Source organism: Pogona vitticeps, chromosome 4 (genome assembly GCF_051106095.1).
Source record: "Pogona vitticeps strain Pit_001003342236 chromosome 4, PviZW2.1, whole genome shotgun sequence".
Classification (NCBI taxonomy): Eukaryota; Metazoa; Chordata; class Lepidosauria; order Squamata; family Agamidae; genus Pogona; species Pogona vitticeps.
The window spans coordinates 162,121,976-162,410,333 of record NC_135786.1 but is presented as its reverse complement, the minus strand read 5'-3'; the positions used below and the strand labels follow the sequence as shown (position 1 = coordinate 162,410,333).

Genomic DNA, 288,358 nt, shown 5'->3' with positions numbered 1-288,358 from the left:
GCTGTCTTAAAATTGTACACATCTTTGAAGAGAGAGAGAGAGAAAAAAGTAAACTCTTCTAAATTGGATTGTTTATTGCATGATGAAGATAACACTGCATTTGCTACCTCTGAAAAGCTCCTCATGTTCCTGAAAAATAATCAGTGTGCCTATTGTAATTTGAATTTTCTTAGGCATAGATTAAACTGCTCAGAATAAGCATACAGCTAGAAATAATTGTAATTTCAATTAAGAACAAAGAGTGTAACTACCCCCTGCCATTTCTCTGACCAGGAAAGAAAATATTTTTTTTCTAGTAAGGGCTGCATTGCTTCAGAAGTAATCGTTCATAGCCTGCAAACCATGGACAGGGCCAAAGCTAGCAGTGGTTCAAATACATAGGCCCTCTGGCTAAATCTGGCTGCTCATCCCCTCCCAGGTCCCAAGCTGGCCCTCAACAATTCCTTGTACAGCCTCATGCTTCTTTCACGATACCAGTAATTTATGGTTTCTCAACTTTTACACCTTCTTCTAAAAGGTTGAAATGTCCCAGCCAAGCCTTACTTATTTGCTGTGGAAGTTTTAACGGAAAATATGCTGATATTTTGAATCTCACTGTTTTACCTTTATACCCTGCTGCCTCAAACTCCATTACTGCATGTCCACCAGATCACGATTCAGTTACTAAATGTTTTCATCTTCAGTTCTTTTCCACAACATTTTTTAAACGTGTGCCTGCTCTTCAAATTCGCCTTCTCTTTCTCAACTTCATGGTCCTTCCGGTTATCTTTTTCCTTTTCTCAGAGTATGGATATAATTCAGTGACAATTAATTCATTGTTGCAATTTATTAATGCTTGCAGAAACTAATTAACAATTAGTTATTTTAATAGCTAAAATTGCAAAGTGGAAAATTTCCCCATTTTTCTTTGTATTGAATCATTATGGTCATTTTCAGCAATTCTAAATGATATTTCAAGGTTCAACAGGTTAACGAGTTAACTTAATGTTTAAAGATCAATAAATTAATTCATCTTAACTATTTAGTTTTAATAATTGGACATTTCTGGTAATATTTCCAAAAAAATTCCTTTTCCTGAAAAAATGGAAAAGGATTCTCAACTATACCTTTTCTTATTTATTAGTCAAAATAATTGAAAGAGGTGGTAATTCGACCACTCCTTAAAAAGCCTAACCTGGACCCAAGGCTGGTGGTTAACTACCAACCAGTGGCGAACCTCCCTTATTTGGGCAAGGTGTTGGAGCGGGTTGTGGCCGGGCAACTCCAGGCGCTGCTGGATGAAACGGATTTTCTGGATCCATTTCAATCAGGTTTCAGGCCGGGTTTTGGTACAGAGACTGCCTTGGTCGCCCTGTACGATGACCTTTGCCGGGAGAGAGACAGGGGGAGTGTGACCCTGTTGATACTCCTGGATCTCTCAGCGGCTTTCGACACCATCGACCATGGTGTCCTTCTGGATAGGCTGGCTGGGTTAGGAGTTGGGGGCACTGTTTTACGGTGGTTCCGCTCCTTCCTAGCTGACTGTGTCCAGAGGGTGGTGCTGGGGGACAGTTGCTCTGCCCCATGGCATTTATGTCATGGGGTTCCTCAGGGCTCGATACTGTCCCCCATGCTGTTTATCATCTACATGAAACCGCTGGGAGAGGTCATCAGGAGGTTTGGGCTGAGGAGTCAGCAATATGCTGACGACACTCAGCTCTACCTCTCGTTTTCCACCAATCCAGGTGAGGCGGTTTCTGTGCTGAACTCGTGTCTGGACCTGATAATGGACTGGATGAGGGTTAATAAATTGAAACTCAATCCAGACAAGACGGAAGTGCTGTTAGTGGGTGCTTCGCCGGACAGGTTGGAGGGCCATTTCCCTGCCCTGAATGGGGTTACACTCCCCCTAAGGGACAGGGTCCGCAGCCTGGGGGTGCTCCTGGACCCCAGTCTAACTTTGGAAGCCCAGGTGGACTCGGTGGCCAGAGGCGCCTTCCTTCAGCTGCGGAAATTATACCAGCTGCGGCCCTACCTGGACGAGCGGAGTCTCATGACAGTTACACACGCACTGGTAACATCTCGTATAGATTATTGCAATGCGCTCTACGTGGGGCTGCCTTTGAAGACGGTCCGGCGACTGCAACTGGTCCAGAATCGAGCTGCGCGGCTGGTGAGTGGTGGAGCCGCTAGAGATCACATCAAGCCGATTCTGTTCAATTTACATTGGTTACCAGTTGCTGCCCGGGCCCAATTCAAAGTGCTTGTTTTGACATATAAAGCCCTAAATGGCTTGGGCCCTGGATACTTGAAGGACCGCCTCCTTCCATATGAGCCTACCCGGCAGTTAAGATCTAGCCAGGGGGCCCTTTTGAAAGAGCCATCCCTCAAAGAGGTAAGAGGGATGGCTTGTAGACAAAGGGCCTTCTCGGCAGCTGCCCCCAGACTATGGAACGCCCTCCCAACTGAAATCCGTCTGGCGCCGACGTTGATGACATTTCGGCGCCAGGTCAAAACCTTCTTGTTCCAGAAGGCTTTTAATTGAAATAACAACTGTGGGTCCTGATGATGGCAATTTTAATTGTATTTTAATTGTATTTTAATCATTTTATTGTATTGAATTTTAATTATTGTAAGCCGCCCAGAGACCTCTGGGTAGAGTGGGCGGCATATAAATTAAATAAATAAATAAAATAAATAAATAAATAAAATCCTGTTGCTTAGAGTAGTAAATCAAACTAGAGTACGCCCATCAAACCAATGGGGATTTGATGAGTCAGCTGCTTCATAAATCCCATTGATTCAAATGGGTCTACTTTAATTGTGACTTATTTTAGCATAGTAAACTCCACAGTGCTCATCATGCCCTTATTCCAGGCTTTCTAGAACTGTACCCATGGGCTCACACACCCACTCCATAATATCCTGTGATATCAGCATTTAAAGAAACCATTTTAGAGCATGTACAACAGCTGCTTATTGCGTGTGTAACTATTCGTTAAACTCCAGACACAAGAACTTCATTATTTTTGTGACAAATACTTAAAATTCCTTATTCAGCCCCTGCTGTTAATATAAACCAAATTAATTTCAAATACTAAACTTCAGGAAAACTATTATGTGGCTACTTTAAAAATATCATAAACAAGAAAGGATCAGCACAAAGGAACAATAGGGTTCTGGTAAATGTTTGAGGGAGGGAGTTCTTGTTAAGATGGTGATGGCTGCTGTACAATAAACATTTTAAAGACAAACATCGTCTCCAGTCATAGAGGTGACATCCTGGCTCCACTGAAAGGCACTGTACCATTTGGCTATAGAGTTCATGAACAGTATAAGTATGGAGCTATTTGAGCACAAATACGCAAAAAACTATTATTTTTGCACCAATGCTGCCCTATATTGAAGACAAGGATGACATTGTATACACAGTTTTAAAACACTCAAAGCCTTGTGTGGGCGTGTTATTTAAGCACAACCTATTAATAACGATGTGCTGAAATTTCTGAATAAGTATAAGAAACTGAAGAGCTGTAGAAATGAAGAAAACTGTCTCCAGTTGAACATTTTGACACCATTCATTTTGCAAGGAGCAATGGGTATGATCTAACCAAAAATGACATATGTTTAAAAATAATCATAAAATCACTGTAAGAGGGAGGAATCTCACTGAATTCAGGGGATCTCATTTTGAGCAAAAGTGGCTTGATTTAAATGACCTTGAGACACACAATTCTAAAATAATGTAAGGAAATCACTGCAGGTTAGAGGAGCTTAACTTTGACTAGTTTCCCATGAAGTTTATAAACCACAGGAGGAGCAAATACCTAAAAGTGGGTGACAATAATGATGCTAACAGGCACAGTAAACATGTGCTGGGATTACCTGTTTGTATAAATATGAGCCATTAACTGTACAATAAGAAGAAAAGGACTTTAGTTGAAGGATGGGCAGACGTCTCAATTAACCAATGAGTCTCAATTAAACACACCTTGCATCTTTAGTCTAAGAGTCCTTCCAGACAAGGGTTTTACTCTGCTATCCAGATAATAATGCATTCCAGTTGTAACTCACCTGTATTTTCCCACCAGGTCTTTTTCTTGATCCCCTTTCAAAAAAACCCACTAAGGAGGGAAGATGTAAAGCAGAGTACCTTTGCAATGTCCTTTTAAAAAATGTGTTACCTTTTATTTATTTTGCAGACTATGTTTTTGGAAGTTGAAAGCTGTATCACCTGTAGTTGTTGGTGACATCCTTGATTTAATTTTTTAGTCAAATATCAGTTAATCTCAAGGCTTAATTCTTTTTGAACTACTCAGCCTATCCCTGGACTACTTGTGAGGAGAACAATTTCATGTTACATATATTGCAACATAGATTTGAATGGTTTTGATTGGGGTTTTGATCAGTTCTGGACTGAGGTGGATGTCAGTCAGCTCAGTAGCAGCCAATTATTTCCTCTCTACCTCAGAATCTTTTCTCGCCTTTTCCCAGTCAGGGTTCTGTTAAGTTATGGAGTCTGAAGACAGTTAGAGTGAAACATTCTATCAGCTATGCAACCAGTTAGTCAGTAATGAAGCTAGTTAACCATTTAATTTTTTTACACAATATGATGTTTGTTTTTATTGATAAAGAACTATAAGTAAACAGGAAACATTTTATTCTTTCTCATTACCAGAGTTTCTGAGTGAATGTACTGACAGAGTAAGTGCCAGTTGAGGTAAGTTAACAAATAAAGGGAGGTCTGCTGAGGGAAACTTGGAAATCAGCCAGCTCTGTAGGTCCCTGACTGAACCATTTTATCTGCTGCATAATTAGAGGAAGTTTATTTTTAAAGTCACAGTTCTTCACACACTCTGCCACCAGATTTTGTGGGTTCCTCTCTTTTTCATGCAATGGCAACATCTAGTTTAGACTCTACCAGTTTGTGTAGTAGTTGAAGGCTGAAACAGCTTCTGTGGGTGAGGGCTGACTATATCGTGGAATCTAGTAGAGGTGAGCAGACTTGTGTTTTTGGAGTACAGTTTCCAGAATTTACCAGACCGCAGAGCTCTCAAACTTAGCATTTTAGAAAGGAGTTGGGTTAGAAACTATGGAATCTGTGCAATGCTGGATTTTACACCATTTACTTTCTCCTGGACTATCTGGGCTCTGGATCATTCCAGCCTTTGGCAGAACAATAGTGACACAGGTAGTCTATTAAGAGTGGCTCACAACATTCTTTCAGACTGCTGAACAGAAGATGTAATTAATGATGTTCCACCAGTTTCCTGCGAGTGGGACTAAATGTTTCTCAACCTCTGCTGACCAAGGGCTCCATCTACCATTACCCCATCCTGCAGTTACCGGAAGATCTATTGACCTGGAGATACCAATAGTTTCCGGTGATACTTTCTGTTTTAACAGGAAGTAAGGCAGTGGAAGACAGGAGGGCCTCGCGTGCTCTAGTTCATGGGGTCACGAAGACTAAACAACTAACCAACAACAACAAATATCAACAGTTGAGACATTTTAGTGTGAGGTGAGAGCTTGAGCAAGAAATTCCTGGCTGCTACTTCACCTTTGCCATGAATTCAGATAAGCTGCGGTCCTCTCCTTCTCCACCCATCCCCTTTCCACCTAGTCTGCAACAGAGGATGGCACTATCGAACTACCTTGCAAGGTTGTTGTAAGAGCTAGTAAGAATGCATGTGAAGCAATTTGAGCAATCTAAATTGCTATATAAAAACTGCCAGTTATGATGGTAGTGATGACATTTCCTTTCCAAAAAAGAAAGTCAGGCTGTACAAACAAAAAATAATAGACAAAAGAAAGACGTCTGAATTGTTTCCTTTTTTGTTTTAATGGTGAAAGTCATAATATTTTTCTTAGATTTCTACACCATGTATTGTACACAACTTGTTATCAGGTGTCAGTGTGCTCTAGATTAGTTGGACAAACGCTGGTGTGAATATGAACAACGTTTATTTAAAAATAACAGTTCAATTCATGTAAGAACAAGCCATCAGCCGTCAGATAATAAAGCCTATGTAAAATTAGTACAAAACTAGTGCAAAGTGACAGGTAGATTCCTCTTATATTAATTATGCCAGCATGTTTTATTGATAAGATAATTACAATGAATATAACAAACGATAAGAAACTATGATGCAATTAAGTAGCTGTTATCCCTAGTAAAATTGCAGGTGGATATCATGCAGCCTGTTTATGGTTTCTCATAAAGAAGAAGAAAAAATAAACATAATCTATCCATAGTAATAATTCCCTGATAATTAATGGAGCACCTCTTTGTATTCAGTACTTATGAAAAAAGGAATCTTGATTTTGAATGTCCTGATCTGGTTGTCCTTTTGTTGCTTAGTTGTTAAGTCATGTCCAACTCTTCGTGACCCCACGCACCAGAGCACACTAGGCCCTCCTGTCTTCCACTGCCTCCTGGAGTTTGGTCAAATTCATGTGGGTAGCTTCGATGACACTGCCCATCCATCTTGTCCTCTGTCATCCCCTTCTCCTCTTGCCTTCGCACTTTCCCAAGGTCAGGGTCTTTTCCTAGAGGGTTGTCCTACACTACTTTAATTTTCACCTCCTCTTCCAAATTTCACCTCCTGACAGACATTGTGCAGGGGATGGCCTGGTGTCAGCATCTTGTTCATTGATCTGGATGTGTTAACTGGCTTTATGTGGACAGTAATAAAGATAGCAGCTTGGCTTGATAGTTCAGACTGAAAGCTTTCCCAAATAAACAGGGCTTGCTGGAGCAGTCAGACTCTTCATACATGGTCAAGGAGACCAGAAAATAATCTGTTCACTGATCAAGTGAAAAAAATAACTGAACAACTCAAGGCTCTCCACCAGGAATAGCTGGAACTGATCAATAGCCATAAAAAGAAAGTAGGAGAAATTTTGGAGAGATTGGCAGGTGTAACAGGGACAGCAAACATTGTGCTATAAATGAGTAGGTCTTACCAGAACTTTATGCATTGCCTCACACATCACACCTAAGATATACCGAATAAAAGCAAAAAGCTGAAGATCTATCTTAAGAGGAATCTATCAACTAGCAGAGGGGAACTATTTTGGTTGAATGGATAATTGATCTATTTAACTCCTTTTATCTGAATCTCCCCAATAAGTGCATCCTGTCTGCTAATGAAACAATGATAGCTCAAACCCAACATGAAAAAACATGTTCACAGTTTGGCTTTAAAAGACTTACAAATAAATTCACACCTCTTCAGCACTATTACCATTTTAAATTCACCCTCTTTTGTCATGATAAAAATAGATCTATTCAATTCAAAAGTGGAAAGACAAAGTTCCGTGTTAACAAAGAGATACTTTTATCAGAAATAATCCAAAGGATAGCATCCAACTGAAGAAGCAATTGGACAAACCGATGCCTTTCTGGTTCCAGGTGCCACCAGTTGTCCTTTTTTCTACAGTCCAAATAGTATGTGAAGAAGATACTCAGTTGTGCTGGTGTTTTCCTTTTTCTTTTGGAGAACTCTTGTTTCTGGTTGATAATCAGACAGGGTGGCTTTTAGGGTATACACTTTATTAACTGATTTAGTTGCTAAAATTTATTTATTTATTTATTTATTTGAGTTATATATTGCACTATTAAAGCAATGACAAACCTAGAGAGCATCTTAAAAAGCGGAGACATCACCTTGCAGACAAAGGACCATATAGTCAAAGCTATGGTTTTTCAAGTAGTGATGTATTTGAATTGTGGTGCTGGTGGAGACTCTTGAGAGTCCCCTGCACTGCAAAGAGATCAAATGTATCCATTCTGAAGAAAATAATCCCTGAGTGTTCACTGGAAGGACAGATCCTGAAGCTGAGGCTCTAATACAGTGGTGCCCCGCATAGCGAGGTTAATCCGTTCCGGATTAACCCTCGCTATGTGAAATCGTCGCTAAACGGAACGTAAAAGCCCATTGAAACGCATTAAACGATGTTAAACGATGTTCCAATGGGCCCTAAACTTACCGTTCAGCGAAGTTTCCTCCATAGCGGCAGCCATTTTCGCGCCCTCAGTAAGCGAGGGGAGGGCGCGAAAATGCTGCGCGGGCGTCTGGCAGCCATTTTAGAACCGCCGAACAGCTGATCGCCCGACTCAGTGGGAGGCTTGGGGGGTGGCAGCAAGAGAAGAGGGAAAGTGGGGGGGAGGACGCGCGAGTGCGCGGCTTCCCTGCCTTCGTCTGCCTGCCTCGCCGCCTTCCTTCCTTCCCGGGGGTGTCAGGAGAAGGACGAGGAGGAAGAGGGAAAGTGGGGGGAGGATGCACGAGCGAGCGCGCGGCTTCCCTGCCTTCGTCTGCCTGCCTCACCACCTTCCTTCCCTCCCAGGGGCATCAGGAGAAGGACGAGGAGGAAGAAGGAAAGTGGGGGGAGGATGCACGAGCGAGCGCACGGCTTCCCTGCCTTCGTCTGCCTGCCTCGCCGCCTTCCTTCCCTCCCGGGGGCATCAGGAGAAGGACGAGGAGGAAGAGGGAAAGTGGGGGGAGGACGCACAAGCGAGCGCGCGGCTTCCCTGCCTTCGCCTGCCTGCCTCGCCGCCTGCCTTCCTTCCCGGCCAGCGCGGCCCCGCATCACTCTCGCGGCGGCGGCGGCTCCTTCCTGGCACCCGTCGGCCCGTCTTCAGTAAGCGAGTTTTTCCCATAGGGACCGACGCTATGCCTCCGCATTAGCGATCCCAGAGAAGGGATCGCTATGCGAATTCTTTGTTATACGGTGCGCTCGTTTTGCGAGGCACCACTGTATTTTGGCCATCTCATGAGAAGAGAAGACTCCCTGGAAAAGACCCTGATGTTGGGAAAGTGTGAAAGCAAGAGGAGAAGGGGACGATAGAGGGCAAGATGGTTGGAGAGTGTCATCGAAGCCACCAACATGAATCTGACCAAACTCCGGGAGGCAGTGGAAGACAGGAGGGCCTGGCGTGCTCTGGTCCATGGGGTCACATAGAGTCGGACATGACTTAACGACTAAACAACAAAAATTGCCCCATTTGTACAATACACCATTCTAGGTTGTTAACAGCATAATAAAATCAAATAAACTACAGTATAACAGAAAGATAACAACAGCAACAACAGCAACACTACTATAAGCTGTTGCAGGTCTCGGAAATCACACCATCAGAGCTACAAAAATTGTAGTATTAGGAACTGCATACATACTACACCAATATTTAACAGATATTTAGGTTTTTAGTTAAAACTTGTATCTGTTATATAATACCAATTAATGTTTTTATAATTTTGACTGTACCTACTGTTTATAACAACAACAACAACAACAACAACAACAACAACAACAACAACAACAACAACAACAACAACAACAACAACAACAACAACAACAACAACAACAACAAACTGTGTTGCACTTCATCTGTGAATATCCAAAGATGGGAGAAACAGATTACAAAATTAGACATGATAGAGTGACAAAATTAGTGCACCGGTCATTATGCAAAAAAATTACTTGCCGGCCTGAAAAAACCCATGGGAACATCAAGTAGAAAGGTGTCAGAAAATGACAAAGTCAAAATCTTGTGGGATTTCTGGATCCAAACTGATAGACATTTTGAACACAACACACCAGAAATAGTAGTAATAGAATGAAGAAATGTCTGGATAAGTGACATTGCAATTATAGGGGGTGCCAGAGTTGAAAATGAATAATTGGAAAAACTAGCAAAACACAGATACCTGGCAATCAAAACATCTTGCTTGTGGATGAAACACACTTCAGTGATCCCCATAATCATTGGGGCTTTGGGAACAATATCAAGAATTTCACACAATATTATAAGCAGTTGCACATCTCAGAAATAACACCATCAGAGTTATTTTAAAAAGGCAATACAGTACAAGGAATAGAATACGTAATCCACTGATATTTAACAGATATTTAGGTTTTGGGTCAAATCTTGTACGTATTTGTTATATAATACCAGTCATCTTCACAGGGTGATGGGGTCTCTTTTACTCTGTTTTTTGATGACAAATTTACTAAAATGGTTTCTCCTCCTTTTTGGTGTGTTCTCAATTTTATGCCCTAAAAATGGGGTGAATGTGTCTAAAATATTTTGCTATGTAATTATTTAAAATCTGATAAGGAATGATAGTAAAATTTCCTCACTCAGTTAGGGCATTTCCATACAACCAGACAGAGGGAGGAATGACTGGTACTCCGAAGGAGACATCAGCCACTAGTAACAGTTTTTTTTTTTTTAAGTTGGACATGTGGAGAGAAACATCTCATACCCATCTGCTGCTCATCAAAATGGATTAGCAGGACTGGCCCAGGGCTATAGTCATGCCACAACTGCTATGGTAGCCCTGAACCCCTGTAACAGGAAGTGTTTCTTCTTTGAGGGACTTCCTACTTGGCTACTATGACTACTGACGGGAGCAATGCCTGGCAGCGTCTTTAAGTGCATCAAGGCCATAAACTTTACTGCCTCATAACTGTATTTGCCTTGCGAACGTCCCCTCCATCAACATCCTTTAATCTAACACAAAAGTGTTAAGACCATTCCACAGTGTTTAAAGACAGGAAGAGCGTTTAAAATGCTTCCCTTCAAAACAACTCATTTGCACTCATTTTTCACATCCCCACGGGCCTGTTGTTGTCTGAGGCTAGCAGGCCAACTCTGTACACTTCCGTCCTTCCAGGATTTTCTGCATAGCTACTACTTCACTGTTATAACAACACTTGCTTTTGACAGTGAAAAAAAATGAGCTTGTTTGTTTGTTTTGGCACTGGCTATACGGTCATGTAATTTAAAAGACCTTCGTATGAGGAATCTCTTTTGATGCAGTAATTTCAAGCTGATATCCTGAAACGAAATGCTCCTCGGGGTTTTCCAGAGATGCTTCTGGCAATGACACATGTTCCTTGTGAGTTGGTGAGAGAGAATGCGGTGTTATTTCATAGGGTTACACAATGAATCCCACAAATCTCTCCCTGCCCCCTTAGCAGAAAACAATGGCTAAACTAATGGGATACTGAACGCTTGGAATTGTTTAGCACATAAACGTTAAGCTACTGGATGGTCCAAGGAACTTAATATTTTACTCTGCATGTAATTCAAGTGATTTAATTTTAAAGATATTAGGGTACTTCCACTTGAAGCTTTTATAGAGCCATCAGATTTTCCTTATACAGAGTCCAGATATAGCATGAAAAAGTTGCTTCCAGAATATAGAAATCCCACCAGTCAAAGGCCATTCTGGCTGGAAGATTAATGTAGTTGCAGTCCAAAAAAATAACTTTTCCAAGTTCTGGGTCCAATCAATGTTCATGTCTGCTACTAACCCTTCCATCTTTTGTTGGAGTTTTTACAACTTTGTATGCTGTCTGTGGTTTGTATGGCTGGGAAGGACTTTTTTGGCCTGGGGTAACAGTCAATCTAAAACATCCATTGTTCACCCTAAGGAAGGCCAATGACAATGATTTTAAAGATGCACACACACTGATTAGTAGTTAAATTGTGAAATACTTAGAAGTCTATCTCCAGAAGATAGAACATTCCTTTCCAGTTGGCACCTATTGAATAGAAAGCGCGCACGTGGAGGGGGGGAATCAATTGCGGGATGCCCATGGCAAACAAGCAAGCATCTGCTTCTACAAGGACTGGGAAGTCTAAATTGTCCCTTCCTGGCAATGATGTTAAAAGCACCCATGGAGGCTTTGTGAAAGCCTAAATTCAATTCTTCAAAAAACCTCTGGTTTATGAATGTGGAATATTGTACTTCTGTTCCCATGATTTAAAAAGCCAGGAAATAGCCCGATATTGCTGCACAATATTGTCCCTGCATTGCCAGCAGGAAAAAGGCTGCCAATCTTTATATAGCAAAAGGCAGCCTGAATGTTGACAACACCAATGGCAGCAGTCAAGATGGTCTACAGCAGTGGTCCTCAACCTTGGGCCTCAATATGTTCTTGGACTACAACTCCCAGAAGCCTTCATCACCACCTCTGCTGGCCAGGATTTCTGGGAGTTGAAGTCCAAGAACATCTGGAGGCCCAAGGTTGGGGACCATTGGTCTACAAGATACCCTCTTCCGCTCTCTACTATTTAAAAAATGGACACCATGCAAGGGAAAAACTCAGAAGCTGACTCCTTTCTCATCAATCACACAAAGCAATTGCAAAGGCTGTATTTCAAGAATTGTGAATGATTTAAAAGCTGCAAGCAGTTCTGGAAAGCAAACAGAATATCTCCTCTTGAATCAGCAATCAGAGAAAGCACATTCTCTCTGCTCATGCATCCCTGCTGCCGTCTGAGCACGGGAAATGCCTTCTTTCCCAGAGAGGAACCAGAGACTTTGCCACTGAGAGGAAATGGGCCCCAGGGGGAGTTAGGAACCTGTGACAAATGTTCAAAGTGCCTTCCCCAATTTGCACCAAATCCACCTGTTTTTACATCTGAATATTTAGAAGTTCAAAAAGTTTGAAAGGGATTAGTTGTTCTCTTAATTTCTTCTACTTTAAAAAAGAAACCCTCCAACCTGTCAGAGTATTCAGACATTTCCATTTCCCTCCAAATTACATTTCTACTGTATACTATAATATCTGGTATGTGTCTGAGTTGATTTGTGCAACATAATTTATCAGGTAGTCCGAGCCCTACTTCTTTTTTTTTTGGAATATACCATAGCCTCTTATTGATCCTTGTTCGCTTGTTTCCATTACAGTAGTTATTTATCAATTTCTGCCAATCTTCTAAATATATTTCTCCAATCTTTATTGGGAGCATCCAAAATAGAAAGTTAAGTTTAGGGATAATCTTCATTTTACATAATTCTATTCTACCAAACCATGATAATTTTAATTTTTGATACTGATTTATCTGTTCACTAATTTCTTTCTTCAATTTATCCATGTTTAATTTAATCATTTCTTGTAAGTTCCATGTAATATAAATTCCTAAGTATTTAATTATATTCTCTATTCTTTCTTTAAAATCTTTTCTCAGTTCCTTCTTGTCTATATCAGAATAATTTAAGAATATACATTCAGATTTCTCTCAATTCACTTTAAAGCCCGTTATTTCTTCAAATAAATTTAAACGTGTTCTAATTTCTGCAATGCATCATTTGAGTTTTTAATTATTAATAATGTATCATCTGCAAAGAGATTTATTTTATCTTTCTCTCTAATATCGATGCCTTTAATTAAATTGTCATTTATAATTATTTGTGCCAGCACTTCTATTACCAATATGAATAAAACTGAAAATAAGGAGCAACCCTGTCTCATTCCTTGGCCTAGGGATATTAATTCAGTCATACCATCATTTATTATTATTATTGCAAAATTCTGTGAATATAGTTGTTGGATTATATGTTTAAACTGGGTGCCAAATCCTATCTGTTTAATCAGTATTTTTAATGCATCCCATCAACCAAATCAAAGGCTTTAAAAGTATCTAGGGATACCACTCCTGCCTTACGCTTTGATTCTTTTGCCAGGTGCATAAGGTTAAACACCTTTCTTATTATGTCTGACATCTGTCTACCTTGTATGAATCCATTTTGATCCTTCTCAATATATTTCCCTATAAAGTTGTTTAATCTTGCTGCCAAAATTGGCGTAAATATTTTTGCATCTTGATTTATTAGTGAAATTGGCCTGTAAGATTCCATATTTATTGGGTTTTTACCCGGTTTTAAAATTGAAACTATTCATGATTCCTTCCAGGACTGGGGAATTTCTTCTCTATTTAATATACCATTGTATAAGTCCTTTAATTTTGGGATAAGATTTTTTTTTTTAAGTTTTATAATATTCTGGGCCTAATCCATCTGTGCCAGGTGTTTTCCCTATCTTTAACTTATTTATAATAGCCTCTATTTCTTCCTCTGTAATTATTCTCTCCATTGTTTCTTTATCCTCATCTGTTAGTACTTTCTTAAAATTCTTTTTCATGTAGCCTTCAATCTTTTCTATGGAAGGTTTCTTACTTGTATATAGGTAAAATTTTTGAAAAGCTTCTAGTTTTTCTTTCATTTTATTAAATCTGCCCCCTTTCTGGTTTTTTATAACTCCTATATTACTCTTCCTCTTTTTCCCAATGTTTTAGTCAAAAGCTTCAAGTTTTTATTACTAAATTCAAAATAATCCCTCTTTAAACATATTAAGTCCCTCTGAACCTGTTAATTAATTTTTTAATTTTTTTTGAAAGGAATTGTCTGCAATTAAATACTTGTGTGAACATCAACTGCAGCTGTAATTTTCACTTACTAAAAATGGGTTAAATTTGGTCGAAGAAATATCAATGGTTTAAGATATGTAGATGACGCCATCTCACTGGCAAAAAGCAGCAAGAACTTGAAATGACTTTTAGTGGAACTGAAAGAAGAAAGTGCCAAAGCAGGACTGCAGTTGAACATGAAGAAGGCAAGAACCAGGACTACAGAAAAACTACATAACTTTAATGTTGACAATGAAGAACTTGAAATATTTAGAGATTTTTGTATATGTACCTTGGTTCAGTCATCAGTCCAAAGGGACACTGCAACCAAGAAATCAGAAGAACACTGAGACCCAAAAGGGGATCCATAAAGGAATTATAAAAGATCATCAAGTGTATCTGTGAAGATTCTCAGTCATCCAGATGAAATTATCTGGGAGTTGAGTCATGGCAACTGGACTTCTTTCTTGTTAGGTTGAAACATCAAGTGTAAGGATGTGTCACTGGAGACTAAGACTGAGACTGTGCACACTCTTGTATTCCTGATCACCTTGTATGGGTGTGAAAGCTAACAGGGGGAAAATATTTTTTTAAAAAATACAGTGCTGGTGGAGAGCTTTGCAAATACCCTGGGCTGCCAAAAAGATAAACAAATAGGTTCTGGATCAAATCAAGGCTGAACTATCTTTTAAGGCAAAAAGGTTGACACTGATGTTGAAAATGTCATCATTTGACTCTGCCTAATGGCAAAGCTGATCTTGCATGCTATGCTTTCGCTTTACCAAAATTGCTGGCTATCAGCTCACTTTCATACAGAGGTTCAGGGCACCGAACATTTGCCTTTCAGGCAAAGTATCAGGAAGGATACTTTGAGATCCAGGTCTTCCCATATAATCCAACTCATCCACTCCAGCCAGCTGGAGAGATGTTTCCATGTGTCCCATCTCCATTTGAAGCACAAGTGTGGGGAATATGGAAATAGCCTTTCCATGTGGCTGTGCCCACAATGCAGAACTCCTTGCTACAAATGATTAATTAACACCATTTATTCTTGAATGATGTTCTGCTGCCATCCCAATATTTTATTCTATATATTTAGCCTAGCCTTTGGGCTGGTTTAATCTATGTTCAGTTTTCAAAATTTAACCTGCTCTGACTTGTCTGGAGTTTTGGGGTTCCGTGTCCCCAGTATGCAAATGACACCCGACTCTATTTCTCCTTGCCATCTAAATCTGAAGGAGCAGTTTTAGCTCTAGAATCAGTGTCTGGTACAGTATCAGTAATGGACTGGATGAAGGTAAATAAGCTGAAACTTAATCCAGACAAGACAGAGGTGCTCCTGGTCAGTCGAAAGGCAGATGAAGGAACAGGGATACAGCCTGTGCTGGATAGAGTTAGATTTCCTCTGAAAACACAGGGGTGTAGCTTCGGAGGTGCTCCTGGATTCATCTCTGAGCCTGGAAGCTCAGGTTCCAGTGGTGGCCAGGAATGCATTTGGACAATTAAAACTAATGCACCTACTGCACCCTTTCCTGGAGAGTTCTGAAGTGGCCACAATGACACAGTGCCTTATTTATATCCCAACTGGATTACTGTAATGCACTGTACATGGGGCTGCCTATGGAAAGTGTCAGGAAATTTCAGCAGGTCCAAAATGCACTAGCCAGATTGTTAACGGGGGCTGGTCAGGAATCACATAACTCCCCTGTTACAGCAGCTCCACTGGCAGCTGATCAGTTTCTGGGCAGAATTCAAAGTGCTGGTTCTAGTTTATAAAGCCCTAAATTGTTTGGGCTTGAGTCATTTCAAGAACCGCATCCCCCTTTAACTTATTTATAACCGCATCCCCCTTTAATTTATTTATAACTGCATCCCCCTTTAACTTTATGAGCCTGAATGTTAAGATCATCAGATGAAGCCTTTCTCTCAGTCCCACCACCTTCACAGGTGCATTTGGTGGACACACAGGAGAAGGCTTTCTCTTTGACTCCTCCCAGATTTTGGAACTCCCTCCCACAGGAGGCCAGGCTGGCCCCTTCTTTGCTGTCTTTTTGAAAGCAAGTGAAGAGCTGGAAGTTAGAGCTAGTGATCTTCCTATGATTATTCACAAAACACCTTTGTCTATGACCAAATAAGGCATGCATTCAACTTTCGAAGTACAGTATGCACTCCACCAATCATAAGGTCACAAAGAATTGATTTGGCAGTTGCCTCCTTGGCTTGCATTACTTGGAATCTCCATTGATTCATCTAGATGGACTTCTAAGCAAACATTCTAAGGTCCAGAGTGTGGCAAAGACAAATCATTTAAATATGCTCTTGAAGTCTTTGTCATTAGCTTTCCCACTCAAAAGCAAATTGTAATCCAGCTCTTATCTTGTAAGTTCCATAGATGTGATTTTGCTTCCTGTTTTTGCAGCAGTGTTAAAGGATGGTGAAATGTTCTCCATTTCCTTTTGGGGACAAGTTTTCTTTCTGAACAATTAGCATCAGAGCACACAACACTCACCAAAACTTTATTTCCAGTAATGCTGAAATCACATGAATGATGTTGGCTTTATTGAAGGCACTGTTTATTCATTTCACATATTAGCCAGCCAATTTCCCAGAGGGACACTAGGGATATCTGCTATTTTTTATCTTGCACCTCAAAATCCTAACCAACACTGCCTTCAATTTGCCTGACAGGGCCTCTATGGATATATCAAACTGGCTAGATTGACTGATAGCCAGACAAACATTTGTGTTAAGCTTAATCATTTTTAAGAAATTAATTGTGGTTTGAAAATTGATTTGTTTAAAATGTGGCGCTGGAGAAGAGTTTTGCGAAAACTGTGAACTGCCAGAAAGATGAACAAGTGGGTCCTAGATCAAATCAAGCCTGAACATCTTTAAGGCAAAAATGTTGAAACTGAGGTTATTCTACTTTGAGCACATTCTTGGTAAAAATAATAATGCTGGGAAAGGTTGGAGGCAGCAGGAAAAGAGGAAGACCAAGTGTGAGATGGATCAACTGCTGGCCTAAAGGAAGCTACAGGCTTGGGTTTGCAGCTGAGCAGGGCTGTTGAGGAAAGGGCAATTTGGAGATTGCCCATTCGTGGGGTTGCCATAAGTTGAAGGCAACTTGGTGGCACACAACGACAACAATTTGTAGTTTAGTCTTCCATAAATCTATTTATGATGTAGAATTTCATACATATTCAGGATACAATCAGATGAACAACTGATTCCTCTGTTTTGCTAGATAATTTATCCATAATATCTCAAGCCAAAAAAGGGAGACCCTATATTTGTTCTAGATGCATTTAGCTGTTATCTGCTTCCTCAGGTGGTGAAAGGCATATATTTGCCATCGCACATGTGCTTCTTTATTAGCATATTTTGCATTCCAGGGTGCTTTGCTTGTGATTGGTTTTTGATAAGCAAACACAGACTTAATTTGGAAGTCTGTTCGCTGAGGCTAGATCCTGACTAGGGCAATTTGATTATTTTTGGATGGCCAAAGGGAAAGGTTCGGCAGCCTGCCTTCTTTTCTCCTCATCACTGCCTATTTAGGTAGTTTCTTATAGAATGTGCTTTAGTTATAGGTAGAGATGGGCACACTGCAACTAGGGTTTTAAGAGAAAGTCCCTTGGATTCTGGAGGGTGCTTTTTCAATGCAGTTGGTGAGGTGGGGGTGGGGCTAAGGAGTGCAGGGGACCTTCAGGTTGCTGGTTCTGATCCCTGCTGTAAAGAAAGCTATTGTTATTTCAGCTTTCCAACACAGCAAATGGAAAAAAGGGAAGAACTTGCTCTAGTAAGAATCAAGTCTGTGTACATGTTCTAGAGAGTATTGGCAGGGGATCCTTAGTCAAGGATCCTTGATACGAACTAGAGTGTCCCTGTTTTATCTATGACCTCTTGGAGGCCAAGATGGCAGGAGGAAGGAGGCAGAGCACAAAGTCCAAATATGTCATAGCAGAGCTTGGGGGCGTTAAGTTTGTGGATTACAATTCCCAGAATCCCACAGACTAGGCAATTCTGGTGTTTCCAAGTTCTGGCATGTTGTGCCAACACAGAGAACTCTGAGCCACTCCTTCCCCAACATCCTCAATCTTTACAATGCGCGGAGCTGCCTTTCAGCATTTATTGCTCTAAGTTACACAATATCTTTGGCTGGGACAGCTGGCACACAACAGACCCCTTGAAGGCCACAATGGATTTTTGAAATTTAGAAAACAGGAAGCCGTTTGATGTATCCAGCATGGCAGAGAGGGCAAAAACCACCACTGAGTGTTTAACACCATCCTAGCTTCCTCTCCCCAGTCCTAGAAGGCAAGGAAGACAGTTTCCCTGGTGGGTCACACCAGATCGGAGAATCATATGGGCAGCCACTTGGCACCTTTCCTCTGACAAACTCTGTAATAAATGCATAGTGTGTTCTTTTGCTCCTTGTCAACTTTGAATTTCAGTCTTTTACCTCCTGCTGCACAAGAGTCCTCCAGGTGTGACGCCTCCTTCATGACTAAATCTCATCGTTAGGGGAGTTTAGAAGCTCAATGACTTTACTTGTTTGTTTGCACCTAGCCTGCCTTGATCTTCTAGCCTAAATTGGACAGGTTCTGGAGGGAGGGGGGCCCTGGAACATGTTTTCTCTAAAAAATAAAAGAGTAAAAGAGAAGTTTCTGGCCCCTACTCTACCTGGTCATCAAGTCTCATTGCCAGGATTGATACCTACTAAGACCTAAGAGAGAAAATCCATCTGACTGCTCCTTCAGACTGATGAAAGGAGTGTATGAAAGGAGTGTTAGGGTTGGGAGCTCTGCTCCTCCAGGCAAAAGTCTGGTTTCTAACTTTTAAGCCCTCTAGCTGACGCCAGAAGAAAGGGCAGGATGGTGGAACAATCAATTATCAAGAAGACTCAGCATCTCTCCTGCTTGTAATTGTCCTCGCTCTCTCCAAAAGCACTCCACTCCTCCCTACTAAACCTTTTCTCACTATAGTCTCTTTTCCCTTACTCTGTATATTGTGTGTGTGTTTTAGTGAATGTGTTTGTTGATCTCACACTCCAAATTTGTTTCACTAGATTAGTAAGTAGCAACTTTGATCTTACCTGTATCCGTCCCTCATTTTGACCCATTGTCATTTTTTATGATTACATTTTCATTTATCTGAGGAAGTGGACTTGTCCACGAAAGCTCGCATTAAAATACAGCTAGTCTTTAAGGTGGCACAACATTGCTGTCTTCTTTATTTTTTTAATGTTTCCTTATATTTTAATTTCTGAATTTAATCTTTAATTTTGATTTCTGATATTGATTTCTGCTGAAAAGAACCAATAGATACGAACAGACCTTAGATTAAAATAAACATTAGAGGAACATAGTACAGTACAAAAATCCCTACATGCCTGAAATTTGGCATGTTTGATCCTCCCTGAGGGAACTAACAAGTTTCTAAATTTTACAGATATATCTGAAAAATAAAAAGGCAATGAGTGCTTTTGCTTCCCAGTTCAAGTTGATAGGAAAAGTAAAGATGTAGATTTCCAAATTTTGATTCTAATCCAAACAGGAAGAGATCAAACACAAGTCAGCACCAGCTGGGTTGAATTTGAATCTGTGAATCAGGCTCTGAACCCAACTCATGAGTTTTTGCACAGTTCTACAGTATATCATGCCCCTAACCCCATGAGTAGAAATCTCTGGAGCTAGGGATTAAAACAGAGAACAATTAGTTCTACAGTGTGTAAGCCCAGGCATACTGGGCTAGAACCATCACAAGATATTTTGCTGCCTCAGGCAAAGCAAAAAATAAAATAAAAATGGCACCCTCCACCTCACTTATGCCAAAGGCGTAGTACATAAAGCCAGCAAAGTTATTTTAGCCATGAGTTGGAAAATCTCCTAAACACATCCTTCCATTTGTTGTAGTAGAAGTGTGGTAAAAAGGCTTTGTTCAGGGATTTTGGATGCATGCAACTTCACTGTATTGTGTGCAAGTCACGTGCACTCCAAAATTGCCTTTAATCAATGGTGATTTCCTGCTGATGGTGACATCATTTCTGTTGTGCATGCAAAACTGCACAACAGGATTTCACCTAGTGAGTGAATGGGATTTGTCATGCTTAAGCAAGTCCTATTCATTCAGTGGGCTTGCTCTAGTTGAAGCTAAATTGGACTTAGCCTAGTGCCTCTTGTTACTCATATTTCAAATGTTAGTTAACATGTTAAATTATTATCCCGTCCTTTCCCTGAGGACTTCAGTATAGCATAACATGGGGTAATTTGGGCAGGGAGGATGACTTTGTAAAAGTTATGAAAAAGATGTTGGGCTGAGAGACAAGTGGGTCATCCAAGCATATATAATTAGCATTCTGGCTCAGTGAGGATTTGAACCCAGGCCTCATTTATTTCTGACAGTCAGTCAAATAATCTGACAAAGAGCAATTTTACTCAATATGGATATAAAATCTGACATCATCTGACTATGAACAGTGGTGTTTTACTGAAGTAAGAGCTAGCGGGATGCTGACTGGTGACAAGAGGCAAGAAGCAAACCAGATCCAGATAAATCTGTCTAGATTAAAGTGCCCATTTTCTTTGGTTCCAACACTTATGAAAACTGGGTTGGTACAGCCAGTATGATTGTAGGTAATACTCAGGGATTATAGGAGTTTGGTACAACATGTCTGAAGGATGGGCAAGACTAACTCAACTTGATTTCAGTTCAGCTTAATTCAACGAACAATTTTGCTGCAAAGTAAATTGCATTTCTCTAATACCTTTTTCTACCACACAGTTTCTTTGATAGACAAATGTAAGCTGCAGTCTGTCAACAGCTTCCATGCATACCTGATTGTATAACTTGGCATTGCACCAGAATCACAAGAACTGGGCCACATTGGGGTGGATACAAAGATATTGTGAATGATTATCTCTCTTTTTTTTTCTACTGTGCCACCCACACTGAAACCACTAATTCCCCAGTTTGCTAGGAGATTATATTATATTGAATTAGACTTGCATTGGATTAGAGCAACTGAACATTTCCCCAGGGTCTTGAACAAAGCGCAAGTAAAAAGATGTCACTGGACAAAATGCTGGAAGCCGGATTTCAACTCAGTTCATGCAGACTTGGCTATCCACAACCAAGGTCTGGCTAGTTTGTGTTTGTTGTGGCCCTTGCTCTCCTGTTTAAAAGTACTGACCAGTATGCATGGATCTTTCCACCACTTCTATCTCCACTTTCTCTGATCCCAAAAATTAGACTACACCCCCATATGCTTGCTTTTATTATCATGTTGCTTTTGGCAGGATGGGGAACAGTTCTGCGTCTATAGCTAGATTTTATGTTATAAAAAATGGAGGAATAATTTTTCCTCCCTTTCTTTATCCCGGCATTCCTTGGGTAACTCTGTGGTAAAACTAATGTCATCACATAAACTGCTAGAGCCTCATTGGAATGTCTTTAAATCATTCCTCTTCTATTCAGTTCCAAGACACAATGCAGATCTTACATGAACAGTGTTACTGTAGTTCCTGCCTCCCATCCCTCTTGTACAAAGCTTTTTGTAGCACCTTCCATCATGAAGTAATACATACATCTGAAAAACATGTGCATGTGTTTATGCTTCTTGGGTAGGCTTAATAAAGATATTAATATATTGTGGCATGTCTGTTTGTGACCAGTAGCACTGCTATCTTTGGATTTTCTTGCATGATGTTGTTAGATCACAAATCCAATCTATATGTGCTTCTGTCCAAATCTAATAAGGAAACCGAATAACAAAATCCTTCCTCAATCTCAATGGCCAACTGATTATTTACATCTCAGAGAGCAACTGAATATGTGCATTCGAAATCATACTGGAAGTGTAAAATAAACTTATCTAAACCAGATATTTAAATCACAGAGTGGATTCTAGGATAACAAGAAACCAATGATTCAAATACTGTAATGTCTTTAGAAAAAAATGGAGGAAGGAATAAGGAAGAAGCACATTGTACAATCGTATTCATTCTTATTTGTTCATTTAGTGGACACTCTTTTCTGAACAAGGCTGGGTGCCTCCTGAAAGAGCAGGTGCCCAGTCCAGAGATATTGCTTATCTAGCCATGGACTATTTGGTGTTAGCTGCCCTTAATGCTCTTGATGCTGCTATTATTGGTCAAAAATTGCCCTATGGTGCTCGAGACACAAACAAAGAAAAAATTGGAGGTCAGATTTTTTTTTTTTTACTGGCATGGAGTACTATTCTCCACCTTTGGTCAATGCCCTTGAATAGCAATAATTTGGGCAATGTGACCCCCTGCTCTGCTATCCTCTCACCTGTATCAATATATTGGGATTTACACATGACTGACCTGAGAGATCTGGAAGTATAACTGAACTGTTTCCAGACCCCATCTAAGCTACTGACCTACATCGGCATATTAGATTTTGGAGCCCAGGTACTTGATAGATTACGTGTTCTTATACCAGCCTTTTAGATCTTGGCTGAGAGATCCATCTCATTCTTCTAGAGCAGTGGTTCCCGATTTTGGGTCCCCAGATGTTCTTGGACTAAAGTGCCAAAAAGCTTTCATCATAAACTATGCCGGCCAGGATTTCTGGAAGTTATATTCCAAGAACATCTGGGGACCCCAACTTGGGAATCCAAAGGATATCCATTGAGATGTGATAAAACATAAGGCCTTCACTGTGGTAGTGCGCGGACTCTGGAATGACTGTCCCCAAGCAGCACACCAGTTGATCCCAGTTGCTAACAGCCATCTCTTTCTTGGAGTATTTATGAGTGGTTTCTTGCCACTGAATGAATAGTGCTGGATCTTCTGCTTATTATGTATTCTCTCTTCCGATTGCTTATTAGCTTTTCTTAGATATTTATTTATTTATTGCATGTTAAAACTGTTGCTATGGCACCAGAGGTATTTTAGGCATATTAGAGGATGACATGAATAAATGTTCAATGGTTTAAAAGTCAATTTATAGCTTGCTATTTGAGATCAGCTGTATTTTATTCAGTTTTCAACAGAGCAAAACATTCCTCTTACAGTATTTACAGTGATGTTTGATCTACAATCCACTGTTTAGCCAAAATCTTCTAAATCTAGAAGCAAAAACGACCGAGCAATAAGTAGCGGATATATAATGGACAAGGAATATGAGCAAAATGTGTTCGTGTCATTTTAGGGATTCTTGCACAAACTAATAGAAAACTTCTGCTTGTATTGTGTTGTGTTGGAGATCATATTGAAGGAGAGAGTTATCCCAAGATAACAATGACTGATGAGGAATATGCCAATTTCCTTATCTGTATCAACCTTTTTGATTCCCTGTAACAAGGTATTCAAGCACTTGCACAAACAGAAGAGTCTCTTCAGTTTTGGCTTCACTTTTCTCATTTCTTGCTCTTGCACAATGTTGGAAATAACCCTTTCTTGAGAATCCTGTCAGTGAAAAGAACCTCCAAATACAAACCAACAATTCCAGTTCTGTGGGGGTATAAAGCTAAAAATTAGCAGGTTTTACTATTAGCAGATTTTATTACATGTACGTTATATTTCATGCAGAAATTTGCAAGGAATTAAAAAGGTTGGAAGTGAGCCAACATACAACATGGGAGAGGAATCCATTCCTCTGTCTTGTAAACCTTGCAGCTACAGTTCAAAGTTTAAAATGCAATCCTAGTCCAGAGCTCTTAAAAAAAGATACATACATATGCACCCTAATTGAATATTAGTTCACAGAAGGCAAATGACCGTTAGTAATTTCTTGGGTTGTTTCTTCTCTATTTTAGGTAGAAAATGTAGGTGCTTTACTCCTAGACCTACTCTTCACAGTACTTGATAGACTTCATATTGGATTCTGAAAAGCATACCTCAGCTCACCTATGAAACCTTGGCCATTTTGTGTCATGTTTACCTTATATCGCATAGCACTTTAATTCCACCTCCAGATCTCTCTTCTATAAATATGAACGTCTTCTGGGATTTAGCAAGCACTCAGCATTGAGAGCAATGTTTTCATCAGAAGAACTAGACCTCAACCACCTTTTAAAAAAGCCGTCCAGAGACCTTTGGGTAGAGTGGGCAGCATATAAATTAAATAAATAAATAAATAAATAAAATAAAAAAAGAGAGCAGCTTGCAGAATAACTATATGGTCAAATAAATGATTAATAAAATAAAGAGGAGCAAATTAATAACACCAAATACTTTCATCATTTTAACTGTCTTTTTCTTGTGCTCAGAAAAGCAGGCAAAATACTAAGCATACAGATGGACATTTGTCCTGTGGTTTGGTCCAGGTTGGGACAGTCTGGTTTGCCTTTTTTCATGGTGATCACACAACATATGCGCCATCACAAACAGCCCTCCCTGATCAATGACTACCTGCACCGTTTTAGTTTCCTGTCAGGGACTTTTGTATTTTTGGTGAGGATAAGATCGCTCTGTTTTGGTTTTGTTCCAGCATATGTGATCACTAGGATCAAACCAATACAGTTGGATGGCTGCTTCTTTGCTAAAGCCACTTAATGATCATGAGAAATGGAAAGCTTCCTTTCTGTTAATCTGTGGAGGAAAGGGAGATGAAGTGTTCCATTTCTTTTTAATTGTTGCTAACCAACACAGTGCATCAGTGATGGCTTGAAAGGGCTTTTAAAAAAAGTCCTTTCAAAGCATTATTGATACATTGGCAACAATTTTAAAAAGATGCAAAACTTGCACTAAAGGAAAGGGGACTCAACAGTGAGCAAAACGAGAGTAGACATTTTATGTTAAAGTGCGTCTTGGCAGTAGACAGACAGAATCACAGTCTACAGCAGGCAAGGTAAAGGTTCCCCTTGACAATTTGTCTAGTCATGTTTGACTCTAGGGGGCGGTGCTCATCCCCGTTTCCAAGCCACAGAGCCAGCATTTGTCTGAAGACAATCTTCCGTGGTCACATGGCCAGTGCGACTTAGACACGGAATGCTGTTACCTTCCCACGACCGTGATGGTTCCTATTAGTCTACTCACATTTGCATGCTTTCGAACCTCTAGGTTGGCGGGAGCTGGGACAAGCGACAGGTGCTCACTCCATCACGTGGATTCGATCTTACAGCTGCAGATCTATAGACCTTACAGCACAGAGGCTTCTGCAGTTTCACCCACAGTGCCACAGCAGGCAAAGCCAGGTCCAAATTGTCTCCATCCTCCCTTTTCCCAGAAACAATACTTATGCCCATGAAGTTACTGCCAAGTAAAGTCCTAAGTTATTTCTAGGTGCCTCCCTGACCCCCAGCTTTCTTAATATCTCCTGGAGATTATATCCCAGTAAAAACAAGAGGGGTCTGACATCTTAAAGACTGGCAACTTTATTTTGCATTAGATTTTGTGGACTTCTTCAGATGATCCGCAAAAGCTTACTGGAATTAAAACTTGATAGTCTTTAAGGTGCCACAAGACTTTCTTGTTTTACAGCATACTACCATAACTAACACCTGGTTATTTCCCAGTGGAGCTCTTAAGAAGATCATGGCTGTGCATTGCCAGAGCCAGCAGGAAGAGGTAGTTCAGCAGCTACACAGTTCTAGCATTCCCATTGGCAGGTGTCATAGCTGAGACCCACTTTCCCTGAATTCTGACAGTGGTGGGGAGCAGCAGCGTTATTCTTGGGCCATGGTATCTGATACCTCAGCCCCATGGGAAACCTGCACCTGTGCAAAGAGAATGAAGAGGGCAGACATTGGCAGCAGTGAAGTTGCGAGGTGAAGTGAAGGAATATGATTGTGTTAGTGTTGGAGACAACCAGGGACACTGGGAATCATAGCCACAGGCAGATATATTAGTGGGCAAACAACTTGCCTCTCTCTGAAAGGGAGGGTGCCATCTTATGCTTTCTTTCGGACAACAAAATGTCTTCAAGTTGTCAGGTCTTAGTGAAATCAGTTCAAGAAATGGCAAGCATAGTACAGGTGGCCACACTTGTGCAAGAACTGGAAGCACCTGGTTACATCTTTGGTAGTAATCCAGCTCAGGACAACAGTTTGTGGATGATTCCTATACAAAAAAGGGCAGGCTATCATACATACTCACCACTCAGCTGTTACCCCTTTGCTGCTCCTGTGCCATTCGTGTTTTTAATACCTGTGAGACAAACATAATCCCAAAAATAATTCGCATTTTGAATGGTTACCTTTGAATATTTTAAACACCTTGAAGTTGCTGTATCTTTTCATTGGCAGACAAAGCCAGCTCTGTTTGTAATATGAAGCTAACAGTTAGGCTTATAGTTTTCTGAGCTATTTACTTTACTTTACTTTTATTAGATTTTTACCCCGCCTCCCCAGACAAAGTCTACTCGGGGCGGCCTAAATACACAATAAATCATCACAGAGACATCATCATAAAACATTTAAAACATCAAATTTTAACAATTATATAGATTCTTGCCAAGATGGGGTGATTAAAAAAAGAAAAGAAAAAGAGACTATAATCTCCTCATTCAGGTTTTGAGATTCCTAAGGAGAAAAATTGTCTTCTATTTGAGTAACAATGGTTGTACAATACAAACAACATGAAAATTATGACCAGGCTGAAGTCATTTGGTAGTTTTTATGAAGGAGAAAGATTCCTTTGGTATTCGCTCATTTCTTTGGTTCTGCAGCCATCTCTGCATAAACAGACTTGCTTTTTGAAATGGTTCCAAATCACTGGATAGAGATGATAATTGAATGTATGTGCCAATGTTGAGCGATGCTGCCTTGGTGATACCACCTTAAACTGACTTATCTGAGGGAATTTCCACATGCCTTTAGAAACTGTATGTGCAACCAATGGATTCCCCACCTCCGTGCATGTGTACTGTTGATTTTGAACTCCTGAAAATTTCTGGAGTCACTAAAATGTCAGCACAATTACATCATCTTCCCATCTCTTTAGTTTCCTTGCACAATTACAACAAGGGTGCCACATCACACACTGAACCCTTTCCCTCTTGTTGTTCTTTATCTTCCTTCCCCAACCCTGTTTTTTTCCTCCTAATGTTTTTTTCATCAGAACTGCTCAATTGCACATACATATTCACACACATGCATGCCAATGCATGCATTTGTAGATGTATGTGCACACCTTCTGTACCCCTCAAAACATTCCAGCATCAAAGACCATTCAGATTGTAAGAAAGAAATGTTTTTCTTTCAGTCACATGCCTATTTTGCTTACACTTATTCCTTCCTCCTCATTGGCTGACCTTTGAACTTGCTGCTGGAGAAGAGGCTTCTTCATGCTGACATTACTGAAGCACTGCTAAACACGGCCAACCCTCTTTGCATTCATCATTACTTTCTATCACAGTAAATTTCTGGGGGATAACAAGTACTGGAAGGAGACTGGCTACTTTCAGACTATAGACGATGTTGATAGATAGATGTCCAATTTTTACGTATGCCAATAAAGGTTTTATCTAAATATCTATCTAGATGATGTTGTGAAAACCAATCCGAAAGCTTCCTGAAAAAAATGTTCTGTTTCCACTTTTAACACAAGTGTTTACATTTGTTTACATTGCATTTTTCATCCACATCACTTTTATCATCTGTAGCGTACAAATTGATGGGTTTGATTTTCACGATTCTCTGCTGTAAGCACCACTGCCAATTCACATGGCAGGTTTGAATCTTAGACCAGGCGAACCTAAACTCATTCCCGGAAACCTCAAGCCAGTTAGTTTAAAATCCTGTTGAAGTCAATGGGGAGCAAACTGCCTAACTGCATAGGGGATTGCAAGACTAGTCCAAGGGGGAAAAACATAGCCACATGGAGCAGCATTTTAGACATCTTAATAAAGCACTGGATATCATACAGATACCACAATCTTTGATCAAAGGGAGATACAAAGGGACATCTTAGAGAGGCATGGAAAATATCCCAGTGAAGGCCCTATTATAAAACAAACCCATAGATCAAAACAAAAATTATAGGTTTTCCAGCACACTTGTTGGAAATTTAAATAATGTTTACCTTTGGAAACTTATAAGGGAAAAATTAATGTAATTCTTCAGAAGCAAATGTAAAGAAAATGGGACATTAATGAAACCAACTTACTGTTTTTCTGCATTCTCTCTGCCCCATTGCAGACAAAAGGCAAGTTGACCTTCTCTGTCAAATGCAAAGATAATCATCAAGGCTTTGGGTTATCATCTCCTCTGTCAACAGTATACCTTAAAGAAGCCTGCAGCACACGAGCTACTTTTGACATTTTTAGCTTGGGTCAGGCTTAAACAGCCTCGACATTCTAAACAAGGATTTACACGTTATTCAACAAGGGATTAATTTGTCAGATTTCAGCCATGGGGTTGCAATGAATCCTTTGTAAAACAAACATGGCATACAGCCCCCACCCTGACAACTCTGGGAGAGAAAGCCCATGGTTTTATGTTTGCTTTGCTACTACAATGCTAGATACGGTGAAAAGAATTTGCGCATAATGCCAATGGTGAACCTACATTTTGGGGGCCCTGAAGCTTGACCTGTTATGGGGGACATTTTGCAACCAGCAATGAGGTCTGGATAATGTTATGTTCTTCAGTAGGGTTGTTCCATGACAGATCAGCACAAAGTTTGTAAAATTGTGGAGTAAAGTCACTTCTGAGACCACTCCGGTATTAGGAGCTCTGAAACTTAAGCTTCATTAGTTTGATAGTAGATCCTCTCCTTCATAATGCTCTCACACACACACTGACTGATCTCTTCACTAATTTTCCTTATAGAAAGCAAAAGTAATAGAATCAGAAAAAGACTAGCAAGATAGTTGCATCATTTTAAACCTCTTTGCTTTGTAGCTCTTACTTGTCTTTTCTTGTGGTGCTTTCCCCCATCAGAACATACAAGAGAGTCAATGGTACAACATAAGCTGAAACCTACTCTTAAATTCTGTCCATGGAGTGTTCTTTGCAAAGACACCGCAGTGGCTTGCCAGTTCCTGCCCCAGGTGGACCGCATTTAGTCAGAACTCTCCACTATGACCTGCCTGTCTTGGGTGTCCCTGCATGGCATGGCCCATAGCTTCTCTGAATGGCCAGAGGATTGGAAAAGATCAGTTTATATTCCAATCCCAAAGAAGGGCAGTGCGAAAGAATGCTCCGACTACAGTACAATTGCACTCATCTCACAAGCTAGCAAGGTTATGCTCAAAATCCTACAACGTAGGCTTCAGTGTGTGGACCGAGAACTCCCAGAAGTACAAGCTGGATTTTGAAGGGACAGAGGAACTAGAGACAAAATTGCTAACATGTACTGGATTATGGAGAAAGCCAGAGAGTTCCAGAAAAACATCTACTTCTGCTTCATTGACTAGGCAAAAGCCTTTGAATGTGTGGATCACAGCAAACTATGGCAAGTCCTTAAAGAAATGGGAGTGCCTGACCATCTTATCTATCTGCTGAGAAATCTATCTGTGGGACAGGAAGCAACAGTCAGAACTGGATATGGAACTACTGATTGGTTCAAAATTGGCAAAGGAGTACAACAAGGTTGTATGTTGTCTCCTTGCTTATTTAACTAATATGCAGAATACATCATGCGAAAGGCTGGACTGGAGGAATCCCAAAACTGAATTAAGATTGCCGGGAGAAATATCAGCTGTGCAGATGATACCACTTTGATGGCAGAAAGTCAGTAGGAATGAAAGAACCACTTAATGAGGGTGAAAGAAGAGAGTGCAAAAAATGGTCTGAAGCTCATCATCATAAAAAAAAAACTAAGATCATGGCCACTGGTCCCATCATCTCCTGGCAAATAGAAGGGGAAGATATGGAGGCAGTGACAGATTTTGCTTTCTTGGGCTCCATGACCACTACAGAGGATGACAGCAAAAGACACCTGCTTCTTGGGAGGAAAGCGATGACAGACCTAAACACATATTAAAAACCAGAGACATCACTTAGCGACAAAGGTCCGCATAGTCAAAGCTATGGTTTTTCCAGTAGCGATGTATGGAAGTGAGAACTGGACCATAAAGAAGGCTGACCACTGAAGAATTGATGCTTTTGAATTGTGGTGCTGGAGGAGGCTCTTGAGAGTTCTCTGGACTGCAAGGAGATCAAACCTATCCATTTTGAAGGAAATCCACCCCGACTGCTCACTGGAAGGACAGAACCTGAAGCTGAGGCTCCAATACTTTGGTCATCTCATGAGAAGAGAAGACTCCCTGGAAAAGGCCCTGATATTGGGAAAGTGTGAGGGCAAGAGGAGAAGGGGAGAACAGAGGACGAGATGGTTGGACAGTGTCATCGAAGCTACCAACATGAATTTGACCAAACTCTGGGAGGCAGTGGAAAACAGGAGGGCCTGGTATGCTCTGGTCCATGGGGTCATGAAGAGTCAGACATGACTTAATGATTAAACAACAATTCTTAAATTAAGTACCATAATTAGTATGAGAGAAGGAGGATGCCAGAAAGATCAATTTATTTAAAGTTGGTATGAACTTGTTATTTATTTGAATAAGAAGTACAAAATAGAGCTGAGCTATTTGCCTTATAAAGAATGATATTAAGATATAAATGTATAAAAGTTGTAGGGTCACTGCAAGGACTGAAATGAAGTCTCTCTCTCTCTCTCTCTCTCTCTCCCCCCCCCCCCCCCGTGTGTGTTGCCATGAAAGAGTCTTAGCAAAAGTTTTCAGGCAAGAAACAACAAGTGTAAGCATGAGTCAAGTATTCATAAGACTCACTGACCTCAGTGGGCAAATTAACCTCCGAACACATACTCCAGTAATGACTCTGAAATCAACAACATTTGTAAAATGTGTCTTGGGAAACATTCTGGATACAATTTATATTTTCTTAATTCAACCATTTTAAGATTCCTAATTACAGATACGATTTAATAATTTTTTAAAAATAGCAGAAGATAGCATAAGTGTAGAAGCTAAATGTGTATTACTGTCTTAACATTCAGAAGCTGCATTTTAAAGATTTATCCCTGGAATTTGAATTACAAAATCAATATATGAAAATGTTTCTATAGGCTAGATAACTGAATTAGAATTCTCAGTGTTCAAATTTAGACTGATTTTTCCTTATGCAATCAACGGGGCTAAGATATTTCATGAACACATGGTAACAAAGCAATGCAGTTAATAAAATAATGGTAAAAATGTCTCCCCATAAAATGCCACGAAGATATTGCAGAGTCAAAGCTGCTCTATGTAACAAACCATAACTGTATCTCAGATACTAGGTACTGCAGATTTAATTCTGTCCAAGCCATAGTGAGAAATAAGCTGATGTACACACAAGGAGATAGCTTGCTAAGTGCAAATCTGTTGATAAAACACAATGGCAAAGCAAATATATCATCCTATGGTTGATGGAAACCCCAAAGCTATCCGGTCCATCACACATTAGGTGGCAGCAAATCCAAGTATACTCGGTTGAGAATTGCAGTCAAGGCTGCCTCTTGAATGTGTGTAAAATAGGGTAGGTGTATTTCCAAACTGAGGCTCCAGTGCTTTGGCCATCTCATGAGAAGAGAAGACTCCCTAGAAAAGACCCTGATGTTGGGAAAGTGTGAAGGCAAGAGGAGAAGGGGACGACAGAGGACGAGGCCGTTGGACAGTGTCACCGAAGCAACCAAGATGAATTTGACACAACTCCGGGAGGCCGTGGAAGACAGGAGGGCCTGGCGTGCCTTGGTCCATGGGGTCACGAAGAGTTGGACATGACTTAACGACTAAACAACAACACTTACAAACACAAATTAATCTTACTGACCTTTTCACACATTGTATTTTTAGGTGTAAACCAGTGGTTCCCAACCCTGGGTCCTCAGGTGTTCTTGGATTATAACTCCCAGAAGCCTTCCCCACTAGCTGTGCTGGCTAGGATTTCTGGTAGTTGCAATTCAAGAACATCTAAGAGACTTAAGGTTGGGAACGACTTGTGTAAACTAATTTAAAAAAAAAACCAGAGACATAGTCCAAAGGGAACCCTAAGCTACCTTTTGACCTCATACGAGTCTAACGTATGGTTGTATCACCTACCCTTGCCTTTGGATTGTGTACAACGAGCACATGGCTTCCCCCACCTCTGAGACACATGTTTGCAGTGCATATGTATTCCTCAGCTTGCATCTGTGATGCAGGATGATTCAGGCCTTTGCCAAACCATCTTAATACCATGCAGTCCATATTACAGTGTACAACAAATGCATAACCTGTTTGATACAAGGAAAGAAAGATTTACCCAGTTAAGAATAGTTCTGTCTGGAAGGATAAGGATCTTGTTAAGTAGTTCTGATGTGCATTTTTACTTTTAAATTAAACAGTGTTGCCTTTTTTTTTATTCTCCAAGAATATTTTGTTTGTGACTGTGAATTAACTGCAATTTTTACTCCAGGATTTGTTATATTTTCACTTTTTTAAAAAGGCTGATTGGCTTTTGTCCTCTTTAAGGTCCAAGTCCTGCTTTGTTTTTACTAATTACAGTCAGTCCTTCTGTGAATTTCCAGTTCTTTTTGTTCCACCTCACACTTTTGTGAGTTGTTATTGTTGCTTTGAAGTGGTACATATTGTTTTACCGATATTGTAAGATGGCATTGAACATGGATACCTTTCAGACCTTTGATGATGTGTTTTCAGATCATCATGCATAGCATGATGGGTTTAATGCATTCCTATGTGCTTTTTCTTTTCGCATAGCAACAAATCCAGATAGTGACGATTTTTCCAGAACAGATTATCATCGCTATGCCGGGCACCACTGTAATTTGTTTGTAATCTGGTTTGAGTTTAAAGAATGATAGGCTACACAAATATTGAAAGCAAAAAAGCAGCATCAGAACTACATGACTCAATAATGGGGGGCAAATTCTGTGCTGCAACAAATGGTGAACTACCTTAAGGTCTCTGGCAAATTGACTCCTCCCTTACCTGGAGATAATCCAGATGTGGCATCTTTGCTAAAAATTCAGCTGACTATAAAGAAATATTATACTTGCTTTGACACTTGGTCTCTGTTAGAGATTATTCGTTTACAAATATGAATATCCCTGCACAGCTGGACTCAACAAGGGGCCACCCCCTGCGGCTAGCCCATCCACTTATCTGTCTGGTGGCAGCAGCAGCCTTGCTCATCTTTCCAATTGCTCCTGGACCTCTGCTGTCTTCCTGCTCAGCTAACAACTCAACAACCATGCAGGGAGACTCGTCCTCCCTCCCACTGCCTGGAGTGGCCAGGTGAGCGGGAAGAGAGTGGCACTCCGGGAGTACCGTATTTTTCCCGTGTATAAGACACACCCATGTATAAGATGCCCCCCCACTTTTCTAATCCAAAATTAAGAAATGTAAGTGGGGCTTAGCAAGTGCAGGGGGAAATGGAACAAAGCTGCATTCCCCTCCACTTGTTTTTGTTCTCTCCTCAGCTTACTTCCGTGTACAAGATGACTCTCAATTTTCAGTCTAAAGATTTTACACAAAAGTATAGTCTTATACACAGGTAAAATATGGTAATTAGAAGGATGAGTGAGGCTGCCACCCCCACCGGACATGTGAGTGGATGGGCCGGCTGCAGAGGCTGGCCCCTCGTTAAGTCCAATTGTGTGGGAATATTCATATTTGTATACAAATACTGCCATCTCTAGGACTGCAGGGCCAGCCCTACCATGAGCACAGTGGCAGAGGCACCTACTCCTGGCAGCAGATTTAGAGTATTAAAAAGGTCAGCAGTTTGTTGGTAATTGATTATTATTGTTGCATTTTAATTGCCAGAGACAGGGAGAGAGTCTTTTGAAAGTTTCTGCCTCGTGGGACAAAATAATTTGGCTGGCTTTGAATAACATGCATCTTGGCATGGTTGGGTGGGAGATAACATTTGTGGTTCTGCCTCAGGCAGCAAAATGTTGTAGGCCAGGCCATTATACCAAAAGTCTCCAAGGATGGTCAAAAAGATGGAGGAACACCATCAGACCCTCAACTTCAACATCCCACAATCGAAATAGCAAGATATGTTTTCCAAATGTATCCACTGTTATAGGTAGGGTCGTAACATCACAGAGCCACTCTACAGTGATAGGTTTCAGGTGTGACGGCGTTGCCCTATAAATAATTACATCTGACAAAGAGAAGGTGGTGAAACAATGTCTCCTACTGTTATTATTCAGAAGTTATAAATCCTGGCACAAGGCACATAATATGCATTCCTTGCATATTCCCAAAGAAGGGCAGGAACATGCTGGATTAATCACCAAAACAGGAGTCATGTGATGCAAGTGCTGTTCCTAATTAGCTGAGTCAGGCAGAAGATCTTAAGGTGAAAGGAAATGATTCAGAACCCAGAAGAGAGAGGAGAATAAGGTGTAAGTGAAGACCAGTCATAAAGGATGAGACTGCCCGGCTGCCACCAAGTCTTAGGGAGAAAAAAAAAGGAAACCTAGAGAGCAGTGAATGAATGAATGTGAGGTCACTAAGGCAGCATGACGTGAACCGCTGGAGCTTTGTAGAAACAAAGAGCCATTTAGAAATTCCAGAAGGATCACATGTTCCTCTCTCAGCACTTATACACATGAAAAGAGTCATGCATCCCATTAAAGATAGTGGGAGGGGAACCTGTAATCTTCTGTAAATTGTAGGATTCCAAATCTCATTTGTCCAAGCTAGCCTGGCCTGTGGCCGAGGTGATGGGAACTGTAGCCTGAATACATCTGGAGGGCCACTGTTTGCCTTCTCCAGCCACACACCAAAGATGGAAAAAGAGCAACTGTATCCGCAGCAACAACCATTGCTTCACATCCTATCTTGCCCCATTAGCAACTAGTGAATCTTCACCTACTACAGCTACTTTACATGCATAAAGTGGCTATAGTATATATAAAGTTATTCCTCACTTAAGTCGGTGGGGAATTACTTTATATCTTTATATGTGACACCAGCAGGAAATTATATACTGTATATAAAATCTGCTGCTCTGCCTTAGGCAGCAAAATGTTGTGGGCCAGGCCAGGTACAAAGCCTACCTATATATTCTCCTGGTCATGTTTTATTGAAAGAACGCAGTATTTCAGAACTTCTAACTTCAGTGGAGAATAACTACATTCAGGCCTGCGTTGTCTTAAGTATGAATTTCTAAGCAGTGTTTGAAAAGTTCATTTTAAAAAAATCTTTAGCTACAGTTCAAAGGCCCCTCAATAGTACTTTAGCTTTCATTATTGTAGGTTTTTTAAAAAATCATCTTTACTTTTTTGGTATTCTAATTATTCACTTGAAAACAACATCAGAACACTTCTAGCCTGTAGTAGAAAACACAACCAAGTAGTGAGTACACACACCCTTTAATGTGAAAAGTAACTAAAAATATACAGAAACAAATTTGTACCACAAAAGGAGGGACAGTAGTCCTTTTCAGTCATAATATAACTTAGTTATGCCTTAATATATTCTAAAAATGAAGTAACTGCTGATAATTTATTGTTTGTAATACATGGTTTCCAACCTTTACAGTGATCTGATGCAAAGTATGCTGAAATTGGTAGATGAAGTACCCCCCCCCCCGGCTGTTTGCAGGGTAGAACCTTTTAAGACTATTGAGAGATTCTTTTTCCACATTGTCGGCAATCTAATTCTGATTTACTTGAAAGCAAAAAGGAAAGGGAAGTTTAACACACAAGATTTATTATGATCCTACAATGCTTTTCTCAATATTCAGGACTCTCCTATGGTGTTTATTCACAACTGACTTCGATTCAGCCAATATATATTTCAAACACTGATTTAAAATATCCTTCCTGCAGCTTCACTCTATTTTATTTCTTCTTTTTAATCTGAGGGAATTTGTGATTGAGATCATTTACTGTCTCTAAAGAGCCCGATGGTCAATTTATTTTTTTGGCTGTGAAAAGTGCACATTGAAGATTTTAACTACTTATTTCTTGTAATTTGTAATAATCAAATAATAATATAAAAACTCCTTTGAAATAAAACTGCCTACTCTCCAGTGCTTGCCATGGGCTACACTAGTTTCTAAATTGAGCTGTGTGGGGGGGGAAACAGGAAGTGCTCCAATCCATACTACCAAGGTAGATTGGTTGTCCTGTAACATCTAAGGCAAAAAAAAAATCCTATTAAAAGTGAGAAATCCAATTTTTCATCAAACAATGCCTGAAATAAACAATGGGGGCCTCTGGAAAGACTTGGGTGGGGGTCACAAGGAGTCCACAGGTCGCAGGTGCCATGGAACTTTGTTTTTTTTTTGGTGCACTGTACACAGCTACCCCTTTGGAAATTGGTGTTGTTGTTGTCAAAAAGGCAATGATGTATGTTTGATGGTCATTGCAGGAAACGACTTACAGTAAGTAGGTCTCCAATGGAAAAAAAACTGATAGTTCCTCCAGTCCTAAAAGAAAATGTCCTTAAAAGCCATGTGTTCAACTCAGTTTCAGTCCAAAAGGGGGATTTGGGGTACAGGGAAAAGGCAACAATTTTCAAATATTTAATTAGTATTATCTTTTTCCTCTCGCTTGGATTTTCTGTCTCGGAAATAAAAAAAAAATTAAGAGCTATATTTAAAAACAAACACTGTCCTTTTGATTCTCTCTATAGGTTAGAAATAACAATAAGTACATATACCCCTTCTCAAGAATGGAAATCAGCTACATGCTCTGCGGAACAGGAATGAATAAGGACCATTTATTCTAAAAAGCCATCAAAAGAGGATAATTAATTTTCCAGAAAAGCTCTCTGAGCACATTTGACAAATATTTCAAATGCAAGTACTTCAAACATGTATTCCCCGAAGTGTGTGTATGTGTGTGTGTGTGTGGGGGGGGGGAGTTTAATACTGCACTTTGTAACAAAAACTAGTTCCACTGAAAGAAGCACACACATCAAACCCAGATTAAAATTGTATCACTGTTCTGTGTTCATGAAACATAAGGTCCCTTATAATTGGATATAAGCAGAAAAATCTGCCTTTAAATGCAAAGTTAATTAAATCATTCAAGTACATGAATAAAGTCATTTGCAAGTCTAATAAATCCTTTCAGCCAAAGCTAATTGCAGCTGCTACCAAGCAAAATACCTGCTACTGCTTTATGTTATCTCATAGAACAGACTTTCCTTGGGCATAACATAAGAGCAGCATCATTGTACTCTCTTGCAGAAGGACATTAGCTTTTATCAAATTAAAACTTTCGGAGAGTGAAACAATCTGACTATGCTCTAGCATGGATATTGCAAATGTCAACATTATCTTTATCCTGATGTTCATTTTATTCTTGACTGAGAATAGCAATCTTAGTGTCAATAAATTTGTAAAGAGATGCCTATCTGTAGTTAAAATCCCAGCATTGGTGAAAAAAATGCTTATATGGGCCACTTTTTTTATAATACTGTACTGTGCACTTGCTCTTGGCTGTGGTGTGTGTTAGCACATCTTCCACTGTTTGGAAATTTTACACTGCAATCCCCAGAAGCTTGACTGGTTGTCTCCAGGACCTGAAGTAAATGTGCGTAAAGAAACCAATTCCAAACTCTGTCTCTGTATGTCCAACACACCACAAGTAGTACAAGAATGACCTAGTTTTACTGATCAAAATCTCCCAGGATGTCAAGGCTAGGCAGTGGCTGTGAGGATCCTCCTTCTGTTGGTTGCTCTACAATGGTGGCTCCCCAGCTGCTCTCTCCCAAGGTTTTTGGACTTTACTCATAGTACCCAGGAGCCCCAATCGTCATGGCCAATAAGCCTGGATTCTCTGGTCTGATCCTAAAACCCAAGATTTGGGAGCATTGTTCTAAAATTTATTTTATTTATTTACTTACTTACTTGGTTTTTATACTGCCCATCTGGCTGCAAGGCCACTCTGGGCGGTTTACACAATTAAACAGTGAACAACAGTTAAAACAAAAAAAAAATTGATATAAAATCAAAATTAAACACAGATACATCAAAAAAATTAAATAATAATAACTAAAATGATATAAAAGCAAGGTGACAGCACTGATAATGTAAGTGTTAAGAGCACCACTGTATTAGGATGTTATTAGGTCTGGAAAGGCCTACCTACAAAGACATGTTTTTAACAATTGCTTAAAAGTTCCCAGTGAAGGATCCAGATGAATTTCAGGCATGAGGCTGTTCCAAAGTTGGGGAGCGACCACCAAGAAGGCCCAGTTTCTAGTCCTCACTTTCCGGGCCTCTCTCGGGGTCAATACTCTTAACCACCCGGCCTGGGAGAATTGTGAAGGACAAGCAGATCTACTCAGGAGGAGGCATTCTGCCAGGTATTGAGGTCCTAAACCATTTAGGGCCTTATAAGTTAACACCATCACCTTGAGGCTGGCACAGAAATACACAGCTAACCAGTGCAGGGCAGCCAGAGTAGGAAAAAACTGTTGATATTTCTTTCCACCTCTCAGTAGTCTGGCCGCCATGTTCTGGACCTGCTGAAATCAGCACCACGGGCAGCCTCATATAGAGAGCATTACAGGTGTCTAATCTCAAGACTACCATAGAATTAGATCCAGGGCTACACCCAAGCTGCGAACCTCATCCTTAGCAGAAAGCGCAATCCCCCCTAAAGCACCCAGACGACAAACACTGGGGGAACCAACCAAAGGACTTCCGTCTTGCCCTCGTAAATGTACAGTGGGGTCTTGACTTGAGAACTTAATCTGTATTGGAAGGCGGTTCTCAAGTCAAATCTGCATTTCCCATAGTAATGCATTGAAAACCATTTGATCCGTATCTGCTCTTTTCCGTCCATAGAAACTAATGGGAAGCTGCTATTCCACCTTTGACCACTAGAGGGGGATATTTTGTTTCTTTTTTTCTTAGGTCAAGAAAGGTTCAGGGAAGGCAGGGAAAATACAGTCCAGGCAGTACAAGTACCAGGCAGTCTGAAGACTGTCTCCCAATCCACTCTCTAAACGCGGGGAGGAGTGAGGAAGCAGACAGGCACCCTTTTCACTGGCCAACAGTTAACTGAAAATTCACATTTTGCACTTTCCCTGCCTCCCACATGGTTTTTTTCAGTTCTTAACTCAAATCTAAGTACTTAAGTCAAGTCAATATTTTCCTATGAGAGCGGTTCTTAAGTCAAAATGTTCTTAACTCAAGCCGTTCTTAAGTCAAGACCCCACTGTACAAGAAACAATATACATCGCTGTTCTGTGTCAACCAGATTACGAAGACTGTCCAAGCACAACATTTCGTAGACCCTACTGACCAAACACTGAGGCTGCTGCTACATCACATTTCTTTGTAGGCCAGAACAGGATAGAACTCAAACAGGCCCTAATGGTTCCTGATTCAAATCTAGGTGTTTTTGACATATAGAAGGTGACTGAAAATGTTCACAACTAAATATTACTAAATATTAGTAAAGTGGGTTCCCCCCCATAACATATTTATAATATATCCCCCAACTCTGTACCTTCCAGATGTTTTGGACTACAGTTCCCATCATTCCCTCTTACTGGCTTGTTACCTGGGTTATGGGGCTGTAATCCAACGTTTATGGAAGTTGGAGAAGTCTCTGCTCAGTTATTTGCTTAGCAATAGCTTGTCCTTCACTGGTTTCATGAGAAAACTGACCATCACAGTTTCCTTTTAAAAACAGCAGCAAATAACTTGAGTGTTCAATAGAAGGATCTTACTCTGATTCACTCTCAAGTATCCTTTACTGTTATTCATCGTTTTTCTACCAACCAGTAAACTGCCTAATTTTAAATAAGGACTTAAGATAGAAGTCATCCGATTGAACTGAGCCTTGGAATGTCTCCTGAAGGCCATGCTTTGGCTCCCCAATCTCTGGAACAGTGGTTCCCAACCTTGGGTCCCCAGATGTTTTGGATTGCAACTCTCAGAAATCCTAGTCAACACAGCAAGTGGGGAAGGTGTCTGGGAGTTTTAGTGGAAGAACACCTGGACCCAGCCTCTTGAACGTGAAGGCATGTTTCAAATTTGCACTGGTTATCTTTGCATGACATGCAAGAAAATAACCCAAACCAGACCAACCCCCATTTAACTATGTTCTTGGTAGCGTTCCCTCAAACCCTGAAGTTCTCACTCCTGGAGTCTTACTGAAACTTGTGTAACTTTTGAAAGCAGAAAATATTTTTATTCAAAAAAGTTTGTGGTGGTCTGGGAAGCAGCATATTTATTAATGTATTACAACTGGCTCACAGTACCTGATTTGACTTTTTCAGTCCAGTTCATTTTTTACATGAAAAGACTGTACTTCCCAAGCAATCTAAGTTTTAACCAACCTACAAACATGTGCTGTGAGACACATTAAAAACTGCTCGAGTCATACTAGAAAGGTAGACATTGTTGCCAAATGGCATTGAGAAGGGATGTTAATTTACCACATTTGTACTTTAAATGACAAGACCCCATTAGTCTACGTCATATCCTTCTTCCAGTTTCTATAGCAAATTGGTGACCTTACAAAGTGGCCCATTGAAGTGCTCTTGTGGCTCCTGAAATTTATGGCTGGGCTCTCCTTTCCAACAGGAAATGCCTCCAAAAAATTGACTACAGAATAGCCTGATAACATCAGCAAGAAGGTTACTCAGCGTATGCTCCGTCCCCATGCATCCCCTGGGACCCAAATGCAACAGAAGTGCCAGCATTCTTTTGCTCTCCTCGAGACAATTGAAGCACAAGCAGAACAATAATAAAGACCCGTGTCCAGGCTGTTAGGGTAGGAATGGGGATGTAAATCAGCCATTCTGGTTGCCGCCTTATTATCTTCTCTGAAGTGTCAGATGTTTGCAAAGCAAATATGTACCGTATCTGAATCGGCAGTCCTCATGGCAAGTATTTCATCAATGTCATTGTCTCCGATGAGTCTATTGATTCCACCGTAGGAATTCCCCACTGCCCTAGACTTTTTGGCAAAGTCTCCTTCCCAACCCATTCTCAATTACTAGCACTTAACAATAGGACAGCCACCGATACTCCTAGGTACAGCCCTTTATTGAGGTCATCATGGGATAGGGGGAATGGAATTTGTAGTCTGGCTGGAGCCATGCAGGGGGGGGGGAGAACTGCCCAGAGGGAGGCTAAAAATTGGTCCAGGTCCAGTTAAAACCATAAGAGAGCTACCGCCATTTCAGGTTAACATGAGAAAAGACGACTTCATCTATAAAATAGTTGAAAGAACTGAAGGCAGAATTCCAATGTTCTGACTTCAGCTGGTTCACCCTTGATACTGTAATGATTGTATAAGCAACATTTTCAACTAACAGGCTATGCTGTTTCAGATTTCTGCTGCTTAACTGCTTTCTCTGCTTTATTAGCTAACGCCTGTTGCATAATGTAATAAATTGCGCTAGAATAGGCCCATGAACTCAATGGGGATTTGATGACTCAGCTGGTCCATAAGTCCCATTGATTCAAATGGGCCTACTCAAACAGCGAATTACTATGCTAAAGTAAATTACAGTTTGAGTAGGCCCATTTGAATCCATGGAAATTATGAAGAAGAAGAATCCCCATTGACTTAATGAGCCTACTCTATTGCTATTTAATACACTAAGCAACAGGATTTTGACCATTGTTGTGTGTACACGTGTATGATAGGGCCTGTGCTGGTGGTCAATCAGCAGATTATTGAACAAAGGTTATTCCTCTATATGAGGATTATAATATCTGACGTGCTTCTTATGCCAATATGCTAATAATATGACTAGGATGAGAAAGTTTTATTCATGTCTCTCTTTGGCGCAAGTAGCTAAATTGAACATCATTCTAACATCTGTTAGCTAGCTGAAAGGGAGGGGGGGAAATCTCCAAGAAGGCTTTCTTTTTCATTTTTGTGTTATGTCATCCATTTCTGAAAGAAAGCATCTAACAAATGATTTTGATTAACGAAAGAGGGGTATATGAACATTTAGTGTTATATCATGATTCGGTTTTTTTAACCTAGCATTTCTATACTTTTTGTCTGTCAAGTTGCCCATGACATTTCTCATCCAATAGTGTCATAAGGGCTGCTGTCAGCAGCCAATCAGAACAGCCAAAAGGGGGGATCATGGATTTTAAAACTATGAAGCAGCTTGGATTGCTTGGAACCAAGTGAAGTGTGGTCTCTTTTTCCTTCACTCATTCCTGGTGGATGCACCAGCTCTTGGTGCCTTATATCGTGGATGGTCCTGGCTTCCTGACTCGATGCCTCCATCTTGGATTCTTTTTTTTTTTTGTCTTGATATTTTTTCTTACTTTCCTGTTTTGTTTTGTTTTTTGTTTCTTTGGTTTTTTTTAAAGTTTTTTGCTGCTTCCAGGAGGTAGCCTGCCAGTCCCAGTGTGCTTCTTTGGGATTAGTCTTAGAAACCTCCTACCCACCCATCCACTGACCCATCCAATTTATATGGCTGGTTGCCTAGCTTGCTTGCTGGACTCAAAGAAGATAAGTTTTGGGTCGTTTGATCGGGGGGTTTTCAGAGAGGGGATTAGTTTGTTTGTTTTTTAAGTTTCATTACCCCCCCCAAAGTGGGTGTTTTCCATGTCTGATTAATTTTTAAAACTTTGTTCCTTCTTTAATTTTCTGTGTATTTATTGTTATATATATATTTTGTGGGGGACTGTTTTGTTTGGTGGTGGTTGGTTGTAGTGCTGCCTGCTTTTAGAGTAGATTGATTCTCTGTTGCCCTGCTTTTGCTACAGAAAAACAAGCAAGTGTCAACCAATAGATATAGCAAGAGTATGTGAACAGGATGGCAAATGCAATAAAAATTAGGTGTAGAAGCATGAACGTATAAACACAGATGCTTGTCTAGACCTAGCACTCACCGAGAATCAAAGAAACCAAGAAGAATAATGGGTCTGACTGAATTGCATGGCTCCTGGGAATGCACAAGGGTAACTTCTCTATTTAACAAATGAGTGCAAAGAACAACCAGACTCATGCACAAGACTGTAGCATTTCAACAGAGACAAAAACTTTTATGTTCCAGTTTCCATAAAGATAAGGGATACCTGACCTGACAACAACTCTACTGTTTCACGCAGTCAAGAGCAGTGACATAGCAGATGCAATTATGTAGGACAAGTTTCTAATGCAACCTTAAGTGACTCCTCGTTTATTTATTTATTTATTTATTTATTTTTAAGCAACAGCTGGAAACCAGCAAAACGTCAATAGTCAGACGTGACTTTAATCTTGTCAGCGCTGGGCTTCATTTACTGAATATTATGGGACCTTAAGTTTATGATGACCTTCTCCACTTGTAATCCTCCCTTGTTATCCAACATTTCTTCTTCTTTTCAGTTTTAATTTCATTTATTTATTTTTACAGAAAAAATGTCACGGAGAAAAAGACTGAATATTGCAAGCATGAGGCGCCTTCTGTTTGGAAATGTTCAGGATTTGGATTTTTGAAGAATAGTACTAAGAGGATAAAATCACTTCCATAAAGAAAATATCTTTTTCACAGGTGAAGGAAAACTGATATCAAGAGTGGGCTGTGCTTGGCCTCCTGATATTTTTGGTCTACAACTACCAGCAGTGTGGTAGTTGCAGAAGTGGCTTGGAGCCATGTTGTTAGCCGCCTAGAGTGGTCTTAACCAACTAGATAAGCGGGATATTAAATAAATAAATAAATAAATAAATAAATAAATAAATAAATAAATAAATAAATAAATAAATAAATAAATAAATAACCTGCATTGCCAGTAGTGGGATATGACAGGAGCAGCAGCTCAGGAGCACCTGAAAGAACTCCATCTCCTCTCTGACATATCTTGTGAAGCTCTGATCCTGCTTTCATTCAACCAAGTTCCAGCATGCTCATGTTAAGACACTCCACACTTACCAAAATATTCTAGCCTTTTATACATTTTAGGATTTGCTGGTCTTCATTCACTCATCCTTGTACTATTTCCTCTGTCATCCAATGAAGCAGGCAAGCTATGCCTATAGGTCTATCTTTGTCTGTTTTAATTTACAAGGAAAAAAAAGTTATAGATGGGAAACTACCTAATTGAAACTGGGATCAAATCATATTTATTTCCCATCAGAAAACCAAGCAGTTTCCATTGCAATATGAAAACCATTTATTGTTAATATATTTTCTTTTCTTTCTCCAGGTAATTGTCTCGCTGTGGTCTGAAGTGAAAAAATAGTTCAAGATAGTTCTTTGGAAGAGGTCTTGACCTCTTCCCTGGTGCAAGCCTCAGCAAGATGGCCTTGTGTAGCTCCTCTCACTCCCTGCCCTGAGGCTGGCTGCTGAGGTAATGCACCACAAACACAAATATTTCTATGCCAAACTTAGTGGAAGGTGACTATCCTTTGGACCAAACCAAATTGCCACCCACACAGAATGGAGGTGTAGGAGATTGTAGAATTCACTGCACAGCAAAATCATGGCATGAGATATGGAATAGAAGCCCTGTCGGTAAGGACATGAGAATTAGTTTTTACTCTCTGTTTGTTTTCTGCTTTTTTGCACTCTTTGGGGAATCTCAGTGGGGAAAAGGTATGGCATAACTCCTGAGCGTGGTCTCCATTTGAACACACACACCCCAAATCTTACTGAAGATGCTTTTTCATGAAGATGTTGGAATATACAGTACTAAAAGAGACAGAAAAGAGCAAGGGAAAGAATGGAGAGAGAAGCAGATTTTTATTTCTGCAACTTCCTAAAATACAGATGTTTCTGGAGTATCACATGAAACAGCAACAGGCTATAGTTGCCTAGACATTCAGGTCTGAATAGTGGAAGATTGGCTGTTTCATGATCTCACTTGTTGCTTCTAGTCCTGGCGACCTGCCACATTTTCCACGCCTTACTTGTTTTACAAGGATTCTAAAGCATATATACAAAAACCAGCAATAACCACAAGGGCCTTTTAATTTATCATCCGTAAACCATAAACGACTTGAGTCCAGGCTATTTTCAAGACTATATTCTCCAATACTAGCCGTCCTGGGCTTTGAGATCTGCATGTTAATTAAGCACATATAGTATCGAATCGTTAGTAAGTTCATCTATGAAAAGCAAGATGGTTTTTAGATACATGGTCAACTAGTTATTTTTGGGAGCTGCCTGGCAGCTGCCAATGTCCCCATCAGCTGTGCTTGTGCTGGCAATGGGACAGAGAGGAGGGTCTCCTCTGCTGATTTTAATCACAGAGAAGGCCCATATAGGGAGATATGGTCCTTCAGGTAGCCTGGCCCCAAGCTGTATAGGGCTTCATAGGTAATGACCAGGGCTTTGAATTGGGCCTGGAAATGGACTGGTGGCCAGTGCAGTTCTTGTAACAGGTGCGTTATAGGCTCCCTGTGGCTGGTCCCACTAAGTAGTCTGGCTTCAGAGTTTTGCACCAGCTGAAGTTTCTGAACCGTCTTCAAAGGCAGCCCCACATAGAGTGTGTTACAGTAATCCAAACGGGATGCAACTAAGGCATGTGTCACTGTAGCCAAATCAACCAAATCGGACATCTCAAGGAATTGGTGCAGCACTCCTGGCTGCTGTCAAAACCTGGACATCCAGGCTCAGGGATGAACCCAGGAGTACACCCTGTTATGCTGCTCTTAATTTCTAAGTTGAAAATCCATAGATCCCAAGTTACATCCTCAACTTTCTTTCCTGCATTTCAAAGTCCATACATTTCCTAAAGAAGCAATTAGCACAAAAAAAGTTTAAAAATTCTTTATATTCCGCCTTTAGTCTTCACATATGCAAGCACCTGTCTGCCACACTTTCTGTGATATTGGCTTTCGATCCACTCTAGAAATAAAGTGGAAAGATACATTTACCATCAATACCAACTAATTACATAGTATGTTTGATTCACTTTACTGGCCCCCCAGGGCAGGTTATGGAAACAGTCAACACAATTCCATTCCATAAAAGCACAACATTCTATAGGGCAGTTACCTCAATTTGCTTCCATGGAAGAGTGTGGAAAAACCCAGCTTAACTTGAAGCAAGTGTTTTGAGTATCTTACAGGGTTATTGACAATGTTATTATACCTGCTGCACAAACAGTTTTAGACGTCACCGTTTAGTTCCATTTTGTATTTTGGAGGCTCTCCTGGGCTTGAAGGCAGGTCACTGAGAGCACAAGGTCAGTATCTGGAGCTGGGAAGGAAAGCAGCTGTTGAGAATTTTCCTGTGGCTTTTAGAAATCACAAGTCAAGCCTCCAAGTGACAGCCCTACCGCCTGTTCCCATCCATGACATGAGTCTAGAAGGCAAAGCAGTCAGAAGTGCTGAAGTAGCCCAAAGGCTGACAGCTGGTCTTGCACATGTTCACTTAGCAACGATTCACACTGATGTCAGTGGAACTTACCTATTAGCATGCTTAGGATTGCAAACTGGCATGCTGTTTACTTAGCGCATACTCAATAGCTATGTTGGTCTCCAGTCTATGGCTTCTCTTGCTCAAAGGGCACAATCCCAGTGAAGTTTCGCTAACATTTCTGATTTCTAACTGGACGTGTCCATTTGAGTGGCAACCAATGGAAAGCAATATTGCCCTGTAGAGATGCAGAGATAAGAGCATTCCCTCTTTCACCCAATCGTCTGATCACCCATATGATGACTCTGCTCTCTGCAATGTACTTCCACCATTCAAATTCCTTCACAGTTCAGGTAACGAAGGAGCAGGCACAGAAATGTTGCCTGCAATGTGTCAGGCTGGATCCAAATTATGGCAGCCCTGACAGGGTTTTCCAATTGTGTCAGATATTTAATGAGAGGTTTTAGCATTGCCTCCCCCTGGTGAATTTCTGTAGCCATGTGGGGATTGAACCCTCTATATTGGACTAGCTGTGAGACACAAAAATACAGATATGATAAAGAATAATAATAATAGGTAAGTATCCGTTGCTGGGAAAGCTGTGTTAGCGTGTTGCAGCAAAGTTGTGTGAGGCACTTTCATTGTACTACGAGATTTTATAAACACACAGTCTGCTTCTTCAGATGCCACGAGTTACAGGGCGTATATCCAGTGAGCACAAAGACAGATAAGAATACTGTTCCATCTTCCTATTTTGCTTGAAAGAACAAAAAGGATCTAAGGGGGTGGAGGAAAAAACCAGGTTTTCATGCAAACACTCTAACATAGGTCTGTTTGCTCAGTACAGTGGCTGGCACAGTGGTGTCACAACAGAGAGAGTGAAAAATTGTTCAGTCTTATTTCTATTTGCTAACTTACAGAAGTCTTCTAAAGCACACGTGATATTGGGGGAATGGGAAGACTTTCCTAATCTAATTTATTTTATTGCTAATTCACCACCACTACACAATCTAACTCTGTATGTAATTTGATCCTCTGTTCAGCAAAACCAGACTGTCTGCAATCCAGTTAACAAAACTGGGAGGTGCATCTTTTGGAGAATTTGGTTAATTCATTTTATAGTTAGCAGAATATCAGGTACAAACAACTGCACAGAGGCAGTGTGTGACAAAAACTTAAGTCTCAGTAGCCTGCGTCTTTTCACAGTGACTAACACTTTACATCACACTGCAAGCATATCAAGTGGGGAAAACGTATCTTTACTTACAATTGCTGTCTGTAGTTACAGTTGGTAGAAAAACCTTAAAATGGCTTCTCCACATGTAGGAATGACCCTGCCATGCTTTCTGCATGCTTGGAGGTCAGTTAAGGTGGTACCAAACTAACAAAAAACAGAAGTAAGGCAAAAAAAAAAAAAAACAGGAAGAGAGGAGTGGCAAGCCAGAGACAGAAAAAAATGACTTTACCAATAGATTAATGGAAAAGAAGAATCCCTTTGGGTCTTAAAAGCCCCTGTCCCTAAAAGCCTCTACCCAGTGCTAGAAAGTATGCAAGATTGTTATTATCTCAACAGGATCTGCCCCAGTATCTTCCACCAGAGTTGGCTGCCTCACTTTGCTCCTCCTAATTAAGCCAGGAGGCAAGAGAATGGAAATGGTAGCTGCATCAGTGGCAATTGGCCCCAATCTACTTTGAGTGGTATGATGTGCCCTGCCCCATCCATTTCTATTCTCTCTTCAGAATGATCTGACTGTTAAAGTAGCTGCCGCCAGTTTTCATATTTGCCTGATATGCATTTAGAATCGATCACAGTATGAGTCGTGTGCTGTAATTATGCAAGAATTAACTCCAGAAGAAAATGCACAGACTTCTTGTACACAAATAGAAGTTAGATTTATTATCTGATAGAAGCCACAGAGGCCTGAGGTCTCCTGCCACCCCATAATTATTGCTGTCTTGCCTCTTTGAATTGACACTCCCCCGCCCTTCAATCCCTCCAATCCCTGAAGGGAGATGAGGAGATAAGGTGCACATCCTTGCAGAAAAGGGGGAGGCGAGGCTGCCCCTGATGCTCTGCCATCTGACGGGGCCACCCTCTGCCTAACGGATGGGTCGGCTCTAGATAGAAATCAGCACAGCGACACAGAAGCCAGAGCAGATTTAAACGAGACTGCAGTTCTGCCCTGGAAAAGCTGAAGAGGTTAAACTGACAACTGGTGAGCTGGTTAGGCATGAGTCCCTTGTGTTTGTTTAGGAGGCTTAGTCAATGAGCAGCTGCAGTCTGCCCGGGGTTGATCCACATATTTTCACAATTCACCAAGCACCGCTGGGATTCCCAACCACCACGTCCCCCTCTTTTCAGCCTTCCAATTGTCTCACCTGTTTGTTTGTTTGGGTTTTTAAAAACCTTTTAGCTATTTGCAGTCCATTTCTGGTTCAGTAAACCTGCAAAGGTGGTAGCATTAGTTCTGCTGAAAGAAATCTGCCACTGAAGTCTTTTCATGCTCCCCGTACAATGTAATTGCTCGGCTCATTAAAACCAAGAGACTGACAGATGAAAGGGAGACAGATTAGCTAAAGGAGGCCATTTAGGGCTGGGCAGTTTGGGTTTTTTTCTTTGTGTGCTATAATGATTTTTTTCTTTTTCTAAGAGAAAGAAAAATGTCAAACATAAGGGGGGAAAGGGGGTGGGTGGGTTTGCAAGCAAGTTTTATAAACAGATGAATTACTTTGTTTGATTAGACCACTGCTCAGTCTCATATAAGGTGGCTGTTCTCTCCGGCAGTGGGCAGCCAGATCCTTCCTGGAATCTCATGAGCATTACAGTATGTGATATAGATTGCCATCTGCTTTGTTCTGTTTGTTTTGGTTTTGTACAGCAAATCTCGATAAAAGTTGCATTTCTTTGGTTATTTTTAAACAGCTGCTGACAGAACTGTCCTCAATGGATTTTTTTTTAAAATCAGGACCAGCCCTATGGTTACAAAAAGAAAAGCAGCCACACTTCTGACAGCAAATAGTTGGGACAGCAGCTGAGTCTCTCAACCATTCCTCCCTCTTCAGAACACAAATCGGTTTGCTACACAGGCAGTCTTCATCTCCTGAGCTTGTCCTCTCCCCTCAGATGTGGTGGTGGAGGACTTTTATCCCATTACTTGTATTGTGACTTCCCAGTATGTTGTAGTGTAAAGAGTGATGGACTAGGACTCTGAAGAACAGAGTTCGAATCGCCATTCAGCCCTAGAAACTGAATGGGAGAGTGGAACTGGTAAACCACTCCTCAGATATCTCACTTACCTTGAAAACCATATTAGGGTCTCTATAAGTTGCTTCAGACTTGACAGCACAGAACACATAGACTAGTATTCTATTAAAAGTTTGGGCAATGGTTCAGTCATCTCCTGTATGTGGAACAGGAAGAGAGGCCATCCTGTCTTTTGCTTCGGACAGCAAAGTGTGTTGAGCTGGATCAGCGTATAAACTAGCCTCATTCAACCAAGTGTTTCAGACTATCACTCCTATCAGCTGTATCCTGTATCATTGAAGGTCAGAGATAATAGGGTGAACAGCCAGCAGAAACCAACTTGAGGAAGATTGATCTGAACTTTCAGAGTCACCTATGGGAGAAAGGTGGCATAGAAGTGAAATACTATGAACAAACAAATGAACGAACAAATGAATGAATGAATGAATGAATGAAATCATTTTTCTTGGCCAAATTTCATAAGTGGCTTTTTTGTCTGCTGATAATGTTCAAAGGAGATTCCCTTTGAACCCAAGATATTTTCCTGAGTGAGGGCTTGATCATACTGCTGATTTGTATCAGTTTCAGTTCCAATATATTTTAAATTGATTTATAGTCATGTGGTTTTTTGCACCACTAGGCACATTCACTTTGCAAATTATTACTCCCCACTCCATAAAGAGGGGGCTTAAAACTGCTTCAGTAAACTACAGGTGAAATTTTTAATCATTTCATTAACAGGCATGTTTGCAGACATGTTTTCAATGTTCTGATCAGTTCAGAATTGCTGCATTTCAGGCTTTGTCCTGTACCCACCTGCCCTCGTGCTGGTTGCCTCCCAGAGCCACCTGCTGCTACTGCTGTGGGCTTGTCTGTAATTTTTTTTATTTTCACAAAGTGAAGAAGCTCTTGATATTGTAAATGTCATAGAATCATAGAATAATTGAGTTGGAAGGGACCTACAAGCCCATTGAATGCAGTCCCCTGCTCAATACAGAGATCCAAATCAAAGCAGATTTGACAGATGGCTATCTAATTTTCTCTTAAATCTCTCCAGCGTTTGAGTGCTCACCACATCCCAAGGTAAATGGTTCCATTGCCATACTGCTCTAACAGTTAAGAACTGCTCTCTGGTCACTTTCACTTCCTGAGTGGAGGAGGGAGCACTTTCCCCTTACTTTCTCTGCTGGCGCATCAATTTCCACTATCATGTCAGACTATCACTATCCCACTTGGGGGGGGGGCTGTTAAAAAATTAAAACCAAGCCAGAAGCAGTGGGTGACTGTGGGAGCAGCCAGCGTGAGGCAGCAGATACAATTTATACTGACATAGGCATTCACATATGCCAAACAAATGAAAAATAAATTGAATTTATATCCATGTTAAAATAAATGATCCTCTGCTAGCCCAGTAAAATATCTTGCTTCCATTTTTTAAAAAAAGCATTCTGGGCAAAAATAAATCCATGCTTCTGTGTGTGTCATGTAACTGAGATTTTAAAAATGAAACCCAATTCAACAGCAATTGTTATTGCCAGTGTGAAGATGAAGATAGTCGTCTCCATATTCCGCTGACAAAATTCAACCTGTCTGGCAGTCGAACCTTTCTTCTGGGAATGAGCAAGCTTCCTGTGTTGTGCTTGAAGGCAGCAAGCCAGCGGAAGGGCATAAGGCAGGCCACAGGACACACTGCGCTCTCCTCAAATGCCTCACTGCTGCCTGTCATTTTATGCCACCTATGGCCCCTGCTTCAATCTCTCTAGTCAGAGTGCTGGCATTCAACATACATATCCTGTTTAAGGATTTCCAGTACTGAGAGTATTTGGCCCACTGTACTTTCATGACAAGTTGCATGGTTGAAAACGCTCATGAGAACTTTTGATTTGCTGCACAGATGGTTCCTTTTCCTCAGTGCAGCGCTCATAATCTTGGAGTGTGATATATTGTGTCAGTGAAGACACGGTATTTGTTTGTGTTGGCACTAATTTAATTTTCCAGAGATGCCATTATATAATTTCACTACTGTGAACCGAGTTTGAGTTTTTAATCAGTACCAAAATTATGGGAGAAATAATTTGTGTGTGTGTTTGTGTGTGATAGCTTAATTCACTGTTATTTGGAAAAGACACAGTGGACTGTAATTAATCCATAACTTAATTCAGAAGTTCCAATATGTGATACCTCTCCACTGCTTTGGACAAACCATGGCCTCCTGTAGCCATCCTAAAACAGTGCTCATAAGAGAAACATCGTAAAAAGCAGGCCCTTTCTGGATTCCATCTTTTATTGAAACTCTAGGGACAGCCCTGCCTTGAAGCTGAGTGAGATGGTCACCTGAGAGGATGGGAGAGCAGGAGGGCCCCTGCCACTTTGGACAGCTGGTGCTGCTCTGTGTAGCTCTGAGTGTGGAACTGGGTGTGCAGATCTCGTCTTGCATTGGGATCTGAAGAAATGCAACAAAATCCACTTAAGAGCTTTTCCTATCCTTACCTCTAACATCTTGCCACTGCTCTGTGTGCCTCCTTGCATTGTCCTCTGAGAAACGTTGTCACTCTCCCTAATGGGATGACTGGCCCTGACAGTCAACACAGCACAAAGTGAGGCAGATAAAGTGAACACAGGCTGAAAATCTGTTAGCCCAAAGGCAGACACAGCAATTTTTAAAAAGACACAATACCTTATACATGCTATTGTTAAATTACTGGCACCTAGAAACCCCTGCTGGTTTACTGCAAATCAACTGTAGATCTTTGCCTACTCTTGAGGTAGGCCATGCACAACTTGAAAATTGCTCTGGTGGTTCCTCACTCCTCAAGGCTGTCTCCCGTCCTTTTTGCTGAAATGAGTTTCTCTCAGCATAGCACACCCAATGGAAATATGTTTTACTCACTTATACCCATGTACCCAACCCGATATAGCCCTGACATTTCACCTAATTTGGAATATATCCCTTTCAAGCCATGACTAACCCAGTCCAAAGACCTGAATCAGCCTGAAAACACATAGCAACCTCCTTCTCTCTTCTTTTGTCTCCCATTGTCTATTCATAGGACAGCATCTATTAAAACCTATGGTAGTTTCACTGTTGAGCATAATGGAAACGGTCTGAATTCTTTCTCAGTGGCGTGGCAAGAATGGGGATATGAAACCTATTTCCGTGTACACTTCTTCTTCTTCTTCTTCTTCTTCTTCTTCTTCTTCTTCTTCTTCTTCTTCTTCTTCTTCTTCTTCTTCTTCTTCGTGTTGGGGACAATTATCATTCATAAGATTATTCCCTCATGTCTTCTCTCTCAAACAATGGGCACGTAAAGAATGAGTTTACGCTTTCTCCGGATCTTTGCCAAAGGGAGGAATAGAGCTCTATCATGTAGGAGGGCTATGGCACCTTCATACACCAGACACAGCTATCACAATCACCAATACATTTTGGTGATAACTCTATCAATAGTAGGAATCTCAGTATGTCACCTAATTTATGAGGTGCCAATGGATGGACGAAGGATTTCAATGTGATCCCAGACACCAGGTCACAGCCCACCTATTCCTTGATCCATTTCTTTGCTATTATTACTCCTTCCTTGGAAGTGTCATGAAAAGTAATTGCTGGACTTGTGTGCAGGAGATGATTCAGCACCCAAATTAAGGGATATCTAGTATTGCTTTTGGTTTCAGAGAGTATTATCAGTTCTATTCAGATGTAATGCCAGAGCATGCTTGAGGTGTCTCTACAAGCTCACGGGCTCCCTTCTCCCTTCTTACAAGTAAGTTCTCTCTTTTTGCTCTTGCCATAACCATACTTCGACATGATACACACATTGGAAAACTCCAAGTGTCACCAACTACGTTGCACAAATCTTCCAAACTGTAAGTAGGAGGCAAGGTGCAAACAATGGATTATGGGCTGAATGTCACAGACAACTAGTATTAACAAAAACCAGGAAGTAGAGGAGGCAACCAGTGTATGAGAAGGGCAGATGCAAGTTCACAAGAACATAAACTATGGTTTGACGTTTTTCCTGAACTCAGTCACTACACCAGGTCCTTATAAGGTGGAGAGAATTAGTAACACCTCAATTTTTAAATGATGAGCAGTGCACAAGACCAGCCATACTGTTAGGCAGGGTGTGGTGGCTAGATCACTTCCCCTGGCAGATGCTGGGAGGTAGCAGCAGGTTTCTGAAAGCTGTAAGCCCCTTCGCCTGTCCTGTAACCCCTTGCTGTCTTCAGGTACAGTTAAGTTCCATTGCTGAAGCTGAAGAAAGGTACAGATGCCAGCTTAGCCAGCTGTTGTACAAATAATAAGATAAGGCACAGAATATCGTTGTCCAGCTCTGTCTAAGCATACTTGTTCATTCATGGGGGTTACTCCCACCGAAGAATGTACGAGGCTGCAATTTTAAATGACAGTCAGATCTTACGTTCAGAAGTCCCATGGCACTCAGTGTCATTTACATTGCCTAAATAGATGTTTAGAATTTCAAACAGATAGTTTATTTCCGCTTCAGTTATATTTTCAAGTCATATTCTCACTTCATGACAATCTCATTTAGAATAAAGTGATGTTGGCAGTTTTAAAAAGTAACAATTGGAATTGATGAAACTTATAGTTGAATGTAGGAATCTCTCTTAAAAAAGCCAAAATCATACTTCAGCACAGATGAAAATACACTGGCTGAGCAGACCAATGCAAAAGATTTCCAGGATGCGGGAGGGGGTAAGCACACATCCCTCCCCCTCTCCTCAGTCCTCAGGGGTGGAAAATGTTATCTTCAGGGTCTAAGAACTTATCTGAGCACTTTATGGATAAATAAAATGCTCCTACAGGTCTTCATCCTAAAGTTCATGAAAAGTTTATGCATATTTCAAACACCAAATTAGGAAAGCTCCATGTTGTGAGATGGCAACATGATTCTAATTAGATTGGCTTCATTTTTGAGAAACTATATATAATGTCTGAGTATTCAATCAAATATTGACATTGTTTTACTGCACAGAGATGTGCACTATCTTTCTTCCCTGAAAGCTAAGGTCTTCCCAAAACACTGTTCACCCCAACAAAAGACATTTGCTTCTTGAAACGGCTTTTCTGCCCCACCAAACCAAGGTATGAAGTAGCCCAAACCAGCCAAAGATATTTTTGCATATGAGGCAGAAAGTTCCAGAAGAAAACCCCACCTTTCCCCCCCCCATAGCTAAAGGTTCCCCTTGACATTTAATCCAGTCATGTCTGACTCTAGGGCGCAGTGCTCATCCCTGTTTCCAAGCCATAGAGCCAGGTTTTGTCAGTAGACAGTTTCCATGGTCACGTGGCCAGTGCGACTAGACATGGAACGCCATTACCTTCCCACCGTGGTGGTACCTATTTACAGTATCTACTCGCATTTACATGCTTTTGAACTGCTAGGCTGGCAGGAGCTGGGACAAGCGACGGGAGCTCACTCTGTCGCGTGGATTCAATCTTACAACTGCTGGTCTTCTGACCTTGCAGTACAGAGGCTTCTGCGGTTTAACCCACAGAGCCACCACTTCCCTTTCCTGACAGTAAAAAATGCAATAATAGTAAATAATAAACTTAGCGTTTGCTGCTTTTTCATCATAATGCCATAAATCTGCGGCCTGAGGCTGCTGTTGTACTCTGCCTAATGGTGGGGATGGTGTCATCCTCCCCCATTGTTCTGTGAGAATATTTTCAACATTACAGTGGGGTCTTGACTTGAGAACTTAATCCGTATTGGAAGGCGGTTCTCAAGTCAAAAAGTCTGTAGGTCAAGTCTCCATTGACTTACAGTGCATTGAAAACCGATTAATCCCGTAACAGGCCATTTTGTTCCATTTTGGTTTTTTTCTGGTCTGTAAGTCAATTCTCAGGCTGCAAGTCAAACCTAAATTTTGCGGCCAGAGAAGTCTGTAACTCAAAAAGTCTGTAAGTCAAGCCGTCTGTAAGTCAAGGGTCCATTGTACTACACAGAGTTAATCACATTTTAATTAAATTTATGGTAAGACTTATTTTTTGTTGTCAGCGACCTTTCTCAGCCATGGAGATGGCTGGTGAAATGTTATTAAATGTTTTATAAGTGGTGGTAAAAAAGGAGGAAGTACAGAGGAGTCCAGATTCTTGGGCACATGGGTCAGCCATGGGACTCAAACGTTAAATGTCTTGAATGGCTGACATTGTCAGGGTGGTGATTGACCTTGTGGCCCCTGTTTTATTTGTTCCTCACAAAGGCTCACACCCTTTTTCTTTCACGTTGCCACCAGGTATTCTCATAATACCAATGATACACATGTGCTGCCAAAACTAAGGGTTATTCAAATTAGGAATCAGAGGTTTAATTAACAAATATTCTTTTGTTGTCAAGTAAATCATAAAGGTAAATCACATATGAACTGTATCAGGTATTAACACGGATTGGATCATGCTATATACTTTCATTCCAAACTGTTATATACTTTCAATCAGTATCTCTCTTATAGTGCTTATAATTTCATTCCTGCTTATTCAACATAGTTTACCCTTCTTAATTCCCGCTCCTAACACTCTCAGCTCAGTTCACCAACCCTCTCCTTCTCTCTCCTAACTGCCATTTCACATTCCCAACTGTCTCTCTCACTCCGCCCCTCCTGCCCTATCCTTGGCTCCTCCCTTTTGAGCTTCTGTGATGGACAGGCAGGAATGACGTCACCTGTTGCTATTTTGCTACAGTCAGTGACAAACAGTCACAATGATGAGGCCTCAGTGGGTGACTGATCTGGATGTGAAACTTGTAAAAAGGCATTGCTTAGCTGCATGGGTGTGGCTTCACTTTGGGGCATCCTTCACTCAGGGTTCAGGAATGTGAGATTCTCACACCAGAGTTCCCAAACCAAGTTCAAGCCCTCACCTGAGAGCTCTGCACCTGTCCAACAGGATTCTTAGCTAATAACATGAAAGGCTCTGGAATGGGAGAAATGGCTGAAAGGCCGGTAAAGAACACCACAGGGAGATGGTGGTGCATGAAGATGCTAGGTACTTGCCCCTCCATTCTCCAACAGGTTCCTCAAACACATGTCTATTCTTGTATTGCAGTATAATTCATTTTGTTTGTCAGCGGTGTAGGTGATTCTCACAGGCAGCTTGAAGTTTGTAGCTCCTTGTGCAATTAAACATACACAAAACAAGATTGAAACACTGGAGGAAAAAAAACCACCGATAAATATTCTCCCATCAGAGCCCTCCAGTTGATTCTGCTGGCTTGTGATCATGGGAACTGTAGTCTGTAACAGGCTAAATTACATGGGTTTTTGTACTGGCATATTCTAGGCAGGCAACACTTTGGAAAAGTTACTTTTCAAACTACAACCATGGGAATCCCCCAGCCAGTATGGAGATCCTGGCATTGGTAGTCTGAATTGTGTCTTTCTTTGAGTAGCTATTTTAGGTCACTCTCCACATCCTTTTCTCCTTGCTTGTCCCTTCCATGTCCAGTCTCAGATCGTGTCTCTCTTTCTTGCAAGAACAAAATTCCTGATCTATCTACACATTTCCTTAGCAGACTATGAGGAATGCTCATATCCCAACCAGCCATTGCACATTCTCTGATCATTATGCACAGTCTCCAAGAGGTTCTAGAAAATTTGCCCAGCTCAACTGCATTTTGCACCTTAGGCAACATCTCTAATCAGCATGCATGGACTCTAAGAGAAGGTGCCTTTTGTCCCCTTTTATGCAACCCGCAGGAGCCCACATGATATCCACGTTAGTCTTTAATTATGATCATTGGAGACTTCCTATGAACTGGGCATGTCTAAATAGATGTATAGTCTGAATTTAGGTTTCATCACTGTGGTGACTAAACATTTCCACCAGCAGAACGGAGAGGACAGTGTTCCCCACCTCTTGCAATCCACTGAAAATACACACAGATCCACTCTGGAGTGCTGGTGCTTTAGAGGGTATGCAGTGGAATAGGAAAGGGAGGAAGCATAACCAAATAGTGCACGACCTCCTGCCTTAGTGTTCTGCTAATGGACATCTTCCAGTGGCAGTGGCTGCTACTGTTTACAACAGTGGTCCCCAACCTTGGGCCTCCAGATGTTCTTGGACTACAATTCCCAGAAGCCTTCACCACCACCTCTGCTGGCCAGGATTTCTGGGAGTTGAAGTCCAAGAACATCTGGAGGCCCAAGGTTGGGGACCATTGGTTTACAACACGATTTATAGATTATTCATACCTAGTGGTGTCATGATGAGGGGAGATGAAGCTCTGGCACTTCTGCAGCTGGCACCCTGGGGGAACCCTGTCACCTCCCATCAGGTAGCTCATGTCTCTTCAGATGAGTCCCCCCACAAGCTCAGCCTCCCTTCATGTCTCGTAGGGATATAGCGATAGACATAGATTCTCCCCCCCCATCTCAAAACGCTTTCCTTTTTGAGTGTGGGTAGAATCTGTCCCGCCTTACATTTTGTCCAAGGCAGCAGAGGCCAGCTCACCTTCTCCTTTGTCTGCCTAATGAGAACAGTTTGGGTGTGGTTTGGCTTTCTGCACCTCAGTCTTTGTCTTTGTGTGCAAGGTGTTAGTTGAAATCCAGAAAAGGAGCCATCCTGCAACTCACTCTGTTTCCATCCCCCGCCCCTTGTGTGTGTATAAGTCTCATGGAGGGACTCTGCACTTCTGAAGGTCCAACATTACTGTCTGTAAGAAAAAATACGAGTTACTGGGTTCTTAATAAACCCACCGGACAATCAATTAGAACTCTGATCCTCACATTGTCCATAGAGGTCCTTCAGGGTTTGCAGAATAACAGTAGTCAATCTAGCCCGAGTTTCAATTTCATCACCTCCTTTTTTTTCACTTTATTTTGAGATGGCTGTCATATTTTTGAAACAACCACACATTGTATTCTAAACTTAAACCCTGGTTTGTTTTTATGGAACTAGATAAATAAATAAATTGGCTTCCTGTATTCATCCCTACCTTGCTTGCACGGATTGCAATAAGTCCCATTGAGTACCTTGGCAGACATAAACAAGCATGAGTGTCAAAAATGTTCTTTTACAATTAGGAAAACAAGTGTGTCCTTTAAAAAAACCCAAGTATTTTCACATAAAAGCATTCTCTATATGCAACCTTCCCTTCATCCTTGTAGCAGAATATTTAGCCAACAGAACGTTTGTCAGTCTATTCTAATCTTGTCTTTGTTGGAGTTTTTACAATCTTGCATGCTGTCTGTAGCCTGTTTGGCTGGGAGAGACCTTTCTGGGCTAGGGTGACTATCAATCTATCAAGTATTAACCAATAGTTCTTTCCCTGTCTTTGAATTCAAAAAGAGCCCTACATGTCTGTTACGTGTTCCATTAGTCACTTTTGTCTGTTGAAGCAATAGTCTGTTGAGATCTGATGTTGAAAGCAGTTATTTTTGTCAGTTTGCTGGTTGATCTGTGCAACTGTAAGTAAATGAAATATTTTTATTCTTTCTCTCACAAATGTCTCAGAGTGAGCTACTGAGACTGTAACTGCCAGTTAATGAGAAAAGGGGTGAACTAATCTGGCGAACTTGAAGCTATTCTGCTTTGTGAATCCCTGTACTTCCGCTGCAAAGCTAAAGGAATTTAACCAATAATTCAAAAATCTGCAACAGTCCTTAAGCAATTATAAGTAAGGTTGACAAACCTTTTTTCTGACACATATTTTCTAGGCTTCAAATTACTCCAAATGGTTTAGGGTTCAACAAATTAAACTCTCATGTATTTTACTTCACTGTTTTCAGGGTTTCTTAAGCTCACACAAACATGCTATTCATTTGGCTAAAAGCTATGTTCATGGAGTATCAAAGAGATTACCTATTTCAGTCATTTGTTACTTAGACCTTATTGTACCATTTGTTTATAACAACACTTACACTATAATCTTCGTACATATGACCACTCAAAAGTTATGCTCCCCTGAGTTAAAGAGGCCTTATTTCTAGGTAACTGTGAATTGGATTGCAGCTTCTATATACTTTTAAGAAATGGTCTAATGAATGAACAAACAAATAAAAATTCAGTTTATTTTTTTTGGTATGGGTGTTATATTTGGAGCCTGCTACAATGTAGTGGCTAAATAATAAATGATTTCTTTTTAAAAAAATGACTATAAAATCCAAAATCCAAAGAACTGTGTAATCATTATAGAAACAGAAGATGGATGAGGATTAGTTACACTCAAGAAATGTTCTGCCAGCGTCAGCATCCCCACAACTACCTGATGCTAAAGGTGAAGCGAGTATTCACTGCAGGTTCTGACTTAGCTGACAGGCTGGATGGCAGTGAGGGTGGCCCAGGTTCTTTCCTGCTCTGAGGTGGGAGGAGAAGGGAGGCGGCTTCTCAGCTTGCTACCACTGATGACGCTCTGATTGAGATGCAGAAGACAGTTGGGCAGTGTGGCAAGCAGGGGTAGCCAGTCCCCAAACATCAAGGAATGAAGATGACTTGTGGTTCAGTTGCTCTCCTGTTCTCCACTTCTGAGAGGACCTGGGGAAGAGATGCTTTCGCAAGAAAAAGGGCCTCCCTTGAGGGGCTGGCGAAGGGGTCTAGGAGGGCCCACAGAGCAGATTACTTCCATCCTTACTTTATATGTGTACTTGAGCATAAAACCCACTGAATTTGGTTGAGCTTACTTCTGAATAAAAATTCATTACCTTACAAGTCTTCTCATCACGTATAGAGAAGGCAGCAGTGCACACCTAGCTAATTTCCTCCAGCTTGCAGAAATGGAGTAGTTCTATGAGGCCAATAAAATCAAGGCTAACTTGAGTGGATAAGGAAGGATCTTATACAATACAACAGACACTACAAGGCAGGGAACAAAAGCAATCACCTAGAAAAAGTTGCTGTTAGTGGCAGCCTTTTCTGTGTTGTCTCATTTCCCATATTCCCAAACTTATTTCCTGTCAGACTCCCTCCTGCTTTCAAATCAGGACTTGACAGATACTGTTAGCATTATTGAAGGAAGGGGGAAATCAATAGTTAAAGATCTTATTTTGCCCAATAGCAAAATATTTGTGATCAACAACACGGGAGGTTGCCTGGAGGAGAGTGTTATTATGAGCACTTTTCACCAAGTGTTTTGTATTTTAACCCATTCAAAATCTAGAATCACGACAAAGGAAATTCTTGGTGTTGCAAAACAAACATTTTTCTTCCTTCACAGTTTCCCCCATATTTAACTCTTGTTGTTTCACTTTCAAGAAACTATTCCTGGCATGTTGGGGAATGCGGTTAAGTCACTTCTGGTCAACCAAGTTGTCTAACCAGCTGCAGGAACCAAGATCTGGGAGTTTCTTAATTTACAGTGGACCGGGCTTCCATACTTTCTACAGATGGGAAGAAGGAGGAATTTTGGCAGACACAACTTTTCCCTGTAGTATGAGAGAAGCTGGCCTCTTCTTCCAGGTGCCTCACATAAATAGGCAGCTGGCACAGCATAATGGCCAAAAGTATGAGCTTGGACGCCTGCAGACAATAACATAGACATACAGTGGACCCTCGACTTACAGACGGCTTGACTAACAGACTTTTCGAGTTACCAACTTCTCTGGCTGCAAAATTTAGGTTCGACTTGCAGCCAGAGAATCGACTTACAGACCAGAAAAAAACAAAAATGGAACAAAAACGGCCGGTTACAGGATTAATCGGTTTTCAATGCATTGTAGGTCAATGGAGATTCAACCTACAGACTTTTCGACCTGCAGCCACCATTCCAATACGGATTAATTCCATAAGTAGAGGGTCTACTGTAGTTGTTTCATTTGTCCAGATCAGGAAACAGGAACCAGCTTCAGAAGAAGCCAGACTCTTGAAACAATTTCAAACCACAGTTTATGATCCTAGCTTATTTCATAGCTAGTAACAGTAATTTAGATAAAACTGACCATTGTGGATAATTGGAGATTTCTGTGATGACCTGAGAAGAAAAGTCTACCTGCACTGGATGATCCACGATTTTTCATTTAAAATATAGATCAGCAGAGCAAAGAGAAAAATAGACTTCGACATCCTCTGATCACTTCTTTTTTTCCTGTAGACCAGGAGACTTTACCAATCCACTAATTGCATTATATTAATTAATTATATAACGATTTATATAATATACAGGTATATAATTGTTTTACATACCACCTCATTAGTGCTGGAGCACTAATCTGGCCAGTTTACGGACAGTTAAAACGAACGACACAGAACTGAATACAACATAAATAGCAGAAATATAGTCTAAAAACTCAAACAATGACGCAACCCGTTTTCAGAGTGAGGCAAGACTAGAGGCAAAGCATTCAGCCGGAGGGTCCACGTGAAAGGCCTCCCTGAATAGGAGTGGTTTTAACTGCCTCCTAAATGAGGACAGGGAGAGGGCAAGGCATAGCTCCTCTGGGAGTTGATTCCACAAGATAGGCTGGAGTGACACGGAGGAGCCTGGCCTGAGAAGATCTAGTGGGTCAGGCAGGTGATATTGGGGAAAGATGCTTTGACAGGTAACATGGTCCCAAACCATGAAGGGCTTTATGTGTGAGTGTCAGAACATAACAGGTAACCAGTGGAGGTTGGCCAACACTGGAGAAATGTGATCAAATTTGCGCACACCAGTCACCAATCTGGCAACAGCATTCTAGACCCACTGTAGTCAGTCTCAAGGGAAGCCCCAAGTAGAAAGCACTGCAGTAGTTTATCCAGGAGATTGGTAGGGGGAGGATTTCTATGACATGTCATATTTTTTTCTGCAGCCTCTATTTGAACATATTAGTGGATTTTGACATGTTTATGAGTAACTCATAAACATGTTGAAACTTGCTTATTGATTGAAGTACAGGTTGCAGAGAAAGTGTGAAATAGAAAGCTTCCTCTAACTGAACAGACTCCTTTACAGATCAGAGTGTATTTCATTACACTTGCATCAGACTGGAGAACTGTTAGTAAAATCCAATTTAGAGAGCTAGTGTAGTGGACAGACCTGGGTTCAAATCCCTGCCCAGCTGTAGAAACCCACAGGAGGTTGGCAATGATAAACCACTTCTTGAACATTCACATACCTTGAAATTTTTACTATAGGTTCATAACGGTATAGAACAGTGGTCCCCAACCTTGGGCCCCCAGATGTTCTTGGACTACAACTCCCAGAAACCTTCACCACCACCTCTGTTGGCCAGGATTTCTGGGAGTTGAAGTCCACGAACATCTGGAGGCCCAAGGTTGGGGACCACTGGTATAGAAGACCGACCCTCCCCACACACACCATTTTATCCGTTAATTACAAAACATGTACACTTGTTCAGTCTTATACTGCAAACCTGTAGACTTTTAATCACATGATATCTCTAATGCATTTGCTTAGATGCAAGTCTTGTGATTCATGAGGGCCAGAACTGAAGACTCATACTGCAACCTAGTCTTGCTCCAGCAGCAGTTTCAACGCATCGTCATCATGGGGTAGCCATTTATGCATCACTAAAAAATGAGAAAATACTTCACATGCAAACTGGGCCAAGACTGGAATATAATTTGTATGTGAATAGCAATGTAAATTTAGATGCAATCCCCATAGTTTAAAAAGAAATAAATCTGCCTTTCCTCAATGGACTCATGGCACTGTTGAGATTTATTCGCAAGCACGCGCATAAACAAACTTGCATTGTGTGACTCGTAGAGTATTTTCTGACCCCACAAGAATTCCAGGTTGTTGTGGGAGACAAAAATGTGATAGGTCTGAAGGAGTAAGCGTATGGGCAGAATCAAGTGTGTTCTCCATCCAGACACCCAGACGAGGAAACACAAAGTAGAATAAAAAATAACATCCTGTGTGTGCCGTTGGCTCTTTGAATGCCAGCATTCTCTCAGTGAAAGAAATTTCATTTTCTCCCAAGTGGGGCCAGCTACTGACAACTAGAACATGAACATTTTGCTTGGAAAAAGTGGCATGGGGCATATATTTTGTCCTAATATACTGCAGTGGCTAGAATAAAAAAAATTGTCCCAATGGCAAAACTGACATTTTTGTCTTTTTCATTCCTATGCTGTCAAATGTGCCGAAGGAGAAAGGGGGGTTGTGCAAAGTTGCTAGAGCTTCCAAGAAACATCGTGGGAAAAGGAATTGTGTCAGGAGATGCAGAGATGTACACAAAAGCGTCATGACTATACCCTTTTACTGCAAGATTTGGCAAGGCTTCTACTTTCACTGAGATGCTGATGCAGACATTTATGCCTGCATTGCTGCTTCTGCATAGCCAACATACACGTCTCTTGATTCTGATGAAGGAATTCTGGAACATCAAAACTTTAGAGCAGCTCTTGCCTTGCCATTACCAAAGCATTGTTCTGAGTTGACTAGAAAAGCTGAGGCCTTGCCTCCCCGTGAATGCTGGAGAGCCAGCCACCATGTTTTCAGAAAGTGCAAAGAGAAGCATAGTTGCATATTAATTATGCTCCCTGCTGTGACTGGAGCCCTGTGGGCAACTGAAGGAGAGGGTGTGGCAACCCCATGGACAGATGCATCGTAGTTTGAGCCAATGTCTCAGGCTTACATTCAATACAAGTTGAATGGTACCTGTCTTCCTTCATGGTCTGGATTTCTTTCCCTCAATAGATGACCTGCTAAACCAGGCTTGTCCAACACGCGGCCCAAGGGCCGCATGCGGCCCAGGTCAGCTCGTAATGCGGCCCAGTGCAATTTTTTATTTTTAAAGAAATTTCAAAGTTTCAAGTTACATTGCCGGTACTTGCGGCCAGAATGTGGCCGGGGCATGTCACAACAGTAGAGGGGGAGAGAGGGAAGGAAGGAAGGAGTGGGAGGGGAGGGGACGGGGGACTGCGTGACTGCATTGCACCATCCCCGTCAATAGGTGGACTCCCTCCCGGCCCCATAAAGCTGCCGAAGTTGAAGCTGGCAGCTCTGCTGTCTGAGATTGCAGCTGCTGGTAAGCGCGCTTGGAGCAGGGCTGCGGAGGACGGCTAGGGCTGCCCCCCCATGCGGCCCAAACCAAATGTATTTGCGGCCCAAACCAAATTTTCATCTTCTAATGTGGCCCAGGGAAGGTGAAAGGTTGGACACCCCTGTGCTAAACCCTTGTAAGTTTTCACACTGGCCAGTGTCACTGCTTACAGACCGGGTACCAGACATGCTCCCCTTACATGATCAACAAGCTGACAGAATGGCCACTTTTTAACCACCCTGCTGCATCTGTGACTTTTAACAGCAGCCGGAGCTGCAGAAACTAAGATGGTGACACCTTCGCCATTGGTTGCCTCAATGTTATGAAAAGTTTTGCCTGCTGGTTTCTGTGCCTAAAACACATGTTGAAGGAATAAGAGCAGTTCAGCCCCTTTGTAGTGAGCAATTTTTATTCAATTTTTTTGAGGCAGAACTCAGGTTTTACTATTAAAAGTGTCTGCTGCCCAACATGCAGAAGGCTCCTTTTCCCCCTAACCATCTAGCATCCTATGTTGTCTAAAATGAAATCAATTACTGCCATAAAAGAAAGCAATGCTATAGTTAAAAATATTTATTTTAAAAACGTTTACCTTAACAGGCATAGCCATTTCTTCAATTTCATACAGAAATACATAAGACATGCATAGACCAATATGGCCAGTTTCAATATATATTCAACATGGTAAATATAATGGCAGTTCCACAAATATAAATAGATAATAGATAGAAAGGTTTTTTTTTCAAAAGCACATCTTACAAAAAAAAATTCAGACTTTTATCAGACAAACTGATAAACCCACTGCTATTGATTTTCACTTCATATTAACCATTGACCTTACTTTGAAACCACTGCTTGCCTTCCTGATTCCCTAATATCTAGAGATCCGGACAATCTCCATTTCTACAGATCAGGCCCAGGTAGCAGAATCTCTTATTAGAATATTGGCTTTCCAAGCCTCCACATCCCACTGAACATAGTCAGAGCCTTCGCAAAGGATGCATTCATGCAGTTTCTTAAAATAAACTCAACTCCATTTACTGAGCACACTCATTTGAAAGTACGCTCTACTGGAACACAATGAAATCTACTGCCCTCGCTGCCTGATTGTGGCATGTTTAGAATGGAACCTTGCAGATGATTTCCCCTTTCTGCATATAGAGAACAGACAGTACTGATCCTTGGCCTTGAAGATTCAAGAGTTACTAAACAGTGAGCTCCTATTTATGACCTTTTTAAAAAAAAAAGGACAAAAAGAAAGAAAGGTTGCAACTGATGTTTTCAGGTCACATAACAGTTACAGCAATGTTTAGGTAAGAGTGCAACCCAGAGCATGTGAGGTAGACCTGTTGCACACGAGATGTGTCCTGGTCCAAGTAGCACAGTCATTTTGTAATGAATTACAGTCAGTGACAGCAATCTTCTCTTTCCAGCCTTGACCTCTCAGTTTCTGACCTTCTTGATCACAAACAGCTTTGTGGGACACTTTGTGACCGCTCTGTCCAAAGCCTTCCATATCAAATGAGCCCACGGCTCCAGTTTTTCCGTCTTTTCTGAACTGGGGCCCAGATTTGCCCCTTCTTCATCTGATAGACTCCCAAAATTGAAAAGGAAAAAAAATCAGCTGAAGTGATGTTCTTTGACCCAAGGCATTCAACTGAATTCCAAGAGGACGGCAGTATTTAATTGCTTTGTCATTCGGTCTGAATGGAAGGTTTATTTGGGCCTTCCTTTACCTTGAGAGAGTTAATATTTAGAACAACACTCCTTGATCTTTTCCTGGAGTGGAATGTTAAGAAGTCAAAACAGAGCTTCAGCAATGCTTTGTCAGTAATTCTTGATGACTCGAGGATTAGGGTTGGTGATCTTTCCACTACGATGTGGTCTTCAGGCTTTCCCAAACATTTTGCTTTTTATATGTTCGGTTATGCTTCAGCTGCTTTGGTTTGTGCAGGCTGCTCCTCAGTTTGGCAATAGCAAAAGATGCTTTGATGCTGTTACTGATGGTATCTAACCTGCAGAAACAAGAAATCATCAAATACGTTAAGAGATCAAGAGTGTTTTTTTATGTATGTTCATGTGTGTGTGTGTGTGTGTGTGTGTGTGTGTGTGTACATTCTACACTGCTTAGTCATATGTTCATTTAATCACATTTGTTGTAATGCAAAATATTAATTCATTGTAATCCTGATTCGTTATGCATAGATATTTTCAGAACTGTTGCTTTTCAATCCAACCTTTTGAGGAATCATGCGACATTAACACACATCTAAACTGAGATAAGAAAATGCAGATGGCCCCACTAAAAGTACCGCTGTTTTCAACTACAGCTCTTAGAATCACCTAGCCCACATAGCCAGTGATTATGCTCACTAGGGTATTAAGGAAATTGTAGTACAAAAAAAAATAAAATAAAAAGGAATGTTCTCCCTTTCTGGCCCTACATATGAGCTGGCCTATATAATGTTACCAAGTTGGCCTTTTTAACTAGGACAGAGATAAGAAGAGGTAAACGTCTCAGCTAATACATTCCCAGGTGTCTGGCTGCTGTTTATTGTAGCAATGGCACAGGAGCATTTTCTCCAGTGCTTTCTCTCCTGAAGAGACTTAGCAACTTTGTAGTAGCAAAGTCATTATGGCCAGATGTACTTTTATGGATCCACTACTGTATCTATCAGCAACAGTAGGGTGCACACAAGCTGGCAACAAGCTGTAGTGAAAGCTACTTTCTTTCTCTCGATACCCCTCTGATGCCACTAACAATCCCAGTTATAACAAGATTTGGTATCTGGCACCAGATATGACAATGAGCGCCATATTTGGTGCCTAGACGGGACCTGCCCATGAGAGCAACTCATCGACCAACTCAGCATAAAGACAATTCAGCTAAATGCAGCTCTATGCCCTTCCAGATTTTCTTCCTATGTGGTAACAATTCCTAGTGCTTCCTGACTGCATTTCCAGGAAATGGAATGAGATTGCACAAAATTGTGCCATAGATGGATGGAGTGCTATGCAGGTAACAGCTCGGGAGATTTTATGAGGTAAAAGGTCCATCCAGCTTCTGCCGAAGCCAGGGCTGAACCAAGGCATTTTGCTATTAAGGAAAAGGTGTCACTCTCCTCCCATTCCACATATAGGAAGCTGGCTGGATTGGCAGCTGAGCTTTACATTAACATATGGCAATGCAGCAGCATTGTCCACCACAATTGAATGTACTCCAGTATTTTAGGATTTGGGAAAGGCTGTATGCCACACAAAGCTCTTGTTTGCTAACACTTCACCACCGCTCAATGGCTCCCAGCCACCTGCTGCCTGAGGCAGCCATTTTACTCTACCATATAGTAGGACAACAGCTTGGAAATGTCTCCTCTCTTTTTTTGTATGACTGCTCCTAGAATCACTCACCAAGCATAGCCATTGAAGTTCTGACTGAATAGAGAAGCTGTATTTTTTCTGACTAAGTGGATCCAGATTTAAGTCATGCTTGGAGGAGTGAAATCAATGGAACTTACGGTAGCTGTGATAAATATCAGTTCCCTTGATTTCACTTGGTTTACTCTACATGTGACTAAGTCTGGATTCAAACCTCTGTTTTGTTCTCAGCTGTAAGCATGTTCTTTATTTTAATCAGCCCCCTTTTTATAAGAGGCAAAGAACCAACTTACCTTCTCATTTTCTTACTGCCAGCCAGTTGCCGGTACACACATTTCAGTCCAAGTCCGTTGCAACCTCTGTCCTTGTGAAGATGTCTCCTTCCCTTCTCTGTGGTGGACTGAGCCCTATTTATACAGAGAAGGAGGAGCACATGGGTGAGAATTTTGCATTGCTTACACATGTTGCACTACGTCTTATCTTTAACCACGCATTTCAACAAATTTATAACACATCAAGCTGAGAGAGACCTCCAGGCCAAGAACACTTGGTAGTTTTCCTATTTGAATCAAAATTTGAATCCTCGCTGTCACGCTATGAGAACTTGGCAGGCAGTGAAAGTGCCAGCTAAGGATTAATAGTTATAAGCTGAGCAAGGAGATCAGCTCCCTGAAGAAACAGTTATGCAGGAGAAAGAAGGCAGGCCTACCTCCCTTCAAAGACACAAGCTGTTTTCCCCATAACAGTCAATTAATAAAGTGAAACCATCTGAGGATTTGGGAGGGGGGAACTTAGGAGGAAATAATAATGGCATATCAGGGTGGCAAGAAGATTCATGGGGAAATATCACACCATACAAGGTACCAGACCATGCCTTCTTTCATGCAATGATGTTCTCCTGTTGTGTAATAGCTTAAGAATGAGATCCACGTTTGTGACTATTAGAAGTAGCTTAGCAAGTTGTTTTTATTTTATTGGGGAGTTTTATTCTGTGTAAGCTCTTAAATGTTCTCATGCCTAAAGTTTTTAAGGCTTTGCTTACTGAACATGCTGTGGCTCTTTTTGTTTTAGCCATCTGTAACATGTTCCTGAACCTTTTGTCTATGAGAATGCCTTTGACCTTTTTTGATGTATTCGTAAAATAAACCTTTCCTCATATTTTACCCAAGTGTGGTTTGTGGAAGCAAAGGGGTTGGTGTGCTAAAAAAAGGTGCCTTGGCCAAAGCGGCAGTTTTACTTTTGTGGGTGTTTTGTGATTTACCTTGTCTGGTTGGCATGAAGCCTTAAAGTACACAACCAGGGAATTTTCCCCTGACTCTTTCAGGAGAATCAGAGTGTAGGAAGGTTTCCCTTAGCCCCCACATGTTGATCCCCTGGGACTCCACCCACCCTTGGACAAAGAGTAGGATGATTGAATGGGCTATTTGTGGTCCCTTCTACCTGGCCAGAACTATGGTGTTTCTACCACACTCACTTAAGTCAAAAGCTTTGTCTACAACACCAGTCTGATTTTCTAAAGCTAAAGATTTTCTAAAGCTAAACTGAGCCTTTATGGAAACATTGGCCTTTTGCACACAAAAGAAATGCCCTTATTCCAGCATCTGCAGCAATATTTAAACAACAGTAGCTCAAATCCCTAGAGTTATATTTGGGATACAGACTAAATATACTGTGATGCCCTGCTTTATTTGTTAAAATAGAGGTGAAAGAGAGTAAAAGAAGACATACCAGTGTTCTTTCCCCATCTGGCAGAAGTAGCCACATTTCTTGTCTTTTGGGTTAGCACACTGGCACCTGTTGCTTGACCCCTGAAGGCTTCCAAGAGGTATGTGTCCCAGTGACCGCCGGGTTCGAGGACTCCCTAGTCCATAAGGCACAGTCCGTCTATAATGAAGAAAGGAAGGGGGAAGAGAAGGGTCAGAACCATTCGTTTGACTGACAGAGCTCAGTTGTTTTGACTCAATCTGCAAGAACAAAGGCTTGTTTTCAGGCTGATCACAAGTCTGCTGATTTTCTTGACTAATAACTTTTAATGCAAATTTTCATAGGCCAGTGAAAGGCAGCAAATGCAAAAAAAAAAAAAAAAAGTAAAGGAGATGCACTTTGGTGGATGTTAACTGCACCCGCTAGGAAATGAAAGAACTTAGACTGATAGTCACAATCACACTGTAGATGATGTATCATATATTATTTATTTATTTATTTATTTATTTATTTATTTATTTATTTATTTATTTATTTATTTATTCCCCGCCCCTTTAGACCCAAGTCTACTCTGGGCAGCTATTAATAAAAAATAGCATAAAAGCAGTATAATAAAATAGAGAACAACAATAGTAATATTGTTCAAGATGGGGAAAAGATAAAAACAATCAAGTGATGACAGGAGGGAAAGCCTGCCTAAAGAGCCAGGTTTTTAAGTTGGCTCTTCAAAACACCCAGCAAGGGAGCCAGACAGATCTCTGAAGGGAGACTATTCCCAAGGCAAGGGGCCATTGCCGAGAAGGCCTGGCTTCTTGTTCTTTCTCTCCAGGCCTCCCTCGGCATTAGGCCCCTCAGCTGCCCTTCCTGGCTAGAACGAGTGATTCAAGTAGATCTAGGTGGGTATAAAACACACAGAGGGTTGAATCCAGACATAATTGTGCTTAGAGTAAAAGCAGTGAAATCAAGGAGTTTTATGTTCACCCCAACTATCTTAATTCTCCTTGATTTCACTCCTTCAAGCATGATTTAAATTTGGATCCAGTCTATAAACTGGAAGTCCCACCCTTGCCAAGAGTGCTGACTGGATGGGAACCCCAGGTTTGCTTCTACATAATGGCCAGAGTCATGTTAGTGATTGTGTAAGATTCGCACAGCAAACCGACAAGGTGCCAGGGCACATCTTGATCAAATACCTGTCCACACACCTTAGTGCCCATCCAAGATGCGCACCGGCACCTTGCCAATTGACCACAATTAGCCACAGCAAGTTACACAAACACCAGTAGGATTCCGGCCAATGGGTGAAGTCGTTTGATGTACAGAACATAACACTTATGTCTATCACAGTTTGTCCCAGTACAAAATGTTAGTTGCACATTATTAACAAAGGAGCTCACTAACTCAATTATGGTTTGAGCTAAAGCCAGATGACGTATTTAAAATTACATTTCCTTAGATTTATGAACGATGTTTTACTGTACAACACAATTTGTTTGCTATCAACATTCTTCTGTTTTTCCTGTCAATCTGCAAAGTATGACAATTAACCACCGTTCTCCCTCACATTATGTTCAGCCAGCAAAAAGTCCACAGAAAGACTCTAGGCCCAGATTTTGTCACAACAGAATGTAGCAAATGCTACAATGAACAAGGAAATTTCAGTCCCATTCTGCAAACTGTTTCATTCATGGATGAATTTTAGCCCCATTAGACAGACTCTTTCTCTCACACACTCATGACACCACCTGAACTGTGGCTGTGTGACACTGCAGTATTACACAACTCGGTGGAAAGTGCATTTGTTTTTAAAGTAACATTAAAACTGAAAAGGTGACCTTTTAGACTACAACTGCCAGAATCCCTTGGCTTACATGGGAAGTGGAGTTAAGAAGGAAACATTTCCAGATTCTGAACAAGACCCTGTCTCTGATTTCCAGAAGAATTAAAAACAAGAAAGCAAGCAAGCAAACAAAAACAATTGGGTCAGGTCAGCTTAAGGAATAAGTGTATTTACAACCTAGTTTTTTTTTATGCTTACTCAGAAGCAAACCACATTCAAATGTAATGGGGCTCTGCTATTTTGGATTTAAACCGCAACCTTAAACATTATTCCAACTCCAACATATTTGGGAAGGGGCTTCTTATCATATTTTGCTTTCCTTTAGAAGCTTTTTCTCTGCAGAATGTCACAGGTTGTAACCTTGCATACTTGAGCCAGTTTCCGCCAAATCCCGTTGGTTTCAGGGATTACTGTCACAAGGGGGCGAGATGGCTGCCCTGCACACACTTTCCGTGGGAGACAACTCTATCGGACTCTGAGAGCCCAAGAAGACTATACTATTAGTGATGTTTCCTGATAGCAGTGCCTTGATGTCTACTTTTATTGCACTTATCAGGGGACACGGGAGGCGTCATTTTCTTTTTAAGTCCCTGGAGTTAATCAGGCGCTTTTTTCCCCCAGCCAGAGTTATCCTAAGGTTAGGCTAACTCTTAGGTACACTTAGGGTTCCCCTTGCCCTTCTTTTAGACCCGCTGGAGAGAGCACCAAACCGATAAGAGGGCGATAGGCGGGCATACTGCCTTAAGGGAGGAAGCCTCGCCGGCTCATTAAAGCCCCCCCCCCCGCAGCTTGCGACCAGAGGGCGATAAAAGGAAATACATTAATGGCTTAGTTCCAAGGCAGGGAGGGCAGTACTCACTCCGGAGTGTTAATCCAGATGATGTCCAGGTGGCAGAAATAGACGCACTCCTTGTCCATCAGCGACGAGCAGGAGCAGCGCTTGGAGCGGCGCAGCGGCGAGGGGGCGCTCGAGGGCAGCCCGCCGGGGCTCGGCTCGGCGGCATCTGGAGGAGGCAAGAGAGGAGGGCGCTGAGTGGCGCTTGGCCAGAAGCGGAGTGAGACGAGCGCTCCGATTGGGCGCGGCTGGCGGGGACCGGAGGCGCGTTAATTCAGAAAGAAGAACGAGCGCTCGGCCGGGCCGGGTTGGGATAAGCGGTCAGGGAACGTGATCCGGCGCAGCCACAGACGAAGGGCTCGGGAGGCGTCCTTTTCTGGGTTGCAACGCCTGGAATCTCCCAGCGACGGGAGCGATCGCGACTGCTTCCGACATTCGGTTTTTAAGGCGTGCGGGGAATTTAAAGAACGGTTTTAGGATCACATACGCACCCCGTGAGTTTCTGTGGCCAAACGGGGATTCGAACCCATGACCTCAGTCGATAGACTGGCTCTCGGTAGTCCAATCTACTGAGGAGCAATCGAGTTTATTCACAATTACACTCAGGATAGCAGCTTCCGTCAGGTTGCAGGACGCGGGGGGGGGGGGCAAGAAACACGGCGCCGTCATTCATAAGATGTTTTTATATAAAGATGTTGGGGAAACAGGTTTAATACGAATGAATGGAATGAGACGCTGAAGGCGCTCGAGACTGAGCCGCGGCGGGGGAGGACCCAGAGCCTCTTGCTACCACCAGCGCCTGCTTCTGGATGGCTTCAGCCGGCCATGCCATTCATTCATTCTCAAAAGTTACCCTTTCAAGCTCAGGGGCTCAAACGGGGTCCCGCAGAATATTCCCCCCCCCCAAAATATGCGAACGATGGATCGTCTCTTGACCGCGGCCGGATCCACCTGTTTGGCAGCACAGGATCACTCTCCATGTGGCGGATCCTAGGGATGCAGAGCGAAAGCTGCGGGCAGGTGAGGCGCGCCAGCGTTTGCAACCCGCACACGGCAGGCTGAGGCTGCAAATGCTCCGAGGTCGACTTATCATTCGGCAATTGGAGCAATGGGTCTACTCTGAGTAGGGACGGGCGCTAGGATACTACTGGCCGAGGCGTTTGCTGTTCGCAGTAAGATTTTGTTGCCCTCGGTGTGAAACCTCCTCCAGGTCACCGCCTCGGGCTACCTGAGTCGAGGCAGAATTATTACGACTCCTAGAGATTTAAAACGAAGCAAAACTGCGCCTGGAGAGTGAGTGGCAAGAGGAAGCCGAGTTTTAATAGGAAAAAAAGTAATAATCCTAGTAATTAAGATCGCTCGATCCGCGAACCGGCTAAGCCAGAATGTATTAAAATTGCCGCCACGGGATTATCCTTTCGTTCTAAGAGTGGGCTACCCTTTTGTGGGGGACGAGTCCGATTTTTAAATCTCAACTAGTCTAGCTCAACTGCCTGACGGATCGCAGCCCTGGGACTTCCGAACATCTCAGGCGCAAAGCGAAGCAAGCTCCCCGCCGGAGGGTCATGGGCCAGATCCACCGGGGGGGTGGGTGGGTTCGAAACCAGTGGCATCCGGGTATCCCTCTTCCTCGGCTAGGCGCAGTCTACCAGCAAAAGGCATCTTTGCATGGGACCTTGGAGTTGCACGGGTTCTCTCCTAGAAGGGAAGAAAGCACGGCGGCTTACCTGCCGAGTGAACTCCCGGGCCAATCACGAAGAGCAAGGGAAGGATCAGTCGCGCGCAATCCATTCCGACGACTCCTCGGGCAAACTCAAGGCGGCGAAGAGCAGGGCAGTGGATCCTTTTAAACCCCTTGCGCTCCCTGGAGGGAGCGAGCGAGCGAGCGAGCGAGCGGCAGGCTGCCTGGCTCGAGGAGGAGGCGAGCCTTCCCCACACACACGCACACACACACACACCCCTGACAATCCGCGAGGTAGCCGCGGGGCGAGCGGGGCTCTTTGCCGGGCGGCTCTCGGAGCGCTTGTGGCCGGGCTGGCGCGCCGCCGCTCCTTTTATACGCGCCCCTATAGCGCGAGGTAAACAGCTCCGACTTTATTTTATCCTGAGACAATGTTATTGTGTTATTAGTCACCGAGAGGCAACGTGCAAAGCGAGATAAGGGCCGGCGGGAGAGGAAATCGCGCGAGCTTCAGAGGCAGACGCCGTCTGGCCAGGCAGGGGCCCGGTTCCACAGGAAAACAAATACCCTCCCCGGCGCGGACCTGGCCGAGAGCGGGGATCCCGAGGGCGAAAGGGGCGCCTCCGGCCCGCGGCCAGCAGGGGGCGCGCCGAGCGGGGACCCGGTGCCCGTCCCGGGATGGCGGGTGAGCAGTCCTCGTTCATCCTGTTATCTGCCCGGGTGATTCATTCCGCTGGTGAAGAACCGAGCCTTCAGGTTAGAAGGACAATGGGAATTTTCGCCAGGATATGCAAAAGGCAGCGGTTAATTTAATCGCATCGCACTGCGTTAACAGCTGTGATTAGTCTAATTAAACATTGATCAGCGTTACCGTTTCTCTGCTGCGGCTCAGCACGAGCTATAAATATCAATTTTAGAAGACACTTATTCATTGGACTTACTCGCTCGATTTCCCCCCACTCCCAACATTTCATGCTTAACCCTCAGGCACCGCAGTTTGTTAAGGTAGATACTGGTATTGAGTGAGATCCAGGGTATTTTCTGACACCCTGTGACATTTCTAACAAACTGGTGGTGAATAGCAAGGTGGTGGTTGTTATGTTCCACCAAGTCGCCTCCGATTCATGGCAACCCTATGAACGCACAATCTCCAGAATGTCCTGTTTTCAGCTGCTCTGCTCTGCACGCCTGTGGTTCTTCTGGGGAGTAAGTCGACCTCGTCTTTGGTCTTCCTCTTTTCCTGCTGCCTTCCTTCCACCTTTCCCAACACTCTTGTCCTTTCCAAAGAATTCTGCCTTCTCATGATGGGCCCAGACAGCCTCAGTTTCAACATTTCTGCCTCCAGAGATAATTCAGGCTTGATTTAATCTAGGGCCCACGTGCTCATCTTTCTGACAGTCCATGGTGTCTGCCAAGCTCTCCTATGGCACCATATTTCAAATGAATCAATTTTTTTTCCTGCTGGCTTTCTTAATAGCAAATATATAGCAACTGCTGGACAGCTCAGTGCTTTAGGGATCTGGCTGTGGAGCCCCTGGGCCTCCCTGGCAGGGGCTGGACTTGATGATCCTTAGGATCCCTTCCAGGAGTTTGCAGTTCCAAGATGACTATAACTTCGAGAAAATACCTACGACTCTTCATGCCATAGAAGGCCTGTATTTCAGACCCAGGGTTTTTTGCTTGGATTGCGCAACAGAACTTGTTCTGAGGGAATAAAAGTTTCCTGTTCTAGTGCCCAGGAGTGAATAGCAGTGATAATAGCTTATAGGAGGCTGCAGTTCTAAGTCTTGCAAACATGCGGGGAAGGGGAGGATTGAGTCTCACTAAATACTCAGTAGGACTTCACTGCTCAGCAGCGATGATTGAGCTGTAATTAGACAGACCATGTTCCTCCTTGAATATTAATCAGGCTTGCTGTCTTTTATAGCCTGATCCACATTTCCTGAGAAACCAAGATGAGTTCTACAGGATTTATGCCCAGCCATAGGACTGTGTACTGTACATGGCTTAAGCATGCAACGGCATGCATTACTCAAGGTTTCAATGTCTTGAATTTGATACGTACTGCCTGGCATTTAATACATGCAGGAATTCTGCCAAGGGCTGTGTTCATCTCAACCCTTTGTGAAAGGAATCCTCCTAACCAAGGAGGGACCACTTCTATTCCTGGAAGCCCATGCTTGCCTACGTTGTGTATGTAGCTCTTTAGAGTCACAGGTGTGGCCTCTGATATAAAAAATTATCTAACAACAGCAGCTTCAGTGCAGAGCTTGGGACAGATAAACATTCCAGAGTAAAATTTGCAGAACTCCCTATCCCCCAAAAGAGGAGAGTCCCAAGTTTTTCCTTGTTGACAGTAGAAACAGGCTGCCTCAGGAGCTGGCAGGCTTTCTTTCACTGCAAGAGTTTGCATAGAGAGTGAGGAGCTTCCAGGAATGCTGTAGCTGGGGAGATTCTTGTATTCAGCAGAGGGCGAGACTGGAGGGCCTCAAAATGTCCCTTCTGTGATTCCATATTCTAGCCAAGCCACATCATACTTTCCGTATGGTAGTTAAAGCATTGCCATTGAAATTTGCACGGCTTGAAAGTGCCCCTCCTCGTATCCATGAGACTCCATCTCCCCAGGCGGCAGAATGTGAGGGTAGAATCCTGACATGACAATGTAGAATGTAACTTTTTGATAAACACTCCCTACACTCATGATCCCACTTCCCCCCCCCCCGCCTCCAATTAAAAGCACACATCTTGTCTGTTCAGGACCAGTCTTCTTCCTGGTGTGCTAGTTTTCTTACTGCAGGACTTGTATGATGTAGAAAGTATTTAAAAAATATGATTCTCCACCTGCATTCTGTAATGTTACGGTCATCTCAGGATCTTGCTTCCTCCTTCTGCTGCTGCACAGATTCATCCCTATTTGTCATCACCTAGAAATAAGTGTATCTTTGTCTCAAAAATGGAGAAAAGTTATTGCACAAAATAAACCACTATCTCTAAATTTAATTAGCCTTCTGTGCTATACGGATGTTTCTCTATGCCAAGCCTGTCACTTAATGATGCTTATCTGTGCCAATTTTATGGTGCCTTTTTTTTTTAAAGGGAGGTTGCATTCCTTCAAAGAAGGAAGTGATCTACAATCCAAGTGATTCATCAGTATGTTTCTTCCTGCCTATCAAAACCATCCTGCTAGAATAGTAATATTCTGGGAATACGTGAAGAAACACTATGCAGACATTTTCCCTACAGAACTAGGCACACATTTCGGTCAATGGATGAGATAAAGTCTGTACCTTTTATCATTTTGAAAGGACAAATGTAGGTAATAAAAAAAATTAAAAAACTACCAGTGGGTAGTAAGGCTAGAATATTTGCTACAGTCTTTTAAGAGCAGCAAAGGGTCCCACAACTCCAATGCTATTGACAAAGTTCACCTTAGAAGAACCTACAGAAGGTTGAAGCCTCTCAAAAAAGCATCCCAGACACAGGAGGCTGACACTGAAAAAACATTTGACACCTTCAGGAGAATGAGACAGTCTTTTTCTTTGTCTCTTTTCTTCTCTCTCTCTCTCTCTCTCTTTTTTTCTCTGTGCTTAAAAATCAAATAGGCTGATGGGTAATTCACAAAGTAAATGAATTTTAGTGACATACTAATGCTGTATCAAAGAGAATACAAAACAAAGATTAACAGCTCAGAAAATGCTTTCTGGTTTGGTGAGCGTCAAGTGTAATCTGCCTAGTTCTAAAACCTTGTGAATTACAAAGCTAAAATGATTCCTTTCTTTGCAAATCCAAGACCTAAAACTGTTCCAGTTTGTTGAGAAAATAACACAGTGTTGGTGATTCAGGAATAGAGACATCTCTGTCCCCTAATACTGGTTTACCTACTACTTTTGACAATCTTACATTAAATCCAGAGCTTGGAATGGAGAGGTTCCTGTGAATGCTTTAGCCTTTATGTCCATGCTAGTGGGGATATCCGGGAAGTGTAGTCAAAAAAAGCAGCTTCCTAAAACTCCAGTTAAATAAATTTATGTGTTGCTTTTCTCTTGAAGCTGATAACAATATTTCAGTAATTATCTGATATTATTACTAAATTGCCTTGTGTGTCTCATTTTTACTAAGAGCGTGTACAAAAGACATGTAAGTACCCTGTTTCCCCGAAAATAAGACCCAACCTGAAAATACAGTGGTGCCCCGTATAGCGAGGGTTAATCCGTTCCGGATTAACCCTCGCTATACGGAATCATCGCTAAACGGGTAGGGGAAATGTAATGGAACGCATTAAACTTCGTTTAATGCGTTCCAATACCTTTGTTACTTACCCGTTCAGCGAGGATTCCAGGTGCCGGCAGCCATTTTCGCGCCTTCGCTAAGCGAGGGCAGGGTGCGAAAACGGCTGCCGGCAGCCATTTCCGGGCTTCCGGCGGCCATGTTGGAACCGCCGATCAGTTGTTCGGCGGCTCCAAAATGGCCGCCACAATACCCGATCTTCGCAATGCGGGTTTTCCCCATTGCGAAGATCGGGTATGTTTCCGTATAGCGATCCCGAAAAAGGGATCGCTATATGGAAACATCGCTATACGGTGCACTCGTTAAGCGAGGCACCACTGTAAGCCCTAGTATAATTATTCAGGATGCTCATAATATAAACCCTACCCCCCAAATAAGCCCTAGTTTAGTGAAACCCCACCCTCCACCATTGTGCAGCAACTAGAAGAAGATGACAGGACCATATTTGAATAAATGTAGATTGTTTTACATGAAAAAAATACAACATCTCCCGAAAATAATCTCTAATGTGTTTTTTGGAGCAAAAATTAATATAAGACCTTGCCTTATTTTCGGGAAAACATGGTAGGAAAAGGGTTGCCAGAATTCAGAATTGACTTGACAGCACATTGTTATTAAGTATAATCATTATTATTAAGTAATAATTACACAGTGCTTATACAGTTTGTGTAAATGATCTCCAAAGTAACAATATTGGCCGCAGTGCTCACCCCCATATTGCAAAAAAGTCACAGTGAAACAGGTACATAGAAATTTGGATTTACCTACCCAATCCTGCATCATTCAAGTTGTGATTCAAACTGTAAAAAAAAAAAAAAACCTAAACATGGCCTTGTATAATTCTATTTGGGCTTTCTTTTCACAACATGTAACCCTGTACAGCTACTGCACTCCACAACAAATACACACAATCATTTAAAACCAATTTTCTATCAACAGTGCCATCATTTTAGAAAAAAAAATTACTGTGAACCAGTCCAAAGTGTCTGGGGGTATTTTAGAGATTTCTTGTGACATGAATTTTTGTGGCACAGAGCCCAGTCTGTCAGATCTATGACATGTTCTTCTAAATTGACAGGATTATGTACTGTACACGTGGGTTGGGGGTGGCAGAGGGAGGAACTCATGAACAGGGAGACCAAAAGGTTGCGCCAGGGGTAGGAGTGATGACCATACCACCAAGAACAAGCAGCGCCTCCAGTACAACAAGGTAACCTCTTCCCAGCCTAAGAGAGATCCTCCCATTTGGGGCTCCAGCCAACCTGAAACAGGAGTTTTCCAAGCCTCTCCAGGGAGGACAGAGTCAAGTCTTGGGAAGGAGTGGAAAGAAATTTACCTCACTTCGCCACCACTAGAACACCACCTGTCATACTAAGCAGCTCCTGAGTGTTGAAGAGAGTAATTGGCCAATAGCCACAAAACAGGTATTTTAGAGCTATACGGTGATTGTGGTGATATGTGTGAAGAACGAGAAAGAGAAACAGTGCCATTTCCTTCCCTCAGAAGTTTCTGCAGAAGGAGGACTCTACACTCCCCCAGCCCCGATGCTGCCTGTAATATGCTGTGTCTAAGCTGTTAGCCTCACTTCCTCCTCGCCTTCCTGTTTTGCCCTTCGGCATTCCATGCATTCTAAATGGCTACGTCATGTCCTCGCCAGGCGCTGCTTTTTTGCTTTTGTTTTGAAGTTTCTTTTTCTTTTCATTTACAAACACCTGTGCCTCAGCATATCTCGGAGTCCCCCAAGCAAGTGGAAACTACTACCTTATTGTGGAGGGGCTCCATGTCACTTCTGTATTGATAAGCTCTCAACCATGTAAACATGCAGTTAGTGGGAATGGTTACATCATATTCATGTGAATGACCGAGCCATTATACCAAAATTAAGAATAAAGTTGTGGTTTGAGGTACTGGGAGACAAGCTATCATGGGAGTAAGCATAGCAGGAGTTAAACATGCATACATAAGAGCATGCTGAATGAAAATAATATGCTAGATTTTGGGAGAACAATCAGATTACAACTCCCAGAATCCTTGAGCCAGCATGACCAGTAACCAAAGTTTGTAAACTGTATGCAAGGCAAATAAGATTTGCTAGTGGACAGTGTAATTATTGTAATGTAGTAATAAAACAAAAAGTGGTTAATTAAAAGTCACTCTCCCTTTCTTTATGAATAATGCATCCTTTATCTTAATTACAGAATTCAATCTAGACTTACAAATACTGTGTGTGGTCTGAAGTATACACATAGAAGTGCTTCTCCCACATTAAGATTTCCTCCCACACACAAAGTTAGGAAAAAAAGGGAACTGGATGATAGAAGGATTCCCAGTGTGGTGTAATGAATATAATGATGGATTAGGACTCTGGAGAACAGGGTTCAAATCCCCACTTAGCCATGGAAACTGATTGGGGTAATGGAACTGGTAAAACCACTCCTTAAATATTACACTTACTTTAAAAGCTCTATTAGGGTCACTCAGTTCCAGCTTGATGGCACAGAACACAGAAAGAGAGAGGGATGGTAGAAAGCTCACTATGCAGGATCAAACCATTCAAATTATACACCAGAACAAGAAGGATTGTGCATTACATTCAAACAGATGCAACTGCCCATTGTAATTACACAAATCTAATCCAGCCATTGCACAAACTACCACACATACAGAGAGAGAGAGAGAGAGAGAGACACAGACAGACAGACAGACAGACTGACTGACTGACTGGCTGGCTGGCTGGCTGGCTGGCTACAGGCATTATGTACCTTTTACAAAACTCAAAGGCATGGAAAGGCTATATCTTTATTGGGTCACTAAAATATTTAAATAGGCAAGGTTTTGAGTCCAGCAGGACCATTTATTAAATATGCCACCTAGGGTGGTCGTATTGGCCAGATAGGCGGGGTACCAGTAGAATAAATAAATAAATAAAAATAAAATATGCCCAGTCTGTGAAGTGTCCTGCTGGTGAAGTGTCCTACTGGCAAGTTAAGACATGACTTTGGCTTAGACTTCATTCATCAAGACTGTTCTTATGGTCTCAGCAACTTGCTATGCAGCATTTGACTGCTGATAACATTTATCTCCATGCTGTGAAGGATATCATCTGCTAGTTCTTGAAAACCCTGTTCTCCAATGATAGACCCATTTGAATCAATGGAAATTACAAAAGAGTTGACTCACCCAATCCCCATTGATTCAATGGGCTTACTTTAGTGATATTTGCTTGCTAAGCAACAAGACTATGGCCCTTGATTTGGAGGGCTTTATGACTAAGTGGTGATTCTGCTGGCCAGGTACAAAAAGAGGACAACATTTATGAACCTTTAAGTAATGGTACGGAACAGAGAATTTCAGCAGGTTAGCCACACCTCCTAAATTCCCCTTTTCTAAACACTGGTTAAAGGCCACCACTCCCTTTCCATCTGATCACCCTTTTGAAGATTTTAAGCTAGGCTTTTATGGCCCTTATTTGACTTTCTAATTGCTGTGAAATATTCATTTTCTCTGGCAGTAAGAATCAGGGTGGGCTGTGGTGATAGGAACAAGAATCACTTTCCATGATCTATTTCAGTGGGGCAGAAATGGCTCCATTAGAGCCTCTGTTTCCCCAAATGCCCACATACCCCAACCCTGGTGTCCTTTCACTTTGTCCAGTAGAGATGAATGGCTGCCCATCACACCTATGGAGAAAAGTGAAACTTTCTATTCGCAAACATGGTTGTGAAGAAAAGCATTCTTCCCCACACCCCCCAAACTGGACTGTAGCCTTCAGTGATACAGATGATATGTTTAGAGGTGCACTCATAAATATCACACCTTCTTCCACACATAAGTACTGTATGTTCTTGTCAAAAGACTGGGCATTTTATTAGTTGTTTACAGTGTAGCAAAAGGGGGGACATATACACCTCTGACTGTTGGACTATTTCTCCAATCATCCTTCATCATTGGTCAGATTGTCTGGGTCTGATGGGAACTGGAGTCAAACAACATCTGAAGAGCTACACATTCCACAGGCGCCCCAGTAATATAGCTTTCCGCAACCTAAGGTTCTCTCCGTATACTTTGCATTACAACTCACATCAACCCTAGCCACCAAATAAATCCTTGGTTGTGTTGCTGGGAGTTGCAGTCCACCTGAATACCTGGAGGGCACTAGACAGAGAACCGGTGATATAACGTGTGATACACAAACCCTCTGTGTGGAGTGAGTTGTTTGGCATGCTTTTCACATTCTCCCTCCCTTTCTCTTCCCAGGATGACCTGATTGGGTACGCTTCTGCACATCTACGTGTATAGATATAAACATAAGCCAAAATCCTATTGCGTAGCTCTGCTGGCATAATGTTTAGAGTGAAACTTTGGGAGGCAAATTGCCTCAAAGTAAGAAATCACCATGAGCATTATCTGTTACACAACTCAGTACATGACAGATATTGCCTACAGTAATATCTGAACATGAGGCAATTCACCTCCAAAATGTTTCACTGTCAGCATTATACCAGCAAAGCTCTGCAAGATGATTTTACTCAGTGATACAGATAACAAAATATATTATCCACCCATCTACCAAATTATGGGTGTCTATATACAGCCATCTGGGATATGTCTTTCTCCCTCTCCAATATAGAAACACCCAGGTTTCCTTTGAATTATAGAACTTTGCCTGTCTCTGTGATCTTGGCTCAAATGGTTTGAAATAACGGGCATGAATGTTTAATCTCCTCATTCTTCTTTTCCTTCAAGTCAGTGGACATTTTTATTAACATAATTAGGAGCCTCATTGCTCAGAAGAGAGTGTCAGAGAGGTAAGGCTGCTGCATCTCCCCCGAGCTCCATTGAAACTTCTCACACCAATTGTCTCTGTGTGCTACCAGGCTGAGGATTAAGCAGACCTTTGAAGTAGCCTCCTTAGGCCCACCGTCTTCCTTTGTTACAGGCCACAAAATGGGTATTCTTAAAACATCAAACATCTGTAGGGTTTGACAGCTAATTACAGCAGTTTGCTTTTAAGGGTGTGAGGGTTACAGGGAGAGAGATGGGAAGCAGCACTAGCAGCAGCTACTTTTGGGAGTGTCCGGCCTCACTTTCAAAAGGTGGACATCTTTTCAAAGGTGATTCAACCTGACAAGCTGAAAACACGGGCACTTTGGAATTACAAGATTGCTAAAGAATTTAGGGATCTGAGTCTCCTGATGAAATAAAGCAGCAGTATAGGTGGGGGAGGGGAGTGTTACTTAGTTTGAGGATCAGCTCACAGCTGAGAGCTTAGGTATTGTGCACCCTCTTTTTTCGTGCACAGCCTGTGCTATGCTATGTAAAAAAAAAAATTTTAATGCTGAAATCTCTTATTCCTTCATACTACTTCTGCAGAGGGGAAAAGATACAGGTGGCCAAACCTCGGTGCTTGTTTCCTTTCTCACATTCATTCATTCATTCATTCATTCATTCATTCATTCATTCATTCATTCATTCATTCATTCATTCATTCATTTTCAAGGGCTTTCCTGTTTCTTTCAGACACCACATTTATCCCATGTTAATGTGCTGATGAAGCACGACATTGTTTATGAAGGCATCAGCCCAACTTTAAAAAAAACAACAACTCCAGATCATGAAGTGGTTTCTTCCCACACTTGCATTCCTGGACAATGTCTCCCAGTACCCACTGCATTCCTCCAGGACCACAAAGGAGAGAATACCATTGCTGTTCAGATTTCCTGTTCTATCATGCCCCCAAACATCATGCAGAGCATGAGATATGTGGTGTGCCATTAGGATTAGAGCCCACCTGTTTTTAGAAGCAGAAAAACAAGGCTACTGACATTTGCTGTGGATACATATAAGGTCACAACTTTCTTTCTTCTTCTGGCAGTTTTCTTGGGTGTTAAAACAAGGGTGTGACAGGAAGAAATTCAACAGATGCAGCTTTCCCCATCATACATCAGCATGCTGAATAAAATTGGTGCACTTTGTGAAGGTCTTCCTGCAATATGAAAGATGGAGGTATGAAAATGACGAAAGCAATGCATCCTAGCAATGCCTAGTGCACAGGAGGGGGCGGGATTTCCAATATTTTGCCAGTCCCTTCACATACTTCAGAGTCCAGGATGGCTCCAGATTTATTGAAAGAGACCCTACCTGGAAGACAAAGCTTTTGCATGCTGCAGCTTGGAGGAGTTAAGCTTTAGTAAATGCATTAGACCACAAGGTGGTGCTTTGTTCTAACTTTCATATTCAACAAATAGAAAAGGGATGACAGCGAAGCTTAAGCTATAGTGGCCATAGAATTTCTCGGCCATGTTTTTGTTGATGAGATGTATTGATTGCGCCCTCATGCTGTCTAGATAACAGGGGCTCAGAGCACAATCAAAGGAGAAAGTAGGACCCCACTAGAGAAGGGTGATGGCTGAAGGCCCAAGACAGAGTGTTCAGCTATAGGGAAGAACTCTTCAACAGAAATTATTTCCTCGGGAGTATGTAGCCTCTTTGGGAGGAGGCTCTTCTCCGAAGATCCATGGCCATACCCTGCAGTTGAGTTCGTTCCCCTGCTGCCCAAATGCTTGCAGGTGATTGTATATATGGTGACGGCCTAGCTGTCAAAAACCTGAAGTGAATGAAGTCTGCAAGCTACTGGATACAACATGTCTATGGCTTCCTTTGCTTGCTTCTCAATATGCCTGGACTTCTGGTTCTGATTCCTGAACTGTGCCTGACTGCTATATTGCACCTTTGGATTTTTGTGTGTGTGGATTGTGGTAGGTTTTGATGTTTGGATTCATACTAGACTGTGCCTTTAGATCTCTCTGTCCTGGTTATCTGCTTCTGTGAGCCCTTCCGTACCTGCTGAACTCAGTGGGACTTCTGTCCCTATAAATGGGGACAGAACTGGCTCTCAAACCTTAGATCTCCCAGTGCTTCAGATTTCAAATCCCAGAAGGCATCACCTAATAGTCACTGACTGTGGGAATTCCAAAACATCTGGAGGGCCAAACTTTGATAAATGTGTGCCTTCAGATCGCAGTGTGGGCTCTAACAGACCTGGAAATATCTAATATCTAAAAATGGACTTTAAAAAAGAAACAGGAAATGTCCAAACAGACAATACCACTTTCTGTTCTTAGCCAGGGGTCCCCAAGATTGTCCACAGTGAAAACTGCCTCTCCTGGGGGCGACCAGGAGGAAAAATAACATAAAAGGGGGGGTGACTTTGGAGGATTTTGAGGGCCATCAAAATGCTCCTGTGGGCTACATGATGCTCAACCCTAGGGTAGAAAATTACACTATAAGCATGCCAGAAAAAAAACCCCTCTCTACTGCAGTACCTCAAATAGCATCACCCATTTTCTCCATAAGGACTTAGGGATCTTTCTGCATCATTGCCTTTTTATTGGAGGTTTGCTCTATTATCTCTCCTGGACAGTCCCATCCTTGAGATGGTTCTGGCAAGAGCTTTTTCTAGGAAAGGCCTGCCCCATGTACATGGCTTATTGAACCAAACCTTGGCCCATATGCCTAAATACAGTGACCCATCCATGGTCCAAGAAGACTCCAGCCTCTGCTGCTTGCCCAGAAAGTTAAAACTAGAGGTGCTTCTGGGTTGTCCTGCCACTGATGTGGCCCTGTAGACCTATGGTCCAGGAGCCTGCAGCAAGAGAGTAAACACCCTGGAACAAGCCTGCAAGAAGATTTAAGAGACGCTATGTGCTGAAGGGACATAACAGAGACCGAATCAATGACCGCAGGTGTCTGTCCCCTAGGCAAGGAATGTTCTGTTCTGGAGCTGACCATCTCCGACATTCCCTTCCAAGCAGGTCTGGAATGACTGAACCTTCAGAAGTAGGTGTTTGGTTGATCTTGTGTTAACGGCTTTGTAAAGGCTTGGGGTTTGCTTTTCAGTGCAAGGCCTTTGACCTGTTAATCCCCCTGAAATAACCCTGCCTTTCCCTGTGTTTGTTTTTTCTACTTCCATGCATTTTAAGAAGTTTCCACCGGGTATTTCAAACCTCGTTTTTTTGGCTTCCTTGTTCGTACTAAGTAGTAAGAGCTTGTGGAGAACTGTAGGGAAACCTGGCAAAGTTAAGCAGCAGTGTTTACTACTAGCATGTTACAAGGGTGGAATGTCGCTGAACTTCTGCATATGGTTTAGAAGGAACTAATTATCAGGGTTAGTAATGATCATGTAAATCACACACGGACGGGATGTATGCAGATCAAATGATAAAAGCAACCCGTCCCCTTTAAAAAACCCACACATGTTGAGATAGTTCAGTAGAACTCAGCTATTTCACACATGTCCAGATTGTTTTCTGTGCAGTTATGGATTCAGTTTGTGGATAGCCTTTTACAACTCAAATGGACATGCAAAAAAAAAAAAAAGATGATGGAGGGTCATCATGTAAAGGGTGAGGACACTTTCGCTGCCCAGGTGTTTTCTCCAAATCCCCCTTCCCCATAAAACAAGTAGGCTGAATAAAGCCTCCCACAATCTAGGGTCCCTGATTAATATGGATAAATAATGTAGATTGGAGTCAATAGAAAAGTGAATTTCAAATTCAAGTCATACAAGCTTTTTGGGTCCAGAAAATCTGACCAGATAATGGCTATCACTGTAGGGTTGCCCAGTTTTAGGGCACTGGTTGATGTCTCATTGTGTGTGTGTGTGTGTGTGTGTGTGTGTGTGTGTGTGTGTGTGTGTGTGTGTGTGTGTGTGTGTGTGTGTGTGTGTGTGTGTGTGTGTGTGTGTGTGTGTGTGTGTGTGTGTGTGTGTGTGTGTGCGGGGGGGGAGTCAAATGTCAAGGGTAGCAGGACTTCAGCAGGGCATGGTTTGATTTGTGTGTGAGAAGTGTCTTTAAAGCAGTGGTTTCAAGCCTTGGATCCCCAGATGTTCTTGGACTGCATCTCCCAGAAATCCTGGCCAGGACAGCTAGCGGTGAAAGCATTTTAGTTTAAGACCATCTGGGGACTCAAAGCTGGAAATCTCTGCTTTAAAGCTTCAGTACTCTTCTCTAGCCATTCCTAGATGACACCGGAGTTCACTGGTTCAGTGCAAAGATCTTTCTATGTATACTGTATCTGTGCTATCCCGTCACATCAAAAAGCTAGGGAAGAGAGGAAAGGGCTGGGGAGAGAGAAACAGTCATTCATGCTTATGCCACTGGTACTGTTTGGAGCGAGGCAAAGAGTGGAACACTAGTGTTGTGACTCATGTGCCTTCTTGTTCCTGTGTGTCCTGTGTACTATTGGTCATGTATGACAGCGTAAATAGCAGCAGCAGCTGCAGGGTACCTTTGGTTATGCCCCATCTGCCAAAAAATTTGGTCTCTTTGCTTGTTGTGTGTTGCCATATTACCTGGCTAGCTGGCTTTTACTAGGATTCTGTGCCCATTTACTTCGGATTCCTTTTTGTGTCGATTTCCACTTGCCAAGCTGGTTGCAGCCTCATTCCAATCCTTGCTTGTCACACCTCTGTGACATCACAACGTGGCCAACACCCATGCCAAGTTTCCCCCTGAAATCTCAAAGAATGGGATGCCAATGACAATTCTACTTATCTAGATGGTTATCGAGATGCATGTACCAGCATTCAAGTATGGGCATCTTCTCTTTTTGAACTGAGAGTACTCCACAGACAGTATTTTGTAGCCTGGCTGTTTTCTTGAAATGTCTCAAAAAATTGGAGAGATCATTCTATTATTGGGGAATATGGTCCTCAGGTTTATTTTAACTAGAAATTAGTGGATCTGGGCCTGCTAAAAATGCTAAGATTCTAAAACATTGTGTAAAAACATAAGGATTACTAGGTGGATCAGAACAAAGGCCTTCTCCACAGTGGCCAATGAGATGCCAACAAGCCACATCTTGTGGAGACAATGGCCCAAATCCTCTTATCTACCGGACACTGACATAGCAAAAACAACACACTTTTGGGAGGTGAATTGTTCCACATTAAGAAATCACCATAGACATTATCAGTTGCATACAAAGTTGTGTGGCTTAGATAACATCTAGGATGACTTCTCAACTTGAGTCAATTTGCCTCCAAAAGTTACACTGTTTGCATAGCTACTATGCAAGAGGATTTTGGCCATCAAATGTGAACTGAGAGTCACAGTGTCATAATGGTTAGAGTAATTTCACTGAGACTAGAGAGATCAAGATTTAAGTTCTCATTGAGTCATAAAGCTCTTTGGATTGCCTTGGCTGGTCACTCTCCTTCAGCCCAGCCTATCTCATAGGATAGCTGTGAAAATAGGCAGGGTGAGCAAGAACCACATGCATCACTTTAAGCTATTCGGAGGAGGGGATGGTGATGATAGTACAAAATCACTGAATTATCTTTATACAAGCTTATGAACTCCAGCATCACATTTGTATACAACTTGGGATGCATTTTAGCTGGTTTAAAGCAAAAGCAAAGCAAAAGCAAAGCGTGCTGCTTATATACCGCCCCATAGTGCTTCAAGCACTGGAAAGAAGCATAATTAAGAAAAACCAACAAAAGAAAAAAAATATATATTTCCCCTCTCCCTAACACAGAATTAGTTTGCAGAAACAAATTTGCTGGAAAAAGTCACATCAAGATTAACTCCTCAGCAATGTAGCATAGAGGACTTCTGTTTTGTGGCTAGATTTATTTCTAAATTGTGTTGCAGAAAACAGAGATGAAAAGCAGTAGTGGTATCAATTAGTTGTATCATCTTTGGAAGATGAGAAAACGCTTGACATTCATGAGCCTTTGTAACTAATTTTTCAGCTTTAAATCACACTTTTCTTTCTGGCTTAGATAGTTTCCAAAGCTTTGTGTTTCACAATTTTTAAAATATTTATATTCTAAATGTTTGCATGCACCATCCTGCATGTCAATGAATTTAGAGAGAATGTCTGGTCTCAGAACAGCTGTTAGTGTGACTATGACTCCTACAGAGGATCTTATTAAAAAGAATAAATTTATGGAAATTTATTTAAGAGTTGCTGCTGTGGCCTCCCCTTAACAGTTGAAGCTTAACGAATGAAGGCTGCTGAGGAGGTTATAGTGAGCTACTTGGATGACAGATACATTCAGACAAGCTAGAGACCTTTGATGGACAGCTCTGGGAAAAGCAATCACTTCCACTCAGTTTGATGCATTATATATCCTCTGCCTGTTGCTCTGCAGAAGGACAGCAGAAAAGGAAGGAAGCAACAGTGAAATGTGCACTATTGGTAAGGCAATGTGTAAAGAAATTGACAGAGTATTCATGGATAACAAAGACCTGAGTTACCCAAGAAAAACTAAGGAAGAGAAGTTTGCAGCAGGAAATTAGTTATATACAGTCTCAATCAAGGGTGGATAGAGAGTAGATGAAGTGTTTTGGACTGGAGTTCTCAGTAGCCTTTGCTAGCATAGCCAGTAGTCAGGAATTATGGGAACTGGAGTCCCAAACAGTTCTTCCCACCAATGATTTAAATCACACATGAAATTTCACCCTGTCTCTGTAAATAGTCTGCAAATATTTGTCATTGGATTGTCCACACTCTACTTTTTATATAGAACACTGAACATGGCTAACCAAAACAGAAGCCAACAACTATTCAGCATAAGAACACACACACAAGCAATAACACATTTTAACCTTTCATCTGTTCATCTCGACTTTCAAGCCATCGCCCAGAGCCCTCCTCCAGGTGGTCTCACCAAATGAATCAAGACAGGGGTCTTTTCAGTGGTGGCACCCTATAGCTGTCTTGTCCTCCCAGGGCAAATTTGCTTCAGTAAAGAGCTTTTCCCCAGTGGTTTTAAGAGTTGCAATTGTGCTTTAAGAAGACATTCTTTTGTTTTCTGGTTACTCATATGGTATTATTAGCTGCTGGTTTTACATCTTGAAGATCAGTGATGAAGATGATAAAGATCTGAGCCTTTCATTGTACAGTATTCATATTATCTGGAGCTGCAAAGAGAATAAAGATCGTATTACAGGCAAACAGCATTCAGGGCTGAGATTGTTGGCCAGCCACTGGTGTCAGCTCCTGAACAGCTGTTTTCATTTCAGAGGTAGCTGGTATAAACCTGCCTCTTAAAAAAAGTTTGCTTGGCCTGAAGAGTCTTCAGTGAAGATCCTCTTCATGTTATCGGTAGTTACTGATAATTTACCTCCTGTATATCCTCTTGTTGCCTGTTTCCATCTCTGAGGTGCTGCTGGGGAGTTGGATTTGATGACTGATAGGCCTCTCCCCTCTATTTTTACAGAGCCCTGTATTATATAGTGCTATTTAAATATAAAAATAAAAGAAAAATATAATAGGAAGAAGTCATTAAGAAAGCCTCATCCATGACACAGAGTATAATGTATTCTTTAATCTTTCAGTCAACATTCATCAGAACATTCATGTAACAGAAATGCCACACAAATGACTTTTAAGTAAACTTGGAGTGGAAACTGAGATTCAACAGCTTAGATTTGTTTCCTACTTCCCCAATTGAAGTAAGGACTTGCACCAAGGAAACTTTGCTTTTATGATTGTATTATTCCCCTTTATTATTCTTCAGTCTCAACTCATGTACACAGGGCTCACATGATCAGCATTGCTGATTTATCAAGAAAAAAAAAATCAAACTAGTGGCATTCTCATTTGGACATAAGAAAAAAAGCTCTCCTCTTTCTCCTGATCCTGAAGGATAGAGATCCAAGGGTTGGACCCTTATAAATTTTAAACAGAAGTTTCCAAGAGCTGCAGATGGAGATGGTATTTGTAGCAATCTGTGACAGATTGTTGCTGATGATCATACAGGTAAAAGGTAAAATCAATGGAAGCAACAGTGCAGGAAGAATAATCAATTATTGGTCTGGATACAGTACAATATCATTGTTTAGAGTTGTTACATGCACAGTCAGAATGGCATCCAGCCTCTAATAGGAAAGGGATGAGAAGACCACTGTCTCTTCAATTGGACGTGTTGGAGTAAGATGTTCCTTGTTTAAAAATTGAATTTCCCTTTATCCTCTTTCAGTCTGCATTTGGTTAGGCAGAAGGGGATGGGTGATTCAGAAATCATATACAGTGGTGCCTCGCTTAACGAGCGCACTGTTTAACGACGAATCCGCATATCGAGCGTTTTTTTCGATCGCTAATGCGATCGCATTGCGATGTTTAGATAGGCCAAAAATCGCATTGTGATGATCTGTAAGCGTTTCGCTTACCGATCTTCGCATTACGATGTTCTAAAAACAGCTGATCGGCGATTCCAAAATGGCCGCTGGAAGAATAAAATGGCCGCCCACTCCGTTTTCGCACCCTGCCCTCACTTACCCAGGCGGTGAAAATGGTGGCCAGATGGGGAATCTTCGCTTACCGGTGAGTTTTCGCCCCATGCGTTCCTATGGGGTTTTCAGTTCCATTTAGTGATGTTTCCGGATAGCGACGTTAATCCTGGAACGGATTAACGTGGCTATGCAGGGCACCACTGTACTAGGGAATGGAAAGGAATAGTGGAGTATTGGATGGTAGAGCTCTTCGTGGTACATGGCGGGTCCTACATACAACTAAACTACATCAGGGCCTGAAGACAGAATTCTACTCGCACTGAAGCAAAACTGCTCCCTTTCAGTCTTTGGTGCTACACATGTTCAACTACTGGGTGACTGCAGACCATGGCAAAAATAATCTACATCACTGTCTCCCCCAAAATATGTACAGATCTGAAGAAAATGAACAGGAAAAAATCAAATTATTTGGAATATGGTGCTGGAAGAAAGCTTTAGGGATATCAAGGACTGCCAGAAAAAGCAAGTAGGGGTTAGATTAAATCAAGCCTGAACTTTCTCTAGAAGGTAGGTAGGTAGGTAGGTAGGTAGGTAGGTAGGTAGGTAGGTAGGTAGGTAGGTAGGTAGGTAGGTAGGTAGATAGATAGATAGATAGATAGATAGATAGATAGATAGATAGATAGATAGATAGATAGATAGATAGATAGATGGCCAAACCTGAGATGGTTGAGCGCATGGCAAGAGCTATTAAAGCCATTAACCACTTGCAACATTAAATCTTGTGATTATTACAAAACGAAGCCTAGGTATCAATGGATCCGGTGGCAGATGAACACCTAAGATTGCTTACAGTCTTGATTATAATTGCGCTTCCCCCCCCAAAAAAAAAACTGTTAGACATGACAAATGTTGAGTCTTCAAATATTGACTGGAGCCTGCCGTTCTCACAATTTCTTCTCATGGCTATGCTGATTAGCAATCCAACACAGTCCGAGGAGTCAGACATTGTGTCCATCCAATTCTAAAGTGAAGGCTAAGTATCAGTAGCAGGTTTCTCTGTAGCTACTCTCCCTTTGCTACAATGTCAGACCTGCATATTTGGCATTAAGGGCCCAGTGCCTGGATATTGATGCCTTTCACCTCTCACCTTAAATCAGAGTGATGCAGCACACAGTGCATCAATCCTTTGCCTCAACCTGCACATGGACAATGTCATGGCAAAGATACTGGGTAGTTCTTCTGCAGATGAAGAGAGTGGGAGGCACCTATATTCCAAAATGATTTGCATCACAGAATGACTTAAGCCATTTGAAAGGAAGATATAATTTTTTGATTAAAAAAAAAGTTACCCAAAGCAAAATGTGAAGCAATCTTTGTAAGCTACACAGAGAGCTTGAAAGAATTAGCAAACAAAAATGCTGCTACAACAGGTTTGTTTTTTCCTCTCTACTCCTGTAGACCAAATTATATGTTCTTTTTCTTAGAAGAAAATAAACATTCAGACAAAAAGCCCCTATGGTAGACCTTTGGTCTAGATGGGTGAGGTAGAAGTCTAATAAAATTTAAAAAAATATATTTTCTTTCTCAACCATAATTTAATAATACCTGTTTGATAGCAAAGATAAAGTAACATGAACTAAAGGTTGTTTTGTTTTGTTTTTTGGTCATTGTCACAATTCAAATAAACTTCTTTGTGACAGGTAGACTTCAGATGAAAATAGCTTTAATTTTACTCAAAGCAAGAGCAAAATTTAAAAAACAGCTTGTGCCATTGTAAGCGAGGACAGTTCATTCCTTGTGAATATTAAAATATTCTATTGAAACAAGAGGGGGGGGAATCCCATAGTTTTCTTCATTAACAATGTTACAGGATGTTTAATTGCCTTCTCTAACTGAACAGCCATCCGGCTATGCTGAAATACAGCTCTTAGCTGGCTGAGGACTTCTGGGTATTGTAGTCCAACATATCTGGAGGGCAGCAAGCTGGGAAAACCTCTTTTGAAACACTGGTTAGACAAAGCTTCATGGAAAACTAACGTCAGGGGGATAAGGGGAAAGTAATTCTTGTTGGCTTGCTTTACATGAAGAAGGCACAACTTGAACAGTGGTAAAGTCAGTAAAGAAAAATTTTACTGAAATAATTCAATAACACAGATACTGGATTCTGTTTTAAGTGTAAAGCTAATGTCATACACAAGAAAGTTGAACAGACCCTTTCCCCAAGACTAATATGAATATACAATAAATATGGAGTTGTACATATTCTGTACACACAAACTTTGCCCACAGCCATAAAAATTTACATTTAACAGTGCAACATATAATTTAATCATTTATTTCATTCGACATAGGTTTTTAAATGTTATTTTACTTACGAAACACAAATAACTACTTGGTTTTAATATACATATAATATATAATTTTGACAATCTGTACAGTTTTCTAAACATAAAACTGAAAAAAGAGAAAGATTGAAAGAAAAAGGCACAATTGTCTATACAACATGTACAAAAAATGGCCGGAGCTGACATGAAACAACAATTATTGGTCAAGAGTTCATGATTGCACAAAGATTAGTAATGAATTGGTGTCAGAAAACAAATGTGCTTTAAGTAAAAGAGAGGTTTGAAAAGAAACCTGGCTAAGTGTTACTTAAAAGAACACACACACACACACACACACACACACACAAATAAAAACCACCCACACGCACAACCCCAACGTAAAACCGTAAACTCTAGGTTGCTATTACGAGCCTATCCTCATCATCACTGCTGCCATCACTGAACTCCACAGTATTCTGCCTCTCAGGCAACGCTTTTCGCCTGTGTACCTGTCTATCAAGAGAAACAGTGTGATCTCGGGGGGAACCGGATGAAATGTCAGAATTCATCTTCATGGGAGGCTCTGATGCAGAAGCCTGTTTGACCTGAACAGAACTGATATTGCACTTTGGTTTCGTACGACTCTCCGAGCCAGACTTTTCAGTGTCCAGTTTAGCCGGGCTCTCGTGCCGCTGGTACCCACTTGAAGGAGCTGGCTGTTGTGACCGGTTTTCAAGGCTAGGCTGCTGCTCGGCAGAGGCCACCTGAGGAGATGGAGTACTGGTGATCTGAGCAAGATCATCATTGGCGAGACTCCCAGAACCTTGATGATTTGGGCGAGTTTCACAGGCCTTGTTCTTGGAAGCTGGTGTTTCTGGAATGCCCGGTCCATCTGTAGTTACAGGACTGACTGAAGGGATTAATGTTGGCAGTGCTATGTTCAGTATCTGCAAACTTGGAATGTGTGCCTGTGGGCTTGGGTTGCTCGGAGGGGAAGGGTTAGCAGTCAACACTTGTAGCCCTACAGCATTTAGGGTTAAGCCAGAAGGATGTATTTGTGGAGCAATGTTGGTGTTGGCCAGGCCCAAGAGGTTCATGGTATCCACGCTCAGGGAGGGTAGAGGCTGCAGGGTGGAGGCATTCAGGCTCTGGATGTTGGGCACATTGATCTGGCCTATTGGAATACAAGGGACAACTTTGTTCATGTCAGCAACACCAAGACCATTTGCAGTGCCAGAGACGGCACAGGCTGCGTCACCGAGAGCGCTTGTAGTTCTGTGGATCACACTAACAGCAGGAATAGTGAGTTGCACCGGCCCAGCCTGAATAGGTAGAAATGTGGAGTATGTGGCCAAGCCAGCAGGTACCACATGGATCCCCCCCACTGGAATCATCCCATGATAAGGGGTCCTGGTTTGTTGCTGTGAGTGCAAAGGAAGGTGGCTAAACAGGTGCGTCTGGGGAGATGCCAGTTTCAAGGCCGACTGCTCCTCATGCTTCTGCTCTTGGATCTCTGAGAAAGGTGAGGCTATGGAAGGAGCAACTGTTGTGGTCTGTGTACTCTGGTCCACAGGTGGAGAGGGAAGTCGCGTTGAAGTTGTGCTCTAGGAAAAAGACAATACAAAAAAAAAAAGGTGGTCAATCCAAGTTGTGTTTCTTAAAGTGTGAAAGCAACTTATCAAATCAAGGTAAGCTGGAGAATAAATAGAATAACAGAATAAAGAGAATTCTAGAATTTGCTAGAATAACACTTTCCTCTCAAGCCTATGTGCTGATTTTTTTTTTATTTCCAGAATTCAATTATCTTAATTTCATTGTTTTCTCTACTCTGGAACATTTTGAAGCATGCCATCCCTCTATCAGGCTAAACTGCTTCTTGTCATGGATTCGTCCTTCCTTCTTCTTACTTCAAATTCTACTGAAGAAGCCAAAATCATCCTCTCAGTTTCCACATCTATTAGACACGAGTCAAGAATCTGTTCTCAAAAGAGTGTTGTTAAACTCCAGATTCATGTAGATTATGTAGATAGATAGTGTTTAAAAGCATGGCACAGTTTTACACTCTCAGGATGTATTTTCCATTGCCAGCAGTGGCAAATGATCTGTCAGACCCCTTTCCTTCTATTGCTGACTATGCTGAAGCCCTCCTGATAATAATGAGGCAACCTATCCACACTACGTTTTTTGGGATTGAGGAGGTGTGCACACGTGTATACATAAAACTAAGGACGCAACATGAGTTGGAATAACTTCCAGGATCACTGAGGTATGTATGCATGTGCGTACATGTGAGGAAATGCATACACAAACTTACCGGTATCAGTGTACTGAAAAGTAAATCCTATTCATGTCAATGTACTGATGACCCACAGCTAACAAAATGAAGAAATCTAATCTGGTCTAGGTTCATTTTTAAGTACTGTACAGTGGTGCCCCGCTAGATGACGACCTCGCAAAACGACGAATCCGCATGATGATGATTCACAAAACAGTGTTTCCAATGGGCGATTTTCGCTGGACAATGTTTGGGTCTGTGTCTCGCAAACCGTTTCTCACAAGATGATGATTTTGGCACTGACCGGTGCTTCACAGGACAGCCATTTTACCAGCTGATCGGCGCTTTGCAAAATGGCTTCCCTATGGGCGATCTTCACAAAACGACGACGATTATTCCCCATTGGAATGCATTAAACAGGTTTCAATGCATTCCAATGTAGAAACGGTTTTGGCAAGACAATATTTTCACAAGACAGCGATTTCTATGGAACAGATTATCATCGTCATGCGGGACACCACTGTATTTCCGTGTGCAACCCCTCTTTGAGTCCTGCATGCTTCACTAAAATCTTTTCAGGTCAGTGTGCTTAAGAACCACAGCCAAGGACATCTAAGCATCATTATGCCAAGAATATACTAAAAGTTGGTGTTCTTACAATGAATTTTGAAGGCGGAAAGATTATGTGACTTACCTTGGAAGTTACTTCAGTAGGAAAACTAGGTGTAGCAGCAGGCCTCCCTAATGCCTCTTCTGCATCCGAGTAGTCCACATACATCAGATGGCTTGGAGACTTGGGAACAGTCTCCAAAGAGTCTGTGGCTGTTGCTATGTCTTGTGTGTTTCCTTCACCAATCCCTCTGGGCACAGCTGCTACTAGCGGCCCTGAGCTTCTGCAGTCTGACTGCCCTGTACTAAGTACGGTCATCTTGGTGAGAAGTGCTTTTGGTAGGCCATCCATAGAGTCTGTGTGAACCCCAGCAAAACAGTCGGCAATCCTGATTTCTTCATCAGCACTTGAGATCTCCTGAGAAATGTTCCTAGACGGGTGATGTTGTGGACTAGCTGAAACAGAGGGAGTAGCCGACAAAACTGATTCTGCTTGGCTGTCATCGTCATCATCTTCATTGTCATTATCCTCATCGTCTGCCCCGTCTGAGTCCTCTGCATCAAATCCTGACCGATCATAACCCTGTCGTTGTTTTTCACCTATTAAAACAGGACAACATGTATTTTTTACTTAACCGCAATACAATATTGCTGCAAATCTTGTAAAAGCAAAATCAGCAGCAATTGTTAATTCCACAAACAGAGGTCACTGAGCAATTCATGCTATGTCATGTGACATTTTGTGCTTTCAAACATTTCCTACATACAGATACTTGTTAGGGGATTCTTATTCAAACACTTCCAAAGGAACTCTTCCACCAACAATACGCATTAGAAACCTAGCATGTCAAAGAGAAGGGCTTTCAACCTCACCTTTTCAATGACATAATAGCTACATCCAGATACTTTTCCATGGAAAGAAGCATTCAGATATGCAAAGTGCTTCCCCTGCTTCCCAAAAAAATATTCCAAATGGTACATTACTAAAATGACTATGACACATCCTAGTGATGCATGTTTTAAAATTATCCAGAGGTGTTGACAGGGTCAATGAGATTCTAGTAAAGCCATATGAACAGGTACACAAAGAATAACAAATGGATATCTTCAAGTCTTTTTTTTTAATGATTCATGAATAAAATGTTCTGACAGTAAATGAAAAATAATTACCACAAAAAAGATAGGAGCACTTAGACCTTAAAAGGGGGTGCCTATTTCATTTTCATATTTTCATGCACCAGTCCTTTCATTTTACACAAAACAGAACACCTCTCTCAGGTTATTTCGTTTCATTTCCTCTCATTTGTGTTTTCTGGCACTAGCCTAAAACAGTCCAAAAGAACCCGTAAAAATTAATCCAAAAAAAGCAGAAACAAGGCAACACAGCATCAATCTACTCCAAAAGCAGGACAAGAGAAAGAAAAGTCGTCATTAGACCAACAAAGGAGAAATGTGTCCTCCCAATAACAACCACTACTGTACCCACGCAGCTCAATGGGACACATGCACAGTTACAAAAGCCCAGCCTCTTGGCCCACCCACAGAAGCAGCCAAAAAGTCCCCCAACTTCCCCTCCCCCAAGTATACAACGTTTACGGAACAAACTGTAATTTGCCAAATAACAATTTTTTTAAAAAAAAATCAGTCAAACAGGGAAAACACCGCTAAAGTGAAAAACATAGCAACGTCAAAAACACACCATCACATCTCCCAAAAACAAAGAAAAGCAAACAGGGAAATAAAAACAAAAAAATACAACCAACACCCCCCCCCTAACAAAAGCAACCAGAAAACAGTAATATTTGTGTGTGTCCTCCACCCCGTGCTGCCCTTTCCCACTGGTGCCTTGCTCTCTCTTCTTTGAGAACAGCAGGAGACAGGCAGCAAAAAGAAGAAAAGGAAACAGCGGTGGGTATCCCAAAGATATAAGAAGACTTTTTTTAAAAGGAGGTATGCTGGCACAGGCAGGCTGCCTGGTGGCAGCAACAAAAATAATTTAAAGAAATGGGGGCACCCTAAAATGAAGGAGGCAAAAGGCAAAAAAGGAAAGGATCTAATATGGAGACATAATAAGCAGTTAGGCAGCAATCCAAGATGGAGGGCCACCAGTTGCTCAGCACACAGCAATCCCACCCACAAGGATGACTGAAGCATCTTTGTGGGATGCTTACTGGGTTCCAACAAATCCAGGCCCTTTTACAGATTCAAAATCCCCCTCCCCCTTTCTGGATATTTTGATTGGCTGCTGATAGCAACCCTTGTGACATCATTGGATGAAAAATTTCCAGGTCAATTTGATAGGAAAAAGGGCAAAAGAAATATCAAATGAAAGAGGGGAACATGAAACTATCATGTACTCCTCCTTTCTTAATATGTATTTAAGAGGCTCTCTTTCTGTAACTGATGAAAGAATACAGCAAAGAACAGTATTATGCATTTTTTTTCTTTTTTTAAAACATGAAAACCCCATTCCCTACTCATAAATTCAAAAGGACTTCAATATTAAAAGGAGCCAGACACATTGTTGTACAAGTAATTACAGACCACAAATCAAAATAGCATGCCATATAGGTGGTTTTCTATGACTTCAAGTGGGGAAAGAAGCCAGCAGTCTTAAACTTTTCAGCTGAAATCAGAAGAAAAACAGAGTCCACTGCTAGACTCAGGTCCACTAGAACAAACACATAGCAATGATAAAATAAACAATTCTAATGTGGCAAAAGAAATTTAGTAGCACTGGACAGTGAAACCAAAGGGAAGAGCTGTATATGTAGAACCTAGACAATTAAGAAACTCTTCTATTTATTGTGCATTACAAATTACGAATTATATGAGATAACCTTAAATATACTGCTAATTATTTCACTCAAAATACTTCATTCTGAAATTGAAGTAAACCTCTGAACATAGCAGTACAGACCAGGAGGCCTAAGGCTTTTTTCTTGTTGCAGGTACTTGCACTAATAAGGATTGATTAATTATGGTGCTGGAAGAATGCTAAGCCCTTTCTTCCCCTTTCACTGCCAAAACATCCCTTAAAGCACACCAAAAGCACTCTCATACCATCAACAGAACATTAACTGCTCTGTCAGAGTTGGTAGAAAGTGATAGATGTGTTTATGTTGAAGGAAGGGCACCCAAGTGAATAAAGCAACTGGGATTTCAGTATTCTCCTCCCCCCCCCCCCCATGTTTCTCAACGTAGAGTTGGCCAGGGGTATGGTATTCTCTTTTAAGCTCTCCACAAAACCTCCATTTTCCTTTTACAGGATGCTGCAGACGCAGAAATTAAATATTTAAAACATTCTTTGCTAAATTGGCTGGTTCTAGACATAATTGCTACGTATGATTTACATAGCTTAGGACCCAACCATCTGGATTACATTCTCTCCTATGGACCTGCCTGCCTACCAAGATCTTTGTAAGTGGGCTCTCAGTCCCATCACCACTGAAGCAAGTTCCTCTGCTGGGGATGTGAGGAAGGCCTTCTTTGGTGGCCACCTCTGGGCTTTAATGATAAGGAAGGCTAAACAGGCCTCATTTATTTTGCTCTTCTATCCCCCCCCCAAAAAAAAGGACCTTAGTTTTTTAAGAGACATTTTAACATTTGAGGGAAGAATACTAAGTAGTCAACATGGTTGAGGATTGCATGAAGTGACACTTGACCATCTGCCAGCTGAGGCTGTGCTAAATCCACATCTCTCCCAGCCCAATAATATTGAAAACTACCCAAAATTACCTTGCCCCTGCCCTAGCTTTATACTGGCATAGTGGTAGTTAGTCTGGGGCTGAGAAGGATTTGGATCCAGTGTAATTCAGCTAGCTCCTCTCCTCCTGATTTCCACCCTCCCTGTTCTGCCAAGTGATCTCTGCCAGTACAAGCGTGCTGCTGCTTATGTACATAAGCTGTGCCAGTGTAAGGGGTTTTTGCCCATTCCAAACCCACTACAGCTGGAATATCTTTGAGGCTGGATTGCACAGTATAATGAATTTCTAATTAAGGGGTTTTAAATAGTTGCTACTATTATACAGGAGGGCCTGGCGTCCTCTGGTCCATGGGGTCACGAAGAGTCGGACACAACTAAACAACAACAACTATTATACAATATTTTACATTTAATCAGATTTCAAATCTATTTTCATTATATTTTTGTTTGAATTTTAAATTTAACTGATCTGAATGCATTTTGTTGATTCATTTTTTTCATGTGCTACTCTATGGCAGAATATGCTAGCACCGTATGGTATAAATCAAGACATGACAAACAAGTGGATGTAGCCCTTTCAGGATTATTACTGGTTGCCTGAAATCTACCCTCAATTGAAAAAAGTCTGTTATTTGGCTGGCAACACCCCTCTCGAAATATGCTGAAAGGTGCTAGCAAATAACAAACAAAATAAGATAATACAGCACCAAACCCACCCACCTCATGGACATCAACCCCCTAGATGACAGCTAAGATGGACAAAAAGTTTTTTGAAAACTCTCAAGCTCTACATATTAAATCAAAAGAGGCTAGGCAAAAACAGAGCAAAAACTACACACCTTGCCAAATGAATGAACACCAAAGAGAGTCTCCCACCAGGGTAGGATTCTGGTTGGACAATCTATTCTAGAAGTCACTTAATAAATTTCAAAGCAGAGTAGGAAGATCAGAGGGTAATCAAGTGAAACGGAGCTACAGTCCACCCTTGCTTTCCATGACCAAGCAGGGATTCAAACCCAGCTCTCCTGAATCCTAGTACACCACACTATCCACTATACAACTCAGGGTATCTAGTGTTTATTTGTTGTAAAAACACAGATAGAAAGGAAACTCCAAAGAATTATCTCAATCTGCTTTGATAAAAATGTGGTCACTATGTTGCAGAAATTAAAGGCAAGAAGGGAATGATTATTTGAAAGAAAAAGATACAAATTATTAGGTAATGAAACAGTAGAAATTAACAATTTTATATACATACCACATACTTAAATTTCACTGACAGAGAATATCACTGAGGCTATTACCCGAACTCTATTAATTACAGTGGTGCCTCGCTTAATGTTAATTCATCCCAGCGAAAATGTCATAAAGCCGAACTAAAAAACCCATTGAAACGCACTGAAAACCATTCAATGCGTTCCAATGGGCTAAAAACTCACTGTCCAGCGAAGATCCTCCAGACGGCGGCCATTTTCTGGGCCTGTATAGCCAGGAATCCGTGCCTAAGCACAGCGGGGAGCCATTTTAAGCACCCGGTGGCCATTTTGAAAACCTGGCGATCAGCTGTTTTGATTGTCGTAATGTGAAGAATCGGTTCCTGAAGCAGGGAACCAATCTTCGCAAAGCGGAAAAACCCCATTTAAAACATCGGTTTGCAATCACAATTGCGATCGCAAAAACATCGTCGTGAAGCGGATTCGTCGTAATGTGGGGTAACCATTAAGCGGGGCATGACTGTAGTTATATGTATTTCATTTAGAAATTAACTTGGCTATCACGAATACTTTGGACCTCAATTTTAATCAGTCCTAGTCAGCACAGCCAATGTTCAGGGTAAAGGGAATTATTGGGGGCGGGGGGGGGGGGGAGAGAGAAAGGATTCTAGTTTGTTGATGGAAAGATTTTTCCCATGCAGGACATTCAATTTTCAAATGAGACAGTTCAGTTTTGCAGTGTCCATAACCATAAAACTGGTACCTGCAATTGATTCTAGATTCTACATTGGTAATGCAACATATGTTTACCCATTGAAACCAAACATATTTCCTGCTTAATATCATACTTGCTTTAAAAGCCAAAAAGATTACATTTATTCTCATTTAAATTTCTGCTCTTTAATGTATCACAGACTAATACTGACATCTGCTGGGGAAGCTCAGACTAAAAGAACCAAAAAGCCCTAAAGATTAAAAAGGCTTTGATATTTGCCTCGTCAGGACCGAGAGTAAAGGGCTCGCTGCCTGTCATCTTTCTCTCTCTCCATAAAATGAGTTTAAACGCTTGTTCAAATGATACCCTGCTGGCTGCTACAAGTCTCTGTGAGGTCATGCATTGGAGCAAGCCACTCCCAACCCCAGCTGTCCATGGAGAACAGCAACTGGAAAATTAAAGGATTCCCCACCACCACCACCATTATCTCATTGGGGAACTAGAGCATCACCAGTTGCTGCTGAAGTTACCAATAGTGCTAGTTCCTTGTTGGTGTTCATGAGCGTTATATCTCTGTAAAAGTTTTACCTTGTAAATGAATCACATTTCTAAGAGTTATTTCAGTAACAAATCAGCTGACATCAGCATCCATTTTTATCAAAACATGGACTAAAAGGTTTTAAAACAAATTTCTAAATTCACTGTGTCAGTCCCTCGCTACCAGGGACTCTTCCCTAGGCCTGTATATCCTCAGGCAGATCTCATGAACTTACTCCCTTTCTCATATGTCAGTGCTTGCCTTCCTAAAAGTTCTCATGTACCAAATACTGCTTGCTTCACATCTTGCCAGCCAAAATATTCCTGCCACACAAGCTGTCTCCTCTGCAGGTAGTTATCAGCCGTGTTACACCACACCATCTTCCTCTTGGCTAAATGCTGGAAGATTAGAAACCCCATATTTTCCAAATATCTTGCCACCTGTGTTGACAACAACTTCAGGGAGAAAAGGAAAAGATAATGTTAAGAAATGATTGTAGCAACATCTTTTGGTAAGCCAACCCTTTTGACTTATGAAGAAAATTGTTTCCTAGCCCTGAAACAGGGGTTCAGTAATCTATAAGGGTGCTGTGGGCTATTGGGGGTCTTTGAAAGGGCCCTTTAATGGATCTTAGCTCTATTCTGAACATTTATTATGGAATAAATTTCACTGATGTGCAGCCTTAAGCTATGATCCTAAACCTGCTGAGGTATACATCACAAAAAATTAAAAGGGTTTTCTTCTCTGAATAAATGTACTTGGGACTGGGGCATTAGCTGCCTAATTAAGAGGAATGCACAAAGAAAGCGTGGGCCAGTGCTGTGAAAAATGATATCCCCCAAGTTGTGTTATGTCACACTGAATGGTTCACCTGGTCTGACAGCTTAGTTCAGAAGCCAGCATTCCAAACATAGTCGCCCTGTATTTGAGGTGGAAATGGAATTCTTTGGATGAAGAGATGAAAGATCCAAGGATGAGCTTGAACATAAAAGGTGAATCTAATCTAACACCGAAATGAAGGCAAATCTGAAAACAAAGAACATTTCCCCCCAACAACCAAGCCCTGCCGCAACGAATCCTTCATTCCCGAAATGTGTAACCCTCACACAAATGAATGGTAACGGTGCAAAGCAGTGGAAGAGACTCTGCAAAACTGCTACATATGAAGAAAAACTCTTCCCAAGAATGCATATACCGTTTTCTATTTGCCTCTGTTGCAAGTCTAACACTCAAGCAACCCATCAAATCTGGAACTAGTGTTATTAAGCTCCCTTAAAGATGTATGAAAAATGAACAACAGACATTGAAGTATGTTGAACAGCGAGGGATGGCATAAATGCTTCAAATTTTCTTCAGGCGTTTTCCCTCAATTTCTGTTCTTATAGTGGGCTGGAACTAGGGGAAAGGAATATTTTGAAATAGTAATGTTTATTTATTTATTTAATCTGTATACTGCCTAGTTAATGCTAGGCACTACTCTGGATGGTTTAGATCCATAGTGAAGACAATATAAAATAATATAACAAAGGAACTACTACTCATATACAATCTAATAGTCAAATAAATAAAAAAAATAACCCAAACCTCAGTTCATAAATCAAACAGACCAAATGATAGCTAGATGGGCAACATCGGTGTAACAAGACCATTAAGAACCTTTGGAGATTATGCCCTCAAAAGCTTCTGTGAACAACCTTGTTTTGAGCATCCACTTGAAGGCTGAGGGGAGGAGGGTCAGGCACAGCTCTACTAGGAGCCTATTCCACATTATTATAAACACTATAAATTATAAATCCATCACCTATGATGATGACAGATTACAGGAAGTTTAAAAGGTTCCAGGTTGTTTTAAATCACAAGTTTCTATAAGGACACTGGCTGCTATCCAGGAGAAACACAGGTGCAAGAAGATCAGATTGTAGGCTGGGAGCACAACTGCAAGCGCAGCTTGGGAAAACTTAACTGTTACTAAGACTCCTGATCTGAACACCTATCAACTTTATCAGACTATGGGTGCAATCCTAGCTATCCAGGTCAGCCAATGGCCCACTAACATGACCCAATGCCAGCTGAGGCTACGTTGAATCCAATCTGTCCTAGCCTAGGGATGTCACAATCTTGGTCTAGCTTTTCTCACCGGCATAATGGCTATGGTTTTGGGTTAAGAAAGATATGTAGCTGTATTAATCATCTCCTTTCCTACTCCTCTCTTTCTTTGATTCTTCTGTCATCTGATGTCAGTCAACAGTCAAGTGCTGGCAGATGCGAACTCAGTCAATGGCAGGGGGCTGTGCCAGCATGAAAGACTTCTGCCCACTCAAAACACACCATAGCATGTCCATGAGTTTGGATCGCACTGTAACCATAATGCTTAAGCAAGGGATGGAGGTTTCAGATATTCTTCATCTAGGACTAGTAGAGGCCTTGCCTGCTGGCTGTAGTTGTTACGGTTTCTAGGAGTTGTAGTCCACAAATCTAGGATCCTAAATTTGGGTACTGGAATAAACGGAAAGCTCAAAGCCTGCTCAAAACAAACAGTATTTTAATTCAAACTTATTTAAGAAGTTCTTGACACATAATCCTCATGATGATTTAAAAAGAAAAAAATCTTTAATACATTCAATGTATGTCCTCTCTGACTTTTGATAAAACAAAATGGAGAGGACAGTCTTATTTTCCCTCTAAAGCTTTATGAATGTATGATATGGGTTCCCTTGGGCTAACTATTTGGATATTCATAAGAACCCCCTGGTTTCTATTGCCCCCTCATCAATGTATACCAGCCTATTTTAAACCATGGATTTCAGAGCAGTAAATTAGCCAAGGGGTACAGCTGAGTACCCCTAATGTTTGGAATAAAACACACAGGCATTTCAACCATTTTCCTGAAGATTTCATACCAAATCCCCAACCTGTTTCCTGAGTGTGCATATAAAAAGAACACAGAGCTCTTGAAGACTTTCTACTACATTCAGTGAATTACAATATCATTCACCATTTATGACTGCTAAACCTAAATGATTATTATGTAGTGAATACTGCAAACATTCACTTGGCCTCACTAAACCTTTAAAATATTTTGCTACCTTTTTTCCTTTTGGAAACTGGGAAACATAGCATTCACTTTTTATGTTGATAAATGAGAAACACTCATGGCTATCATATTATTACTAATCTTGTGAACAGGAGAATAAAAGTGTTCAGTATCTGCTTACCGTCTCTAACACAGCTCTACATGCCCTTTTTGGTTCCTTTCAAGGTCTACACTGCACACATACACCCCTTCCAATTGTCTCCTTTTGCTCTGACTGCTGCCTTATTAGTGTAAAGACATTCTTAAAGGAAGCATGTATAAACAATATTAGCCAAATGTTCTTGTTCCCTATTCCTTCCGCCAGTAAAAATCAACAGTTTGCTCTATAAGTACAATACAAGTTGTGAAGCATACTATGAGTCACACCAAACAGGATAACTAAGGTGCCTCTCTCACATCTTGGAAAGGTGAATTCACATGGATTCATTTACTCTGCTACAGGATCCCAAATACTGTAGGAGAAAGTCCATTAATGTTTTGTCCTTTATGTCTCTTACAATAATGTCACCACCTCATCTTCCCAAATGTTCAACAACTCAATACTATGTAGCATAAATCAGAAGAATACTCGGAAAGAAATAAAAAAGTCATTGTGGAGCTAAATAAGTAACAAAATAAATACATCCTCACACTGGCTGTGCTTTAAATCCTTACTGGGCCAGGCAAAATGAATTTTAAATATCCATCTTACTTTATTTCCTCCAATTCAGCAATATTTTTGTCTCTGTACTCCAACATTTTAATGTCCAAAATTATCTTACGCAACATCTAGGTCAACAGAAATGTAGGACTGGTTACCTTTCATTCCTGTTATCTGTATATTCTCTTAAAAGATGGTATATGTGCATCTTAAAGGAGTAATAATGCAACTGAGATACTTGCCAAAATCAATGGATTGGACCCAGGGGGTTAATATGTGGTACACGCAGAACTAGTTCTATAACATTCCCAGAAACCTCCACTTTTCCTTCCTCAGGCAGGGGACACTGCTGAATGGGTAGCCTGTGCCCTTGATTCTCAGCTGTTTGGACCATAAAGTCCCCGCAACCCTCGCTAGAAATTTTCAAGCAGATGTCATGGGTAGAAATTGGAGGGCATTCCATTGACACCAACCCCATTACAGTGTATCTCTGAATCCAATCCACAACTGCAATCTTGCAGAAGTTAAACCTGTAATCTTACAGTGGTCATATATAGCAACATGCTGAGCACCTTTTATCTTTCTGACATCTGTTCCATTCATTTAAAATATGTGAAGCAAAAATCACAAAATGTTTATTAATGTATTTTTCTATCAGTGGAAAATTTGACATTGCGTATTTCACAGACGGAAGCTGTGCATTTTATGTAACTACCAAAATAATAACTATGCAATATGTTGTAAAATATAAGCAACCGTGTAGTCTTACATAATTCATTCCTTCTTTAGCATTCTGGGGACTTTGCCAGTTTTCATATACTAAAGACATAATTCCATGTACGTGTACATCTTACTGAAGTCAGTGAAGAGAAAAAGTTCTTGGTCAGCACATGCAGCAGAATAATATACAGAATGGATTGTACAGTTTCAGAATGAAAACAGAAAAACAAAATCCCAGATTCTGCACAGTTTCTGAAACAAGATGTCCAGCACCTCAAACGAAAAGGTTTCAACAGGCTTTTCCTTGTTGTGCTAGTTCCTTTACTAGTATATATTTTTTTCAAACATGGTATTCTGAAGCAATACAACCTGCAGCCTGAAGTAGTGTAGCCCATTTTACTCTATCCCCTCAGATTTCTGGTAACTTCTATCTGTTTCATGTCCAGATCAACCTTGACTCCCTGGTGGACAGTGGACAAGACAAAATCATCCTGAGATTTCTTTAGGCTTCTTAGATTCATGTGACCAGATTTACTGACTTTAAGGGCTAAGGCCCAAGATAAGGCCAAAAACATAAGGGGGTTGCTTCCCTATGAGGAATATTTGGTGACGAAACTAAAGACAGCTTTCTTAGTGGCTGCCCTCAGACTTAGGAATTTCTGGCCAAAGTAGTGTGTTTACATTTGCCACATGCTGAAATCCTCTTTTAAACAGGCTGGTCTCTATTTGTTCTGTTTCTACCAACAGGAAAGCTCTTTCTGTTCAGAGAGATCTCTGACATTTAACTTGAGTCTTTGTTGAAGGGGGTCTTTGATTGCTTGGGTGCTGTTATTTCTTTTTTGCTGTCGTTTTTTTAACTGTGGTTTCCATTTACTTTTATGTTTTCATTGTATTTGTTTTTACTTCAGTTTGCAACCATTTACCACTTGAGGCAGATACTTAAAACACAAACCCCAAAGTAGAACACTGCTATGTTAGAAGTCTATGGCCAGTTTGTATCAGTTCCAATCTTAAAATTTATGTGTCTCTTACTTCCCATAAAATATAATCTGTAAATTAAGAGAAACTGATCATGGGGTCTTTTCTAATATCTACTGCTGAAGAAGAGTCTCATAATTAAATGAAGGCAGTATCTCCTGGTTCAGCTACTACACTCTTATGCAGGGATTCCTACATGCTCTGCAATCCCTTTTCCATTCTCATTAAATTTGGTCTTTGGATAAAGCTTCTATCAGAACAGCCCTGATCCACAAAAGATGCATAATGAAAGGTTTGAGTAGAGGAAGTGGCATATGTAGATGAAGGGTTGGGATTCCATATAAAGTACAAAAAGAAAAACACCTTACCGTATTCTTCTATATCCTGATCATCTATTAATCCCACAGAGACTCCCAGATCCATGCATTTCTTGCTATGCGCCTTGGACTTCATATGTTTTGTCAAATTTCCTTAAGAAAAATACATTGCTTTCTGATCAAACTATTACTTGTGGGATGTGATTTTGTACTATTAGGTTTATAATGCTCACTTGATGATATATTGCATTCTCAGAAACGTATACTAGAATGGCAAGAGATGAATATTGAAAGGGACACTGTATTAGTGGCTTCTTCTTTCTTTTATAAAAATATATAGATTTCCTGAGAGACAGCTTGTATCTTGTCTGCCGGCTTAATCAAGAACCATTACAATAGTGTGTCTGATGTCAATAAAAACATTTTCTACAATAAATGAACAATGTCCTTCCAAGAATCCCTATTCCCATTCACTCTTGCAGGCATCATCAGACATTTAGGTGTCCACCTGAGGGAGCAAGCCCTTCCCAGTTTCAACGTGTTGAATGCTTGGATGGATGTTACCCCATATGTGTGTATATGGTGCACACAGGAGAGCAGAGTGAGAATGATGAGAGTGTGTCAAGAGTGATGATGAAGATGTTCAGTTTCTGAGACATCACAGATGTCTGTGTATTTGGGCATCCTGGGTGCTTGAAACATCATAGGCTCACAAGGCAGGAAATCGAATCAACAAAATGTCTTCAGCAGGCAAAGGTTATTTATTTATTTATTTATTTATTTATTTATTTATTTATTTATTTATTTATTTATTTATTTATTTATTCATTTATTCATTCATTCATTCATTCATTCATTCATTCAATTTATATGCCGCCCACACTACCCAGAGGTTAAAAGGCCTTTCTATGGGAGGTAAGCACCTACATGCCCTCCCAACGTCTCCTCGGAGAGGTCAACACTCCCTCTTTTTTCCTTTTTAAATATTCTTAGGGATGGATCTTGTGTTGTTGCCCTTGTACCTTTGCACTTGCATAATTTGACTGCATTTGTGCATTTTATATCATTTGTTATTCGCTGCTCTAAACACATTTTTGAAAAGTCTTATAGATTCTCTTTTCCCATGTAGAAATAAAAATTCATCTTAAAACAGATTAAAGTGTGATGCACTTCTGGTAATGTTTTGAAGTTTTCTATTTGGCAGACAAATGATTTACTGTATATTTAGGAAAAATGATTAATATCAGAAATTCTCATAATTAACTGCACATTGTTAATTCATTTACATTTGGCACATGTTGACATCCTCTTTTGAACAGATTTTACAGATCAAGCTACTAAAAGGCTTTGGCACACATACCTTTAGTCTTGAAAGAAAAATTACAATAGTTGCAGTGATAAGGACGGACATCTGTGTGTGTGCGAATATGTTTCTTTAACATACTGGGCTTTTTACAGCGTATTCCACACTCTTCACATATATACTTCCCTCTTCCTCTCCCACGGACATAAACATATTCTTCATTTGACTTGTACCTAATTGAAACAAAACAAGCCATTATGAGCAAAAGGATTCCCGGTATAGATGATATGCTAAAGCAACCGAATGGAAACATTGGTGCACGTTTATGAATTATTATTTTTTGATATTTTTATAGAATGGTAAACTGACACCTGCACACAATACATTTCTAAAAACCTGTACATTAGAAATATTTAACAAACCTGCTAGAGATCATGCAAAGACTAAAGCAGCCACTCTCAACCTTTTTTTTTTTTTTTTTTTTTTGGCCATGGCCATAAACACAATACGAAAGAAATATAGGATGATTCAGGGCTCCGTAAGTCATTATAACAAACCTTGTAAGATGATGTGCGAAGAATTATTTCTATTCTGTGCCCCCCCGCCTTCAAATGTGCCAGGGCCCCCATTGGGAATGGCGAGACTAGAGCATCACAGGGCTGGGTCAGAGATGAACGATAAATAGTTATCAGACCCATGCCCATCCTCTTTTCATGTGAATTTTCCCACCCTGTATCATACATTAGTGCTAGCCTGACAGCAAATTGAGTTGTCCACCAGCAGAGCCAAGAGCTGGACACTCTTGATTCCCCAGCCTGCGTAGCCTTGGGCAAGCTACACAGTCTCAGAGCACTTGCAGAAGAAGGAAGGCATGGCAACCCATTTCTGAGTATTTTATAACTAGAAAACTCTGGGAAGGTCCACCATAGCCAGAATCAATGTGATAGCATGCAATTATTATTAATTATACCACAGGGTATAATCCAAGTCCTCCATACAGAGCACGTTACCATAGTCTTTCAAGACTGAAGGATGCCTAATGAATGATGATCACAGGGTAAGTGTTATTTCTGACCAAAGTTAACCATGATTAACAAACCTTGAGGATATTCTGAAATCAGCTTTTGTTGCTATTACAATCCTACAAGCATTACGCCCCTTGGAGGCTATTCATGCACAATAAAAGAATGGTGGAAGACTGCACAGGTGAAATATGTGCACAGGTGTGTTCCTTCACCCTCTCTGCACTCTTACTACAGACAGGAAATACTAGGCTCAATAATCATTAAGCAAATCACAGATTTTATGACATTATCCTGCAATTCCTTGGAAGCCTATCTATTGGGCTGCAGTAATGCATGTTTAGTGGCAGTTCTTTGCTTACTGTGTGGCACACAGGTAATATGCAGACAACGAACTAAACAAGCTTTTCCTTTTGTAGTTCACCTCTGTCTGAGCCACCTCAATCCATCAATTATCATCTTGGTATCATCTCAAAGAGATCTGCAAAATATTTCCCAAGCAGCTATTTTCATCTATCTCAACATCTTAGCAAAAGACAAGTGGGGGCGGGGGGAGGGGGGAAGCAAAATATTGTAATACTTCAAAGTCTAACAGTTTTATTTCAGTGGGAGCTTTGTTCCGAACCAAAGCTTATAGGTATTGGCTTAGATTTGGGACATTTACCCAAGTCCATATGCTAGAGACTTATGTCCTAAACTACTAGGACAAAAAGCAGCCAGAAGAATAAGAGTTGATGAGGTGGGCATGGTTAATAAGTACAGTGGTGCCTCGCATAACAATGTTAATTGGTTCCATTAAAAACATCGTTATGTGAAAACATCGTTAAGCGAAACACCATTTCCCATAGGAATGCATTGAAAACCGGTTAATCCATTCCAATAGGAGCCTATTCAATACATTTCAATGGTGAAAAAAAATCACCAAAAATTCAAAAAGACTCAGAACAAAGCCAAATTACTTTAATGAAGGTTTTATTAGGTGCACTAACGATTCCAAGCATTTTAAACATTTTTAAAACATTTTAGAATATTTTTAAAATAGCAAAAACAGGGCTGTCAAAAAAAAGTTAAGTGAAACAGGGGACCTAAAACTGTCATCGTTAAGTGAAGCAAGGTCCCAAACATTGTTATGCGAAAATCCCCCATAGGAAACATCGTTAGGTGAGGCGGCAAAATTTCCAGCAAAGGCCATCGTTATGCGAATTCATCGTTGAGTGATGCACTCGTTAAGCGAGGCACCACTGTAATTTGTAATATTAGGGTGCTGGGTTTACCAAATAATTTTGAACACTTGAATGTGTACCTCATGTTGGCTCCTTAATTCAATTATATTTTTCACAGTTGACCTGAACCTCACTGCAGATCTTCTCTTTCTTGGAAAAAAAAAAAAGGCCAAGTAGGCTTTCCTACAAAACCATTATGGTATGCTGAGGAAAGAAAATACTTACCCTCCATCAAATATTTTCACTCTTCTTGGCTCACTTCTGGTGATGGTCTCATTATCTTGATCAGTGCTTGTTTCATAGTTTTCTTTATTGCTGAACTCTCTTGCTGCCTTTTGTTTAACTAATGCCCTCTGAAAAAATGTATATATTTAATTTTCTTATTAGAAAACATATACATTTTTGTCTATCAGAATATTATTACCAGAGAACATCTGATGATGCAGTCACCAAACACGGCCATTGTATAGGGTAAAGGCAACACAATTACATTTCAGTTGTGCAGCACATTTTTAAAAAAATAGACAGGCATGCCAAATACAGCAGCTCATACCATTCACTTGGGAGAAAGTGGCAATGAATATAGTAAGACTTATTTTCAACTAACTATGAACAAACTTGCATTGTTAGAAACATGGCTAGCAAGTAAAGTGAACATATATTATCCTCTTTCTATAAATTTCTGAGTTTCCAGTTATTAGCTGCAGATTTCCATTTTTGCCACAGAGAAGTAGGCCTAAGTTCCCTTTCAGGCTCTTCTTTTGTTTAAAAGGTGTGAAGATAGACTCCACAAGTAAAGGAATGTGTTTCAAAAACTATTTGCCTTTTCCGGTGAGTAAGAGAAGCAAGATAATTCATGTAATAGTTGAAAATTTCATTGAACTCCAAAATTCATCCATACAGTAGAATGCAGATTTTGGGGGGAAAATATATATTGTTATGTGCGTGCATGCACGCACATGTGTACACACACACACACACCATACTGCAGGGGATACACAGTGTTGCATATGAAACTGCCATGTAGAAACACACACAAATTGAACATTGGGTAAAATATCTTAAGGAAAGTTGCTCTGTTGTAGCAAACCCTTGCAGTGTTGTAGCACGTAGTTTTACTTTTTCTCAAGTCTTGAACAACATCATAGTAAGCACAAATAATTATTCTCAGTTGGCCAGGTATACAAACACATGCATAGAGGGGTACAAATGAAATCATTAGGGATGCCACACAATTATGCAGTGCAAAGAATATAAAAGAGACAGAGGATAACTATTGTATTATCAATTATCACTGCTGTAGGCAAATCCTATGTTTATCTTAGCTTTATCTAAGCTTTACATAGAATTGTACAGCTTATTTTCTTCATTAATGGCTGTTTGGCTTAATTATTCATATTTTTTCTTTACACTGTATACACACAATGTACCTGGCCAGAGAACAACACTTTATGTAATTGACGAAGCAGTCCACAAAACCTTATACTAAATAAAAAAAGGGGAGGGTGAGGAAGAAGTGTCATACTGTCTGTATGGTGTTTTTCAGAGGATTCCCAGAATACCAAGACAGCTTGACCACTTGCTAAAAAAGCAAAAAGTAATTGTTATGTTCTCTGATGCACACATCTCAAATGAAGTTGTGGCAATCACTGATGTCAGGGAGTGGAGAGGGGCCACCCACAAAGATCATTGGCTAAGAGAATGGGAAGATTTGTGAGTCCAAAAGGTGCAACAGACACAGCATGAAAAGGTAAATAAATAAATTAAAAAATCTGATATTTTGCTCTGTTTTGAAATGAGAGGTACTGAATAAGTCAATGTTGAGACATCTTGAAATACTGTTATATGCTAAATATGTCACCTCACAATACCTTCCTAAACTCTACTTCCTGGAGTATTTCATTTCCCGCTGATTTATCAAAAACAAACAAGTAAAGCTTATAGGGAAATGAAAAGAAACAGAGGAAGATAACATTATAAAAATGCTTATACGGTTATATTCTTGAAAGAACATGATAGGTTTATGGTTTTGCACAGAAGTAGCTGTCTGTGCATGATTTAGTAGCTGTAGAAAATGTATTCCCAAAGCTGTTTTTTTGTTCTGAAATCTATCTCTACTGCCAGAGAAAATTAGCATACCAGTTGTCTAAAAGGGAAACATATGTTTTAGCTTCTCTTGATTATTATTCCCTCCTTCCAATAATTTTCCTTTTGGTCGGCTGAATTCCACATTTAAAAACAGAAAACTAATTCTTGTAAACTAAAAATTTGCTCAAAACATAGGCAAAGTTCCAAACTAATTGGTGATTATTATAGCAATACATATAACATATACATATATTTGACTGGCATTCTTAGTATTTGCATATTCACTTAAAATGCCAAGTCAAAAGTGTTTTAAGCTCTGAAATTCATAATAACTACACAGATTCATTTATAACAGCTCAATATCCGCACAGGTGAGGTGTTTTCCTGCATCTAAAGTATGACAATCACCACCTACTAAGAACAGGTGTTGTACAAGTCCACTGGCATGAATGGTGGAGAACCCTCACTAGATCACTCATGCCAATGAAATAAGGATGGAGATAGCAGAAGACATGACAAAACTATAAGACTATAGCTACCTAATTATATAGCCATCAACATGTTTGCATGTGATCTCCAACAAAATGGAGTATGAAAATCTCTATAATAATAACTAATAAACAGATGTTTTAAAATCTTATTGTAAACACATGCAGATGATTTCTCAGTTTGGGACCCATTTTTAATCCTTTATGTTGGGTTACAATAAACAGTACATGAAATGTCAATATATATATAATTGTCAGATAAGTACAAATGCGACACATAATGTAGGAAAGCATGGCACGTGTTTACAAATAAATGAGCTGTTCCTTTCCTATAGGGAATCTGTTTTGATGTGAAAATGAACCCAGAAAAACTGGATATAAGGCTTTCATCATTAAGTCCCTTTGCTCTCAAAAGTCCTTACTTGTAGTTGAAGAATATGCTAACTGAGCAAATCAACTGTTATTCCTTCCTTTAACTAGGTTTCCCAACAAAGAAGTTGGTTAAGTGAGGAACCTAAATTAATGTTCATTTCAGTTAATCTTGGTTCTGACACACCCCAAAACTATACTGTAGTTTCAAACAAAGAACCAGTTCATTCCAGGGGAAATAAGTGCATGATTTCATTGCAAACACTTCTGACCTCCTAACTAGGATTAACAAAAGTTCTTTTAAGCAATGCACTTAAAAACACTTCATACATAAGCAAGAGCTAAATAACAAAGGAGAACATCTTTAAGACAGATCAGCAGAAATGAAGATCAACTATCTGTTCTCTGTAGCAGCACCTTCACTGTGGAACTCCCCTTCTCAAGGAAAGTCAAGCTGGTTCCATTCTTATTGAGGTTCTAAGGCAATCAAAACTATATTATTCTGTCAGACCTTTGGCTTTTAAAATTGTTCTCGAGTGTGGTTTTGAAGAATGTATTTTTTTCTGTTTTGCTTTTATACTATGATTTTATTATGTACAGTACGTCACTCTGGAGATCCTGATGGGCAGGACAGCCATTTATAGATGCCTTTAATAAATAAGTAAATAAATAATCAGCAACCCGAAGGTTAATCTTATCTACTGCTCATCTTTTGCTACCTCCATGCAAGGTATTATGTTAACACATTGTGTATTTAATACCAAACATACTGGTTGTATTCTAACATGTTAGAATGCCTCTCTGGGAGTTCTGGATCCCATGTTTCTAAAAAATGACCATTTTTTGGACTAAAACACTCAGAACTCCCTGACCAGCAGTCACAAGATTATTTAAACAGCAATCCAAAAATACATTTTCAAAGCCCTGAAGGATGCAGAGGAAGACTTCATTGTAGCACTAGCTTTTAGAGCCTGAAAATCTGCAACAGTATTTAGGATCAAAAAGAGAAGTCATTTCTAATTATTCTACTAAATGAAAGTCTCAAAATTACATTTTAACATTCCGGTTTATAAGAAAAAACTCCCCTGAAACCACATACCTGAGTAATATAATAAGATATATAGTTTCACCTAGCTTTTTGGAATCAATATTTTGAAGAGAAACAGGTAATGCAACTGTGCAATTAAAAAGGACGTGACATGCTCCAATTTTGTTTAGGCCGTATGAATAAATTGTCAACTCAGATTAATGTTCACATAACCAAACCCCTCCTGAATCCTCACTTAGCAGGTATTTATACGACCTGCAATTATAGTTCAACTTCTCTACTAGTCAGAAGTTCTCAATAATATAAAATGGTGTCCTATTGTTACCCTATGATAAAAAGAGCTCTGCAGTAATATAAGTTACCTTAATGTTTTATTTCATGTCAACTGCATTCCTTATATAAATTCCAGAGAGGAACTCAGTGAAATAATATATGCCCTTCTGGGGATTTCAATCTTTTTTTTTTTTTTTGTGTGGCCAACATGTAGCCCCCAGGTCAAGTGCAGCCCACTACTCTCATTTTGGCAAACACTAGAAACCCTTTCCCAGCAGGGAGGTTTTGTAAAAAGAAAAGAAAAACAGTGCTCCTGGAAACCTCAGGGATGGTGATCCCATCCCCACCTCAATGGGGCTTGTTCTGCCTGTGAAAGAAATTTGGAAAAAAGAAAGAGCAGTGGAATTTTGTGTGCTTCCAGTTTCAGGGGGCAGTGACTCCTTCTGTGGCTCCTAGGGTGGAGAAAATTGGCCCCTGGGCATTGTCCACCCCTGGTACAAAGAAAGGCTTTCCAAAAGCACCCTTTTTGTGTGCAAACCATTAGTAGATGACAGTATTCATGAGATATGATAGCACTTCATGTCATGTAGTAGAAGTAGACAATACTTAAACAGCACTGGAAGTGAGCAATATATCAGAAATACACCGTCACAGAGCATAATTATGCTTTGTCCCAAATTACCAACATCTACTTTTAAAACAACACTTATGCTTCAGTGTCAACAATAGACTCCCCTCCCCTTTAAAATCAATGTATGTTATCCATATGTCAAGTACCTTAAGCAAGTTGTTCTTCCATTTGCTAGAGTAGACCAGTATGTCAGCTGTAAAGTTAGTACTTATTGCTTGAGCATAAAGGGACTTTCCAGATTTCTGCTTTGAATTCAGGAGGGAAAGAGCCACCTTTGTTGGCAAACCAAGTGGATTGGGATTGTTGGAACTGATAGTCCAGGAAGAATAAGATGAAGTCTTTTGTTCATTTTGTAACAGATGCACAGGCTTCCTTTTTAAAAGGAAACACCAAGTAAGATTTGTTGCTGTTTTTAGGCTTGGAAAAGATAATTGTTGTGTATCACTTGCATTCACCACAGCCAGAGTGGCTCCGGATTTTGCCTGGCTCAGGATACTGGATTGCTTGTTCTCATTATTAACTCCTGGGGACATCCTTTCTTGACTGCTACCTAGAACCTTTAGAAATGAAGTCTGAGTACTCAATGGAGGAGCTTCAAGTGACTTCCCAACTGTAAAAACTACAGCTCCTGAGGTTGGTAGATTGTGTTCTAGAGGTTCCGTTACGAAGGAAGGAGCTCCAGATTGGCCTGAATCAGCTGACGCTGGCAACGGGACATCTGGAGATTTACTGACTCCACAACTTTTGTTATCGTGATCCAATGAGAAACTTTCAAGAGGCTCTGTGGTGCAGATCTGTCGCACTAAAAGTGGCTTCTTTTGCTTACTCGGGGCATTGCCATTTGTGTTTAATGGATACAGTGACAGAGCACCTGTTGTGCAAGCAGCTCCACTTTCATCTTTAACACGTTTCTGCTGTTTTTCCATGGCAATATCTAAGCTATTTGCAGGGGAGAGCATGCGTTTGCTTGACACTGTGGCTTCCTGTTGAGGAAATAGTCCACTCACTGGCACATTCTGAACTGTACTTAAGGACCCCTGTGAAACTGAATTTTTGCCACCTGTCTCGGAAACCAGGCAGTCAAACACAGAAGGTGGTTGTGAAATTGACAAACACATCAAACGATCTTTCTGGGATTTTGGCAGATGAGCTTGATCTTTGACTGTTGGCACAGACACGGTGTTTGTTTTACAAAGAGATTGGTTTACCTGATCCCGAGTTACTACAATTTGGGGAAGGGGTGCAACGGCAGCTAAACCATAAGATGGCATATTACTGTGAATACGCACGGGGACAACAAAGGGAGCAACCTGATACACTGGACCACTGCAGTTATCAGGAACAGTTTGTTGCATGGGTTGTGTCACATACGGCTTGGACACTTTGTCATTTAACTTTATGTGTACTTCTGGTAGAGTCCCAATCTGCTCTCTGCCAGCTGCACCTGGAAGACCTAGGGGGTATTGCTGTCCTACGTGCAGTGCTTTAACATGAAGCTGATATTTGGGAGCAAAACAATCTTCCTGACCACTATGCTGACCACTACCCAAGCTCCTGATTTTCTGAGCTCCAAGTATGCCTTGAAGGAGCGATTGGGAATGCTGACTGAGCACAGCTTGCTGATCATGTTGGTTCAGATTAGAGCCTAAACAGTGCTCGCTGGAAGCCAGGTTAAGAGAGCTGTTTTTCACTGACTCGTGCAAAGGCTTCATATAAGCTTGGGGATGCTGAGATTTCGAGGAATATTCCTCAGACGTATTCCCAGAACTCTGTAACCTCTGAAAGGACACAGCAGAAATATTTGTTGCAGAAGTTGTCTGAAACAAAGTATCTGACATGGTGTCAGGCTGATTCTTTTCTGAGGCAATGTTTAAGGATATCTGTCTTACAAGGGCCCCCCTCCTCCTTTCCAACAGAGGGACGTGCGTAGCACCACTATTACCAGAAACCAGTTTGGAAGTAGATATCTCTACAAGTGAAGCAGGCGTGGGAAGAGTCATCCCTCCGCAATCAAAGGACTTGCTGCGGTAATCTGCAATCTCCATTGACGGTTGGGTGCAACTTATTTGCTCAGAAGCAGCTCGCCGCATTTCTCGGTAGTGAGAACCAGGTACACTGAGCGTCTTTGAACTTGTAGGTATTGTAAGGAATTCCAGAGGTTTATTAGTTGCTTCTGCTTTGGAGACACTCTCATTCTTACAGACCTCGTCTTTATCAAAAGAGGCAGAGAAACTAGATGCACGTGATAAGCTGCTCTCTCGACTCAAACTTCTAGAAAGCGTAGAGTCAAAGCTTGACTCAGCAGAAGAATTCTCAATTTCAGCCAAGCGAATTCTTTTCTTTTTGGGTGGAAGCTTTTCTGTGGGCAACTTCGACAGGGTTTCACTACGTTGGGGCCAATTAAATTTTTCTGTTTTCGCCTGATCACTGCATAAACATTCTGGGTCTTTGTCGGGCTCTTCTGTGACCAGAATCTCAGGAACTTGGATGTTATGTTGGCGAACAAGCCTTAGTGGTGGCACTGGTGAATGCCTTTCATGGGGAGTGACCTGACGCTCCTGAAGCTGAACTCTCAGTGCTTCTGCTACTTGAGGAGGCTGGGAGGCAGTCAGGAAAGAACAGTTCTCCTCTTGAACTACAATGGGATTCAAGGAATGGAGCTTCAGAGGCTTGTTAGCTTCCTGAAAGGAAACAGGCGACACTCTTTCAAATGAATCTGATTTTTCAAAAGAGCTAGGTCTGCTTAAGGAATTTGTGTGCTGTATTACTGAAATCCCAGCCCCTTGCCTTTTCACTTCGTTTTTTTCTTGTGCAACTTGAACAGCCTGCTTTGCCCCATGCAGCAACATCTTTGGTGCTGTGGTCTGTTCTGTACTTTTAGCCTCAACCTCATTATGGGATAGTTTCTGAAGTGAAATGCTGCCAGATCCTAGGATAGTGGAAGTATGTTTGGAGATACCGGTGGAATTCCCTAGTTTATTCTGGCACTCTGACTCCGTTATGCTCTTTGACAAATTACCAGTATCATTTGTTGGTGATTCATCATCATCATCTCCAACACTTTTCATCTTCCTTCTTTTTCTTATCTGAGATGTTTGTTCCCAGATCCCAGTTGAAGTGGCAACTCTATAGTGAAGGATTTGGGGTTGCATACTGTTCAAGACCGTTTTATGTTCAGAATCCCTAATAGCTGCCTTGGTTTTTGGTCCATGCAACTCTGAACAATAAAACTTTTTATGATTCTCAAAGTTTTCCAGTTTTCTGTATCTGTTTCTACAAGTCTCACACTCAAACATTGTCCCACGGCCTTGATGTGACTTTTTAATTTTATCCAAATTTGCCCCCTGTACAAATGACTTGCTTCTTGCCACTGAGAATTCATTTGATGCACTGCATCCATAGCTTTCATCTACAGAGCGTGCTGGTCCAAAAGCATGCCCTTCAGTAGCTGAAGAATCTTCTATCGCTGCTTGCCGAACAAGAGTGCGAGTGTGCCCACTTTGGAGCTGTGGAGTGGCAGGGCCTGGCACAAAAACATCATCATACAGAGAGCCGATTTTGTCATCAAAAGACTGACTTCCACGTAGGGGGTGGGGGGGAGGTATTACATTTGTGGGTACAGCTGAATAACTGGTAGTAGGCATAGAATTACTTCTAGTAATAGGTAAACAATCAAGAGTAGGTACAGACAGAAGAAAAACTTGCTTTGACTTTTCAGTTGGTGTGAAAGGAGACTTTGGTATATCCGAGCTTGAGCTAGTTCTTCTACCCATTGGTTTTAGGTCAAACTGGAAGGAGTCTTTAAAAATGTAGGACTTTGGAGAATCAATGCTACCTCTTCTTGAAAGGGATGTTCTCCGTGGCTTCACACTGTCCAACTGTTTGTCATCCACTACAGCTTCATTATCAGATATTAATTTTGAAATGCGTTCTTCAAGCGTTTTTGTGGCTAAAGGGGGCCTCATTTGACTAGAAGAGAGCAACACTTTGTCAGCACAAACAGTTTGTACAATGGATGCCATGGAAGTATTCATTCGTTGCATACCACCTTTATTTGGGTCCTTTTCAGAAGCGGGCAGTCCCTTCATAAATGGAACGGATGGACTCATGGTCTGATCTGCGCTTTCTGATCGTGAAAAGTAGCCTGAGTCAGTGCTGCCTAAACTTCTAGGGCTCAGGAGACATTTTCCTTGCTGATCCTGAGAACAATCTGTTGCCTGCTGCCTTTGTAGCTGTGCATGCATTGCTGTTCCTGCAGCAGTTCCGAGCTGCTCCTCAGAAATGTTTGCCTCTATCTTCTGATGCTGCTTAGTATCAGAATCCTTCACAAAGTCTGTTGGTGTTAAATTTGGTTTCACAGTTGTCTCTTTCACGTCTCCTTGTTGTGTTGTAGGAAGGGTAGAAGTGGAGTCTGCTACTTTAGGGCTATCAGACCTTGAAGGAGAAACTTTTATAGGGTAAACTATCACTTTAGGTAAACCTGTACCCGCTTGTGTTGCCGAGTCCTGAAATGAAGAGTCATCCAGTATACGTTCTGGGTTGCCTGCTGAGACGGGACTGCCTTTGTGCAGCAATTCAGAAGTAGAGGGGATTTTCAGAACATGAGCAGATTCCATTTCTAATGATCCTTGATCATCTTGCCTTTCGTCAGCTGTGCCTTCATCATCACTGTCACCACTGTCTTCCACATCTGAATGGATACTAAGTGCCTTGTCTGATTCATGGGAGATGAACAGCCCACTAGAATCTGGCTGGAGGACAAGTCCAAGTTTGATAGCATGGGCATGAGACTTTTTGTGCTTGTAAAGATTGCTTTTGGTCTTAAATGAAAATCCACAAGTCTCACAAGGATACGGCCGTTCACCTGTGTGGGAACGTATGTGCTTTAGGAGTACACTGGGTTTGGCACAAGCCCTGTTGCAATATTCACAGACGTATTTCCCCAGCTTTTTGGGCTTCTGGACTTTCAGAAGGTTACATATTTGTTCTACCGAAGCTATCTGGGCTGAATTATACAAAGGAGCTATAGGTAACTGGGTGGTAGAGCTAGGTGGGTGAACTGACAAAGGCAACGAAGATTTTGCTACTAGCTGGTTTTGAGAAAAAGCCTGAGTAACTGAAGATTGGGGGCTGATTATTGGAGAAGTCACTGCAATGCTGTATATATGCTGAAGCTTGAGATTCTCCTGATTCGGCTGATGTACCAGTGAGTTTGTAAAACTGGGGCATGCTGTAATTGGTTTTTTCTGCTGCCCAGCTTTAGCAGGTACTTGTTCTTGTGAGTGAGCAACTGAGTGCATCTGTGCTTGTTCACTCTTCCCTGATGTTGCTACATGCACAGTCTGTGAAGTGTAAAATTGAGATCCAGCTACAAATTCTTGCTGCACCACAGCAGCATGACTTTGGACAGTCGGTGTATTGGATGTGAGAGAAGAAGAGGCGCTTACAGTTGTATTTGGTCTTGGTAGTTCTACTTGCATCCCACTAGAAGGGCACTCTTGTGCTAAGGTGTTCAGCTCAGGCTCCATAGCTTTCAGTAAGACATCAAATGCAGTATTTGTACATGAGGATGAATCATTACAATCGGTGAAATGAATACATTCATTATTGTCAACCGCGGCTGTACTTGAAGAGCTAGTGGAACCCTTCTGCACAGTCTGCACTGAACTGAAGTCTTCTACTGGCCATTTATTCAAGTCCATGGATTGAGGTAACAGAGACAACTTGCTGTGCAGTGAAGTCTCAGGCCTGGACGTTTTAACAGCTACCTCACTGCTAAGCATCCTCTCGCTTTGCTTGTTCTGCTTCCCATTTTGTGTGGCTAAACTGTGCACTTCTTTTAGGAGCTCTGAAGTATCAGGGAGGATATCAGAAAATGAAGAAGGGTCTTCTGTTTTTTCTTTCGCTTTTGCCCGGGCGGGAGTTCTCAAAGGCGATTTTGGTATTTTTGTCTGATGATTCCCAGTGACTATCTTTTTGCGCTTTACGCCTTTGACTGCATCTGTGCTCCCCCTTGCAACAGCCTCGGAGATGTCTGTCCAGATACAAAGAGATGAAGTTAGATGGTAAATACCTAGACACCATATTACCCTTTAAACATAACAAGTCAACATAAACTGTACTGTACTCTGTGGGATCAGTAACTGATTCATACCATTAAGTTCTAATGTTTAGGAATTGCAAGGTGAAATTACTAACTTGTTAAGTAGCACCTGAAGTGTACATAGCTGAGCAGAGTTCAAATCTAACATAATATTTATTTAAATCACATTTACTCTGAATAAAATTTACTTTACAATCCATTCCCCCAAATTTAGTTCTAGAATATGTCACTTACATTTCATTTAAACTCAAAGATGCTGAACAAGAGCAAAGAGTTTACCAGTAAGGTATCTTCCATTTTGGCCTTTCATTTATTCCTACTCTACAAATTCCTTGAGTAGCTAGCAGAATTTACTATTAATAAAACATATTAACATTTATTTTGGTGTCACAGTACACCCAAAATGTAATGTTTGGCTTTGAGCCAAGCATGCAGTAAGGCTAGAAGAACAGCACAGTATATCTGCACAGTATTGTTCAAAAGCTGCACTGTATCTGCACAGTTTATTTTCACAGGGTCCTCCAAAAGCAGGAAGCAAATATTTCTGCCCTTCCAGTTTTATAGTATCCTTACCTAGTGAATGACTATTACACAACTCTGCATAACTGGTGAAATTATTTGGCCAAAATGCATAACCTGTGCCAAGCTGCACAGATGAGAGAGAAAGGTACTACAAGCCAGATCTATCTTTGGTCTATTTCTCTATAGCCAACTGTAGCCCACTGTTCCACTGCTACTTTTCATCAACATATCCATGCCCACGACTCCTCATATGCTGTATGGTGGGCCACATGAATTATTCTTCATTGGAAATGATCCAAGTTTGAATCCATCAGAATCCAAGATTGCCGTCAACAGGGCTATTTTGAAGCAATCTGCAGTCTGCTTTATTCAAATCTGAGTATTTCCACATGCATTTGAGACCCACTCAGATGACACACATACAAAAATACTGCAACCAGACCTTCATTTGGGAACTCAGAACACTTCTGGCTTCTAAATCTTTATAATGCTTATCTGAAAATATTTCAGCGCAAAATTGTTCAGATTTTGCTACACTCCTAATCAGAACATTCTTGTTTTCCTCTCCATGTTTAAGACAAAATTATCAGCATAGTTTTAAAAGATGAAGTACTAAATTAATACACATGCTATACTTTCTCTGTCAAAACAATTTCAGCTGTCCTCTGAAGATGTCGGCCACAGAGACTGGTGAAACGTTAGGAAGAACAACCGTCAGAACATGGCCAAAGAGCCAAACAAACAAACAAACAAAAAAACCCCACAAAACAACAACAACAACAACAAAAAACCCCACAAGAACCATCAGATCCCAGCCGTGAAAGCATTCAAGAATACAGTGGTGCGTCGCAAGATGATTTTAATTCATTCCACGGAAATTGCTGTCTTGCGAAAACATCGTCTTATGAAACCCAGCTCCCCATTGGAATGCATTGAAATCTGTTTAATTGGGGAAAAAAATCACTGTCTTGCAAAAATTGATCACAGAAGTCATCCGTCTTGCAAAACACAGTTCCCCATACCATACTGGGGAAAAGCAATCCCCTCGCCTTTGGAAATGCAGTGGGTCTCAGATGGTCATGCCCTTCTTTGTCTCTCTAGCAAAGAAAGGGGGTGAAAGGAATCAAAGCAGCCCCCTGGCTCCTGATAATGGTGACTCCTTTTGCCCTGATCCTTTACCACAGGGGAGAAAAAGAGGAAGAATGCAATGCAAGACATCACCAGGACTTGCTGCCTTTGCAATAGGTCCTGATGAGGAGAAAAAAAAAGATGAAAAGGAGTCTAGAAAAACCAGGGAAATCATAAGTGCAATCCCCCACTAACACAAATTATGCAGTTGACTTCCCCACATTTGGGGAAATCACAGGGATCAGCAGCACACCCAAAGTGCAATGGATGAGCCTCTCCCCCTGGGAAAACCACTTTTATGACATGGTATTTCCCCTGCAAGGTATGAGTTGGAATGGCCCTTGCACCTCCTACCCCCTTCTGTCCCCTGACCCCCCAAGGCATGGTGACCCCCTGGCTGCACCTCCCACTCACTACAGGGCTGCACAGCCCCAGTCCTGCCAGAGGCCAAGAGAGCTCCTCAGTGTTTTGGGGTGCCCTGCGGGGCCCCCATCAGGGGCTAGGTGTTCCTCCCACAATCCCCTAGTGCACAGGTATTAGCATAAGGTATTATGCTAGGCACTGTCTGAACCCAATTGTGTGCATTCACAGAGGCCATGAAGAAGAACTGGATTATCATCTTCATTCCTGCTAGCATCTACAAAGGGCTGCATAATTCCCCATTTGGAGAGTATTTGTGACTATCTTAATCTATGGTATTTCAAAGCCATGCAAATGCTTACAGAATAAGGAACCACACATACCAAAAAACAACCTTTATTCCTGATGAAATGCACATGCAGTTTATATTCAGATCTGTGTACTCAACAACAAAAATAAATTGACCTAACTTATATATGTGAAATTGTCTTTCTACTTCATTTTTTTCTACCTAAAAATTAAGATTTTGTAAATAATAGAAGCATATATTTTTAACATTACACAGCCTTAAGCATCAATGTCATATACACAAGAGTTTATGGGGTTAACAGGAAAAGAAAGGGAGATAATGGTGTGTTTTACCTTTCTGTAGGTCTTCTGTTTCATTAAGTTCTTTTTGTGCTTCTTCAATTTTGTCTAAGAAAAAAAGTCAAAGAGATCAGAATTAAAAAACAAAACTGAGCATAACTAAATATTTTTATAGCATAAATAGATTATAACTGACCACAATTGACTAGCCATTTTTCCTTTTGACATTACAGCTTACCCATCCTCTAAATGATACAAAGAGTGATTAATGGAAGAGATTCCATTCTTAAAGCTTAGTGCAAGCACCATATTTAGGTATCTGTTGTAATATTAAGATACAAAACAGTCATTTATTGCAACTCATTACTGGCTTTAATTTTTGCTACAAATATCACCTGGAAGATATATGGTTTAATAACATCTCTGAAAAGTAAGCTCCAATGAAAATGCAGAAGGTAGGAATTTACTATTCAAATCTAAAAGAGATTAAGGGGTACTTTGAGACAATGTTAAACATTACAGCGTAACAAAAGAAAAGAGGTGGTTTCAAATGTTGTTAGGGTACAAGCAGTTTAGGATTTCCTTTATTCATTCTTAGACAAGGGGAGCAAAAGCATCAAAAGTACTTCTCTTAAAAATAACACCCACTCACCCAATAATTTAAAAGTCTCTTACATATGAATATTGAAGTTAAGTGTCACCAGATGTCAAAACTGTTAAGTATAAAAATAGAAAACAGAACTTAATGGCTGACATCCAGTAGCAAATTACAATTAGAGCAAGACCACTAAATCAGTGGGGATTTGGTGAGTCAACACCTGTGTAAATTCCACTGATTCAGTGGGTCTACTCAAGCTGCAATGTACTACTGGGTTTTAGCCAATGGTTCCCTTTTGAACATCTTTGAAAATCCAAATGAGCTTGAAGTTTATATTCGTTCCTAACTCAGAATAAAACAAAACAAGAGGAAGCTCTTCTGAAGTCCTCCCTGCAGGAGGAAAAGGTTATGGTTACAATTACTTCTCCTTATATATCTTTGCTGTGGTGTCACCTTGACTGACTTTGCAATATTCATGCTGATCTAAACATTGGCACATCATAAACGTGCCACCACATACTAAGTAGTCTAAATCCAGCATTGTATGAGCACCACAATGCCACAAGATTTTTCCCTGCAGATCCCCAGACTGCTTAAAAACTGCTTCCAGAGATGTCCTACCTTTAAGTTAGTTATGTGCTGTCAAGTTGGAACTAGCTTACAGTGACCCTAATAAGGCTTTCAAGGTAAGTGAGATATTTAAGGAGTGGCTTTGCCAGTTCCAGTCCCACAGAGAAATTCCATGGCCAAGTGGGGATGTTTGGGGGGATATGGGGAAGTGCTTTTCTCCCAGTGGAAGTTGAGTGTTGGATGCTACTCTTGAAATAGTAATAATAGTACTACTACTACTACTACTGCTACTGCTGCTGCTGCTGTTGTTGTTTTATTATTATCATCATCATCATCATCATCATCCTTGCTGCCAGGTCAAAGAGTTGCTCACAGACCACAAGCTCCGGATTGATAGGAAGGGAGCGCAGAGCCCGCAGCAACAGCGGAAGGTGAGAGGAGAGTCGGCACCAGGGTGCTGGAGCATTTTATGTCCACCTGTGTGTGGGGTATTTGTATACAAATACCCCCATCTCTAGATGCCACTACTACACAGCAAAATCAGTGCTGCAACATCTAGACTGGGTCAGATCATCTATCTGACCCAGTTACTTACATCTAAGTAAGTAAGTAAGTAAGTAAGTAAGTAAGTAAGTAAGTAAGTAAGTAAGTAAGTAAGTAAGTAAGTAAGTAAGTAAGTAGCCTATGTATTTCTATCCAGCGAAATGTCTATCCATCACATATTGCCAATTTTAGTCAAAAAATAAGCGGTGGAAAATATTCTACAATTCCTTTGTTTTGCCCCACCATAGTATTCTAGTCACGTCCAATTGCACGGATAGCCTTTAGTCCTTTGGGACGTGGTGGCACTGCGGGTTAAACTGCAAAGCCTCTGGGCTGCAAGGTCAAAAGATCAACAGTTCGAATTCACACAACGGAGTGAGCTCCCGTCGCTTGTCCCAGCTCCTGCCAACCTAGCAGTTCAAAAGCATGTAAAATGTGAGTAGATAAATAGGCACCACCTCGGTGGGAAGGTAATGGCATTCCGTGTCTAGTCGCACTGGCCATGTGACCACGGAAACTGTCTTTGGACAAACGCTGGCTCTACGGCTTGGAAACGGGGATGAGCATCGCCCCCTAGAATCGGACACGACTGGACAAATTGTCAAGGGGACTTTAGATCTTTACGTCCATTTTATTCATTATTTTACCATCTGAAATTTGTACCTAAACTTTACGTGCATGTGAATTTAAGCACATTTATTCACAATCAGGGTGAATAGCAATGATTTATTGAAATCACAATTTAAATAAAAATCAAAATTTTTAAATTTATATCTTCAAAAATATCAGATTTTTTAATTTCAATCAAATCCACTGTTCACAATCAACACCAGGCAAAACTGACACTACTCTTTTCACATTGTTTCTCTCACTGAGTCTTAGGCAGAAATGCCAAGAGGAGACATAGGCTAACAGCGACCTACAGTATTTGAGCATATGGCCCAGTATAAACAGTGATTTGTTCAATGTACAGTGGAGAGTGCTGGTTGCAGAGTCAAATGATACTTATTAGTGTACCACATACATGTACCTGATAGACATCTTTATTATCTGTGCTCTATATTACATGCCCTAAAGATAAGTGTTAGTCTCTCATGCGTACTGAAGATCTACAGAATGACAAGCAAACACAACAGCCAACTCTGGAAAAATGCAAAACACTACTCAAGATATCCTGGATGGTCACGTAAAGTTTGGGAGTATTGCTCAGTAATCACATCTGAAAACTACAGCTATGTCATTCCTTGCTGCTTGATCTTCCAACTGCTTTACTGTTCAGTTCATCCCCATGACAACCATAAAGACAAGCTGCTATCAGTTTCATACTGTGTTACTAAGTCTAAGGTGGACTTGCTTGAGATTATTCAAGGAATCCTTGAATGCTATCATCTGAGATGAGATTTGATTCAAGACTAATGTCCAATGCTCTTTCTGCTTGTGCTGTCTACATGCACATCATAAACATCATGTAGTGTCAACTGCATAATAACTGCTTCTCATTTCCTGATGAGGTGAAAATGTGCCGTTTTTATTAACTCAGAATATGCATTTAGTTATCATAGTACAGTGCAGAAAGACTACTGAATATTCCAATATTAATAATATTTTAACAACAACAGTTTTATTAATGGTGCAGATGGACAAAGAAACAAATGTTTAAAATTGAATGGCTGAAATCCTGCTGGTTAGGGTGTGACTACAAAGCGAGGCAAATGCAAATCCACTTGCCTTCACTCGCTGTGAAGTCACACCGGGGAGTCTGCACTACCCTCCGGTCAATTCAAATTAACTGGGCACACAGGAAAGCCTTTGCTGCAGCTTGTTTGCAGCTTGTTAATGTAGCTTTCTTGTAGTTAGCAGGTGGCACAGCTTCAGAAGAACCATAATTAGCTGTAATAAGCTGTAAACAGAGAGAGTGGATGCCAATTTATTTCTCATTTCTTTTTCTCATTTTCTCCCAGTTTAAGTGTCTTAGCACAGTGGTCCCCAACCTTGGGCCTCCAGATGTTCTTAGACTTCAACTCCCAGAAATCCTGGCCAGCAGAGGTGGTGGCGAAGGCTTCTGGGAGTTGTAGTTCAACAACATCTGGAGGCCCGACGTTGAGGATCACTGCCTTAGCACATCAGCAATGGCACCAAGATGTGGACTGAACCTTTGACCCCACAATGTACTTACTTTCACAATGACTAACATGCAGCACAGGGTGCTTAGCTCCTTTTTTCTCTTGCTGTTTTAAAAAAAGAGAGGGTGTGTGTGTGTGTGCACTGGCATGGTGGCCTTTCTGAATTAATTCAAGTGATCTTATAACAACAGCAGCTCCAACAACTGAGATGAACAACTACAGTACAGATCTGGGGGGAGGGGAAACTCTGGGCTGATCCGTATTTCCTGTTGCATCATGTACACAATGAGAAAAAAATGCAGATCAGCCTACCCCAAACCTGTAGTATTTCCTTCATTATTTTCCAGTGTAGCCTCAGTGTATTAAGCAGGCCTACTAAACCAGTGGAATTTGCAGAGGAATTAACTCAACAAATCCCCAGTGATTCAATGGGTCTGCAGTGGAACCTCGACTTATGTCTTTAGTTACGAACATTTCGACTTACAAACAGCTCCGTCCAGAAAAAATCTGCATCGATTTGCAAACGGAGCTTCGACCTATGAACGAAAAAAGGCAGGGGAAAAGGGCGGGAAATTCAAACTGCTGGTGGCAAAGAGGCTGCTACTTTGTAGCTCTTTCGCCCCGATGGTTAGAGCATGGGGTCAGGGAACTTTTTTACCGTACTTCTGCCGAGCAGGAGGAGGAAGCCGGTGCGCTCCCTCCCCATCCCTGGTGCAGGTCTATTCATGAGTAAGTATCGCGAAAAGTGCGGGTCTGCTTGTGAGTAAGCACCACTGAAGGCACAGCAGTGGAGGTAAGGTGCTGCTTTTTCCTTTTGAAAAAGTTGATCTCAGTGGGTTTTGGAGGGTAAGTTTGGTCTGGGGGGTTATGTTTCTGTGTTGTTTTGTTTTTTTGATTATTATTTTTTTGCAGTCCTAGCGTGGGACTTGCAGTGGGTTGTGTTTTTTTTTTTGTATTTTTTTCTTCCCCCGGAAAGCATTAATCGGTTTTCAATGCATTCCTATGGGAAATGGTGCCTCGACCTACGAACTTTTTGACTTGCAAACACCGGTCCAATATGGGTTAAGTTCGTACATCGAAGTACCACTGTACTCTAGTTGCACCAGGATTTCAGCTCCCACGGGATAATCAAATTCATCCCCAAATCTAGATGCTATGATCAGAAATGCCCATCAAAAGGAAAGCATGCCTGAGTTACTAAAGCCCATAGCATTTCTATATTATTCTAAGTATGAAGTGCAACACAGTAGTAACATAAATCACGTATAAAGTCTTCTATTTTACACACAGGGAGGATAAAATCTATGTTTTTAAAAATCCAAAAAATTAGGATTTTTTATTTTAATCAAATTTATTTTAATGAAATGCTTTTGGAGGAAAAAATCTAGTTTTGTAGTTTTCTATTTAAGATACATTATAGCTCAAAGGTTATTCAGCATGAAATAAAGCTTAGTTATGTAGCATGAGGCTCTATATTCATGCAATATTTACATTTTTAGTAAACTAATTCAATTATGGTAATCCAAGTTGAGATAACATGCACTTTTTCACAGTAAAAATGGTATAAAATAAAGTTCAGAAAAAGATCTTAATTCCATTGTTCTGCAAATCTATGTACAAACAATGAACACATTACCTTAAATGCTAGTTTTGAAATGTGTTTGGAATGAAATACATCTGTGCCTGGCTCTAAGTGTGAGGAGGGAGGGGCAAGCAGTAAAAATGGAAATGATACCTTCTGAGCAGCTAACAAACCTTGGGATCTTCGTACACATAGCGTGAAGTTTTTTAAAAAGTGATTTTGTTTAACCACTTCAGTTAATAAACGTTGATGTTTAAGCAAATATAAGAATATGTAAGCTATATAACATTATTGTTTTAGTTAAATAAAACAATGTAAGTAGTTCTCCAGATATGAGTGATTAATCTATTAAACTAAAATCATTTCTGATATAGCTGTTTTACTAATTTGACAGGTTATTATTCTAAATATGAAGCCTTCATCTGGTTGCAAATGTTAAAGATTATAACTAACAGCAAGAATGTCTTTACATTCATAAATTACGATTTAAATCAAATCTTACTGACTAGTGATTTAAATCGTGATTTAAATAAATACATTTACACTGGTGCCTTGCTTAATGGTGACAATCTGTTCCAGGAAAATCGCCGTTAAGCAAAAACATCATAAAGCGAAAATAAAAAGCCCATTGAAATGCACTGAAAACCTTTATCATTAGGAATTAAATAAACCATGTAAAGTTTATACACATATGCCCAGCACATGTGATTATTCCATAGTATGAATCACAGATAGTCAGGAACAGACGAGTGAATGTAGCTATCATTTCAGCACACACAAAAGCAACCTACCACATCTATGAATCAGCTGTTTGCCACTAACTTCATTCTGTATTTCTCAGGCAGAATAAACACATCGATAACACTGCTTAGGTAGGAAATAAATATGTAGTGAAGGCAACACAAAAACCCACATCATTCTAACAGGGTGCTTTTAACAGGAGCACCATTCTGAAAACATGGGAAGTAAGAGTCCTGCTGATTGGCTTATCTGAAGGATTTCCCACTCAGGATTACACTCTCTGTAACCATCTCAGCCAAAAAAGTTTACATGATCAGGGATTCATCTGCATACAGTAAGATCCCTGTATCCACAGTTTCAGTTATCAGTGGTTTACTACAACCCTATATACAACACACAAGGGTGCAGGCTTTGTGGCTTTTGTCCCAGCTCCTTGTATATTGTATAGAATGTTCACTATTATCCATGGTTTCAGACATTTCCAGTAGATAATGGAACAGATCCCCCCAGGATAGAGGGTCTTACTGTACTTCCCCATAATATCATACTTTTTTTTGATATTAGTATAAGCCTATGCTATAGTTTCTGGCTTACACTAGGCTAGGGTGTATATATATTAGAAACTGATTGATGTTTTCTTGGTTATGCTATTACTATTAATTTTTTTATGTTGCCTTGGTTGTGGATTAAAAATACTCTTGGTTATTTTGTGCTAGTTCTAAAGATAGATATTGAAACTGGTATAGTTAATGGATATTTGCAATCACCCTTCTACAAAAATACAGGAGACATCTTATTTAAAATCAATATGTACAAAATCAGCACATCATAATAGAAAACAAAATAAACATAAAAAGCCAACATCAATTATGAACAAACAGTAGATAACGAAATTGAAGATTAGGAGTCACTGATAGCTGTATGGATTTTATTTAAACAAAATTAATTTAAATCACAATTTAAATTTTATAAATTGGATTTTCTAATGATTTAAATAAAAATCATGTTTTAAATTTTAAATCATTATTTAAATTGAGTTCTTAAAAGAAAAATAATTAATTTTTTCCCACCTGGACTGTATGCTTCTTCCCACTTACTGCTCATTTTTTTAAACTAACTTCAACCAAATTCCTTCTTAACCAAGATTGCTTTCCAAGGTGAGAAAAAACCTGCATGAATATTAACTGCTAATGTTGTAGCAAAACACAGTTAATGTTAATGGGAATGAACTGATATCATTTGTTGCCTATAGTACTGGTTACATTACTGTATATGTTTATATATGTTTATACATTGTATATGCATGATTTTTTGAAATCTCAATGGTTTGTTTTTTACTATGATGATGCACTTTATATGTATTGGATTCTATTATCATTTCTTTTATTGTTAACTGGACTGGACACACATGCAATGGCATATAAGTAAATTAAACACAAACACAGACATTTTAATTACAGTGGTGCCCCGCATGACGATGATAATCCCTCCCATTGAAATAGCTGTTTAGCGAAATTGCCATCATGCGAAAACCCTTTCCCCATTGCAATGCACTGAAACTTGGTTTAATGCGTTCCAATGGGGAAAATACCTTGTCATCCAGTGAAGATCGCCCATAGGGAAGCCATTTTGCGAGTGCTGATCAGCTGTAAAAATGGCTGCCCTGCGAAGCATGGGTCCAGAAAACACAGGGCAGCCATTTTGCGAAGCCGACGATCAGCGGAAAAAATCGTCGTCTTGTGAACAAACGGTTCACAAAGCACGGACCTATTCAATGTCCAGCGAAAATCCCACATTGGAATGAATGTTTTGCAAACTGCTATTGCGATCGCAAAAAGTCATTGTTATGCAGATTCGTCATTTAGCAGGGTCGTCGTCTTGCGAGGTACCACTGTATGTTGACTATTGAGAAATGGATAAACGAATAGATCTATATCAGACAAATTTGATCTGATGTTTGCCTAATTTTGATTTGGAAATGTGAAACACTGGGCTAAATGCTCACTCATTCATTTAAGTATAATTAATCACTATTTATATATATTTAATATTTCTATTTAAGAGAAAATGCCCTACATGGCAGGTTACAAAACAGAAATTTATACAGTAAAATGCTGTTGAATAAAACAACAATAAATAAGTAAAAATGCTAGCAATGGAAGCATCCTGCCTAGAGGGCAGAAAAAGCTAAAATGAAACTGAAACTATAAATCATACTCAAGGAAAGACCACTGAGCACATGTAAGTCTTCAGAGCCTACCTAAACACTTGCCAAGGATGGGGCCTGATCAATCTCTTATGGCAACCTATAGTATTGGCCCACTGAGGGAAAGGTCCTCTTTAATGGACTTGTCCATTTCGCTGCCCTGAAAAGGTGAGCAAATGAGAAAGTTGCTGTTGCTGATCTTGAAGAATGAGTAGGATAGTGTGAGTCTCCAACCACGCATGGCTTTGAAACAACAGAAGTAGCTTTTCTGACAAAGTTTTAAGAAAGAAGCTTTAAAAGAAAAAAAAAGCTGTGTGGTCCCTGTACAAAAGGCAAAAACAAGAGTGGGCAGTTATGGTTTAACAAACGTATTGCTCAACCATGCTTTCAGACTTGAACTAGCAGCTTGAACCTTCTATACATAACTCTTAAAAACAATTCTTAAAAGAGTAGGCATATGACAATGATTTTTAAAACCTGACAAGCGAATCAACGTCAGTGGCGGTAGCCACTACCTCTTCTATTACAGAGCAGCCCCATATATACAAAAAAGTCCATTCTAATTACTGTGCTACAGGAGCTTAGGCTGCATTTCTGCTGACAGAACAGTGGAGTCCAGCAGAACTGGGGTGCTCTACATATGGCCCAAAAAACCTGCTCTGAAGGGCTGGGGAACTGCCTGGAGTCAGTTTTTGGACAGCTCTTGAGGAATTCAAAAGGGAGCGAAAGGGAGTTACATTTTGCCATTGGAATTATGTCATGCCAATTATCCACTTCCTGAGTAATTTATCCAATCATTCTTACCACAAGCAAAAGTCCATTTATCCTCCCCACATATGCATTTATCAGGATACAGTTATTTACTGAATAAAATTATCTTATGGTACTGATTTTTTTAAATCCACCACAATAGCTTCTAAAACACCCTGCATCTTTAACATACAATGGCAAAAGTCCTGGTTGTTATTTCCATGCACAGTTGTGGTTTTAGGCAATCTGTACTTGGGGGTATTCACCACCTCCTTGCAAAGATCTAACCACCATTATTCTTAAAAGGGCAATCTCCATCTTGTGTAATTGCAAGTCGGAGAGCACTGGAGCAATCACAGAGCTCTCTGCGCACAGAGCACTTACACTCCATGATTCCTAATAGGATCCTCCCCAATTAAATTGTTAAACACAACCCAATAAATGCAGTAACACAGAAAACACAGTAGCTAAATATATGGCCACTCAATAATGTTCACGTCATGTATACTTTGCTTGCTGGAAAGAAGACGAACTGGCCTTGAGCTACTCAGGGCCTTGATGCAATACTGTACAGTCAATATAAATCAGTTTACTGATGGCAAAGTGATGTAGTTACCTAGTCATTCATTTTTATGATCAGACTGGCTAAAATATATTTAATTAATTAAATACATCTTGCAATAAATAAATAAATAAATAAATAAATAAATAAATAAATAAATAAATAAATAAATAGATAGATAGATAAATAGATAGATAGAGCCCTCAAATGCTCTGGGATAAAAAGAAAGTTCTTTGCAGACTCACTACTGATTCTTAGTGAGTTAGAAACTGAGACTAAGTCAGCTCCCTAAAATAACCCATGCAGGTTTGGGTGAGGGTTTTTTTTTTAGAATCTAATGGCAAGCAGCCATTAGGGAAACCACATGGGAGCAGAGAAGGTGAATGGTCACCAGCTGAATCATTAGATTAAGGCATCCATTTACAGTGCACAAGAAGCATTACGTAACAGCTTTAGTTGCTGACACCCACTATCTAATTTGCTGCCTGGAACAGAATCTGTTTTTGTTCCAGGCATCTCTGTGGCAGATGTGAACAAGCTGTTATCTCAAAGTTTTCAAGAAAAAGAGAGAAGCGATCGTATCATTTTTACAATACATTGTTCAAGCAAAAACCAAAAAAACAAAAAACAATGTACTACAGTGCTAGACTATTCTCTGGCTACAATAATGCTTTCACTAGAGTCAACAGGAGCTCAGTGAAATTATTCCAGCAAAACATGAAAACAAAACTAAAGTATTTGGGCATATTTAAGTCTTTTTTGTCTTAAACACGGGTTTTTCAATCCACAAATGCTCACACTGAAATACAATTGTCAGTCAATACCTTTGTTTTTGTGTCTGCTTCTCTAGGTTATGCGAGCTTCATCATCAAGATAATAATTATCTGTCTTCTTTCTTAAATTCTAGCAGATAGCAGACCCTCTGAACAGATGCCTGGAAACTCTGTAACAAGCTGTACATATGTTAATAAACCATATATCCTTCTAGAAAACAAATAATCCTGCTCTACTGTACATGGCCCAATAACCAACTTTAGATCATCACAGCATGTTTTGCACAGAAGAGCATTTTTAAAACTTCAGTCGATCCACAATGGATCACTTAAGTATAAACAAACTAATATAATTTGCCCAGACTTAAAGAAAGCAAACACAAGCATACTAACATTACTAACATCTTCATGAGTAGAATGTCTTTAAACATTCTCACTAGACATACCAAAGAATGGGATAAAAAAGAACTTCAGTTACTAAGCACATCTAATTTTTCTATTAAATTGTGAATCATCTTGAGTATAGATTCTGCACTAGGTGGGAAATAAATGGTTCTAAAGTTCTGATGGAAGCAAAATACACTGTATTATCTAGCAACAAATAGAGGTGCTGGTATTGTATTAATCTTTCATTTATTTCCAGTAGTCTGTATCACTGAAATGAACCAAAGATAAAGGACTATGGAGGTTGTATTCCAATATCTGGAGGTTCAAAAGTTTTCTACCCCATGACAGGCCATGAGCAAAGTCTTTCTGGTGTAGCAGAAGGATATGCTATGGGCCAAAACTATAATACTATGTACACTTAGTCAAATACCTAGGGGCTCTACGTATATCACTGGCTATATCTTATTTCTCCACATGCTTGATCGTTACAACCTACAGAGTGTATTTAACATTGCACTCATTATGATTTGCCATAGGATATGAGAGAATAGATGGAACCAGGCTAATGATATTTTAAAGAATACAGTATCTTGAAACTTCGAGATTGCAAAGCCACATAGGCTCTTTATTTTCAGCAACTGCTTCTCCATTCAGGGCCAAGAGTTTGCACAACCACAGTAACAGATGGACTGGCCAGGTATAACTCAAGCTCTGTCTGTTAGAAAGTTCACTGGAAAGCTTTATCCCCTCCTTAATGTTTGCACAATGGTCCTCTCCTTGTATTCCCATTCACAAGAACTGGCACATGCAACTGACTCCAAATATATCCAGAATGCCTATGCTTGAAAAAGAAAAGAGACTGAGCACACCAACATTTGGCTCATAAGGAGCTACTGCTTAGGATTAATATACTTAAACCTGTTCTGTTGTGCAATTAAAGAGTGGAACTTTTAGAGATGAATTGCCATAAGTTGGGAAATTTCCACAGATCTTATCTGTTGCATGCTGAGTCACACGACGGGGATTTCTTAACCTGTGGTAAAGGCTTCCAAAAGTTACTCCATTTGTGTAACTCTGCAACAGGATTTCAGCCTCAGCGCATCAAACTGTAAAACTATGCACAGTGATTTCTATAATGGGCTCTCTATCTTTTTCTTAATTGTTAATACAATTAATAGTTTCCTCTCATGTAATGCCAATGTTTTTAAAACAGCATCTTCTTCTGTAGTCTTGCCAAAAATGCTGCCACTGAATCTGGAAGAGAAGGTGTTCTCACATAATTGGCTCTAAAACCAATAATACACTTCCAAAATAGATTTGATTAAAATTTTAAAAGTTGGAATTCTTTTATGATTTAAGCAAAAAAGATTTTTTAAATTTAAATCATGATTTAAATCAAACTGATTTTAAACAATCATTGATTTGTATCCACCCTGATTGCTACTTTAAAAAACCTCCTATCCGATAATTTGTATGGTCTGTGAGTAACTTACTTGTTTCAGTGAAAGCCATGGTTTCAGGGTTATAAAGACTAAAGATGGTGCCAAAAATTGATGTGTTCAAAGAAACAAAGATGTCTGCACCATGTTAGAATTACCACTAGGAGTCAGCTTTGTACAGGTCAGAACTAATACCAGACATTATGTAGCATACAAGAAATAGTGGATAAAACACCAATAGTACTCAAATTATCACTCACTTCTGGCACATCCATGAAACAACCACCACCATGTTTTACTAAAAGCCAGAGTGAATACCTGCCCATTTCCCAAGAAAATAATCCTTGAAACCTCTCAGGTGATATGAGTTCACACATCACTCTAAACTACATGATGCAAAATGTGGAAACTTTGCCTTTATGATAAAACACTTGCCCCTTTTTATTACAGCAATTCTCTTTACACTGAAGAAAAGGGGTGCTTATCTGTGCCTCTACAAAACATTTCTCCCAAACACTCCTTCCTTGATGCTCCTGTATTTCTGATACCAATAAGTAGCCTAGATCTAATGGCTTCACAAGGATACAGAACTAAGGAATAGGGAGAGAAAGCAGCGGAGAGCATTCAGAAGGAAACTGTAGTAGAGGGAAAATTTAGCACCCATTTCCCCAAGTCCTTCAGTGCAGTGAAGTATCATAATTATCAAAATAAAGATTACACACAACTACAGTATAATTTGAAGTCTGACTACAGTAAAAGAAACTGGAACCTTACTGTAGTGGCTATAATGATATGATAGCTAGGAAGCTGAACAATGACCTGGACCTATTCTAAAACTCAAATACTCTAAAAATAATATGTCTTCTAATATATAGGGAAAATTTTTCATTTGTGTTCCATTTCATGCTAAGATCACTGAATCACCAAGAAGCTGCTTCAAAGCCAAAAGAGAAGCCACCGCATAAGCATACCATGAAGGCATTCAACATTATCAGGTTAACATCACTATTACACTGTACAGTGGTGCCTCGCTTGACAATGTTAATTCGTTCCAGCGAAATCACTGTAGAGCAAAAATATCAAACGAAATAAAAAAGCCCATTGAAACGGATTAAAACCCGGTTAATGCATTCCAATGGGCTGAAAACTCACCGTCCAGCGAAGATCCTCCATAGGGACGGCCATTTTCCATCCCTGTGCAGCGGGGAATCCATCTCTAAGCACAGCGGGGGGCCATTTTCTTCAGCCGGCGGCCATTTTGAAACCCAACGATCAGCTGTTTTTGATCATCGTAAAGCGAAAATCGGTTCCCGAAGCAGGGAACCAATGGTTGCTAAGTGAAATTCCTCATTTAAACCATCATTTTGCGATCGCAAAAACCTCATCGTAAAGCGATTTCCTCATTAAGCGAGGCAATCGTTAAGTGGGCCACGACTGTAAATGTATTCAACACTACAGCTACAGTACAACTGTGACTGTGGAACATTATCAAGGAACATCCACCTTTACTAATCACCTGTTGAAAATCTGCGGATGAACTTACAACACAATGTATTCTCAAAGGCTTTCACGGTCGGGATCTGATGGTTGTTGTGGGTTTCTCGGGCTCTTTGGCCGTGTTCTGAAGGTTGTTCTTCCTAACGCTTCACCAGTCTCTGTGGCCGGCAATGATCCCTGGTCCCACAAGGACCATGGATCATTGCACAAAAAAGACCAGCTAAAGACACCCATCAATCACAGTGACAGATAATCTCTCCCCCTTATCACAACAATACATCCACAACAAAAACATACTGATCACATCATCACCCTATCTCCTGAAAAGGACAAAAGCTGTTCCCACAGCTATAAATACTCAACTATCTAACAAACAATAACACAGCATGGACAGAGTTCCTACTCCAGTCCTCTGAAGATGCCAGCCACAGAGACTGGCAAAACGACAGGAAGAACCACCTTCAGAACACGGCCAAAGAGCTCGAAAAACCCACAACAACCATTACAACACAATGTTGCCACAAACTCCGTGACATCTGCAGTTTTATGCATCATGTTTAGCAGTCCTATAGATTCAGCAGGTGTTCTAAATAGACAAGTCAGAGCAGCTGTAAAACAGAATTGGGAAATCTGCATCCATTGACATTAGACTACATCTGCCCTCATCCCTGACCACGCTCACTGGGGCTGATGCGAGTTGTAGTCCAATGTAATGCAGAAGGCCCCATGCTTTAGCTACAGCTTTACACTTCTCTCTAGACATCTATCTGGTCTGATACAAACAAGTAAATTAGTACACATCAGTAATACAAATGAGTAAACCAATACAAGAGTAAATTATGTGTGTATGTATACATTAGCATGTGTGCATACCGGAACCTGCAGATACCCAAGCCTAAACAGTTTTCTTTCCAAGCTCTTCCAGAAAGAAGAGCCTGAAGTAGCTATACCCTTGAGTGATGTAAACATTGAAGGTTTTCCAAATATATTACATTTCGGTTTGGCATAGTGCTTTGGAGTGTCATGACTACTTTCACATGCATGCAACATCTGATCATGCTTGAATGCTTCCCCCACTTGATCCAAAAATTACAAGCATGATAACAAATCATGATTTTTCACATGCATTCATCAGAATCTACCAGTTTTCTGTTCCTCAAATAAACCTCTCCTGCTAAAACCTCAGGGAGGAGCCCTGCCTGCAACAATGCCTCTCCTGCTAAACTGAGGAAGCAGGGGCTATAAAAACTTAACACAGGGATTTCAAAGAAAACTCTTGTCCACATGATTAGGTGCCTGATAATTCTCCTTCCCCTCAATGCTAGCTGATCAACTTTGAAGGCAAATGTTTCTGTCACATTGCCACCACTGCCAGAAGAGTAACTTCCCACTCTCAAGTCTCCAATCTAAGGACTATTCAAAATTCCTTTGGCAAGTTGGCTAGCAACTAAAAGTCCCTTTCAAGATGGTGCTGATCACCATAAATATTTATCTAGGAAACTAGTGCTTTACTCTACTTTAATTTTCTCATCATATGATGTACCAAGTACATTAAAAATATTGCTGACATACTGCTAAAGTAGACATTCACTAACAATGATTTTTAAATGGTCCTAGTGAATGAAGAAAGAGATTTAAAACGTCTTCTTATCCCGAGGAAAGAAATCCCCATATTTTAAAATTTTTGATTCTCTCTGTTAAGAGTGTCCCTGGGATCACTGTCTCCAAGAAGCTGAACCTTCACCAATGAAGAGTCTAAAGCCATAGAATTATAGAATTGTTGTAGGGTTGGATGGGACCTTGGAGGTCTTCTAGTTCAAAGGAATGTTTTAAAGTATACTTATCTGGATCTACATATGTCTAGTCAGAAAACGATCATGTCAGTCTATTGCAGAAAACAGTCTTTTAAAGACCTACATTTACTGAATAAAAGTGCATTTACAGACAGTAGCTGATCGCTTTAGAAGCACTTGTGCAGGTATTATCTTCAAATAGCTTATATTCTAAATATATACACAGGAATATGCAAAAACAAATAAGGTCAAAACTGAATGCTAGTCTGTAATCAAGCAAAAGATGAAAATGAAAAATTGTGACAGACTCCAGTTCTTTACCAACTGGCTCCATGTCCCTCCACATATGCAAGACCCTCTGTGCTCCTAACAGCTAATAGCTCAGTGTGCCTAATTGTGCTGACCCTAGCTCACAAAAGACAATGCCACATTCAGTATGTTAATGTTGCAAGGTGACACAAATCTTTGCATTTTAACAAGCTGGGGTAAAAGGAACTCTTTGCCCTCTCATTCCCAGAACCACTGCAGAGGCTCACTTTCTAAATAGTCATGAAGTTTGTTCTCCAGTACAGTGGTACCCCGTTTCACAATTACCCCGGTAGACGAAATTATTCATTGTTTTCAACTTTAAATATTGTCTTTCACTGTTGTAAGCTGCCTTGGGTCCTTTTCAAGGAGGAAGGCGGGGTAAAAATATTTTAAATAAATAAATAAATAAATAAATTGTTTCACGATGAGTTTTTTGTGATTGCTATTGCAAAATGATGTTTCAATGGGGAAAATCTGCTTCACGTCGATCGGTTCCCTGCACTGGGAACTGATTTTTCGCTTCCCAACGATCAAAAACAACTCATTGTCAGGTTTTCAAAATGGCCGCCCGCTGTTATCCGGACGTAATTCCGGAAGACAGCAATCAAAAATGGCTTCCCCTATGGAGGATCCTCGCTGGACAATGAGGTATCGCCCACTGGAACACATTGAACCTGTTTTCAATGCATTTCAATGTTTTTTTTTCTTTCGCTTGATGACGATATTGCTTAACAGCGATTTTAACGGAATGGATTAACGTCGTCAAGGGGGCACCACTGTATATGTTGAAATATATCAGGTCTCAGCAAGGCTATACCAACAATGGGAAGAGTAAGACACTGCACATTACACTGTTCCTAGAAACATTTGTCCATACTGTTTCTAAACTTTTGGTAAAGCCCATATTATGATTAATTAACAGTTTTTAAGTTACATAAGCAGTTTTTTCCACTTGTTTTTCATTTGCCAAGACCCTCATCACAAACACAGCAAGGGAGTAAGGACATATGTCATAATATCTGTAATTTATATAAAACAATGTGCTGTATTATAGTAAGTTATAACCTATATGTTAAAATTGCCTTGCTAACAGTCATCCTGATTTTCTGTTCAACCCTTTATTCCAATGTTTGAATTGTGTCTACTTATCTTTATTACAGAATAGTAAATACTGTATAAAGAAGATTAACAGAAACACTGATAGTGTTAGGTATTTTTCCCATCCCATCCCCCCTGATAAGTAATATAGACATTAGGAACAGATTAGTAAAAGTTTTTATAATTGTTTTATTACATTATAAAAGAGCAAGCCTCCTAGGTCAGGTTGTGTTTTCTTTGAGTGTTCCATAGTTAACTATGTTTGCTCTGGACCACCCGATAACTCTAGTACAAAGAGAAAAGTAATGTTATTTAAACAACGAAAAAAATTCTCCCCTTCCCCATATTTAATCTAAGACAGGAAAGAAAGAAAGCTAATAAAAAACAATACTATCTACTGTCTTTCTGTGGCTATCCTGAAACCGATATATAAATTGCACAAAAATTTCAATGGAAATGAGTTACACAACAGAAAAGGTAAAAAAGAGAAGAAAACCCAGTTGGGGTATCTGCAATCTGATGGCACAAGAGATGCAATAAAAATGGACTAGGCTTCAAGTACAGAAGAGAAAAAAAAATCTGCCATGCAATTCATTCATTCCAGCCTGAACTTCATAAAAAGTGTTTTAAAAAATTCACAATGAATTTTTTTTCACAATGAAATCCCTGAAATAGGCAAACCCTTCATAGTGCTCATAAAGCATAATATATTTGCATGCTTCCTGACTTCTAAAAAAATTAGGTCAGTGATATCCCAAGGAACAGGGCACTCCAGAGACACACCTTGACTTATTACCTCATGCAGGAGGACATGGATGGATGCCAAGCAAAGACGGAGGTGCTCTTCAGTTCTGTCCCAGCTATGCTATACAATTGGACTAGGGCATGGAAATTCCAATCAGTATCATTCACTCCTTATTCTAATGGCCAGGATTTGAGGAAACAGTAACATGTTCTCCAGACTTGTTTAATCCATCAGGAGTCTGGCTTGGCATACAGAGTATGCCATACCCTGAACAGATTCTTCCCTCAGCTTACCCCCTTTTCCTTTTAGCAAGCTTACTCTAGGCCACCGTAACAGTGGGCCCAGACAGAAGTACTTCTGTATTTACACTGTCTTAGATACAGTCTTGGCCAAAGCCAGAGGCCAATGCATGTGTTTAACTAAGTGGTGTTCACCGTAACAAATGTATAAATTCCTGTACCACATGGAAGACCAAGAAAGCTGAAAGGAAAAGCAGAGTCATCAAGTCTGTACACCTGACAATTTTTTCCCATTTCAGCTATAATACCTCCATCAGCTTTGTGTTTTTCCATGTTCTTATTAAAATTCTCACTACTGGGAAAGACTCTTATTCACAACACCCTAGAAATATCTAATACTTCTGCACATTCCATAAATCAGGAATAATTTTACTCACATACAGACTCTAGTTTACAAATCAGCACTCATTCTAAAGATATACTTCAGGGTTTAACACAATGAGAATCATAGGCTTTGGAGGCAGTACATGGATTTCTGGTTTCTTTGGAGTACTGAAACACATGGGATTAAAAGACTGGTGAAGAACAGTAAATGCACTGACACAAACAGCAAGATTCAGGTGGCACACAGAAGTCCGGTTCACAGCCTTTTCACATGCTAAGAACAACCCAGACTCTCCTATTTCTAAGATCTTAAACATGGAAATCCCCTGTATTCATATTTCTGATGTAGCAACCTAGACACAATCACTTAAACAACAACTTGGAATTCTAACACGTTCTCCTAAGTATTCTCATAAATCAAAATGCAATCCAGTCAGATTCACAGTATTGCCCATTCAAAATATACAGTATATTATCACAAAGGAACTTCTACAAATCCATTAAGCTTCAGAGGAACTTTGTAACTAAATCAGGAGATGTGTTATGCACTGTTTCCTTTCCACAGGAAGTATTTACTGAAATCCTACATTGTCAAAGGTCACTGTCAAACAAACAATTCATTCTTTGTTTTCAGCTGCATGTGCTTAGGCTAGCCAAAAATAATGTTAGGGTCAAGTAACACAATCTTGATTTTGATTCATCTGCCAAATAACACCCATTATCCTAGCTAATATCCAGTCAAAAATACTTAAGGAATGTCTTCCAAGAAAAACTAATATTACAGATTCCTATGTCCTTAAATAAGCAATATAAGTAATAAAATAATTCATTATGGTTGTTAAAAGATTTTACTTTTAGAATATTCTTTTTTAAAATAGAAAGCATTCTTTAGATAACACTTGAAAGCTATGAGAAATATTCACAGGGGCTGTAAAAATGAATCAATTGAAATAAAAAGGCACTATATACAGAACTATATTATGTTGGAATAAATCATACAAAGAAATCCTACAAGCCCCACAGCACTTAATATTCTTTCCAAAGTGTTAATAAAGTGCCAGTAGACGTGATACCCAGCATAACATATACACAAGCACATGCATTCACATTAGGCTAGATATTACTAAGCAAGCTTGTAGAAGACTCCTGATTGCCAAGGAATAACATATACTTAGCTACATACCATTTCCTAATAGAAAAGTCATCTGACCACAGGATTCCATTATTTATTCTAATTTTGTTCTACTAGTTAGATTATAAAGTATTATATAACACTAGTGCAGTTAAGTCAGAGCCTGTGAGCCACCATCTGGCTTACATTCACACATTTTTGTGAACATTTATTTCATCTTTAAAAAAACCCACACATTTAAAGCGCTATAGCTAGAGTGCCATGGAGAAAAGTAAACCACTTTGAAGCTTTTTTTTTTCATTCTTCATTGTTAGTTGTTAAATTTTACTCATCAACTCTTATCTCTAACCATAAAAAGTACCTATTTTTAGCGAGTGTGTTTCACAAGTCAATGCCTGTTACTCTCACCGTACATATTAAGCAGACACTGCGCAAATTGAAATGGTTCATTTCATGTGGAGCAGGAGGAGATTTCCTCAACAAGGAGCATGATAACTGTTTTACAGAGCAATTCTAATACAATCAAATCCTAGTAATGAGTGTTTACATAATGGTAAAATAATCTTTACCATACACTGTACAAATTTACAATCACGGTGCATATATTGCCTCTCAAGATTTGTAGCACAGGGAGGAGAATTTTGTACAATTGCCATCTTTTCAAAGCCTCGCCTGCAGTTTCAACTGCCCTGGAAAGAATGTCAGTCAATCAAGAGCTGCCAACAAGAACAGCAAGGGTATAACTAATGGGCAGTAAAATGCTCTGTAGGTATAATGCAAGCTTGTTTCTGTCTCACACGACCTCTCTCATTCCCTATCTTTTGTCATCTATTGCAGATTTTTTTAAAAAAAATATTTGGTATATGGTCCCCATGCCATTACCAGAATACAGTCCAGCTCCGCATAACGAAGAACCAGTGAAGTTTGTTTGAAGCCAAAACAATTTCAAAATTCTCCCAAGCAAAGTTAGACAAATATCAGGGTGTACTATTATAGGCTGCCATGGAACAAAACGGTTACAAGGAAAGCATTAGGTCTCAAGACTGATGAAGATTTAAAAGAAAAGGACATTATTCACAATGGAAGATCCAAGAGCATTAAAAAAGACCCGATTAGCAACAGCTATTTTTGTTCCGCTACTCAGTGAGTATGCTGGAATAAATGACTGAAGGAGGGGAGGGGGGGCAGAAGAACTTACCAAAGCAGACAAAGCCTTCTTCTGTCACTTCTTCCATTCATGCTAAAAATCTCTCAATGACTAACCTCTTGGGCTGGCACAACCCTTACTGAACCAAGATAATGTTTACTAACAGTCACAATATAAACACAGCTTGATTTCTGGTTATGTGTAAATCAATCAATCAAATCAAATACATTTTTTGTCATTGTAAGTATATACGTAGTATACACATACAATGAAATTCACTACAGACACCCAGAAACCAGAACCACATGCACACACATAAAAAAAAACTCCAAACACTCCCCACCCACTAAAAATCCCCCACTAAAAAGCTATATTCCTGCATAGTACTTTCACTACAGGCAATTCCTAAAACAGCCTTTTACCAGAAGGAAAAATATTGAACTGTCATAATCAAATCTGCATATTAAAAATTTGATCATATGAGAGCCAGATCTGTAGGAGCTGCTAAGTATAGATATCACATGTAAATTATCCTTTCCATTATGTCCCCCATAATATTGTAAACTTCTCCCTTAGCAAAGAAAGGGGAAGCGACATTGCTTGAAGGATCTAATCCAAATAATACATAATCTTCCTCCTAACACACTCATATTCACTGCTTTATTCCTTTTCCTGGAGTCTATTATAATTAGAGAGCCTTTTAACGATCACATTACCCGACAGCTGACAGGTCATTCCCCATTATCAGTGCCATAATACACCTGAATTGCCCTGCCACTTCATGCTATATTCAGAAAGCAATTCTAAGACGTAATCTCTCACAGGCTTAGGGATCCTAGGAATCCTCCCCCGCTATCTCTCCATGGCAACAGTAGCTACAGTAAAGACAGTCCACCTCTTACGCAAGCAAATGAATATGAAACACTGCCAAGAGGCCACAAATGCCAGCAGTCAAAACATCACTCTCACCCCTCCCTGTTTAAATTGTTGCCTTAAAGAAACAGCAATCTATTTTTAATGTTCATATAGGAAGAGCGTGTGTGTGTGTGCGTGCGTGCGCACACACACACACACACACACACACACACACACACACACACACACACACACAGAGAGAGAGAGAGATCAGCATCTGATGAGATGGGAGAAGGAGGCATGCCAAAGAGAAGACAGCAAAGGAAAGCTGCATGTTCTTTCAAAGTAGACAAAATGCATTGTAGGCAGGAAGAATCCACTTGCAAAAACAGATCTCTTTTCCCTTCTGAAGGGAACTCTTCATTATAGGTATGTCAAGAGCAGAGCATTTTAATCCTTGTGTGTGGAGACAATTTTAAGAGGCTATAATATCAATTTGTGATTTTTAAAAAATACAAAAGCAGAAATGAGATAAAAAGAGAGGAGAGGGGACACAGAGAGAATACATGACAAATAATGGACTGTTTCATAAACTTATCCGAACTACAGTATATTTTAATGTATACTTTAAAAAAAAAACAGTAGCAAACAAGATTCTCAAATCAGATCATCTAAAAAATCTTCTTATAATATTCTGGATGAACTTAAGAAGGAACTCCAGGGGACCCTCAGATATTAGAAAAACTTCAGCACTATATTAAAAACACCAGCTCAAGAGATTTTTTACCCCCTTTCAAAGGTACATCTTTAAATAAACAGACAGACTTGGAATTGGACCTTTGACACAAATTTTGCCATAACTACCTTTTGGCAAATTTCTGAGGTCCCAGGTTTGGAAACAGGTTCAGTCCAGACACTTATTGTTATGCTTTGAGCCATTGAACTCAATCGAACAAGTCAGTCGTGACTCATGTTAAGTCACATACAGTTGGTCAATATGTGGCTCCCAGCCCCACAGAAATAGAGAGAAAATAGCATGGAATAGCTCCAGATACCTCAGGGGGCTACTGGCTGGGGGCATGAGGCATGTTATGGTCCATCCCACCGAGGTCTGGGGAGAGTGAAAGCTGGCAACTGGCAACCCTGGGCAACTCTGAAGCACAATTAAATTTGATTCCAACGCAGTTTACTCACACTCACGAACTGTCCACATACAGTTGAAATCCCATAGAGATAAGGTACTCACTAGAAGAGCAAAAGAAGCTAGGATACTCTTCTCCTTCCCTGGTGCTGTTAAAAAAATCTGCACTTAATGGAGCCACATGCAAGGTCTACCAGAGCTCTCTGAGCAACTGAGCAGACATCAGCAGCATCTCCCAATTTTTGCAATTGCATTTCAACTGAATCATCCTTATCCTGTCCATAAAAAGGTAAAGGTAAAGGTTCCCCTTGATAATATTTGTCCAGTCGTGTTTGACTCTAGGGGGCGGTGCTCATCCCCATTTCCAAGCCATAGAACCAGCGTTTGTCTGAAGACAATCTTCCATGGTTACATGGCCAGTGCGACTTAGTCACGGAACGCTGTTACCTTCCCACCATGGTGGTCCCTATTTATCTACTTGCATTTACATGCTTTCAAACCGCTAGGTTGGCGGGAGCTGGGACAAGCAACAGGAGCTCACTCCGTCGCGTGGATTCGATCTTACGACTGCTTGGTCTTTTGACCCTGCATAACTGATTCCAAACAGTGGGTCAGCATTCTTTTGTTTCAACAAAAAATTAAAATAGAACTGTGTGGTCCCTGTATGCAATTCAGTCAAAAGTGGGTGATATCTTTCTTAGACCACACAAAAAAATCACAACTATATAATAAAATAACAAACATATCACTCACCCTTGTTTTCAACTGTGCACAAAGACCACAAAACATTTATTCTTTTTCGTTATCCTATACTGGGGGCAACATTTTCATTCAGCTGCTAGATAACACTTCTAATGTGGATACCTGCTTACTTTGTGTGTAGAGTCGACTAAATTTTATCCCAAAGTCTTATCCCAAAGTCGTTGCTACAGGATTTGTCACATTGTGTACCTTTATTCCTAGCCAAAAAGGAACCATGTGTTTTGATTCAGGGCTATGGGGGAGGTGCTGAGTGAGTGGCAACCCTTTCTAATCAGATTGAGAATGACATTCTAATCCACACTGCCAGAGATGAAATCTGAAACCTGCCACCTCTGAACTGCTCCACTTTTGGAATCTGTTTTAAACAAGAATATCTCATCCACCTACCTAGTCATGGATTTTGGAACTTTTGTTTCTTTTGCACCACCCCGATTTCAGCAATGTCCATCCTAATGATCACTCATGCAGAATTGAAAACTAGCTTACACATGTGATTTTTGGTCTAACAAAGCTATCGCCTTACTCTTCTCTCCTGGTTCAACTTATTTGATTGAAATGGACAGTGAGAGCTAGGTGTCATCAGGATTTGCTGATGTCCCACTCCTTACTTTCTGCTGACATTTGGAGGCTTCATTTAAATGGTGCACTTGCAGACAGAATGGATTTCAAACAGAGCAATAATGTGTATACTAAAGGGTTAAAGTCGTTCCTCGTTATCATCTTCTTAAAAAGGAATTTAAAGGAGTTTACAAAACAACAACAAAAAACAGGAGAACAATATATCCATTTGTTATCCCAGAGAGCCTACCTAACCAAGCATGGTTAATAGTACTGAATTTACTATCTTTGTGGAATTCAGTAAGACTGAATTTCACCATCTCTTTCTCTCTCTCTCTCTCTCTCTCTCTCTCTCTCTCTCCAGGTCATTAATTAAGATGACCAGAGCAGTTTCATTTCCAGGTCTGGACCAGAATCCAGGCTGAAACAGATCTATATAATCAGTTTCATTCAGCAGTGTTCGAAGTTAGCCAAACTCTTCACTCCAAAAATGTACCGAAAAGGGGACTTTTGGAAGTGGCTGATGGTTGATTATAATTTGCTGGATCCAAGGAATCTCTCTTTGGAGTGGTGTTACAATTGGTCCTCTCAAAGTGGCCATCACCTCACTGTTAAAGGGGAACATTAGAAGTGAGTGGCAGGAAAAAAAATGCATATGGGGGTGCAGAAGAGGAGACATACCAATACTCTGACAAAAATAATCAATACATATTTGCAAGGTCAGCCAGTAGTTCACATACTGTAACTTTAACAGAACAGTAACAATGATGAGCAAAGCCAATAAACTTTTTAACAAGCTTCCTTGCAAAGGACCTTCAGTTTACTTGAATCCTAAAAAACAAAACAACCAAGTGGTCTTTCAAAACAAAAATCAAAAGCGAAATATACCACCCCATAACGTTTAAAAATTATTAGGGCAGTTGGCAATTTAATTATGCAGGCTACACACTGCCCCCTCCCTCCAGCAAGCTGGGTATGCAATTTACTGACCTTGGAAGGATGGAAGGCTGAGTGAACTCTGAGTCAGATAGCTGAACCCATCAGGATCAAACTCAAGTCCTAAGCATAGTCCTGACTGCAGCCTAACATTGCTCCACAAGGCTCCCTTCAGAGTCTCATGTGGCACGGCAATTTTTTATATCACACTCATCATTTATTTAAATACATAATCAGTATGGGACTAAGTGTTTGCTATTCCAGAATCCGACAGACCAAAACATGCATCATCCTGTTGTTACTAGGTATCGTGAAATAGAGGTGCACTGGAAAACAAAAGGTTTTAGGAGTATGACACCAAAATTATCACAGTAGTTTACAACTGGCCAGCAAACAGACAACTGGACATGAAACAGCTTTTTTCTTAAGGATTATATTATGAAATCTATTACTTCTTCCAAAGAGTAATTAAAAAAAAAAAACAAGAACAAAACAAAACTTGCATTAGCTAATAACAGCCAGGTTTTCTACCATACAACTGAAAATGAGCTATGAGTTTGTTAAGAACAAACACACAATAACCTGTCAGAATGTATTTAAGTCTCCCTTTGAAGACTGAAGAAGCAGATAATGACAGGATGTGTCACCTTAAATATAAACACTGGCATTCTTTAAGAAATTGGGGGAAAATGAATTTTCTTGAATGAAAATTGTAGTTAGAAGCTACAAAAAAGCCATTAAAAGCTGAAATAATCCCATGAAGGTGTTCTGAATGTAGAATTAGTTTAAAAAGTGTTTCCCTTAAACGCACAGTCTTAGAATGTGAGAAATATTGGCAGTGATCAGCTGAACATATTAATGTTGTCACAATAATTTTACAAGTTGTTTTGACGTCTATGTAAATATAAAAAATGCAACATTTGTATATAATGAAATACACTGTAGCACTGTAGTATCCAGAAAACAATAAATTCACAAATTATTGTACACCGAGTCATAATCACATTTTATAACAAGTAAAAATTTAGATGAATTTCAATTTGTTGGAAAAAAGCCAGTGCACTGGCTTGTTGTCTGTTCACTTCTGTTGACAGAAGATGCATATAAAGAAACTACAAGTCATTAGTGTGTTGCTTTTCTCTTTTGTTTGTTTTTCATAAAGTCTGAACATAGGCATACTAAGCCCTCTGGCCTCTCTGCCCTTTTTCTGGCTTGTTAGGGCAGAAATAAGAAAAGAGCTGGCTATGCATGAATCTTGACATCCTACAGTGATGCTTACAATATTTTGCCACTCTTGCTGAAAGCAGAAGCAATTGGAATGTGGGAGCCTGCACGCTGATTTGTCCATGGTAAATCATGGTTCCTACAGAGTCTTGATTTACCATTATGTCCAAAGGCCCTTAATCCAAGGCCCTAATCATACTAAACACACCACATGCTGATCAGTTTCTATTTTGCCTTACTACAAAACAGAATCTATGTTCCTTGGCAAACCATGGGTTACAATTGTTAAAAAGGGTTTAACAAGTTCTTCTGGACTGGCAGCAATGGTGGGGTGGAGAGAAGGCGGAAAAAAGACAGCCCACATTGAAGGCCAACAAAATAAACAAAGAACAGAGTACATCCCTTCATGTGGGATTTGGCCCCAAGTTAGGAAAATGTGGCAAAAGGTTGATGCTTTGGGTGGCAGCACATTGTTTAGCATGTGGTGAGCCACAGGGACCACATTGACCAAAACATTCCTTACCTCCTGTTGCCTTTTCAAGAAAATCAGGAGCAATACAAAGTTGTGTAATATAAACATTAGCCAGCATACTATGACATGCCAACGCAAAATCCTACTTTCTCAAATTTGCTATGGACACAGGCCTATAACAGCTATTTGCTTGCTTTTCTATCAGCACCACAATCCAATGTGGCTCACAAACAGTTAAAAACAAGCACAATTAAAACTTAACAAGTTATAACATTTTTTAAAAAAATTAACGATGACATGCTGCTAATGAAAACTGTTTCTCTGTTTAAAATTGGCATGTTTTTTTGTGACAACCTAATTGTTTTTCGTGGGAGGAAAGGCAGATTTGAAGCCAAGTGGGTTTAATGTAGTTAGCTTCATGGAATGCAACTCACCACAGACAAGTTGTTTGAATGTAAGTCTAACTGATGATGCATAAAAACACTCAGAAAAATAGAGATTTGCACAAGAAACAAAATGGACAGCAACCTGCAATAAAACTTGATTGTGTTCGGCTGTTAAAAGCTTGCCTTAAAAAGGGGGAGGGGAGTGTCTTTACCTGCGGCCTGAAGAATACTAAAGAGGGTGTCAATCTAGCCTTTCTAGGGAAGACATGCTACAGGCTGGGAGCAGCCACTTGAAGAGGCCCTCTCTTGTATCCTCACCAAACAAGCCAGTGAAGGCGATGGAACTAAGAGAAGGGCCTCTGCTGACCCTAAAACTCAGGCCAGCCCACACTGGAAGATAACAATCCTTCAGACATCCTGGACCCATGCTGTACAGTATATGGTGTTATAAGTCATAACCGGGCTCGGGTCAAGGAAGAGGAGTTACAATAGGTTCCATGGATGAGGGACTCAAGGGTCTCAGGGATTTTTCCCAAAGATACGCCCGAAGTGGCGGCAAGTGGAGCTGGAGAGCAGGCTTGGTTAATCTTTTACACTCCAGGCATGAATGAGTCTGGTGCCATTCCCCCAGACGAAATAAGCAGTGGTTGTGGCCGTTCGTGAAGGGGATCTTATTGGCACATGATGTACAGCACTTAAACAGGCCCGGAGAGGCCATAAAAATGGCGGGAACAGGAAGAAAAAAAAGGGGGGAATGGAGGGAAATCAGAACAAAAGGATCCCTCACAGAGAAACGTCCGAAACAAAAGAAGCAGATTAAGTCCGTAATCCAGAAGTCATAAACATTTATGGGTCCAAAAGATCCAAAAACCATAAGGTATAAGAATTTCGCTCTAGTAGGCGCTAAAGGAGTCCAATTTCAGCGGTGGCTAAAAGGAACTGAGGTATTACGGATGGGCAGAGCATGCGCACCACGGGGGAACGTTCTACTAATTACATGTCTTTAAGCTCTAGAACACTCCGAGGAGTCCTGCGCAGCCAGGTGCAGTCTAACTCATCTGTGTGCATTCACCGAGACCACGAAGAAGAACCAGCATTTGAAGCCTGGAAACAGACTGGCAGCCAGTGAAGTTGTTGCAATAGGAGAGTTATGAGTTCCCTATAACCATCCCCAGTCAGCAGTCTGAATGCAGCAATTTGAATCAGCTTGCACAGTTATGTACATGCAACTTTTAAAGTGAATTGGTTCAGCCCAGCCTGCGGACACCTGTTGGGTTCTCTTTCGTTACGTGGAAAAAATATATGTTTTGAAAGCCTGTTACATTGGTTTGGTCTAGAATTGTGGCAATCAGCCCCATGAATACAGCTATACTTCTTCCCCAGTAGATATGCATAACATTGTGCCTAAAATGTACTGCTGGATAACTCAGTCGTTTAGGTATCTGGCTGTGGAGCCAGTGTGAGTTTGATTCTCTAAGTGCCTCCTTAATAGGGGCTGGGCTCAATGATCCTATCTTCCAGCTCTGTAGTTTTAAGTTTATTATTTATTAGGTTGCTAATTTAACGAGGGATGGATGCACAGTAATGAATAAACACATATAGGATAGGTTCAAGTGAACTTGGGTGATATTCAATTGAAGTCTCTTCCTTCAGACAGCATTCAGCTGGTAAATGAAATTTCCAGCAACATCAGAAATGTTAGGACCTCAAAGTTTCAGGACCTGATGCATGTAGTTTACACACACGAACATCATGAATTATATTTACACTCAAACAGCTTGTTTGTGGTGAACTGCGTTCCATGCAACTAACTACATGGAACCACTTAGTCTGATACACAAACATGCCAATTTTCAAACAAAAGCCATGAAAATCACGGCATATTTTATTTTCCTCCATATGTGAGGACATAGCTCTATAGTCCTGTCAGTTTCAAAATAATCCTCAGACAACCACGTCACCACATACACACCACTAGTATGTCTACCAGAAAGGAGCTTAAATACCAGGGATTTCTTCTTCAATTAGTAGAAAGTACAGCTGCTGTGCCTCTTAAATTTAACCTTCTTCACTTTTATCTCCAGTATGTATACCAAATTCATTTAAGCTGGTTCCTATTCTGAAGGAAATGCCTAAACCTCTGTAACACACTACTGAGTCTTTCTAAATATGGGCAATGATGACGCATTCTTTCTCATATTGTCTTCTTTCAAGAGGCAGTTAAGGAAATGCCTCCCAACCCCCACTCTACTTACCTACCTAGATATAGCTTTCTTTTTGTTCTCCCAACTCCTATAGAATAGGACTACATTCTTCCAACTATCTTTTCAGCGAAAAGGTGGAAAATCCAGAAGCCATAAGTATTTCACTGTGTTTTGTGATTAGGAAATGCTACACTATACAGTGGTGCCTTGCATAATGAGTGCACCGTTTAACGACGAATCCGCACAGCGATGCGTTTTTTGTAGTCGCTAATGCGATCACATTGCGATGTTTAGATAGGCTAAACATCGCATTGTGATGATCGGTAAGTATTTCGCTTACTGATCTTCGCATTGCGATGTTTAGAAAACAGCTGATTGGCGGTTCCAAAATGGCCGCCGGATCAGCAAAATGGCTGCCCGCAGCGTTTTCGTGCCCTGCCCTCACTTACTGGGCAGCGAAAATGGCAGCCGGATGGGGGAATCTTCACTTACTGGTGAGTTTTTCCCCCATAGGAACGCATTAAACGGAGTTTAATGCGTTCCTATGGGGTTCCCCCCCCGCACAGCGACGAATCCAGATAGCGACGTTAATCCTGGAACGGATTAACGTCGCTATGCGGGGCACCACTGTATTCTAATAACTACCAGCCTTTTACTGAACCCAGGAAGGACAAGTCACTGTTAAAGAGTTTTGAGATTGAAAGCTAAATGGCAGAATTCAAAAACACAGCCCTTACGGTGTTTCATTACGCTTTAACTGCAGCAAGTAGTAACAGCATGGGAACCAGTATTGTACAGTGCTTGGAGTGCTGGACTAGGACTTCAGAAATCCTTGATGGAGTCTAGTCTCCACTGAACCATGGAACTCTACTGAGCCACTAGATGACTCCATGTCAGTCTGACCCACCTCACAGGATTATTGAAAAGATGGGGCAAAGGATGGGTGTACAGCAAGATAAATGTAACTAATGCAATAAATTAATAATAACTAGAAATGGGGACAAATATAAAAATGAATCGCTATTTTTTATGAATATAGCCAATTTGTCATATATTCATCGATTCATATTCATCAAATTTGAAGTCCTAACAAATATGATTTGACAAATATTTTCTCAGTTTTATATCTGTCGATTTGTCAATATTTATCTATATTCATTACCCTTTTTTGAGCCTCTCTATGCCATCTCTGAGCTTGTTGGTGCCAATCAGAAGCTCTGGCCAATCAGGAGATCCTGGATTGGCATGTTAAGCAGCCAATAGCACTGCTGATAGGGCTGTGAGGTGTACCTTTTACTGCAGCCATTTCCCACTTCTATTCTGATTCTCTCGAGAGTGAGAGCAGTTGCTGGTGCCTGTGCCATTCTTGTGGCTGTGCTTTCACTTCTGTGGCAGCAAAGCAAACACTTCTTTTTCTTATTTATTTCATTTCATTTATTTCATTAGTACAACTTTACTGGGAATTTGGGGAGGGATTTCTTTAGCAGATTTCAGTTAGCTTAGGCTACTTCTTTTTCGGAAGCTTGTGTTCAGGCACAGCAGGTGGGGGGAATTTGGTGTGTGACTGTCTGGAATCCCTTTCCCCAATTTAATTCCTGAGTGGTTGAGAGTGTATTCGGAGTGCTTCTAAAGCACCTTCAATAAATTCATTCTTATTTCATTAGATTGGGGGGGGGGCTTTGTTTAGGCAGGTCACATTTTAGTTAAACGATTTGTCTACTCCCCACCCTCATTTAAAAAATAAAATTTACACACTCTCTGACCTTCTCTAATCTATTATTATTAATTTTTCCTCTTAAGTTTTCCTTCCCCTTCCCTTTTTTTTTGTTTAGTTGGCTTGGCAGGAAGGTATAAGGGCATTTGAAAATGAAGGGAAGTCTCCACCACAGGGAATCGAAGGGAAAGAAGCCTGTGAAGCTGCATAGGCTGGCACCACCGCCACTGTTCCTCCTCTGGTGGCCTTGCAGGCAGGCGTGGAAGCAAAGCTTCCAGAGGTGCCCAAAGAACTGCTGCTCCTCTTTCTAGAGGAATCTGAGGAGATACTGGTTCCCAAAGATCTCCAATCCAAGTTGGAACCAGTAACGGCAGGGCAGGTTTCACATCCCCCCCACCCCTCTTCCCAGAGTCATCTCTTCCCTCCTCCCAGACCAGCAGCACCACTGCAACGCAGAGTTCCTCCCAGGCCAGCAGCAGTCAGAGGCAGGCAGTGGGTTGTCGTTTTGCAAAACTGGGCAGAAAGGCCCTGTGGGATCATTTCATGGCAGTCAACCCACAGCTGGCAGGCAGAAGGGCAAGGCCCAGGAGGCAGCCACTCGACTCGTCACCAAGACAACTGCCCTGCTCAGACTTCCACCATCCACCTTGGAAGCCCCGGCCTTCCGCTAGTTGCTGCATTTTTTTGCCGCCTGGTGTGACCCCCCTCATGGAGAACCCAAAGTTCTAGAGTGCTGCCCTCGCTCTATGACTCTGCGAGGGAGGTGGTCAGTGACCATCTTTCATGGCCATAGGGCCATAAGGTGCATGTCACGATGGACCTGTGGAGTGGAGGTCAGCATGGCTACCTGTCACTCACAGCACATTGGTGACACCAGAGCACCTGAGGAGTGGCAGGGCATCGGCAACAGGGGCGCAGGGGGAGGCCCTCGTCCTGCCCCCAGGCTACAGGTCCATTCTGCTGCAGGCACAGCACACGGAAGCTCAGGCGACAGGGAGGAACATTGCCGATGAGTTCCTGTCCCCACTGGACATCAGAAGGGGAGGTCAACCATGGCCACATGGTCAAAATGACTGTGATGCTATTGAAGACAAACTCTACTTTACTGCCAAATGCCTCGGTGCCCGCTGTGGCCAAACTCTTATTTCACTGCTAAACGCTTCAGTGCCCAATGGGGGCAAACTCTACGTTACTGCCAAATACCTCAGTGCCCAATGGGGGCAATCTCTACCTCAGTGCCACATGCCTCATTGCCTCCTGGGGGTAAACTATACTTCACTGCCAAATGTGATGCTGCTGAAGACAAAATCTACCTCAATGCCTCATGCCTGTGTGTGCCTGTCGGAGCCAAACTAAATTACAGTGGGATCTTGACTTGAGAACTTAATCCGTATTGGAAGGCGGTTCTCAAGTCAAAAAGTTCTCAGGTCAAATCTGCATTTCCCATAGGAATGCATTGAAAACCATTTGATCCGTATCTGCTCTTTTCTGTCCATAGAAACTAATGGGAAGCTGCTATTCCGCCTTCGACCACTAGAGGGGGATATTTTGTTTCTTTTTTGCTTAGGTCAAGAAAGGTTCAGGGAAGGCAGGGAAAATACAGTCCAGGCAGTACAAGTACCAGGCAGTCTGAAGACTGTCTCCCAATCCACTCTCTAAACACTGGGAGGAGTGAGGAAGCAGACAGGCACCCTTTTCACTGGCCAACAGTTAACTGAAAGTTCAAATGGTTGTTGTGGGTTTTTCGGGCTTCTTGGCCGTGTTCTGAAGGTGGTTCTTCCTAACGTTTCGCCAGTCTCTGTGGCCGGCATCTTCAGAGGACAGCAAACTGTGCTCTGGGTAAGGCTTGAGAGTGGAGTATTTATGGCTGTGAGAAGGCTTGTTTGTGAGAAGGCTATTGTCCTATCAGGAGATGGTTAATTAGTATGTTTTGTTGTGGCTGTATTGTTTTGATAAGGAGGGGAGATTATCTGTCCCTGTGGTTGATGGGTGTCATTAGCTGGTCTTTTGTGTGTAGTAATCCCCTGACCTTGTGGCTGGGTGGAGTTCATTGACCTTTTGCACTCTGTGTTTTTGAGAGCTGGGAGCCAGGTTTTGTTGAGTTTCAGACTTTCCTCCTTCCGGTTGAAGTTTTGTTGATGCTTGTGGATTTCAATGGCTTCCCTGTGCAGTCTGACGTAATGATTGCTGGTGTTGTCCAGTCTTTCAGTATTTTGAAATAGAATTTCATGTCCAGTTTGTTTTAGGGCATGTTCAGCTACTGCAGATTTTTCTGGTTGTTTTAGTCTGCAGTGTCTCTCATGTTCTTTGATTCTGGTGTGGATGCTTCGTTTTGTGGTTCCAATGTATACCTGGCCACAACTGCAAGGTATCCGGTATACTCCTGCAGTGGTGAGGGGGTCCCTTCTGTCCTTTGCTGACCGTAACATTTGTTGTATTTTTGTGGTGGGCTTGAATACTGTTTGTAAGTTGTGTTTTTCCAGAAGTTTCCCCATGCGGTCTGTGACCCCTTTGATGTATGGCAGAAATACTTTGTTTGTGGGTGGCTGTTTTTGTTCTTCAGTTCGGTGTTGTTTTCTTGGTTTGATGGCTCTTGTGATTTCATTTTTGGAGTAGCCATTTGCCTGTAGGGCCCAATTCAGGTGGTCGAGTTCAGTGTTGAGAAACTGAGGTTCACAGTTCCGATTTGCACGGTCTACCAGTGTTTTGATTATGCCTCTTTTTTGCCGTGGGTGGTGGTTGGAGTTTTTGTGTAGGTACCTGTCTGCACCCCAACGTCCTCCAACGAATTTGCAAGACAGAAGCTCTCCCACCTAGACTATACGGACTCCCCAAAATCCACAAGGACTCTACCCCACTCAGGCCCATTGTAAGTGCCATCGGCTCCCCAACATATGAATTAGCCAAACACCTAGCAACCCTTCTACAGACCCACATTGGAGAAACCTCATCCTACATCAAAGACTCAGGGCATTTCATAAGCAAGATCAGCACCCTAAAACTCAACCCAGGGGATAGACTGGTCAGTTTTGATGTAGTATCCCTGTTCACTAAAGTACCGGTAAAGGACACCCTGACACTCATCCAGCAGATATTCCCAGAAGACATCAAGGCCCTCTTCCAGCACTGCCTTACAACCAGCTATTTCCAGTGGGATAATGAATTCTACGAACAGACAGATGGAGTGGCCATGGGCAGCCCTCTCAGCCCGGTCATAGCAAATTTCTACATGGAGCATTTTGAGAAACTTGCCCTGGCTTCGGCACCCCTCGCACCCACAGTCTGGTTCCGATATGTGGATGACACCTTTACAATCTGGAGTCACGGAGAAGAAAAACTGGAAGAATTTCTCAACTATCTCAACAGCATCCACCCTAATATACAATTCACCATGGAAAAAGAAACAGCATGGACAACATGGACCTATGCTACTTAATGCGGAGACAGGGAAGCAGCCACCCCATGCCTCATTCCATTCCAGGTTCTTCTCCATGCCTGATCAGGCTTCACAGCACTACAGAAACATGAAAAGGAGAATTGGATAGTGCAGGAGTGTATGAAACACTTCCAACTGTCACACATGTGCACTGGAACCAATCCCCTGACATCACCAAAAGAAAAAGAAAAACAGATCAAAAGAGTACTTAGGTTTAGAGCCACCACTTCCAAAGCATCTGAATGCAAGTAGTTACACAGTTCATGTCCTGCCTCCAATCATAAACAAGCAGTTATCAGATACATGCCATCTTCCAAATCTTTGCTCCAACTCTGAAATGACAGAGTGCTAGATAACCAGACGGAGATAAATAGCTCTGCCCACCACTATGTATGATCACCAGTCAACTTTTCCCCACCCCTAATTTAACTTCCCCACGTCTGACAAGGTGGACTTTCAGCATTACCAAGCACCAAGAATTCTCACTGGCATTTTTTAAACCAAATATTCTAAAACTGTAATCTGTCCAGTGGTTTTTTGAGCTCAGAACACATGAGACCGTTAGTCCGATCTTACACTGCTGTATATAAGGATTGTGGTGCTGGAGGAGACTCTTGAGAGTCCCTTGGACTGCAAGGAGAACAAACCTATCCATTCTGAAGGAAATGAACCCTGAGTGGTCACTGGAAGGACAAATCTTGAAGCTGAGGCTCCAATACTTTGGCCATCTCCTGAGAAGAGAAGACTCCCTGGAAAAGACCCTGATGTTGGGAAAGTGTGAAGGCAGGAGGAGAAGGGGATGACAGAGGACGAGATGGTTGGACAGTATCATCGAAGCAACCAACATGACTTTGACCAAACTCCGGGAGGCAGTGGAAGACAGGAGGGCCTGGTGTGCTCTGGTCCATGGGGTCATGAAGAGTCAGACACGACTTAACGACTAAACAACAACAACAATACAAGGATCTGTCAATTTGGGCATTCACATAATATCAGGAACAGAGATGAATATGAACCTAGGTTGGGAGACTCAGCCAAATTCATTGCCATGCTTGCATGGGTTTTGTGCATGCATGGTGCCCTCCCCCGCTCCTGCACGCTCACCCACTCCTCAGGTGATGTGTGTTTCCCTCCCTGCCTCCCTAGTGTAACTATCCACTCAGCTTTTGCAGCATTCTCTTCCGTCTTCCGCCTCCTCCATCAGCCATCCACTCAGATGAGGAGGTGGGACAGGGATTCCTGCAGCGCTGTCCTTTGAGTAGGCAGCTGATGGAGAAGGCTGATAAATGAACCGGCACAAATCACAGTTCATGTTCATATCTATTAGAATAACTGCATCAAGTAAACAAAAATGAACGTTAAAGGCCAAATTAAAGAAATACATTTGGTATTATCTTCTTTAACCACATTAACACTAAGTTGTGACGTAATGGTAGTATATCTAAAACATTTGGGAAGGAGAGCTTAGTTTTGTTCATTCTAGATCTCCAGCCATTAATCAACCACATACAAACATGCAAAAAAGAGAAAGAATCTGGAGTCTTCAGACAGAATTCTTGTAGTCTTAATCTGGTAAAAGAAATCCAAAGTTGCAAACTTTAGAGTCAAAGCAAATCTTCTAAAGAATATATTAAATATTTAACATATTCAAGCATGTGTTTGTTTAAATGTATTCTTAAATGTTACATTTTCTTCAGTCAAATACAGAGAACTTCCCTCTTATTTTAATCCCATAAAGGATAGCCTAGCTCTTTGAAACCCTGGTTTCCTAACAGCCTATCTTCCAAACAGTGTAATTTTAACTCTGAATAAAAAGAACTGTTCCGTCTAATAAATTTTAACACCGACACGGCACTAAATACTAAAAGAGCAAAAATTTCCACAAGCTATGCAAATATGCTTGCTTCTCAAGGCATAAAGCTCAAGGCTGCTTTGCAAAGTTGGTGACAAAACAGTTTTGCTTCGCAGTAGTAAGGAAAAATAGTTAGCTTATGTTTTTATCTCCAGAAGTGCCCTTCTCTTAATCCTCGGTGTTCTCAGTGGTAATGTAGTGAAACTAGGGCTTGCAGGGCCACAGCGACAGAACATTTTGATTTACAGAGATGAGTGCATGATTGACCACTTCCTTTAGGCTTTTCTGAGCTTACTTGCAATCATCACAGCAGCTGATGGGGGAATGGAACAAAATAAATTATTCCATCAATGATACAACTGTTACTATATGAAGTATCTGGGGTGGCTCAGTCCTGAATGGAATCAGAATAGCTTTGCAATTAGTTTTTTAGGACCAATGAGCTTTATAAGAACATGCTCCCAGTAAGCCATCTTACTACTGTGTATAGATTGCATTTCTGATTCACTTGCTTTACTTTTCACATGTCTGAGGTTTATAGCATATCCAAACAGTATTTGATTGTGCCTGTGAGTATGTATTCCTACAGTAAGCCAAAGTTTGAAAGAGGAAGAATCTTGCTATCTCCTTACCACTGTGGATTATCAAAGTGACCATTAGAGATGGGGGTATTTGTATTTGTAGACATATACAAATATCCCCCCGCAGGTGGAAATAACGAGGGTCCGACCCCATGGGGCCAAGCAGTGCACTCACTGTTTGCCCGCTGCCACAGGTGCAGCAATGTCTCCCTATTGCGCTGTGCTCCACAATGGATTAGCCACTCCTGGCTGGAGGCGGGATGACAAGCCTCTCTGCCAGGTCACAGAGTGGCTAATCCATTGCAGAGCACAGCAACAATATCTGTTAATGTGGAATGGAAAGTTCACCAAACTATCCTATTTTCTCCACAGAAAAAAAGCAATTCAATTTTGTAGATTAGTTCTATAAATTAAAACTCACCAGCCAGTGGAAAGTGAGTTTTTTCCAGTGACAATCATTAAGAAATAAATCTTTTTATGTCTGAAGTTCTTTGGGGACTCAAGGTTAAAGGTGCTAACTAATTAGCACTTCTTATCAGTAGAACAGGGAAAGGGTGGGTTCACCTTATTGTCCTTAAGAAGCCCTGCTGGCAGAACTGATAAAGATCAATGGTTGTTTTTTTAAAATCAAACTTATTTAGATCTTGATTTAAATTTTTTAAAGAAATCCATTTTTTGTTTAAATTAAAAAAAATCCATTTTTATTTAAATCATGATTTAAACCAAATCCACCCTGTTTACTTGGCTTGAAAATCTGATCTGGGGTGCAAACTCTCTGGAGGACAGCTTGAAGACACAGAGAGCTGCCGATGTAAGACAGAAAAGGCAGGCCCTTTTGAATGAACATTCATTTCTTTACAGCATATTTAAGTTTTCAGCACATTTTAATTCTTAAAGTCTAACAGAAAGTAAAGTTATATTTCTGAGAATGATGAAACCAGGGTGACAATCAATTCCCAAAGATATTCTACAAGGTAGGCCCCTGTACTATTTTAGACATGAGGCTAAATTCCTCACCAAAACTTTTGAGGTTTAATATATGAATGCATGCACACAGAAATATTCTCAAGATTTTAGAAACCTCTAAGTGTTCATAATCACCAAGCTGATCGTAGACAGAAGCAAAGGGCAAGTCGATAGATTATATATTTACCCTTCGCTATTTATTTATTAGATTTTTATACCGCTCATTTAGCAAAACAGCTACTCTGGGCAGTTTTGAGCAGTATAAGTAGACAAATATATTATAAAATCACCCAACTACAAACAAATGTTATAAATAACTATAATTACTAGGCAGCAGTGCAAGCAGCAGTAAATAACTATAATTACTAGGCAGCAGTGCAAGCAGCAGTAAATTGACAATAAGAAATTCTAATTATTATTCTTATTCTTTCTTCTTTTTCTTTCCTCCTCTCTCTCATTAACTGAGGATCTTTCCAAATGCTGCTCTAAAAAGGTCCATTTTAGGAGCTTCTTAAAGGTCTGAAGGATGCATTTCCTGTGGGAGGACATTTGAAAGAGATGGTGCCATTGCAAACAAGGTCCTATTCCTTGGTGATGTCTTATGGGCTTTCTCTTGGTGTTGACATCCACAGATGTGAGGCATAAGTGGACAGAGTAAGATAGGCTGCAGAACTTGGAAGATATTCTGACAGGCAGTGAAGTCCCAAACCATTTAGAATGTTATATGTTAGTATCAAAACTTTGAACCTTGCATGGAAGCAGAGCAGTAACCACTGCAGGTGGACCGGAATTGGGGTGATATGATTGGATTTTATCACCCCAGCAATCAAGCCTGGCCACCACATTCTGCATCTCCTGAAGCTTCCATAGCAGCTCCAAGGGAAGCCCCACATTACAGTAGTCCATTCTTGAGAATGTGCACAGACCAATGCTGTTAGGTACCTGTCATCCAGCTATAGTTACAGTTGGACAATTTGCCGATGCTGAAAGAAGACAAAACAGAGACATGTTGTTCCATGGTCAATGCCAGATCCAAAATTACACCCAAACTGCATAGCAGGGTGAATCCATCCAATTTAGGATTGATTTCCCCAAAACAGAGTTTGCCAATTTTACTTTTCTGATGTATAACCCTCAAAATCTCAGAAGCATTCCCTAGGTCTATGCTAGGTGGAGGACACTGGAAGATGTAGTCCAAAATGGTTTGTCAAGCTCTTCTTAAATACAGAATCAACTAATTAAACTCATTAGGCTAAATGTTGTTAAAGTGATTAAACTGGTTGTACTAATGCTAATCCTTCTTCCTTATATAAATGAACTATATAATTCTGTTTTATTAAATCAATTTATATACCAATTGCCACATTGGGCACAAAAGGAAAAGCAAAGCAAATATTAAAATACTAACTATTAAACAGCCATAAACTAAAGCATTTAAAATATATCCTGAAAGCGTTTTGTTGTTAGCTTGTTCATAACTATCCAGAAAAGACAAGCATTAACAGACTGTCTATTACACTGGACGCTCAACCTACAGAATTAATCTGTACAATATTGGAACGGTGTCTGTAGGTCGAAAAGTCCGTAGGTCGAATATGCATTTCCTATAGGAATGTATTGAAAACCATTTAATTCGTAACCAGCCCAAGAACCGCCACACATATATACTCAAAAAAATGAAAATAAGGCACATGAAAAGACGTTACATTTCTGAAGCCTTCCAGGGGTCCCCTGCCGCCACCATTGCCGCTGCCTGAGACTTCCGCGGGCTTCTCCGCCGCTGCCAGAGGCCTCTCGGAGGTACCCCCCAATGCAGGCTTTCCCAGGGTGGACCGGGCCTACCAGGGGAGGGATTCCTTCAGTAGGCCTGGTCTACTCCCCAGGCTTTCCCCAGGCTTCAGAGACTCGATCAGCGGTGAGGGGGACCTCCACAGGCCTTCCCCACTGCCATGGGAGGCCTCTCGGAGGTCCCCCGCCCCCGCTGACGCAGGCTTCCCAGGGCGGACCGGGCCTACCAGGGGAGGGCTTCCCCCGGTAGGCCTGGTCTACTGCCCGTGAAGCCTGGTACACTGGGCCTACCGGGGAGGGCTTCCCCCGGTAGGCCCAGTCCACCCTGAGAAGCCTGTGTCGGCGGGGGACCTCTGAGAGGCCTCCCATGGCAGCAGGGAAGGCCTCGAAAGGTCCTCCTCATCGCTGATCAAGCCTCTGAAGCACGATGGGCAGCGAGGGGTACCTCCGCAAGGCCTTCCCCAGTGCCATGGGAGGCCTCTCGGAGGTCCCCGCCGCGGCCTATCGTGCTTCGGAGAAGCCCTGGAAGGCATCTGGAAGGCATCTGGAGGCACGATCGGCGGCCTACGCACTGGAAGGGGGAGGCGGGGAAAGTGTCAAATTCGAATTTGGCGCTTTCCCCGCCTTCCCCTTCCGGTCCGTAGGTCGATTCTCCGGCCGCAAGTTGACTGGAAATCTTGCGGCCGGATAAGTCCGTACGTCGAAAAGTACGCACGTCGAGCTGTACATACATCGAGGGTCCACTGTATATTGAATACTACAGTTAGAAAACACTGTGAATTATCTATCTATATCTTATCAGATATGTAGCTGGTTTGTTCCAGGGTGGGTTTGATTTAAATCAAATCAATTTAAATCATGATTTAAATTTTAAACATGGATTTTTAATTATTTAAATTTTAAAAATCAATTTTTGCTTTAAATCATGATTGACTTGAATCATGATTTAAATCAATTTTTTTAAAAAAATCATTGATTTTTATCTACTCTGATTTGTTCACATACTAATTACTACGTTATTTCTCTGGATTACAAGTCAGTTGAAGCAAACTGAGCACACAGTAGCTAATTTATAATATCAGTTATGTTAATTTTCAATATTTACAATTTTATTTCACAGAGAAGTGTCATATGGACAATAGTCTACTGAACAACTTCTGCTGAACGGAAAATCAAAGTTCCACTATCAGAGCAACACAGAACTGAGCTGCTTGCGCCAGTACACGAGCAATGATAACAAAGAATATAGGTGTTTCAGGTATGCAGATGCAACGCTTGTGCAAATGCCACAATCCTGCTTTACTACACTGCGGGACATCTTGCTCAGCAGCAGCTCAATAGGATACCAGCAATAGGGTCTTAACAGCTTGGTCCTTAATCAAGCATTTGTCCTTCCCCTTTCCAAAGCTTCATATTCTCCCAATCTAGTTCAAAGTGCCACATTTAAGAAACTCTAGCTCTGCCCTTTGCTTGCATACATAGGCTCCAAGGAAAGCTATGCTGGTGAGCACAATAACTAGCTCAAAGTCCCTAATCTGAATTTCACATCTGCTAACACATTGATCAGACAGGTTGAGGCATGTCACACTCTCAGCCTCACTGTCACTTCTTCCCCATGTTCAATATGCAGATAATATAGGATGCAGGACCAAAAGACAGATTGGGTTTCTAATGGTAGAGCAACTTTTTGTAGACATGCAAGCACTTTTAGCTACTCTACTGAAATAACAACAAAAGTAAATTCCTCCTCCTCCTCCCTATATCTGACTACTAAAATAAGGCAAACTCGGAGCAGAGTTAGGAGGAAGTGATTTGTAAGGGAAAGGGGTTGAGGTCCATTCTAATACTGGAAACATTCTCTGCCTCAGCCATGTGCTCACAGACATCCTTTTCCTTCACTTTGCTAGGCACCTCCCTGGACAAACCACTATTCTGCACCAGATTTCAGTGGTTGGAAGTTAAAGTACTAGTGAAAGAAAAAGCAGAAACTGAGGGTCTACCAAATCCTATGGTTGATGTCAGGACTGCGAAATTGAAAAATGTAAAGGATTTGAACACAGAGAGACTCCATATACGTGCACAGGCTGCTGCACTAAATACCACCTGATGCAGAGGACCAAAAACCAACCTCTTTGCCCCTCCACTCTTCTCAGGAAGCAAAAGCAAGTGGCAGCAGTAATAAGAAATCAGAGCGTGTCACTCTTTCTTCTAAAGAGCTACATCTTGTGAGTGGAGCCCTTATGTCTGAATAAACTGCACACCTCTAAGCTGTATTAAGGGAAAAAATCATAAATTAAACCCCATGGCCACTGCCATTTTTGCAGGTGTAACTACAGAGGGAGCACAGACATTTCCGCTCAGTCAACTTCTACCACTACAATTACCATGAGTGTGTGCCTGGACCACACTGTGTTAACAGGTAGAACAAAAAATGCTGCTCTGTATCCAATAATGGTTTTCACCACTTCATTTGCATAAGTCATAAACAGTCTAGCCTTCTTCCCCCTCTGCATCCCAAATTCTAAGCAACAGTTACAGCAAGAGAGCTAATTAAATTAAATCAGCAACTTGGAAATATAAAAGGCTATCCGAGAGTAGATGGACCAAGCTTGTTTTCTGTGGCTGCAGAAGAGAGGACCGAAACTAATGGATTCAAATTACAAGAAAGAAAATTACAACTACACATTAGGAAGAACTTGCTGACTATCTTGGAAGGGAGCAGATGCCCCTTCATTGCAGGTTTTTAAAAAGAGACTGAATCGTCATCTGTGAGGGATGCTTTAGCTGTGGATTTTCTACATCAGCAAACAGTTGATGACTCTTAGGATATCTTCCAGATTCACATGTCTACGGTTCTAATAAAGCTGTCAAGCAAAGAGAGACGGTGGTCCCAGGATGTAAAAATGGGTATCAATGCTTTTTTCAAAGATAAGCCCAACGCGTTCCGGCTATTTTACTTTTAGCCTTCTTCAGGCGCGCTGATGTTGTGCTTATGCAGAATCTGTCTCTAAGGATATTTTTGTCACTCCAAGAAGGAGTGAGAGATTGTCCACAAAAATATCCTTAAAGACAGATTCTACATAAGCATAACATCAGTGCCCCTGAAGAAAGCTAAAAGTGCAATAGCCAAAATGCCTTGGGCTTATGTTTGAATAAAGTATTGATACCCATTTTTACATCCTGGGACCACTGTCTCTCTTTGCTTGACAGTCTAAGAGTCTAATAAAGCTCAGGCACCTCCCATCAGCTACAGAAACCAATAGGAGTGGCCCAAATAGAATTCCCCTTTCATGATAGAACAGGGTAAATAAAATGAAGCAAACACTGCCTTGAAACATAGGCCAAAATCTTCTTGTGCAAGGTTATGCCCATGCAAGATGGTGACATCATCATCTGCAGACTTTTATCACTCATTAACGGTTTCCTATTCTATACATACACACAGAGGTTCTGAATGCATGGTTCAAGGTGTGCAATAGCCTTCTGGATTTTCCTTTGCTTGTTCTATAGAATGCTGATTAAGTGGTTCAGTCTTTTTTTGTGAAGATATTGTTGCATAAGCTATTGCTATAGTCAGTGGGGCATGTGGTCTGTAAAGAGTTTTTGACTGTACAGTGGTGCCTCGCAAGACGAGCGCTTCGTTTTACGACGAAATCGCATAACAATCGTTTCCGATTGCAAAAGTGATCGCAAAACGATGTTTCCTATGGGTTTTTTTCGCTTTGCGATGATCGATTCCCTGCTTCGCTAACCGCTTCTTCGCAAAACGATGATTTTAAAACAGCTGATTGGCTGTTTCAAAATGGCCACCGGATAAACAAAATGGCTCCCCGCTGTTTTCTGGTACGGATTCTTCGCAAGACAGGCAGCGAAAACGGCTGCCCTATGGAGGATGTTCGCTGGCCGGTGAGTTTTGACCCCACTGGAACGCATTGAAGGGGTTTCAATGTGTTTGAATGGGTTTTTTTCGCTTTACGATGTTTTCTCTTAACGGTGATTTTCCTGGAACGGATTATCGTCGTTAAGCGAGGCACCACTGTATGTAACTGTTTCTGATGTTCCTAGGGTCTAGACCAGAGATGGAGAACTTATGGCACACGTGCCACAGCTGGCACGCAGAGCCCTTTCTGTGGGCACACAAGCCATGTCGCCAGATCGCTACCCCCCCCCACAGCCAAACCTCAGGAGGCGGCTGCAGCCGTGGTGCTGGCGCTTTGACAGGTAGTGGGCCAGGATCCGGAGCAGCTGGCACTGTCAGTGGATCCAGAGTGGGGTCTTGAGGCACCTCCATGCCCGGGATTCTCCCTATTGCCGCCACTTCCGGTTCTGCACACCTCTGATAGGCACCCTGCTGCACTTTTGCAGGTAGCAAAGATTCCGTGCAACTTGCAAGGGTGTCTGCAGGAGCAGATCTCTACAAAGGCTGCAAAGAAAGGGATGGCATGTAGGTTAGTAGGCTGCTGTATCTCCTGCCATTTGACACCTCCCCAGTGCCATAATCCAGGCTAGGGGGTTCTAACCAAATTATGGGACTGGGAGTTCTAGTCTCAAAAAACTCCCTCCCCTAGTACGGCATTCACTGCCTAGAAAACCCTGGAAAGAGTCACCATAAGTCAGAATAAAAATCTAATAAATAAAAAATAAGTAAGAATTGATTTGACAGCATGCAATTATTATGCTGTCTGACTTAAGGAATCAGCCACAAGGGTGCTGTTTCAAATTAAATCTCTGATATCCACTCACTCAAGATACTGCAAACCTTATCTGGACTTTATATACACATCATAGTGACGTGGACATGCTCACTGGCTTTGCTGAATTCTCAGTTTAATGACATACAGAACAGATGCCAGATGGCAGGTTTGTGACAGTGCTAGTTGATAACAAATGCTCCTTTTCAGATTGAAAGCATAACTCATATTGTCAATATGTGGAATAACCAGGAGATGGCAAGCTGCAATTTCCCCATTCAATTTATGATAGAGCAACATATTCAAATGAATGATCTTACTAACAATTCCTATTTTTATCACTGCTTGCTATACTTTTCCAAAATGAAGCCAAACACAAGAGACCATGTTGCTAGTTTCAAAGACATCATTTTAATCCAGCAGTTCTGGGGACAGTACCAATACTTTTGTGAATTCAATGTAGCATCCCATGACTATCAATTAAATACTGAGGGCAAACAAGTCATGTCACTCGCATGCTTCTCAACATTTTAACAAAGGAAAAAGAATTCCATCTGTTTCATAATTGAACATGAAAATACATTATAAACTAGTTATCAGATGAATTGGGATCTGGGAAAACAGCCCAAATTAAGTCCAAAACCTATTTTCCTTAAATGAGTAAAACATATTTTCATGTCTTTAACATACATAATTGCATGTATTACTTGACAATATTAGAATCTTCCAAATGTCACACTTCTACACTTGGGAAAAGAGTGAGTTCCAGCTCTTAAGACAATCTTTGCATTACGTAGACAAAGCCAATGGCTCAAATCCTGTTCAGATGTTATCAGTCTTACACAGCACAAATAATGGAATAGGATTTCAATCACTGATAGGTGAATTAAAGAACAGATACAAAATTAGTATGTAGTAGCTCAGATTATACACACAGTGTGACAGTGAAAATCAGTACTGGTGAAGTAGTAACATCTATTATACTTAAATCTTCAAGAATAACAGTGCCCTATACATGTTCCATGCTGACATCCCTTTATACAAATACTCATGGAATACTTAGAAAGATAGGAAAAACAGCAGCTGGGAGATCTTCAAATTAAGAAGCAGAAAAATTCATTTCAATTTCATTTTGGGAAACAAATGTTTGTCTTATGAGAGAAAAACTTTTCAAGACAAGTGAGAAAATTGCATGAAAATGTTACACTAATACTCCCTTACCAACAAATACTGGAAACCAGATAACAGTCAGGGAGACGGCTGCAAAACATACACATGCACATGTTTTTTTAGATTCCAAGGAACCGCACAGTCCTTGATGTAAGTCACAGGGCACATGTCAGGAAACACAAGACCTGGCATTCCTTACTGTATACCTTCTTCCAGACAATGGTGCTGGTCACTACAACAATGGCAATGATTTACGTCACCATCTATGGGGGGGAGGGGTTGCACACAGTTGTGTAGTCAAGTTCCATAGCTGCAACTACCATCTTCATTTCCTATTCCCAGAATGCCTCTGAGGCCCATACTGGGTTGAGACAGGAACTCTGCAAAATGAAGATGGTAAGCATGACTATGGAGCCTTGCCCCACAATGGCATGTCCGACTTACAATAAGCAAAATAAGCCACTTTGGGAGAGGGAAAATGGACCAGGCACGAGCTCCTTTGCTCATTATACCTGTCTTCCATCACCCTTGCAGGTAGTGGTTCAGCAGGACTCACCACATCATGCTCCCCCACTTTCTTGTTTTGTCAAGGGACAACTCTGCCTTCTCTTACACTAGACCATGTAGGAAATGCCTACTGGAAAGCCTGGTCCTGCTGAGAGCATCTTGCCTGTCCATGAGATATAGCAACACCACTTCTTCTCTAGATTACGTTATAACCGATCAGCCCTGCCCAGTCTATAGTCACATGGACAGAATGCAGGACATGAAAAGAACATAAGTAGTGTTTGAATAGGTTCAGTTTATGGAACCTGTCTGAGCTTGGCCAAGATCTTTCAAGAATCATAGAGTTTCTCTGCTTCCAAGACTTAATATCTTTGAAAGTGAACCTGCTCAGAGAACAAAGAGTTCCCAAAAGCTGTTTTATAAAACAGTCAAGGATGAACACTTGCTTCGCCCACTAAGAAACTGGTCAACAATGAAATTATGAAAGAGCAGTCAAGAGCACATTTTAACAACAAAAGCTAAATAAAGCTAGAACAAAACCCTACTTTCATTCAGTTCTATTAAAACTGGCACTCACTGGGTCTTCTAATTGCCTCCAAATATGAAAAGTCAGAATAAAAGCTGGGTTAGACATGAAAGTTCAAATTTGTGTTTTAGAGTCTCAAAATACTTATGGTCATGCAAATGCAGCATGAATCTTTTCAAGCTTCCACATCTCAGCTATTAAGCCACCAAAGAAAAGAAAGAAGCAAGCCAACAGCTCTAGAGCAGTGGTTCTTAACCTTTGTTACTCGGATGCTTTTGAACTGCAACTCCCAGAAACCCCGGTCAGGACAGCTGCTGGTGAAGGCTTCTGGGAGTTGCAGTCCAAAACTCCTGAGTAACCCAAGGTTAAGAACCAGTGCTCTAGAGAACCACAGGAGTGGATGCACACTAGTACTGAAAGACTTTACCTGCAGATTTATTCTAGGGGCCACATTTTTAACATAAGAGGCTGGTTTTGCCTGAATTGACCTACATGTGCAATAAATGGCTCATGTGGCAGCATTTTCAGATATACCATCAAAAGAGAGGAACTGCACCAATTCACAATGGTGAAAACTAAAATCACTAACAATAAACATCTTGTAAAACTTTGCAGATTATTATTCTCTTCATGATGTCTGTAAATTGTCTTGAAAAATGAGTATATATTGAAATAAATTCTACCTTTTTTCTAGCATAGGAAAGAGAATTGTTGGAAAGCTAAGGGGAAAATAATAAGCAGAGTTTAGACAACTTGGAAAGGGCCTGCCAAATGTTCTTTTTTTCCAGGGAGTTATAATTGGAAAAGACATCTAAGAGCTGTCCAAATATTCAGGGTTGGGTACCTATATATTAGTGTCTGGGACATCAACACCTTTCCATTGCTTACACTGTTTGCCATACTACTGAATACATAACAAGAACAGAAAGACATCCAAGAATTATGTCTGCTTCCCTATAGTTCCTCTTTCCCTTCCTTCCGGCTGAGAATCCATTATACAGTACAGTACTAGGAGTGTCTGGCTGTGACCCTTGAGACCTTAGAGTTTCAACTCCCATTAGTCCCAGTCAACACAGCCAGTAATAAGGAATGATGGCCGTTCCAATCAAATTGCATTTAATAGCTCACCCCCTGCAGTATTACTACTGAGCAATTGTTTACATTTAGTAAAAACCATCCTGTAAGCTCAGGACACCTTACATATCTTTTCGGCAAAGATATATATTAGAAGTAGCAGCATATGGCCTATACACATCAGTTTGATCTGGTTTCAGGCTCCATTTTTACACTGAAACTGCTGCAGGTAAACTCATGGTATCCTTTTTGAAACTCGAAGAGTTTCTCTTTAGCTGGGAGAGGGAAGGCTGTAAACTTGGTGTACCTTGTACCTGTTGAGGTTTTTGCAAGCTTGCATGTTGCCTTTAGTAGGTTTGGCTGGGAGGGATCTTTTTGGGATGGGTTAACTATCAATCTACTCAGCACTAATCAATCATTGTTTCCCTGCCTCTGAATTAAAAGGGACCCTCTGCTCGGTGCTCTTTCCCTCTCTTGAAAGCATTCACATTTTACAGTCTGGTGTTTGAGCTGTTCACAACTGTAAGTAAAGAAAATAGGTTTTTTTCTCATTCTAATGTCTCAAAGTTATTGAGACGGTAAATGCCAGTTAATGAGAAAAGGAGAAGACTACTTTGGGGGGATTTGAGGCTATCCTGTTCTGTGAATCTCTACACTACTTCTGCACAGCTAGAGGAATTTAACAAAAATTTCAAACTTCTGCAACAGTACCAAGCAATAAAGTGGTTTACTAGGGGAGACAGCCAATAGTCAGAACGTATTTTGGAACCCCAAATCACATCAGTAACCAGCATCCATGCTGGAATGACTGTCCATCCAGTCATCATGACCTTGAATCATTGGCTTTCACAGTGAAGGGTGAGAAAACCACTCCCCTATAATGTTATACTATATGTTGATGTTACTAATAGTTCTGCCTCATGAACACTGCCTCTGACATTAGAAGTGGAGCTAAAAGAATGCATTAACTCCCTTGTACGTTAACCTTATTTCGATACTACTGAGCATACAGTCCTTTTGGATGGCAGGGTAAATTAAGTATATAATTTTTTTGTTGATTCTACTCTACCAAAAACTGTATTAATATTATTTTCAAAAATATTGCACTTTTAGCATCTAATAAAATGCCTACATACAACAATAGATGTTGGGCTATTGTATTGCCAAAGTGGTTGGCAGATCAACTAGTTGAGAAACAGAGCTTAATTTTAAAGGAAAGGAAAACTGTAACTGCCTACATGGCAGACCAAGCTTCATGAAACTTAAATGAGACTAAGAAAAACAACTGATTCCTGAAGCCTCTACATGTGTAAAATGGGTAACATATTCCTGAGAAGACCAAGTTGCTCTTGTACATGTTAAGAATATTATCAAGGTAGGTGCTTTTGCTTTAAACAAAGATGGCAGTTTGGATCCCAAATTTGCTTCTATGTACAGAAAAAGAGTTCATGTTTGTGCAATGGGATTTCTCCATATAACAGTATCTACACCTTGCAGCCTCCTGCACACTCTTCCTCATATCATGTTCTAATCTTCTATGAGTAGGGGAGATTCATACAAATGGTGTTCAATCTGCCAAAATCACTCCCCCACAAACAAACAGGTAATCCAGAATCTATTTAATGTAAATTTTCAAAGAGCTCCCTCATGTACCCTTGTCCATCCAGTCAGGGTGAAACAAAAATCCCAAGAAAACCATCTATACACTGTGTGTCCATTCTGAGACAGCAGAGCTATTTATTTGCAGTAACCCTATAACTGAAATTGCAGTAACCCTGCATTGAAACTAATCATTTCCCTTACCCCCTACATAATATCAGAATTGTTCAGAACCTCTAATTTCATTTCACCAATGTAGATCTCAAATATATTAACATGTTACTTTGAAGTAAATTCAACAATATTTAATTATTCTTGCAACTAAAAGTAACATGTCTGAAGGTAATAGGGAATGCGTTATCTCCAATGTGGTAAAATCTGTCTCTGAACTGCACCACTTCAGAAGGCATGAGTGAATGCTGTTATTTACAAAGAATACACAGAAATGAGGTACGGGTATTAAGAGAAGGCTAAGCCAGAACCTTACTCCCTTCCATCTAATTCTTCATGTGGAGATATTTTATATAAGGAGTTTTGCATCACATGAACTACCTACCTGCAGTACAAGAGACTTATCTGCGATTTGGTGACCAAGACCTATAGAGGTACAGTGGACCCTCGATGTATACACGGCTTGATGTGCGTACTTTTCAATGTATGGACTTCTTTGGCCGCAAGATTTCTCGGCCGGAGAATCGACTTACGGACCGGAAAGGGAAGGCCGGGAAAGCGGCAAATTCGAATATGGCACTTTCCCTGCCTCCCCCTTCCAGTCCGTAGGCCGCCAATCATGACTCCGGATGCCTTCCACGGCTTCTCCGCTGCCATAGGAGGCCTCTTAGAGGTCCCACCCCACCGCCAATCGAGGCTCTGAAGCATGGGGAAAAGACTGGGTCTACTGGGGGAAGCCCTCCCCTGGTAGGCCCAGTGCACCCTGGGAAAGCCTGTGTCGGCGGGGGCAGGGGACCTCCAAGAGGCCTCAGGCAGCAGCGGGAAAGCCCGCGGAGACCTCGGGCAGCGGAGATGGCGGCGGCAGGGGGCCCCTGGAAGGCTTCGGAAAGTTAAGGTCTTTTCATGTGGCTTATTTTCATTTTGTATGTGTGTGGGGGATCTTGGAACGGTTACGGATTAAATGGTTTTCAATGCATTCCTATGGGAAATGCATATTCGACCTATGGATTTTTCGACCTACAGTGCACCCTCTACAGTACTTACAGAATTATTCTGTATTGGAATGGTGGCTGCAGGTCGTAAAGACTGTAGGTTGAGTCTCCATTGACCTACAATGCATTGAAAACCAATTAATCCCATAACCAGCCATTTTTGTTCCATTTTTGTTCCATTTTGGTTTTTTTCCTGGTCTGTAAGTAGATTCTTTGGCTGCAAGTCAAACCTAAATTTTGCAGCCAGAGAAGTCGAAAAGTCTGTAAGTCGAGCTGTCTGTAAGTCAAGGGTCCACTGTACAGACATCGTTCCAATACGGATTAATTCCGTAGGTCGAGGGTCCACTGTACTCCATTTCAACTTTAGCTTGCAATGTTTTCAGTTAATTTTACCTGGCCTATTGACAGAAAATGTCCTGACCTTTTATACAGGCCTTCTATCACGTTGATTCTTAGTGCCTGCTATTTTTTAAAAAATGCTGTGGGAATCCACACCTCATTTATAATGGAACAAAATCAACCATTCAGTGCAAGATGAATTCAGTGTTTAGAGACAACACACAGACAACTTCTAAGACATGCCAAAAGCTCTCTATTTCAAAGACCATCCCACCCTAGTCCAAACTGCCTTTGTTATTGTTGCCAGCACTGTGTTTCTAAAGCCTGAGGGAGAGAAGACTGCTTCGTTATAGTTCAGGCTCAAGAGACACATTTAGAGCAGTGTTTACTAGAAATGAAGGATTCAAATTAACATGCAGGCACAAGTCCATGACTGTATCTAGTTGCCTGTTTCTTAAAATGTGGGGTGAGCCTCCCCAAGGAGGAATGAGTAGCAAAAGGAGAGAATAATGTGGATCATTTTTAAGGTGGCTGGATAGGCTCTGCAAGTTAGGTAACTGGCCGTGAAGCTAAAGGATGACAATCCAATTCCCCACGGTTCATCCCAGAAGAGCCAGCCTGTGGTGTCTTAAACAGTCCCAGCCTGCCTCCGGAAGAAGGGAACGGTAAACCACTTCTGTGTATTCTCTATGAAGAAAACTCTGAAAAGGGTCCCAGTAAGTCAAGATTTGACTTGACAGCAGTTATTTATTACCACTTTGAAATGCTTTTTAAAGGCACAAAATCAGGATCACTGGGAAGTGCCTTATACCAGGCCACCCAAACTGTCCTTCTTGTCTAGAAGCAAATACAGAAATAGGCCACTGACTGGCAGCAGCTCTCCAGAGTCTTAAGACAGCTCTTTCATGTCACTTGTTACCTTGTCCTTTTAACTAGAGCTATTGTTGAACTGAATACTGGACCTTCCACAAGCAAAGCATACATTCCATCATGTAAACGTGGTCACTTCCCAATGGTGCCTTCTCCATTCTCACTAAAACACAGAACTTTCATTAGAACTGTCAGCACAATTTAAACTAGATATGAGTAAATGTCTTCCTACGCATCTCCACACTCCTCCCAAATGCCCAGGTTTAGCACCAGTTATTATTTCAAAATCTGCACACACTACCTTGCTTAAGCCATTTCACTGCAGAAAAATAAAAATAAGAAGGCTGCATCCCAACTCCTCCTGGAGGGGAGGCTAGAACTCCTTTGGTTTGCTGAAACACTGGGGGTAAATTTACTCTTTGGACCACAAGTTGCTGGCCAGTGAGATGTAACTTTTCTAGTAAGCCATACGAAGACAAGAGAAAGAACTGCAAACACCATACACAAAGTCATCTTTGCATTCCAGACACTTGTTTCAGATCAGATCAGAATGTCAGGTGAGTTACACAAGGGTGAAGCAACTCGTCCTTCTGTCCAATCCTTCTTAGTCTAGAGTTCTTTCGAATCTCTAGGAACAGCATTGCCTTTTAAATATTTCATGACAGGGGATACGCAAATAGCAGATAGGCATGAGGCTCCACAATCCCATCTCACTGACCATTCCCTTGAATACCCATTAAGCATCAATAGAGCAACCATCTGTTTAGCTCTGCAGCTAAAGTCACGTTAGAAGTGGACATGCCAAACTGTTACTCGGAATTGTTAATATAGCTAACCCTTGCTGAAATAGCATACATAAGGAACAGGGAGCATGTTACCCTTTAGATATTAATGAACTATAATTTCCATCCTACCTGGCCACTGTTTTCATTGGTTAAGACTGATGGGAACTGAAGCTCAACAACAGTACCTACCCCTGCAATCGAATTTTCTACATTCTTCTTTCCTGATTCTCTAATGTATAGTTTTTCCTCAAAGAGAACTGCTTGGTTATTTTCAACATATCATGCCATACAGAGAGATTCCACCAACAACAATCCTATACAGTACTAGTTTCCTTGAATCCTCAAACTACTCGACAGATGTTACCTAATTAATTTGCAACATATATTCTCTAACCAGTCTAGGTGTGCATTATCTACAGCAGTGGTCTCCAACACTGGGCCTCCAGATGTTCTTAGACTCCAACTCCCAGAAGTCTTCAGCATCACCTCTGCTGGCCAGGATTTCTGGAAGCTGAAGTCCAAGAACATCTGGAGGCCCAAGGTTGGGGACCACTGATCTACAGAATACAACAGGCATGGGCCATTATTACCTATGTGAAACCCATTGGGGACTTGACTGAGCAGTGGCTTGCGTGAGGCCATCAAATAATTAAATACCTGGTAGGATCAGAACCACAAACTTCCTAGTTCACTCACATAGCCATCGATCCAAAGGGTTCTGTCACTAACTTCAAAGAAACTGCTCCAAAGTGATTAACTTGGCAAGCACAACTTTGGAGCCTATACTTCCTTCCTTTGCTGTCAACATGATTATGGTTGCAGACTTTCTCCAATAAACTGACTGTTAGAAAGAAGCACAAGACACATTTCTGAAGATCAGTGAATTTCTGTGCTCCAGATTTTCCAACTTGTGTTTTTTTAAGCATAAAAACCTATTGGTCAGCAAGTTACTTAGGAAATTTAAATTTCCAGAATGTACTTCTCCAATTCTTAGGGAAAGTGTTACTCATTATTTCTCCAGCTTCACTACCAACAAAGCCTTTATGATTCTCAAGAGACATGAACCGCAAAGAGAAACAATCTCGTTAAACTTTTGTGAACATATTTTAACTGTTTCCCCAGTGTTCTTGATTAATAGAACCACTGACTGTTAGTGTGATAGCTCATTTCATGACAAAATTTCCCTCAAAAATGGAAAAAGCCTTTGAGCAAAATTGCCTACAGCTTTGAGAGATATGCTCAGATTTATATAATCTGTGAAGCTACAAAAATCAACACAGAATCAAAAGATTAGACTACTGAATCATTCTAATTAACCGTCTATTACTCTCCATGTATAATCTTCAGTAACCATCCTCTTTCAAATTTGGATCTACAGTGGTACCTCGATTTACGAACTTAATCTGTTTTGGAACGGCATTCGTACATCGAAAAGTTCGTAAGTCGAAATACCGTTTTCCATTGAAATGCATGGGAATGGAATTAATCCGTTCCAGCATTTTAAAAAATTACCTTAGGAGGTCTCAAAGGGCTTTCCTCCCAACATCGGAGGAAGCCCTTTGAGAGCTCCGAAGGCAAAAAGGCAGGAAGAAAGGGTGGAAAATTCAAATTTCCAGCCCTTTCTCCCTGCCTTTTTGCCTTCAGAGCTCTCAAAGGGCTTCCTCTAATATTGGGAGGAAAGCCCTTTGAGACCTCCGAAGGTGACGAACGGCTCCGTTCGCAAAAAATGGCATTGACTTGTGAATGGAGCCTCCGCCTCGTTCGCAGGTTGAGGCTCCGTTCGCAAGTCGATGTCAATTTTTGTGAACAGAGCCATTCGTAAATTAAAAAGTTCGTATGTAGGGACATTCGTAAGTCGAGGGTTGACTGTATATCTTATACATGTCACAAATAAAAATGGTGGGGGACAAAAATTATGATTAGAAACTCTGAAGTGTCATTTATCACAACACTGGGATATCTGAAAGACTAACATTTCTGTGACATAAACTTCTGTATTTTAAAGCAGATAATTAAGTTCAAAGAAAGGTCAGGCCATGTTGATCTATAGAAGACAAAAGCCAAAATCTATAGACGTTAATAACTTTATTAGGAACAACTGCAAATGCACCAAAAAAATCAAGTTTTTTAAAATCAAGTTTTTGAGTTCTAAAGAACTCTTTTGTTAGGCCGAATGGTAAAAAAAACTGGGGAAGGAGAAAGGCACTGAACTCCACATACATGGCATGATATTTTAAGCCACAAAGAACTACTGTACAGTAAAAAAAACCCAGGTTACAAAAATGGGGCTTTATGAGTCACCCACACAGAAGCATGCTGCTATTGCATTTATCTGCAGAGAGTGGAAATCTCCATACTGCCTCCTTCCCCATGGCTTTGGTATAGGTTAGAGGTCATGTAATATCTACTTGCTTAACAGGCTCACTACCAATTGTCTTAGTTGGGAATTTGTTTAAAAGCAGTATTCCCTGGCTTGAAGTAGTTGGCCATGCATTTGGATTTCCATACCTACTTTTAAATTTCCTCCTCCATTTTTAACCACGTAGCGGAGTGGTTGCCAGCCTTCAATAACCCAGCTGTGCTTGGACCGCAATTTCCCAGAAGCCTTTACCACCAGCTGTGCTGCCCACTGGTTGCCCAAGGTTGGGAACCAATGACTTTGTCCAATGCAGACACATATTTTGAAAACTTCATTTTGCATGTGTGCTTACAGTTTACTGCCCATCTATGAATTCTTGAATTCTGATTTTCTTTAATATCTGATTAAATGAGCTCCAGCTTAAAAAATACATTTATTTCATCAGTCTTTTAGGTGCCACAACACCCTTGCTTGGTTTTACTACAACAAACTAAAACAAATTACTCTGCAACTCATTTTATAAAGCTCTGGAAATAACTATACAATGTACACAAACAAAACAGCTTTTCAGTCCACATGAAATGATTCACATGTAACAGCTATGTGGTTCAATATATTACAAATTACCGCTCATCACAGGGTGTTAATCCTGTCCCTCAAATTCCACCTTTCTCATACAAATTCTATTATTCATAGATAAGGGTGAGAGAGACCCTATTCTCTCTAGCTCTTCCAGTTTCTGTTCATCCACATTCTGCTGGGTCCTGAGATTTGGCCTGGAAAAGCTCAATAAACAGTATGTACATATCAATCTCAGAAAGAAAAATATTGATGCTAAAAAGGCTAAATATTTTTCTCCAGACTGAAGCACAGATTTTGTAAAACAGCCTAGACCTGATCCGCTGCAAGCACAGATGGGGTTGCATCAAGATGTTCTGCATTATGTTCACTTCAAAACTGAAATATGCTTATACAGTACTGGAATCAGATTGCCAGAAGAGCTTTTCTGGCTTTAATATTAGATACCAATATTTTTTAAGCCCAAGCATATATAGACTGCTTATAGGCAGGGCCATTTCCTATATTATTTCTTTTTTTCAAAGCTTTTAGTTTTGGACTACACTAAACAGCAGTTAATTTATAAAAACACACAAATTGTCAGATAACCCAATCCCAGAAAAGGTCAACATATTGATTGAATAATGGTTAAATACTTAAAAGCAGCAGCAGATAACAGATAAAGCCCGGTGAGTACCTAATCCTACAAAGGATTTTGGAGTTCTCCATAAGCTTCCCTGTGACATACACTGAAAGACCATCCAGGGCAGAAGTATTTCAGCTGAGCAATGGTACTTCCCAACACAACAGCATCCTTCAATCTGTGCCCAGGAACAACACAGTTCAGGTTAAGAATACCATGTCAAACACCGCATGCTACTTTTAGCATGGGCAACGCTTCCCTGTATGTATGCAGCTGTTCTTTACGCAACACCTACACAATAGAGTGTTCTATTCTGCCAGGTACTAATCGCTCTGTAAAATGGAAAGATACCACTGTAAAAGCAGCTAAGACACACTGTTGTTTCGTGCAAGGTCTTTTCCTGATTATGGGCCAACCAACACAAAGGAAGTATGCAATGTACCACTGGTATGATATTCCTGCCTGGTAACAAAATGAAAACATTCTTGCCTCTCTCAGCTGCTTGGCCTGTGCAGTGCTTGGCAATAACACATCCATGTTAAATTTATTACGTCTCCTGGTCAAATGGTTAGTAACATTAATGTTTTGGTTGCTAAAGATTTTTACTTATCAGTACATTCACAGAGAACACACATTTGCATGCTTCTCCCCCTACAGAAAAAAAGTACCCACAAATCTCAAAGAATCTTTAAATTCTATAATTACCTGTCCCCATATTTGTAACTCAGGTGTTTGTAGATGAAAACACCCAGAAGCCCTCTGGTCAGGCTATCTTGTAATTACAGGCCAAGAATATGTGGGGCCCTCTATTTGAGGTGCTCTGTATAGAGCCAGTGCTTTTTTCACCACTTTCACATAGACATATTCAGCGTAACACCATAGAAACTATAGCAGAAAGTCGACTGAGTGACTGTAAAGAAAAAACTCATGAACATTTCAGTCACAGCAACCAATTTCCTACACATCCATCCATTCCATGGGACATTCAAACAACTACAAACTAGTGACTAACAGTCTCCCATGGATAACTTAGTTTGAGAAATGTTTTTAGCAGTTTGGATGTGAAGCAAACCCAGCCTCATGTGGAAAACTTTTTTGAAGTTTTTGGAACTTGGATCATTTACATTGCCCCTTCCCTAAGAACAGCCACCATTGTACAATAGCAAATAATGTCTTACCTGTAGTAAATTTCTTTTGTCATGAGTAAAATAAAAATTAACAGAACTTAGAACTGTTAACTGTATTTAAACCTTCTCTTTTTTACTTCAAATCATAAAGTAAATGCATGAGATACAGATATGTTTTACTTAGCAGACACCAGTGTTGAAAGTAAAATCTATAATACCAATAAGGATTTGCGTAGGAGAGAGCAAAGCCATGAAAATAATCGAAGCTTGAGTTTTCACCATCCAGAAAGCTGTCCTTTATTCTGCTTTGAATCCAAATTTCTGGAAGCATTTCTCAAATTAAACGGCAGTGGTGGCTGGCTCTGTGATTGTCCCATGTACATAGCAGATAATGGTACAAAATTGGTAATTTTGATTTGCATAGTTACGTAGAAGAGAGAACTGAGGTTTTCTTTTCATTCACAAGACTTTCTGCAGCAGCTTCTACATCTGTTGTCCTTAGGAAGTCTATATGACAGTGGTCAAAGACTCATTCGCTCTATGTCAGCCAGTGTTGGTAACACTGCATGCGTATCTTTGCACATGGGATTTCACCACTTACAACCAACAGCATTCCAAACTTCACAATTCTCAGGCATGTTAGATTCTATCATTCCATTATATTATGGCTTTTGTGGTCTGTTTAAAAGAAACTGCCACATTAAGGAAGGACATTTCAACACAAAAGAAATGGCATTTTGGAAAGGAGTCCATGGAAAATAAGCCATAAGGAGACAACAGCAACCCCATAGTTTTTTTCAGAGAAAATTTTACATACTTCATTAATGGTATTAATTTAAACATTAGTTCTCCACTTTCCAGCGTTTGACACTAACACATGAGATGGCCACTGACTTGCGAGGTGGGGTGGGATTGGGAGCACCAGCCAGCTTTGCAGACACTGGAACAGAATCCCATGGTTCCAAATATTCCCTGTCATCTTTCTCATATCCAAAAAGAACATATGCTGGCAAGGATTCCAAACCACCAGTGTTATATAGGATCTTGGTAATTAAAATATAAGTCAACCCACACACAGCAAAACAAACCTACACACAAATAATTTTTCAATGGAGTTACTGCATGCCAAGGTGAAAAATGTTCCTAAATGGAAGAGATTTGGCCCCACCATAGCTAGGATAATCAAGAGAGGCCTTTCTTCTTGGTCTCACCATCTTCACGGGTGCATTTGGTGAGGACACAGGAGAGGGCCTTCTCTGCTGCTGTTCCTAGCCTCTGGAGCTCCCTCCCACAGGAGGCCAGGCTGGCCCCATCTTTGCTGTCCTTCCACTAGCAAGCAAAGACCTTTCTCTTAAAAGACCACAAGGCAAGCTTTCCCTTAGGGTGCCTGAATGGGTTTTTTAAATGTGTGATAGTGCCTTACTGCTTTGAATTTATTTTTGTTGTTGCTTTTGTTTACTGTCTTTTAGTGTGGTATTGGTTTGATCCTTTTTTGTATTTGTGTATTTACTATTTTTAGCTTTAAATGTTGTCTTTTGATGATGTAAATCAGCTTGATTCCTTTTAAAGGAGAAAGGTGGGGTTAAAAGTATTTTAAATTAATAAATAGAGACTCCTATATGGTTGTAAAGTAGGAAACTCCTTTTTATCTTCACTGTTATCTTTGCTGTGAAAGAAGCAATGAACTTTTTATATGAGATACGGTTGATTTCCTAACATAATTAGGCTATGTAAGCCAATACAGTCAGGTATTACGTGGTCATCTGTTCAGTTCAAAAGCTTAAGTCAGGTTTACAAATATTGTTTTCCAAGAACTAGAACCTATAACTACAGTAAGATTTTCTTAGCAGTTAATCCTTCAGCCCAAAGAACATTAATACAAAAAAAAAATGCAAGAGTTGCAATAATCAGAATGCTAGCAAACACTGGGCTTCAACACTATGAACATTTCTTCAATATTCTACACATCACAAATGGAGTATCTGAGAGTAGTAAATTTTCTCCCTTTCAACTAGTTTAATAATTTCACATTAAAAGAAAAAAAAACACCTGCCGATTAAATGGAAAAAGAAGCAGTATAAAAACCAACAGCATGAAACTTTAACTTTTTTTGTTCAGCATAGTGAAGAGGTATTCGTGTCTCTTATGATGTATTTATGTTTTTCATGGGAAAGGTCTGGATTGAAACCCATGTTATGCCTACTTTATCTGCTGCACAGCATAGGACAAGAAAGAAGTATCTTAGTACAGAGTTTGGAACCGCCAAGTGTAGCAATACAGTGCCAATACAAAATGCCAGTTGATTGACTATTATAGGCAAGCAAAATGTCCACCTTCCAAATACATTATCAAAATTTCCTGTAAGGTAGCCCTGAAAAGTTTTGCTCATTTTATTTGACTTCACCTTAGGCTAAAGATCAAAAAACCTGCTAAAGAATGAAAACTATGAAATATCACCATATTTGCTTGATTCATGTAAAAAGAGTTCAAAAAGATATTAATTTAAAACATAATCCCTTTTTAGAAACCACATTAAAATGTTTGCCATTCAGAAATAGTGTAATTCAAGCACACAACTCCACTAAAGTCACACTCGGTATTAAGCTGCTGTGTAAACTTTCTGTATGTCCAAGGCAGCAATCCTAACCACATTTAATACAGAATAAGCCCCAGAATGTAATTGGATTTACTTACATATGAACATGCATAGATCTGCAATATATTCGTGCACAGCAACAAATACCTAACTATTTAAGAGGCATTACAAAACATTTAGAACATGAATGGCAAGAGCAACATAAATGTAAAATACTAACGAGATTCTAACTACAGTATTAACAAGGAACAGATAATGTAAAAGCCATAGAAGTTCTACTTATCAGATTCCTTGATGTCAAGTATCTGCCCCAATGCAATGAAACAAACATAATTCTAACCAAAAAAAATCTTAAAAGCTCAACAGACTGAGCTGCTGGAAATTCGGAAATATCTATTTAGTCCTATGCAAGACTCTCACTAAAATTTCTATATGAAGAGGAAATATTTTTTCCAGTTCCAAACACAAGACTGTTTTATGAAGTTACACTGAATGAATAACTCATATCACATTCACAGTACTTCTGACCGAGGGCTAGGCATATTACCACGTTAAAAGTTCTGAGCAGGTCACTGAAACCAGCTTTCTTTTCCTTTGCTTTGGAAAAAAGCAAGCAGCCTTGAAGGCTAAGGAAGTGCTCCAGTCTTTTAACGGAAAAAATATCTACATATACCTTATGACATGGAATATGCAAAATGTGCATTTACCCAGAATGCTCCATCCCTAAGGACTTGGTTAAAACATACTAACAACTCAACTACATAACTAAAAGAGTTAAGAGATATATCTAACTGCTAAATGTAAACATTAAAACCACAGTCATGCGGCTGAGTGATTCTGAGAGTTGTAGCCAAAGGGATGATGTCTCCAAATTTCAGTTGAAATGGCTGCTTATCACTGTGTTCTTGCCCCCAGGATCTGGAGATCCCTCCCATGGGAGACCCCATCTTTACTGCCCTTCCACAAACAGGTAAAGGCCTTTCTTGCCAGACAGGCTTCCCCTTATTAAGGGGTTTTAAAACAGGATAGTTTGTTTTGTGGTGTTTTTTTGATGTTTTTACATTTATTTTAATACTGTATCTAGCTAACATTTAATATAATGCTTATTTTTTTAAAAAAAAATTGCTTATATGACTTACTGTTTTTAGCTTTCAAATACTCTGTTTAATATAATCCAACTTGAGTCCTTTTTAAAGAGAAAGGCAGGGCAAAAAATGTTTTAAATAAATAAATAAATCTCCTGTCATCAGAGGCAGCTAAAAAATAAGAGCTTGCAATCTTCCACAAGATGCACAGCTTTAAACTCTAGTATGTGCATGGCTATCTTTAAAAAACAAGTGCTGATTAATCAAGGTTGGACACTCAGCACGATTCAGAGCTACGTGTTCAGAATACTGTGAATCCCAGCTTCATTTTAACTAAATTATTGTCTGCAGAGCAGCCTGAATATGAATTGTCAGTGTGGACTCCTTGTTAATAAGGTTGACCAACTTGATACTGTGGTACTGTACCTCCAGTGAAAAATTCAAATGTTACTGTAGTGATTATAAATTCATTTACCCACTCGGGAGAGGGAACAAATTTGGGCTTAAGAAGAGCTGCTTAATTCAATGAGCAACAGCTGTAGAACTGTTAATTGCATTTAATTGTTAAGCAAAGTAAATGGAGACAAATGGAAAACATATATAGAAAACAAACACTCATAAACATAGTACTTTACCTAAGTTTCTTTTTCTAAAGTGGTTTCTTAAATAAGCTATCCAAAAATAATGGCTTGGATAAAATAGTCTCAAACCCAAACGTATGTACATACGTATGTGCACATGTGTGCGTGTGTGTGAGAGAGAGAGAGAGAAAGAGGGAGAGAAAAAGAGAGAGTGCAGCATAAAGACAATATACTTAGCCACCTAACAAGAGGGACTGATGGGTTTGTCTCAAAACCAACATGAATCCACACAGATGCTGTACTCATGCATCATTTTCAGATGTATGTTATGTCATAGCAAACCAGAATATGAGTAGGCAGAGTGTCAGCCCATGTATCCCTTTAATCTTGCTTTGCCACTTTAGTCGCACAGTTATCTAAAAACTGAATGGGTTTTAAAGGTAACAATTATTTCAAATGCTAGACATACTTCACAAAAAAACTTTTTAAAAGTTTGTAACAGGTAGGTATTAGACCAACTCACTGTACCTACTTTGTCTCTAGCAGATATTTGAAACAGTTCTGCTTTCTGACAATTATGTTCAGGTTTTCATCCCTCCCGAAGATATATATTTTAATTTTACATCATAGCAGCAATAAACTATTTGCTATCATCAGTGCAACCTCACAGTTTAAGCTTGGAATAATGAAGTTTCATGCAAAGTTTACATTCCTCCTCAAAACCATCATCTTGAAGAAGGCTTACAATTAACCAGGAAACAGGAAAGGTGGAACTCAAGAGGTACGACCTAAAGAGAAGGTGGGGGATTGTGACCAGTTCCAGTAGCAAACATAAAATAATGTTTGCTCCTTGTAAAACATTTCCATTAGAGAAAGCTGTATGGGGCAGCTATAAATACAGGAAATATAATCAAAACACATTAATTCATAGAGTAACAATAAGCCAAAAGCAACTTGATGCCACATAATAAAAATCAAATTATGATCATGTAACTTTATCGTAAGCTCTTTCTACCGATAAGCATACAGTACTTGTGTTTCCATACTAGTACTTCTTACCTCTCAAATTTCTTGGATTTATTTGTTTTGTTCGAGGCATTCTCATCCAGTCATAGGCAGTTTCCCAGAAATGGAGAACAGGCCGACGGCAGCTCCATAAACATGCCAATAAGGTCAGTTAATCCATATACTGGGGAAGTGGGGGAAAAGATAAGATTAAATAAGGTCCCAAACAAAAGAAGCATCATGTCAATTTAACAAATTTATCATACGGATGTGGAGTCCTCAAATACATGATACTGGGTCAGGCTTTGTACAAGTTAAGTAGTCACTACTCAATGTTCTCAAACCCAGACAGAACATTAGTGGCATGTTGCATAATTTAAAGACAAATATGCCCCAAATCAATTTGTTTCCAATAGCACAGATGACCTTGGGAAAGTCACCAACTCATGATTAAAAAATGGAATTTGACATTATTTCAAGTTCATTAATTAGCATCCATTCCTTATATACTACTAACCTGAGCAAACTAACACAGTACCCTTGACATGCCCACTGAAATCAGTTATTTTGAACTCCAAACTAAATAACCTAAAGAGCACAACTACAACTAATAATCACTATAACATAAACAGTATTTTGTCTTAGCTGTCCCCTAGTCTGTTGTCCTTAAACCTTGCCAAATATGAACAATTAAAGTGCTTAAGAACACCACTGGATCAAAACACAGATCTATCAAATCAAGCGCTCTTTCCAGCTGCTGCCAACCAGACGCCCCTTACACTAAATATGCTTTTGTGCTTATACTGCTTCCTTATATAAGCAGTATAAGGAAAATAAATGCATCTCTTAAATAATTTAAAACTGTACAGTCCAAACATTTAATTATATGGATATAAAGAACCACCTAGCACAATTCTGTCTGGTAGCTTTTCTCCAGTCTTTGTCACACATCTTGAAACTCTTAATCTGGATCCTTGCAGAGTTCTGTTACTCTAATACCCTGTTTTCCTGAAAATAAGACCTAACCTGAAAATAAGCCCCAGTATGATTTTTCACGATACTCGTAATATAAGCGCTATCCCAAAAATAAGACCCAGTTAAGTGAAATCCTGCCCTCCAACACTGTGCAGCAACGAGAAGATGACATGACCGTATTTGAATAAATGCAGATTGTTGTCCATGAAAAAAAAATAAACATTGTCTGAAAATAAGCCCTAATGCATTTTTGGAGCAAAAGTTAATATAACACCTTGTCTTATTTTCGGGGAAACACAGTATTAAGTTTCAGACTTTCCTAAAAAGCATACAAAAGCCGTGGTTCTTTTTCCCTTCGAGGGCTTCTCTACCTTTAATAGCTAAATGAAGAGAAGAAACCCAACTTGTACCATTTTCCCTATCATAGCACTGTATAAAGAAAGTTACATCTGCAGAACCTTTGCATACAGCAACCCCTATACATTTCTAGAAAGAACAAGGTACAGAAAGAAGAATGAAATTAATCTGCTTTAAAAAACTTTGACCTAGAAAAATTTTCTTCCATGGCAATTTTCTTCTGGCTTAAGCATGCATTGTTTTGAAAGGGAAAAAACACTTGGCCACACACTTTTCCTGCATCAGCATATGTACACCAAAAACAACAACAAACCCCAAAGTGGGATCCAGCAGTGAACCACACGAAATTTGTTTCGTAAGGTCCTAGGTAGGCTCCATTAGTTTCTGGGGACTGTGCAGTAAAATAACAGTAATAGCAACAGTGATAGTAGTGGTAGTAATGAAACAATAAATTAAAGGAGCTATATTTATGGGCAAAAAACAACAACAACAAATTGGAAGAGCTTATCATGGATTCATTAATATTTCCTCCTCTCTTTTTTTAATGACCCAGTACAATAAACAGTCAACATGAACCAACAACTTCTAGGCAAGAACACCAAATAGTGATAACTGATGCCAGAATAGCAGACTCATTCCCACTAACTGTGCAACATGCTTTCAGAAATATGAAAATAATTAGAGGCATAACATAAAACAGACTCCAATCTCTCTTGACTGTTCTTTTTCCCCTTTAGATTAATATATAGAACTTACAGCAACATTTTAAATATCTGTACACTGGTTAAAAGACTGGATTACAGCTCCATAACCCACGGAATAGCCAGCTGGAATGCTCAGTGGGCTGGCCAGCTGGTGGAGCGTTCAATTCCTCATTATGATAAACTGAGGACTGGCAAAAAAGAGAAAAGGAAAAAACTAGAGAAGCTGAGGCAACTTTCTCTCCTGAAACAACTGTTAGGAGTGAAGGTGGTGGTGTGGTTCCTGCCTCTTCCTTACTCTACAGAGAGAAAAAGATTAAATCGGTACACCAGCCTCCGCTTCAAGTGGAAGGACTCCAGCTGTTTCTACAGCCTCCAGCATGAACAATTTTAAGAAACAGGGGTTTCCCCCTTCAATTCAAATTTTTTATCATATAAAATAGGGAGAACAGAAACAGTCCCAAAGGGCCAACTGCTTCCTCAGCCCTCTGCTGCTTTCACTATTGTAACTCTTCTAATGCCCTTCTATTAGGAAAGGTATGGGGACAAAGCTTTCGTACAAAGGTTTTTGGAATTACTGTAGTCTCTTTTGTTTTGTTAAGAGTATTTCCTGGTGTACCTAACAAAGACTCTCAAAATACAGAAACTTATATTCTATATTCAGGTACCTTTATATGAGGCACAAAGTTTGTTGCTAGAGCAAATGCTGCCAGTAACTTTATATGGAAATAGAGGTTGAGGCTCTGTTGCTGCTAAAAACAAAGAGTCAGCTGGCACCTGCAAGAAAGTTTGTTCTGTGCTATCAAGTTCCTTCAGATTTATAGTGATCAAACAAATTATCTCCAAAAGGTCCTGTCATGAACCACCCTGCTCAGGTCTTGCAACCTAAAGGCTAACCTAAAGGTTTCTTATATTGAGTTAACCCATTTTAAATAAAGTCTTCATCTTTTCCTTCTGCCTTCAATTTTTTTCCATAGCATTATTGTCTCTTCCAGCAAATCTTGTTTTCTCTTCATATGTTCAAAGCATGACAACTTCATTTAATCATTTGACTTTCTAGTTAGAGTTCAGCCTTGATCTAGAAGCTACAGTACTTGTCTGTCTTTCTGATGGTTCATAGTATCTGTTAAATTCTCCTTTAACAGCATATTTTGAATGAATCAATTGAACAAAACTAGTAAGATTTATTGGGCAGAAACCTTTGTGCACTGTAGGTCACCCAGTTCAGGCACTCTTAAAAAGCAGGCAATGGTTTTCAAACGCTCATGTCAGATAACAAATGTTACTTGTTTTAAATGACAAAGCCATTTAAATCTAAATCTAATATACAGATTTCAATTGCTCAACTAACAGTGTTCAGAACCACTGGTTGGTCAATCTCCAGAACAAGTAAGTGACTGGAATAGTCACTCTGCAGCAATTCAGAATGAGAACTGACATATGCTTCCTCAACACTGGTAATTTAGAGATGTTTGGAAACAACCTACAAAAAGCACATTACATAATATTTATGCTTTCAAAGGAGTACTTCCGTTGGCCACCAGTAGGATTTCCCCTTTTTAGGCTCCGGGAAAGCATTTACTTAACAAGCGCCAGGCATATAATCCTTGCAAAACCGAAGAGATCAAGAATCTCTCTCCCTTACTGCACGCGGGGGTGGGGGTGAGGGCGGGGGTGGGAGAGGGGGAAAGAAAGAGACAAAGTGGCGGGCAAGCCTGGTTCTGGTTAACAGCATAGAATTACAGAAAGGAAGCGATGCGAGAAAGACGCAATGACGGCGAGCCGCCCTGTGCACAGTGCTGTTGCAAAGGGGAAAAAAAACATGAATGAATACAGAGGGAGGAGCTTGGGAAAACCCCTCTGCAACGCAGAACTGAACAAAGCACAGCACACATGCCAGGATGAGAACGAGTGCAAACTGGGACCGACCCCAGGGAGGGAGGAACGGAAGGAGGGGAGGAGGGAGGGCCCATCCGGACGTCTCCACCGCCACCGTGAAGCCCAGGCGCGAATGCCTACCTTGCAGGGGATCTGCAGGCGCCGGAAAATACAAACGCAGGCAGCCCGAGTAATGAGGAGCGTGCACGCCAAATGCAAGGAGCCCAGTGCCTGCCAGAGCCTCCCCTGCAGGCGATCCGAGCCAAGCAGGCTTCCTGCCGGCCGTCGCAGTCGCCACCCATCCCCCGTTGTTCCCTCTTGCCCCGCAGCATTCTTCACAAAAGGGAGACTTTGGGACGGGCTGCCTCTGGCCCCGCCGGCCGCGGAAAGGGGGCTCCGGCAAGGCTCGAGGCGCCCTTCTCCCGCCCAGCAAGGGAGGCTCGCACAGCGTGCGTGCGCGCTCTCCCGCCGAGCACTCCGTCTCTCTCCCCCCCCTGCATCCCTTCCCCCCCCCCATGACACACACACACACAAACCTTCCCGGATCCCCTCAGCGAACCTGCTCGGTTGGCAGCCCGAGCGCTCTTGCTGATGGCGGCGGCGGCGGGGGCAGCTGCTGCTGCTGCTGGGAAACACGGCGACCCCTGCGCGGCGTGTCGGCGTCTGGGATCCTCCTCCACTTGACAACCTCCAACACAAACATGACCCGGCGCTAAACCCCCTCCCCAGAATCCTCTTCCTCGGCAGGGCCTCCCCCGCTCCTCTCTTCTCTTCCTCGCAACTCTCCGCCGCGCCACAACCTGATTCCGCACAGACGAGACACACAAACCCGGCAGCGCCCCCGCCCCTGAACCGTCTCTCTCTCTCTCTCAGTCTCTCCCAGCTCAGACACGCCAAAAAGGAGGCTACGGAAACCCAGGGGGCGGCTAAACCCCACGGGGGGGGGGGGAGGACGAGAGCCTGGGAGCAGGAGAAAGCTTCTCCGCCCAGTACAGAGAAAAAGACACGCGTCGTGTTCATCGTCAGAATCCGCTTCTGATCCGGTCTCCGGGGGCTGCACCACGGCCACGGTGCCAACTCCGCTTTCTCCCCCCCACACACACACACACTCCCGCCCCAGGGAACTCAAGCCTCACCCCACGATCGCCACAGCGACCTGCCTCGGCCCTCACACCCATAACTCATCAAGCAACCCAGCCCCACTGGGACGGGGGGGTTACGTCGTCCCTTGATACCATGCTTTCCCCCACATAGACATCTGATCCAACCCAGGAGTTCCCTGCCCGGGCACCACACACACACACACACCCATCGCTCTTAAAGCCTAAAAACTCCCATGTGCTTCCGTTTCTTTAACAGTCGTTACACGCATCGCCTCCTCACGACTGATCTCCCAAGAGAGGCAATACCAGTGTGTTAAGTCCCCCCTTATGGGACAGTCATGCCAGAAAAGTCACCCCCCCAAAAAAAGAACTTTACACCCTCGGCCCTTAATACTTTAACCGCACACCTTCTTCCAGTACACACATCCCCCTTCAACTAAGGTCACCCACTGGCCCTTCATCTAAATTGCCCCCCCAAAAAATCACACACACACCCCTTCTGACATCCAAAGCCGCACGACTCCACCCGTCTTTCACGGGCCACACACTTCAGCAGAGGCTCCCCTTGCCTCCAGCCTTTCCCCCCCCCCAAATCATCCCCCGCACCTCCCAGCCCAGGCGCTGACCCCCACGGGTGCCCCATCCCTCGTGCACCGACACCGCCCAGGCGCCGGAGCCCCTCAGGACTCAACCCAGTTGTCAGACGCCCCACTCGCGGAAACGACGGAAGGGAAAGGGGGCGGGTGCGTGCGCTGGAAAGAGTAGGTAGACGGGGGGGGGTACCAAGCCCTGTTTTTAGGGGCGCTGGAGGGGGTCGGGGGGGGAAGGGCCGGAGGCGGTGGGGCGTGCCACAGGCAGATTCCGCGGGCGCAAGGCGTCCACCAAGTATGCACGCTGAGGAGGCGGCTGTCGGGGAGGCACATAATCAGGAGTAGGGGGCCATGGCGTGAGGGTCGGGCGGGGGGGTTCAACGGGCGGGCACAGGCTAGACGGCGGGGGGGCGGCTGGGCTGGTCTCTCCTCTCTTTCTCTCTCTCTGCTTCCCCCCTTTCCTTTCTTTCCCTCTCTTCCCGCTGTGCTCTCCTTCTCCCGTCGTAACGGGGGGGGGAGGGAGCGAGGGAGGGAGCCGAACCCGAGGCGGGCTTCCCCTCCGAGGCTTCGTACAGGGGACTGTGGGGGGGGGGGGCGGCGGGCGGCGGCGGCGAAAGGAAGGGTGAGGAGATAATTGGAAAAGGGGAGATCTTTTACCTTCCCTCACTTTCTATTGCAGGAAGCGGGCCGGGTGACGTCATCGGGTCTCCCGGGCCCCGCCTCTTTCCCTCCCCCCCATCCCCCGTCTGCCGAGGAGAGGCGCGCAAGGGAGGGCCTTGCGGAGGGAGGGGTCACTGAGGGGGTTTCCTTGTTTCCTCGCCGGCTTGTGGAGAAAAGGGTCAGAAGCGAAAGTAAAACTCGGGCGGGGGAGGGGAATTGGGAATCCTTTCATACCCTTCCGTTTCCGCACTACCGAAAGGCTCCCAGATGTATGTTTTATATACGGCCCGGCCCCTCTTTCCAGGAAGTCCTGATCAGAAGGCCGTTTCTTAGGCTGTAGTGTCTTCTGAACATTAGACACAATTGCCGTGTACAATTGGGGTGAACACCTGCGCTCCCCAGGGGGGGTAAACCATTGGAACTCCATAAGCTTTATTCCCCAGCTGGGGAAACTCTTTATTGGCTTCTTATTTGGGCTGACGAACTGAACCCCACTATTCTTATCTCTGTTTTCCTCACGTAGGAGTTTAAACCATGCAGCCTTTTTAGAAATGCTCCTCCTCTTTTTCTTTAGGATTCTCACAGTCAACAGGTCTCTTTTTAAATCTATGAAAAGTTCATATTCAGTCTTGCTTAAGGAGAACCAAAGAAATGTCTGGAATAGATCAGATCAAAGTTCAGTATTCTTTACCACAGTCATACCAACTGGCAGACAGCAGGTAAACCAACATCTTCCTTCTGCTTAGGTCCACATTAACACATGAGATTTCATCCTAAGATTTTTTTTTCAGGGCTTGCCTAACAAAAAGGCAAGATAATAGAAATGGAGTTATGGCTTAGTGTCTGGTGGCTTCAGTTATTAATTTCATTTCTATCTAATTACTGTATCAAAATATTATAACTGAGCTTGGATCTTCAGGATAGCTTGAGATACAAAACTAATAAGTGATGAAGCATTATACTGTACTCTCTGTGGTACAGTCTAATGGATAGAATGATAGACTAGGACTCTGGAGACCAAGGTCTGAATCCCCACTTGGCCATGGAAACTTGGGGGGGGGGTTGAAACTAGTAAAACTATTACTTAAATGTTTCACTTAACTTGAAGTCCCCATTATAGCCACTATAAGACAGTTCTGACTCGATGGCACACAACTAATGAAACACCATTGGTACCCTGTTTCTCCAAAAAGAAGACATGATCTTATATAAATTTTGCTCCGAAAAACATAGTAGGGCTTATTTTCAGGGGATGTTTTATTTATTTTTTCATGTACAACAATCTACATATATTCAAATACAGTCATGTCATCTTCTGGTTGCTGCACAAGGGTGGAGGGCAGGGTTTCACTTAACTAGGGCTTATTTTTGGGGTGCAGCTTATATTACAAGCATCCTGAAAAATCCTACTAGGGTTTATTTTCAGGTTAGGTCTTATTTTTGGGAAAACAGCGTATTACCTTCCTAGCATTACTACTCAAAAGGCATTGTGCAGCTATTCTTTTTCTTTAACATATGGGGGGGGTGGTTTCACTAGTGGACAGCAGTGTCATCTGGAGTTACTGTAAAATTCCATGGATAAGGAAAGGCTATTGCATGCTGGTGGCGTTATCTAAAAGGGTCATGCCATTCAGCATATCAGAACTTTAAGGGCAAAGTTATGCTACATAGGGATGGACAGTAAGCCATGTGTACAAACCTATGTGATATGTCTATGTGAATTAATGCTGCTACCAAGATGCTAAATCAGGAAAAAGGCAAATATGTAAAACTGTATCAGGTAAGTCCAGCTAAACTAGAACACCATGTCTGTTAAGTGTGAGGCCATAACCAGACAGCTATGGCCAGTCAAAGGGATCACGTGGAGAATGTGAGGTTATGGTGTCACACAAAATCAAAAGTATTTGATATTTCATTTAACCCTTTTATCTTATGACCTAGAAAGACCTTACCCCACATGGATCTCAGATTTAGGACACACTGCCATCTAGCAAAATGTTGTTTTGAAAAAAAAACACCCAATGTGTTACAAACAAAACAATTATTTAAAAGAGCTTCTCTCCCAGATTCTTAATATTGGAGGGGGCAGTGTGTCCCCCTGCATTGTTTTGGTCTGCTATTATTATTTTCAATATTAATCCAACACCAATCACATTTTTGGTGATTTTCAAGTGGGCCATCTTCTGTTGCCTCAAAAAGTTGCTGCTCCATCAAATCACTTCTCCTATGGCGACCTGAGCAGGATATTCAAGGTCTGTAACATATTCAAGGGTGCCTTACCACTAGTAAATTTCCACAGCTGAGCTGGGATTTGAATCCAGGTCTCTTGAATACCACTATCCATGATTACACCACACACAATACAACAAAAACCATGGTACAGTACAGTATTTCCCTTTTTATAGTTTTTGTTATTACTTCTCTTTATTGCTGCCTGGTGACTATTGTAATCCTGCCTCTCTTACACTGTGCAATGTTATGAATATTACGCACATGCCATTCCACCTGTGTTGCAAAAGGTCTTCCTTCTAATGAAGTAACACCGTTTAGAAAAGCACTTTCTTGGGAACGGTGGTACCAGAAAGTAAACTTTTTCACGCTCTGCTAAGTAGAGGCACAGGATTACTTACTCTCGATCTCGTCTAGAAAAAAAAAAAAGACCAATTGTCAATCTTTCCAAAAAGGGGGGGGGGAACCTTGTTGCTCTGGTGAAGAAATGACGTTGAGTGCAGGAAGCAAATAAATTAAAAGCGAGCCAAGGGACGCCAAAGGGTGAGCGCCGTTTTCTTACATCCCCCCCCACACCTTTATACCACAAAGGAAGAAAACTCGGAACTTGAATGAGGGGAAAGTTTTCGCCTGAGCTGCAAGGGCGCCCGTCACCGCCACCGCCACCGCCGCCGGCCGGGATGCCCGTCGCACGCCCCCCTGCCGAGGCCCGTCCCTCCAACGCAGAGACACGCACACCCTTCCCATGTATGCACATCGCCGGGGCTGCTGCCTGCTGACGCGGAGATCCCGGAGGTTCCTCTTCGATGCTGCTGCTGCCGCTGGCAGGTCAGGCAGGCTGTGCTCGCCGCCTCCGCCCCCCTCGCTCGCTCGCTCCCGCCCGCCCTCTGCCCTGGCTGGGTTTTCCCGTTCACTGGCGGGAGCCGCCGCCGCCGCCGCTGCCACGCTGACTCCCCTCCTCCTTCCCGTCGCAAGAGCCCGAGTTTTTTTTTGGTGGGGGGGGAGGGCAACCAAACCACCACTCTCTCCGCGTCCAGACACACACGCACACACACCCCACCCATCGGCAGCCCGGCAAGCGGGGGACGCCTCGTGTGTGGGCGTGCGCTCGCCAGGCAGGGTGCCCTCCCAGCTCCCGCCGAAAGTGGTCCCCCCCCCCCGGCACATCATCGCCCTCCCCCCGCGTGCGAAAGCCCAACCCCGAAAACCGAGAGGCGCAAACTTGCCCCGAGGCTGCGCCGCTCCTTCTCCCTCCCCGAAGTTTCAGCGTGGAAAAACGACAAAAGCCGAAAGCAACCCCCTTCGCGCTGGGAAGTGGGCGTGAGAGGAAATACGGAGGGGCGGCGCCTCGAGCCCGCTGGCTTTCTCCGGTTCTCCTAACACCCCCCCCTCCCGCTGGCTCCCCTTCTTTGGCCCTTGCCGAGGGGGGGGGGGTTGCTGATCGCCTTTGATTGGTTTACACCATCAGCTGTTTGTGAAGATCGAGTGGAAAAGGAGGTCGTCTGGAGGAGAGGAAAAGCGGGGGAGGGGAGGGGTCTTTCCCGAGTAGAGAAAGTGGGGGACGAACAGTGACGAGCGCCTTGCGAAGCAGAAGGCGTTATGATAGAGAGCATTCTCTACCATCCTGTTGATGCTAACAAACAAGACACGGGCATGGCCAGTACTTCTGCAGTCGGTGCGGATCGTCCTTGTGTGTGTGTGTGTGTGCCAAGAAAATCAATACAGGGAGGTTTCCATTTTTCGATCTTAAAGTTGCACAATGCAAGGATTTTAATTTTTAATTTTGTTCTATTTTTTATCTCTAGTAAAATATCCTTGGTAGCTAACAACGTTTAAAGCCCACAAAGTTTACCTTAAAGTAAGTACTACTGAGTGTAACTGAGTCTACTTCTTAAAAGATGTCTAGCATGATAATGTAAAATCAGCTTTGAATCATTGTGAGCTTGACCATGCCCCTCGCTGGACAAAGGCTTTAAGCCCAAAAACTGCTCTTGCTGTGCGTGAAAATCCTGCGCGTTCAGGCACAAACTGCACTTTTACATACATTTTTATCATAGATTTTATTTACATGTTAGTTTATTGTAGACTTTTAACTCCAGGAGGGCCACACATTTTTACTATTAATAGAATAGAATAGAAATTGATATATTTCTCATATATCTCATCATTGGTTAATTTATACATGAATAAATGTTATTTGCATTACCTTCTAAAATCATGTAATTATAACAGGTTGTGGCACATTTTAAGTCAATAGAATCCTGGGTATATTTACCCAAAAATGTGTCTCATTGTGTTTAGCAGACACAAATACGGTGCATAGAATTGTGATGAAGCTTCTGTTATTTAATACCTGATAAAAACCTAAGTAATAACAGAGCTGGGGGCACTTTACAATAGTCCCAAGAGCTTTTCTTCTCATTATTGTATCACATGATGTCACAAATTAGTTAGCTGAATTATTGATTATAATTGCAGACTTTTGAGATATTCATTCATTCAACTTATATACCACCCATCTGGCCAACAGTCACTCGGGGCAGTCACAACACAAAAAATAGCACCAAATCATACAGTACAACTTAATTATAAAATAAAATATAACTGTAGTACTGTACATCTTGATTTCAGTTGGTTGAACCTGGGTTCTTCCACTTGTGCAAAACAGCAGTGGGTCTGCTAATATGTGTAAAAAGTGTGAAGCTCCAAAGCAGAATACCAATTGGATGTGCTTTAATGCTACTTAAACCTAATTTGAAAACTTGCTTTTAATACATTAAAGATTAGCTGGTCCAGTAAAAGTACTGCAAAATTTCATGTGAATTCTAAACATTAAAAAGCCATGGAATATTGGGTGGGAAAGGTGCAGAAGAGAGCAACTAAAATGATGACTGGACTGGGGCACCTCCCTTATGAGGAAAGGCTGCAGTACTGGATTTGGGGCTCTTTAGAGAAAAGGCAACTGAGGGGGAACATGATTGAGATGTATAAAATTATTCAGGGGATGGATAAAGTGGATAGAGGGAAGCTCTTTTCCCTCTCACGCAATAACAGAACCAGGGGACATCCACTCCAATTGCGTGTTGGGAGAGTGAGAACAGAGAATATTTCTTGACCCAGTATGATTTTAATCTGTGGAGCTCCTTGCCACAGCATGTGGTGATGGCATCTGGCTTAGATGCCTTTAAAAGGGGATTGGAAAGATTCCTGGAGGAAAAGTCCATCGCAGGTTACAAGCCATGATGGGGATGTATAATCTCCAGGCTTAAAAGGAAGGTACCCCCAAATGCCAGATGCAGGGGAGGGGAATCAGGAGACCGGTCTCTAGTTGTCTCATGTGCTCCCAGAGGCATCTGGTGGAGCCACTGTGAGATACAGGAAGCTGGACTAGATGGGCCCTTGGCCTGATCCAGCAGGTCTTTTCTTATGTTCTTTGTTCTTATATACTGTACTGTACTTTGAATTGTTCTACAGAACCATGAAGTGCATTTTGGCAGGGTTTTTTAAAAAGTCTGCACACGTCACATTTCATCTACAGCCAGTGAATCATCTAATGCCATGTGCAGAATGATCTGGGCAGATGTCAGTAAATGCACAATTACATTATTTGTTTTTTGGATTATATCCTGCCTCCATCCACATTCAATAGGATTGACAACACTTTATTTAGAGTGTCATGTAAAAACATTTCAGTGTAAAAATGTTTATCCTTGCATGTTAAACCTGAATTGCATCCATTATTTGGCCACCAGATGAGAATGACACACACCCAACTATTTCAAGTGCCCATAACATGTTGGACAAGTCATGCATTTCCCTTCACAAGGGGACAAGCAAAAGACACTTTCAGTTAATTATGGTTGGATATATAGGAGGAGACAACATGAAAAGGCCTGAGATACAGGGTTAGTCAGGGCCTGCAATAAGAGGCATAATTTTTAGTTTTCCTCCTCGTGATTTTTCCTCTTTCTTTTTCTTTCTATAAAAGACTGTACTTTTGATAAAACTGATCTTAGGGTAATAAATAGGCTGGATGTTGGAAACCAACACTGTAAAACAGAGGTAGGGATCCTTTCGTTCCCTACAACACCCGTCTGCCCCACACAGCGTGGCCACTGCTAACAGTCTGCAGAAGGTGTCGTTCAAAACAGGTGGAAGGCCTCACATTCCTCAATCTCATCACAAACTGTGTGGGATTCCATATTTGGTTTTTAATACTTACAGCAACAATGTGTATACTTTAACTAACATAATCAAAGGGTTAAAATTTACCACAATACACAAAATTACATTGCTATTGTGATGACCAATATGTCTCCAACATCAGTAATTTAATTGATGAACTATTTGTCATTGCATCACCATCTCCATCCATCAAGATCAAAGGTTCTCTCTAAATCTGCTCCAGCATTTGGTAGAGGGGAAGCTGCAGACAGCTTCCCAATACCTAATGTCCTTAACTCTGACTTTATCCCTGATCAATTATGTCAGCTTCGTACAGTATATCCAATAATGACCCAGTATGAATTATTCTATGTTTTGACTGATTGTGTCCTCCTCTTTTTCCAGTGCAGTGCAAGTGACAGCAGAATCTGATGCATGTCTTCTGAGAACTACTGTAAGTCCCATTGAATTCATTCACTGAATGCTATGTTTGTATTTATTGATGTGTCCATCTTTAAGTGGGCACACATCACATCTGTAAACATTTTTCACCAACTGGACAGAGCCAAGCTCTTGCCCTAAGGAGAGACCTGTTCACTAGTTTATTAGTTATCAAGAAGTTACTGCTCTCAGACTAGCAGACAAGGAGCCATATTTATTTGAAAACACTTCGAGTCACGTAGTGCTAAGATTATAAACCCTGTAGTCTTCATTGTGGTAGAAAATGGGGAAGTGTAGGCGTTGCTGGTACACAAAAATTAGGAACACTAGAGGCCCTGCTGGACTGGCAGAGGTAAGAAACTTGGGGGCTGGGGGGGGATAGGGAAGTCCAAATCCTAGTTTGTTAGTGACATTCTATTATCATTTGACCCCTTCTTTCTTCTTTCTTCATATCAGAGGATTGCACACATTAAAATGTTAAGATAATTGGACTAATTTTGACCAGAAACAGGCTACTTCAATACCATTATCTCAGCTATTTGCTAGATCTTCTTTTGTAATTCCTGAAGTATGAGAATGTTCGTTGATTATTTTTGTCAGTGTTAAAAAGTAATGGGCCAGGACGTTACCCTGTGGGAGACTGTTCCTTTGATTTTTTTCCAGTGACTTTACCTCTCTTGAAATTCAGCAAATAATTTTTTTGTCTTGAAGTAACATGGCAACCATTTCTGTTGATCTGCTACTGTTAACAGTCTGAAAAGCTGACCCACCTAAAGATTTTGTGGGCTGTCAAGAGAAGTCAGATTCTTATTACATGTGTGAGTACGCTACTGCTAGATGGAGTCCTTGAAAGGGCTAAATAAAGCCTTTTCCCAAGAAAGCAAATGGTTCAGAGCACAATGTGGCATTGCTGGAGAGCACCACAAAATAACTCCAATCATTAAGCAGTACTATCTTGAAATAATCAACAGAAGTTTTTTTAAAAAAGCAAAAATTAAAAGTGATAGAATAATAACTTTGCATGTTTGTAACCCTTAGGCCCTAAGGCAATGGTTCCCAGCTTTGGGTCCTCAGATGTTCTTGGACTAAGATTCCTAGAAACCGTCCCCACCAGCTGTGCTGGCCAGGATTTCTGGTGGTTGTAGTCCAAGAATATAGGGGAACCAAAGGTTGGGAACCATTGCCCTAATGGAATTCTCTTCTTTCCCACCAACCAGTTAGGAAAGTCTTTTCCCCCAAGCTTGAGGCAAATCATTTCCTATTTGTTTGCTTCCTGTTAAACCCCTCTCTCTTCTTCCCTGATCATCAACAAGATATGTTTCTCTGCTCCTGACTTTAGAACCATGCAGTCATGAGATCTCTCCCTCTTTCCAGTTGGTTGTGAGGCCCAATCTCTATTTTATTCTTTTTAAAATTCTTCTGATTGTAGCTGAAGATCAACCGTAAGTAAAGATTTTTTTTCCTTTCTAAGCTACTTGTGGAGTGATTGTTTCTTTTATATACAAAGGTCTGGTGAGAAACAAAGGCTGGGTGGAGGCTGGCTTTTTTGCCATTTTTCCTATGTTTCACCTGTGTACTTTTGTACTTTTATGCTCTGCTAATTATAAAAGGGAGTCACCAGATTTCTACAACAAAAATTACCCAAGGATTGAAAGGATTGCAACAGAATTGCTCATCATCATTAGTAAATTGATGAGGCACTACAGAAGAGAGGCCTAAAATGCACAGTAACTCATATCCCATACAGCATCCACCCATTACAATGGACACATTAGCTTGTGAAAATATTGCTTTTTCCAGCAACAAACATAAAAGGTTGGTGGTGCAACAGGCAAGTTGATTCATAATTAATCTAGCATTTCAGATTAGTTTTCTTGATGTCTGCTAGATATCCAGAAAATCAAATCTGTGTTTTGAATTAATGATGTAAATACATTAGACCCATTGAATCTCAGGGTTGGTTCACATTTCACACATACAGTATCATCCTTTGATTACTGACTACCTCTCACTGAAGGTGGTATCGCCAATACTAAATTTTCCCTGCAGTGTCAGATGTGCAATGGCACATTATACAGGGAAGCCCCAGCTTGATATTGCAGTTAGCAAGTGACAAACATGCACGTGTCAATTGGTTCAGTTGTAACAGTATGTACAAACTGGGGGGGGGGGGGCAAAGTCATGCAGCCCTTCAAGACTGTTTTTGCATTCCCACCCCAACCTCTAATGGACTCTTCTTGTTCTAGCACAAGATGTTGTGTGCACCCTGGCTTCTACCATACAATCTAATATGGCAGGGCACGAAGTGCAGGCGAAACCAAACAGCACCATTCTAGATGGCAGGGTGCAGGGCTCAAGCCTTATAAGTCATCTTAATGAAGAGCAGCCAGTGTTCCTCCACAAGACCTGTCTGGGCCATGGCCGCCTCCAATTTCTCTCTCCACTTTTCCTTTTCAGTTTCCTTTTTTCCCTTTTCCTTCTCTGCCAACCCGGGGAGGGGGAGGAGGTTGGGGAGAGAAGGAAAAGGAAAACAATGGCAGTTCAATGTTGAGGGTGATCATCATCATCATTGGGGCTTTGGGAAGAATACCAAGAAATTTCAAACAGTATTATAAGCAGTCGCAGATCTCAGAAATCACACCATCAGAGCTACGAAAAAACCCAGCAATATTAAGAACTGCATACATGTTATTGTTTAGCCATTTAGTTGTGTCCGACTCTTCCTGACCCCATGGACCAGAGCACACCAGGCCCTCCTGTCTTCCACTGCCTCACAGAGTTGGGTCAAATTCATGTTGGTAGCTTCGATGACACTGTCCAACCATCTCATCTTCTGTCGTCCCCTTCTCCTCTTGCCTTCACACTTTCCCAACATCAGGGTCTTTTCCAGGGAGTCTTCTCTTCTCATGAGATGGCCAAAGTATTGGAGCCTCAGCTTCAGGATCTGTCCTTCCAGTGAGCACTCAGGGTTGATTTCTTTCAAACCAGATAGGTTTGTTCTCTTAGCTGTCCAGGGGACTCTCAAGAGCATACATACTGCGCCAATATTTAACAGATACTTAGGTTTTTAGTTAAAACTTGTATCTGTTATATAATAGCAGTCAATGTTTTTACAATTTTGATTGACTGTGCCTAGTGTTTTTGAACAACAAAAACAACAATAATAGATCATCAAAACAGCAATGAATCCAGTAACTATCGACCAATTGCATGCCTTCCAACAATGTTCAAACTCCTCACAGGAGTACTTGCAAGATCAATATATAATTACTTAACTGACAACTTCCTATATCCAACTGAACAGAAAGGGAACTTTAAAAAGTCAAGAGGCACAAAAGATCACCCGCTTATTGATAAAATGATCCTGAAGAATGCAAAGAGATGAAAAACAAACCTTAACATGGCCTGGATAGACTATAAAAAGGCATTTGACTCATTGCCACTCAGCTGGATTAACACCTGCCTATAACTGTTTGGGATTAGTAAAAACACGCAGACATTCCTCAAGAAAAACATGGAAAACTGGAAAACTGTCTTAAGGGCTCATGGTGAAGAAATTGGGGAAGTTAACATCAAAAGAGGAATATTTCAGGGGGATTCTTTGTCATCACTGCTGTTTCACATCTCACTAATCCCAATGTCAATAATTTTAAATAAAACTGGATTGAGCTACTACAGGAGTCCCCAACCCAAGGCCATGGCCTTGGCAGTACCAGGACGTGGAGACCGATCTCCCCCCCACCTGCACTCCTCCCACGCATGCCCACCCGCACACACAGCCCACCCACACGCATGGGTGCCCCGCCCATCTGCACATGTGCATGAGTGTGCCACACCCACCTGTGTGTGCGCCCTACCCACCCGCCCATCCACACATGCACCAGGGGTGCCCCCCCATGCAGGACCCCTCCCCCCAACCAGTCCACAATTTGGAAAACGTTGGGGACCAATGGGCTACCATATTTCAGTACAAGCAGGAAAAATCAATAATCTGTTATACATGGATGACCTCAAACTATATGCAAAAAGTTCCACAGAGATAGAATCACTGTTAAACACAGTGCAAATATTTAGTGAAGATATCAAAATGAAATTTGGAATTGACAAATCTGTACACAAGTGATAAGATCCAAAAACCAGATGGAATAGAGGTTAAAAATGGCAATATTATAAAATCACTATCAAGTGATGGAAATTATAAAAACCTTGGAATACAAGAAGCAGATAACATTGTGCACACAAAGACCTGACAGAAAGGGAATATATCAAAGGACTGTGGAACACCTTAAAATCAAAATTAAATGGGGGAAATACAATCAAAGCCATAAATATATGGGCCATTCCAGTAATTAGATACCCAGCTGGTATAATGGACTGGACCAAAAACTAGAAGAATTGGATAGAAAAACATGGAAACTAATGAAGATGCATCGCGCACTACTGTACATCCAAAAAGTGATGTGGACAGATTATATTTACCACAAAAAATTGGAGGCCACGGATTACTGTAAATGCAGCAAGTAGTAGAGGAGGAAAAAAGAATCCTAAATAATTATATCAGTACAAGCAGAGAAAAATTACTTAAGGCAGTGAAAATGGAGAATACTTTGAAAACAACAGAAGCAAAGGCTCAATATAAGAAGAATTTGAAAATAAATTAAACAGCTGGAAAAATAAACCACTACATGAACAACACATGAGAAATATTGATGGAAAGCATGATCATAATTCAACATGGGCATGGCTAAAACTAGGGACTGGTGTTTTTTAAAAAATAATAATAATAATGGTTGTTGTGCGTTTTTCGGCCTCTTTGGCTGTGTTTTGAAGGTTGTTCTTCCTAACGTTTTACCAGTCTCTGTGGCCGGCATCTGCAGAGGACAGGAGTCAGAACTCTGTCTGGAGTTCCAGAGCACAGACAGAGTTCTGACTCTTGTCCTCTGAAGATGCCGGCCACAGAGACTGGCAAAGCATTAGGAAGAACAACCTCAAGAACACAGCCAAAGAGCCTGAAAAATCCACAACAACCATCAGATGCCAGCCATGAAAGCCTTCGAGAATACTACTACTACTACTACTACTACTACTACTACTACTACTACTACTACTACTACTACTACTACTACTACTACTACTACTACTACTACTACTACTACTACTACTACTGTAGAGCTAAAAAGGATCCTATGGATCATTCAGTCCAGCTCCTGTGAAGGAGGCACAGTGGGGAATCAAACTTCCAACCTATGGCTCTGCAGCCAGAGTCCTAAACCAATGAGCTAAATACCACCCAGGCTGGTAAAATCTGATTCTTTGGTCTGTCATAAAAAAAAATTGTAGTCGTGGGGGTGACAGTCATCTTGGAAGTATCTGACACTTTTTTCTGGGAGGGCAGGCAGTAATACTACCTGTTACTGAAAAAGTCAGTCCTGCAGGGATAGTCCTGAATTATTTTTATAGGGAAATGTGTAAACTCTACCAGCAAAAAAACAAAAAAACAAAACCCTCAATGGTGGGGCAGGTGTGTGTCACAGGTTACTTGGCTATTATAACAGGGGATTGTGACACTTAAAATGTATGGGAAACACTGCTCTGAGTCAAAAGCAGAAGTTCAGCTTTCAGTTGGTCACAGACATTTCCTGTACCATTTTAATACCTCGATATATCTATTTTTCAAAACTCTGTATTATTCTTATGGCTACTCTACATCTCTCTCTCTCTCTCTTTCTCTCTCTCTCTCTCTCTCGACTTTGGGGATGGACAAGTGGCTCCTAGACTTTCCTGAGCTATCCACTGCAGCTCTCAGTAAACTTGGTCTTTACAACTCATATCACCCTTTGCCTCAGTGTCCTGCGTGTGCTGTGCATTTAGGGCCCATGACAAAGTAGAACTAGAATGTTAATTGAAGTAAACGTTAGAATTCATTTACTCTCCCACTGAAGATCATTTAATCTCCCACTGAAGACCAACCAGGATTGCATCAGAAGAGCAGGCTTGCAGGATCTACTTTCGGTGCAAAATGGTAAGTGAAGCAGAAAGAAATACCGTACATTAAGAATTAAGAAACAGCGTACCTCTGAGCGCTTGTTCAGCTAAGGAGTTTGTGATCCGTACTACAACAACTCACTCTTGATTCTCATCCTCTTCTTCCCATTGATTAACACTGTGGCCAAACATACGTATATAAATATATCCCAGTGTCACATTTTGATTGATGGTGTACATGCTGGCCATAAGAGGTCTGGAAATAAATCATGGAGTCATGGTGTATTGTTCGATGAAAACATTAACCCAGTGCGTGGCAGTTGAGAAGAAAGGCAGATTACATGCCAGTAACCTATCGGAACAGAATCAGTAATAAAAACTGCCAACATGATAATAGCTTTATACAAATTTGGGATATAAGCCCATCTGGAATATTGTGTCCAGTTCTGGCCACCACACCCCACAAAGGAATTTATTGAGCTCTAAGGAGGCTGATGCCCATTGTTGTTGATAGGTGGAATGCTCCATAAGCAGTGGTGAGTGAAGCCAGAGGTGATAGAAGGAAAACACATATCTACAACTACCCAGCCTCAAACTGTGCCCCACGACATTGCCTTCACTCTATAACTCTGCTGAGGAGCAGAAACATAGACCTTAAACTCAAATAACACCTTAGTTGGAGTGGTTATTCTAGTTCCTTATCTCCTACCAGGCCAGGTTTAAGGTTAAGTTACTAAAAACCTTAAGACCAGATCATCTGAAAGACCATTTCCTCCCTCATAGCTCTATGTGGAGAGGCTCTCCTGATGGTAGCACATGCTTCTCATGCCTATTCGTAGGTCATTCAGAGCCCTCTATGTGGAATGCCTTTCTCTCAGAAATTCTACCTGTCCCATTTTAGGTCCACATTGAATCATACCTACTTTACACAAGCCTTCTCTGTCTAGTCCAGGACTGCATCTATTTCATATTCTACATGAATGTTGTATGACTAATTTGTGTATTGTTTATCTGTGCATTATTTATACTTTACTGTAAAATCTGTATATTGTGCATTGTGGGAATCATATGTAGAGATGGGGACGAATATAAAAATGGATCAGTTTTTTTGACAAATATAGCGGATTCTTTAAATATTTGTCAATCCATATTCATCGAAGTTTAAGTCCCAATGAATACAGATCGACAAATATTTTCCCATTTTTATTTATCCTTCATAATTTTTTTAAACCATTCTGCCTACCGGCCGATAGGCAGTTCCCTCACCCCCACAGCTTACCCCACCCCTTCCTCTCCCTACCTTAGCCCCCTCCACCAACACCCCTTACTGTAATCATCACCGCCACTGCCAAGGTCTCCATCTGGCCTCCACAGCCATGGTGTGTGAAAAGGGAGACTGACTGCCCTTTGAAGAGATGGCGGCTGCGGCTTCATTTAGGGTAGGGAAGCTGCAGCTGCTATCTTTACAAAGGGCAGCCTGGACTCCCTTAGCCTGCCTAAGGTGTTTTTTATAAAAATAACACACACACACACACACCACAAATAGATGAATAATTTTGTTATTTGTCGCTTCGTGAGGGCAACTTCGTACTTTGTGAGTCGTCAACTTTTGACAACTCACGAAGCAGGATGACTCGCCAAAATAGTGAGTCGTCCCCATCTCTAATTATATACTCTTTTTGTTGGACACCACTCTGAAATTACCAAATCTAAACTGTTCATACATGCAAGAAACAAACAACACAGGAATATTTCGTTTACTGTTGCTTCCACATTTTTCTTCCTCCACATCCCCTCCAGCACCCCCAGCAAGAGAGACAAAGAAAGAGGGAGAGGGAGTGCGTATTTGATGAGGCTGGGAAGTGAGAAGTGGGGTCCTGAGTCTCTCGCTCTAGTAAGGCAGAAGTAGACTGGCTAGGAGTAGCCTAAGTCCGGTCTTTGCTACACATGGCCTCGCAGACCAGCTGCCACTTAGTGGAATGGAAAGGATGCAGAAAAGAGCAACAAGAAAGATCAAGGATCTGAACTGAGAGTTGAATTCCCTTACAGGAAAGATTACAATACAGTGGTGCTTCCACTTATGGAATTAATTCATATTGGAACGGTGGCTGTAGATAGAAATTTCTGTAAGTCGAAGTACCATTTCCCATAAGAATGCATTGAAAACAGAGTACAGCGGTGCCCTGCATAGTGACGATAATCCGTTCCCGAAAAATCATCGCTATCCGGATTCGCCACTATGCGAAAAGAAAAAGCCCATAGGAATGCATTAAAACCCGTTTAATGCGTTCCTATGGGCTTAAAACTCACCTTTAAGCGAAAAGCCTCCATACGGCCGCCATTATCGCTGCCTGGTATGTGAGGAATTGGCGCAAAAACACAACAGGCGGCCATTTTCCCCCAGCGGCCATTTTGGAACCACAGATCAGCTGTTTTTAAACATCGCTATGCGAAAATCAGTAAGCGAAACAGCTTACCGATTATCACAAAGCGATTTTTTACCATTAAAAACATCGCAATGTGATCGCTTTTGCGATCACAAAATCTTCATCGCTATGCGGATTCGTCGGTAACTGAGGCGCTCATTAAGCGAGGCACCACTGTAATCCGTTCCAGCCAAAGGAAAAAAAATACACACACACCCCAAAATAAAAATAAAACACCGCAAGCCCCTGGGCCTGCAAAAAAACAAAACAAATCTAAAACTAAATGTAAACATAACCCCACCAGCCCAATCCCACCCTGCAAAAGCCACCCAAACCAGTAAAAAGTTAAAAACAGCACCTTACCTCCACTACTTCTTCCCAGCCCTGGCTAAACCGTTGCCGCGACCACTGCCACCCGGAGGCTTGAGCCTGGCTGGGGTGCTTCAGCCACTCGCCCCCGATCGCGGCAGAGGCAGCGATCCCCCAGTGCCAGGAGGCTTCAGTTCGCCGGGTTTCTTCAGCCGCTTGCCTCCCAGCTTGCCTCCCGCGTGCTCCACTCCACCCTCCGTGGGCCCATGGCAGGAAATTCAAATGGCGGAGGACACTGAGGAGCGAGTGGGAGGCGAGCGGCCAAAGAAACCCGGCCTACTCAAGCCTCCCTGTGCTGGGCGACCGCTGTCTCTGCCTCCACCGCCAGAGCACCCAGGAGGGTCAAGCCTCCTGGCTCTGGGCCACCCCCCACTGCATCCCTTTCCCCAACCGTTGGGGCGAAAGAGCTACAAAAAAGCAGCCTCTTCGCCACCGACAGTTAGTAAATTTAAATTTCCCACCCTTTCCCCCTGCCTTTTTCCTTTGTAAGTGGAAGCTCCATCCACAAGTTGAACCAAAATTTTGCGGCCGGAGCTTTCTGTAACTCGAAATTTTCTTAAGTAGGGACGTCTGTAAGTCAAGGCACCACTGTATTTGGAACAGTTTTGCTTAGAAATGAAGCAACACCCTATTGAGGTGTATAAATGTATGTACGGTACATAGAAAGCGAAATGAGAGGTTTCTCTCTGACAATATTAGAAGCCACTGAGTCTTAATTATGGAAAATTCAGTGCAGGAGGAATGAAATACTTGTTTATGCAGGACATACTGTAGTTAAACTGTGGCATTCACTCCCAGAAGATGCAGTTATGGCTAACAAACTGAAAGGTTTTAAGAGGAGACTGAGACAAATTTGTGAAGGATGGGACGATCAATAGCTGTTAATCATTGTGGTTGTCCATCACTTTCAGTATCACAGGAAGTATGGCCCTCGGTAACAATTCCTGGGAAACATGAACACAGGGCTGTTATTACGCTCATGTCTTGTGTCTGAGTTTCCAGTAGTCATCTGGTGGGCCACTCTACTAACATCATGGTTGTTGCGTTCTTATCCATAATCAAGGTCAAGGAGAACATTTTATTTGTTGATATTGTTATGCAATTAGTTATGCAAGGAACACTTATAAATGTGTTTTCATTTATAAATTAAATAAATAAAATAAATAAATAAACACTTGCTGATCTACTGTGTATCCCTAAAGATCTAGAAGTAGATCTTGGCCAGCCCACCTTACTCTAACACTACTTTTCTCTGATTATGTTCAATCGGTGTCTGGAATTCAGATGTGGAATTTGTCTCTCTATCCTCTGTTGCCTGTACACTAGGTAAAAATTCTTCCAAAATTATCTTCTCTATTTCAAAAATTCTCCTTTTTCATGCATTGGTTTCAGTATGTAGAATAATACATTGAATTTTAAAATATTTTAAAATATTGAAATATTAGTTATCCAGGTCCACCCAGGCAATGCTCTTCTGGGTGGCTATGCCAAAGGAAGGCAGGAAAATATCAGCTAGAAGCTGAGCCTTCTTAGCTGTGGCACCTGTCCTTTTGAATCGATTCCTGCTCGAGCTACATCTGGGTCCTTCCCTTTCCACCTTTAAGAAGCTACTGAAGATGATGTTCTTCAAAGATGCATTTGATAGCAGCCTCGTAAGGCTTTTTTTTTCTGTTCCTGTCATTTTAGTACAAAACACTGCACTTTCTGGTTCGTATTTGATATGCTTTATTATTTTTTTTTCTTGATCTATTATTTGCTTTCTTAGTTTGTTAACAGTCAAGAATAATACATTGTTCTACTGGGTTGGTATATAAACAAACAAATAAATGATTCAGTATTTTCTATTGGATTCATTACTTGTTTTAGAACAACGCTGTTTGGTTGTTCTTTTCTTTTCCTCATTTGAGCAGGTTTCACAACAGGTTCTGTAGCATTTCAACATACCCAGCAGATATTCAGTCCAACTTTCTGCTGTCCAAGGCAAGGAATTAATAAGAGGTACAGTGCATTGTCGAGATGAGGGCACGTCAAGCTGAGAACAGGCATGCCCTGCTACAACAAAGGAAATGTAGAGCAGTTTAGTCAAGCAATATTGATAAGTTCCTATATGTATTTCCATAAAAATCTGTCTCATTCTATGGCATTACGTTAAAATTGTACTTTTACAGAGTAATACTCTGGACCAGACAAACTAATTTACGTGATTTTTTAAAAATTGATCCTCAGACAATCATTGAACCATCCTCATACCCGGTATATTCTATGCAAATCTGGTAGCTTCAACGAAATGGCCCACAAATTCAAAATCTGTCCCTCGTGGAATGGATTTTGTAGGGAGACAGTATACAGTTTATGCTTTTCTACCAGAATTATCATTTTCATTAACAGGGCAGGCAACCCAGCTGATAGAATGAAAACATAAAGTAATTTTAGTAACATGCACCTTACAAAATGCAGGGAAATATGCAGGAAAACACATGTTTCTAATAATTAAAGGTTAGAAAAGAAAGGATTTGCAGGGTCTCTCTCTCTCTTTTCCCCTTCCCCCATTCTCTGAAGTGAAACACCAGTCATGAAAGCGGTTTTGCTGTGGTCTGTCAAAAAGTGGTAATCTGCCATTCAGAAAGATTTAGGGTGAATGTTTATGCCACTCGCCATCATTTGTGCTGTAAACTCCCTTGCTATTTTTCAGCAAAATAAAAGAGAAGGTAGTATTAAACTACATTATAAATAACATGATTTTGCTTCTGGTCATCTTTCCTACTTTGACAATGCAGATGTTAATTTAAAATGATTTGGTACCAAATGAGTTTACTTAATTGTGAAGAAATGAATGTGCATGTATTGCAGCAATAATGGGCATTAGTCCATCAAATTTAAGTATTTTTAAATCACACTTATTTCTACAATTATGTACGTACTTTAATGCCTCCCTGGTGGAATCAATGAGATTTGAAAGTGCTTAACTTTACCTGGATCAGTCCTTTCGGTTTGAATGGAAGAGTTTACCACAGGGGAACTATAGATTTATTGCTTCCGGGCAGCATTTCTCAACTAGTAATCTGCCAAATATGCTGGACTACAAATCCCATCAATCCTAGCCAGCAAAGTGATAGGAGGCGAAACCTAAGTTGCTTCCCCAAAAAGTGTCCAGAATCTATTTCACATCTTCCATTTGTGGGCTATGTGTAAGAAGTGAAAGAGAAATATGATCTAAACGAGAGCAATAAGCATACCACCGGCATAAAATAACCAGGAAGCTTATAGCTGCAATACAGTAAGAGAAGAAGTACAAAATTAAAATCTTGAGAGGTTTAAAGACAGCATATTTATTTTCTAAAATAACAGCTACATTTTCTTCCCACTTTTACAAGAATAGATCTGTTAAACAAGCTAATGTGAGCCAAGAAGCTCATTTTAAGAGTAAGAAAGAGTAGGAGTCACCGATATAAAAAATGTCAATGGAGAAGAATGTGTAAGAAGAGAGCAGTATTCTGAGATCAGATTTGTAAGAGGAACATCAGGGGGAAAGTACACAAAATCTTTCTTAAAATGTTAAATTAACTTTCCTTCACCATTACTTGTAGCTGAGAGTGACTTTTAGCTGGTTTTGTATAGCCTCTGTGAAGAAGGAAAATATTTCCTCGTTAATTTATGGCTCAAGGCCAGTGTTTGGCCTCATCTTGTGTATTTGTATGCATGCCTACAAAGTTCAGGCATTTAAAGGGGACTGTTTTGGCTTTGGGAGAAATTCTTGGTGCCCGTGATGTTTAAATTGTCTCATGAACAGACCAATAAAATTTCTGACATTTTCAACTCTGCCAGTAATGACTACTTGGAATCAGTCAGCAGTCTTTTTATAGCACAAAACTAGCCTAGGGAGTTTTACTGCCCCAACATGCTTATGTACCTTACATTGTAGAAAATAACTTAGGCTTTTTTAGAATCCAAGATGGAGTTACACAACCCTTTTAATCCTTCCTCAACCACTCCTCAGTCACTTCAGTTGTGTCATACAACACAACTGCTGCTCAGAATTAAAACGGCCACTGTGTTGTCCTTCCTCACAACAACGTCCACAGCAATGTGAGTTACTACATCTATAATATAGTATAGTAACTCAGGAGCAAAAGGAAAGATGTGTGCTGCTTGGTATCAGTTCCAAAATCTCTTAAGCCACGTTGACATGGCATTTTTCCGGCATGCAGACCCAGCCTTGGTGGTGATGAGGAGCAAAGAAGGATTGGCTCCAACGTCATAATATAGTTGAGCCACCTCACTCTAGAACTAGACAATGCATATTTTAAAACTTCAACCTCTAACTACTCAGGTATATTGCTCCTATTGATGCAGTCAGGTCAAGATACTTTGCTACTTGAAGCATCTCAACCAATCGTGCTGGCCCCACACCCAAGCCAAGGGGTAGGGTATTCTACACCTATTTTGGCACATGTGGCAGAAAATTTCACTAGTATATCTTCCCATTCCTGACATGAATAACAAAAAGGACAGTATCCTGATACATAATTCTCTCTACACAATGAGAGTGAAGTCATTGGCTGCAAGAGATTGCCACTGATTAAAGACTTATTTTTTTCAATGTGGGCTCAAGGCTTTTATAGTTCAGTGAGTTAGGTACCTGGCTGTGGAGCCAGAAGTTGGGAGTTTGATTCTCCACTGTGCATCCCAGAAGAGCCAGCCTGTGTGGCTTTGGCAAGTTGCACAGTCCCAAGGCACCCTCCAGAAGAAGGGAATTGGCTTGATGGCACACAATTACTACTATTATTCTTATTATTTTCAATTTGGCATTGTGTACAACTTTGTGTCATTGTGTGCAAGAGGTATGCATCATGATATATATAAAAAAGGACTTCTTTAATTAGCACCAATCTGGCTACTCCCATTACACAGGCAGAGCTAAATAACAGGATACGGATCAATATTATTATATTAAGTAACAATTAATGAACTACAGTATTTGCTGCCCTTTTCGTGCCATTTCATATTTGCTAACTGAGGCAGCTACCTCACTCTGACTAAAAGAAGGAGCTATTGGGAAGGAAGGAAGGCTATAATGATGCTATTCAAATTAGCAAGTCAGAGTCACAAATCAAATTTTCTACGAATTTTCTGAAGGCATTTAAGGCTTTAGTATTAATCCCACTTACTTGGAGTCAGTGAAAGGTGATGACATGCAGAATCAATGGGAGCTATTTTTCACCAGATATATGTAGGACTGCACCGTAAATGGGCTTTTCTGAGAAAAACTGCAGTCGTTGAACCAATGAGTAATTGCAGTCATGTCACTTTCTGCTTTCTCCCAATTACCTCACAAGTTATAAATGAGCTGTTTATTTATTAATTTATACCCAGCCTGTCTACTAAAAATAGTTCTTATGCAACTGACAGTAAAAATACAGATAATGCAAAATTCTCACAAGGATAAAAACATATCCATTAAAACGCAGTTATGGAGCATGTGATTAACCAATGTGGTGTAGTGAACAGAGTGATGAACTAGGGCTCAGGAAGCCTGGGTTCAAATCCTTGTTCAGTCATGGAAACTGACTGGGGATGCAGAACTGGTAAAACCAATCCTAAAATATCCCACTAAACTTGAAATCCCTATTAGGGTTGCAATAATTGGTTCTGACTTGACAGCACATAACAATTGACAATGTAGCGACAGTAGGTCACATACTGGTAACTTCTTGTTTAGAGTACTACAATGAATTCTGTGTACAACTGTTCTCGAAGACAATATGAATGCTGCAGTGAGTGCAAAATATTGCAGCTAGACAGCTAGTAGAACCGAAAATCTTATTAGGTTTAATTTGGAGGAGGGGCAAATATTTAAGTTGATGCTAAATTTTTAGGTGTAAAATATTCCAGTTGGTAATTTACCATTACCTTCTAATGCCACTTTGGAAAGATGCAGCTTGCTTAAGGCCAACTTGGTGGCAGAGCATGTAACCTCATCACCCATAAATTCTCTAAGTGATCTTGGTTAAACCGTCCTGCGAGAGGCGCATTAGGAATTCAAATTCTCAGCCCCTGGCTCCATGCCCTGACTACTGAGCTATACCAGGTCAGCAAGTTACTGCTTCCCCCTTTACCCTTTTAACTTATTAATTCCCAAGAGGGCCTGGCAACAATTTTGCTTTCCTGCAATTAATATGAAGCATGTACCTTATGTCCAGAGTAGAACACTAGACTTAGAGGACCACAATCTTGACACCAAAAAGAATCCCTCCTTCTTTCAAGCCAATTCTGTTATCCATTGCTTTACAGCCTTATAACCCTGCACTATAATCATCATCATAATCATTATCACTTTGCCGCCGCCACCAGCGCCACCACCACCATCATCTTAGAACTGCAGAGCTGGAAGAGACCTTATGGATCATCAAGTCCAGTCCATGTCAGCAAGGCACAGTGGGGAATCAAACTCCCAACCTCTCGCTCGGCAGTCAGAGACCTAAACCATTCTCATAGAGCTAATTAAATAATGAAGATTACCAATTTTGCACTTACTCATTTAAACCTCCACATAATGCATCACCTTCTATCTTCAGTGAGGCTCACTCCTAGAAAAAGTGTTCATAGGATTGTGATTCCTGAACAATGCAAATCCATGCAACTCAGAAAGAATTCTCCCTGTGTTCTTACTTTTATATTTAGTTATATTGGTTTATTATTTACCCAAATAGTTTGTCTTCCACTAGATTTTTAATTTATTCTTTTGTAAACATATTCATTCTTCAATTTTATATATATATTTTGGAGGTACTTTAGGCAGAAGGATGGAGAATGTGATTACAAGCCATTTAAACTGTAGTTCTATACACACCTACCCAACATTCCTTTCCACAGAATCATAGAATAACTAAGTTAGAAGGAGCCTATAAGATAATCAAATCCAACCCCTTGCACAAGGCAGAACCCAAATCAAAGCAGATTTGACAGAGATTTGTCCAATTTTCTCTTGAATGTCTCCAGCATTGGAACTCTCACCACTTCCCGAGGTCAATGGTTCCATTGTTGTACTAATAGTAAAGAGATTTTTTCCTGATATTCACTCTAAATCTGGTTTCCTATAACTTGAGCCCATTATTACATGTCATGCACTCTGGGATGACTGAGAACAGATGAGGCCTAATCAATGCTGAATAGAGGGGACTAGTACCTTACAGGATTTGGAGACTATACCTTTGTTAATGCATCCTAAAATAGCATTTGCCTTTTTTGCAGCCACATTGCATTGTTGGCTTATATTCAGCTTTTGAGCTTCAACAATTTCAATTCCATTAGTAGTAGGACAAGCAAGATTGCAGTAACCTCCCTACCACCACTGCATGGAGTTCTGGAGCCTGGGAGATAAGCTAATGAGAAGGTTTTCTCTCATGCTTCTGCACTGCCATACCTTCCTGCATGCATTTGTTGTTGAAAGGATAATTACAGTGGATCAATTTTGAAACAACTCTGTGTCACAACTCTTCTACTGAGACCCCCTGCAGACCTTTTTCCTTCAGAAAACTTTTCCTACCGCAGTCCAGTGTATTGGGTGACCACAAAGTCTGCCATGTTTGGAAATTCTCACATTTACAATGGATTAAGTTGTGGCTCATGTGGCAGAATGAAAGCATGTCTAGAGGTTCAGATGGAGGTTGCATATTATGTGACTGTAATTTTCCTGACTGTGCTTCAGTAACTGCTAGTTTCACAGTATAAGTATAGTAATGACATTGAACCTCCTGCAATTGCTTTAACTGTGCAATTATGCTCATAACCATGTGAAAATGATTTACATTAATACACTTTTAATTAAAAGCAGCAGAGAGAACGGCTGGATGCAAATTCCATGATAGACTCTTAAAAGTATGCAACCTTTGACAACTATGAGCTAGTTATTTCTACAGCTGCACTGAATTTTCAGAAGATCATTCTATGCTGTATATACTACAGCAACGCCTTTGACTGCGTGGATGATGAGAAACCATGAGTTGTTCTGAAAGACATGGGAGTGCCTCAGCACGTCAGTACCCTGGTGCATAACCTGTATTGTGGACAAGAAACTACCATTAGAATAGAATATGGGGATATAGAATGGCTTCCTATAGGAAAAGGATTCAGACAAGGGTACATTTTATCCCTTTATGTGTTCAATCTGTATAAAGAAAGTCAGACTAGATTCAGTTGAAGAGGAGTAAAAGTTGGTGGAAGAAACATCAAAAATTTAAGATATGCAGATGACACCATCTTACTGGCAGAAAGCAGCAAGGACTTGAAATATCTTGAAGTCAAATAAGAAAATGTCAAAGCAGAATTGCAGTTGAACATTAAGAAGACCCAAATCATGACTACAGAAGAACTACACAACTTTAATGTTGATGATGAAAACAGTGAAATAGTGAAGGATATCTTTGTTCATCATCAATCCACATGAAGACTGCAGCCAAGAAATCAGAAGAAGACTGAGAATGATAGCAATGAAGGAATTAGAAAATTTCACCAAGTGTAAGGATGTGTTGCTGGAAACCAAGATCAAGTTCTTTCACACTCTTTTATTCCCAATCATCGTGTATGGATGTGAAAGCTGGACAGCAAAAAAAAAGCTGACGGGGGAAAAAAAAAGATTCATCTGAAATGTGGTGCTGGCAGATAGCTTTGTGGATACCTTAGACTGCCAGAGAGATGAACAAGTGAGTCCTAGATTAAATCAAGCCTGAACCAGCTCTGGAGGCCAAAATGATGAAACTGGTGCTCTCATACTTTAGGCAAGTTTCTCTGGAAAAGACAATAATGCTGGGAAAGGTGGAAGGCAACAGGAAAAGAAGACCCAACACAAGATGGATTGACTCCCTAAAGGAAGCCATAGGCTTGAGTTTACAAGAGCTGAGCAGGGCTGTAGAGGAGAAGGGCATTTTGGAGATCCCTCATTTATAGCATCAGCATAAGTTGGAGGCAACTTGACAGTACGTGACAACTGAATTTTTACCCAATAATTTTTTCAGGACAAACAGAAGCTTTAGGAGAGGGAAAACATTCATAAACCATGCTCTTTGTTTACTTTTTCCATCAGCTATTCTCTGATGGTTAGCAGAATTTCCCCCCCAAGATGATCAAGGCCAATGAGAGATCAGACCATATACAGCAGACATAGGCAAAGTGCAGCCCGAGGGCCACATACAGCCTGCGAGCTGCTCCTGTCCGGCCCACCGGTCATTGCTCTAGTCCGGTGTTTAAGCACTTGTTCAAGCCCAAGACAGACTGGATTTCTCTCACTGAACAAGTTGAACATCAAAATCATTTATAGCTTTTTGTCTAAAGTTTATCAGTTGCTTATCTTTAACATACCACAAAAAAACCTCTTTAGCATTTATGAAGATTAACAAGTTTAAAATAAAAACAATCATAACATCACTGCTTCATTTTATTTTTAAGTAAAGTTGGTTCGGCCCCCGAACACAGTTCAGATTTTTCATGTGGCCCCCTATAGAAATTAATTGCTCACCCCTGATATACAGTGATGCCTCGCAAGACAAATGTCTCATGCAACAAAAAACTCACAAGACGAAAGCATTTCATGATTTTTTGGTGACTCACAAGACAAATTTTTCTATGGCCATGCTTCGCAAGACGAATAGGAATGCATTAATTAAATTTCAATGCATTCCTATGGGAAACCGTGCTTTGCAATGTGAAATTTTTGCAATACGAAACAACTTGCGGAACGAATTATTTTCATCTTGTGAGGCATCACTGTAGTCAGAGTACTTGAATTATGTCATCAGAAAGACAATAAGAGTTGGGTGCATGATGTCAAAAAGCAACAAAAGGAAGAGAAAATGAAGCATTGTCCACTATCTGAATAGGCTTTCTGATGACTTAACGCTGCCAGTCAGTTATTTACATGACAAAATATAAAGAAGCCAAATCTAAGTGAGCAACTGCTTTCTACTGAGCAGTACTTCCTAATTCTAGTCTAAACAGGCAACAATTGGGGCCAGTCTTGTAAAGCTCCCCCCCCCCAATAATTGTTGGAGTGGAAGAGTGTAAAATGGCAGTTTGCAGAGGAGAAAAAATTCTGTGTAATTTATTCTGGCTTGACACATGTTTGACTGATGCCTTATGTTTCTCTGTGGAGCTGCTCTAGTGCAAGGGACGTGGTGGCGCTGCGGGATAAACCGCAGAAGCCTTTGTGTGCTGCAGGGTCAGAAGACCAGCAGTCGTAAGATTGAATCCACGCAACGGAGTGAGCTCCCGTCGCTTTGTCCCAGCTCCTCGCCAACCTAGCAGTTCGAAAGCATTCAAATGCGAGTAGATAAATGGCTACCACCTCGGTGGGAAGGTAAACACCGTTTCGTGTATAGCCACGCTGGCCATGTGACAACGGAAACTGTCTTCAGACAAACGCTGGCTCTACAGCTTGGAAACGGGGATGAGCACCGCCCCCTAGAGTCGGACACGACTGACTAAATGTCAAGGGGAACCTTTACCTTACTCTAGTGCAAGTGGCTTATAGATTGCATCCATAAGTCAAAATGAATAAACTACCTATGAATTAGCATCTCTTGAGCTCTAATCAGAGAGCTTGTGGTCCAAGTTGGGAGGGATATGCAGAACTCCCCTGCTCAGACTACAGACCGCTTATGTACGTAATCAAATAAGTGTATGATTGGAAGAAACACTAACCCTCTAATTAAGTGTCAGTGGCACACATTCCTTATTGTGTGTTATCTTCAAATATTTTTCCTTTGAGAAGCATGACGACATTGCATTTTACCATGTCTAATAGCTACAAGGGACTGGAAATTTTGGGCAGGAGAAAGAACAGGCTTTCAGAAGAGAAGCAGATTTCTCCATCCTTCATGGCCTGCCCACTTGATTTCCCTCTTAGTCGCAAAGGACAGAAGGTCTCTTCCTTCATGAGCTGCTCAGGACATAATAGGCTGGTGGCAGTAGCAGAACATGTTAAAATTACTCTTGGGTACTAGACACACCAAAATCCCCAAAGACATATGGCCAGTAATAGTCCAAAAGTAACATTTCCAAGTCCTTTTCTTTTTAAACTGTTTTAGATAAGGGTCATGTGTGCCCTCTGCACATGGCAGGCTACTAGTAAACAAGATGGCTTTTTTGGTCACTCAGAAAATAATGACTATGTGCTGCCTTTGATTCAAGAAACGATACAGTACTTTGTTGGTTCAGCCATGACCATTTGGCTTCTGGCTTTGGAGGAAGAGGAGCAAAAGTAGCAGCAGTATGTTTTTTGGAGTGTGAACCGATCTCAAACATCATTTGGGTGTATTTGGGAACTGAAGAAAACTGTAGGGGGTAGGTTAGATTTGTTTTTTAAAAATTGTTTTGTCCGTTTGTTTTGAGGATCACCAAGTTGGTGGCTCAGAAATTAGCAAAGCAGTTTAATTTAAAGGGGACGTGGTGGCACTGCAGGCTAAACTGCAGAAGCCTTTGTGTGCTGCAGGGTCAGAAGACCAGCAGTCATAAGATTGAATCCACGCAACGGAGTGTGCTCCCATCGCTTTGTCCGAACTCCTCGCCAACCTAGCAGTTTGAAAGCATGTAAATGTGAGTAGATAAATAGGTACCACCTCAGTGGGAAGGTAAAAATGGCGTTCCCTTGTCATGCTGGCCACGTGACAACGGAAACTGTCTCTGGACAAGCACTGGCTCTGTGGCTTGAAAACGGGATGAGCACTGCCCCCTAGAGTCGGACACGACTGGACAAAAATGTCAAGGGGAACCTTTACCTTTTATACAAGACAGACTCAAGATACTTTGCTACCACCCCTACTTTGCTCACTCAGCCAAGTCATTGTTAACCAAAATCCCAGACTGGCACTCCTCATTTCTTACAAGAACAATTCAATGCACTACAATATAGTCACGTAAATAGCTAACTATTTGCTGCCTTTTCATAAAAATCTGCTGCCTGACATCTAAAATCTCTTGCAACTGCCTTATTCTGACTGATGGTGTGTATGCTTCACTAATAATTAATTATTGTTATTGTTGTTGTTGTTGCTATTAAACAACACCAGGCACAATCAAAATTGTAAAAACATTGACTGATATTATATAACAAATACAAGTTTTAACCAAAAACCTAAGTATCTGTTAAATATCGGCGCAGTAGGTATGCTGTTCCTAATATTGCTGTTTTTTGTAGCTCTGATGGTGTGATTTCTGAGATCTGCAACTACTTATAGTACTGTGTGAAATTTCTTGATATTGTTCCCAAGGTCCCAATGACTACTGGGACCACTGAGGTGTGCTTTTTCTAGAGGCAAGATGTTTCTTTTACCAGGTCTCTGTACTTTGTTAGTTTGTCCAATTCTTTATTTTCAGCTCTGGCATCCCTTGGAATTGCAATGTCAATGATCCAGACATTTCTTTGTTCTATTACTACTATGTCTAGTGTGTTATGTTTGGATCCGGAAATCCCACAAGGACTTCCTCATTTTCTGACCCTTCTCTACCTGATGTTCCCATGGGTTTTTGGAGGCCGGCAAGTTATATTTTTTACATAATCACCAGTGTACTAACTTTGCCACTCTATCATGTCTAACTTTGTAATCTGTGCAATCTTTGGACATTCACAGATGAGGTGTGACAGTTTCTTCTTCTTCTTTAAAATGCATCATAAAGTCAATTCTGAATTATACTGACATTTTTAAAGGTTTCCAAATAGCCAGAACTGGTTTCTCAGGCCCTCTAGCTTGTTGGTACATTGGTACCAGGCAGCTTGCCCAAGGCTGAACACAAGACTAGGAGGCACAAAGGAACTGAAGTCCTGGTTCTGCAGACAGGTACTCCAACCCACTGAGCTATCTCTCCTGTTCTCCACCAACACCGTCTACATAGAATGCAGCTTTTTAAGAGTGTCAGCTTCATGAGATATTGACACATTTGGCTTGAACAAGCTCATGTTGACAAGAGACCGCAGCAGCTAGCGGCCAGAAATAACAGCATCTTTCCTCTTTTCCCCTTTCCCTGAAATTGTTTGATACAATAAAATTACTGTTATGTTTTAATGCTAGACATTTTTCCGCCTCCTTCATAGTTTGTCATTTGTGAGACATGGAAACTCAGTGTGCAGTGATGTCTCACGTTTTGCTTTACTGGAATTGAGTAGGAAGGTGAGTGATAGAAGGTGATGGCAGCAGCAGTCCAGTGTTTTTTATTAACCTTTTTTCACTTGCATACCCCTTGGCAGCCCATTTCCATAACTTGCACCTTTCATATTAGCAAAATGTTTATAATGTAATATGGTTGTGGTTATCTCAAAGTTATATATTGCAATTGTAAATAAATAGCCCAATAATGGTACTAAAAAGCAGTGACTAATAAGGTGAACAGACACGTGTGTATAGATTTACATTCAAAATTCAAAAGATACCATGCATTCAAGCAAATACATCACAAAAGACCCAGGAGATCTCACTCATGGAACACTGCTCACAGAACTGATGGAGGCCCCCAGTTATATAAATACCAGTACCAGAGTGACAGCACTCGGATGCTTGTAAAGCAGAGGAGGGTGAAAGCTGAGCCTGTGAGAAGCACACTCCAAGCACACCTGCTGTAGTGTCATGTCTGCAACACACTGTTTAGAGAGGGACTCCCCACCATTCACCAAAATAACAAAGCGAGGGAACGGGGCTTGTCTTGAGGTTAAATAAAGGAGAAAACCCATTCCGCCACTTCTCATAAAGTTCAATTAATTTTGTTAATTCATTTTTTTTCCACATACCCCTAAATATCCTGGTTCAGTACCTCCTGGGGTTACATGTGCCCCAGGTTGGGAATCGCTGTTCTAGTCCCATACTCAGAATAGCTCTTCTAATGTACACATGTATTAAACTGAAGGGTGTAGAGCAGCAATCAGTAAAGAGCATACATATCTACAAGAATGATGCAAATGCAAAAAAAGGCATTAATTAAGTGTAGAAATAGATAAGAGTGGATTCAAGTGTTCACTAAACTCCCAGGGAAGTAGATCATTTACATTCAAACCCTTAACTGCATAATAAATGCCCAGATTCAAATCTCTTTAGACTGTGGCTCTCGGTAGACTTCTAAAAATGTACGCTTATGGAGTAAACAGAATGCCTAATAGCTTCCAGCGGCACATCAGATTTGTTACACTTATGGGAGGATGAGTTATCAAATATTCATGCCTCCAGCTCTTATGCAACACTAAGATTCCTCCCCCACAACCTGTGGAAAAAAATGAAAAGTTCACAAGATGTACAAGATAAAGAGACTGTTTTATCTGACATGGACACCAAGTTTTCTCTGTAGGTCCAGAAAATGTAGAGGGCACGGAGTGGCGAGCAGAGCTTTTTCACCAGTTCATGTAATAAGAATGGGGACGTTCTTTGGTAGTTGCATCCAAAGTTATAATCCTAACACAAACAAGCTCACACAAATAATAAATAATCCTTTCGAAATGAAAGGTATTGACTGATCTGACTGTACCTTTCATTTTTTTGCTATATATGTCTCTACTCCCGAATATTCCCTGAACTGAGAACTGCAGATTCTGAGCTTCTTGCTTTTTGCATACCTGGGGTTTCATTACCACCAACACTGTTGCTTAAACTGGTTTAACAATCTTTCTTCTTCCCTGCAGATCTTGGGAGGAGAGCCAAAGGAACCCACATCATTCACCCCAATTTTCCTTCGCAAATGTGAATGACTAATATTCTCTGGGACTCTGTGAGCATGTGCATATTTTCTATATATTCACAGAACATTTGCTATTAAGTGTCAGCAATGAATAGGCATCCAGTTGTTTTGCATTAGTGTCAAAAACTGACAAAAGCACCGCATAAAACTGATATAGTACGACAGGGTGCTGAGCCTTTCCCAGAAAAAAAATTGAGCTAGGAAGCTATAAATTGCAGGGTGTGTTGGCTAATTTGTCTGTATTCAATGGTGCAAAAATCAACTACTGTACTTATGATTTTAACTTATCTTTCATGTTCAGGTCCAAAGTGAACCTGGCAGCACCTCCAGAAAAGTTTAATGTGGAAGAGCATAGGACCATAATCAAGTTCCTGTTTCTCCAAGGGAAAGGTGCAAAGCAGATCCATGATGAAATCTTACAAACTATGGGTGACAGTGGCCCTTCAGTTAAAGGTTGGGTTGTCAATTTTAAAACTGGCCATTTCAGTGTTGAAAGTGAGAAACCCAGTGGAAGGCCTGTTTCTGTCTCTGTGCCTGCAAATGTGAAGCCATCCATGACATGATCATGGAAGACCACCGAATATCAGCCAAAAGTATTGCTATATATTTGAGAATATAATGTGAGAGAGTTGGTGCCGTTATCCACAACAACTTGGAAATGAGAAAGCTGGCAGCTTGGAGTCATCGGTGGCTGCTTTGGAACATTTTGCAAGAAATGAGTCAGATTTCCTGGACCAACTGGTAACTGGTGATGAGACATGGATCTACTGTTAAAATCCTGAGACAAAGTAACAGTCTAAGGAATGGAGGCACGGTGGTTCCCCTAGGCCAAAGAAGTTCCGAGTGCAAAGGTCAGTGCAGAAGCAAATGGCAACAGTTTTTTGGGATAAGAAGGGAGTTCTGCTGGTGGATTATGTTCAACAGGGTTCAACCATAATTGCAAAATATTGCTGTGCCTTATTGACGAAGTTGAGGCAAAACATCAAGGAAAAACATTGAAGAAAGCTCTCCAAAGGTTGCATGCCAATGCCTCATCACACACTGCAGGTGAAACAATGGCAAAACTGACCTCCTTAGCCTTTTCAAGTACAGTGGTGCCCCGCATAGCGACGTTAATCCATTCCAGGAAAAACGTCGCTATCTGGAAACGTCGCTATGCGGGGGAAACCCCACAGGAACGCATTAAACTCCGTTTAATGCATTCCTGTGGGGACAAAACTCACCGCTAAGTGGGAATCCTCAATCCAGCCGCCATTTTCGCCGCCTCAGTAAGCAAGGAATTGGCGTGAAAACGCTGCAGGAAGGTATTTTCTGGCAGCCATTTTGGAACCGCCAATCAGCTGTTCCAAAACATCACAATGTGAAGATCGGTAAGCAAAACGCTTACCGATCATCGCAATGCGATGTTTACCCTATTCAGAACATCGCAATGCAATCGGTTTTTTGATTGCAAAAAACGTGTTGCTATGCGGATTTGTCGTTAAACGGTGCGCTCGTTAAGCGAGGCACCACTGTAATGCCCCATCCACCCTGTTCTCCTGACCTTGCTTCTTCTGACTATTATCTGTTCCCCAAACTTAAAAAACACCTAAAGGGTCAACGATTTGGGACTGTTCTGGAGGCAACTAATGTTGCAAATGAGGATAGATGTTGCAAGTCCATTGACTTCCTGGGGGAATATGTAGAATAGTGTGGCATTTACAGCTTCCTAGCTCTATTTTTTTCTGGGAAAGGCTCAATACTTATCAGCATTGCCTGGTAAAACCCAGAGTTTGGACATTCATGTTTTTAGTATGTTTGTGAAAATGTCTCTGGCTCCAGTGCAGTGCATTTCTCTGATTCTCACTCAAATTTGCTTTCCTCCATTGTTTCTGTTGATACAGGAGTCTTTGTATTTTTCTTTTGTATTGAATGTTGTACCTTTTGGGGCCCATTTTTCCTAATGTGTGCACTCATTTAATATTTCTCCTAATGTACACATTTGCCCATTTAACCAAATTTGCACAATTTCTCCAGTTAACTAAAGGGCATTGTGCATATGTTTTTCAACAGCACACATACCTGCTGACTGTACTTTAAAATGTGCAATCCATTTTGTCCACACATGGTTTCTCTGAAATGCCCAACAGACTTTACAAATGTGCTAATTCTCAAAGAAAGGTGAGTTTCTTCTTAAATGAATCTCAAGAGGTGCAAAAACATTGCTTTCATCTTAGGAAATTCCTCAGCAAATTGATCTGGAGAATGGGAAATCTGAGAGTAGTTCATACATAATTGTGCTGATCAATACCACTTGATTATTAGTAAGTTCTGCCACTGTTCCATAATTGAAAGTTTACTTAGATGTGATTCGGAAGAGGAGGGTAGTTTGCAAATGTAGGAGTCTGTATGCATAGGAAAAGACAGTCCCATTAGGGAGTTACAGATTTTACCATATCAGCAAGTCAAACTTCTATGCATTCCCAGTTGAATTGAATCTGCAGAAAGGCAATGTTCTGCCTTTTGGGAGGATTTTCTGAAAGCATGGAGGAGAATCTGAAGCGCCAATCCTTCAATGTCTCTTCTTACTTACAAATCAAATCTCCTTGTGTTGGAGAAGAATGAGCCAAAACTTCCACCCAACACATACAGTACAAGAGACAAGTACTGGCAAACTCAGAGTATCATTGAAAGTGACAGATAGAAGAACCCCCTCAACCAATTCCACAGAATGCTGAGTGGCAGGGAGGGGAAGAGATGACATCCGAGTGGGAGTGCAGAAGCTAGAAAGGGAGGAGAGAAGAAAGGAGGGAAGGAACTGAGAGGAAAGGAAGTAGATGCAGTTCCCTACATAGGAACAGGCCTGTGGAATTTTACTCCTTCTACTGAACTGGCCATGAGAGCCTGCTCATGTCCAAATGCTGTGTGTTCACTGGAAATAATGAAGGACCCTCTTGTCTAATCCAGCGGTTTTTAAATTTCAGCCCTTGGATTTATTTATTTTTTAGACTACTGTATAACTATTAGAAACCGTAGCCAGCATAGTAAATGGCCAAGCTTTCTGGGAGTTGTAGTGCAATAAGGCCTGCCCCGCCCCCAGGTTATGGAATCACTAGTCTAATGTATTGCACAGACTGCAAGCAATCTATAAGTGAAAAGTACCCTGTGGGTTATCAGATAAAACCTTGGCCTGGCATTTGGTAACAGACTATGGAAGGTTACTTTTTTAAAAGTCACGGCTGTCATTCTGAGCCTCCTCATTCGTTAGCATAATGGTAGCAGGGTTCCCCCCCCCCCCTAGATTTTAAAACAATTGACATAGTTACTATAGCACCCATCATCCCTAACTGGATCAGAGTCCAACAACATCTAGGAAAGAGGTGAGGTTAACAGAAGGACTGCTGTGTCTTACTTATGGCCCACAAGCTGTGACCTGCCCTTATGCAAGACTCCACTGTGAGGATCCTGTTGTTTGAATCAGGAAACTCAGGAAAAGTCTTCAGGGGCCTTGATAAAAAAATTCCAGAGCTGCAATAAGCAATTTTAGCACCTGAAGCAAGTGCTAGCATCTCCCATTCACTCCACCCTGAGGCAGAGGCCCAAGCCCCCACCCCCCCAAGAAAAGGGGGAAGGGGCCACTCCCCAGAAATAAGGAAAGTAAATATGGCTGGCAGGTGCTGCCACTTATTTGTACCAGTGGTACAATGAAGGTACTGTACATTGAGGCATGTCATACCGTAGTTACAGCCCTGGATAAATCTATGCTGAGGATGCAACCGCTTCCACTCCTTGCCTGCTGTGACTCTCCAGCTCCTGAAAGCTTTCTTCTCTTCGTTTGATGGTCAGCTTTCTTCTAATTCCCTGGGTTACAAAGGATTCTTGCTTCTCAGTTTACAGCTATCTGATTTGACTGCAACCATCTCAAGGAGGTTATCTGCCCCAGTGAGAGGTTTATGATTATTATGTTATTCCTAGAAAGAAAAGATTTACCAAGAAATAAAAAAAACAAATAAAAAAATTAAATAAAAAATAAATTTACAGCTGTCAATTAGGAAAATCTTCAGGAACTGAATTTCTCTGGGCTGGTCTGCATTGACATTTACATCATGCTGAGTCGTCGTTGTTTAGCCGTTTAGTCGTGTCCGAATCTTTGTGACCCCATGGGCCAGAGCACGCCAGGCCCTCCTATCTTCCACTGCCTCCCAGAGTTGTGTCAAATTCATGTTGGTTGCTTCGCAGACACTGTCCAGCCATCTCATCCTCTGTCGTCCCCTTCTCCTCTTGCCATCACACTTTCTTAACATCAAGGTCTTTTCCAGGGAGTCTTCTCTTCTCATGAGATGGCCAAAGTACTGGAGCCTCAGCTTCAGGATCTGTCCTTCCAGTGAGCACTCAGGGTTGATTTCCTTTGGAATTGATAGGTTTGTTCTCCTTGCAGTCCAGGGGACTCTCAAGAGCCTCCTCCAGCACCACAGTTCAAAGGCATCAATTCTTCGGCGGACTGCTTTCTTTATGGTCCAGCTCTCACTTCCATACATCACGACAGGAAAAACCATATCTTTGACTATTCGGACTTTTGTTGGCAAGGTGATGCCTCTGCTTTTTAAGATGCTGTCGAGGTTTGTCGTTGCTTTCCTCCCCAGAAGCAGGCGTCTTTTAATTTCGTGGCTGCTGTCTCCATCTGCAGTGATCATGGAGCCCAAGAAAGTAAAATCTGTCACTGCCTCCATATCTTCCCCTTCTATTTGCCAGGAGGTGATTGGACCAGTGGCCATGATCTTAGTTTTTTTGATGTTGAGTTTCAGGCCGTTTTTTGCATTCTCCTCTTTCACCCTCATTACAAGATTCTTTAATTCCTCCTCACTTTCTGTCATCAGAGTGGTATCATCTGCATATCTGAGATTGTTGATATTTCTTCCGGCAATCTTAATTCCGGCTTGGGATTCCTCCAGTCCAGCCTTCCGCATGATGTATTCTGCCTATAAGTTAAATAAGCCGGGGGACAATATACAGCCTTGTCGTACTCCTTTCCCAATTTTGAACCAGTCAGTTGTTCCATATCCAGTTCTAACTGTTGCTTCCTGTCCCACATATAGGTTTCTCAGGAGATAGACAAGGTGGTCAGGCACTCCCATGTCTTTAAGGACTTGCCATAGTTTGCTGTGGTCCACACAGTCAAAGGCTTTTGCATAGTCAATGATTACATCATGCAGTCAATGGTAACTAATGTGAATCATACTATCCCAATAGGAGAGTGTTTCCTGCAGTATTTGCCAGTGTAGTTACACGCTAAGAGCCATGATGAACAGAACCCTGTCATAGCTTGTAGAAGAAGATTAATACTGCAAATCAGCAATCTTTCATCATCCAAAATGTCAGTGTATTTTCTATCTTATCACTGTAGTTTCATACGCCTCTGAGGCAACTGTGGCCTTCAGTTTGACAAAAAGAAAAGGTAAGTCTTTTCTATTTCCTTCTCTTTTTTATCAGCAAAATTTCAAGCATTTCTCACAAACTAATCTAATCACAAAGAAACAAAAGAAAACAATGCAAACAAACCTTTGTACATGGTTCAACAACTCTATTAATGAAAGACTTTTGGGCAAAAAAATTAATTTTTGCAAAATGAATGCAGTTTTTCAGAGACTGTCATATACAGTGGACCCTCGACTTACAGACGGCTCGACTTACAGACTTTTCGAGTTACAGACTTCTCTGGCTGCAAAATTTAGATTCGACTTGCTGCCAGAGAATCGACTTACAGACCAGAAAAAAACCAAAATGGAATAAAATTAGAATAAAAACCACTGGTTATGGGATTAATCGGTTTTCAGTGCATTGTAGGTCAATGGAGATTCGACTTACAGACTTTTCGACTTGCAGCCACCATTCCAATACGGATTAATTCCTTAAGTAGAGGGTCCACTGTAGAGACAAAGAGAACTATTTGAATAGAAGAGAACAATAAAAAAGGGGGGGATCTCTTCCAGAAGATCAAGAAATCAAAGGGAAATTTCTGCCTGGATTAGAAATGCTGAAAGATCAACAAGGAAATTATATTATCTGACTAAGAGAAAATAAAGAGAAGATGGAAACAGTATACTGAAGACCTATATGGGAGAGAGAAAAGGATGACAGATTCCTTTGAAGGACCATCAGTTGTAGACAGCAAAGTAGCAGTTGTAGAAAGTGAAGTGAAAGCTGCTCTGATAATATTAGGAAGAAGTAAATCACCAGGGGCTGATGAAATACCAATAAAACTAATTCAAGCTACAAAGACTGAATCTGTCAAAATCCTAACAAGAATATGCCAACAAATATGGAAAACAAGACAATGGCCCACAGACTGGAGGTGTTCAATATAAATTCCAATCTCCAAGAAAGGAGATGTCAAGGCAGGCAGTATTGATAAGACCATTGCTCTCATTTCCCATGCAAGCAAAGTGATGCTCAGGATGTTGTAACAAAGACTTTTACCTTATATGGAGCAAGGAATGCCTGATTTTCAAGCCAGATTCTGAAAAAGAAGAGGCACTTGAGACCAGATTGCAAATACCCACTGGCTACTAGAATGCACCAAAGAATTTCAGAAGATCAGTCTATGCTTTGTAGACTACAGCAAAGCATTTGACTGTGTGGATCATGGGTTGCTCTAAAAGAAATGGGTGTGCCTCATCACTTGAGTGCCCTGATGCAAAACCTGTAATATGAACAAGAAGCTACCGTTAGGACAGAATATGGAGAGATAGAATGGTTTCCTATAGGCAAGGGTGTCAGACAAGGGTGCATTTTATCCCTTTTTCTGTTCAGTCTGTAGGCAGAACATATCACACAGAAAGCTAGAGTAGATTCAAACGAAGGAGTGAAAATTGGTAGAAGAAACATCAATAATTAAAGTTTCAGAAGAGTTAGAGGTTAGCCTGTGCTAGCATACCAGGCAAAAACAAATGGAAAATAAAAAACAAACAAAAAGACATCGTGGCACTTAAAGGCTAACTGCTATATTTCAACGTGAGCTTTTGTGCACAAGTCCACTTCCACAGACAAGTCTACTTGCCCAGTAGTAGTCCCACTCTTATGAGTGAAGAGGACTTGTATATGAAAGCTCACATAAAACAACAGCAGTTAGTTAATAGCAATGGTTTTGACGCTTTTTTCTTTTCTTTATTTGCCCAATAATTTAAGATGTGCAGATGATGGAAAAAAGCAGCAATGGTTTGAAATGACTTTTCGTGAAAGTTAAAAAGAAAGTGCCGAAGCTGGAGTGCAGATGAACATTAAGAAAACAAAAATCATCTTGTTTGCTTTGTACAGTGCACATAAGAAATAAAAAGAGCAGTGCTCAGTTTATCTCATAGTGGCCAGTTAGAGGGCAATGAGAAATGCAGCTAGGAGGACATAAGTACAATAGCATTAAACAGATAAAATCCAACATTGCATCAGCAGATCTCTGCTTGTGCAGCATCACTTTATACACTTCTCTGTTCTCCCTTGCTGTTCTCTGTATTGTAAGGTAAAGGTAAAGGATCCCCTTGACAATTTGTTCAGTCGTGTCCGACTCTAGAGGGCAGTGCTCATCCCCGTTTCCAAGCCGTAGAACCAGTGTTTGTCTGAAGACAGTTTCCATGGTTTCAAGGCCAGCGCGACTAGACACAGAACGCCATTACCTTCCCACTGAGGTGGTACCTATTTATCTACTCGCATTTACATGCTTTTCAAACTGCTAGGTTGGCAGGAGCTGGGACAAGTGATAGAGCTCACTCTGCCGCGTGGATTCGGTCCTACAACTGCTGGCCTTCTGATCTTGCAGCACAGTGGCTTCTGCAGTTTAACCGCAGCACCACCACATCCCTTCTCTGTATTGTACTTCCCCCATATCTGTTCTGGCCTTCATTAGTACTTAGAAAAGTTACTTTGTTGGAATATGAACTCCCAGATTCCCTGAGCCAGGATGGTAGTCAGCAGTTTGCAGTGCAAACGTAAAATTTCCAACTCTCTGCAGAATCTACTGAATCTGGCATGTTTTGCTGAAACACTAATGAAATATGTAGGGAAAATACAAGAAAATAGCCCTCACTTACACCAAATATATAATGAACTATTGAGAAAATAAATGCTGTATATATTTCCATAACAAGCCATGGTATTCTGGTGCAATCCACATTTAATTTTAATGGCTCATTCACTGCAGCACTACACTCTTTAGTATTGCTGTGACCATTGTTCAGATCACTGCAGTGGTACTCGGTTCTAAAGGAACACTAGCTACAATCACCTCATGTATTTTCCTATGGAATAATAATAATATAAAGAACTTGTTTTGTCGTGACAACTCAGCAGGCCTTTCCATCTGCAGTTTTAAATTCATCACTCTTTGATTTGTTGAGCCTACTCCTGGCATGAAAAAGTACAATGTGCATGTGTACAGTATTTATTTTGCAAGGCAGGTAGCCTTGCTAGGCAAAGTATTTGGACTTATACAAGAACCCTATTGGAAGAGAATACCAGCACGGGTAGCACACAGTCTGAACCAGTGGGGAAGGACAACAGGAAGGCAAATCTTCCTTCCTTTCTTGGCACTTTTAAATCTGAAGGAGGGCTGGTACTCTCAAACTCCTCTTCCTCCTCTGTAGTCATTTCCTGCTTCTTTTTCTTCTTCCATTTCGGCTAGGGAGACAACATTGCAAACATGGGAGCCCATTCTTCTATAAATAAGTTTGACAATGGTTTTCCCACAGAACCACTATCCACACTGTTAATAAACAGTGGGCAATAAACACAGTGTTTCTATTTTGCTTTATTGCCAGTCTCCAGAGTGATTATTCCTTTGGTTGTTGTGGGTTTTTCAGGCTCTTATGCCGTGTTCTGAAGGTTGTTCTTCCTAACGTTTCGCCAGTCTCTGTGGCCGGCATCTTCAGAGGACAGCACTCCTTTATTCCTTTAATCGCAAGCTCAGCTCCAGATCTCTGCAGTAAAAACATGTCAGCTTTCCTTACCATAAGTCCAAGACAGCAGGTAGCCTGAATCTTCTGTTTTTGGGGTTTCTTTTTCTGGTCTCACCTCCATGCAATCCAGCTTCCTGGTGAACCTTGCCTTTCCCTGATCCCATATGTGTGCATGTGTGTGTGTGTGTTTGTAGAAAGAGAAGGGGAGAATGAATGAGAATTTGCATTTGGATTCCTGCTGATTGGCAAAGGGGTGGGGGAGTGAGAGGTTGTGAAAGGGTATCTGGAGAGACAGGTGCAGAGGATGAGCAGGAAGCACAGTTTAACCTGGATTCTGGTCATGTCACCTGCTCCTGTGTAATGTGTATTAGCTGACTTGGATTCCAAGCTTATATAATACCAAAAAAAAAAGTATCTAATCTTGTGGAAGCTGAGACATGAGATAAAACGTACAGTTTCTATTCTGCCCATATAATTTGTATGAGAAAAAGAAAACTTTATGATTGCCTTTCAGTACGTTTAGCTAATGAGTGAAATCACAGCAGTGACATCACATTTTCAGAGCGTAGAGTTTTAAAACTGTAGAGAGACCCAGCAGTGACTGCATGCACACAAACACACTGAGTCTAGCCACACCTGCCTATGCTAACCCAGGTGAGTCTGGTGCAGACTAAATGACCGCTGAGGTGCTGAAAGAGCAATGTTAGAAAGAAAAGGATGAAAGATAGAGATTTGTGGGGAAGCAGAAAGAAGGGAGTGGTGTTGGGGGCAGGTAGAACTAATGGGTGTCTATACCAGGTGCATTTGCTAGTGCCAAAGTGAGGCCCCCAGGAAAGTGGCCTTTCGCAGCTGGCTTGGGGAAAATTCCAGCACTGCCACAAGCCAGCTGCTCAAGGGCACTTTCCTGGGGGGCGCACTTTGTGGGTGTAGAACTCAGATGTCTGAAACCTAATCTTCACCAAACTTGGAGGACTTGGTGGAGGAGAGTCAGGGGACACTTCTTTGCAATGTGGGTGTCTCTAGGAGCCTGGGGGGCATTTTATAAGGTTTTAAATTCAAGACAAATTTACAATTTGATTCATCAATTTGTCAGAAATTGACTGGGAGATGCAGGAAAAATAACAGGCAGTACTTCACATATTACATACTTAAAGTGGAATTCATGTCACTACCACAAAGTGTGGAAATGGATGCTGGTGTGTAGACAAGCAGGCATGAAATGAGGGATCTGTTTGAGAGGAGATGCGTATATGAAAGATTGGCCCTTCTATTGGAAAGACAATTTGTTGCAGCAGGTTTGTAAGCCATCTCCCCCAACCCCAATGAGGAAATTTTTGTTGGAAAAGAGAATGAAGTCAATCACATAACAAGCAACTTTTGTATGTAATTTCCAATTGTAATGCAATAACAGGAGAAAGCCCTAAGGTGGCAGTGGACAATAAGTGATGCAAGAGCTGACACAATATATAGTCTGGACCAAAACTATTGGCACCCTTGCAATTCTGTCAGAAAATGCAATCTCAGAAAAATTGTTGCAGTTGCAAATGTTTTGGTACTCACATGTTCATTTTTTTGCATTGGAACAACACAAAAACACAGAGAAGAAAACTCAAATCTGATACAATCCACACAGAAACCCAAAAATGCACTCGCCGAAATTATTGGCACCCTGTCTAAACTGTAAGAAATAATTGCTTTTCAACCATGTGATGCTCCTTTAATTTGTATTTAGACACACCTGTCACAAGTAAGACGTATGGGCAATATAGTAATCACACTTTGTTGTTGTTTATTCATTAAGTCGTGTCCGACTCTTTGTGACCCCATGGACCAGAGCACGCCAGGCCCTCCTGTCCTCCACTGCCTCCCAGAGTTGGGTCAAATTCATGTTGGTAACTTAAGTGACACTGTCCAACCATCTCGTCCTCTGTCATCCCCTTCTCCTCTTGCCCTCACACTTTCCCAACATCAGGGTCTTTTCCAGGGAGTCTTCTCTTCTCATGAGATGGCCAAAGTATTGGAGCCTCAGCTTCAGCACTTGTCTTTCCAGTGAGCATTCAGGGTTCATTTCCTTCAAAACGGATGGGTTTGTTCTCTTTGCAGTCCAGGGTACTCTCAAGAGTCTCCTCCAGCACCACAATTCAAAAGCATCAGTTCTTCCGTGGTCAGCCTTCATTATGGTCCAGCTCTGACTTACATACATTGCTACTGGAAAAAACATAGCTTTGATTATGCGGACCTTTGTCAGCAAGGTGATGTCTCTGCTTTTGAAGATGCTGTCTAGGTTTGTCATCGCTTTCCTCCCAAGAAGCAGGTGTCATTTAATTTTGTGGTTACTGTCCCCATCTGCAGTGATCATGGAGCCCAAGAAGGTAAAATATGTCACTGCCTCCATATCTTCCCCTTCTATTTGCCAGGAGGTGATGGGACCAGTGGCCATGATCTTAGTTTTTTTGATGTTGAACCACACTTACAACTAGTTAAGATGGAGAAAAGTTGACTCAACCTTTGTGTTGTGTGTGACACTGAGCACGGAGAAAAGAATGAACTGTAAAGAGTTTTCTGTGGATTTGAGAGAAAAAATGTGGAAAAATAATCTCAAGGCTACAAGTCCATCTCCAGAGATCTTAATGTTCCTGTGTCCACTGTGTGCAATATCATCAAGAGCTTTACAGCCCATGGCACTGTAGCTAACCTCCCTGGACATGGATGGAAGAGCAAAATTACTGAAAAATTACCATAAAGGGTTGTTCAAATGGTGGATACAGAACCTAGATTAACTTCCCAACAAATTCAAACTCATCTGCAGACACAGGATACAACAGTTCCAGCTCGCACTATCCATCGCCATCTGAATGAAAACGGACGCTATGATAGGAGACCCAAGAGGACACCACTACTGACACAAAGGCATAAAAAAGCAAGACTGGAGTGTGCCAAAACATATGTGACAAAACCACAATCTTTCTGGGAGAATGTAATGTGAACAGATGAGACAAAAGTAGAGTTTTTTGGTCAAAGACATCATGGCACTATTTACAGAAAAAGAAATGAGGCATTCAAAGAAAAGAACACAGTCCCTACAATCAAACATGGCGGAGGTTCAAAGATGTTTTGGGGTTGCTTTGCTGCTTCTGGCACTTGATGCCTTGACTGTGTGAATGGTATCATGAAATCTGATTATTACGAAAGAATTTTGGGGTGCAACATAGTGGCTAGTGTCAGAAAGCTGCGTCTCCACCAGAGGTCATGGGTCTTCCAGCGGGACAATGACCCGAAACACACTTCAAAAAGCACTCAGAAATGGTTACAAAGAAAGCGTTGGAGAGTTCTGAAATGGCCAGCAACGAGTCCAGATCTGAATCCCATCGGACACCTGTGGAGAGATCTCAAAACAGCAGTTGGGAGAAGGCATCCTTCAAATCTGAAGGCCCCGGAACAGTTTGCAAAAGAAGAGTGGTTCAGAATTCCAGTAGAGAGGTGTAAGAAATTCATTCATGGTTACAGGAAGCGATTGATTTAAGTTATTTTTTTTCAAAGGGGGTGCTACAAAATATTAAGCTAAGGGTGCTAATAATTTTGGTCAGTGCATTTTTGAGTTTCTGTGTGGGATTGCATCAGATTTGAGTTTTCTTCTCTTTGTTTTTCTGTTGTTCCAATGCAAACCAAAGAAATGAACATGTGAGTACCAAAACATTTGCAACTGCAACAATTTTCTGAGAGAAGGGTTGCGTTTTCTGACAGAATTGCAAGGGTGCCAATATTTTTGGACATGACTGTAGAGTATTTTGATGCTTGAGGCACAGTAACAAGTAATACATTCTTCTCAAACTTGTGTTGGGATAGTCTTTTTACCTAAAAGGTGAAGTAAAAATGCTTCAGAGGAATAAATAGACATTTCCCTTCCCTGCTCTACTGCAGACTTGCTGTGCATTTAAGCAATCCTATATCTTATACATGAAATGGAGCTATCTGTGTCTAGCCTCACTGAGCTACCCATATTAAAGACCAAGAATCATTCATACTTCATGGCCATACTGCTGCTAAAACTGAACAGTAGAGGAAGGGCAGCCAGCCAGCACAGATATCTTATTACAAACAGGTGAAGTCCATATTTGCTTCAACATAAGGAAAAACTGCATTCAGCGCTGCAGAAAGTTGTCACACTGAACTTTGCTCAAGGGGCATTAACTGTGGGGAAATACTACACCAGTGGAAATCCCCTTTATGCTAACAGGCATGAAGACTCCAAGCCTTAAAACACCACACTGTGTCATGAGGAGGAATGGCCCATGTAACTGAGAAGATCAGCTCCTCCCTGCGGCTTGTTATGAGAATGTCAGCCTAACGCTGCCAGCTGTAGGACACAAGGGAATTGTCTGCATAAATTCCACATCAGGCAGTTTGGCAAAATCCACAGAGATGAAGTGAAGGGAAAATAAATGCATGTATTCCAGCAGAATGAATCAACATCTTTGGGGGAGATTTCTCAACATGAGAGTGGGAATGCCTGTCAGGATTACTAATATAATTTGAGAGACATTCTTAGAGAACACTTTAAAAAACCCCATAAGGTTGAGTTTGGAAGAGGTTCCTATTTGAACTGTAGTCGAAAAAGGCAATTTTTCTAAGACATGCTAGGAATTCATTCTTAAAAGCAAAAACTCTAGCTTGGCAACTTACACATATATTTTCTAAATTATCTTAAGATATTTTACAGAAGCCAGCATAATGCACATGGCAGGATTTCGGTGAATTGCTGCAGGTTATGACATCAATATATACACTCTCTTGTGTACTAAGTCACACAATTCAGTATGCAACAGTCTACATTGACTTCATAGCTTGCAACAGTTTGCTGCCAACATTTTTTCCACTTGAGTTCTGCTAGGATTTTGGCCAGAGGATTTGGAGGGAAGGGGCAGAAAGGAAGAATTTGTATAAGCTGCTTACTATGTGGTATGTATACTGTGGCATAAATGGTTCTGATTTCCAGAAAGGATTTCATGATCTTGTGGTGCATTTTGCTATTGAAACCACTTCTAACAAAAGTGAATACTACTGCAGTTATAAATCATCTGTATTTGGGTATAGGCATTAGTTGCAAATACATGTGTGTTACATGTTAATACATGTTACTTATCTATTGCTTGTACAATCCAATAGAGATGTAAAACTAGTCTCATATCTGCAGGTAGGATGATGAATTATCTGGTGATGATGGTAAAGAATTTCCTGGGTCTTTCAACAGAGTTGAACAGCATTGGGGAGGACTGTTTTCTATAACATCAAAGAATAAAAATTGTCATTTTGCAGTCTGCCCCCAAATTAGGATGGCTGCTGCTTTAGTAGAAGGTTTGTTGACATATTTTAAAAATAACTGGGGGGGGGCATACATGCTTTGCTTCTCAAAGGGGAAAAAACAAGTTAGTATGTTTTAACTCGATATACATTTGAGTGATTACACAACATACTCACAAGCCTGGATTAATATGACAGGGAATCATTTTTTTTCTGTGCACCAGCAATATTTTTTGGCCAGAGATTCATTTTTATTTTTAAATTGTTGTTATCTGGTACAGTACAAAACAAAACAGAGCTTTGCTCTGGCCAGCAGCTGTTTCGCATGGTGGAGGGATGCTGAGAGAAGCCGTGGGACTGAATCTCCCAGCTGGGAGGCAACCCCCCTCCACAATCCCTCCAACAACAGGCTAGTCGCTGGACCGTTGGGAAGAGGACCGGGAGAAGAGGCAGGGCAACCAGGATGTTCCTGCTCTCATTGCCCTCACGTTGGTGCTTTCTCTGCCATGGGATCCAGGCACAAGGCTCCCGGGCCCTGCGCAAACCAGCTGATGGGTGCCCCAGCTACGTACTGCTCAAAGATGGCTTCTTCCCAGCGGTTAGCCAATGGTTGCAGTGATCAGGGGGGGCCACCTCAATAGCTGGGGGATTCAGCACTATGGCATCTCACCACGCAATATATCTCATTTTAAAGGAAATGCAGGAAGCGATTCAAACACCACATGGCCATCATATGATTATAAGTCATTTTGTTTTAGAACACAGCTTGTTGTGGGGTTATTATGAAGCATTAGCAGGTCCTTTGCCAATTCAAGTGCCATTTTTTTCATCCTACACCATTTTTTTTCCATCCTATTACGTAAAATTACCAGGTGAAATAATTTTTGTGGGAAATAATTCTGGAAAGGGAGGAGTCAAATGAAAGATGGTCCCAAATGTACCAGTGGAGGTGGAATATTTATTTTTCATCACTCTTTCTGACAGATGGAAGTTGCCTGTTCATACAATTTAAGAGAAGCAAGCTATTTTGATCAGCACTCTAAATTTGGCACTGCTACTGTGATTTATTATCCTGTATTATCACTGTATCCAAACAGCCTAACATTTATCACAGTCAAAGAGGAAGTGATAGGATGCTTCTCCAATGGAAGAAGGCCCTTTGGCCACAGTCTCTCATCACTTTGAACCCATTTTCATTGTATGTATGCTTTTTAGTTGCTCATTTTTGGGCTACTTACTTTATACTGTTTAGCATAAATCAGACTTGCTTAAGATTCATTTTTAAACTATGCTTATGGCTAACTATATAGACTTTATGAAGTAACTTTTGCATACCAATGGTTAGCAATAATGTATCATATGTATATTGGATGCTGATAATCTCTCAATTGACAATGATATCATCATTTGAATCATCAAGTGCTTCTCTAAAGATATTAACTTCTCAACTATTAGAGCAGTACAGCAATGGAGCCAATTACTTTGGGTGGTGGTGAACACTAGGGGCATTCAAAAGAAAATTGGACAACCATCTGTCAGATCTGCTTTGGGCTCCTGCCTTGAGCAGGGGGTTGGATTTGATGGCTTTATCGTAACCTCCTTCCAACTCAATTATTCTGTGATTCTAAATTCTCAGAGTACAGAGCACAGATTAGCAAGATTATACATCCTTATTGTACTCCTCTTTGTATCTTTATATATTTAGAAGAAGTGGTTATGTTAGTCGTGCTAGCATATCAGGCAAAAACAAAATAAAAATAAAGAAGACAAAAATATTGTGGTACCTTAAAGGTCTTAAGGGTCATTGCCAGGTGTGAAATGCCACACTATTAACAAATTGTGCCCAAGAAATAAACAGTTTCTTTGTTTGGGGGCCATGTATAAATGTATAAATATTTGCTCTGTAGTCCCATTCTTGTGTCTGAAGAAGTGGACTTGTCCATGAAAGCTCACATTAAAATGCAGCAGTTAGTCTTTAAGGTTAGCCACAACCTTTTCATCTTTTTATTTTTTAATTTTTGTTTTGTGTTTGCCTGGTATGGTATCTTTATGTGCTCTTCCATCTTGTAGGAAACTTCTGCTTAAAGGTTGTAGCTGCATTCTGTTCCAGTGATGTGCATACACTCCTGGCAGGAAGCGACAGCTGCCAGCAGGCAGGGTAACACCTTATTCTGTTCTTTCGCTTAGAGGTAGAGCATAAGATCAAAGAGTGATTTCAGCCAATCCTAGTTACAATTAGGTAACTAGTATCCTATCTGTCTCTCTCACAACATACTGTACTATGTAAATCATGTTAGTTAAGTAAATAAAAGAGCTCTCAGGGCGTTGCCTGTAGGCTCTGCTGGCTCGGACATCTGTTGTTGATTCCTTTGTTCTCTCTCGAAGTCAATTAGCCTTCCTTTGTTCCGTGATCACCCACACTGATTTCTCACTGCAGTTTTTTGGTTCTGGTAATGATTGCCAATTATACAGATATATATCGAATCAAATTCTCTGTTTACTAACAGCTCCATCAATTTCCCATGTGGGACTTTATCAAGGGTTTTTATGTAGTTCTAAGGAAAAGGAAGGAAACTGGGAATTGTAGTAATACTAAGATGGAATCTGTTAGGTTCTGTGTAAGATGGATTTTAAAAGAGATGTTTTTCATGATCTTGTTGTGCAGAGTTGTTTGTCAAAGTCACAAGGTCGAACAGTCCATGAGAAGAGGATGAAACAAAAGACCAAGATAAGACACCTTGAGCCTGGAACATAAGAACTTCGGGCAGTGATCAGAGTGATCTGAGTTACACCCACTTGGACTTAATTGGTTGACAGCTTGAAAGTGTAATGAAGAAGGAGGTCCTAAAGAAATGTAAAATGAGAAAGTTTGTGTACGTAAAAAATTTGGTTTGGTGAATATTGTGGAATGTGAGACACAGAAGCTTGTTTTTCTTTAGAAAGAAGAAGGGGGGGAATAGCCCAGCTTCTAGATGCCAACATGTAGGGGTGTAGAGCAAAGATGTTGTAAAACTTAGCTGTTTTTATTTTAACTAGAAATTGTAAGTTTATTTAAACATTGCAACGGATGGATATGCTCAATGCATATGCTTTAAAGCTACAATTGTATGCTAATGAATCTATTTTCTTTTCTTAATAAAACAAATATAATTCTTCAACAGAGGACTAGTATTTTGCTACAACAGGACTATATCTAAATCCAGTGTGGATAAAAGAAAGGTAACAGGAGATCTTAATCTCTTTAGGGAGACGGGGTCGTTACTGTAGTCAATTAAGCAAGCACATTCATGTCCTGGTACAGTACCTCTCTCAGGTACATGCAGGGAAAATCATGCTTCTCTGATTCCTACTCCTCCTCTAATCCTACCTGCATTTTTCCTGCCCCTTCTATGTACTTCTTACTAATAGAGCCATCTCTCTCTCTCTCTGTGCATGTGCATCTGTGTGTGTAAACTTAAGTAGAGGTCATTTAAGCAAGTGGTTCACTGTCATGACTAATGGCAATGAATTCCATTTAGAACAACCATAATAACAGAAACTGAACACTTTCAAAATGTAGTTTTCTAAGCTTTGTTCATACTCCTGCATATGACATGGATGCGCATAGGATCTCTGAAAGAAAATTCTTAGGTTTTCATAGATAGTTGAATTAATTGTTTGTATAACCAAAGAAGGCAAAAGATAATGAAGAGAAAGGACAACGGTGGTGCCAGAAAGATATAGCAAAGTGTTAGCAAACAGGGGGAACAAAAGCACCCAATATCTTTGGAATAATGAACAGCTGTCAGTAATTTGTCCAAATGTTCTGCTTCCAAAGTGAATAGCAAAGTTAGAGAATTAGCAGGCCCACACTCTCATCCTTGCATATATTACTGAGGTCAGGACAAGATGCTCAACTTGTACCTATAGGTAGTGCTCCTCCCAAGTGGTAAAAGCCATCTGGTTGTAAAATCAAATTTGAAATGAAGTGTGATTGATCATTAAAATGCAAAACCTGGTTTTCTGATTGCTTTGATATCCATAACTAAACAGAATGCAAAAGCAGGAATTATTTACAAATATCTGTAAAAGTAGGAAATATGCATTGCCCTAAATGTGTGTTTTAACCTGGATGTTCCCCTTCAGCTTTGAAAATGTTATTGGCCATTAGCTATACATCTGGAATATTTGCAGCCTTAAGGTCTAGAGCCTTGTTTTGTTTCTTTGAATGAAAGCAGCAATTGCCAAGAGCAAAAGTTGAACTTTTTCTGCATGTTTGCTCTGTTGAAGACTATGCAGGGACCTGATTTCACTTTCCTGAAGAGAAGGTGAAGCACCTGGCAGTATCCCTTCACACATTAATTCATCACCAGTGTGGCCAGTTCCTATCACAGGTCGGATGCAAATTAACTCTGATGTTTGTGGGGCCATAAAATGTTATCCTCTCCTTTAGCCCTACAGGCTTTAAAAACATCACAATTCCAATGTTGTGTTCCATTTAACCAGACAGGATCATGTTTGACTCTTCTGACAGCCTGCCAGTTCCTAGAGAACAACGCAAGTGTGAAGACACGACTGTATTAAAGAACCATATCCCCCCATTGACCATAACACAGGTGACTGGCAGATGTAATTTTAGTGTCTCTGACAGGGCCACTTTAGATTTTACTGGCTTTTGTCGGTTTACATCACAGAGCTCTCCTTGTTTAAATGCAGTGCATTATTTTTGGCCTGTGTGACTCAGAGAACTGAGTTTCTCACACAGCGAAAGCTAAAGTATGTGTACATTATTGCCTTTATTTTCATGGCATGGGAATTGCCGCTGAAGGGACTAATAGTCAGGTACGGGGGGGGGGGAGAATTTGCTTCTTAAATTTGCAAATTAGGAGTAAACGATCAAATAGCTTCTCACAGCTTTAGATCGCATGGTTCCTGCTGACTTTAAATGGGAGTTTGTGCCATGAAATCATAACATTCTTACAGTTGCATAGTACCTTTATGGTGGGAAATAATCAAACAACCCCACATGCTTAAATCACCGAGGTGCAGCCTACTCTGTGAAAATAAAATGGGCAAGGGGGAAGGCAAGGTTCCGGTAGAGGCATTTTATATTTGCTAGAGGAAGTGTGGAACAGAGGCTAACTACGACATGCTAGGAATCTGAAGCAGGTTTAGACTGCCAGACTGGGGAGCAATGAGATGGGTACTCGTTCTGCTATGTGGGCCACATTCACCACTATCTCTTTTGATCTTTATTCAACCAACTAGTATTTATTTAATATTCAGTTCCATTATTGGGGGAAGTCTTTTCTCGTGTCCCCACCAAACATACCTCTGAGGGTGACAAATCCAAGAGAAGTCCTCCCTTGATCATTTTAAAAATCCAGCAGAATTTTAAAGGGAGATGGAGCCTTCCAGGTAGCTTGGGCCCAAGACCCTTAGGGCTTTATATATGGCACCTTGAATTGTGCTTGGAAACAGACCAGGAGCCAGTGGGACTGTTGTCACAGGATGGTTCTGTGATCCCTGCAGCAAACCTTGGTTTAAAATCTGTCTCTGGCATTGTGGTCTTTTCATCTATGGTCACTAGACCTTGCTCTGGGAGCACATAGACACAGGGGAAGTTGGAGTGGTCTGGTTTGTGCTTGAAAGGTTATTTTAGTACAGTCTATTTTACCTCTCTTTATCTCTTTACACATAGGGACGTGGTGGCGCTGCGGGCTAAACCGCAGAAGCCTGTGCTGCAGGGTCAGAAGACCAAGCAGTCGTAAGATCGAATCCACGCGACGGAGCGAGCGCCCGTCACTTGTCCCAGCTCCTGCCAACCTAGTGGGTCGAAAGCATGTAAATGTGACTAGATAAATAGGGACCACCTCGGTGGGAAGGTAACAGCGTTCCGTGTCTAAGTCGCACTGGCCATGTGACCACGGAAGATTGTCTTCGGACAAACGCTGGCTCTATGGCTTGGAAACGGGGATGAGCACCGCCCCCTAGAGTCGAACACGACTGGACAAAAATTGTCAAGGGGACCTTTACCTTTACCTTTATACCTGACTAGCCCAATGGTTTTTCCTACTTTCTTCAGTTTAAGCTTGAATTTTGCTATGAGAAGCTGATGATCGGAGCCACAATCAGCTCCAGGTCTTGTTTTTGTTGACTGTATAGAGCTTCTCCATCTTTGGCTGCAGAGAATATAATCAATCTGATTTTGGTATTGCCCATCTGGTGATGTCCATGTGTAGAGTCGCCTCTTGTGTTGTTGGAAAAGAGTGTGACTACTCAAGTTGGAAGGACATGATTTACAGTTAGATTGGCTTGCTTTTCTATGGTACAAAAAAGATACAGCATAAAAGTTTCAATTTGCATATGATAAGAAGAACCCTACTAGGGACTTGGGAAAAGATAATCCATCTGATTTACCAAAAAACACCAGGCTGGGTATCACCCATAATCTGTTACAAAAAAAATATACTGCTTTGTAATGTTCCACTAATCCCAGAATTGTTTTTACTGAGCATTATACCAGATAATATAGATAAGACAAAGAACTACCTAGTTATATATAAAGTCACTGCAGCCAGAATTCTTTATGCTAAGAACTGGAAGAAATTGGAGATACTGAAACAAGTGGAACTCATTGAGAAGATATGGGAAGAGGCAGCAATGGATATTCTATCGGAAGTGTTGAAAGACTGTCCACTACAAAAGGCAACTGAATGATGGGATTTATTATATAAATTCCTTGAGTCACCAGATAGAGCTTGAATAACATAGAATTAAACTAAGATGTAACTGTAAGTTGAAACCTTGGAGGGCAATCAAATTGTAAAAAGGCGAAAAGTTGACTTGATATCGCAACATGAACAGATTGGATGACAGTACATTTTGTGTTCTCCTCCTCCCCCTTCCCCTCCATATCCCCCTCTACCTTTTATACTCCTTACCTTATCCCTAGTTTTTAAAAATAAAAAAATAAATGTTAAAAAAATAATGGCAGAGGAGGATGAAAGGGGGGAAAGGGTTCTGTAATCAGCAGTAGTCCCCAACCTTTTTCAGTCCACACACCGGCTGAGGAAGGTTGGCATGTGTGAACAAGCGTGCGCTCTCTCTCTCACACAGGCACGGGTGCACTCGTGCACATGTACAAATGGCAGCGTGGCACTCGTACAGGTATGCTGGAGCATGCGCACAGCCGCAAACGGGCTGTGCGGGGGTGAGTGGGGGGGGAGCGGGAGGTCTGTCTCAGTGGCCCAGTCCGGCTCAGGCCACGGACCAGCACCGGGCTGCAGACCAGGGGTTGGGGACCTCTGCTGTAATGTGTGAATATTTAAAACGTGCCTTCCTGGGATAATTAAATATTTCTGTGTGAAGGAGGACAGCAATTCAAGTGCCAGGATGAACCGAAGAGAAATTTGTTCCATCTGGTCATGCCCTTAAACTAGTTTAATAGTCTTACAAGCTTCCTAGAAGACCTTTAAAACTATAGTCTTGTATCAATGTGTAGGAAGCTAGGATTGTCAAAGAACTCAAAAACTTTGCCAAAGTACAATTCTCAAGACTTAAGGGAGAAAGCACTGGTAGCTCTAGGGATACAGAACCAATGCAGTGATATTGTATTGCCCATACATGGAGGGAAACACTGATGGGTGGGTGCCATTATGCTTTAGCCTTCAAAAGCAATTGAGAGTACCACTTTTTACTTGAAAGGAAACAATGTGTTTTGGGGGCATTTGGTTTCCTATTTTGATATGCTGGTTGAGATGTTCTCTTTCAGGATGTGATAATGTGCTTTGTATGCGTCCTTAACTGATGTTGCCATCTGTGCAAGGATACAACCTCTCCTTGACCAGCACCTTGGTTGTACTTTTAGCAGTTTCTAATGTGACTTTCTACACTAGGCAACAGTATTTCAGCCAGTGAGTTATACTAGCTCTTACTCTAATCATAATGTAATCATAAGTTCTGAGAAAATATAAGTTCTCAGATGCCACTCAGTAAGTTCTTACTTGAGATGAAATCTGAATTAATTTCAACCCATGACATTTCTTCCAACAAACAAACCATTACTCCAAGAATATTATCTTAACAGGAGGCAAGTTAGAGTGTAGACCTTTCTCTCAAATATATTTACAGATATTTGTATTTAACTGAACATCAGCTATCAATGGCCATACTCCCCCATTCTGAGTATGGCCATTCCAAATATCTTTCCCAGAAATAAAATATCTCTCTCACAAAACAAAGTTTAAGAAGGTTAGAATAAAGAAAAGTCAGGAACCCAAGTGCCAGGAAACTGTTATGCACTGTCTCTTTAGAAATAGTTTATAGTCATATGTCTTCCCAGGGGCAATTGCTTTTAGGAATCTGGCTGTCTTGAAGCAAGAGAAATAAGCAGTCAGTTGAGATCATCATTCCAGCTTGGGATGAAATCTGAAAACAAAGCCTTGCCTGATGCCTCACAGTTCATTTTTCTCTTGAGGAAAAAGAGGCGGAACGAGAGAGAGAGGTGGGAACAGATCGTGACATAGCTATGAAAGCGATTTGCTTGTCTCCAAGGAAACAGCCACAACAAAAGGGATTTCTTGGAAAGTCAAAACAAAATGGGTAAAAATTGGATCGATACAAAGCCCCACAGGACCACTGTTGTTGTGCTGCAGCATTCCCCAGCATCACTTATTAACACATTATCTCTAAAGGCTGCTTTAAAAAGGTATGGTTTTGAGAAACCAGCAGAGGCTGGAAGCCCATTTTGCTGCATTCCATAAAAATTGTTTTGCCAGTTCCAGTTTCACCCTAGAATGTCTCATCTTGCAATAACATCGACACTAATACTGAATTGTGACAAAGGTTCATCTTCTTCTTTGAATTGCTCCCATCCTCAACACGACAGAAAGCATACATAGTGTAAAAAGAAGAACCCAGTCATAGGGTGGATTAAGATGACAATTTAATTGTCTCTAAGATTTCATAAACAAAGACATAGGCATTTAGACCTGCCCAGTTCTCAGATCAAGAATTCTGAAGACTGTTCTCAGCTTTATACTAACTTGGACTTATTTACTCCACAACGACCTCTTCTATACTGGCTTCAGAAGCAGGCATATCAATAAAAGGGCTGTAATCATTTTTCTTGAAGCTTAAAAATGCTTACTCACAGAAGAGCTTTTTGGTCAGACTAGCTGCACCATCCACTAGGGAAACAAAATAATTTGTTGGATTTATATGTCTGACTGAAATATCTGGTTGCCAGATAATCCCCTACATCTGCCAGATATGGGGGAAGAAATCTGATGAAAAAGCAGGGATGGCCAACATACAGTCTGTGCTATTTTTGCAGCACTGGCTGCCTCTGCTGTTGTTCTTACGTGCCACCAAATCACCTCCAATGCACGGTGACCTTAATATGGTTTTCAAGGTACGTGAGATTTTGTTGGTTTATAATATTTTTACCCTGCCCTTCTCCTTAAAGAGGACCTAAGGCAACTTATATCATTTAAAGACAATATTAAAGCTAACAGCAGTGAGTATACAAATAATAAAAAGGATCAAACATATACTATACTAAAACACACAATCCATACCAAAACACGTCCCAAGCAGTAAGGTACAACCAACAGCCCCACTGAGGCAGCCAGTCACTCAGGGAAAGCGTACCTGAAGAGAAAGGTCTTCACCTGCTTGCGGAAGGACAGTAAAGATGGGACCAGCCTGTTCTCCTGTGGGAGGGAATTCCTAAGACTGGGAGTATCAACAGAGAGGGCCCTCTCCAGTTTCCCTTAACACTCAAGCAGGTTCATAGAGGGAGATGCAGTCTTTGTTAGTTCTTTGGAATATGTGTACTAGGCAAATCAAGTGTTTCGGCTAGATTGAGAAAGGATTGCAAGAGAGAAGCAAGATAGCTTGGGCCCAAGCCATATTTAAGGAATGGTTTTATCATTGCCACCCTCACCATGAGTTTCCATAGCCAGGTGGGGAGTTGGACCCAGGTCTCCTGGGTCTCAGGGGGTGACTACATTGAAATATAGCATGGAATTGCTCTGGGATTGTCAGGTTAAATTTGTAATATTTTCCTTTGACTATATGATGTACAGATCAATGTGAATCAGCCCAGATCATTTTCTTCCTATGTAGTTTTCCCCTCTGCCACTTAGGCTTGTTTTTTGGAAAACAAATCTATTTGCTTAGGTTCAAGCATGTGATAACCTGTAACAATGTAGAAAACAATGGAAGCATGTGCAGGGACTGATTCAAGTGGTGCAAGAGTGCTTTTTAAGGTGATGTCTTAAGTGGGGCATGTTCTCTATGACTGTGGGAACACTCACCCTTGTGAGCTCTCTCCTTTTCTTCTTCTTCTTCTTCCTCTTCTTCTTCTTCTTCTTCTTCTTCATCATCATCATCATCATCATCATCATCATAGGTTAGAATTATCTATCCTAGTGCTATATCACCTAATTTGTGCACTGGAATCCCTAACTGGGAGAAAGGCAGTCAGAAATGAAACAAATAAATAAAGTAAAGACAGATATTGCATGCAATGTCTAGAGTGTCTAGTTAACAGAGCACCACCACCCACACTTATTGAACTACTGTGTTTTTTCTGTGTATACGATGCTACTTTTTCCTAAAATCATTACACTAAAAATTGAGCTGAGAATACAGAGAGAACAAAACTGCCCATACCTTGCCTCTGTAGACATGCTGCCTCCATTCACGAGGCTTAGCTTCCTACAGTCAGGAGACTTAGCTTCCGCCAATTATGAGCCTTACAGAACTGATGCTTAACAAACCAATTGGAACACACCTTGTTGGAAGTGGAGCCTGTAGGCTCAGATGCAACAAGGACTTGTAATGTCTGAGCATTCTGAGCCTGGAGGCTGAAGCCTCAAAGCTATGTTTTCTTAATTTGTGGGTTAGAAAAAGGGGGGGATTTTATAAATGGAAAAATATGGTATGTTAAAGAAAGTTGTTTAGAGAGCATCAGAGAGGCCCCACGCTTTCACTCTAAGTGGCTATGATAAAAGTAATGAGTGGCTATGATAAAAGTAGTAACACAAGGTATTTTAGCATCCAAGCTACCAATATGGAGTAATGACTTACAAATAAATAGTTCCATTGACCCCAATATGGAGAGCAGACTTCTGGATAATGACCCCAAGGAGCATTGTAACAAGGTTACAAAATAATATTCTGCAAAATATTATTCTAATGAGGTTCATGTAAAGCCAGTCTCTGAGCATGTGTGCTGCTCATATGGCACACCATGCAGGCATCTCAGCTTACACTTCTACATTTCTTAGTGCATGTGGGAAATTGTAATCCTTCCAATGGTTCTGTTAAAAATGAAGTTCATTTAACTTTATCATCTAATATGAGAGTACAATCAGAGTGAAAGAACAATTAAAGTAATGGAATAATTTTCTGTTTTGACCTTCCAAGGAAACAATCAATTGAAATTTAAAAGGATTATCTTTTGTGTAGCTTTGGATAGGTATGACAATGGCTTTTTAAAAAGCCGTGCATAATCCTTTCTCAGTCTTGCTGAAAAACTTTGATTTTCCTAGTACACATATTCCAAAGAACTAGCATTACTGATTCATTAGGTGGCAGTGAAGTTCTTTCTTGGTGAAAGAGTTTCTATGGTTAAAGGTCTTTTACAGACCTTCCTAGATCATGAATAATCTAGATTCAGCTCTGCATCCAAGTATGTGTGTAGGCATCCTTCAGTCTTGAGAGATTATGGTAACGAGCTTTGTATGGAGGATGTGGAACAGCTTCTAGTGTGCCAGAGAAGGCCAATTCGAGAGTGACAATGCCTTCCACACAAAAGACAAATACAATCCATCCCCTGTCCAGCTCCCTGATTTTGCTTCAATGCTGTGTGTGAAGCTGGAGTGTCCTCTCCAGAGCACGAAGCATGGGTAAAATAATATGGAGGATAGTCTGTTACCCAAGCAGCAAATCCCTCTCTCCACATCAATAGTCCAATGGAAAGGCAAGAGCCAATACAATTGGTTCCAGCGATGTTGCAGGAGTTGCCAGAATGACACAAACTGCCTCTGGGACTCTGGCTCCGGATTTTGCCTCGAGGTTAACTCCTGAAGCCTTTTGCATTAGTGGATAGAGCCACAAGGCAGTGGAGGTTTGAAATCAGAGTTTTCCTTCTCCTAGATGCGATCCAAGTATAATGCTGACAAAAAAAAACTAATCCAGCACTAATACTAAACTTTTTCAAACCATATACAGAGCAGAGATGCACTTGTTTCGATGTCTGGTGCATTTTTTTTAATTGAAAAGAAATGTAAACTTCAGATCTGGTGACGAAACAGTGGCTTAAATCAAACACTGTGGTTTGGTACTTCTTTTCTCTACCTCAAAGCCTGAAAAATTGGTTTTGGAAGGTTTCCCAGATTTTCAAAGCTGCTTTTTGAGGTATGGAAAGGAATACAGTGGAGGAAGTATTCATTTTCTCTGGGCCAGGCTGTTCTCTCAACAGACATTCGGCATTAGAACACCGGTCACAAGTTGCAGTCCTGAATATGCTTCCTTAGTGGGCCAGATGGGGAACCCTCAAAAGCCAGAAATTCCCCATCCCTAAGCAAGAAAGTGAACCATATCGGTCTTACTTCTTATTCAATCTCATGAGGAACTGCTGAAAGTCTGCCCACTTATCTTTAGGAAAAAGTGCATAAGCAAAGTTTGTGAAGGGAAAAAAGGGCTGCTTTTGGGAAAAATAGTAGGCTTGCTGCTGACTGTTTTTTTCTCTTCAGTTTCTTTTCAAAATGATCTTCAAAAGGATGCCTGAACTTATATGGTAAAAAAACAAACACCCAGCTGTTAAAGATCTGCAATGCCTGCCATTATATCCACAGAATCTTAAAATAACTGAGTTGGAAGGGGCTTGGAAGACCATCAGGTCCAACCCCATGCTCAAGGCAGGAATCCAAATCAAACCAGACCATGATTACATGTCCCACACTCAGAGATGATCAAGAAAAGATTCTGCCCCTCCTCTGTATGACTACCTTAATCAAAAGGAAGACAGCTTCTTAAAGATGAATGATTCATATGAACAGAAGAGGGATACATGAAATTTTTGTGGGTTTCCCCCCCTCACTTTCATTTAACCTTTCTTTCACTCTTTGTTGGTCAATGGCTCAGGAAATTTTCCATCTACTAGCATCACAATGGCTTGTGTCAGCAGCCCATTGGGGGGAGGGAATTTTGAATATATAAACAGGCCTGGGTTGATTTGAAACCAGTGAAGAGTGCTCTTCAGGTTTACTTCAGTCGTGCCTTATGGTGGGGATAACTGTGATGCTCAGCTCTTGTTGCCCTCCATCTTGTTTAGAAAATAATCAGTGGTAAACAGAAGAGAACCCTCCCCATATTCTAGTAGTTTTGGAACTTACAGAGGAGTTGACTCAGCAAGTTAATGTCACGGGACAGTTTAATAGGCCTGGAGTAGGGTGACTTATAATTCTGAGCAAAGGATTTCAGCTACTCTGTAGAACTATTCTATAATACTTTTCCAAATAATTGAAGCCTGCCTGAGAATGAAGGTATTTGTCTCTTGATGGAATGAGCAGGAAGAAGGGGGCCAGCCTGGGCTCTTAGGGAGGACATCCCACAACCTGGGCAGAGCCATCTAAAAGGCTGTCTCTTGCATCCTCCTGAAATGGGCCTGTGAGGGTGATAAGATGGAGAGAAATGTCTTCCCAGATCTTAAAAGCTGGGGAGGCTCATGTGGGGAGATACTATACCAAATTCTGGAGAGAGCAACAATTACTTCATGCAAAACATTCCTAGCTTTTTATCAGGATCTTCTGTGCTTGAGTAGTAGTTCCATTGGTTCACGCATCATAGAAACACAGGAAGGTGCTTTATATTGAGTCTTGCCACTGTCCATCTAACTCAATATTGCATTGATTAGCAGTGATTCTCTACAGCTGCAGCTAGAAATCTTCCCAAGCTTACTCGAAGATGTCAGGAACTGAATCCAGGACCATTTGCATGAAAAACAAGTGCTGCATCACCCCGACCCTCCTTATGTCTTAGGAGATGAGGCGGAGGAAGTTTTACTGATTTGTTGAAGAAGTTTGTTGTTAAGCTCTTGAGCTGTTGTTTACTAAGATCAACAAAGAACAAGGCACTTAAGTGAAGTACTTGATCAAATCAAGAGACCAGTTGTTTTAAGAAGAAAGAACATGGACGATTCAGAATGGCTGAGCAAAATATCGATTTACAGGTCCTGTACTGGCTTTTTCCTTTGATGATTAATTCAGTGACTAAAAATCTATAACAGCTTGGAGGTTTTTTGCTGCTAGGAATCTGAAGCATGTGACTAAGGAACCTAGGAATCCTTAAAATCTGGCCAGAACTTGGAACACTTTGCTGGAAAAGAAAAAGCAAATGCTAAAACTCTTTTGTAAAAATCAGTCTTGCTCCAACATCAAATGATCTGTAGTTACCATTGAGATCACGTGACCATCAGCTAGGATCAGCCGGTCCTGTTGTGGTATATTTAGAGCTTTGAAGAATTATCATTTATACTGTAACTTGCAGAATTCTCCAACCAACGTTATCAGTGGCTATGTAGATTGAGACACTCTGGGTCTTCTGAACAAAATAAAACAAGATAACTCCCTTCACCAAGTTATGTTAATGCTGGCTTCACCACACACAAAAATCAATACATGAAGTTGTTCATGGCATAATTTTCATGATGTAATATTACTTCCTCTAATGTGTAAACACGTTGTTAAAGATACAGGAACAGAAATTGCTAAGAAGCTGGCAGCTTTGGCAGTAATATGATCAACTTCTGGGGGAAAAGAAAGAAATTAAGGGTGCAGTCATACATCAAAATTGTGTTAGGATATAAGAAAAATGATATTTATGTTTACAAGGATTAAAGAGAACTTTTATAAAATTGTGTGGTGACGGTATCTATCTCTGGTGAAATTAAATCAAATAAATAAGTATTCTATGTTGTGTTGGAGAGGATGCTAGAAAACTGGTACTTATTTTCACATGGGAATGTGAGAGTGTGATGAAATGTTGGCAAATGGTATTTAAGAAAATAAAAGACATAACCAAGCAAAATTTAAAGGTATCTCCTAGAATAGCATTTTTATCAATATTTGTTAAGGAGGAATATAATTGGGCAACTATAGAACTAATTTCTAATGTATTAATGGCAGCTAGATTAATTATAGCTAAGTACTGGAAAATAAAACATGAATTTTAATTAAACAATTGGTAAAAATAAGTATTGGCTGTGGCTATCAATTATAAATCAATGCGTAGTATTAATGTAAATAAATGATTGCTTAGAAAAAGATACTTTTGCAGAAATTTGGGGAGATTTTATTGATTGCATACAGCGGGGTCTTGACTTAAGAACGGCTTGAGTTAAGAACATTTTGACTTAAGAACCACTCTCACAGGAAAATATTGACTTGACTTACATACTTAGATTTGAGTTAAGAACAGGAAAAAAAAACCACGTGGGAGGCAGGGAAAGTGCAAAATGTGAACTTTCAGTTAACTGTTGGCCAGTGAAAAGGGTGCCTGTCTGCTTCCTCACTCCTCCCAGCGTTTTTAGAGAGTGGATTGGGAGACAGTCTTCAGACTGCCTGCTACTTGTACTGCCTGGACTGTATTTTCCCTGCCTTCCCTGAACCTTTCTTGACCTAAGAAAAAAAGAAACAAAATATCCCCCTCTAGTGGTCGAAGGCGGAATAGCAGCTTCCCATTAGTTTCTATGGACAGAAAAGAGCAGATACGGATCAAATGGTTTTCAATGCATTCCTATGGGAAATGCAGATTTGACCTGAGAACTTTTTGACTTGAGAACCGCCTTCCAATACGGATTAAGTTCTCAAGTCAAGACCCCACTGTATTAATAAAGGCAAAGGGAAGTGCACCATCTTATTTATTTATTTATTGGACTTATATACCGCCCCATAGTGCTACAAGCACTCTCCGGGCAGTTTACAATTTCATTATACAGGCTACACATTGCCCCCCCAGCAAGCTGGGTACTCATTTTACCGACCTCAGAAGGATAGAAGGCTGAGTCAACCTTGAGCCGGCTACCTGGGATTTGAACCCCAGGTCGTGAGCATAGTTTTAGCTGCAATACAGCGTTTTAACCACTGCGCCATGAGGCTTCGTTACTATTTAGGATGGGCAATGAGAATTCTTGAAGGAAAGATCTCCAGTGGTCTTGTTGGGGGACACATTGTTTCCATTTTTGAAGGCTTGTGTATAAAAACTGTCTTACTTGGTTTTTTAAAATTTTCTTTAAGTTTGGATTGTGTCATGTAATGCATGTTTATTAATAAAATTTAAAAATAATTTTAAATAAATTGTGTTTGCCACACTTGAAATTAATTTAAAACATGATGTATAGATTAGTGCACAATTTTTGGTGTGGTTTTTTTTTTGTCCAGAAAACAAGGTATTTTAAATATCATCAGGGGAGCTGTTTATTTTAACCTGACTGTGGACACAATTTATTGTGAATTGTTTTGGCATGTGTGCTTGCTTGCCTGTGTCAGAGTAAACTGTCTGTGGAATTTGCCAAGTAAGGCATGCCAGGATCATGGGTTTTGGGCTGCAGGAAAACCTTGCAGTCCAATCTGCTATATTTTTACTATCTGCATTACTGAACTAACACATTCCAGTCTGGAATAAATAAAAATAAAACAAATACTGTATTAAAAATAACACCACTGGTGCCAGCAGCAAATGACTGTGAGAGGCAGCCACTGGGAGAGCAGGTGGGCACAGGACAAAGCCTCAAATGTAGCAATTTTAAAAGCCTGTACTAATATACAACCAGCTTCAACATGGATTAAAAGTTGTCCCAAAATGACGTATGCACTGACCCCCAAACCACATGACTATCCTGTGACTTTAAATTGACTTTAAAAACCCTGATCCATCACCCAACATGTATATAAGACCAGTTTGCCCTGAATGTAATCTCTTATCAATTCCTTTCCTGGCATCTTCCAACATCTACAACAAGAATGGCCAGTTAAGAATCCATGGGATGGATCAATCCTGAGAATAATTTATTTTCTTTTAAGCAGAAATGTTGTGTCAATTAGAAATATAAGCAGAAATGCACAAACTCTAAAGCAAGAATACAGTATAAGAATTTCGACCCCCCCAAAAATCTTCACCATACTGTTGTTAAATGATTAGTAACAACACATGTTTATATTAAAATATAGCAATATACAGGCAGGGAGCAATTTCAGAACCACACCTCCTGTCTCAGTGTCCAGGTATAAGAAAAGCTTGCACAGAGTTTCACTTGTTTTCTTTTCTTACACGAAGAAACAAAATAGCCCCAGTATTGCTAATATAAACTGTGTACCTCTATTTATATTAGCAAATCTAGAAAATGGTGGAGTATACATAAGCAGCTACAATAACCTGATAGCTTGGCTTCAGCTTGACCACTGGCTACCCACTCAGTCTGCTCTTTAAACTCCTTGATACTATCTGCTTGGCTAACTGACCCAACCTGGCTTTTGGAACGCCCCCTTCTTATCCCTTGGCAACCTCCAGAGCTACAGAGGCCACACATGCCAATCTCTGGATCTTGGGGGGGACACTTACACCTGCAACCCCCATTCCCAAATTTTTTCACTTTTAACTGAAAAAATGTCCTTGTGCTTCTGGTCCCTACTAAATTTGCAGGTATGAGTCCCAGAATTTCCCCCCTAGTTAGGATAGGTAAAGGTTCCCCTTGACATTCTGTCCAGTTGTGTCCGACTCTAGGGCGCAGTGCTCATCCGTTTCAAAGCCATAGAGCCAGCGTTTGTCCGAAGACAATCTTGTGTGGTCAACTGGCCAGCGCAACTAGACATGGAACGCCGTTACCTTCCCACCGAAGTGGTACCTATTTATCTACTTGCATTTTTACATGCTTTCGAACTGCTAGGTTGACAGGAGCTGGGAGAAGCGATGGGAGCTCACTCTGTCGCATGGATTCGATCTTACGACTGCTGGTCTTCTGACCTTGCAGCACAGAGGCTTCTGCAGTTTAACCTGGGAACCAATTCTGAGCCTGTTTTCTCCCCCCTACTTTCCCAACAACAGGGTCTTTTCGAGGGGGTCTTCTCTTCTCATGAGATGGCCAAAGTATTGGAGCCTCAGTTTCAGGATCTGTCCTTCCAGTGAGCACTTAGGGTTGATTTCTTTCAAAATGGATAGGTTTGTTCTCTTTGCAGTCCAGGGGACTCTCAAGAGTCTCCTCCAGCACCACAATTCAAAAGCATCAATTCTTTGGCTGTCAGCCTTCTTTATGGTCCAGTTCTCACTTCCATACATCGCTACTGGAAAAACCATAGCTTTGACTATGCGGACCTTTGTCGGCAAGGTGATGTCTCTGCTTTTTAAGATGCTGTCTAGGTTTGTCATCGCTTTCCTCCTAAGAAGCAGGTGTCTTTTACTTTCGTGGCTGCTGTCACCATCTGCAGTGATCATGGAGCCCAAGAAGGTAAAATATGTCACTGCCTCCATCTCTTCCCCTTCTATTTGCCAGGAGGCGATGGGACCAGTGACCATGATCTTGGTTTTTTTGATGTTGAGCTTCAGACCATTTTTTTACCCCTCCCCATACTGATAGAAAGCAACCAGCTGCCAAACAACAAAAACATTCCTTTATCAGACACTGTACTCTGTTATCGTCACCTGATATCTATTAATAGCTCCATCCCACCACTGGGCTCAAATTGTTCAAATCCTCCTCTGGCTTGGCAGAGGCATTCTCAGAGTCTACAATGTTTTGTCAAATGTCCAGTGGCCCGCCTAATGCCCCTTGTGTGTCAATACATGATCTCAATGCCTTTGCAACATCTGTGATATGGAATGGGTAATTTAATGTTTTGATCCATACGTTGAGCACTCCCTAGTCAAGGGAAATCTCTGCTCAAGAATAGGCTCAATTGGACCAATCCAACTGTATATTTCAATAAAGCAGGGACACTGAAACAGGTTATGGAAGAATGATAACAAACCTGTCCCTTCAAGAGACAATAAAGTGCTTTGAAAATGATGGATAAGGAATTCTTCAAAAATTAATCTAAGAACAAGGTAGCATCTTCCCCAATACTAGGAACAAGCCCTTGATTTCCACGCCCACCCATGCCAAAGAAAGAAAATGAAAACATGAAAACTATCTTTGTGACTTTCATGAAAGACATGTTCCAAGGATGGCCATGCAGAACTTGCTCCACCATTCAGGGTGGGTGAAGAATGTTGGTACCTTTCACACATTGGTGTCTACCCCTCCCTCCAAGCTAGACATATCAGAACAGTCTTTGATACAAGTACTCAGCTTTAAGGAATTCATCTGAACAAGAAAGTGGAAAAAAGTCACGTGCTCCTTTTACATAACTTATGTTTCTCATTCTGCATGTGCTTGGTTGATCCGTCCTTTCTGCATCTGTTCAAAGTGATCACACACTTTGACCTGAATTAAAAGGATTCAACTATTAAAAAGTAGAAGGATCTCTGATGGGGAGGAAAAACTACAGATTGGGGTTGTGGGATTCCAGGCCAAATCACATTCCCTTTTACATTGTGTGAGCAGTGGGGGAAATATGCAAATCAGCCAGCCCCAAACCAATAGTATGTTCAGCTTTCCCCCCCTCTGTGTAGTGAGGCTCTTGAATCCCATATTCATGAGCTTATATTGTTCAGGCTTTATTACTTTATAAATTTTGGTCAAAGTACTGTGTCGAGCAGTTAAACTTTAACCTTGAAAGTCACTTGGGGATTTCTTCATATGAAATAATCAGTACACTTCCATGATCTTATCATATACTTGGAGTGATATCACACACCAATACTCCAGGCATAAGCTTGCTGACTTTTACCTTGCCTTGTTTGGACAATCATGCTTTACATAGATAGAAGTGGGTTTTTGGGGTGCAGTTGGAGAAAAATGTGTACAGTTGGAAAGGACAGATGTGCAGTTTGAGAACCAGAGGAAAAAAATTAGACAAGTTATGTTGCAACTATTTATAGTGGGTGAAACTCTGTTCATGCAGATGTAACATAGAGAGACACTTGCATAAATGTGCTAGGTGTTACAAAGAGCAACTGTCACGTTCCCGCCTGCCCCTTGGTTGTTTCACCAATCAAAGGGCACAAGCTACGTGTCATGTCGCTGGGCTCAAATTGCAAATATCCCCATTTTGGGCAAAGAGTTTGATTGCATGGTGGCTCGGCTACTTCAGATGTTCTTGGAGGAAACTGATTATCTTGACCCATTTCAGACCAGGGTTTGGTACCAAAATGGCCTTAGTTGCCTTGACTGATGACCCGCTCTGAACTAAAGACAAGGGAGTATGGCTTTATTAGTTCTCCTGGACCTCTTGGCAACTGTTGAAGCCACTGATCTTGATATCCTCTTGGACTGGCTCAGTGGAATGAGAGTGGGAGGCACTGTATTCCAGCAGTTCTGTTCCAATCAGTTTTAAATTATTTTAAAGATCTTATGTTTTTAAACTGTCTTACACAATTCTGCAATCTTGCAGTATAGGGCAGGCTATAAATGTTTTAAATAAAAAAATGTGTACAAACAGTAAGCAAAGGAAAAACTTCATAATAACAGGCAACACTTCAGCAAGGAACAAGCCAAGTAATTTAAGGATAGGCATACAGGAATAATTTCTTTATCCCTCCTTAATAAGCAGGGAGAATCTGCTATCCAGCAAAAAAAAAATAAATCATATATTCACTTTGCACAAGACACTCATGCAACAAAATGAAGATATGTGGGAGTTTGTCCCCTTTCACACATTTGATCAACCTTTCACCTGCAAAAAGATTATCTTCTCTTCCATCGACATATGTACCTTTACAAAGATCTATTTAGTAAAGACACTTGACTTTTGCTGATCCATTCATGGAACATTAGCCTTCTTGGGGCACTTTCACACAGAAGGAAAACAGGAAATTGGTACATCTGTAGTTCTTCATACTTCCTGGAAAAGTCCAAGATTTATTTATTTAAAATATTTTATCCTGTTTTTCTCCTTAAAAAGGACCCAAAGCAGCTAATACTGAGACTTTTTTAAAAAAAAGAAAAATAAGAAATGGTCCAATTTCATACTGTACAATCAGCTCCACTAAGAGAAGCCTCCATACAGTAGGTACAAATGGACGTCTAGGAGTATACAGGGTAAAAGGGCCATTTCTGAAGGTGGAACTCATGGCCTGCTTGAGAAGGTCTCTGTATCTTTTATACAGGGTTTTGGGGGGGGCAGAATTCTGTTTTTACTCCTTTCCACTAGTGAACACTTACTTCCCCCTTAATTTTTTTGCTCCCCCTTCTCTGGCAGTATCTTCCTTTCTAGCTGCTATGCCATAAAGAAATCCTGAGGTTAATGTGATTAAGCAAACAAGCATCTAAGAAGCAGCAGCTTAAGGCGGTGGAGGGGGGGGAACCTCCTCCAAAAGCCTTAAGCAATATTACCTCTGTTCTTGTCTGGTCTGCCTGCCCTCAAGTTTACACCTGCAGAGCACATTTCGAAAGGAGTGGATGACATAAGAAGGCATCAGCAGGGATGTCCTAGAGAAGAAGGAACAAGTAAGCCACGCCCATTTCTCGTCTGTTCCCAAATGTAGTAATTCTTAATAGCACAATCTTAGGCATATTAAGATATAAGTGCCAGAAGGGGCACATGGTACCTCAACTGCCACATACCAAGCCTTGCTCTATCTACCTGTTAAAACTGAAAGCCGCCCACAACAGTTTCTCCTTCACAGCTTAAAGAGGTCCTCCGAAGACAAGATGAAAAAGCGAATACTGCCTTCAGCCTCCCAAAGAGGATGATGCCAAAAAAAAAAAAAAAAAAAAAGGGGCGCAATTATCAAGGCAGCTCTGATACCACCAAGGACAATGCGCTTTTCTTCCTAATCCAATAACTACTTTCTATCTATGATACTCTTATGCAAACTCCTCCCCTCCGCACCACTTCGTATAAAACACCAAAACTTATGTAACTTGGCAACTAATCTTCAGTAATCTTAAGGAAGGCATTTAAATCCAAACAATAAGGCTGTTTTTGTGAGGGCGGCGGAACAGCGGAAAAAAAGCAAAAAGAAGGGCGAAGGGCGGCAAGGGGGGTGGAGGGGAGAGAAAAGGAAGGCAAAGTGCAGGCCGGGCTCCCCCGGCCGCCAATGCAAAGTTCGCTGCATGCCGGCCACGACGCGTCCTGCTGCTTTCCTTCCGGCCACAACCGTCCTGGCGGCGGGCATGGCCGCTTGAGCCCCCGGCAGGGAAGAAGAAGAAGAAGCGGCTCCTGCTGTTCCGCCCCCCACCCACCCCTCGGTCCCGCCTCAGCCACGATGAGGACCTCTTCTCTCTTCGCCGTCCACGGCCTGGCCTTCGCTTGGTACGTCTTCCTGGTCTATTCCATCAGCCACATCGCGAGGAAAGGAGAAGAGAAGAAGCCGCCGGCGGTCTTGCCCTTCGGCGGGCCGTGGAAGTTCCTGACGGTGCTCAACCTGGTAAGGAGGACGGGCGAGCAGGCGGGGGCCGCTGCCCTTGCCTTGAGCTGAGCGGCCAGGCTCTTGCGCTCTCGCTCTCGGCCGGCGGCGCCCTCAGGAAACAGGTGGCTCCCACTTCCTGCTCTTCCCTCCACCGCATCGCCTGCAGGGCGGGCAGGGAAGCGCGCCCATGGGGGGGGTGGGGAGCGGCGTGTGGTTTCCCGGCGGATGGAAACCTCCCTGCTAGAAGGGCTGAGGAGGCAAAGCCTGCCCCCCCCCGTGGAAACGGGGCTGGAAACTTCAACCAGGAGGAACCTGGCGCCCTCCAGATGTTCTTGACTACGTCCCCCAACCACGCGGCTGCGGATCAAGGCGGGGAGGGCTGATGGGACAGTAGGATTAGAGAGCACCCAAGGGGGCCAGTTTGACTGGGACAGCTTCCCTTGGCTGAAACTAAGAGGCTTGGGAGCAGAGAGATGGGCCACTGGGGGAGGGGATGGCAAGGGGGGGGGTTTCAGACCTTTCCACTTGCTAGTGTTTGGGGTCTCCCGCCAAAACTACTTTCTAAACCTGTTTCCCAGGAGAAGGTGTTAGTTGCAACCACTTTTGAAAAGTGTATTTAAAGAAAAGGCTGATGTGTGTCTAATACATGTTACCATGGTTTCACCAGTTCCATCCACTTTAAATTATCCCACTCACCCACCCATCCCACTTCTTCATGGCTGTTTAGTGGCAGACCTAATTCTGCACATCATCTGTCCACCAGCAAGTCCTAAGACATGGGTGGAGACCTTGTGGCCATCCAGATGATGCTAGACTGCAACTGCCATCAGCGTCATTATTGGCTTTGCTGGCTAAGGCATGGTAGGAACAACAACATTGGGAGCGCCTTGAGTTCATCATCTGCCTTAAATCAATGTAACTGACTTTGCAGTGGTTAACTCTTCTCATTCCCCTCTTTGACATCTTTTCTTCAGTTTTGAAGGTTCTATTGTGAGATAATGAGGGCAGGAACTTTCTTTCTCCACTCTAAAATTGCAAGTATGTTGATCATGCTAGTGAAATAATAATGGTAATAATTTGTTTGTTTGCTTGCTTATTTGTTTATTTAAAATACTTTTACTCCAGCTTTCTCCCAAAAAATGACCAAGTCGGCTTGCATCATTAAAAACACAATATTAAAATCTGATAACAGTAAATTACTCAAATATTATAGAAGAATTAATAACATATTTAAAATGTTAGGTAGAAACGTTATTAAAAAGAGACTTAGAAGCAACAAAATATATACCATCACATTTATTGTCTCCTACACAATTGATTCCTAACAGGAGAGGCCTGTTAGGAAAGAAATGTCTTCATCTGCTTGCAGAGATATAGCAAAGATGGGGCCATCCTGGCCTCCTGTGGGAGAGAGTTCCAGGGTGGGAGCAGTGACAGAGAAGGCCCTATCCCTTGGTTGGGTCTTGATGATGTCATCTTCAATTTGCTATCTTCCTATGTTTTCTTTTTGTGTTTTGGTTCTGCTTTCTTACAAGAGAACATCCATTGAGGGGAAAACAGCAGCACAATGCTTTTTGTGTGAGCTGTTGATACACTCAACCTAGAAGCACCTCAGCTGTTCTTAGGTGGATGACCCTGCCTCAAGGCATCTGTTTGGCTTTTGTAGTTTCTGTTAAAACTATGAGATTAATCATCTACCTATATCCAAACTACTATCTTGCATATAACCTGTTATGCTTCTGGCCTTCCCAGAAATTAATGAATCTTCCTGGTTTCTGACTAGACAAAACGGCCTAGTTCCATAAAGCCACCTTATTTCAGTCCATTAAACAACGCAATGCTAAAGTTTACCACCAAAACTAATTTATTAAAGCACTTTCAGTAAATAAGATGAATTTAGCTACTGGCAATTTCCACAGTGCTGATTCACAGTTCCTCCTGAAAACAACTCCCTTAAGGGCAAGAATAGAATTCATTGACGTGTATACAATTAAAATGGGATGCTCATTTGTATAATTAATTTAGGTTTTGCAGGCCATTTTCTATGGGGTCACCTTGCTTGTTGAAGCGTTTGTACTAATGAAGAAACAACGAATTGCTAAGTCCATGTTTCCCTTCAGAGATTTACTCTTTGGTGCCCTGGCTTTTCCTGTATCTACGGTAAGTTGCAAATAAACATAATGATTATTATTCTAAGTTGTATTGCTCATGAAATATGGATAAATGCTTCATGTAAACAACTTTTCTAAAAAGTAATTATTTTATTCTTAAGATGATGATGATGATTGCTGAAGGTATAGCTTAGTACTGCTTTGAGCTTAAATCATAAATCATACTAGGTAATTAAGGAAAAATGATTTATTGTATGCTAACAATCATGCAGATAACCTTGAGATAGATTCCTGGTACCTCTGGATAGGACTCTGAAAAATTCCTGCCAGAAATCCCAGAGAACTGCTTCCTGTTGGAGGAAAAAATATTGAGCAAGACGAGCTTCATACTCAGGTTGGAAAAGTTACTTTTCTGAACTACAGCTACCCAGATCCTACATCCAACATAAATGGGTGATACACATAGAAAGAGAAAGAGAAAGAGAAAGAGAGGGACAGGGGAGAAGGAGAATTTCTACTGCCTTGCATACACTTCTTGTCGTCTTGTCCTTGGCTGGAACAACTTTTCTAAACTCTGGTCTGTTGTGCTATACAGCACATTCCTATGTCTCAGTACCCTATTACGTAGTGACTTCCAGAAAAGAACCTTCTGGACCAGCCTTCTTTTGGCAATGACCCACTTAGGAGCTCTCCTCAGGTTCCAAGGTTTCACTGTCAAACAAGGATACAACATAAAGAATTGAGCAGAAAATCCTCACATTTTCCAATCTGTGGCCCCCTTCAAATGTGCTAGGGGTCCCCAGGGGCCTATATGACCCTGCTGAGAATGGCTGCTTTGTCTTAAAACGGGCAGCCAAATTGTGTATGTATGACTGTGTGTTCTACGGCAGTGGTCCCCAACCTTTTTGACACTGCGAACCAGTTTGGGGAGGATGGGGTCCGTGCACAGAGGGGCAGAGCACCCCCCTGTGCTCACACGAAGGGGTGTTGCTTGCTGGAAGGGGAAGGAGCTCTTTTGCGGTACGTGCACACTCACGTGCATGCGTGAAGGTGCTGTGTGGGTGGGCGTGCAGGGGGAGTGCATGCAGGAGGTGGAAGATCTGTCTCCGCAGCCCAGTCCAGCCAAGGCCACGGACCGGCACCAGGCCACGGAGCAGGGGTTGGGGACCCCTGTTCTGCGGTATGTTGTCCATAAAGTGTGGCTTCCCATTTCATTAGGCAGGATGAACTGGTCGTTTTAAGTGGCATTTGCTACGTACAAGTCAGTTGGAAAAGAGAAATGTACAGTATTTTAAACAGCCTTTCCCAGCCCCCTGTGCTTCCATGCTGCCATCAGCTAGGGTGGAGGATGTTGTCCCACCACCAGCGTTGAAGAAAAATTCAAATGTCAGCTCATTCAGCTCTTGTACATGGAACACCATCCTGTAACTTCAAGCTGCAATGTATCTTAGTCCATCTTTGCCATTAAAGGAGCACATGAACAACCCTCATGGAGGAGCACATGCAACCATGCTAGAGGTGCACAGGATTTCTTGGCCTGACCGTGAAACTCCAGCAGAAAGCTGGAAGTGCACCTGCACTTACAAATCTATTTTTCACTGCATAATGAACACTGTGGACCAAACTAGACCGGGCATTAGTAATGTGTCTGGTCCTTTCTCTGAATCAGAGCTTGGAAACATAAGTTATTTGAACTATAACTCCCAGAATTTACCAAACCAGCACAACCAATGCTAGTTGTAAATGACATTCCAAGGTCAGTTCCAAATTCCAAACTTGTCCTTACAAACATGAATTTGGGTGAAAATAAAATGCATCTTAATTGGGGTCATTTTGTTGTTTGAAACCATCCTTTGTCGTTGTGTAAGGATTTAACCTGTGCCCCATTTGTGCATTTTTATACTTATAGTGTATAATAATTTTTGGTGCATCTAAAGCTCTGTAGCACATTAGATGTCAATGCCAGCTTGAATATGTGAAACTAAGAAGCAGATTAATCCAGGTAGAATTAAGAGAGCAAGGAACCAAAAAATAGTGGAGGATGGCATTTCAGATGTGGTTTCCACCCACCCCACCCCCAGCCATACAGGAAACTCCTGTGCAAACCTTAGAGCTAAAGGGCTAAATGCAGGGAGGGGGGATTTCAATATATAGGCAATGCATACTATTTTTAGTAGAGAACATCTTTTCTCAGATCCTGTGCTGCCAGTGTGCTCTAATGTGGACCGCTCCTGCTCAAAAAGGAAAAAAACAAAGCCAACCAAATACAATTGGTATTGGCATAAAGATCTTGCATTAAAATCCACTTGTGATAAATGCTTCTTCAGCAGATAAGACCTCCTTGTCCCTGATAAGTGTGGATTGCCAGTTGCTCTGAGTAAAATGAGTAGCAGGTGAAAATAGGAAGTTGCCTTATATTGAATTAGACTTTTGGTCCATCCATCATGTTATTGTTGGCACTAATTAGCAGTAGCTCTCTGGGATTTCAAGCAGGGGATTCTTCTGTTCCTTCCTGATGGTTGAACTTGGATCCTTCTTTATGTGTTCTACCACTAAGTTGCAGCTTTCTCACTAAGTCTGAATTAAATGTAATCATGGGAATGTAGCTACTTCCCTTTGATTGGGGTTATTGTTTGTATCCTATTCATTGTATTATTGGCTTAGGATGGGGAATGGAATGATGGACCATTACTTGGCTGAAGTATGTATACTACACTTCCTTGCTAGGATCTGTTCCTGGCCTTTCCAGGATAAAAAAAGAGGCAGGCAACTTGTGGCCCTTCAGATATTGTTGGACCAAAGCATTCATCTCCCATTGTTATTGGCTGTGCTGGCCAGGGTTGATGGGAGTTGACAATCCAGTAGGATCTGGAGGACCAGAAGATTCCTGTCTCTAAGTTTAAAAGATTTGAAACAGCACATCTTTTAAAAAAAATCCCACATTCACAAACTGGAGGCTTTTTGAAGAATTAAATTTCCTGTCTTTTAAAATGGGAGTTTAAATATACATACACTAGACACAAATTCTAGCAAAAACTTCCCTCGTGTCAAATTGTCCAGTGCTAGAGATTTCCAGAAGATGAGCATCTGATCTGCACTGGGAGAAGACATGAGCAAGAACATCTTGGAGGTGGCTGTAGTTCCTCTGTGCCAAAATATTTTGAAGGGCTGCTTTGGTCTTAACAAAATGGTGAAGCAAAGATGTGAATAGTTCAAAACATGCAGACTAGAAAGCTATGTTCTAATTTCCAGACTTTCCTTTAGTTAGGTGAGCTGAGGAAGAAAAAGCTATATTGGACCAAAAGCTCTATGGACATGTTGTGTGCATGTTTTCCAAAAGATGCCCCCTGGCTTTTTAATTTTTAAAAGGGATAGGTTGGAGTTAGCAAAGAGTGTCACTGCAAACCAAGGTCAAAATAATCCATACTATGGGAAAGAAAAACAGTAAAGAAAGATAGGAACAAAAATCTACTCATTTGAAATGTGGTGTTGGAGGAGAGCCATACAGATATGAAAAACAGACAGACAGACAGACAGACAGACAGAAAAGAGGGTGCTCAATCAAAAAGTCAAGCCTGAAATCTCACTAAAGCAAAAATGAGTAACCTGAGCATATCCTACCATGCACATATATTGGAAATACAGAAGTGACCAGAATAGACTATATTCCAGGGAAAAGTGGGATGGAGCAGTAGGAAAAGAGGAATCTCTAACATGAGATGGATTAACTCAATAGAGGAAGCCTCACTTAATTTGCAAGATCTGAACAGAACTTCATGGAAAAGACAATATTGTTATGAAGAGGAGGCAGTAAGAAGAGAGAACAACCCTTGCTGTTGGTTTGCAAGTTCTGAGCAGATCTGTTAATGACAGGACGTTTTGGAAGTCAGTAACTCATATAGTCACTACACATCAGAAGTGACTTGATGGCACATAGCATCTTTGGCCTTTTTTTCTTAATTATCAAACAATGGTATAATGACAAGATAGGTAAAAGAGGCATCAAAGCTCTGTAAGACTATCCACAGAAACAAAGCAAAAACCAGGAATTTCACAGCTTAAATGGGCGAACATCTGAATATTCTCTATTTTTTAATAATATATTTTAAAATGTTTTATATCAGAAATAGAAACTCTTTTTAATGTCTGTTTGGCCACAAAGGAGTTAAAGAGTTCTCCTCTGGAGAGTCATTTAATTTGATCCTGATTGGCAGGGTCAGAAGTTCAGATTTCCCTTCCTCCTCTGAAGCTTGCAACATTGTTTATGCTCAGAATGTTCATGCTGATCAGAAAGTCAGAGTTTTCCCCCTTTGAAATTGCTTTTCTCAAATTCAGTTTCACACACATACACCAAAGCTTTGTTGTTGTTTAGTCGTTAAGTCATGACCCCATGGACCAGAGCATGCCAAGCCCTCCTGTCTTCCACTGCCTCCCAGAGTTGCGTCAAATTCATGTTGGTAGCTTTGGTGACACTGTCCATCCATCTCATCCTCTGTTGTCCCCTTCTCCTCTTGCCTTCACACTTTGCTAACATCAGGGGATTTTTCAGGGAGTCTTCTCTTCTCATGAGATGGCCAAAATATTGGAGCCTCAGCTTCAGGATCTATCCTTCCAGTGAACACTCAGGGTTGATTTCCTTCAAATGGATAGGTTTATTCTTTTTGAAGTCCAGGGGACTCTCAAGAATCTCCTCCAGCACCACAATTCAGAAGCATCAATTCTTCGGTGGTCAGCCTTCTTTATGGTCCAGCTCTCACTTCCATACATCACTACTGGAAAAACCATAGCTTTGACTATGCGGACCTTTGTCAGCAAGGTGATGTCTCTGCTTTTGAAGATGCTGTCTAGGTTTGTCATCACTTTCCTCCCAAGAAGCAGGCGTCTTTTAATTTCATGGCTGCTGTCACTGCCTCCATCTCTTCCCCTTCTATTTGCCAGGAGGTGATGGGACCAGTGGCCATGATCTTAGTTTTTTTTTTTTTTGATGCTGAGCTTCAGACCATTTTTTGCACTCTCCTCTTTCACTCTCATTAAGAGGTTCTTTAATTCCTCCTCACTTTCTGCCATCAGAGTGGTATCATCTGCATATCTGAGGTTGCTGATATTTCTTCTGGCAATCTTGATTCCGGTTTGGGATTCATACAGCCCAGCCTTTTGCATGATGTATTCTGCATACAGTGGTGCCTCGACGTATGACCATAATCCGTTCCAGAAGATGGACATAACTTGAAATGGGCGTAAGTCAAAGCACCATTTCCCATAGGAACGCACGAAAGTGCAATTAATCCATTCTGTCCGAAGAAAGAAATCACCAAAAATAATCACTCAGAAACGCAATTAATCCCTTCCAGCCAAAGTGGTGGGTGGGAAATTAAAAAAGAAAAGCAATCGAGCATGCAAGATCCATTGGAAATGCACAGAAAACAAACGGAGAAGATCGGAAATGCACAGAGAACAAAGGTGACAGATCGAAAATGCAAAGAAAACAAAAGCAAGGGAAGCATGCAGGACCCATCGAAAATGGGGAACCCCCCAAAAGCAACCAAACCCCCCAAGACCCATCAGAAATGGGGGGGAAAGCCAAAAAACAAACCCTCAAGACTCATTGTAAATGGGAAAAAAACGCAAAAAGCAACCAACCCCCCAAGACCCATCGGAAATGGGGGGAAAATAAAACAAACAAACAAACCCTCAAGACCCACCACAGCACAGAAACATAATGCCCCCACTCAAAACCACACTGCAAAAACTCCCAGAACAGTTTTTTAAAAGCAGAAAATGGCACCTTACATTACCAGACAGCCCAAAGCCTCCCTGCAAACATACACACACACACATACACAGAAACAGAAGCAAGGCAGTCCCAAGCCTCCTCCGATGCGCACTCTAACTGCTGGAGCGAAAGAGCTACAAAGAAGCAGCCTTGTCACCACCTACAGTTAGAAATTTGAATTTCCTGCTTTTTTACCCTGCCTTTTTTTGTTCCTAAGTGGAAGCTCTGGTATGAGTAGAAGCAAACTTTTGCGGCCGGAGCTGGTCGTAACTCAAAATGGTTGTAAGTAGGGATGTTCATAAGTCAAGGCACCACCGTATAAGTTAAATAAGCAGGGAGACAATATAAAGCCTTCTCGTACTCCTTTCCCAATTTTGAACCAATCAGTTCTTCCATATCCAGTTCTAACTGTTGCTTCCTGTCCCACATATAGGTTTCTCAGGAGATAGACAAGGTGGTCAGGCACTCCCATTTCTTTAAGAACTTGCCATAGTTTGCTGTGGTCCACACAGTCAAAGGCTTTTGCATAGTCAATGAAGCAGAAGTAGATGTTTTTCTAGAACTCTCTGGCTTTCTCCATAATCCAGCACATGTTAGCAATTTGTTATCTAGTTCCTTTGCCCCTTCAAAATCCAGCTTGTATTTCTGGGAGTTCTCGGTCCACATATTGCTGAAGCCTACCTTGGAGGATTTTGAGCATAACCTTGCTAGCACGTGAAATGAGTGCAATTGTACAGCAGTTGGAGCATTATTTGGCACTGCTCTTCTTTAGGATTGGGATGTAGACTGATTTTTTCCAATCCTTTGGCCACTGCTGAGTTTCCCAAACTTGCTGGCATATTGAGTGTAGCACCTTAACAGCATCATCTTTTAAGATTTTAAATAGTTCCACTGGAATGCCATCACCTCTACTGGCCTTGTTGTTATCCATGCTTTCTAAGGCCCACTTGACTTCACTCTCCAGGATGTCTGGCTCAAGCTCAACAACCACACTCTCTTGGTTGTCAGCGGCATCCAGATCTTTCTGGTATAATTCCTCTGTGTATTCTTGCCACCTATTCTTAATGTCTTCTGCTTCTGTTAGGTCCCTCCCATTTTTGTCCTTTATCATGTCCATCTTTGCACAAAATGTTCCTTTAATATCTCCTCTTTTCTGGAACAGATCTCTGGTTTTTCTTTTTCTATTATTTTCCTCTATATCTTTGCATTGTTCATTTAAGAAGGCCCTCTTGTCTATCCTTGCTATTCTTTGGAAGTCAGCATTTAATTTTCTGTAACTTTCCCTATCTCCCTTGCATTTTGTTTCCCTCCTCTTCTCTGCTATTTGTAAGGCCTCGTTGGACAGCCACTTTGCTTTCTTGCATTTCCTTTTCTTTGGGATGGTTTTTGTTGCTGCCTCCTATACAATGTTACGAGCCTCTATCCATAGTTCTTCGGGCACTCTGTTCACCAAATCGAGTTCCTTAAATCTCTTCTTCATTTCCACTGTGTATTCATAAGGGATTTGGTTTAGCTTATTCCTGACTAGACCAGTGGTTTTTCCTACTTTCTTCAGTTTAATTTTTCTATAAGAAGCTGATGATCAAAGCCACAATCAGCTCCAGGTCTTGTTTTTGCTGACTGTATAGAGCATCTCCATCTTTGGCTGCAGAGAATATAATCAATCTGATTTCGGTATTGCCGATCTGGTGATGTCCATGTGTAGAGTCGCCTCTTGTGTTGTTGGAAAAGACTGTGATGACCAACTTGTTCTCTTGACAAAACTCTATTAGCCTTTGCCCTGCTTGGTTTTGAACTCCAAGACCAAATTTACCTGTTGTTCCTTTTATCTCTTGACTCCCTACTTAGCATTTCAATTCCCTGTAATGAGAACATCTTTCTTTGGTGTCAGTTCTAGAAGGTATTGGTCAATTTCAGCCTCTTCAGCATCAGTGGTTGCTTCATAAACTTGGATGACTGTGATGTTGAAAGGTCTGCCTTGGATTCCTATTGAAATCATTCTATCATTTTAAAGATTGTATCCCAGTACAGCTTTTCCCACTCTGTTGTTGACCATGAAGGCTACTCCCTTTCTTCTACAGGATTCTTGCCCACAATAGTAGATATGATGATCGTCTGAATTGAATTCGCCCATTCTCATCCTTTTTAGTTCACTAACGCCCAGGATATCAATGTTTATTCTTGCCATCTCCTGTTTGACCACATCCAGCTTACCAAGGTTCATAGATCTTACATTCCAGGTTGCTATGCAGTATTTTTCTTTGCAGCATTGGACTTTCCTTGCACTTCCACACACATCCACAGTTGAGCGTCCTTTTGGCTTTGGCCCAACCATTTCATTAGCTCTCAAGCTACTTGTACTTGTCCTCCACTCTTCCTCAGTAGCATATTGGACTCCTTCCGACCTGAGGGGCTCGTCTTCCAGCATCATATCTTTTAGCCTTTTGTTTCTGTCCATGGAGTTTTCTTGGCAAAGATACTGGAGTGGCTTGCCAGTTCCTACTCCAGGTGGATCATGTTTAGTCAGAATGCTCCACTATTACCTGTCCATCTTGGTTGTCCCTGTATGGCCCTAGCCCATAGCTTCTCTGAATTACTCAAGCCCCTTCACCACAACAAGGCAGCAATCTGTGAAGGGGACACCAAAGATTAGATTCTTTCCAAATAAAGAAGGAGGCTGGGACTAACCATTCTCTTTCAAAATAAGTAAGTTTGGTCTTTTCAGCGTATTTGGTCTGTTTTAAATCTACAGACAGAAAAGGTCACTGGTGCCTGCACAGGTGTCTGTGTGGTAAAAGAGCTTTACATTAAAAAATTATAACTTGCCCAACACTCCGAAATTTGGAACAGAGTGAGAGCAGACTTGTGCTGATCCAAGGTCCAGTTTCAAGGTTATATATTTTTGTTTGGGTGCCCCCATTTTTCAAATTGTCTTATACAGTGGTGCCTCACAAGAAGAACGCCTCGCGGGATTAAAAAACCGCAAGACGAATGGTTTTTTCGATCACTATGGTGCCTTGCAAGACGGCTTCTTCTATGGCCATGCTTTGCAAGACAAAAATTTTTTGAGACCGATGCCTCGCAAGACAAAAAAAAAAATTCATTTGCATTGCAGTGCATTCCTATGGGAAGCCGCTTTTCGCAAAACAATTTTTTTGCAAGACAGCGCTTCTCGCGGAAAGAATTACATTCATCTTGCGAGGCACCACTGTAGATTACTAATTTGCTCTGTTACATAACATCTATCAGTGCACTCTTGTGCAGCATTAATACAGCTAGAAATGGCACTTAAATTCTGTTGCCTAACTCTCTCATGCAGTAATAATAAAGTGTTGCTAATATCCTGCATTCCCTTACATAAACAATTTAATTAGTTTTCCTAATGTTTTTTCTTCCTTGATTTTGGATTGTGAAAGACTTGGTACTGTCTGTTTGGCAAAGACTTCCATTAGCAGAAAAGGAATGGAGAATGTTAGCAATAATTTGTGAGACAGACAGCTGATTTGCCAAACTTAGTACCATCTCTTAAAGTTGCTTGTATGTTTTTAATCACATACAGTAACATTCTTTCAACCAAATGATAGGGCAGTCTAGATTGTTTTGCAATATATTCCATTTATTAAAAAACATATAAATTGTAGTAAATGTGACTACTGACATTTAACCCAAGCACTTTATGATTGCACTGCATTTCGTGAAGGCTGGATTTCAAAACTGAGGGGTTCTGGACCCTGAATCTTTCTGGAAGCCTGTCAGAATAATGCTGTTTTTGTGCTGGCTAGCTTTGATTCCTCAACAGTTAGGTATCTTGCCATCCTCAGATACACTTTTCATGAAAAAGTAAAAATTGTGTCTGTGGATCAGACCAAATCTACATAGGAGGTGACATACCCTGCAAAGCAACCCAAGCAAATAGGTTGAGAATGTAAGCCATATACCACATCCCTTTCATCTTCCCAGGCTGCAGTGTTGCCACCACGTTTGCCCCTTTTTCTATGACAAACCTTGTCTGCAGACTGCTGCAGCATGCCCCCAGAGTCTCTTGAATGAGCTATGTGGCTGCCCTCCCTCACAGCTACAGTTAACAGGGCCCACCTGTATCCTGCCCTGGTGTGTTGCCCTCTCCTCTCCTTCTCCCACACTTTCTAGTAGAAGCTGCTGCAGTGGGTGCAGGCAGCATTCCTGCAGCCTCCCAGAAATGCCTACTTCTTCTACCACACCCACATTTCATACTGGCTGTAGTCTCTACCCAAAGAAGAGCAGTACCTGCTTCTCTTCCAGGAAGACATTCTACAACTTTAGTGCCACAGCAGAGAACACCTTCTCTTTCTTCTTCTCATGATGTGTTGCTCCCATTAGTCAGACACAGTGAAGGGCTTTTTTGCAGATCTCACAACACATAATAAGTGTTAAAACCCTTTGTTGCATGTGTTATGTAGGTGCATTTGATGTTCCTAAGGAAATATCTATAGACTGGCTGGATAGTTCCCCACCACCACATTATTGCCACAGTCTGCCAAAAAATAACATGAATAGCACAAGCCAGCACTTGAAGCATGCAATATTTCTCTTCTACCATCTAGCCTGGCCACCCTCCCTGTAACAAAGTAATAAATTACAGTTGCACAACAAAAGAACTGAATGTATCCTGTATTGAATTAACAAGCAAAGCATAGTTTAGGTATACCTCTGTTATTGGAAAATTAACTATAAGTAACTAGCTTTTGTAACAAGTTATGTCTAAACTCTGGACTTTGGTATAACAATTCAGCTCAGTTTTGATACTCAAAACAAATTCCTCTGTCGAAGAGCTAAGAGGCAGCATATCTTTGATTTTTAGAGTCTGTCTTTTACACCTAGCTCCAGTTTGTAAGGTTTGGTAAAACAAAATAGCTTTCTGTACACTGAAATCTGCTCTCTTTTTTTTGTCTGTAAGTAGTCCAGCATGCTTCCCCCACTTTGGCCTAATTTCAGAAGTCCTCTGTGAACAATTAATTCAGAAGGCGGGAAGGGGGACAAATGGAGAAAAGAGTGTTGCAGAGAATGAGAGAAATGTCAGACTGCTCAATCCAGTTTTGGGAGAATCTGGTCCTGCCCATCACTGGCTCTCAACGCACCTACCAACAACACAACAGATGCACACTCTCGTACCTGATACACATTCCAAGAGAAAATCCTGTTCCTGCAGCATCACTTGTTACCAGTTGACATATATAAATTCTTCAAAAAAAAAAAAGAAAGAAAGAAAGAAAGAAAAGAAAAGAAGAAAAAAAGAAACACCCGCCTCCAGTTAATGGATGTGGAATATTGTGTTTCTAGAAATTGCACTTGAATTCTGTCACCTAACCCAAGTCAGTTTTTATAAAATCTTGTTTAAATCTTTAAATAAATTATTTTATCACAAGTTTTGACATCCTTGTATAAGTGGATCCTGCCCCACCATTTCAAAAATTATTGGTCTAAGATGTGATTCCACAAATGTCCCCACAGATGGTTGGAAGACAGAAATCAGACTTTGCCTTGAGCTAAACTAGAGATGAGGACAAGTTCCTTTTTGGGGAGGGGACTACAGCTTCCATGGTTCACACTGGTCACATTGATATTATACCAGTTGTAGTCCAAAACAAAACAAGGTGGGGGAAGGAAAAGAGAAAGGGGGTGGGATTTTTGCCCCATGGCATAAAATGTTCAGATCTGCTGTTTGGTGATGCACTTAGAACTTTCAGCCAAAGAACTATGGCAGAGAATGTGATATATCTTAGTAAATTATAAACCCTAGGATTTAATGTGGTAGTGGAGCCTTGACAGTTAAAATAGGATCAAACCACTGTGTAATGTAGATTCTTCCGGATTTTCTCTCCAGTGCCTTCTTCAGCACTCTCCATGATCTGACTAGCTCCAGAAGGTTTCCAGGACCTCTAGAACTGGCTATTATAGGAGTATATTAGGCATCTGTAGGAATGGGGAATTTGCCTCTCCCCTTAGGTCTATAGGATACTATTCGGTAGTGGCTCACAGACTGATTTGGGGCCACCAAGGTTTTTTTTTTTTTTGCAACCCATCTATTATTCCATTGTTCCACCAACATAATGTCATCACTGGATCTTGTGCATAATGTGCCTTCATTAGATAACCCCATAATACTTTTTCTTTGTTTGTTTTTGAAAACATGACTTATTTCTTAATCTTAAACACTATGTTTCAGTTTGTGTTTACAAGCTTTTGGATATTATACACTTACGATCGGCAGCTGGTTTACCCCAAAAACCTCGATTTGGTCATCCCTGAATGGATGAATCATGCAATGGTAAGTAAAAAGAAAAGCAGGGATGGGGATCTTAAATTGAACAAAGTAATCTTCCATAAATATTCTATTGTAACACAGTTTATACAACAGAAAGCAGGCATTATCAAGCCAGTAATGCATTTTTAAGTTCCATTGAGTCCAGCCAAAGGGTCAAGCACACTCTTGATCCCTCTCATTGAAATAAATAAATTTAGAGAGAAGTGTTTCATGTTGGCTGGATGATGTTCAGATATTGGAAATTTTTATTTGTTTCTTCTCTGCCTTCACTTTAAAAAGCAGAGCAATGAGTGAGTATGGGAATTGCTGAGAGAAGCCTTGAAGTAAGGGAAGAAGACATTAATGAACCACAGCTTGCCAAGTTTAAGTCAATGAAAAGATGTGGAGTCATTCAGTGTGTGTATGTGGAGGGGAGGGGAGTGGCGAGAGACTCTGCCAGTTACGACAATGCATGCAAAAGAATGAAGCTGCTGTAAACAGAGTGTTATATAAACTAGGATGTCTGGGAATACAAAGGAATGCTTGTCAATTTTCAGAAAGGAATGAAAGAACCAGGAAGGTTTATAGCAGGGGGGGGTCACTAACCAAGCAGCTGATTTGCATGATAGCATAAGAGAGGGTGCTAAATAGGAGCAAACTAGTTTCTACATAGTTGTTGAAATCCAGTTGCTTAATATAGTAACTTGCAACTGCATTAGGTCCATTGAGTCAGTGAAGCTTACAGAGGAGTTGACTCACCAAATCTCCAGTGGTTTCATAGGCCTGCTCTAGTTGCAACTTTCTATGCTAAGCAATAGGGTTTCAGCCATTATGTTCTAAAATTCATTTTAAAATTGCCTTGGCTTAAACCTACACAGAAAGGGAAAAGATTTGCCAAAAAAAGAGAGTGACTCTGCTGGCCAAGGGCAAAGATGCTGCCTGTAAAATAGAAGCAGTGGGCGTGTGCTAAAGTAAAGATTCGTCTTCTTGAGGATAGTGGGAAGAAAAGTTCCGTACAAGAATGAGTCATCAAAGCCCAAAAGAATGAAATAATCATACTCAAGATTCACCTTTGCTTCTCTCAGCCGCCTTGGTTCAGTTCCATGTTAGACAATTAGCTTTAACTCAGGCAGGACTACTGTAGAAGAAAGACTCACAGTCTGTGCCCAAATTGTCCAAATACTGCAGCAGGGACATGAAACAAATTCATTTGCATCCCTTATTCCTTTATTCCTGCCAACCTAGCAGTTCAAAAGCATGCAAGTGCAAGTAGATAAATAGGTACCACCTCGGTGGGAAGGTAACAGCGTTCCGTATCTAGTTGCGCTGGCCACGTGACCACAGAAACTGTCTTCAGACAAACGCTGGCTCTACAGCTTGGAGACGGGGATGAGTACCGCACCCTAGAGTCAGACACAATTGGACTAAATGTCAAGGGGAACCTTTACCTTTACCTATTCCTTTAGAATCCTGGTTGAGAGGAGAGAGCTTGGAAACTTGTTTTTTTTTTTTTTTAGTATACAAAAATTGTGAATTTCGTTGTATGTGTATATACTTACAATGACAATAAATTATTATTATTATTAAAGGGATTCTGGGAGTTGCAGTTTAACAAAAACATTTCTAGGCTCTGGTGAGGAAGATGGATACAGGGGTCTGCCGCATAGGTGAAAATGTGCCTTTTAACGTCTTGAAGTCTTTACATGGCAGTGTGGTGTTATGGTTAGAGTGTGGGACTGCCGAAAACCAAATTCCATTCCTTCCTCTTCTTCAACCAAGAAGCTGTCTGGGTGACGTTAGGCCAGCAATTTCCTCAGTGTCACTTACCTGATGGCTCTGAGAGATGGGGGTAGAGCTGTGCATCCTTGAAACTCCTCAGAGGAAACGGAATAAAAATGAAAATAAATAAATAAATAAAGAGAAATTTCTGCAGCCCCCAGGAACACTTTTGTCATGCAAGCAAGCAGGAAAGACCACAGAATGGACTCAGAACTGTGTGTCAGATAGCAAATGTGCTAAATACAGGAGTAGGAATATAGCCATTGACATGTCAAAAATTTTTTACTCGTTCCCTGTCCAAAGTTTTATGGTCATGGGATTTGGGGTTAGACTTGCAATGTCATCAACCATATGGGCAAGAACTCCTTTTTAATGGAAAAAAAAATCAAAGTTGAACAGATTGAGCATCCAAATAGCTTTATCAAGGTTCAGAGGGAAATCCGGATCTAGCATAAATCTATTTTACTGTGATTCATATGACAGAAGTGAAACTCTGAGCAGAGTGTACTGCACTAAGTGCTGTGATCAGATTATCAGTGTTAATTTATCTTTTTGATTTAATTAGTTACATTTCTATCCCTCATTACAGAAGAGCTACCTCACACTGACGCTTGCATGTCACCCTTCCTGACAAAGAGCATAGCATACAGGTTGGCTGATTGTAATCTGTGTGTATCAATAGGACTTGAAAAACCTAATGATAGACTTGGTGTGAAATCCTTACCCACACCAGTTAGCAACTGCATGATTGTGTGTGTGTGTGTGTGTGTGTGTGTGTGTGTGTGTGTGTGTGTGTGTGTGTGTGTGTGTGTGTGTGTGTGTGTGTGTGTGTGTGTGTGTGTGTGTGTGTGTGTGTGTGTGTGTGTGTGTGTGTGTGTGTGTTCTTTGCCTTCACTGTGGCTGCAGTTCAAATAGGAGCTTTACATTTGCAGGGGAAAAGTTATATGGACACAAATGGATCAGCAGGAGAACAGCAGCAATAAATGCTGTTGCAAACGTGTTCAAATAAAAAAATGTTTAGCTGAGATATTTAGGCTACAAAGATGAGCCCCTCCCACATTCCTGGTATAATTAATTACCAAAATAAATAAATAAAACTTATTTATTTTAATGTGCAGGCATATGTGCTAAAACCTAGGTTTCTGGTCAGCAATATTGACAGGAGTGGCTGAAGACATTTTGCTGCTGACGGGAAAGACACAATGAGGCCTCTTTCCCCATTCTACAGCTAACTGGACCACCAATATTTTAAATATATAAAATAATAATAATAATATTGACAATAGTAGAGTAGCACTATTCATGATACCTAAAGGTGGCAGAGGTATATACTTGGAGCTGTGTGTACTAATGCACATCTGAGAGCAGAGCTTGGAAAAGTTACTTCTTTGACTGGTCATGCTGGCTGGTGGATTTTGGATTTGGGGAGTTCTGTTACCTGAAAAGTACCTTCTCCAAGCTCTGCAAAGCTTGAATGCATTAGGCAGAAGCTAGGTTGAAGAATTCAGCTCAGCTCTTGATGTCCTAGGCCAGGGGCCCACAAAAACACGGGCCTACAGTGCTTAGAGTAGAGACCACCACATTCTGCAGTGTGGAGAATTCAAAACTGAAAGGGATGAAATAATTTCTCAGTTCATGCTGGGCAGGAAGGGCAGGCTATCACCCTCTCCCAAGAAAGGTTTTGGAGGTAAGAAGACTTCAGTTCATACTAAGCTGTGGAGACATCTGGAAGCAGTGAGAAAGAGTTTGACTGCTTCCATGTGTCCTCAAAGGCTGGCCCCTTCCTCTTCCTGAGTCCTCTGTATGTGTGGTAAAATTATTCAGTGTTTAGTTGCTTGGAGTCTGGTTATCTTAGTGTGTCAGAAATGACCCTCAGAGGCATGTTTTTCAAACCATGTTCCAGGAAACTCTAAGAAGCCTCAGGAGTTCCTTGCTGAAAATATGGCAACAGGAAGACAAATTCTCTGAAGGACAGCTTGACAATTACTGTTGTTTTCCTCTACAGTGTAGCACATTAGGAGAGGGCTAATGGCACCCCTTCCTGAATTGAGGAGTACAGTACCTGAGGTCAGTTATTTTGGAATCTGAGGCAGAAGGTTCCAGAAACACCTCTCCCCTTCCCTGATGATAAAGAATAATTAATGCCATTAGCAATTTGCTGTTGCTCCCTGAGAACCCTAACGATAGGGCCAGTCCTGCTAGGGAGTATTCTGTCTATCACAAAATACATTTTTGTTTCAGAGGGAAGATGATAAGGCCCAAGCCTGGCTAGTGTCTCAAACTAAGGGAGTGTCCATTCTAAATTCTAAAATAGCCACTCCCCAGAATCTTCTCCAGGGTCTAAGGAGAGGATGGATAACCTGGGCCTCCAGACATCACTGGATTACAACTCCTGGATAACAGGAGTTGCAGTCTAACAACAGCTGAAGGGCTGCAGATGGTCTGTCTATACATTATGAGTTCTGTGGCGGGCCTACAGAGAGACTGGCAGGGTGAGCAAATCAATGTGGAAAATGTTCCCGCAGGACTGAAACTTTGAAAGCAAATGCCTTGAATAAATGAAGACTTTGCCCCATCCCCAAAAGTCTGAACCCTTCAGTTCAGTATTTAAACTGTATGTAAATTGAAACTATTCGTATAGTAGTGTGCTGTCCCAGTAAGTGTGGCAGAGTGACACTCTTTCCTCAGAAAGTAAAGCTTTTAATTTAACTGTAGAAGTAAATAAATCAAAACAAACAGCATGGGCCTTATAGTAAAATAAAGCTTTCATAAGCAGTCTGAATAAAATCCTTCATGCATTCAATTCATTATCAGCCAGATCACTACGTGCAATCTTTGTTCAGATCAATGGCTTTGGTTTTGGGGGGTTGTTTTGCTTTGTTTTGTTTTGGTGAGGAGTGTGGTGAAAGTGAAATGTTTCATTCTCCCTCTGTGATAATTATTTTTCTTTGTCACTTTTACTTATTACAAATGAAACTGAAAAGAAAACTGTTAATGGGAAACACAGGAGTGAGTCACTATTTCCAGACATTTTTGCCAGCTCTCAGAGACTGGTGTCAATCTGGGCCTAATTATTACGATTTGCTTTTAAAACTTTTTTTTAATTGCTCAAAGAACAAAGCTTGCAATTACTTGAATGAATGCTAAATTAAACAATACATTATACTGGAAATGAAGTTTAATTGCCTTTAATGGCTTGTGGTGTGTGGCATGACAAGAGCCATATTTAAATTGCTATGAGTAGGGCACATTTTTCTGCGAAGAAAACAAAATGCATTTAAAGGACTTTCCGCTAATTTTAAATCACAGTATATGGTCCATTACTACAGGCAGTGTCAAAGCCAGCTTTCCATCATCTAGCATATGCAATTCATTTAGAAGGCTTATTGAAAGCTGCTGGCAAATGGAAAAGTTTGCAATCACTGGCTGACTTGTACACCTCTTTGGTATTGGATTTTATCAGCATTAGCAACATGTACTTTTCTAAAGGTATTGTGTGTGGGTTTTTTTTTTTAAAAAAAACTGTAAATTGATGTGAATGGTTAAAAATAAACATAGAGGCAGGCTTAAATGAAATGTCAGGAATCACTGACCAGCCTCACTTTGTTATCTCAGGATCTGTGGTTCAAAAAAAATGTTATTTGTTTAGGTCAGCAAGTCTCTTTTTTGCCTTGGATCTCATACATAAAATGCAGGAATGAACAATATACTTGCTCTAGAATGCCAGGAAATACAACAGTTCTAGAAATAATGAATATAAATTAAAATATATAAAATATAAAGCGTACACTGGGGAATTATAGTCTTATTACTAAAAGATGCTTCATCTATCTACAGTATATCTGTTTACGTATGAGCTAGTTTTCTGACTTCTACTGTTGTCTATGTGACTTAGTTAAAGCATCCTCTCCTATTGTTTGGGGTGGAGGGAAGCACGTTTTAGTGCATAATTAGGAGTAATTAGGAGTTTCACAGATTCACAATGAATACAAATTTGTATAATACAAACTGTGTTTTCTCTGCAGCACACTGCTATATTTCCACTGGCCCTGCTGGAACTTTTTACTACCCCTCGACGTTACCCATCAAAGGGTAAAGGTCTCAGCTTGTTGGGAATTGCTGGTTTTGCTTATACCTCTTGGTAAGATCTTATTTTTAATGAATAAAGTCTCTTTCACATGATTCTTTGGCAAGAAGTCAAGAGGGGATTCCTTCTCTCACCTAGTTATTACATACGGCCAGATGACCTCAATTGCAAAGACTTCGCTTTCCTCAACCCTGCTGAAATAAATCCTGACTGTTCAGCTACAAATGAACTCCTGATCTGACTTTAGAGAAGCTTTGGAACTATGTGAACGATTGCAATTATACAACCCATACATTAGGCTGTACGAGGGATTTTTTAGACTAATCAAATCCTAAACTTAATGAGATCATGCACGGTGCTTATCCACATTCTTTTCCCATGTGCCCATTTCCTTTACTCAAGTGCTTTGCTTTGTGCTGTCTCCAATTCTTACTGTTCTGAGCTTTGAGACCGCCCCCCCCCTTCAGCTCATTCATTATACTTGCAGTTCTTGTCTTTCACAGTCTGCTGCAACCATAATGAGAAAAGCCACTTGTTTTGGGAACAAAGTTGAGAAAAATCTCCAACCACCATAGCTATTGGTTCTGCCAGTTAAGGGGTTCTGGGAGCTGCAGTCCAAAAACAGGAAGGAAGGAAGGAAGGAAGGAAGGAAGGAAGGAAGGAAGGAAGGGAAGGGAAGGGAAACATTCCTAGGTTCTGCCTGTAGTACTACAGGGGAAGGAATGACAGAAGTTCATTTCATTCTGGCAGAGGTTGAGAACCTGTGGTCCTCCAGATTGTGCTGGATTTTGATTCCTATTTTACCTGACCATTAGTGATGCTGTCTGAGCAACAGAAGTTGAAGCACAGCAGTATTTGGAAAAAACACAGCTTTTTTCATCTGTGCCATGATGCAAGCAGTTCCTCCTATTGTGGGTTTACAGACAGTGGTGGAGAGAAGATTGTCCACTGAACTGCATGTAAAGTCTATCTCTTTTGGAATAGAAGCCTAGTACCAGCTGTTTTTGCAGTAGTGGTCCATGATCTGTAAGCCATTCCAGCAGCCTGCTGGTTGAAAAGTAAGATATACATGCTTTTAATGAATCAGTAACTTGCAACAAAACCAGAGAGTGGCATAGACCAGGACACTGGGTTTGATCCAGACATATTCATATGTACATTTCTCTATGGGTGATCTTCGCTGAACGATGAGGTATTTCCCCATTGGAATGCATTAACTGGTTTTCAGTGCATTCCAATGGGGTTTTTTTTCCGCTTGATGACAATTTTGCTTAGCAGCGATTTTCCTGGAACGGATTATCGTCAAGCGGGGCATCACTGTGGATGGAACTGAAATCAATCACCCATGACTTCATTTCCATCTGATCTATTTAGGTGGAACTAGTTAAAGTATGACAAGGTCTGGAACTAAACTGAGGTGTATGTCTTTGACTTGGGACATCATAATGAAAAATACATTTTCTTCTCTTCTAGGGTCCTGTGGATTTACTCTGTAACTGGGAAGTGGGTATACCCTGTCTTTGAGGTTCTAAGCCCTCTTGGCAGAGTAGCCTTTTTCTCTATAGGTTTTCTCATCATGTTCTTTATCTATAACGTGGGAGAATTTCTCTGCCGCATGATTTGGGGTAAGTCCAGTCTTACAAAGAAATTCTCTAAAGTTAAAAGGTAAGCACACGTGATACCTTTATTAGACCAATAAAAATTGGTACAGAGAAGCTAGCTTTCAATCCATGCAGATCTTCATCACTAGGCACAGGAAGTCTTTGTGTGTGGTGCATAAAAAAAACATAAAACTTCCTGGAATTCATGGCCAAGTGTGTAGGCCAAGGTTCTCTGCTTAAAGCACGCTTCAAAATGAGGGCTGTGATCATGGCTTTTTTATTTTTGTCCTCTAAAGTTAGCAATAAAAATTGCTTTTATTAGCCCACATCTTATATATTCATGGCAGACTAAAAGACTAAAGAAGGAGGAATTAACTGATTAATTCATAAACCTAAATTAATTGATTTTCATAGCTTCCTTGCTTTGGAAACAATTCTTGTTCCCATAGTCTGTTTACATGTCAGCTTTTCTCCACTGTTGCATTCTATCCCACTCCCGTTTTTGAATATTTCAGGGTTTTTCCCCCTCCAATTTTTCACTTGTTTGCTGAATGTGTACATTCACTTTTCGTTCCCATGTCTTCATATTTTCTTTCAGTGGCTCATACTCAATTTTTGTATATTTTTCAAAAGTGTTGTTCAGATGCTCTGAACCTCATTAAGGCTCTGAGACTAAAACCAGAACGGTGTTAACAGGTAAACAACCTATAGACCACCAATTGCAATTGATATAAGTGCATACAGTATATGAAGGGGTAAGCTCTGGTAATTGTCATTTTCAGGGGCAGGGTACTTCCGTGTATGATACAAAACACTACCCCTGAAGCTTATGTGCAGGACCAGACTGTACATTGCAGATAGCTTTAATTAGAATGCCGAACTGGCTAAATGTTGAAAACATCTGATTGTCCCAGCAAAAGCTTTCCAAAAGCTGTAGTTTTCAAATCACCTTGCTTTTTTGTGATTATCATGGGGGTGTAAGAAAAAGAATAAATTGCAAGTAGAACTACTAATTCATGAAAGTCTGCCTGAATCACATGTTATTACAATTCAGACATACGTAAGAGTAGATCCCTGTCCTACCCTAGTTAATTTTACTGCAGGACGCAGTAGTTAGCATCTTTTGTTGTCTACAAGCAAGTCTGCAACCATCTTTCATTTCTGTTTTGGCAGTGACAAATTACTGCCAGTAGCATTCTGGTGGATATATTTTCCCCATGAGCTATTGACTCCTTATGACTACTTAGTTTGTATTTTCTTCTCTAGTATAGAACAAAAACATGTACTGTTGTACTCTTCATTTTTCATCCCCCCCCCCTCAGTAACACCTTTCTGTTCTTCCATGCCTTTGTATACAGGTGACTCTATAGTAATACTTGACATTTACAAAAAGAAGAGTAAATGAAACATTGATGTTGCAGAAAGACCTAGAGGAATGATGAAATCAATGAATACAAATTATGAACCATTGAAGACAAGTGAGAAGCTCTCTCTGTGTGAATCCTTCTCTCATCCTTTTGTTTTTTAGTGTCTTCCAAGAATGCTGAGATTACAAATAAAATAAAATAAATTGTATCGGGGTTGGGGAATCAGGCTGGACAAAGCACTTTTCTATGGATTTCAGAAAGGTCAGGATGGATCCCCAAGCACATCAGGCCACATGCCAGGCCTACATGCTCAGGCACCCAGCATGTGCCAGTATATGCACTGGTTTGGGGGTGGGTGTATAAATCTACCTAATCTGCACTGGGAGAGCTGCAATAGTTTTAGCAGCCTTGGATGTTCATGCATATGTATCACACTGCTATGGAAATGAAAGTTCCCACAAGGACACACAAAGCTAGACGCTTGCTGTACCCAACCTGATGCAGATTATACCATTCCCCCTCTCTTCTGAAGGGCAATCTGGGGCAGGATTTATACCAGGAGGCCCCTTGTAGCCTGAAGGGATTTCAGCTCTGGTGATATGATTGCATCAGTGTGTGCTAGATCTAGAGGCCTCTAGGTAGGAAAGGCCCAGAGGCCCTTGTGGAGTTGACAAGAATTCTAGTCGCCATGCTGAGATAAAATGAAAAGTAACATTGATTCTTCCCCTCCAACTATGCAGCCTCTTTGCCTAATGGTACTCAACAGCCTTAGTGCTTTTATAGCTAATACCCACAGATATGATCTGTATAACTCCTGAAATAAAAATTAACAAAGGAGATATCTGGTTTGATAAAACAGTGAATTCAAATCTACAATTATGTTGCCCTGACACGGGGTTCTCAATCCCTAAATGAATCTTTTTGTGTTAGATCATGGTGGATAACATGGGGGAGAAATGAATGATGGCATTCTTTTAGGTGGACAAAGGTGGCGGGAGGCAGTAGTTAATATATAAGATAAATGCACCAAGCATCCTGTTTTTAACTAATGCCCAGAGCCATGTTAACCCATGGCTTGTGCCCCTTGGCTTTCAGGTACTTTGCCCCTCCCCCACCCCTGGCACTTTAGGCTTTCATCCCACTGCAGCTGACAGCCCTAGGGCACCTCAGGAAAAAAAACTGAGAGGCCCCTTAGTCCCTGTGGGGCCCCCAGGTTTCAACCTAGTCAGTCTTATGAAGAATACGGCTTTGCTCATGTCATGGGAGAAGTCTTCACTAAATTCAAAGTGACTCCAACATGAGGCTTCTTGACATATTAATATGTGTATTTTGGAAAGACATGGTTTTCATGCTAAGGTTTCAGATATGGTAATCCCAGTTTTAAATAATGTAATTATGACAGCTCCATTAACAGACTGACAAAGTGTACAATTTACAGTGCTATTTAACATACATTTATCTGCCATATTTTACATTAATTTACTAATCTAACTAGCTAGTATCTATGGTTATTTTTGGTGTCTCATTAAGCCTTAGAGCCCAGGAACATTTCTAAAAAGACGAATAAAGAATTAACACGACTGTGCGTTCTTTATTGGTCAGTTTTCTTAAGCACTAAGTGCAGTGGCTCGGTTTTAGTTTTTTTAAAAAAAAACTACTAAGAAGGACAAACAGAATAACCATGTTAGTGCTAAGAGCCCTCTCCAAACTCAGTGTCTGATAAAGCCTAAAAAAAGAGGATTCTTAATCTTCCAGATTTTCTCCACAGCTTGGTGAATTTACTTTTAAAAACTTTAGCACCCACAATGTCCAGCTGAAGTATTCAGGTAGTTATAACAATTATATAATAATTTTTCTAGCTGGCAGAGCCAGTCCTATCATGAAGTAAACACGGCTGCCTCGGGTAGCTGAATGGGAGAGGGGTGTGATGAAAAACGAGAACATTTTTAGTTCTATTTAATTTGTGTCTATTTTATTTTTATTGCCAGGGATGGGGGGAAGTGTTTGTGGGATTTTCTGCCTCAGGTTCCAACATAATTTGGATGGCTTTGAATACTATGCATCCTGATCTGGGGGTAGGGGCAGGGATACTGTGCTGCTCAGCTTCAGGCAGCTGTGTGTTTTGGGATGGCTCTGATAACTGGAAATAATTGAAATATTAAAAATACTTCTTAAAGTTCCAAACCAAATGCTAAATTACTGCTCTTGATGTAATCCCCTTTGCAATCAGGAGCCATGTAGCAATATTGATTATATGTTTTCTACCTTTCTGCAAACATATACAGACCCACAACCTGCTAGGCTATTTGCTGATGGTGTAGATCAGTCTTTCCAGATGTGTCCCCAGATGTGCCCCCACCATCTCTACCCAGTATGGCCAACAGCTGTAGTCCCACACAACTAAAGGGTACCACATTGGGAAAGCTTGGCATAAGATTTGCCTATGCATTCATTCCAAGGGTATTTGGTTATATTTAGCAAAACAGAAAAGCGGATGAGTTGGAAAACAATTAATGGCCTTGTTTAACTTCTGGCCTAAATGCAACTGCTCATCCCAGCTAAAGTAGACCCATTGGATCAATTGTTGAATGGTAAATTAACATTTACATAAACCTGACTGATTCATTGTATCAATTCTTGTTGGGACAGGGAATTAGACAGATATTTAGAGCTATTTTACATTCAGCTACACAGGATAACAAGAGAGAGGTTCAGTGAAAACTTATTCAGTGATTCTGTGATTCTTTTTATTGGCAGCAGTTCTAAATTTATTGAGATTTAGTTATAGCCATGTTATTTTGGGACCTGGGGTGGGTGTACATGCTCTATTAATTTAAAAAAATAGTGAGGAAAAACTGCCCCACACTCACATAGCCCAGCTGTACATAATACTTTTATTGTGTTTTTCATTCTGTCTGAGGAATGAAATCAGAAAATAACAAAATCCCTAGTGTTAAATGACAGATCTATACATCTAGCATGGCACCTGAGATCCTGGATGATGACTGAAATGTTAGTCCAGTTCACCAGGAAGACTTTAGTTCAAATTCCCACACTTCCTTGGGTCAATTACTCCAATCACTCTTAACCTAATCTACCTCACAAGGCTGTTGTAAAGGTAAAATGGGATAATTTCACATCTACACTCCTGACCTCTTTTGAGGAATGTCAGTATGCCAAAATAATAATTAAAGAAGCTAGTTTACCTTGTGAGGGTTAAATAACCTGTTAAGAACCTATTGCTTAGTAGTATGTGTGAGAGAAGAAACCAAAAGGACAAAGTTGAAATTATTTCTTAAACATCGTGAAATTGATGTACATGCCAAAAAAAAAAATAGTTTCTATATTCTGCTTTTTCAAGAGAACTGATCAGAAAACCTAGGACTGGTATTAAATTATTTATTGGCTGGAATTTTATTGGTGTTCATGGGAAGTTTGCATAACGTGCCATGGCTAATTGCAAATAACTGATGACATGCTAAGGTACAAAGGGTAATATTGTTGCACATTGTTGTTAACTGCCCAGAGTGGCCTGGTTGCCAGATGGTGCGGGGTATAAATAAAATAAATAAATAAACAACTCAACTGCACAATCAAATGCATCAGCAGGCAAGCAATCACCCCAACACCTCATCAATTTGTCACAATTAGCTGCAGCAAGTAATATGAATCTAATGCAAACACCAATAAGATTCTGTTCCTTTATCTTTTTTTTCAACCTGTGGTGGACCACTATAGAAAACAGTGTGTTAGTTGGGCTACATGTTATCTTCCAAATGAGAGATCTTGCTTCTTAGCTATGTCATTCTGGTCACAACTGATATGAAAGAGTAATGACTATTCAAACAGCAAAGTTACAGTCTAAGCTTCAACATGTCCCCATGCTGTACACAGGCTTTTAACATGCCTCGGTACCAGTGGTGTCTTTCTAAAAGCCTAATTGCCACATAAGACGATCCATTTTTGAGAAGGCGTTCTGCCTTGAGGAATCAGGAAGCTGCAGTCTAAAGAAATATTGTTTTGATATTAAGGTGGCTTTGCTCCCCAAACGA

At 41.1% G+C, this 288,358-nt stretch overlaps 3 protein-coding genes, 2 long non-coding RNA genes and 1 other non-coding gene across 17 annotated transcripts; 2 read left to right on the top strand and 4 right to left on the bottom strand.

Annotated features, from left to right (window-relative positions):
- Positions 1-65,135: 65,135 nt before the first annotated feature.
- Positions 65,136-74,539, bottom strand: EDN1 (endothelin 1). The gene is made up of 5 exons (XM_020815965.3): positions 74,059-74,539; positions 72,356-72,500; positions 69,681-69,836; positions 68,246-68,359; positions 65,136-66,592 (listed from the first exon to the last, which is right to left on the bottom strand). Exons 1-5 carry the CDS (start codon positions 74,120-74,122, stop codon positions 66,451-66,453), a joined length of 621 nt encoding a protein of 206 aa, XP_020671624.3. The 5' UTR covers positions 74,123-74,539; the 3' UTR covers positions 65,136-66,450.
- Positions 74,540-93,651: 19,112 nt separating this feature from the next.
- Positions 93,652-197,900, bottom strand: HIVEP1 (HIVEP zinc finger 1). 11 transcript variants are annotated; one of them, XM_078393442.1, is made up of 10 exons: positions 194,252-194,353; positions 188,045-188,174; positions 136,319-136,447; positions 125,874-125,927; positions 117,265-123,152; positions 112,447-112,574; positions 110,034-110,209; positions 108,725-108,826; positions 96,837-97,351; positions 93,652-95,471 (listed from the first exon to the last, which is right to left on the bottom strand). In XM_078393442.1, exons 5-10 carry the CDS (start codon positions 122,899-122,901, stop codon positions 94,281-94,283), a joined length of 7,749 nt encoding a protein of 2,582 aa, XP_078249568.1. In that variant the 5' UTR covers positions 122,902-123,152; positions 125,874-125,927; positions 136,319-136,447; positions 188,045-188,174; positions 194,252-194,353; the 3' UTR covers positions 93,652-94,280. The 11 variants fall into 11 exon arrangements, with proteins under 11 accessions (XP_078249568.1, XP_072854712.2, XP_072854716.2 ...); XM_072998611.2 differs by lacking the exons at positions 136,319-136,447; positions 194,252-194,353 and adding an exon at positions 197,710-197,900; XM_072998615.2 differs by lacking the exons at positions 136,319-136,447; positions 194,252-194,353 and adding an exon at positions 196,748-196,869.
- LOC140707086 (U1 spliceosomal RNA) lies at positions 125,034-125,201 on the bottom strand. The gene has a single exon (XR_012087082.2). It is a non-coding gene; the product is annotated as a U1 spliceosomal RNA (small nuclear RNA).
- Positions 197,014-245,772, top strand: LOC144589221 (uncharacterized). Of its 2 annotated transcripts, XR_013545205.1 has the most exons (3): positions 197,014-197,311; positions 201,053-201,101; positions 241,471-245,772. It is a non-coding gene; the product is annotated as an uncharacterized LOC144589221 (long non-coding RNA). The 2 variants fall into 2 exon arrangements; XR_013545204.1 differs by lacking the exons at positions 197,014-197,311; positions 201,053-201,101 and adding an exon at positions 222,126-224,610.
- Positions 211,593-250,760, bottom strand: LOC144589222 (uncharacterized). The gene is made up of 2 exons (XR_013545206.1): positions 249,107-250,760; positions 211,593-211,917 (listed from the first exon to the last, which is right to left on the bottom strand). It is a non-coding gene; the product is annotated as an uncharacterized LOC144589222 (long non-coding RNA).
- Positions 250,761-260,878: 10,118 nt separating this feature from the next.
- ADTRP (androgen dependent TFPI regulating protein) lies at positions 260,879-285,886 on the top strand. The gene is made up of 6 exons (XM_020797131.3): positions 260,879-261,323; positions 263,331-263,465; positions 275,395-275,496; positions 281,277-281,392; positions 282,812-282,963; positions 284,298-285,886. The coding sequence occupies exons 1-6, from the start codon at positions 260,994-260,996 to the stop codon at positions 284,342-284,344; spliced, it is 882 nt and encodes a 293-aa protein (XP_020652790.3). The 5' UTR covers positions 260,879-260,993; the 3' UTR covers positions 284,345-285,886.
- Positions 285,887-288,358: the final 2,472 nt, after the last annotated feature.

Excerpts from the sequence above, each read along its gene's own strand:
- EDN1 (XM_020815965.3), bottom strand. The coding sequence starts at position 74,122 with ATGGATTGCGCGCGACTGATCCTTCCCTTGCTCTTCGTGATTGGCCCG. Across the intron at positions 72,501-74,058 it reads CCCGGGAGTTCACTCGGCAG|ATGCCGCCGAGCCGAGCCCC; the intron begins GTAAGCCGCCGT and ends TGCCTCCTCCAG. Across the intron at positions 69,837-72,355 it reads ATCTGGATTAACACTCCGGA|ACGGACTGTGCCTTATGGAC; the intron begins GTGAGTACTGCC and ends TCTTCATTATAG.
- HIVEP1 (XM_072998611.2), bottom strand. The coding sequence starts at position 188,090 with ATGAGAATGCCTCGAACAAAACAAATAAATCCAAGAAATTTGAGAG. Across the intron at positions 112,575-117,264 it reads GGAAGAACAACTTGCTTAAG|AGGGCATTAGTTAAACAAAA; the intron begins GTACTTGACATA and ends ACATTTTTTCAG. Across the intron at positions 97,352-108,724 it reads TCAGGATATAGAAGAATACG|GTGAAAAACAACGACAGGGT; the intron begins GTAAGGTGTTTT and ends CTGTTTTAATAG.
- ADTRP (XM_020797131.3), top strand. The coding sequence starts at position 260,994 with ATGCAAAGTTCGCTGCATGCCGGCCACGACGCGTCCTGCTGCTTTCCT. Across the intron at positions 263,466-275,394 it reads TGGCTTTTCCTGTATCTACG|TTTGTGTTTACAAGCTTTTG; the intron begins GTAAGTTGCAAA and ends ACTATGTTTCAG. Across the intron at positions 282,964-284,297 it reads TCTCTGCCGCATGATTTGGG|GTGACTCTATAGTAATACTT; the intron begins GTAAGTCCAGTC and ends CTTTGTATACAG.